Consider the following 223,087-nt stretch of genomic DNA (forward strand, 5'->3'; position numbering starts at 1 on the left):
GTTATCGGTTGCATGTCGTCTCATTTTTTTCTTTTCCCTACCTGTTGGAATATGTTTGTGAGCATAATGGTCATAAATTATGTTCAGGGTTTTCAGATTAATTTATATGTGGTTAAAACGAATGCTTCTATTTAAAAGGGGAAATATTTCTACATGTGCATATAGTTTTCCAAAAGTGTACCATTACTTGATTGTTGATAATAAAAGCCAAAAGCAAACATAGCTACAGCGCTCTTGCGTCATCTTGTTCGGGCTTTATTTGGGGGGATGTCTCAGGGTTATTTCTGACAGAGATCAGAAAAGGGGCACATCGCAGAACCTCGACTGAGTCATCAAAAGGAGATGTGCTCAGCAGCATCAATCTCCCTTACCCTAAGGAAGACCATAACTGCGGGTCCCATCATTACTGCCTAATTGTGCCCTTATTAATTATTTGCAAAGAGCTGACTGTGGGGAGGAAGATGCGTCAAATCTGACCTTTTGCCACTACCTCGGAAACAGGAGATGGTCAATATTAAGCGATATCAGTGAAAAAGAAAACAAAGTGGCACAAACCACAGGCCTGGTTTGCCAGTGGGCACAGCATCCCTCCAGCCTTTACACCCACACGTGGAAGGTCAAATCTGCTTCGCAGCTCTGCAGCTTTCTGCAAACCCTTCTGCTGCTGAATCCGGGCGCAGAGGGCAGAGAGGGCTGACCGCGGGGGCTGCGCGGCCACGGGCTCGGCTCCGACCCGGGCCAGGAGTCTGTCAGGGGCCTCACATCCAGGGCCCAGTGCTGCTTTCAGAGCCCGGCAGCGGGAGCAGCGGGACGGGGCAGAGCAGCGGGCGGCAGGACCGACGTGCCGGGGCCCCCACGTGGGGTTGCAGAGCACATCCGGCCTCGCGAGGCCAAGCCAAGCCAGCATCCCGCTCCCCTCGAACCCCCCCCGGCAAGGATGGGCCCTGTCCCCGGGAAGAGCCGGGGTCTCCACAAATTCCGGGGCCGCCTCTCGGGGCCGCCCCTGCAGTCAGACACTCTTGGGTTAGCTACAGGGGCGCCAGGGCAATGAACTCTGTGACTCTGGCACAGTCCGTGGAAAAAAGGCAAAAAAAAAAAAGAAAAAAGAAAATAGTCTGTTTGTGGGTTTGGCAGAGAAGCAAATTTGGCAAAGCCGTTGTCATATGCAATGAGCAACATCTACATGACTTGGGGGGCTGGGGAGAGCACTATTAAAAATGTGGCAAATAGGGCGATTTCACTAATAATCAGTTTTGGAATGCTGTAATAAAATATGCCTTGTATTTCATGGAGGACAAAACCCTGACTGCATTTTGTGAATATATGTTTTTTATAATGTGAGCAGATTTTGCTGTTTTACTTTTTCTTCCAAAAGTAATTTCATGATTTAAGAATATCTTTATTAAAAGTAGATGGACTGTCTCTATGAATTACTGAGCTGTAGACCATGGCTGAAGTGACCTCTGAGCTTTTCGAGAAGGTGAGACTTGTATTACCAGTAATGCAAGCAACCAACCAAAGGTAATTTAAAGATATGTCCCCTGGTCAGGCCTTGAAGTGTGAAGATGTTAATCTTTCATTTTATGGCATGTGGTTGTGATTTGAAAACATTAAGAGATGACAACACACTATTTCTTTGGGCATTTTTTTGCCAAGTTCACTATTTTGTCTGCTAAAACTTGGGCTTTATTTCTAATCTGAAGGCTTCAGTTTCCAAAAGTGAATATAGCTGTATTGTCTGCTAGGCCTTCTCTCTCTTTCACTACACTGTAAACTGATATGCATTATGACCTATTTTCTTGTAAACTAAATAGGCTGTGTTCTTTACATTTCCCAGACTCCCCAAAACTCAAACTTGTAAATTTTTCCAAAGGTTTCTCCTGTTTCTGAAGATGCCTTGCAGAAAGGATACCAGGATAGTACCAAGCACTGCTATGTCTCTCTCAATAATGGTTCACACAGAGCTAAGATCACATATCTATTTCTGATCACAATTTTCTACTCAGGCATCTAAACTTCTCATTAGTCCTTTTCGGAAACTTCTGTTTTGTCACTGACCCAAAAATCCTTTTCCAAGCCACTTTCCAAGCCATGTTCTGGTCACCCCCACAGCACAGGGAACTGTAACAGGCCTGAGGCACATGGGACACACTATTTGTAAGGACCAATGTGCCTGTGGAGACCAGTTGGAATGGTTAATTCATCAAACTTAATGATTGCTCAGTCAGGAAGAAACGTATAGTTTGAAAATCTGTGAAGTTTCCTTGCAAAGGGAGGAGATTGATAAGAAGTATTAGTTAAATAAATACCCTACAGGATTGTTGCTGATCTTTATAAGCACAGAAGCTACAGGAGGACCATAGGTACTCAGCAGAAGCCCAAGCAGGAAGATAATACTAAAAAGCTGCACACCAGTGGCACCAGTGAAGGTTGAATGGGCGAGCTGATCCGTAACACCAAAAGATGTTTTGGGGCTCATAAAGTGAGGAGCTCTGGGCAAAAGGACCTAAGAAGCCAAAAGATACTGCAGTAAAGAAATGAGTTTCTTATTTTTGTGGCTTTTAACCCCTGACATTGTTCAAATAAAGAATCACTTGTTTCATGATTCAACTCAATTTCAGTATGAACCCACACTGTGTTTTTAAGAGTTCAGAGGTAAATATTCACACAGTGTTTTTGAAGCAACTCGAATGTTTCATTGTCTGCTCTTCTAAATACCAAGACTTAGACTTCAGGTCTAATGTTGTATTTGGCGCTTGCACACACTTTCACTTCCTTCTCTCCAATACACAAACAGAAATTCCTGACTGCAGTATGAATCTCTTGGATGGATGCATGATAATACAAACTTTAATTTTGCTACTTAAGAATATAATGCTAGCATACAGGAAAAATGCAGTTGATGTGTGTCTAAATTGTTAAATCTTTATATATTTACACTTACTTAGTAGAGTTATCAAACTGTTACCAACCAGTGGGAAAAGAAGATATCATGAGAAATGCCTGTGGTCCATCAGAATATATTTTTAAATCCTCTTTTCCTCCCACCTTGTTTTGACACTGTTAAAGTGTACCTAGCAGGACCCCCCTAAATGAGCCTGACTCCAGTCAAGGCTAGCAACTTACTCCTGTGGTCTGAAGTGTGAGCTCTCTCTGAAGTCAAAATCTGGATTTTTTTTTATATGGGAAGGATCCTCACTGTACAGAGGGGGAACGGGACATGAAGCTCACTAGCAATTCTGACTAAACTACTGCCTGTCTGTAACTCTTACTGAACATTTAGCATGAATCATTAAGAGTCAAACGTTTATCTATAGATTACCCTCATCACCGGTAAAGCAGATGAGCACTGTGAAGGCTGATATGAAGGAGATGAAGCCTTCTTTTTCTGCCATCAGTCTCACTTGGTCTTTTACAAGATATCAGCCAATGACTGTTATGAAATAAACTGGTGGCTTTATCCAGGGTGGTACTAAAACATGGCTTCATCTTAGAAAAACAACTTTGTGCCTTGTACTTCATGCGAGAGTTCATCAAGTTGGCCAAGAAATTATTTGAGAGGAAAACCGTCTTGATTTGTGGGGAATTCATCCAGAAACATCTCAAGTAATTTTATCTGTGAAAATAAAGCTCATGTTTTGATATTTTAGGTTGGAAATTTCTTTTGGAGAGAGGAAGTCATCTTTTCGGTTGATTCTTGTCATGACTATCATATCAAGAGGAAATTAAAATTTTTGAAATTGAAAAGAAATATCATTTCATACTATTACGGCAGGCTAAGGTCATACTTCTTCCCATTCATTTCTGAAAGAGAGGTAGTAAGGGAATGCCAATCACATCTCCTGTTGCTTCAAAGAGTGTTTAAATTGCATATAAATTCTATTGACTGCATTAGATAAATGTTCAATGCAGTCTTGGGAAGTGCAAGTGAGAGAAACCGTGCCTTTCCAGCAATCTGAAATCTAGTGTCAGCATTAAGGCCTCTATCAGGAGGCTTAACATGTAGACATGATCTTCAGGAGCATTCACTTCAATATGGTGTCACAGAAAGATGTTTATAGAAGTAGAATCAATGTATTAATTTCCTTCAAGAGGAAAATCTCTCCAGTGAACAAAATATGTATTTTATAACTTTATGTGGTTATTTGGTTAAGGAAAAGAAGTGACTGGAGTGAGACCAACGGCTAAGAGAACTGGTTATCTGCCATGGACATAGGATTTGGGAAAGCTTGGGTTAGTCCTTTCAGAGTCATCCATGATGCAGAGTGCCCAAATGGAGCTGTGGGTACTCAATGTCTTTGAAATCAGGTCACTTCTTGAAACTTCCTAATATACTGCCTGCAGCAGACCCTGCCCAAAGATACAGCCACAAAACCCTGTGCTTTCAGGTCTGTTAATATCCATCTACACTTCGAAGAGCAAAGGGAAAAGGCTCATCCATCCCAAGTCATGCCAGGAACCAGGGCATTCATGCAGCTGTAGCATCTGTCAACACTTTCTCTATCTGCTCCCTTCCGTGATGACAAGGGAGCTGAGCCACCAACAGCCAGCTGTGGCACCCAGCAGTTAGTTACCTTCTGGTGTTTATTTCCAAACAGAGCCAGGAATAAACTTTTGTCTCCACCTCTCCCTTTTGTGGGCTACATGAACAGACTGGATAGGGCTCCTTGTTGACCTGCCTTCCTTCTGTGATGCTCTGTGCAGCTTTCCACCATGGTGGACTTGTAGGACTCTGTTTCAGAGAATCAAGAGGACAATTCAGCTTCAGTGAGTCCTTGGGTGCATTGGCTCATCTTTGTAGATAATATGGGGGACCAGGGGGAAAGATAGCAGAGCTGCTACAAGGTGGAAACTTTAATTCTCATTGAGGTTTATTATTGCTGTGTTAGCGGAGTTCAAAGCAATGTAGATACGCAAATATACATTCCTCAGGTTGCCACAAGCTGCAGGTTATTCCTATTTTTCTATTCTTTTTGCATTATGACTTACAGAGTCTGGCATCACAGTTCAAAATAATCTCAAAGCAGTGTTCAGGAGAATTCAAGAGCTCTTCGACCTGTATTGATTTCACAATATCAGACTGTTTCTAGAAACAGCTACCAACACATTCTTGCTCTATTATCTTTAAAAAGGTTACAAAAAAGGGATGAGCTCTGAAAATAAGCAGTTCAGGTGTCTTCACAGGTAATACTGCAAACAAAATTCCACCACAACTCGGATGAAACATCTGAGCAACTCCCTCTCACTTTAATTGAAAAGTTATACACTTTCTTAAAAAACTAGGTGTTTCCTAATTTTTAGCAATAAAGTCTTCTTACATCTGGAAGAAGAAGAGGCAGTTAAAACTCCATCTGCTGCTACTGCATGCACTTGTATTGCATTATGTGACAGCCTACTTTAGACCGGTGATGCTTTAAACACAGAGATTTAATTATCACTAGGACTACCTCTATGGAGATAAAAAGATAGGCAAACATGGTGGGAGCAGTTTTGTGTTGCTGCAGTAAAAGAGGATGCTCTAGATGGACATCTAAGCCCTTTACTCCCATCATATTCAATTCCCACTGGGAATGTAGCACTCCTAAAGTATTCCTGGGCTCATTCACTGCCTATCAAATCTGGTGGCATTCACAGAAAGGTGTTAAGAAGGTCCAAGGGCACTGATCATTCAAGAGAGGTAGAAAAATTATTTGTATTAATAATTTGTATTACACAGTGCTATGGTATAATATTAAGTATGAATACTAAAACACTGACAAAACTGAAGAAGTTAGATTTGACCCATTAAATCTCACCTTTCAGTGACTGCATCGCTCAACCTTTTTCCTAATGTTGGTTAAGATAAAAAAAAAAAGGTAGGATAACATATTACAGTGTGATCATTTGAGTCCCGTCTAAGCAAGATTAGAACCAGTAAAAGGAGATACTTCCAGCTGCTACATAATCAAACTGAAATGCATTGCCACAAGATTGGATTGATGTCAAGATTTTAACTGAATCCTGAAAAAATACAAGCTCTCAAGTAAGAATAACCAGCCATTACAGCTGCAGTTAATAAAATATTCTGAAAGATTCCTGACATAAACCCACCCATTTCAGGGTGTAAACCAACTTCCACTTATTGAAGATGAGATCTTTAACAAAAATTTTCCACCAACAAATTTCTTGTGTATTCTAAACACCTGCTGTTATTGAGTTCCCGAAATGGTTTTACAAACTGTAGATTACAAGTTTTAGGCTGTACATCACTCCCTATTTTAAAAATATAATAGCAAATTAAAGCATGCACTGACAGATTTCCTTCATTTACATGTCTTCATAGTCTTTTCTGTTTGGTGGTAGTACTCCCTGTTCTATTCATGGGGTCAACTTCGATCCTGGCTGACTTACATTCCACAGCTGAAGATAAATACATCTTCAAAAGTGATTAATTTTTCCTACTATTGCTGATTTCTTTCACTGATCAATACTTTCACTGGTGCATACCACTAATACATTTAAATGTCAATGTGGGAATTAACCTCAATTATTTCCTTTCAAAGACCATGACATCTTGTTGTTGTTGAGATTTTAGGGTATATACACTAACCTATGACTGTATTTGTCTTTAAATTTTCCAGAATAATCTGAATAAGACGTCTTAAGTATAAAATGCTTTTAAAGTATTTTGCTTTTAAAGATTACTTTACAACATATTTAAAAGTAATAAAAATGAAAATATTTAATCACTTAAAAATGGGCACATTCAACCCCCTGTAATTTCAAAACCCAGTTACATGTGAACTCTAAACAAAAAGGGGTCTCTCTAAACAAAGAAAAATATTAATGATACAAGAGAAGATTCAATTATATAACTGCATTGTAATTCTCTATGATATATAAAAGGCAAAATTCAGATATACTATACAATAAATTACCATTATGGCGCGACTACACTTTGGTCTAATAGAATCTCATTATTTAGAAATGGAAAAAGAAAGCCTATTAGATTATAGAGTTAATTCCCTGCCAGTGCTGAGGTCACTGCTCTTTCACGCTCAGACTTGTCTAAGTGAAACTGTTGGTACAGTTGAAGAGTCTTCTTGACCAGGCAAGAGATACAGAAAGGCAAGAGGAGCTCTGTGTTAAGCCTGGCACTCCCATAAAGGAGTGAAAATAGCTGTAATGGGTAAATCATTCTAATATATAATTTTAAAGAAGAAAAATCTGTTCAGGTCTGGGGACGAATACCTCAAAATGGCAATACATGCCAGTAATGCCAGTATATGAGAATTAAAGACCAACTGAACCAAAGTCACAATGGTGCTCTGAAATGAAAAGTAGTCTTAGCCCAGCGTGAAGAGCCTTGTGACATATCTCAACCTATGAGATTTTTCTGGACCTACAGCTTTTGAGAAGTTTCAGCCAATTAAATAAGATCTACTCAGCATGCTACTTTTAAGAATAAAACCATATATTGTGAGTCACTTAGTTTTATTTTGAAGCTGAAATGCAGTGAGAGGAGAAAAGCTCTCATAGGTATTTAGCTGGAGTGGCATGGAACAGAGATGGATATGATTGATGAATTTCCCCAAAGTCTCCAGCAAAATTATACCTATTGTGGGTAGAACAGGTGAAAGACCTCTAAAGACTCTCCTTCCTCAGTCCTCAGGTAGGGGAGAAGGTAAAGGGACGGCGTGTGTGTTCTGAGGGCTGCAATCCCACTGAAACTCTGCTGTGCTGAAACCCCTCCATAGTCCATAAGTGTGGGCTCAGAAACTTCTCTGTGTGTTTCTTTTGCATTTCTCAGAGCAGTTTAGATTCTGTGATCTCCTTTTCTTTATGATGATAAATTAGCCACAACGGATGTATTTTCTGAAGAGGAAAACAGAAGGTCAAACAGACCTTAGGTTGCTTCAGCATGGCAGTTTCAGGCAGAGAAGAACCCAGATTTCAGGTGGCAGTATCCTACTATTCAAGGGGCTGTCATGTCTCCCTGATTTTTCTGCACAAAGGGGAACGCTGACATGTGCCTTTTGAGGTGTATTGAATTTTTCTCAGTCTCAGGGACAAGGACACTACAAAGGCCATTTTTTCCCCTCATCTCCATAATAACTATTTCTTCTCTCACGGCAATCACAGTTTCCATCCACTCATAAATGGCCAGAAGGCTCTGGGGGATGTCCAACCCAGTGCCATACAGTGCCCCAACTTGCTTTTATTTGTCACTTGTTTGCTCATTCAGGTTACGAATTGTCCCCAAACTGCCACACAGTTTGGAGAGATGCAATGACAGGTCTCAAAATGCCCAGGTGTTCCCACTGATGTGGACAAACCTGCACGTCTTACAGAACCACTGCCTCATGCTTGAAGGAGCTGTAAAAGAAAAAATTACTTTTAGTGGAAGGGCTTCTCTTTGCCCATTCAGCATCACTAAACTGGGATTTTGAGTTTAGCAAACTGGGTGTTAACCACACTGCTGGGTGTTGAACAAAGACACTACAATTACTGCTTACTGTAAGTGGCAAGAGAATTAAGAAATAGGTTTTCTGTTACTATGTCAGGAGGCACAAATCACTTAATCACTTGTGCCATGGAGTTAGACAAATAATAGCTATAAAAACATAACAGATACTGCTAATCAGTGCAGCTCCATGAGGATACAGTATTTCAAAACCCATACCAATTTCCCATTCTAAGGAAATAACTTCAAAATGTTCCTTATTTGGGTGCCACAGTATATTTTTAAAATTTTTTAGAGTCCTGGGCTGGGTAGTTGACTCATCAGCATACAATTTAAACAAATGAGATGTCACTGATGGAAAACTGATGGAAAAGAGGATTTGAACAATTATACAGAACAGATAAGCCATTAGCTTCTCCCAGGATCTAACGATGAGCTCTGCAGGATCATTTGGGCTGCAGTCATAATTAAAACTGGTTCTGAGTCATTCTGTTGTGGCATACAACATTAACAAAAAGGAAACTGTTGGTGATGCAAAGAAGGACTATCATGAGACTGATGTCTGACACAGGTTAGGACTGAAATATTCTTGAAATACAAAACTATGAGAAAAAATTGGCATTTTATTACTATTTTATTTAATAAGCTACAGTTAAGAAGAATAAGCACATCTGAATAAAGACCTGAACATGCTTTTCCACCCTGTGTCACCTGTGGGAAGGCTATTATTCAATTATGCTAGATGTGTTATATTATTCCATTTATTCCATGTTTAAATCACTCAGCTATTTAAACCACACTCTTTCAGCCTTTAATTAGTTGATATACTCTATTATATCTCTGGTTTTGACCTCCTCTTGATGAAGACACTGACAGCTGTATTTTCGCATCAGTTTCTGTCCCCTTGAGAACCACAATTTTCTGACAAATGAAGTGCAAACTCCAGTCCACGTGGCCAGTTTGTTCAATCCATCTCAAAAGCTCCTTCTGAGGTAAGAAGGTCAGCCAGGTCTGGGCTGCCAAAGGGAAACCATTAAGACTGTTCACTGCCATCCTGGGCCACTTTACAATTACAAACAGTTGTTTTTAAACATTCCCATTTAGAAAGTATACAAGCAAAGGTGTTTCTAGCCGTAGGGTCATTACTGTTCAAGCAAACCCATTCATCATCCTGGAAGAAGGACAATGCCCACCTCAATATTTTCTAGAAATTACTCAGCTTCTACTGGTAGAACATTATACATACACCTAATAGAGCTGGTTCCTGGTTTTGCCCAAGTTTGTCAAAGTTTTGTTTTCAAATTTCCTATGTTCAGCCCAAAATTTCATTCCAAATGGCTTAGCAAAAACCTTTCCAATGGCCTACTTCTGTGACGCATCTTCTTCTTATACAGTACTATGTAAATACTGCTTCAGCAGCCAGAGTTAAGAAAAACATTCACTTCTATGCCATTTTTTTTCTGTTTCACAAAAACAAATATTTAACTTATCAATGGCATCTATTAACATGTAATAATCCCAATTGAGGCTAAACATATTCTGTAGTCTAGAGTACTTCTGGGGGACCTTCTGTTATCTTTGAAGGGACCAGAGAGAGCATGAGGAAGAGACAAACACTAAATGTCCAGAATTAATGGAATGGTCTCTGCTCTAAGATATACTTTTAAGAGTTAATTAATAACTTTTAAATATTTTACTGAAAACATATTATATGTTTAGTTTTATTCCATTTGAAATAATTCAACTGCTAAGCCTTTTTCAGAAAGCAGATTATTGTTGCTGCCTCACAACTCAAATCATTAACCAAAGTAATAACCTTGGCAAAAATGTCTTTTATTTCAACTCTTGAATAAGGACTTGATTCACATGTCTAATGCCCTGTGTAAGAGAATTAACAGAAACTCATCTCAATGTGGTTTCAAAAGAGGAAACTAAGCAGACAGCCTTGTTAATTTAGCATATAGACTTGGAATAAAGTACAACATCCATCATCTCTTGAAATTGAATTAAAAATTGGTCTTGTGTCCAAGGAGAAGGAGCCAATTTTCTGCTGGAAGCAGAGTCTTGGAAAATCACTAAAACCCTTAATGGTTCTTTCATTGTGGGAGCCAATATGACAGTAAAACCATTTTGGGAGTTCAAATTGACCCTCACATTAAATGCTACAACATGAGCAATCTTCAGTTTGGACCCATTGCTGTTGATTCAATATTTTTTGTCACCCTGGACACACAGGGAATTCCAGCTGTGCTTTCCCCCGTCCTTAAAATCTTCCTTATGTGCTGCTGTACGCTGTGGCAATGCTGAAGAGGTTTTTGCATGCAGAGTGAAACACTCATCCTTACCATATGTCATGTATAGTTCTTATTCTCCTACAGTAAGTTTCTATGTGTGATAAAAAGATGCTTGCAAGCACACACTGAGATTTAACATCTGGGGAAAGGGAAGCCTGAAAATACGTTAACAAGATTTTCAGCATTAAACACAATTTTGTTTCAGATTTCAGCTGTTAAACATCTTAATTTGTTTTGCTTTTTACTCTGGTAACATAAAGCTAATACACTCTGACAGCTCGTGACTCCATGCCGAGGAGGTTTCGCAAACCAATCTCTTTACTTGAAATTTGATTTACAAAGTGCCTCAGTCCTTTAGCTGTGTGGCAGCAGCCACTGTCACAACACTTGTCATGTCTTGAAGTGAGAGCACAGTCTGGGCAGTTTTTCCTTGTTTGTTTATTTTCTGCTAGTGGAGGGTTCACTGAGATGAAAGAATCCTTTTAACTATTTAATGCTCTCATCTACTAATAAACTCAGTCCAGAAAATACTGCCATGCAATGTCTGCCACACTTCAGAGGAAAGGGTGGACTTCTTTTGTTTTGAAACTCCTGGTGCAGAACACATCTATGCAGAACTGCATCGATGAAGTCTATTTTTATAACATAAATTTAATGTAGAAATACTTTGGATTCCATGTTCTCTTTCTAGTCCAACCTAGCTTTGGGCATCTTATCTCCAGCAGAGAGCTCAGGCTGCTTTCCAGATGCTTATCCAACATACAGCTACAGGTCATCACTGAGCCAGCAGGACCATCTGTTCAGCTATAGGCCAGCCCCTACCTTGCACGGGCCATCATTTTCCTGGGAAATCAGGTTTTTGACATGTGAGGTGTACATGAAGTAGCACTTCATGTCACTAATCCCTGCAGAGTAGGCAAGAAAAACAATAGATGTCTACAAGCATCTGCTCTCGAAGGCAGCCCTCTAGGCTTCTGCCTGCTCTTGGCAGGGATAGCCTGCCACATGTATGTAGCTTGTATGGATTGAGCATATCCTGACACATCAGAGCACCCAGACAGGCGTGTTATATAGTGTGAAGGTCAAAAAACTACACAATCCCAGCTATGGGGAAGAAAACTGGAATACTTTATTGAACACTTGACCGCTTTTTAAGGTTTCAGGGAGACACATGCTAATAGGTAGGAAGGGTTATGGTAATTTCAGGAATTTATGGAGGGAAGACAGCAGAGGATTACAACACAATCTGATAACATTCATTCTAGACTCTTTTCGTATGTTAAGGTAGGAGACAGCTTATCTTCAAGTTGAGCATTACCAAGCCTCCTCTGTTCTTGGTGATGGAATTTCTCTCAGCCTTGTTGACCAAGGCTTCCTGTTTAAGATTTCTAGCTCTTTTTGCTGTAAGCTGGATTTCAGATTGCTACAATATAGCACAACCACCTCCAAAGGAGAATCACCATGTGGACCATTCATTTGAGTAATTCTATAAGTAACTGAGGAAGATGATCTGGCACCAAAACTTAGTGAAAAACCTTTCCTTGTCTCTCCTCCAGCAAATACATTTTTAGACTTTCTATAAATATTTTACTAAGATAAAATGTCTGTCATTCTCCAGGCAGAAGATACATTTGCTGTGGTGGGAATAGCAGTGCAGATGTTTTCATGTCTCCTTCCCCATGAGTGAGACATGTGAAGCCAAGCTAACATCATCTAGTGAAGAAGTCCACCCTGTAGAGAGGATCAGGAAAACAAACCACACATGCCTGCCCCATTGTGGTAGGCATCACTCATGAAAAAAATCTGCTTCTCCTTTTGTTTTCCTTTCTTCCAGAAAAGGAGTACCTTTTGCCATGTTTTCCTCTCAAAAGGACATTTACCCAGAAGGATTCCGCTTGCCTCACACAGCTCCAGGTACAGGCAATGATCTGCCAATGCCAACAAGTCTGTGTGCTAAATAACAGTGGTCTGCATGGAGATGCTGAGCTGGCTTCAGCCCAGCCTACAGCTTCTGGCAGTCTGGGGGAGGCAATGCAAAGTGTGCTGCTGCTTCATGGGCGTGTTTCTAGACAGGCTGACTCCACGCTGATGGGCTTCTTGCTGTGGTGACTTTTACTACAATACTCAGATAGCCTGGTCCTTCCAAACTCCACAGTCACTATGCTGTAGTCACAGTAGCTGGCAACTGTATGCTTTTTAAACTGTTTTGTTTTGTTTTGTTTTCCCTCTGAGTTTTTAGCACATTTATTGTCAGGTTGCAGGCTAAATTAAATTCATTAGTGAAGATATTCTTTCTCTGTACAAATTAAATGGGTCTGTGAGCTATTTATCCCTTTGGACATACAGATATAATAGTATTTTTCAGTCTCTCAGTGGTGTTTTTAAATCTTATTCAACTAACAGTTACAAAGGACTTCACTGTTTTCTGGTGATAATGTTGTCTGTAAACACCAGTCATTGAGTGTGTGGGCCAGGAAGCATCACACAGACTCTAGCCTCTCTTTTCTTTTTCAGCTACTTGAAATGTCATTGAAAAACTGAAAAATCAAGTCTAGGTACCTATGCTTTCACACAAGGTCAGTGGCTCTATATGACTTGAGGCCTGTTAATGATGTCTGATTATCTGGGAGTGCGCAATCAGCTATCCTAGATAATTCAGCTGATTCCAAGTCTCTGACATGGTGTGCTCAGGTATTGTTCTCAGGTATCATTCAAAATCTAGTCCAAATTATTACATAATACTGCAATAAAAATGAAGTAATTGATATTTGTATTCAAGCTTGATCTTAGTGCTGTCAAAAGAGGTACATCTTGCCTTAAAACTGCAAAAAACCAAAAACAGTATTGTAGAATTTATTTTCTTTCCATGATGAAAAGTACTACAGCAGCCTGTGGAGAGACGTCTTCTTACATTTGCCTCACTAGCCATAAAGATTTAATAAACGATCTCAGTGCTGGCTGCACACAGGTTGGCCATACTTGGGCTGCTCCAAGCATCTTCTTGTTTACCTGTTTCTGCTGGAGCCCCTCAACCGGCAGCACTGCCCTCTTTGCACATCTTTCCAAAGCCCTCCAGGTAGCAACAGTGGTTATTTACAGCCCTTCATTCTAACTGCAAATGGACAACAAACAGCTGAGAAATGCTATATTGATCAACCGAGAAGAATTTCTAGCTAAAAAGCAAAATCCCCAGCATCTGAGGGAAAAAAACTGAAACTGTCTGTAGTAGATCCACAGCAAACAAGCAGAGAGGGCAGTGTGGCCCTGAGCTGGGCTAGGCTATACTGTGCTGGTCATGGGCGGAGCCAGCTCCAACCAAATGTGGGTCCTGGCAAGCTGGGATATGTCATGGAGGCACAGCTGGACTTGATTTGTGTGCAGAACAAGGCTGAGAAACTGCCTATGTCATAGGCTGAGAACAGGAGGGGAGAAGTGCTGCAACTCCACCATTTACTCTTTGAGAGTTTAATCCTTGTTGAAGTAATTTTTCCAACATAGGTGCACAGTTCCTGGAAGTTAGGATGCATGTTTCTTCTGCATCCAATGATTTATTAATTTTTCATTTTACCTTGCCTATAGCTGGTGGAAGCTAAAGTTTATCACTCATTGCATCAAAGTTTACCAAGTACAACCTAAGTCTTCAGCTCCTGGAGTAATAGCACGTGAGGGTTATAGTCAGCTGGAAGCCACATGCTTGAAAATCCCTGATGCAGTAAAGAGAAATGTATTTATGCTGTAGACAAATTTTAAGCATTCAAGATAGATATTGAGAAAACCGAGTACTGAGTGATAATATTTTATCATAAACTCTTTATCTGCACCTATACCTTGCTCAGTAATTTTGTCTCCTTGACATACAGTCCCATGTGAAAAAATACACCTTTAAAGTTATTGTACCACCTACACAAATTTGAACAGTATATAAAGAAATGCAATAGCTATAGATGTCACTCTACATAATCATGCAGGCTTTGTCACAGATATAAATGCAACTACACAGATGACTTGCGGCTTTTGCAAGTAAAAAGGTTTTTGCTTTCCCTTCACACCTCACCATTGAAAAGCCACCACCTGAACTCTTCACTCTGGTTTTTCCAAAGGTTTCTCAGAAGTCCATTGTCTACAAAGATGATTTAATGAGGCAAGCCTTGCAAACCCAACCACCCTCTAAGTGAAGAAACTTTTTCTAATATCAAACTTAAACCTTCCCTGACACAACTTCAGGCCATTCCCTCAGGTCCTGTCACTGGTCACCACAGAGATCAGTGACTGTCCCTCTACTTCCCCTCACAAGGGAGTTGTAGACTGCGATGAGGTCTCCCCTTGGTCTCCTCTTCTCCAGGCTGAACAGACCAAGTGACCTCAGCTGCTTCTAATACAGCTTCCTCTCAAGGCCCTCCTTTGGACACTCTCTGATAGCTTAATATATTTCTTATATTGCAGTGCCCGAAATTGCAGACAATATTGAAGGTGAGGCTGCCTCAGTGCAGAGCAGACCGTGACAATCCCCTCCCTGCCCCCTAGGATACAGTTGGCCCTCCTGGCTGCCAGGGCACTGCTGACTCATGTTCAACTTGCCATTGACGAGAACCTCCAGGTCCCTTTCTAGGGCACTGCTGACTCATGTTCAACTTGCCATTGACAAGAACCTCCAGGTCCCTTTCCAGGGCACTGCTTTCCAACATCTCATTCCCCAGTCTGTCTGTACATCCAGGGTTGACCCAATTCAGGTGCAGAATCTGGCACTTCCCCTTGTTGGACTTCCTATGGTTGGTGATAGCCCAGACCTCTGATTTGTCAAGGTCTCTCTGCAGGGCCTCCCTGCCTTCAAGGGGGTCAATAGCTCCTTCCAATTTTGTGTCATCTACAAACTTGTTTACCATCCCTTCCAGTTCTGCATCCAAGTCAGTTATGAAGATGCTGAAGAGCACAGGGCCTAAGATTGAGCCCTGTTGAACCCCACTAGTGACAGGTCACCAGTCTGATGTTACGCCATTCACTATCACCCTCTGTGCTCAACCTGTGAGCCAATTGCCCACCCACCCATGATGTGTTTATCCAGCTGTGTCCAGAACGATCCTTTGAGAGACAGTATTGAAAACTTTACTGAAATCCAAAAAGATTACATCAACTGGCTTCCCTGGATTCACTAGGTGGGTTATTTTGTCATAGAGGGAAATCAGGTTGGATCAGCAGGACCTTCCTCTCATGAAGCCGTGCAGGCTGTGACTGATGGTAAGAGAGGTTTTGTGATGTCATCAGCCAGATCTTTGAGGATTCTGGGATGAATCCCATCAGGCCCCATAGATTTGTAGGGATCCAGCTGGAGCAGCAGATCCCACATGATTCAGGACTGGCTGGCATTTGATCATTCTCACAGTCATGGTCTTCCAGCTCAGGGCACTGAGACTCTCTTGCTCCATCATCCATGTTGAAGACAGAGGCAAAGAAAGTGTCAAACACTTCTGCCTGGTCTCTGTACCTGTTTGTGAGGTGACCATCCTCGTTCTGTAATAGGATGATGATATTTCTATTCTGTCTAGAGAAGTCACCACAGCACCAAGCCTGAGAGAGTTCAAGAAGTGTTTAGATGATACTCATAGGCACATGGTGTGACTCTTGGGGATGGTCTTGTGCAGGGCCAGGAGCTGGACTTGGTCATCATTGTGGGTCTCTTCCAACTCAGTGTCTTCTGTGATTCTGTGAAATGAAAGTTCAAGCACCATCCTCTTCTGTATAAAGCACAGTGCAGTGGGGACATCAGACAGCTGTGACAATTCACTGTTTTGCATTGCTTCCAGGCAGGGACATGCCTGGCCTCATATTGCAGAACATTGTGGTAGATGGACAGCCACCACAGGCAAAAAAGTCAGCTGTCATGATTTTTGTTGAAAATTGCTTTTAGTTCAGCTTATCAAACCACATGAACTTATACTGGACAGTATCATCCAGTCAAGTGAAATATTCTTTTACATTACTCAGGAAAAGAAATTGCCTGTTTGCTAAGCACAGAAGGATACAAAAATTCCAATTAACATTTCCGAGAAATATAAGAAAACTACCAGCAAAGATTTGCAAGAAATAAAGACCTCTATTTCTCAAAAAAAGATTTGGAAAATGTGGCTGCTTTTCTACAAATTAAACAGAGCTGATTCTACAGCAAAACCTTCCCATGACTTTTCCCATTGCTATGGGCAAAAGCACATTAGTCACTATCTTTGAAAGAGATAATGGCTTTTCAACTGTTGTGTGCCCCCGTGCATCTATAACAAATGCTCTGAGGGATAACAACAGCTTCAGCAGAGGGAAAATGGAGGGGATGAGATTTGGTACTGGCTGATTGGCCTCTGCCACAACCTCTCAGCTTTGCTGCTGTCACGTGTATGCACACTCAACAAATAGGTTGCATCCCAAGAGAAGTGGTTGGAAGTGGTTTTGTGAGGCTGCAAATTAATTATAAAATTCAGATTTGGTCCATTGGAACAGACTTGTAGTTTTATCAGTTAGTGGCACTTTGCCATAAATCCCTTCTGTCCTAGTTCAGCAGGTGGGACCAGCTATCACTGTCTGGGGGTGATCAAAGCTGTGTATTCTACCCCCTCTATTCATTCCCCGAGGACAATGGATCATTAGCAGCAGCTGCCCAGGGAGTCATTATCACCTTCACACCCAGCCTGAGGGGGTGTGGCTGCTAATGGGCCATCAACAGTTCAACAATACCCCATGGCTCCCAGAGTTAATCACCCATTGTGTGAGTCCCCACCCTGAGGGTACATAAGTGGTGGGTAAGACTTCAGGAACCATTTGTTCGATCCAGAGGAGCAGCAGGACCTTGACAGGAGGAGACCACTGCTTTTGACTAGACTACAACGGCCACTCTTGACCAGACTACAGCCATCACCTGCACCAACAGATTTCTCACTTCTTTTTGCTTTGGACTTGGGGGGAACCATGCAGGTCTCAGCACAAGGGCTAACAAATGCCTTTGGGTTTGTGCCCCAGGACACAGGGTTATACTGCTGGGTTTTGTGAGTTGAAAGCAATTTCTCTTTGTGTCAGTGTATTTATGGTAATATCTTTCATTAAATTGTAATTGACTTATAATCTCTCTTGTGGTGGGTCCATTTCTCCTGCCGGTTTATCTTTAAACCAGCACACCTTCTCAGTATCATCCTACTTGTTTGAAACTAAGAACAAGACAAAAAATGCATTCAGGACTATGGGTAGCATATGTGTTAACTGGTTTCTTTAGATAGTAGAGTGCTGTTCTTTTATCTTTATGTTTTACACTCAGCCGAAGACCTGTGAATACTACGAACATGAAGACACAATATATTTCACTGCTGCCTTCACACTTAACATATCTAAAGCCTAACTGGGACATGGCTGGGTGCAGAGGGTTTGCAGGAGTCACGTATGACCTTAGTATAAGGCTTTCCTCCTCCAGGCTCTGTAAGAGGTGTCTTTCATATAAATCCACAGAACCAGAAAGGGCACCAAAAAGCATCAAATGTTTTCTAAAATCCCTTCAAAATGTCAGTTCATGAAACAGGTCAGAGAGCTCAGTTTCACTCTTGGGTTGGTGATGAGTGTTATCACCATATGTCAGTCAGGGAAAATATTACACTAAGACTTAAGTAGTAGCACGAAGTCCAACACAGAAAGCCCATGCTGCAATCTAGTCCATTTTAATACACTAGCATTAATTAATAGACCATAAAGATGCCAAATCATTCACCAGAACTAATTTTTTCCAAGAAAAGTTTGTAATTAGACTCAAACCCATTTTACCCATTTATATTTAACATCCTTTGGAAAAATATCCCCTTCGTTCTCTGTCCTAGTTGAGCAGGAGGGACCAGTTAACACTGTGTGTGTGGGGTGATCAAAGCTGTGTATTCTACCCCCTCTATTCATTCCCCAAGGACAATGGACCACTAGCAGCAGCTGCCCAGGGAGTCATTATCACCTTCACACCCAGCCTGAGGGGGTGTGGCTGCTAATGGGCCATCAACAGTTCAACAATACCCCATGGCTCAAGTTAATCACCCATTGTGTGAGTCCCTGCCCAGGGGGAGGGACTGGGTGCTCCCTGAGGGTACATAAGTGGTGAGTAAGAAGACCTTGGGGACTTCTCGTCGGATTCAGAGGAGCAGCAGGACCTTGACAGGAGGAGATCACCGCTCTTGACCAGACTACGACTGCCACTCTCAACCAGACCACAGCCCTTGCCCACACCAACAGGTTTTTCACTTCTTTTGCTCGAGACTTGGGGGAGCCACAGGGGTCTCAGCACAAGGGCAAACAAAACCCCTTGGGTTTGTGCCCCAGGACACTGGGTTATACTGCTGGGTTTTTGTGAGTTGAAAGCAATTTCCCTTTAGTGTCAGTGTATTTATTGTAATATTATTATTAAATTTTAGCTCTGACTTATAATCTCTCTCGTGGTGAGTTCACTTCCCCTGCTGGTTCGCCTTTAAACCAGCACATTCTCACATGGCAGAAAAGTGCACTTGGAGGTGGTACCTTCAATCTGAGTGGTAAGGACATATTGTTATATTGAAGATTAGTGTAACAACTCCTTGGAGTTGTGCACTTTCACAGAGTTTTATGAACCTGCCCAAAGGCACCTGAAGAGCACTTGGCCACTGAGAAGAGGGGACACCTATCACAAGTAAGGTCCCTGGGAAGTCCAGGTCCAAGTCCAGGTCCCTGGATCAGGAGTTCTGGCATTACTACAGGTAGTTTCCAGAGATGTGGATGGCATGTCACTGTTCCTGTGCTTGTCATTGGAGTGGTTTTGTCTACTGGATGTGATAGAAAAAGGGAATGTTTAAAATCGTGCTTTCTTTTTCTGTTTGAGAAATTCTGTTATTTCAAGGGAAGATTTGCAGTTCTGTTGGTTTTGGTTTAGTTTCTAGACCTGTGCAACTGGCTTCTGCATGTTTTAAACAGCAGGTTATTTGCTTAGGAAAAAAACGCATCTTTGAACTATGGTTGTGGAATTAGCTCAGAGAATTTGTGGTGTGTCACATGCAGTGAAGCAGATGGATGCTATGGATGAGTTAACACTAACTTAGAAGATTGTCTTAAACAATGGATTTTTTTTTCTAAATGGTTTAAAATCCCATATGCTTTGACTTTTAGCTAGCTCTACTAGCTATTCTTGCAGAACATGGGGTATCCCATAAGGTCTACTGAGCAGCAGCTATAGCCTTGCAGAGAGGTAAGCATCCCTCTTGCATGTTTAACTCATGCTATATTTTATAAGAACGACGAACAAGAAAACAGAGTCCCACCCCCTCTGTACTAGGTGAAGAGTCATATCCTTCCCTGTACTTCACTCTTTTTTTTGGCTCTTGCTGCTTGCAAAACTTGAGTAGCTTCCAGTTTAGTCCTTTCCCCTTATCAGGAAATTCAGATGAAATTCGATCCCTGCTGGAGGCTTTTAAAAGTATAGATGCATTCTGTTTGCCTTTACAAGAGATATATTTTACTGACATCTTTTTTCCCAGACCAGTTATAGCCATCTGCTCACTTCCAGTGTCCACAAGTCCTTCTGATTTTCACTGCAGGTGTGTCTCTGAACATGGTCATTTTGCCATCATGTTTCCAGTTACCCAACCTGGTAAGGGGGAGTAAAACAGGGTGAACCCCCACTCTGCAAAGTTTGAGTAACTACTTAACCAGCTTCCCAGTATCAGGAATGGAATCCATCTGAGACCAAATCTTTGCTAAATTGGGCAGCAAGAACTGTACCTAAAGCTAATTTTCTAAACAAAGTGGTAGCTGCCTACTTTTAACTATCCTCAAGAAGAGTTCTCTAGGTAAGGATCAATTATCACAAGACAAGCAGTAAGACAGACGATGATGGGCGAAAGGGGAGGGATGGAGGCATCACACCTGCACAGGGTGTGGATGACCACACAGCTCTCCTGGGGAGCTGGCACACATCCCTCTTTGCATAGGATATGCTCTGCTCCAATGTCTGAATCTCAGCTGTAACAGCCCACTCCTCTCCCCCCCCCTCCTACTTCTCCCATATGCCTTCAGCTTCATCCCACTGCTTGACAAGCCAGTGTCCTCTCCTGGGGCACGTCAAGGCCCTGTTAGCTCAGTGGTTTCTCTTGGGGCCCTCCTAGCAGCCTTTGCTACCTGCAGATGAAGGGGAGCAGGTGACATTAAGGTTTGTGAAATAATTTTGGCACTAGATCAGTGCCAGAGAAGTGCACTCCCCTGGTGCCTTTTTAGGTGCATAAATTACTCAACGCAGGTCAGAGCTGCTGGGTCACATTCACCAGAAAATAATATTACAAAAATCATACCATGATTTCCACCATTTTTCTTGGCTCTTAAGGGTCATAAGTAGTGTTTGTGTGCACAGCAACCTTGGTGCAGAGCTGCTGGAACAGAAATAGCTGCCTGACTGCCTCCAAATCCAGCCTCAGAGCAACCTCCAGTGGCAGCGAGCTGTTCCTGCAGACAGGGCACTAATGGCACTGCCTCTGCCACCACAGAGAATGCTGCCTGGGTCCAGAAATGGACATGCAGAAATAATGTAAGACCACTGCCATCACTATTTAGGCACCAAGATAAAAAATAATTATTTTAAAAAAATTAAATTGTCAGTACTTCCCCATGACTCATCTAATAGCCAAGATGCATATCTGGCACAAACCCAAACCCATCATCCGCTTAAGACCCAATTAAAAGGAAGAAAAAAAGACAGTTGTTAGATTAAAATTTTGTGTGAACTTTCTACTTGTGACTGGACAAGTCACACACTTGCTGACACTCAATAATTAACGACATACTTCAGCACATGCAAAACTGAGCACAAACTAAAGGGTCTTTGCTATGGAGAAATGAAATAAACTAAGCACGTATGTAGCACGACCATATATAAAATGCTTTGTTGAGAAAAAGTTTGAACCACAGCACACCAACACTGACGAAAGTTCTTTGGAGGACTTTGAGTTTGACTCACAGAAGGCTTTCTCTGGTTGTCTTTTACAGGCACATGTGCTCCTGTGTATAATGGACTACAGCTTACAGTGGCAATCCACAGCATATTTTGTCATCTCAGCAATGTCTTTTTTTATTGTCTCATCTCATATACTAAGACCTGGGGAACACAGATTGGCTCAGCCTGCTCCAACCAAGCAGAAGCCTCTACTCTGCAATTCAGATTCAAGACACATTGCATGCAATAGAATTAGTTATAAGTAAAATCAACACGACCAGAGGTAATCAACATTTTATTTATAAACATATGTTTACTATAAAAGCTGTTGCATTTTAGACAAGATTTCCTAATTTCCAGAGGCATTTTAGAATAAATAAAAGGAAAGATTAGCATAATTTTCATTCAACATTAACCCCAGCTAGGACAGCAATCCTTGTCCCTGAATGGACATGCAGAAAAGGATGGTCCCCTTCTGGTTCACCAACCTTTAGGACATTCATTGAGAAGTACAGATGTACTGCATCAATAACACTACATAGCAGGAGTAAGGAAAAAATACACCATGGAAAATGGGCTTGTAAAATACAGATGGGTTATGACACCTGTTCAGGTACTCTGAAATAGTAAGAGGCTAAATAAATTCCAAAATACCTAAAACCCATTACATACATTGTATTTGCTTATTAATAATAAATCATTTATGCAACAAATACACTTGTGTTGCTGCTCAAATGTAGTAAAGTGATATTTTTTTTGTGCTCACAGTTCCTAATGAGAAATGTGTCACATTTATGTGTTTAAACTGGAAAAAAGAGAAAAAAAGAAAACAGCCTGAAGGAATTTGCCATGTAAGATTCCAAAGGGAGTATAAAATTACACATAAGCAGTTGGCAAGTACAATTTAGAAAACCATTGAAAATTATCCCATGCTGGTGAATAGATGTTCATTAGGGGGAAAAAATTGTCATCGGAGAACACCACTTTGTTTTGCTTTACATACAATCAGCTTTGCTAAAACATGCATGCATGAAACTAATGGACACATACTGGGATCAATTTCTAAGCAGCTCCAGAGACACAGTGGCGTGTCTGCAGTGCGATGCACACCCCCACCCCACCCCTTGCCCATGCACTTTTTGCTACCACGGTTATAAGCTCTTCAGGCATTTAACCCCTACGTGAATGAGAAGCAGATCTAACCTCTGTGACAACCAACCCTTTTATACACTTGGGGATCAATTTGCACATCTAACATGGGTGAAGCAGTGGTAGTGACTCATTTCAAATGGACGCACAAGCATGCATGGTCTTGTTTAAAAATTAGGTTCAGACACAATATATTCACATATTCTTAATGCAGCACATGGAGTTACATAGATATACCAAGTCAATTATAAAATCTGTTTTTTGAATTTCCATGTTACACATTCTTTTGGGGAAAATGTTATAATAACCATGTGCAAAGAATAAGCGTCCTGGTTGTTAAAACCCTTTAACAGTAAATCATGGAGGTGGTTGATCAAAATATTGGATATCACTTTTAGTTCCAAAACATTTGTCTTTTTTTTTTCTTGCTTACAAACATTCCCCAGGTGAAGTCCAGGACTTCAGTTTGTTGGATTTATTGCATCCCTAAGTCATCACTGACTGTGTGCAATAGCTTTGCATTTTCTAAGGCACAATGTTAAGGAAGTAACATGTAACCTTCCAGTAGACAGTCACAATGTCCTCCAATGACAACATCATATGTGGGTATTCAATGACACACAGTTTTGCATGGTTATGTAACTCATAAGCAAGCAACTGTCTAGCATTTCAATAAATAATTGCTACCTAGAGAACAACTCAAAATTATTGCTTCCCTAATAACTACTTCATTTCCATCTAAGAACACATCAAGGGATAACAGATATGAACATAGATAAAAGAAATCTCTTTTCATTTAATCATGGTTTTAAGGCAGAATTAAGGAATTTTTTCCCTCCATTTTAAGATGCATAATGAACAGCTAAAATGGGATATTTCCAGTGACTGTTTATCAAAAAGTGCTAGGATATTTTACAGATGCAACATGTTCCCTAACTTTGGGTATTGTAGGTAACTGCTGAACCACTGTTTCAATGAGCTGCTGGATCACTTTAGTAAGGAGCACATGCTTAAACAAAGAGCACAAAGGAAAGCTGTCCCAAACACAGGCAAGTTAGTTTTTCTGCCTGCTGCTGCCAGCCTCCTCCCTGCCTGCATTCTACACTCGTGGCTTTTGCTGACTTTTTTTTGGGTAGTGGATGGAGGAACACAGGCTCAAGGCTGTCTAATTCTCTGCTCTGGAGAGTACCCAAACCACATGTGTTTCTCTGCATGAGAGTTCAACCAAGTGCAATACTTGTAAGTGAATATGCAGATCTCAAACCAACTTGAACCCTCGATTGGAAAGTTACATGCCAAAAAGAAAAGCTTCACTGTAGTATCAAACTCCAGTGTGGAGACTCACAACTCAGCTGGGTCTGCCCTCTTGGTCGCCTCTCCCCCCCATCACCTTTCACTGAGTTTAGTAAGAAGGTTGTTGAACTTAGTAAAAAGGGTTGTTCCTGGTCGGAATCTTCCCGTCGTTAACGGTATGCAGTCTTTAGGTTTAATGAAGAAATCTTTATTTGAGAGAATATTAAGCTATAGTCATGAACATTACTTGAGGTACACAAACAAAAAAATCCTGTCACTAAAGGTGCAATAATTTATTTGTATAACTCCTACCCTCCACTGAAGGTAATATAAACACAAAATGCTTCAGAATTACAGGACGTATTATCAAACTAGTCTCTGTATAAAAAGTTATAGCTTCAGTTATAACAGAGAAGTCGTGCTGTGATGTTTAGTTGTTTTTCAAATGCACTGATTAGATACTATCTTAAAATTGCTTCTCAGCTCAAATTGGCATATTCTATAAAGGTTCTGTAAACTTAAACTTTTAAATTCCTAGAAATATTAAAACAAAACAGCTTTATTGCATGTTTATTTTCTTATTACTTTCAAAAGGACAAGGTAACAGACTGGAAATCATAAGCATACCTGAAAGATGGGATTTTTTTTTTGTAGTACTTAAGCTTTGCCCTCCCAAACATGGTCACACATAATTTGCAAATTTCTTAAGAAAGCAAAAACCAACACATTGCATTTCAAAGGAGCAGGTGCAGCTTTTTGTGAGTTTTTAAAAACAAGATGAGAGCAATCGTGTCCATGGATTCAAGCTTTTACAAGTGATTGTCTGGAGGCAGCCGATACACAGAAGAGAGTTCCTTCTTGAAAGTTATTAGGACTGAAAGTTATGTCACAATGTAGTTGGCTGTCCAGCAGCTGGGTAAAACAAAACCAAAACAAGTAAGTTGTTGACAAATTTTAAGAAACAAATATAGACTTGTCCTCACATGATCTCTACAATTCAAAAATCTGCATATGAAATTATGTGTCATTTGTGCCCTGCTTTTCCTTCTTCCTGCAAAGTTGGGGCACTATCTACAAAGAAGGATTCAGCATAACTCCAATGGAAATATATTTTTCTTCCCATGTGATGAATACATTCTGCATGAAATTTTATTTTACTCCCAAAGTACTTGTGGGCTTATTTATTGCAGGCTCTGCAGTGGCAAAATAGTAAAGCAAATGGCTGATGAGTCATCTTCTGCTGTGCCCAGATTGTGTTACATGGTAATTCAGACCCCTGGTGTTCTTTGTCGATATAGGACATCTCATTAATTCACTTCTTGCCTTTGACACTCAAAAATCTGTAACTATTCCCCATGTTTGACACTGAATACTGAGTTTCCTTCCTTGTGGGGTTTTGTTGTACACAAACAACCTACTCATAAAACCCTATCCACGTCTGTCTGAAAAATAGAAATATTTTGGACCCTGGACCACTACATAATCTTTAATGCTTTTCACAAGTTTTTTGATGATTCATTCTGGAACAGAATCATCTATATTTTCAAATAAGGTTCTGGGCCAAAATAATTCATCACAATGCCCATAAGCATCTCAAAACAATACTGATTAATTCTGGGCTGGTCAGAGACGGTCAGTTGTGCACAGGTTTTCAGATACAGTTGCAGAGGCAAAAAAGTACAAGCTGTGCAATCAACCAACTGATTTTACATTTTTCATCAGACTTCCCAGAACTCAAAGGCAAAACACTGTCAGTGCACCAGTTCGTTCTTCATTTCAGGTGTGGAGTCCACCAAATTTTAGTTAAAAATTAGCAACTAGCCATTATTTGCAGTACTGTCAAAATCAGTCCCTTTGAATTGTCAACAAAAATCAGTGTGACTTAAATTCAACTAACTGAATTTTCAGATTCTGCATGAGGAGTGAACAAATCAGGCAGAGGCAATTTGTAGTAAAAAGGACAGACCCCTCGCCATTACTATTCTTCAGGGACTATGTATTTCCTCAAAACTCACTCTCTCTGTCACAGACCTGGTTACTATTCTGCCAGGTACATACAAATGCAAAACATTACTGCATGAAACACTCTACACAGCTCTGTAACGCATTTCCTAGCAACACTGCCATAGAAATTATGTTGGAGGGGGTGATTTCTACAGCATAAGGAGGATGACAAATAATTTATTTGAGCCTTCATCTATCCTTAAGGGACTCTAATTCTTATTTTAGCAAAAAGGACTAAGAAGAAAAGGAAATTATGACTTTTATCACCTTCCTTTCATTTTTGTGTAAAGAAGGATGTGCAAACCTGCATTTTAGGTGTCAGGATCTCATCCACATGAGGAAGGTTTACATTATCAAGCCGTAAGGGAAAAAGTTATTTCTAAATACGTCAGGTTAAATAAATAATAAAAAGTTCATAATGTTTCTAAGCAGAATTAAAAAAATCACCTAACAAATAGTTATACAATAGCACCCTCTAGCTCTGCTGATGGGGAAATATCTCTTTTCTGAAGCATCAGAGAAAAAGTACCCATTCTTCTGGGAAATATAGGGAGGTACTTTTCCTACTCCTGGATTTCTATAGCCACTGCTTTTGAGAGAGGAGAAGGGAAATAGTAAGTAAAAAGAGTTTTATACATCCACTTATCAGTTGCAACTGTAGGCAATGAATATTGAACAGGAAGACAACAATAACTCCTATTGTTTTTTCTTTCATCTTACTCCATTCCACAAAGTGGAAGCCAGCATGAGCACTGCCCATCTCATATCACTGGTGACAGAGAGGTCAAGCTGAATGTTCTAGTTATTTGGCATCAGTCACAGAAATCCAGGACTCAGAAGGACATTCAGTTGATCTGCTCAAAGGCAGAAAAATGCATCAAGTCTTTATTTGACATGCAATTGTCTGTCTCATTCTTCAAAATTTATGGCAAGCAATACTATTTAGCACACATTTGAGGATACTACCACAAGGATTCACTACCAATTACAGAATGTTCCTAATATTTTACATGACTATTTTGTCTGCAAAAGACAGGTCTGGAGATATGCAAAGTGGGAACTTCTCCAAACATAGCCCAAGGTCCTAGATTTAGTAGAATTATCTACATTGTCTCATGTAATGAGAGAGATCCAAGACTCCAGGTCATGCAATATGTGTGTATAGTGTAGGAGTTTATGCACACAAACAGCCGTTAAGTCTAATACTGCTGAGCACAGATTCTCTGGGCAAAATCTAATGAGTGTGGAAACCTTTTCTGATACAAGAAAATAATTAAAATGGCATGGGAAGGTTCCTCTTCCCATGGCAAAGCTATGCCTGCGTCTCAAAGCCAAGAGGAGACAAACCCACCAGTTAAGATCATGGCAACAGGATTTTAGAGTTCACTGTCTTTCAGACATGACTTGGTACTTACTTCTGGATCGGATATAACAATCGTTGCAGTTAAGAAGACCATTTCTAATCCTGACATCTGTCCCACTTGCTGCGTCTCCCAGCTGTCCCTTGCAAATGCCACACTGTCAGATGAAGAACAGAGAAAGTAAGAGAGACCATGCCCTAATGTCCCAACTCTTCCCAAATTTTTACTTTTGTTTCAGTAGTTCTTGGAACAGTGAGGAAATCTGCTGCTAGAATCCAGCCCCTATTCCTGGGGAACACCGCAAATCAGTGAGAGGGTTTTTTTTACAGCCAGAAGTGTTTAGGACTGGATTTCAGCAGTCTCCACTTATACAGAAATGAAATCTAGTGATTAGAAGACACATCTGATTTTAAGGTTGCATTCTGGATTCAGGCCAGTTGTGATGGATAAAGCTTAGAGAGACCAGAGGTTTAGCCTGGGTAAATGTCTAAAATCAAGAAAAGGCTTCACAGAAGCCTAGTGTTGCTTGGGCCAGAGATAATGGAAATGGACTTCCTGAGTTCTCCAGAGATACTGAAATGCTCAAAAACAGTCAAGAATTATTTCTGTTGAGAAATCTGGTGAAAGCCAGAATACATCATGCATTCCACAGTCAAAGCTTTCCAGTCATAGGTCAGATCAAAGATGGCTCTGGGACTGACCATGTGTTTGAAAGGAAAAAAGAACAACTTAAAAATATCACAGAGTAAGTAATCTCATACTTAAAAAGCAATGAGCACAACAGGGAAATTATATTATGCTTCCCCTGGTAAGTGTGGAAGCCAAGTTTACTTGCTCGATCACAGGTTTTAGTCCAGTTAACACGTCCGACCACAAAATAACATACTCGTTGCATTATTTCCACTTCTTTACAAACAAACACACCCAAACAGACCTACATAATGAACATGAAAATCCCCTGGTCCTCTCATTTTCAATTTCACATCTACAGCCCTCAATATACTCTCTACTTGCACTGTGCATGACTTGAGATTTTTCTTAATAAAGCAAGAGACATACCCTGAAGCACTGAATATGGAAATAAAGACCAAGTGTTTCAATAATCATGGCAGCTCCTTTTCCAAGAGGAAGCCCACAGGTAGAGCAAAGCTTCTTTCCGCTGACAGACCTAGGAGACAAACATGGCTTTAAGAAAACAGCAACTGATGCTAAAATGGAGCCAAATGTTTAGACACGTTTATGGAGAGGGACAGGATGGGAGGAAGGAGCATTGAGGGGTGTTTCATGTAAATACATGTTAAGCCTTCAGCCATGTTACTGAATCAGCCTGCAGGTCTGCCTTGCAGACAAGCAAGCACAGGACTGAAAATATCTCAAATTCACAGCACCTCAGACACATTTCCCTGCCAATCTGCTGTGCTAGATCAAGGGAGATGCAAGCCTCTTAACAGAGGTCTGGGTGGCACGGAACCACACCTGTGGATTTGCAGACTCATAGAATGGTTAGGGTTGGAAGGGATCTTAAAGGTCATCTAGTTCCAATCCCCCCTGCAGGGGGCAGAGAACCTTCTACTAGACCAGGTTACTCAAAGCCTCATCCAACCAGGTCTTGAACACCCCTAGTGACAGGGAGTCCACAGTTCCTCTGGGCAACCTGTTCCAGTTCCTCACCACGCTTATAGTAAAGGTTACCTAGACTTAGTCAATGCGACAGCAACCAAATCAGATGCTCTCACAAATTACTCAAGTCAGACTCTCAGCCTGGAAATTTTTCAATTTGTTTGCAAATGGACTTGCTCACTGCAAGACAGAAAACAGGGATGCTGATGCTGCTCTTCCATCCAAACAAGCTGGAGAAGCCAATAGTGGCATTGCAACTGCAGTAGCACAGACCAGGCACTGGCTAACCAGTTTCTGTCTATGCTGCTGCAGCTATGTGCCAGTTAGTACTACAACTAGCTAGAGAAAAGCTGAAATTGGATCTCCATCTGCAATGCAAAAAAATACTTCAACTCACTTCTCCAGCAGTACTGTCTCAACCTTTCTAGTAAAACTGCTGTTGGATGACAGTTGGGTGAAAGTTCAGAGTCCCACAAATAACTGCTACCCTTTTTCATAATGGTTTGAACATCAGTGCAGGTGCACACTTTTATGTGTTTCACGCTCTTCCTTTCTCACCTGCCTGTCAGCCTGCCAGAATGGATGCTTGGTCTAGTGAGATGAACCCGAGACTAAAAGGGATCCCTTGTCATTATATGTTATCCATGCTTTATTCAGCCAGGGCTGAAACCAGGAGAGAAACTTTGGGATATTTCATGAGTTTTGAAAAGACAGTGGGACAAAACTGCACACAGATAAGCAAATTTACAATCACTTGCTTTAAGGTTTTGATGCAGCAACATAATAAGCCATTGACAGGGACAGATCTGGACTGCATCACAACAAAAAACCCATTTTGGAAACAAAAAAAAAAAGAGAGAGAAAGAGAGACAGAAGCAGCAGAAGGACTATCACAATTAAAAAACTGTCCTTGCTTCCATTTAATCCCTGTCACTCCTGAGCCCACCATGTACACAGACAGCACAGACACATCACTGTCTTGGTTTGTTATCATTATTCCTTTTAGAAGATCTTTTCTGTTTTTTAATGCCCTCCTACAACCCTAAGCATTCTGTTTCTGTGTCATTCCTAATTCTGCCTTTGTTTTCACTTCTCTCTCTATTATAAGGACAAGTTAAAGTGTTGGATCAAAGAATGAAGTGGCTTGTGAATTTTTTTAAAAGCTTTTGAATTTTTTAGTGGAATAATGAATTATATCCCACCCATTGTTTTCAAAATTAAGATTTATTTCAGAAAAAGATCTTGGAAAAAGGTCTAAGATCAGAATATAGCTGCTCAATAATATGAAATAGCTATTGCAAATAGCTACCTGTTGCAAGAAATTATCTATAACCCCACCAAACCTGCAGCTGAAATAACAAAACCATATTAAATAGTTCACATAAAAAATCCCAATAGTTTCATGTCAATGAAAGTGATATCAGAAGAATGGCTCTGTTATGAAATGTGAAGAATAATGCAATATAAATAGAACAAAACTTGCTATGTTCTGTGTTGTATTACTTTATCCTATTCAATAAGCCAACTGATTATAATATACCCCAAATTATCAGTGATTCAATCAGGCTACAGTTAACATTTATTTAGAGTTGGCACAGATAACTCACTAAAAACTGCACAGATAGCTCATGCGATTTAAATCTCCAGGAGATCAGCATGAATGTAGACAAATTAAAATCAGCAAAAAAGCAAAATCAGTTCCAAGTTTGGAAATGAAAAGAACTTATTTTTAAATCAGCAAGTGTTGAAATGTAACCATGTCGAGAACATCCCTTGGTCCTAAGTATGTGACTATGCACAGCAAAGACATCCTTTGACTTAAGAGCTCTGAACTCACACTTAACTGCTTCCTTTGACTCAAGTTTATACTGTCCCTATTCAATTTCACTGACATTTCAATGATGAAGCAAGAGTCCTACAGCTGCTTTCTGAACTGTGTTATTTGAAAGCATAACAGTACTGCTGAAGCAGGCAAGAAATGTTTATCCCATGGATGCTTATGAACTGCAACATTTAGAAGAATTAATACTGCATCCACATAATAGTAATGTGATTTACACTGTGACAGTTCACCAGCAACTACAAGATGTGTTTGGTCGGCAAAATTCCTTATTGACCTTTAGTACCTGTTGGGTGACTGACTCAGAGCAGCAGGAGAGCAGGGAGATGATGGCCCAGATCTGAAGTTCTCATGATAGCCTGCCCTAAAATACAGGAGAAAAGATGCATTACTACAGCTGAAAAACAATTAAACCCAGGTTTTGTATGGAGAAACTCCAGATGGTGAATTTCAAGATTCTCAGTTTAAAGATTTTATCCAAGGAACAAAAAAAGGTATAAATTTGTCGTCCGTTGCCATTTTGATACAATGAAAAGTAGCACACAATTTTTGGTTCTGAATCTTTGTCTGCATGCTACTGCACAATCAGGTAACTCAGAAGGTGACCAGCCATGTGGAAACTTCTGCCCACCCCATCAACCCCACATAGCTCCCACCACGGTGAAGGAAATTAAGCCAAGTCACACCGCATTGTACTCTCTGTTGGCCCTTTACTGAGTATAAAGGAAGCCACCAACAGTGAAAGGTGGTTTATTTGGATAATGGTTAATTTGTATTCATTTTACCCTGCAAGAGTTTGGTGAGAAAAATTGCATGGTTTTTCTCATCAGAAATCATAGGATTGATTCAAGCTCTCATTGATTAAAACTGTTTACAGGTTAAATAGCATTTTTTAAACACACACAAGCAGCTTGTTCTGAGGAATAGGTAATCAAATCTCAATCTACATTAGTTTTGAATGCATACAAGCTTCATAGAGGTAATACATTCTGCAGAAGACTGTTCATATGCATGCTAATGAAAACAGGTAATCCTTTCTCATTACTTAGCTCTACTTTTTGTAAATATTAGGTAAGCAAATTCCTTATTTACCAAAAGAACTGGTGCTACTGTTCAGTAAGGCACAAAGCACAAGGCAAAGATGCAGAGAAGTAAAAGACCTCACCATAATTTACAAAAGAAAGTAAATACTAATCTCTCTGTATCTTCTTTTAAAATCTATAATCCTTAAAGGACTAGAAAGTAGCAATCCATATGTGTTTGGAAGCTGAAGAATGAAGCTCTTGGATACCAACTTCAAAAGCAGACTTAACCTGAGGTTCCCACCCTGATATTTAGCCACTTACTAGCTATAAATGTTTGTCTCAGGCATTTAAAACAAATTAGGCACATGAAAAGTCATGCAGATAAGAACTAAGAGAAAGAAGAGATAGGCACAGGGTGTGCTCCCTCATGAAACTAGTTACTGGGGTGCCTGTAATGAAAAACAAAGTAAATAAATGTTAGCAGTCTCGGTGGGAAAGCCAGAAATCAAAGGTGCCTTCACACTGCAGGGCTAACAAACATAACCTAAAGAATGCTGAGTAGAAATAAAAGGGAGAACAGAGCAAGCAGGACTTCTCAGTCTCTCCAATAACCTTTATGTTCTCACCTCCTGACTTCGCCTGCAGAGCTCAGCTGTTGTCCCGCAGTCTGGCCCAGGAACGGTCTCTCCCAAATGCCCTCTGAGCGATGCGGAGATTGCTTTGTCAGCAACTGCTGATTCCAGGAGATGTCTACAACAAGAGGTGGGGAAAACTGAATATTGGAGGCAAATTTTATTTTATCATTATTATTTTTATTTTATTACTTTTGTCAGTTTTTATAGACCAGAATAGCTTGTGGGCACAGCATAAAGAAGGCGAGATGTATTGTTACTTAAAACCAAGCTCTGAGAATCCACCCACAAAGTCAGAGACAGGCTCTGCTACATCAGAAGTCATTTATGGAATAACATTCCTTTGCATTACCTTCACATAGACATGACCTGCTCTGTTGCAGAATCTCAGTTTCTGAGGGGAGAAAGGGCAAGGTCAAACAGCCATCCATTAATAATACTTGGGAAAATACAGTACTGTTGTCATAATAAAGGAAGTACCAGAGAGATTGAAACTTCTGTGGTGCTGGGGAATCCAAACTCCTCAATAGCAAGAGTTAAAGGAACAGTGGTAGAGTCACTGATCTCCATAAGCCTACTGATAAACAGTGATTACCTTGTAATTTCCTTCTGTGCTTCCAATGGTTGCCCAAGGCTCAGTGACAATAACAGCCTCTCAGCAATATGCAATGATCTGTGTGAAGCCCAGGCAGTCATCCCATCTTTGAGAAACTGCACTGCCTGGACCCTTCAAGATAAATTTCATGGCTCGCAGGCTGAGGAACCTTATCCTGCTATGCACAAACCAAGATTTTATTTAGAGAATAAAAACTTTGCTGGAGCCTATGAAAGGCCTGTTACCTATTTTTGATATCAAGACAATAAAACCATGCTCCTGACTCTTTCAGGACTTAAGGAAAGAGCAAGGATGTGATGCTTTAAGAGGCAAGAAAGGAGCTGTCAGAATACTTGTAAGGGACCAAATTGTTGAAAAGGACCTAGAAAAACTCTGATTAGCAGAAGTAGTTAAAAATTGTTAAACCTGTGAAGTTCACTTAATCGCTACTGCAATTCCACAAGGATGTATTGCTGTGTAATATATTTTGCTTTCTTTCTTTGAGCAACCTTCATCAAAGCACTAAGAATAAAATAAAATTGAGACAAGGAAAGCAAACCTACTAAGTTTAATAAACTGAATTTGCATTTAGAGCAAATAATAGCACTGAAAACTTCTCTGTCCATAGATGATTCATTTTTGAGAATTGTGACTTTTTATGGTGGACTGAAAACAGAAATTTAAAACTTGATTTCAAAATCTGCATTTGCTTTCTGGTTTTAGCCCTAATTATTTACTCCCCACTGTTCACTTGTATTAAATAAGAATACTCAATTAGTGAGTTTGCCTCTTTTTTTATAGTGACTCTCTTGCCAGTAATGCTTTGGAGAAATTCCTTCACTCAAAAAGCATCAATACTACCAGGAGCTTAAAAAAATCAGTTAACTTTAAATATATCATCAGACAATTTTAATGACAAAATTGAGGCAGATGTCACTTTAGGCCTGCCTTGGAAAGGTTACATATCACATGTAGTGATTTTTACTGGACTGAAATGGACATAAAGGATCTAATTAGCTATCAAAACAAAATAAGAATTGTAAAATACACTCTCTGTATTAAGATAAATCCTGTATGTATGTAAGATTATGTAAAAGATGGAAGATAACTGTTTTTAGCTGCTACTGAGAACATGCAGGCCTATAAACAAGATTCCTACCCACTGCTGAAATGCTCATCTCTGATGAAAACAAGAAGCGTTCAAATTTCACCCCAAAAGATTTATTTTTACTAACAGAAAATAACTTTTGAGTCTGAGACACTCCAGTTTTGAAGATACATGTGTACTGTCAATTTCCAAAATTCTTTGAGTCAGATTTCTGTCAGATTCCTATATGGAAAAGAACACATGCATATGAACAGTCTTACTCTCACCCTGAGTCAATGGCAGATTCAGCCTGGCAGGTGAGCTGTGCTCCATCACTGACATTTGGTGCTCCTGTTCACTTCCTCCTTTCAAGATACCCATCTCTGGATATCCTGAGTGCACTTTATTTCCACTGTCAATAAAAATAAGTGACATTGTATAAAATAAAGCCAGGAAAGATTTCACCTAGGATATAATGCCAAAATCAGGCTTTTGAATATCAGTCTATTTTTTGCAGAAAGAGTTTTGTTAGTCATCAGCGACAAAGCAATGAGGATAACTTTCATGAATTAACAAGTTTGTCTCCAAACAGGCCAAATCCTCTTGCCTACCTCAAACCGCTGCTTAGATGTGCTGAAGACCATTTTGAATTTGTGGACAATGCCTTCTATGACAGAGAAAAAACTTTTATCCATGTTCTCTATACAGTGCTTAGCATCGTCAGATGCCTCTCCTCTTTGTGAAACCTGCTAATTAGCAGCTGGGCAAAGTCCAGGATGTTGAAAGCCACCTAGAAAGTTTTGACAGCAGTTCCAAGATGGCCAGGCAATTTCACTCGGATTATGAGTGAAAACAGCTCCTTTATTCATTATAAACTGCTCCTTTATTCATTTAAATGGCTTGTGAAACACACACAAGACACAGTGCAGTGACATACAAAGATGTCTGAGCTGTCTGAGGTCTAATCTGGTTGATGTGACAGCCTCTTGACAAAGCCACATACCAACAAGACCGGCCTTCTGATATTCACAACCAGCACTGTGGAATGCCATACATGTGTGACCCTGCAGGGTGAGGGAATATTGATCAGGATATATTGCACCAATACTGCATCAGGCCACCAGATGCTGATGCTGCAGCATCAATCCCAGGCAGATGTGACATCCCAGAATTCTACAGTACACAAAGCTCCAGAGGGCTATAAAATACTTAGGTTTGATACATACCTCCGCTTTTCTTGCCAGAGTTCATTTTCCTTGCTTTTTAGAGACGGCATACTGTCCTGCTCCCAGAGCAGCTTTTTCTGTCTTGCAACTTCTTTTTGTTTGCCTCCCTCTGGACTACTGTTTGAATCAGCTGAGTTCTAGAAGACAGAAGGAACAAGAAGTTCCCTTTGAATTTGGCATCAACACACACACGGGAAAAGTATAGATTGCTCATATATACCTTGATTTGACACATCTTATTATCAAAAAGAATATCTTACATTTATACTGTGGAACTACTTGAACCTGGTAAGGCTAACTTTGAATTTAATTACAACTTTAGCTGAAACAATCAATTAATTGGACTAAACTGAGTACAAAAATTGTTAGGGACCAACCAATTTTTGGCAGAAATCCTTGAACTACTCTGAGAGTGTAAACAGTCTCCCATTGGACTTTCAAGGACTTTGTGAGTGATCTCAGCTTGCTGTCTCTGACTAGGGCCAAAGCATTGACTTCTATGCACGGGACATCCTCAAAAGGCAACACCAGTATTGCTTCCAAAATGCCACTTGAGTGGTTCATACCTGACTGGTGGAGCTTGAATAAGCCATGAGATCCTTCACTTCCGGGTACAGGTAGTGCCCTGATTGTGGCATAAGCAACTCCATCCAGGAAGTTACTGCTACACAGCCTTGTGGAAAACGGGCCATGGCTGATGCCCTGCCATGGCGATGAGTGATAACACGGGGCAGGAAGGGGGAGACCAGAACCAAATGGTACAGTACTCCTAATCCTGAAGGTGAATGGGAAAAGGCAGATGACTGGGTGCAGCTGCCTTAGGCAGGAGCAAATAAGTCTGGGAATCCCACACTTACTTTACTGTGATCTCACCTGAGATGACCTCTCACAAATACCTCTGATCTCTGGAAAACACCTACTTAATTAGATGCTAGATGCATTGAATTACACATTCTGTGCTGCATGAATAAAAAAGAGAGTGAACATTCCTCTGTTTTGCTGCATTCTAGGAAAAATGATGGGAGAGAAAAGGAGGAAACTGGGGAGGCAGGATTCAGTCTCATCTAAGATATGCTTAAAGCACTATCTTGCACTGAAGATTTTTTATTCAGGGAAATCACTTAAGATTTTGCTGGCTTTGAGATGGTGGTTAAACGAAATAGAGGTAATTGTTTTTCCACAGCACCAGTTACAGAAGAGAAGCAGCTGCAGAGAGAAAGTATCACTCTCTGCTCTAGTTGAAAATGAGGTATAACCAGTTATAGAAGGGATCCAGGAAATACCCTTACTTTTAATGGTCCCAGACTTTCATAGCCTTTAGCAAAGGACTAAACTTTGCAATGAAGATGGCTTAGTCTTTACTGCCTTGCTACTCCATGAGAAACTCACCGCTGTCTTGTTTCCTTCAGTGGCAGAGGAAGAAGAGGAGAGGAGCTCAGCAGAATTTGAAGAAACAATGAATGGAACTACAGTATCCTCAATTATCTTGCGTTCCTAAAGAAAGAGGATCAGGAGAGAGTGAGAGTTGAAAATTCACAACATAAATTATGAGCTTATGAAGTAGAATCATAAGGTTTGTCTGTGTGCCATATTTAGACAGCTAGCTAAGGACCCGTGGTACCAAGAATAATAGTAACACCTCAATTTTTAATTTGCTTCAAGGTTTTGCACTTTCTTTCCTTTCACATTACCATCTTTGAGATGGAACCAAAATTGGAAAGATTATTCCACTTGGGATGGCCCCACTGTTTCTCATAGTATCAGTCTATTAAATTTAATATAAAAATGGAAATTTTCTTTGGTACATGAGAAATTTATTCTGAAAGTAGAAAAAGAATATCTTGTTCAGATCACAAGTATGTTCCTCAAGCATAGATGATAAAACATCAATTTGCATAATGCTCTAGACAAACTGAAAACATTAATATTTTCCAACTTCCTTCAATAATGACCCACGTACAGCAGAAGAAAACCACTATCTTATATATTGTTAATATCCTACAACTGCAAGACTTCAAGATTTGAACATCTGTGGATTTTTTATTTATTTTTTTTAAAAGGCCAGTTACAAAATACCTACACGATCAAGCCCAAGGCAGAGAACAATTTTGTCTGGAGTTCCATCAAGTCTAGGCACTAAGTATATGCCAAAGCACACAAGGCTCTGCCTCCGGAGGGAAGTCTGATTGTGCCCAGACACACCTGCACTGACTCATCCAGACTTGCACAGAAGTTAGACACCTCCAGCTGTATGGAGGTTCTGAGGATACCTGTCCAAATATTTAAATGTTTTCCCTCACCATCTATGGCAGTGTTTAAGAGATACAATCCTCCTGACAATTTAGCCTTGAGAAGTCTTTTCATTATTTAATCTAGGGATGGGATTTTTTTTATTATATAAGTGGGTGCATTTAAATTAAAAAAAAAGTCAATAAACAACCTCCATTTCTGAGACTTGTACCTCCTCATAGTATCTACGCTCCTCTTCTTCAACTTCTCTCTGGGCCTTTTCCCATTCCTCTTTAAGCTTGTCCTGTTCCTTCTGATACTTCTCCTGTACATGGAAAAAAATGCAGGTAAATTCAGAGCATTCTGTATTAAGAATAAATTCTTTATTATCTCAACTGTGAAGATGAACCTGCTAAGAATGGCTTCATCAGAAATAGGATGAAACAGTAAGATAAAAATCTGAAATATCAATGGGTATCAAAAAAAGCTTCTTTTTCCATTCTCCCCACTTGCTCCTAGCACTTATATTTAACACCTTCAAACTACAAGGAACTTTTGACACAGAAGAAGAAGTTTAATTTGTTAGAATTTTAAAAATCTTTGGTCAGAAATTAAATTTATGCTCAACAATTTCCATAAATCATTGTTTATCATACAGGATTAAGTTTCAAAAAGTTATTGCATACCCCAAAACACCAGGACTTGTATCAGACATAAAATATTCAGCAAAGTAGCATACAAACAAGCAGGTTTTGCAGATACTGGTACTAATTAAAGAGAAATGCCAATACAATTTTATGAGTGATGAATACCTATGCAAATTTAAAAGCTAAATGAATAGTGTGCAAATGTTTGAAGAGCGTAAGCTTATAATCAGCTAAGTAGCTGATTTCATTCTTGATGGAATGATTTCTTGAGAATTTTTTTCATACTGTTTTGCACAAAAAATTATCTCAAAGAGGTGTTTGAAACTGTTCGGCAGAACTGGTTTGAATATGCAGAAAATGGTGACTTCCATTTCCCTTTTTCACCAGTTTCAACTTCTGTTCAAATGAGAAACCACATCTGCCTAATCCAGAAGAGATGCATTTACTGTTGAGAGAACACCCACATATGCCAGAAAAATTATTATGAGAATTTTACAGAAGTTTAAGAGGAAACAACAATATTACCTATAAGAAAATAATCTCAAGAAAGCTGTAGAGACACACAAGTAATTCTTAGAAGATTAAAGATGTCATTTTATTATTCGGTATTTGACAGCTGTTTGCTCTTCTGTTACAGGGAACAAAGATATGATTTCTTTGGGATCAAACCTATCCACAATTTCAAAAAGCTATGCTGACTGACTGGGAAATTCAAGTTTTCAGGGCCACTGCACTTCTTCCAACTAGGACACAAACTTTTAGAGCTTACCATACCACTAGGCAAAACTAGTGGTTGTCTTGAGGATATTTCCTTCCCTCACAAAAATCCCCCAAACCCAAGTCCTTTAATATCCAAATTTAGCTTGATATTTTCCAAGAAGAACCTGTGAACAAAGCAGAAATCTACAAAAATCTATTAAGACCATCATTTTAAGGAAGAGTTGCATAGACATCAGAGTCAGCAAATTGTCAGTCTTGACAAGGAGTCTCCAAGTAATTGACTCACAGTCTATGCCCACATTTGATTTAACTCTGCACGGGAATGCAGGACTAAGTACTTTTGGTCTTTCTATGGAGTGAGGAAGGGAGACATGAGAGTGCCTAAACAACAGAGAACATCTGTGTATGCTCATTTGATCACTAATCTGCCACAGACTTCACTCAAGCATTCACAGAGGATGTGGAAAACATGACACAAATTGTCCAGCTTTTGTCCAAAGGGACAACTCAACAGCTGAACAACACAGTGGAAGACATACAGTTTCTTCCCTACCTGAAGCAAGCGTTCTTGCTCATGCTGCCACCTTTCCTGGCGCTTTCGCTCTTCTTCTGGATCCCAGGACCAAAAATTGAAACGCTTACATGAAGGAAAACCAAGCTATTAGACTGTGACACTACACTTCATAATCATTTGGATTGCAAAAAAAGTCTTGGTAAACTTCAACTGGTGTGGAAAAAAGGAAAAGATCTTAAAGAAAGCTCCAAGCAGCACTGAACAGACTCACTTGCAAGTACTCAAATTTAAAGAACATATCTATTTTGCTTCTCTATAATCTTTTGCACAACATGGAGAGCAATTTTATGTTGCAAAAAATATTCTCTCATTTTATATGTCTGCCAGCACAACAGCCTATAGCCTTGTTTTGAATTTTTATCAATAATGAAATAAAACCTCAAGCTATGCTAAAGATCCTATTACATGATATGTTTAAAATCCTTATAATCAAGCACAATTTTATACACTTGTTGTTGTGCCCCTTTCCACTTAAGAGTAGTATTTGAATCTGATAGGAAGTGGCTATGTCTGTGTCTATGTGACAAACAGAATATGAAATACTGCGTACTTCAGAGTAGCATTCGTGGTGTGTTGGGTTTTGGTTTTTGTTGAGAAATTGGGGAGTCCTTTAATTCCTATGCATTTAAAATAGAATGGATAATTTACAATTACATATTATTTCAAGATTGTGACACTTTAGTGGCTCCAGCAACTGAGTACTGTATAGCTACCATTCCCTCCAGAGAAGAGGAGAATGCATCAATTTCTGATTCTGACTATGCCTTTACTTGGATTGTGGTTTTTCTCTCACGTGTCCATGAGAAAAAAATTCTCATTCTGACTTATGGATGTTTACAAGACAGTTTGCATAAAAAATTAATTTTTGCTAAACACAAATCTCTAAAACAAATGATGCAAAACAGGTACTCACATTTGATTTGTCACCACTATCAGATTCAGCTATTAAAAAAAACAGAACAAGGAAAGATTAAATCTAACTTAGCAAAATGTGCTTAGCCTGCAATTAAATCTACATTATATCGGTATAAAAAAGCCTCATGTTAGTTTCCTATTTGCTCCCACAACCAAATGTGAGGATGAATTGCAAGCAAATAAATCAGAAAACCAGATTACACCCATCACCAACAAAACTACTTTTTATACGGGCATAGAGGAGCACAGTATTAACTAACATCAGGTTCTACTCTACCACTAGCTAATACCATCTACTTCTGGCCACAGATGTTAGCACTGTTCCAATACTGAGTATTACCTACCTTAATCTACTTTTCCCTTTATGACTCAGTGCAAGGAAGGAAAAAGTACAGCAAAACTAAAAGGATGGGACTACACTATTCAAGAGCCACAGTTACGAAGAGAACCATTGCCATTTTCTATTCAAATGTCTTTGAAAATTCAGCTGATTTTAAAAAATTAAGAAAAAGGTATTTATAGGCAAGGGATATATTTTGGGTGCCTGAAAGCAGAGCATCACAACAATGTGCAACCCAACAGCTCTTTGTCAACTGTGCAGCAGGAATAGATACTTTCTACAAGAGTGAGAGGTAGAACAAGTCCCCGTGATCATCAGTCTTCAACCCAGCCCCGAGTCTGAAGACAACTATGACTGGAGGCAGGAGGGCTGAAGTTGGTCTTTGCACTGCATTTACCTGACTGTGAGAAAAACAGTGAGCGCCGCCAGTTGTTGCGAACCCTAAGCGGAACCGCGGCCCCGCGGGGCGGCTCTGCAGGCAACGGCACAGAGACAAAACAAGAAACAGTGCGGTCAAAAACCAATGACAGACTCTCAGACCTGAGCCACCTTGGCCACAAGAGGAATTCTGACTACAGTAGATTTGGCCCATGGCAGCTAGTTTACAATGGATGTGAAGATCACATGGATTGCCCATATTTAAATGATACTTCTGCAACATGGCACCTGAACTTACATGAGAACTTCAACACACTTATGCTATTCAAGGACAGCCACCCCTTCAAGTCTTTGCATCGTGCTTGCATTCATTCCTATTGCAGATACAGGTTTCAAAGGATTTTGTTATCCTTTTAGTGCTCTGTGCTGTGAACACTAGAGTGCAGCCAAGTCTTTCAGCACCACTCAGAAAACAGGTGAGAGACCTACAATTGATGTTTCAATTGATTCATGTCTAACATAAAACAATATTGTTCTCAACATCTGTTTGGGTAGCACCTTCCCACTTACAACAAGTGAGAATTCTGTTCTTTTTGGACAATCACAGAGTGGTTTTGGCTGGACTGAACCTTAAAGATTATCTATTTTCAATTCCCCCTGCCATGGACGGGGACAACTTCCACTAGACCAGGTTGCTCAAAGCCCCATTCAACCTGGCCTAGAACACTTCCAGGGATGGGGCAGCCACAACTGGGCGACCTGTTCCAGTGCTTCACTACACTACAGAATAAGGAATTTCTTCCTAATATGTACCCTAAATTCTACTCTCCTTCACATTAAAGCCTTTGCCCCTTGTCCTGTCACTGAGTCGTCTTGTAAAAAGTCCCTCTCCAGTTTTAGCACAGTCGATCACTTTCAGTAGTTTCAACCTTGAAAACATTAGGCTAATCAATATATTACCTGTACTTAAACCAAAAACCTAAGAAGTTCTCAGGGGGAAGAATATTTTAGATGATTTTTCTGTCTTTCTTTCACAATACCTACACCTATGCATCTCTAAAATAAATATAAAATGAAACTACTACACATTAACAATCTCAAGCAAAGCTTTGTGATTAAGGTGAGGGGAAGAAAAGGTTCTGCTTCACAACAACTTATGTTGGGCAGCAGTCAAATTCAAGGATGTGGTAAGATGTGTGTATTGTTCATCTGTGAAAAGCAGCTCCACATGAGAAGCTCAGTGCAGAATTTATCTCCAGAAAATTCTATCTTGAGATAAAACCAATTGCTAAGCCACTTTCATCTGTGAGCAGCAGTGTGTAATACTAATTGGCACAATAAAGCTTCTATTACTAGGCCAGATAAATGAAAGATAGATCTTTCCCTGTCTCCCTTCACCATGTCACATTTCAGCCAGAAGTCCTTTGCATCACAGAAGCCACACTACCACTATCAGTCAATGCAACTAGAAAATAACTATTTTAGTTCCAAAACCCTCCAGGCCATTGATTAGGCACTGCTCCCTGAACACTACATGCACATATTGAGCTACTGACTGGATGAGTTCCCCAAATGCCTTTTGCTCACCTTGTAGACCAGAATTATGCAGAGTAACCTGGCTGGTTTCTGGTAGTTTCTTTAAAAATGGCAACACTACACTCCCCTTTTGTTCCATAGCGTTTGGTTTCATCACCTGTTCAGACATTTATGAGCAGAAAACAGCATTAAAAAAACAACAGGCTCAATCAAAGGTTAACTTAAACCCTTTCTACCTATCCTCTGAATCAACATTATCAAAGATGAAGCCCCTCTCTCCAGAATTACAACATGGAGTTACAGTATTGATGTCCTGTAACTAACTGGTAGCTGTTTGTTGTTGACATTCACACTGCTCTGTACACCAAAGCCAATCCTCTTAACAACATCTAACTGACCTGACAGAGGGGTGTGGTCATGGCCATTGGTTACCTCTGCTACCACCTGCATTCGTTCAACACTTCAAGAGGGTAAGCTCCATTGCCTACACCTTTTGAACACTCTGTCCTCCTAACAGGCAGTGGGACTGGCGTTTGTAGGCTAGGTTCTCATTTCTGGTCCAGACAGTTTACAGTTTTACAGGTTCAAATGCTACAAGCAGACACCATGGAGTTCCTTTTGAGACGGAACTCTCTGATGATCAGAGGATTTAGCAATATAAATCATCCTCCGGTGTGGTTCCTTGGCACATTGTTTTGAATGAACTCCTGACGTGACATTAGGTAGAGAAAAATGCCAATTTGCCCCATAAACATTTCCATGTGAGATCCTTCTTTTTTTTGTGTGTGTGTGTTTTGCTTTCTTTTCTACTCCCTCTCTTTCTTGTCCATACATACCTCTGGTGCAGGAGGGAGCTCTGCTTCCTTCTGCTGTTCCATTTCACCTTTTTTCACATCTTTGTCGCTTGAAGCAGTTTCCTCTGAAGGGACAGGACTGGGAAGAAATTCTAATCTCTTCACAACAGGGCTGGCACAAGCTGCAGTTGACTTGAATTGCTTTTGATCTGAACCTAATCCACACATATAAAAGATAATGTTGCAAGGTTAAGATAATTTTGAAATAAAATGTAGGCATATTTCTTACAATTTAATTTCTTACTGGATATACAGTGAACCCATTTACTTGATGTTTTGAAAAAATAATCTTTTTTCTTCAACACAAGCAAAATTAATCTCTCAGAGAAGACAAGGCTTTAAGAGTGAAATTCACCTGTCAAAAGGTGCTTACACTTGGGCATCATGGGACACCCTTCAGGGTCAACGAAAACAGAGAAGCAGTCTTTGGGAAAGAGTCAGGTAAACTATTTCGGACACTTCTCCTTGGCTGAGATGAGCTGTAACCAACAATGGGCCTGCTGAGCTAAGATCTCTTTACTGAAGCTGTGTGATGAATCCTATCCTAAGATGCTACACAGACAAGTAGCTATACCGCAGCAAATATGGTCTCACTGTCAGCACTGGAGGATAATTCAGCTTGCCTATTTCCACTAAATTACATCAGTTAATCATCAGACAGCAAACAAACTGTGCTAATAGGAACCTTAGACTGAAATAACATAGATGTCATTCAATTCTTAAAAAAAACTGACAAGCTGATGCTGGGTTATGGGAAAAGGGACTACAAGCACACAGATCTACAGCTGACTGTGACAGCTAAACTGCTGACAGCTGGTACCACCACTGGAAGCAGAGCAATTGTGAGCATGCCAGGCATTGCATAAGCACCCAGATATCTCTCCAACCTCCTAGAGCTGAAGCTTCACTCCAGTCCCCTGTTCAATCACAGCAGCAGAGGTAGCTTTTGAATGTACCTCTTTGACAGGCTAGGAGAGTGAGCTACAAAAGAGATGCATCCTAAGGCTTCCCTGCACACAAGCAGAAACAAGAGCTGCTCCTGCTGGCAGGCAGATGAACCCTGCGTTGGGGCGATTCCGACACCATTAGTAGCAAAGAGGCCACAGCATGGAAGTATCTGGCTTGTGCTGAACAGCAGAGGAGGCTGCTTACCCTACAAGAAGTTCACAGAGTCTGGACCACATCTATCCCTCCAAAATGGACATAATGAAACTCCCATGTTACTTTACCATTTCAATCTTTGTAATGCTATCTGTTTTCCTTGCCAGCCAATATTAAACTTTGCAGTCAATACTTAACATTTAGCATTTCTCACAGCTGTAGAGCTGGAGACAAGGTGGCTTTGTGATTTGTAGACAATACCAGCTCATCACTGGTGGCTCTTGAGAGGAGGATTTGGCTGGTTAATCCCAAGATTGCACCTTCTACATCACCTGCCAGGTGCAATTCAAGATTGTTAAACTATGTATTTTGGCATCTACTAGCCAAAATAACTAAGTAAGCTAATGAGCTCTTGTTAACAGCCCATGTACTTCTAATCTTTGCGGAATGGTACTTCATTGATGTTCAAGGGCAAAGCTCAATTCTTTAAGTCATATTTATGCTCAACAGGAGCATTATGCTTACACACCAATTACAGCCAGAGATCTCATTTAAATACATACTTGATATAGTACTTTTTACTTACCCATACTAAGCTGAACTTTAATAGACCCATTTTAAAAAATGGAAAAAAAAATTACCATGAACTTAGTATAGTAGCAGACAACAGATGAAGGGTCTAGTCTAAGACAATGTTAAAGAAACACACTTTTGAGGAAAACAGCTTAAAATTCTACCAGCAAATTCCTTTGCCCAGATTAGAAATCATGCATAAAGGCTTTAAAGCAGAAAACTAAGAGTCTGCACAATACTGTCCATTTAAAGCCCCCATGAGGACTGAAGTGCACCTTCTTACTCTTTTTCCCCATTTCTTAATGTCTTGGGGGGAAAAAAGCATTAAACAGAAGCTATTACTGACTGATGGCTTCTGCCCTTGTTGCTTTCTGGTTACAGCATGCTGTGGCACCAGCTTTTCACTTGCACAAAGAGCAGACAACTTGCACCCTGAGTATTGCACAGTCAGGTCTGTCATTTCAACCACATAATGACAGAACAGCCCAGGCTGGAAGGGGCCTTGACAGACCATCTACTTCCGCCTTTCATGGAAAGGGAACCCACAGGAGATTGTCTAGCACCCTGCCCAGCCACACCTGAAAAACATCCTGCCATGGGGACTCTACCATGTCCCTTGCGAGGCTGCTGCAGTGAATGACTGCTCTGACTGCATACAATTTCATTTTATGTTGAGATTTCCAACATCTGCAGCATTTCCTAATGAGCCCTGTTGTCACTGCAGCAGATGCTCTTATTGGACTCCCACTACAGAGTTGGCCTCGACCCCAGCCCCATAGGTGGGTAAAGGCAAGAGCAGGGGTGAGGGCAGCAGCACACCCACGTGGGGACAGGCACAGGCAGGGGTGAGGGCAGCAGCACACCCACCTGGGCAGGGGAAGGGGCAGGGGTGAGGGCAGCAGCACACCCACCTGGGGACAGGCACGTCAGGCAAGAAGGTGCTGTCCTGCTGGGGCTGAGCTCAGCCTGTGGGCTGGCAGCTCCATCCACTTCCACTGGGGAGGCCTGGAGAGAGGAAAACAGCACAGATAGAGTGAGCGCAGTGGAAATAAAAGCATGTGCTAATTCCTCAAGGTAGTGCTTGCTGCTCCTTTGTAGTGCATTCTAACCTTTTGGAGCTCAGCAGGGTGCTAGGGAGTATATTTCAGAGCAGTATGTGCCTGTCAGGTGCTGAATCACTGGGCTTTAATCTCCTTTTCAAATTGCTCACCAGCAGCCATTAATGTGGTTGGTTTGGAATAGCTCCTACAAGCTTTTAAAATTGTAGGATATCTTGGATTGTGTTAGCTGGAGATAAGCATGTATTTCGCCCCTAGTCTCCCCTTCCAGAGTAACACTAAAATGTATGCACTAGTGAATACGTAGCACATACAAGGGTTTGAAAACTGGCAAAGTAATTAAATACTTCCTCTATTTCATGGTTGTCTAAACAATCTGTTATCTGAAGGGAGCTGCTATTAAAGGTAATGAAATACTTGAAACACAACTAAGAGAGGACTGAAAAAATATGGTGAGAGCGTATCAAGCCAATAATCCAAATGTCTTTGAACAGAAAGCTTCCAGAGACAGGACAGAGCTGTTGCAGAGTTAAAACCACACTGTCAAAACAAGGGTAACACTTCAGTTGATCTATTCAGCAGCTTCCACCATCCATCCACTTTTCCAGCAGGCAAATGAAGAAAAAACTGCAGCAAAGCGATCAGCCACTTCACAGGGCTTCTAATGCTAGAAAGACCTAGAAAATGGCACATTCAACAGAGGAAAATAAAAAGCAGACTACTTTTAGAAATAAAAAGTAACATATTTCAGAAGTAGTCTATTGTAGACTCTCTTTACTGACCTCCTCCCACCACTCCATCTTAATAAAAGCTGCAAAGGAGGAAATCTGATGACATTTCCTCTTTTCTGCAGGCAGGATTCACCCTTCTACCTTCTGCACAGATCCTCTTTCCTATCCCTGCAGGCCCACATAAGCCTATGGCCCCTTATCCAAACATGCCCCATAAAAAGCAGACCTGGGCTCTCACAGCTTGGTCATAGGGAACATCTGCTGGCAAGTGCCAACAGGATGCTAACACCTATGGACACACCACAAAGCTCCAGAGAACTTTGCTGCTTGCAGAGCTCATGAATTCCTGCCTCTCCTCTTCTCTGGAGGGGACAGGGAACATGTCTGGGAAGACGCCCTGCAGGGAAATGGTGCAGACTGGTGTGGGGCCAGAGTAACCCGGTCAAGCCCAGCAGGAATCCTGCACTGCTGGGAACAACAGAAGGAGCCTGAAGCTGCCAAGTGCTGTGCTGCCACCTCTTAGCAGGACAGGCGCCATATCACAGCCATGAGTCTCCAGAAAGCACTTGCTGGCGTTGGCTGCCTGCCATCCTCATCTCTGCCCATCCCCACACTCTGCCTCAGGCAAGACACATCCTCCACCTGCCTAAATGCAGTTCTCAAACTGGATCAGGCAGAGAGTGAAACACAGTCTCAAAGAAGCTAACATGGGAAGTTTCAGCACCAGCTCTCCATCACTTTCACCTGTGAATGCATCTATACTAAGAGCAAACAAGGCACAGACTTCTCCCTTCATGTCACCCACCCTCCAAGGAGGGACAGTCACTGGAGGTGAGGCACAGGCTAAAACATTGGCCCCAGAGAAATGTTGCAAAGACTGCAAGTCTTGTGCCCCAGAGGTTTGCCTCTTGCCATCTAGCTGCTCTTTGCACTCATATAACCCATTTATCCCTCCCCTTTTTGACACTAAAAGCACCAGCAGAAAATGAATGCAATTAAACAAAATTTCTCTTTCAGTCTCAGATCTGGCTCCTGATACAACAGCACCCAGGGGAGAAGCTACTGGAAGTCCTTCCCAGCCTTGCTCAATGCAGAAACAACTACTTTTCTGCATGAGGACAGCCAAGCCAGTGGAACAGGTTGGCCAGAATAGGTCATACTCTCTCTGTCCTTGAAGGTTTTCAAGACTCAAATGATCAAGCCCTTAGCAAACTGTTCTGATCTCGTGCCTGATCCTGCTTTGAGCAGTAGACTCAGTTAGAGACTTACAAACTGAATTACTCTATGCTACTTTAAAACCTACAAAAATGGTATTGTTGAGAGCTGTTGTTGAGAGCTATTGTTGAGAGCTCAGGACTTGCCCTAAACCAGGTAGATTTCACCTGGAAAAGCAAGAGGCTCCAAACCTACTGCTCCAAACCATAAGCCCTTCCAAAGCAATGGCTGCAAATGTCAACATTATTATTATTATTATTATTATTATTATTATTATTATTATTATTATTATTATTGGTAAAACCATGGCATTCACCCTCCACTCTCAAAAAGCAACTGTCCAAATTGAAAAATTCAAATAAATAAATAAATTCAACTTTAATTTCAACCTCAGAGGCTTTAAAGCTATAAACTCTAATAACCCCAGGCCAAGACAAAAAGTGTTAGTGTTACATAAAACACAGGAAGGTCAACTGTTGATGTCAGCTGGAGCAGGGGAAGGAGCACAGCCACACTGGTGTCTCAGAGAGGTTAAAAAATGCTCAGTGAATGCTGAGATGATGTATGCTGCATGGTGCTGTCACTCAGCTATCCTGCACAAGTGCAATAACTAAATCTACTCATAACCTATATCCAGGAAGTTGAACCAGGTATAGACATAAATGTTATTTATAGAAAAAAGAAAAAGCTACTACTTGCTGCAGGAAAACTGATTTTTTCCAATGGCATGCTGCAGAAGTTCTGTTCCTGCTCACGAGACTTGACTCCTTCTCCTCCCTCTGCTGAGCAATTAAATGCTAGTGACATACAGCTAAAAATATAAAAGTGATTAGTAAGTAATTTATCAAAAAATTAAGTGAACTTCACTGGGGAACTCTCTCATTTCCACTAAATCAAATTCTATTTAAAGTACCAAGTTAATGTAATGTTATCTGCTATTTATCCCCAGATATATGATACACTTAAGAAAATTCGTGTGCTGATACAGCTGATAAAATATCTTTTCTACCAGACTATCATCCTTCATATTTCATAAATATTTTGTAATCAAATGATGATGTTATCACTGAACATGAAAAAAATAGTCATACAAGCGTTTTATTATACCTACGGGACCATATTGTGACATTGAAAAATGGAATAACCTGGTGAGTGATGTTTCTGAGGTGTTTCAGAGGAGCTCTCAGTCTTTGAGATTAAGGACTCGTGGCCCCTCAGCACCTCTCTGCTGCAGCCATATGCATTTGTGTGGACAGAGGTCTTATTCTGCAGGGCAGGAGAGCCATTCCACATGTTGGCTCTGCTGCAGGTGCCTGTGAAGGAATGTCACACAACACCTGCTTGTCCACCACCACAGGCAATGAAGCCTTCGAGGGAAGTAGGAAAAACCTTGGTGCATAGGGGCCGTGATTATCTGCCCACTGATCGAGGCTGATGTGAAGATTCTGTCCTATTAACTCCTGAAAACTGAAGAACGCTGTCTACTTGGATCAGTGTTTTTAGTACTCTGAGCATCTAGCTACCCAGGAGTTTCCTGGTAGCTTCCCCATTTACAATTTAGAAGCCTTAGTCCATAATGGAAAATTAAATATTGTGATTGCAGTTGTGGCTATAAGCACATCAGTAACAGAGGCCAAAGCAACATGTGGGTTCTGCTAAACAAAGACACAAGCACAACTGCACATGTAGTGTTACAACACACCAGTTAGGCATGAAAATAAATTAGTTCAGCTTGTCACAGGTAATATTTTTATCACATAAACAAGGATATCAGTCCAAGTATTTCTTTAATTAAGATTATACAAGCCAGCAATAGCCATATTGCCTACTGTTGTGACAGACCCATACACCCTTAGAAAACCCTAAAAATACAGTAAACTAGGAAAACCTAAAATACAGAATATCACAACTTCTACAAGAATACAAACTCCAATGAAGTTACAGTAGAACTTTATTAACCCTTATTGCAAATTAGATTGAAACATAGCTCAGTTAACACTGCTTGCACACAAAATCACGTGAAATAGTTATTGTATTTTCTATGAAAATATGACAAAACAAGCTGTTTGAAAACAGTGAGAATGCAGAGATATCAGGAAGAATCCAGTTAGAACTACAGTTTAAATTCTGTAAAATCATTCAGTACTGAAATGAGTTGTGGCATCAATAGCCACATGTAAAAATTGCCTGACACATCTTTCAAACTTCTGAGATTCAAATTCTACACATATCATTGACTTTAAAATTTTCATATGATGATTTCCTCATGAAAATTAGTGTTTTCAGTTGATGTGAGTAGTAATGGTGGCATGACTTAGGGCTGTCACAGTCAAGTTTCTTTCTTGCTGTGCCAGTACAATACTACAGTCAGAACACTGTTTCAACAGGTTAAGTCATGTGTCAGCTATATAATGCCATACTCAGGCCAGGTCAATCAGTAACTTGAAAATATTGCAAAAAATAGTATAAAGTATTCCTGACAATCATTACAGTTATTACTGCTCGACTGGGATCTAAAATAAGCTCCTGTCACTCACAGACACTGAAAAGCGTGTGGCTGGCTGGCAGACAGGAGACAGGCATGTTATATTCATAAGCAAATGCTGAGAAGAGTTCCCTTCTAGCTGCTTTGAAGCTTTGCTGCTCTCACTTCCCATCCTAAACCTTTTTTCCTTCAGGTAGTCCAGCCCTCCACACATCCTTTCATGTGTGTTTCAGGGCAAAGCTGTCAATCTGGAACAGTCATACTTACTCTACAAGTGTTTCTGGTAATGAGCCAAAGAACAAAGACTTGTCTTACTGGATATACATAAATCAGGATTTCAGCCTCGCTCTCCTGTAGCTTGGCCAACAAACCTCAACCACAAGAAAGCTTGTACTTTAATCTCAGTTCAATTGGTGGATTTTTGAAGATGAAGGAGAGTGTTACTTGGTTAGAGAAAGCAAGTTTATTTTGTGCCAAGCATGCAGTGAGTAGAAATGGACAAGTTTAAGCTAGCTAGAGAAAAATTAAAAGAAAATTATCTCCTCAGCATCATCAGCTCACTCTGATCTTTTTTAAGTTGCTGCCTACATTTATTTTTTGGTTGATCAAAGTTATAATTAGAGCTATAACAAGCCAATAATTTCTGAATGCTCATAAAAAGATTGGTTAAAATAAAGTGATGTTACTTTGTGACAAATTAAACTCCCTACACTAAAAACAAACATTTACTTTGTCAACTTCTGATTTAAAGAGCTAGATGATAGACCTTCTCAGCGTTTATGTGCACCACTGTTCTGTATAATGGAAAGTAAACACAAACTAAGTGGCTGACAGGTATGACCCTTTCTAGCCTTAAATCTTAAGCAAAATTTCACAAGCTACTTAAGTAAAGGTAAGCCTCTTGTAAAATTCCCAATACACTACCTATACTCTGTCTAATACTCTACCTATACACTACAGATACAAGTATACTTTCATGATAATATTTTCTTTACTGTCCTGCCCACTTGCTGCAATTTTTTGCATCTCATTTCATAGCAGATTTAGGCAGGATGTACATATGTTTCTCAATCAGTCTCTGATTGTCAAACATTATTTCATTCATGTATAGATGGGGTTCTTCTCTTGTCAAAAAGACAAGCAACACTGAGGTCTCTCCCATAAGAAATGATCCCTACACTTCCCTAGTTCCCCCAGAGCCTCAACACTATTAGTGTTTTAGATGATGCAACTTGACTAAACTTCAGGCCAAAAGAAGGTCAGAAAGTACTGCTGCACAGCAGACAATGCCTGAAGACAGCTAGACAGATTTAAACTAGGACTACAGAGCTTCAAAGGGAAGACTGCCAGGTGGAGAGAAGGTAAGAATTAGTCCATTTGACAAATGAACTGAAACAGTAGGGAAGCAGCTCTAAGAGAGATGCAGGAGGAGCAAGGGGCACGTAAGGAACAGGATGAGCATCAGAAGGGGAGAACATGAGGGCCAAAGAAAAGGTATATATGAAAAGTATACATGAAAAGAAATATATGTTTCACGAAACAGACTTGCAGCAGAAAACGAATGAATAAAACACAAACCTAAACCAAATCTATGAGCAACTAGAGGGGGACAACTCAAACCCCTGAACCAGCATCCCTTAACAGAGGAACTACTGCCTGTCAATCTTATGCAAAGCCTGGAAAGGGCATAGCTAACAAGAACTGTATCAATAAAGTATACAAACAAACATAGTGAAAGCAAGTTTAGAAATGGCTTTGAAAACATGTTTCCTTTGTAGAAGTTTTCTCAAGGCAAAAGAACTTCAGTAATTTCTTCCACTCCAGACAGCTCTTCTTCTTCATCTCAGCTGCTTTTCTATGCCTGTTTCTGTTGTCTTCTCCTCCTCTTCCAAAAATTCAGAAGGGTTAAGCATCAGACAAAACCTATAGCCCCATTTTCTCCTTGTGGAAGGGGATATGGTGGAGGCTTTCAGAATGCTTTATTACTTGTAAGAATGTGTAGTTCAGAAGGCCCATTGCTGGGGACAAAACTCATCCTCTTTTTCCCTTCTGGAGGGCTGACAGTGACAGATAGATGCAGCATCCTATCTAGTCAGAGGCCATATTTTATGGGAAGTGGGACAAATCCACAAGAATCTTTATCCTTCCTAATTTGGACTCCCAGCCTTCCTAGGAGGGGTTATACCTTCAGAGACGAGTTTAGTATTTCAGGCTCTGCAGATGAGGCTGACATTGTTGTGTTAGTTGTCCAAAGACCGAAGTAAAATAGGTACAGGGAGAAGGCAGAGTGAAGGGAGTCCAGTGTAGCTGCCCAATTCAAGAAGATAAGGCCCCAGACCAAACACATCCATATCAAACTGCCTATAGCAGTGCTGCTCTGTGTCCCAACATACAGAGTGAAGAAGCCAAGCATCAGTACCATATTTCATCTCTGTAATCTGGCATCTAAGCCCTTTCCATTCACAAACTAGGGCCATCCTGTATGCCCAATAGCCAAATTAGTGCCTTAGTCTGAGGCATGGAGACCTGGAAAATTAAAAAGAAGCATATGGGTAAAGAGAAGTAAACATCCAGAAGGAACAAAACCTGACATCTTATTATAGGCTGGGAAATTTCCTTCCAGTCACAGGCAGATCTCCTTTCCCTCAGCATGCTTAGTGTATTCCACTTGTTTTCCCATGGAAGATTCACCTCAAAACAGTCTGCAATCCTTGCTCTGTCCTTGACATGTTTAACACATGTACCTCTGCTTGAAGCTGAAGAGCCAGGAGTAATAATAATGACTTGCACTACTCAGTCACATTATTGATGGAATTGTGAAGCTACTGATATAAATCTATAGTTAGAGCAGAGACACTTTGTCAATAGCACCATTTGGGTGCACACTCATTCCCCCTTGAAGGCTTCCTCACTAACTGCACTCAAGCTTACAAACCAGGAGCTATTCTGAAAATGTCACGAGACACAAGGAATCTGTGGAGTCAAACTCTTGTGCCTCCTTTGCCAATATCACCATAAGGGCTAAGAACTGGAAGCAGAAATGAGACACAGGAAAATCTGTGCTCTGCTGCCCGTATCATCCTCAAAACTGTAGAAGGGGAAGGATGAGAGGACATCAAACAGATACAAGCACACTCAAGAAGTAACAGTGGCTTCTGTTGCTGAATTTCCTCATTAACTAGGCCTGGGAATCCTAAAAAAAGGAGACATTAGCACTTTTATTTGGCTATTTTTCTGATTGCCATTGTGCTTCTAATCTTCAGCAGGCTGAGGTTACTCTCTATTCTCCAAACACTCTCATTATCTGTTCTTCTGTATCAGATGCAATGCTGACGTAGCTTTTCCCTTACAGCCAGATTGTTCTGACAGGGGCAGCCCCAACTCTGCTTTCCCTGCAAATCATTTGCTTTTGACTCTCTACTAGTTCCCTTTGACAGGATCAAGTCTGTGCTCACAGCACACCTCAGTTTCCATGATTGCTGCAGGCTCCATGGTTTCGTTGTCCATTGTTAGAGACTGGCATTAAGCAAGGGAGCAAGACACTAACCCTTTCTCATGAATGAACCATCACGCCCCAGGACAGATCCCTGTCTGCTCCCTGTTATCCATCTGGCCAATGCTTGGATGAAATTTGAGATGAAAGAAAAAAATTATCATACTCCAACTCTCACTACATCTCCTATTCTCTTTGTTCTTACACAGAAAAAGATGGTGAGAATTCCCTCTCCTGTCACTTGTTTGTAACCTTTTTACATGATTTATTTGCAATCCTGTCCTTATTTCTTGTTTTGTTTTTACTACCTACTTTTATTACAGTTTTGTAGCATCTTAGATGCCTGCTGTGATGTGTTCTAGTTTTACTCCTGCCTTTTTCTCTGGGGAAGAGGGGGAGAGAAAGATGAAAAGGTAAAATTAATTTGTTTTTCTGACAAGGCAGTTAAGAAGCCTGTTCGCCCCTCTGAACATTTCAATAGCTTATCCCCTTTTCTAATATTTCTGAGAGGGGAATGAAAACCAAATGTTCAAAACTGCCAGCACATCTACATTCTCTTCTTTGAAAATTGAAAACTGAGACTAATTATATTGGTTCACACAGTCCAATTATGTTGCTTACATTAGGAGAAGCAGTGAATAAACCTGCACAATGGCTGGGACACTGAACCAATTTCTCCCTGGCCCAGCACATTTAAAGCATGTTTATCAGCTGTGTGGCATCCAGGAAAAAGAAAAAAGCAGAAATACTAGCTGCAAAAAGAACTTACCCTCTACCCACACACAAAAGAAAGAAGCTTTTAATTTACAAAGGATTTTGTGTTTTGTTGTTTTGGTTTTTTTCCTGGTCTGGGCACACCCTCTTGAAATAAGGCAAACATAAGCATTTGGGTATCATTAGTTAATGATTAAATACATCATGAGACAGAAAATTGGCAAAGAAAGTAAGGCTGGTTTGTTCGTGTTGGTCTTACTGTTGGCTCTTTGTGCACACTCTGAGTGGCAGGCCTCTGTAAACTGAGCTCAACACTTGGGGGGTCCTTCTTCAACTCTACTGGGGGCCTGTCCCCTCTGGCTACTCCGTCAAATTTCAGAGATCTGCTTGGCGAAGGAGTAAATGTTACTGTTGTACACTCTTTATCCTTTTCTTCTGTGCCGTTGACATTTTTTCCATTCATGCTGACTTTTCCATCTACCTGCAGAATACAGTTAAATAAATGTGATGAGGCAATTAACATTCAAAGGAATTTATGAACTTAGGACTTCAACATGATATTGCAGTCATTAACACAGTCTGTGTTATCAATGAAAGATGGAGCCAAGCATACATTTCATTCAATGGTCTAAAACAGAAGACCTTTTGACCCTGGGGGGGTGGAGTGATAAACAAAATACAGGCACACGGTAATAATTTTTCTGGATTTCCTGGTTTCCCACATTCCATTCTCCCAGTAACATACAGATACCCTTTGTGTGTATCACAGATCAAAGGACTTTTTTTTTTTAATCAAAGTTTTGTTACATTTTGAGAAAAATTGATGGGTTTTGCATTGACTTATGCAAGAGGCAAACAGATGCTCCAGGTCTAATTATGCTGATGAACTGCTTATGTACCCCAATGACCTCACCACAATATTAGTGGACCATGCTTTTGGAAGCACTGTCATGTGAACTTTGGAAGGGTCAGGAGCAGCAGAATTCATTCACTTGCTTCTTTATTGTTCATAACAGAGAATCAAGGAATGAACAAATACAACCGGGCATTCCACCCCCTCCATGAGGCGATAAAATTAACTGACTTTAGGTAATCACCTTAAAAAGGAAAGCACAGAAAAAGTTTAACTACATTTTTCTCAGGGTTAAGTTAGCTCCTTGGTGGCCATATATTCCCACTAAGGAATGCTTAAGCAAGGAAGAAAATACCATATATACTTTGGCTTCTTCCTCTGCAATAATACAGTTTCTTCTCAGGACTTCAGTAGTTCATAATTCCTGAACGGAGATGACACATAAAGACTTCCTTCCTTCCTTCCTTACTGAGTAAATAGCTTGGACCCTCAGGAGTGGGACTCCAACTTAGTATATCTCATCAGTACCAGAAATGTATATATGTATGGACAGACTTTGTGAATGAAGATTTGGGAAGGGCTCTCCCCACGTGGGTGTGCCCTTCCAGCCTGCACAGTGGATTTTTCAGGTGAGGCTCAGCGTGCGCAGAACTGGCCCCATCCTTTAACTCCTAAGGTACATTTGCCACAGCCGAGCGAGCTTGGACAGTGACAGGGAAGTCCTCGGGACTGTCTACAGCACCCAGTACTAACCAGGGCTGACTTTGCTGAGCATCCGAGATCTGAGGGCAAACTCCTCCTGTTGCCTTTTTGTACATGGGCATCCAGAGGTCTGTTCTCTATGAGCATGTTAACTGAGAGGCCACCTCCACATTGATGGGCATCCTCAGCTCTTCCTGATGTGCAGGGAGGTGAAGGCGGCAGCACCTTGCACAATCATTTCCACAAGCTGTTTTGCCCCTTCAGACTGTTTTTCAGATGAAAAGGTTCCCTCCCTTTCCTCACTGCCATCATTCACTTAGCACAGTACCTCTCTTAGTGTTTATTTCCAAACACAAGAGTGAGTGGACCCTGAGCCCCAAGTCTTCTGGTGGGACTATGTGTTGGATTATCTGCTAGAGAGGCAGGTTATGAAAGATCTCAGAAATAAAAAAGCCAGGAAAACACTGGCAGGATGCATAATTCATTTCCATGTCACTGTTTAGACTAAGACATTTCTCTATTTATTCTCATGAGGAAAACCAAATGATGAGGACAGACACACTGACTGCAGAGTGAAACAAAGATACTCCTTTCCTTCTGATCTGGAGGAAGTCAACACATTGTCACCAGATCCAAGAATCATCGACAAAATGGTGTTTCAAGGGAAAATAATGCTACAGCTACACGTGCTAGGAATAATTCCTACTGAGACAAATCACGTTCTTCCACATCATGTGAGCAAGTTTCAGACAGATTTTTAGTGGTGGCTGGTGGGGGGGTAGAAGCATCCATGGATTAGTTTCTCCCCACTTATGTGAACTATATATGCAATAACATGACAGTGGTATACACACTTTTCTTGGTCCTCTGTGAAAAAAAGTGTCAGGTATCAAAAAAACCCCAAAAATCCAAGATTCACTGGCATCTAAAAGGTAAACTCTAGGGGCATACCAACTGAGGTATAGGAGAAACAGGAATTACCAGTTTCACATTTCAACTAGGAAACATGGTGGGGGCAGGGTGTGGAGTGTGGTTTTCACAAGAGCTGGAGCAGACTTCAATAAATTATACATCACAATGTGTTTTTTTCACTATCTATAAAAAGCAGACTTTTTTTTTAAAGTAAACAATCTGAATATACAGGTAGCAATGCTTCTGGGACATCAGGAGGACTTCAGGGACCCTTTGATAGCGAATGCCACTATCAAAGTAACATCAATGGCAGAAACAAGGGAACCACAATTCTACAGGCTGGTACTACCCACGCTTCATGCTGCTCACAACATGGCTACCCAGTGAGACTTGGGGAAGCTTCAATTTTGGTACAGGCACTGTGAGCAGCAGATGTTTTCAAACTGGACTTATGCTGGCCTGTTCTCTCTAACACATCCCAGTTCTTTGCTTTGTCCATCATTGGTTTAGTATCTTACTTCTGTTCTCCACAACCACCCAGTCCAAAGATACACTCCTCACGTTTCATATCCTGGTTTCAGTTTAACCTCCTATCCTCTTCTCTCACAAATCTCACAGCTAGCTCCTTATTCCTAGCAGCTCTGTTTTCATCCAAGTTCTCACTTCTTTTATTCCCATATTTTGACCCAGTTCATGCAATCCAGTGCAGTCACTCCCCTTCTCTCATCATCCATCTCCACTTACTCTGCTGCCCCAGGATCAATCTGTTTCACTAAACCTGCATGGACAATCTAAATCCTCTCCTTACACCAGTGAAGCAGCTCTCCCCATTCTTATCTGGTGAGAAGCACATTTAAGACAGAGAGTATCTTTGGGAAACTGGTTCCTGACTCTGAAGGAGTAGGGAGATTTTGCACTGAATACATGCACACTTCAGTGTTCCCAAGGCTTATAATTTGGCTGAATGGGACAGACTTGTTTGGGTATGGCAAAAATCAGACTCCTGACACAAAAGTTAGTTCAGGTCTTGCTTCAGAAGTCAGGGCCTCTATACTCCCCGTCCCTTAATTTTTTTTAAAAAATCAAAAAACATGACAATGTACTTTTTTACAATCTCTGAGAAAATGCCTCATTTTTTTTATTAAAGTCTCCCTTTCCCCAACCAAATTAAGCCTGAGGGACAATGACCAGTGAAAATATTTCAGTCTGAACATGTCAAGTTTCTAAGACTGGTAATCAAGAAAAGGCCGCTGAACTGGGGAGCACAGAGCACAAAGCTGAGTTTTACAACATCAGAATGCTGCAACCATTTTCTACTTCATTGCATTAAATATATATGTGTTCAGATGATTTAATCAGGATCTCTGTCTCCTGATTGACTCTGGGGAGGGTGATGTATCCTACCTTAAAATTCTTTAAAACTTCCTGTGTGTTTTTGGGTTGTGAGTAAGGCTTGGGTGTCAGCATAGGCACAGCCTTGGAGATGCTTTTGCTGGGAGATGTGCATCCTGTTGAACCACTGGGCTCTAGTTCAGTGGTTGGAACAATGGTTGCTTCAATGGTGGCAGTGAATTTTGGAGCAGGAAGTGACTGTTGCCTTAAATATCTCAGAGGATTTGGGTCTTTCAGTGGGGAATTTGGTTCCACTGAATGGCTTCTTTCCAGAATTTTTGGCATCTGCAAACGCTCAAGAACAGCTTCACTGATAGTGAATCTCTCAATGTACTGCTGGAGGATGCTCTCAGCCTCCTCCTGTGTCTTTGCATTCTTGTATGCCTCATGAAGCTCCCGCTCTCTTCTCTCTCTGCAAGGGAGACAACACAATTAACACTGGATAGCACACCTATTTCCTCTGCTCCATCAACACCCTTCCCTCCCTCCCTCAGGCCTAGCTGCCCAAAGCTACCCATCACCGTAGCACATGGTATTCTGAGACATGCCACTAAACTTCAGTAAAACAACGTACTTTTCTTCCACAATTTCTCGGTAGGTTTTGATGCTTTTTCTGCGCTCATTCGTTCCTTCTCCAGATAATAATCTTTCCATTTTTTTTCTCTCAGCTTCTTTTTTTATCAAATCCTGGGAAGCGCTCCTTCGACGACTCTTCCACCGAGCCAGGTCCTGCGAGAGAAGGAAGGCACCTGAATGCACAGCCACAAATAGCTAAAAACTAGTCCCAGACAACAATGAACCCAATTAGCCATTTTGCAATGCTTTTCCTCGCTGTGGGCTAGCCTCCCACCACCTGTGGCAGTGATGCTTAATTTAATGAGAAAAGGAGACTATACCATAAAATGAAGATGTTGCCTGATTGATTTTTCTCCTAACAGCAGGATACAGTAAGGATTTCATAGCTTCACTAGTTTACTTTCTTCATGGCAGAAAATTTGGCCTAAAAGGACAAGTCAGGACACTCATTTTCACTTGTGCAACATTAGGGACAAAAGCCAATTCGCCAGGAACATTTAATAAAAAAATTATGTTTGCTGAAGAATTTTAATAATCAGATACACGGGAGGCAGAGTTTCATTGAAGAATGTATGTTGTTTCACCATAAGCTCCAACTGCACTGATAGTCTGCCTTGGAGAGTTGATAGTTCCATATGTTGCCCTTGCTATCAATCAATTACATGCAAGCATGGTTGACTCACGATGTTGGGATTTTTTGATAGAAAAATCCAGTGCAGCATCCAAACTTAAATTCTTCCTCATGGGCACTCTGCAGTACTTTGGACCCAGATGTAAGCAAGACAGGTTAGAGACTGAAGAGATGACAGAGCAAAAGGTCCCTGGTTTGTATTCAGCTATACAGAGATGTCCTTGTTGAAGTACCAATCTTATGCTTTTTGGAATCTGCCTGCCTGAAACTGTGCAGATCGACTGATTTCAGTTGTCTTTCCTGAAAAACTAGCCTGACACTACACTAGAGAGTCGCAGCAAATATCTGTTATGCCCCCCTATGTCTTGCATCCTGCTTCAGCTACGAATACACAGATCCTAGAGGGTGTAGGAGCAAGACCTTATTCACATTACAAGTATTACAGTAAAAAAGTCTCCTAAGCCACAGAATTTCTTTGAAGCCAACAACTAAAAGAGCAAAGTTTTACATGTAAAAAATAACTGCCTCAGAACTTCTGCAAAGAAAAATAACTTCGTAGGAAACTGTAAGGGCACATTGTCATTAACTTTACAACATCAGGAGATTAGTATACAGATTATATTTCATACACTTTAATAAATTCTGGTTTTAATAAAACCAGATATTCAGTACACATAAACAATTCACATGCTATTTCATTAATTACATGGTTTTTCTAATATTTTAATTGCATTTTGATTGGTAAACAGCAGAAGGTACTGCAAGCATAACTCATTTTATTTAAACCAGGAACAAACCTTGTCACTTTTAATTTAGCTTAAAACTGCAAATTATTGAAGTTACACTTAGGGGAATGCTCATTAAAGTATTTCTTCACATGACCTACATATATCAGTGTATAATTCCCTTCATGTAACATAGGCCTTTCATTTTCCTCAGTTACTAATTATTGTCATTGAAGTACCAAAACATTTCTTTATTCAGCTACTCCCACTACTGCCTATTGTTTGGAAATTAGTTTTTCATCAGGAAATTTCATAACATAAGTCCTCCTCTTCTTTTTGTAATTAAAGAACAGATATGTTTATCTTTTCCACTTCTGATGCTTTAGAATAACAGTATTAAAAAAAGCCATGAAACTGTTAATTGCTGGCAAATTTACAGCACAGGCACATAAAAATATCAGACCATGAAAGAGCTGTTGTCTCCATAAAGCCCTCAATGTGCCAAGGACATTCTAATAAAGGCATTTTCAGTACCTCTTCAGAACTTTTAGTTCAGTGTAGAAGGTGCTGAGGGCCTGGAATACTTAGGCCCTTTACCTCAGAGGATTTTCAATTCAACAGCAAAGCGTTCTCAAACTTCTTGAATGCCTTTGGATCCATTCTTATGTCTGCTGGGAAATTATGGCTTCCCACACACAGACACCTTTCAGCTGACATCTTTCATTGTTCTACTACAAAAAGTTACATCTTAGCTGTACATACTTTTTTTGTTAATTTTCCTTGAATTTTCTTCCCAAAAACTCTCTGATATGTTTCACAGTAGCTGCCTTATAACAGGAAAATACTGTACTTGAAGCGATGTGTTTTGTTGTGGGTTTTTTAAATTAAAAAAGGTCTGAAATTCCTCATGTAAAATTAGTCTTCAGGAGTGAACAGAATTGAAATTAAAACTCCTGATACTAATTTACCTGCATATCATGCTTATCTGTCCTTGCTAATTTGCTGCAGACAACGCCAAATGCTGAACAGCTTAAATAAATGCATCAAGGAAATAGGGTTTGAAAATGCGCCAAGCAGGGTGTAGCTAACTTGAAGAGTAATTTGTTTGCTTGGACAAGATGGAAAACATTAGCATTTTCTGTATCTATGCAAATTTATTCAAGACAAGTCCAATCTATTTATTCACTGTCCTACCTAGTCTTGTATTTTGTCACTTTAGATATTTACTAATTTGAAAATTTAGAGAAGGCAGCAGTTAGAAGTTGCTCTGCTTTCATTTTTACCTAATCAAAGTTTAATTATGGGTTTTATAAAAAAGCAAAGTACCTGGTGCACAGGCAGAGGCACCAGAAGACATTGTATTCTGTAATTTACATCAAATTATGAACTTCCATGTTTTTAGCAAAAAAGCATTGCTGGTTATTTTAAGCACTAGACAGCAACTGTAGATTTAGCAGGTTGTCCTGGTTTTGCCCAGCTAGGTGGCCTCAACACTCGCCAGCATTGCAATGTTGTATACTCACATCTTGCCACCTGGTCTCATCCTCTTTCAGCTGGTTGTGAATGTTCTGCAGTTTCTCATGTCGAGCTTTGCTGTGAGGCTGAGTCACAGCTTCTTCTTCACATCTCATGTCAAACATGCTCATACTCCTAAAACAAGAGGAAAATAACAAAAAGTGTAGTGTTAAATGCTTATATTCCTTCAGATTTTAAGAGCTCAAGCCACATGAGGGTGCTACAGCAGAATCAGACACCTGCACTGTTACAAAGCTCCCAAAAGCAGCAGTCCCCTAGAAGGACCTGTTAGCATGCCTGTGGCTCCCACACAGTACTTCAGGCAGTATGCTCCTCATCTTTCTCTTGATTTTGTTAGTTGACTGCATCTTTGTCTGTCACTAAGAAGCGTTAGTAACCTTCCACTTCCATCATTAGCTTTTATTAAAATCATTCTATCATTAAGAACATTTTACTTGAAGATGTGTGCACAGTCAATTTTCAATACCCCTCCAATTAATACCACAGACAGAAGTTTCCATTTCTATATAAAACAAGAGAGGCTTCAGAAGTGTATCAGGGGGAGCATGGCTGGCTACATGCTATTGCTACAAAATCAGAGAGAACCTGCTCAGCAAAGTACATGCAGGTCAAAGTGCATGGTACTTCCTCCTCTCCCTGCCTCAAAGAAATCCAGTGCTATCAGCACCAACTCATTAGTACAGCTAAGCTAACAAAGCAAAGCTGACATCCAGCACAAAACAGTTGCTTTCTATTTCTGTCCCTGACCTTTGGAGAATTAAAGGGAAAAAAACAGTCATGGTTTGATATTATACATCCTTTCACGTTATATAAAGATCTTTACACAAAAACAACGTGCTTACTACTCCCCCTCTACTACTTACTATTAGTAAAACATTACCTCAGTTGTGCCATTCAAAGCAAAAAAAATTAAAAAAAAGCCATGCAGTTCCACATCAAGTGATTTCACAGCAATTCTCAAATGATCATCTGTAGCTTTAGGTGAGCCAATGAGCCAACTAGCAGGAGAAGCACGCAATGAAGATAAAATTGTAGGCAACTGTGTTCGCACTTATCAAAGAGAATAGACATGGAAAGTCGTGCATATATTTACTGAGCCTACACTTGTCTTCAGGAAAGCAAAGATGAGAATGTCACTATCAAGGGAAAACTTGAAAGGTCTAGACAGTGGATGAAAAGGCCATGCACAGATCCCATCCTGTTTAGGAGGTATTTACTAAGAAAAGCACAGAAGAACCATCCTATTGCCTTTAAGCATGAACAGTGAAGTTAATGTATTACTGTGCTTCACCCTTTAAACAGAGTGCTGAGGTGTACACTAATTTGTGTTTTCCTGTGGGTAGTTTAAGGATTGCATTGTTCAGGATTCGACTGGAGCACTCCTAAATAAGAGTCTAAAGAGATGACTAGCTTTGTTGTTTTTAAAGCATATTATAAAGTAAAAATATTTAAATATCAGTCATATTTTGGAGGTGGTTGTATTTGATGAAGTAGGTTGGGAGATGCATATTTACAATAAAGTCACACATATATATTGGGTTTTTTCCAGTTTAAGAGGGTTTGAAACTCATGCTAAGAAAAGACTTTAGTGTTCAGTGTTTGCCACCTTTTGCCCACTGGGTCAAACTGGTTGTGCAGATCCTCTCTTGTACCTTTTCCTCATGTCAGAGAATTTTTCATTTACATGCAGTAGAAGAAAACATAAGACCTTAAACAGCGGCAACTGGTGCTAGTAGTGTGCATGAGAACTCACCCTCTGCCGTTTGGGATGGACAAATAATAGTATTTTCTAGCACGAGTCCCTGGATGCCCTAATGAAAGGTTAGTATATATTCCATGAATTAATTCAGGTCTCACAGGGTGGACAGAGACAGTAAAAGGATTTATGGCTATTAACAATGCAATAAAAAAGGCACTCTGGAAAAGACTTTGGCCTTGGTCAGGAGTCAAAATATACACTACAGGCCCAGATGCACTTCCTACTACAGCTGTCACCTCCTGTTGCTGGGTCTTCATTGCCATGGATAAGCAATCAGGTTGGTTCCAGTATCAACTCTGCAGCAACATGTTATTCCGCAACAACATCTTTCCAAGAGAGCAATCTGAAGAAGTCATGTCTCAAAGCACTGTGCTGTGCTCTGACCAACATGTAGTAACCATTAAGGAGAACAACCTACTTTCCTGAGTACATGGACAAGGCCAACTGAAATGTCACATCAACTTCTCTGCCTGACAAGTTCATCCTTAGAAAAGAATCAAGGAGGCCAAAACTCTGAGCTTCTGCCAAAAGACACTTTCACTATGAGTCCCACATAATTTCATCCTATTTCTTTCTAATATAAACTACAAATAGCTCCAGACCATCACCAACACCTGCATGAACAGAGTGAGATTTACTCCTTCCTTCAACCATGTGCTGGAGCAGCAGGCACACAGCATACAAGTAGACAGGGAAGATAAAACTGCACCGAATTAATGTTTTTTGCCATTAGCACAGCTCTGTCTGGAAGCAAGAGGCCGTTCTGCTGACCAGTGTACCAGACTTGCCATTCGAACAAGGATCTGCAAAAAAACACTGTGCAGACCAACAGTATACTTGGGAGAGCTAGATCTCTGGTGTGTTGGGAAGTTTGGGCTTTACTCTCACAAATTACTGCTCTTCTTGTCAGTGATATCATGCAGCAATTGCTTTTTTTTTTTTAACAGGTCTGAACAAGTCTTGGATAAAAAAAATTCTCAAGGACTTCAGTATTTAGACTACTTAACTTAAAAGTGAGAAATAAAAACCTTCCTATGCGAAAATTTGAAAATTCTTAGGTAAGGCATTTATTATGGAGTTGCATTACCATTTTAGAGTCATACTAAGACTTAAGAAACTCCAACAAAACATAAAAAGGGACAGACTGGCTAAAGAATCAGACTCTAATAAACAAATACTCAAAAATCTCAGCTCACTATAAGCCTAAATTCACACTGAACTTTCATGGTACCACCAGAATTCTCTCTCTTCAGGAGATGGCAACAGGCCTGATCAGAAGCAACACATTAAGTATTGCCTCTTCTGGACTCTGAGACAGATGAGGGCTGATGACAATAGCTCGTGTCCTCCTAACTAGCAAAGGGAACTTTGTCAGTGTAATCAAGGAGTTCCCAGTTTTGCTGCTGGAATACAGAGCATCTAGTTTAAGACTGAATTCAAGTTGCAGTTTTCAACAGAGACTTGACAAACATTTTGGAACTGTTTTAAATGTCAGTTCATGTCTTTTTTCTACTTCAGAGCCGAGTTTTATTAGATTCTTCCCAAGTACTTCATCTTCAGAGGGAAAAACACAATCTTACATTTATAAGAACTTAAAAGACAGCTTAGGAAAATAGTTGCTCTGTAAACTGTGACACATCTGGAAAGGATGACAATGAGGTTTGAACATTTATTGTTTGGCCTTTTAAAACAAAATCAGAATCAATTTGAAATAAGCAATATGTTTTATTAATTTCTGCTACTCACATATTATACCACCAATCCCACTGCAATACCTCTTGGAAGGCATCTCCACGTACCTTCTCTCATGTTTGCATTTAATACAGACATGCAAAATTAAAAAAGTCAATCATACAAGGAGGCTTTCTGAAATGGCAGGAAAGTCCCCATTGTTAAGTTTAGCATTTCTGTGTTACTCTGCTCTTTTTATCTCATCCCTTCATTTGATTGGACAGATTTCCGCTGCTTGAAAATGATCGTATTTACTCTGTGGTCAGAGACCACAGGCTTTGCTCAGCATAAAGGTATTACAAAACTTGTAAAAAATAGTCAGGTCATGATTCTAAGCTTTATCATTAGAGAAAAGGGAGGAAAATTACATAGGAGTCTCTGTATATAATAATGATAAAATCCCTACAACTCTTCATGCTGTTTCTATTTTGGGATTTAATCTGGGAGACAAAGATCATGTGCATTTCTGTGAACAGAAGAAGGATATTAAAGACATTATGGTGCTGGTTTATTTGTTTATTACTATTACTTGGGTAGTTCTCAGCCATTTCTGTGTTCTAAATGCCAGCACTTTCTAAAAAATACTAATACTTTCACAGAGCTTTCTAAATTACATTGTATACTATTCTGTACTAGAGTTTGCATGCATACATACACTATTAAAATTTTTGAGTATAATAAATGTCAGTTTTACTCCTTCTGTCAAAAGTAAAGCATCAAGGTGAAGCACCTAAAAAATGAAGTTTAGTATATTACTATATTAAACCTAACCTCTGAGGTATTCAATACAAAGTTTTTAAAAGAGAATAAAGGACCAGCTAATTAAGTATTTTTCTGGAAATTATTCTGAAGATCACAATGGATTTTATTTTGCTTTGGGATTTCTCTTTTTCTTCCCCCGCCTGGTTATACTTAATTTTTTTTCAACACCCAGATTCAACTCAACTCTCTTCACCTGTAGCTGATTAGAAGCAATGGAAATTCAGAAAAAAAACCCAAGAAAAAATAAAATTAAAAAAGAGGAAACAATACTTTAAGCAACAGCTGGACATTAGTAGTATGCTTAGTTTTTATGGGCTTTTATATGAAAATTATTTTTAACTGCAATGTAAGCCATATTGCATTCCATTTTTCAGTGCTTTCTGAAAAATTTATTTGCTGAAACACTGCAAAATAATAATGAGGCATCAACTGCATTTTAAATTAGTAGAAAGATGGGAAAGCATGCAGTGTAAGTTGTTTAAAACAGAATCTTGTGAACACAGGACAACTTACTCTGCGTCATCAGACACAGCAGTCCTGGGGCCGAATCTACAAGATCAAATATAAAATTAGACTTTGGATAAATACATTAAGTAGTAATTGCAACTGGACCTACACAATTTGTGCAACTGTCACATGTACTAGTAAATCTGAGCAAAATAGAACCATACCGTTCAGGGATTATGTATTCAGCAACCAGGACTTACCTGATCATCTGGAATACAAAATACTTAAGAACAGCACCCACCCCTCCCATAACCCATAGTAATGCCCTCCATTACAAAAATCTGCTGAAGTATACCTAAAATGTGTGTAAAAAATAGTTATTGAAAATAAGGTAAATGTTAATACATTGTCTAAGTGTCACACATGTGATAAATGGAGACCAAACATAACAGTCACATTCCAGAGCAGTGTTCAGATTCACCATTACTGAACCATGAAAGATACAGATATTACTGTCAGAAAGTGAGTCACAGGATTTCTTTTTTCTTTTTGTGACTTTGATTTTTTTCGTTTGGTTTTAGGTTTTTTGGGGTTTGTTGTTTGGGGTTTGTTTTTTTTTTTTGGTTGGTTGGTTGGTTAATTGGGATTTTTTTCCCCTCAGAGAAGGCAGGTGGAGCTGAAAAATGTTACTGGTAATACAGAAGCCAGTGTCATTCACTAAAGTGAGGGTCTTGCTTAGAGCTATGCAAACCACATATTTGTATCTGGGATTTATCATAAAAGAGTATCAAGTGCAAAAGTCAACACTACAACATTTCTAATAATGGAGAAACATCTCTCAATGAGCAGAGACCATTTTAGCCTCTCCTGTTCATAAACATTTCTTGCAATGCAACATATATACTGTAATCAAATATTCCTTTCACTTATCTTTCAATTAAACATTTGAAAAAAATTCAGAAGAAAATGCATTACACAACTAATCTATTTGTTTCTAAAGCAGGTACTACTGTCATACAGTGTTTTAGTTTGGACTGCAAACACACCAGCCAATGCACAATCTGAATTCTGAAGTGTGCACACAGGGGCATACAAGCTGTGTGATTCACACGAGAAAGCTCACGTTTGCAGATGCTCATCCTTGGATGACAGTGTTTCCATTTTGTTTTCCTCAGGAACCTCCTGAACCTTAGACATTTGACCAAGGTGGACTTCATTATGGCCATCTTCACCCACTTGGGCTGTACAAATAATCTCATCTTGTCCTGTAGGAGGGAGACTGCCTTTTTCATGCCCTTGTTGCTGTTCTTGCGGCGGTTGTATTGCAGGTTTTCCAGAGCTATTAATGTAGACTTTTGTACATTTTTCAGGCCTGAATGAGCCAAAGGCAGCAGTGCAAAGGGATGTATTAAGCAACATTTGAAAAATCACATACTAATGAAAAGTATAACTGTAAGTGAACAAAAAAAACCACCCCTACAAACCCAAAGAGCTGACAGGTGACAAGCAAAGTGAGGCAGGTGCAGAAAACGTAATTTTAACAGAGTCAAATACTTATACCTTTCCTCTAAGTCAGAAAATAAATTGTCTGGGACACCACAGAAGATTAAAGTATTAAGTCCAAATTTTAAATAAGCTATTGGATTTAATGTCTTTTCAACACCAAACCACTTTTGAATTCTATGGTAGATGAGAGGGTTTTTTTTCTCCTGGCTGAGCCATATGCTAGTTTTCCATCCACATACGTAGAGGCAGATGCATATCCTTCTCCTCATGTACTTTGAAGAGGCTGATGAGTAAGGATCTTTCTGCTCTTTCTTGCATACGGCTCAAACATCCAATGATAACGTGGTTCAAAGGCTTCAACTGCCAGCTTCCCCAAACAGCCTCACACATCTGGACAAATGTGCTTAGAAAAACACTGAGCATTACCAGAAGGGATCTTGAGATCTCTAGATTTCCTGTTTGGAAATCACTGGCACCAGTTAAGCCATAGACAAGTATCTAACCTACTACATCTAGCATCTCTATTTCTAGTTAGAAATATTTGCAATGATTACCTCATATTTAAGCAGAAACTTCTGCAAAAATAGCACAAAAGTAATTTCTATATATATCTGCTTCCACATGCTGCTAGAATTTTGCATCTGGTAGAGCTCTGCTCTGTGTTCCTATAGGGGTATACTAAAAGGGCCAGAAACTATGTACTGCCTTCTTCTGAGCAGAAAGAATTGGCACAGAACTGAGGACAAGCATGGAAGAAACTGCTGCTGGGCCACCAGCAAATCTTCCAGATCGAGAGATCAAAAAAACAGACCCATAGGGCCAGCTGCACGGGACAGAGAAAAGAACAACTTTCTTACCTTGTGGTTTTCTTCTCAAGTTCTGTAGTTGTACCCTGCTTATTCTGATGCTTTGAAAACGGCATGGGAAGGAACTGCTTAATATTGGGCCCAGGCTGTTGTAGAAAAGCTCCAGTTCTTCTGGCCAACATGTCATCTCTTTGTGGGTCTGGAAATTTCATATTGTTTTCTGTTCCATTGCTCTGAAGCTGTGGGATTTCAAGCTGTTCTTGGCTCTCTTCTCGTGTGACAGTACTGCTCAGAGAGACAAGTGACACTGTTCCTGATCATGCTCACTTGTACAGCAAGTGGCTGCTCAGGCAATGTGGGGTGCTGTTACTCAAAGTTGAGAGTGATAAACAACTAGGCAAACTAAGCATCTCTTGCTACAGCACAGGGAGTGAGAACAAGGAGAAACTATGGTGAACCCCACACTTATGTAGGTAATCTGTTAGAAGTTCGGAATTGCACAAAAATCTATGAGACAAATTAGTCACTTGGAAGCTGGCAGAAAAATCTAGACAAAGTACCACAGATCACAAAAGAAATCCCCCCAAAAGATGAAAGACTGTTTTCATGCTGAACAGCAATTAACAACTGAAGTACTTAAATATTATGAAAGAAAACAGATTGTTTTCTGTTCATAGGATACATGCCTGTAAGTAGTTCTGCATGAAACAGAACACATGCCATGATGAAGGAGCACGACACATCTTTAAAGGCCATGTGAAGAAGGGAACAACATTGCTGACTGATCCAGGCTAACACCACACACAAACCAGGCATGAAGCTCAGAGGGATCTGGTTCTGTTCTCTGACCTTTCTCCTTCCTGTGGAGTCTTCAAATCCTTCTCATGAGCTACTGCCTCCTCTTGCTGCTGCTGCAGCAGATGAGGAGCCACTGACAGGGGATGACAACATGTGGGAATGGAGGTAGTGGTACGCCTCTGAAAAGTTCCCATCCTTCTAACCAACATATCATCTCTCTCAATATCTGGTAAATGCCTGCTGCATTCTTCCTCGGTGCTTTCTTGCTGTTTGCTCAAACTGCATGGGGTGTGTTTCTCAGAGATGATGTCAGGTAATGGAATTCTCCTGCAAGAGTCATCTGTACCTGACTTGACTACCTCACTAGTCAACAGAATGAAAGAGATGAGAACAGAAAAAATACTCTCAGGTCAAATGAAAGGTAAGAAGAGGAGTCCCCCAACTCAGCTTGCAAATATTTTAATAAACACACAAAATTAACCGAATGAATAGCTTGCTAAAAGCATTCATTAAAAATTATTGCTACAGCCATAGACGAAATAATTAAAGCCTAAGAAATATAAGATCTGTTAATGTGTTAATGATCCAGAGCTGTAATTCTTCTCCAGATAAATGCCAGAAACACAGAACAGCAATACACACTCTTCCCAAAGAAAGTAAATCTGTTAGGTTTGAAAAAAGGTTTTTTTGAAGATCAGTAAGGCCAGCAAGCTGAAGGACAAATTCCTAATGTACTGAAAGCAGGCAGAATTCCAGCAACATTGCTGAAATTCAAGAAGTAGAAAAAGCATGAACAATAGCTCAGGCTCTGAGGTACCGGTGATTTCACTGCTCATCAGAAATTTTGAACAAGCGCACGGAAGACCTTTGCAAAGTGTTGTTTTGCGCAACCCTAAACATGTTAAGGTACTGTGAAGGCATCAGATGACTTCTGAACAAGGTTGTGCACATGAACAGCTCCTATGTTTGCGCTGCAGTTCACTCCCATGCAGATCAGCATCTGGCAAGAACAGGTTTCATTTCCAGCTCAGCAGCACTTCCTAAGCCACACCAAATACCTGGACTCATTCTCTGGCTCATCACTGTGTTCAGCAAACCCAGGACTGACAACAGGAGTTGAAGGAGAGCTTTCAACACCAGAGTGACTCTCCACATAGCTTTTCTTGCTTTCCTCTTCTGTTCCAGTTTTGGATGAAGATCTGCCAATAACAAGCTTGTCCCATTTCTGTTGATCAATCTCAGTTACTGGCCCAAAATGCACAAACTTCTGCTTAGGTCTACCAGCCTTTTTGTTTGCTTTGGCTTTGCGGACAGCAAAATCATCACGAGCTACTGCTTTCACTGTAGTATCAGTTGGTGACAGTGTGTTGCTGGGACATTTGAAATCTTCTTCACTGGTCATAAGGAGGAATAAAAGAATGCCCCCAACATGAGACTCTCAGAATACAGCAAATTAAATGCTTCCAAGGTTTTGAAGGGGTTTTATTTTAAAATTCAAGAACTCAGGTTCAAACAGTGGGGGCATACTGAGGCCCAAATGACAGATAAAATCCAAAGATACTGCAGACCTATGGGGGAAACTCTGGGAGCACATCCATGGAACCTCTTCCTAAGGGCGAGGAACACAGCATAGGGCCCATTTCAAACCCAGTTCTTCATTCTAACAACGCCAGAGTTCCCTTATCTGCTCACATGGAGCCAGGCCATGCACTAGATGTTACTGCATGGCACCAGAATCCACTCTGGCATGGAGGACTTACAGTGGCATAAGAGCACTAGCAATGGCAGTTCAATTATCCTACAGTAACAGGACTAAAACTTGATTTTAATAAATCACCTCAAAAGTAACAGGGAGACTACTACTAACTTTAGGATGAAAGAATGATTGAGTTTTGATTGCATTAGAGATAAAAATACATCCAGTAGCCACATTGCAAGAAGAATGCCAGAGCAGATGGCAGCCTTTAATTGGAAAATGGCATGCACCTAAACAGGAAGGCTAGGAGTTGTTGTCCTTTCCTAGTGGAGTCACACATCACCTTCCCACATTATAATCCATCTCCATAGGGAAATAGCTTAGAGTAACTGCTTTATACTGGCATCCTTTGTGGAAGGTTTGTTCACTAAAAGAGCATACACAGACCATACAGTGAGGCTCCTGAAAGCCCTGCTGCAGTGAGAAACAGTGCTAGTTGTATTTACCCAGCACTGGAGTACAATGGTATGCTGACATATCATCTCAGATCTCATAAACAGTATGCAAAGAGATGCTGATTCTAAAGTAATACCTCTGAGGTACAATGCCCCAAGTCCCTTGGTTAGCAGCACAGTGCTACTCTATTAGTGGGGCTACTTGGACCTTTGTGCTCTTCAACTTCAAGCAGTTCCAAAGCAGACTGAGTCACAAGACAACAGGGACCTTTCTGATATTGTATTTAGAGCATCCACCAGCAAAGTGACTATGGAACTATTATAGTGCTCTATAGCATCCCTGTATGGATTTTTTGATTCCTCCTGAAAACCCAACTAGGTAAGGACTGGTTGTCGCCAAGGCATTCTTCAAATTTAAAACCACAAGCACATACAGCAGATTGAGACAAACCAAACATGCTTCCCAGGGTGCCAATCCTGTTCACAAGCAGAAATCATACCTGGGCTCCCCTGACAGTTTCAATCTTTTCCAGGTCTCCAGATCTGCTTTTGTTATAGAGGCATTCATAAATATCTCATCCTGTAGCTGAGGAAGGGTGCTTTGAGATTTTAGTTTAACCAAATCATTGCTCTCAGTATCAGGCTCTTTCATCTGCTGTTCCTCCTCTGACTCAATCTTCTCATTTTGCAGAAATGGGTTCTCTTTGCTTGTCACTATTTGCCTTACTGATGTCATGTGCACCCATCTTCTTCTATTTTAATGCACATTACGGTTCAGCAAGAAAAGATATTTTGAGGGAGCAATTATAAATCAGCATCAAAAGAAAAGGTTCAGAATACAAGAAGATAAAACTGAATTTATAATATTAGTTTTACATTAATTTTATGAAGTAAATATGAAATAATTTGAAGTTTAAACCTCTCATCTATGCTACCCCAATCACACACTATTGAGACCACTTCTTTATGTGAACTTCTATTCCTAGCTCAAGCTAGAAAAATCTTTACGTTATTTTCTGCAATAAGCTTTCTCTTCAATAGTTACAAATATCTCATTTACCTATCATTCACACAGTGAATTCCAAATTTTGTTCTCAAATGTTCTATGCAATTTCTTTGATCTTAGAGTCACGTCAATAGCATTGGACTATTAAAATTTGGTTAGGTGCCCTTCAGATGCCCTGCCAAACTAGTCACTAGAAAATGCTAACATAATCAAATTACCAGCAACCAAAAGGCACATTTGACATTACTGAAAAGAGCTACTAAATATTGAGAGAACTTTTCTGAAGTATCGGTTGTTACAGTCAAGTTTCATTGTAATGTGGGTTTCATCTAGACTCACTTCTGTTTGCAAAAATAAAACAAATATTCTTGCTTCCCAAAAAAGATCTACACCTAGCAGATATTTGTGTTCAGTAGCTTCTTAAAGGTCTGTATCAGTGAACTGAAGAAAGAAGACATTTTCTAGGCTGAAACCTTGTAACCCAGGCTCATTATCCTAAACATTGCTGTGCAAGACACATTAAGACCATGTGCAACATAATCTGGTGCAGGACAGCAGGCATATATATTCCGTGGCTGAACTAAAAGACTCACATGGTCCGTGTTTTATGCAGGGTATTCAAAGGGCATGAGATGAAACAAACACATCCAAAAACATGTACTGAATGTGCTCAGAAAAAGAGCTGAGATACAAAACATATCTTCTAAGTTTATCTGCTACTACTCAGACTCTTGAGCTGTCACATGAGCTTAGATAACAAAAGTGTCCTGCCTTTATCTTATTTACACTCAAAGTCAATTTAAATTTCTAGTCCTTATACTCTAACAAAAAAATTACAGTTTGGTCCACTTCATGATAAAGCATTTGCATTTACTTTATCCTGTAAGTTTCTTTGTGGCCAAGACTGCTTTAGGCCTTCACAGAAATACTCGGTGGTGAAACTAAGCATTATAATTGAAAGAATAAGATCATAAATGCACACCTTGCATGTTCCCTTTTTTCCATCTGCAGTGGCTTTTTGACATCTTCCAGTTTACCTTTATCTTTATTTGTATAGGATCCAACTAAAAAGGAGTTAAATGGAACTGTGTGTTTGGGCTGATTCAACCTGGCTCTCCGGGTGGCAAAGTCATCCTTTTCTAAATCTGGAATTCTGCAGGTTGCTTCATCTTCTGAACCAGAATCCTTTCCTTGATAATGTGTCATGAAGGGATTGTCCTTGCGAAGGATGATGTCTGGGGTGCTTTCGTTCTCTTCACATATCAGCTTTTTACTGACACAGAGTAAAATTAAATAAAGCTCTTGATGCATAAGGGGAGGAGAGGGCAGTGCAATACTCATCTCCAGGTCAAAAACCAAGCAGAGTTAATCAAATATGCTCCAGGCTGCTGTTAGATTGGGCAAAGCCTTGCTAGAAATAAAACTTACCATATACTAGTAACAAATCCACAAGGACTTTACACACACACAAAAAAAATCAGCATGTTGGACCTTTACTTATTTTAGCTACAGCTAGAAGAACCAGTAAGAACTAGTTTTAATATACTAGATGCAGTGAATGTCATACTCTAAATGGCAGTATTAAACCTCTTGAACATTTCAAAATAAGAAAGAGATTTGATGTAAATACCTGATCCCTAGAAAACATTGCTGAGTCCTGCAAAATCAAATACTTGGTATTTTTCTTCTTAATGGCTCCATTTTAAAAAAACCCACCCAAGTAATCACTGAGGCTATCTGCCCTGGTATTCTTAACTGCTTTTCTTCTCACACACTCCCACACTTGATTCTTTTCCTAATTAACCTTCCCTTTAACCCCAGAAAAAACCCTTTATGCCAACGCTGCTATATAGCATGATAGTACCAATACACCAATGATACTGACATGCTGGAAAACATTGCCACCTGACTTCAGACATGCAACTGCTACCAATATGGCCTTGCTGTTACTAAAGATTACAACAATAAAGACCCTTGACAGCTGGTACCTATAAAGATTAAGTTTATTTTAACTTGTAATGTCAATACTTTTACACAAACTGAAAAGACAGATGGCAAGAAATAGGTAACTCATATTTAAAAATCAAATTGTATGTATTGATATTTTAGGAAGCTGGGCAGCAAGTAGTAGAAGGTTCCATGCAGTACTTCTGTAGGCATTTGCTCTTTTAGCACACCTTGCTATACAAAGCAAAAAAGAGGGGATCACAAAGGCTTAAACAGACTGGCATTAAGAAAGCAAATCTAAACAGCTCAGGGGCTTCTTTGAGTTTCTCTACTATTTTAAATATCAAGAAAGCTATAATTAGCTGTTTTAAAAAATATTTTAAACATTTTAAATTCCTGCAAGTTCACTTTATACAGGACTTATATTACATCTCCAGCTGCCCTTTCAAACTACTGCTCAACAAAGTTACTGGAGAAACTTATGGGCAAGCCATAAACTATCCCTGACAGGCCTGTCTAGCTCAAGATCAAAAAAAGCTACCTGCCTTTGCCTTGTTGTGCTGCAACACACAGGATCCCCTGTTAGTCATGGGGAGAGCACAGTCTCAAATGGCCTAAAGGCAACTTTTTCCTTAGATCTCTCTGAAGGATCAAGATTTCATTTAAGGCAACAGACAACACTGGCTGATGGCACTCCAAATGGAACTGATGGAACTGCTATCCCTCTTCCTCATGAGCATTTCTGCCCACATCACCTTAAGAAACAGCTAGTTCACCAAGTGATTATTCAGTAAAAACTGCTGGATTTTTCAGTCTCATGTTCACCAATGCTATTGAAATTTGAGAGCATCAAACAGCATTTCTGAGAGCAGTGTTTTTGGCAAAAAGAAATATTGAGTTATATATTCAAAAGTGCAACTAGGAGTTGTAATGAAAAATGTACAATTTTTATCATGTAACTAGACTTCATTAATAAGTTTCTAGGTTAAGAGTATTTTCCATTCATTTGCATTTTGTTTTTAATGGAATCAGAAATTATCTGTCACATTTTTGGGTCTCTTGAATCAGTTTGTGATGGTCTCAAAAGCGTTTTTTAAGGCCAGTTTACCATGGAGATAGGAAAGACTGTAGATTTAGCTGTAAATTGCTTTTGCACACCCTGCCTCAGCCCTTGCAGAAACAACACAGGAATCTACGCTAGTATAGCAAGTACTTCCAAAGTGTCAGACTGCAAACATTTGTGCTCCCTGGAGCAAGGTCTTATACAGGCTTGCAGATCCTAATATTGCATTTCAGAACAATGAAAGGATCTTCCATGTTTATGCTCTGTCAAGGTAAGAGTCCACAACCCATTTGCAACAAACATATCATAAACACTTGCTCACATTTCCCTCTTATGTTCTCCTCTCCATCATCTCTTAAAACACACTTAATTATCCTCTTTTTAGGGTATCTCCATGAATCTGATCCTTACCTTTCAAATCCAATAGAGTAAGAGACAGATGCAGGCAACAAGCAAGCAAGGCGGATCAAGTACCAATAAAATAACATTCAACTGACAAAATATACTCCTTTGGGAAGGAGAATGGCATGCATTTTTATAGCATGTAGTTTGATGGAGGCATTTCCTAGAACACGGTAAAGCGATGGAGATAAGTACTCAGACTCCAAGCAAAAGATACATTTGCCTACAAGTTCAAATTATTCCTGGTCAGAATTAGAAAGGTCCCCTACTGAGTTTCAGCTTTAGGAACAATTAGATGCCTTGTAGAATGCAAAAGTCACAGTGGGTGTCCTCCAGAGGTCAGTATCATGAGACGAAACAGCCTTCTCAGAGGAACTGGAAGAAAACTGACAACCTCAGGTGAAAAAAAAAGAGAGGCTGACATCACAGAAAGATGAGGGAAGAGAGGTGAAAGAAAAAAAAATCAGAATAGAGAAACAAGAGGGACTAAGAATTTCTCTGTGTCATTAGTGCATGGAAATTTGAACTTAATGCCAAGAAGAAAGTAAAAATTGAGAGGTTCAAAGAACAGGGAAGAGTAAGATGATATTAAGAAAGACAATTAAATGCTCCTCTGTATCCAGAGAGTCACTACTAAATTCTTCCCTTCTCACCCACTAGTCTTCCACTTACACAAATAATTTCCCTTACAGACCTCTGACCCCAGTGCCTTTTCTGCTGTGTCTTTCTTCAATTCCCAGAAGCAGGCTCCTACTCCACTATAGTGAAGCTTGTGTTAGAAAGCTCTGCTCTTTCACCCTTAGCTGGGATAGAAAACCATCACCTACTCCTTCTTCTAGCTGTCAAATTCCTCAAGTCCTTCCACTGAGAGCAAGGAAGAGAAAAGACTTGTTATTTCTCCTCCCATCTCCTTCAGCCCTGCCAAGACAACAGGGTGTCCAAGGAAAGAGGAGACCTGATTTCCTGCCAAAGAATCACACATTTGATGGCACATGCTTCTTTTGCAGACATCAAGCCAGTAGATCAAGGATAGGGTTGGAAAAGGGACTCTCAGTGTGGTGAGCATCCTTCAAACGCAAACGGAGCTGTTTGCTGTGCACTGCAGTGCTAAATACAAGCTATTACTACATTTTAATACATATTACTACATTACTACTATTAATTCTACAGCTTTGGTACTTAGAACAGGATTATGCTAATAGCCACTGGTTTATGCATTCCAAATCACCTAGCACACTAATTGAGACTGAAGGACTAATTTATGCCAAATAGTTCATCTTCATTAGTATCTGGCTGTGTAAAAAACAATACCCCAAAATCAAACACAAACATTGGCTCAATACTGCGTGACAACAGTGAAGCAGACCTGAGAAGAGCACATATGACAGCATATATACTGTGACTGTTTCACCTGCATGCGGCACATCTGTATGTGGCTGCAGACAAGCTTTGCTGTACCTATGAATAAACTGTACTACATATGAGCTGCATTTCTTACTATTGCATTTCAAGGCCCAGACTGCAGATCAGCATCTGCTAAACTATTCACTGTTAAGATTTCACTCCACAATCCAAAACAAAATGTTTTGGACAGAAGGACATTTGGACACTTACCCTTAAGCCAAACCATTTTGATCTTTTCTAAGTGCCTAGTCTTCTGTCAGGTTGGCTAAAACTCTGCTTTGCATGTCATCCCCATGAGTAGAAGAGATTTTTCATGAGGATCTAATATCAGATGATGGGAAGGCATGGGTTGTGAGCCGAGCTATCATTCAGCTCTCAAGTTAAAGAACAGGAACAACATCCAAAAACAAATAATACAGGTAATAAGTGAGTAACTACAGTTATTCCACACCAAAGTCAGTCAAATTATGACTCCTGAACTATGCCTTTATGCTTTAACTGGTACATACGTTAACAAGCACTGTCCGTTTATAGTTCCTGTCATTAAAAAAAAAAGTATCATTTATTAACACAGCTAAAAATATTAACCACCTAAAAAGTGTGGTTCACCGTCCCACCAGCAACAAATAACATAAATTTCTGAAACTTTTACCTAAACAAGGCATTTTTAATGTACATTTATATATATTTTTAATACATACAAGAAAGCATTGGATGGAAGTTTGTGTAGTAGCTTTCTGGGAGTCTGTTGACATTATGTTGCATGACAATACAATTTCTCAATACAAATGCAGTTAGCATCACAGAACTCTGTAATCCACAGCCACCACATCACAAGCTTTTTCAGACCAAGACTTTCACTAGCAGTTGTGAGTGCTTAGCAGATTGGTTTTTTGTTAGATGTGAAATCACAGCAGATCAAGGAAGCCCACACTTCAGTCAATCCTAAAAACGGGAAGCGTGCACAATATCCCACACTGTTGGGCTAACCTGCCATAGCGCTGGGCTGCTGACATGACCTTAATGCCAGCTTGTTCAAGTCTTCTTAACTTTCTGATCTCTTCTGCATCTTTCCCCTTGGGTGTTGATGTTTCTTTCGCACTACATGAAGGAGATTGGTCTATGGAGTTTTCTTCACTTTGACTGAAACCTAATTGATTTTTAATGGAGCTTGTCTCAGGAGTCATGGAGCCCACTTTCTCTTTTTCACACAGTCCTGATGTTTCGTTCAGTTCTTCTTCTATGGTTTCAGGGTGGGGTTTACTATCGAATTATACAAGTTAGTTTAATACAGACTGCGCCTAAAACACTTACACTTTTAAAGTACATTTTGCTGATATCAAGATGCCAAAGGATGAATTCTGATGAATAATCAGGGACGGTAATTATGCTTTTTAATTGGAATTGTTTCTTAGGTCAAAACAACTATCAGCTGATAAAACCAACAAGCAGAAACACATAGTCAGAGCTACATAAACCATACTAGTGTGTAGAATATAACATACAAATAAATTTATTTTACAAAAACACGGCAAAAATATTACCTATTTTGATTGAATACATCAAACATAACCTAAAGTATCATTTGTCAGTAAGTAAGTGTCTTGAGAACTGAAAATGATCATCCAGAACAATTTTTTCCAGCCTTGGGTTTGAGTCAATGTCCATATTAACAAACATCTTGTCAAACACAAGTTATACATTGCATTGTATGGTAAATAATGACGTAAGACATTTATTTTCTATCCATTGCTTTTCTGCTACCTTCAAAAATTGCTACAAACTATTTATCAGTACCACACCAGCAAGAGATTTATTACAGTATCATACAACTCATGAAGAGAATGAAAGTTGGGCAATGTTAAAGCATCATCACTGAGGAAGGGAGAAGCTGGACAGGCCAGTCTTACCTGAAAGGTCTGTCTCCTAGCGGTGAGGTCGCTGTGCTCCAGCTCTTTCGGTACTCTTCTCGTTCAGCTTTCTTTTTCCGAAGTGGAGCAGGTACATAGCAAGTCTGATTACTCTTGTTTGGAAGGTACTGGTTAAAAGGCACAGCTGATTTAGGTTCACCATGTGAGGTCCGCCTTGCCAACATATCATCTTTTTTCACATCTGGCATCTTTCTATGTGGCAGGTCAGTTTCCGAGTCACTTCCTCTCCCTATTGAGGAAGGAGAAAAAAATCCCCTTACTTTCACTTTCATTCAATGGTTTGATTTTTAAAAAAATTATAAATCAGAGAAGACACCACCAAAAAATTACATTTAACCACTTTTAACTGCATTTGTATTTTAAAATCAGTCATTGAATGTAGCAGCCATAGCATCTACACAGACAATAAACACTTTTTTCCATCAGTCTCTGAAAAACTCATCTTCAGCCACAGGTCACATAAAAAAACCTCAGGGTCGGATTAAGCCAGACTTGTCAATCACAGAGAACTGATACAGAAGCTTAACTGACTAAAGCCCAAGTTACTCCTACTTGTACATATGGGTATGCCTGACCTGATAGACACTCTTGAACCTACACGTACATGTGCCTAGCACAAGCAGAAGCAAAAAAGGGCTGCATGTTGTATAGCTACAGAATGGCAGCAATATGTGGGTGTTTCTACCCACACATATTAACACAGTGATTCAAACACACAAGCATCAGATTTGGTCAAGATCTGAGAATAGCATCAGCTGCTATAAACCAGAAAACTCAGATAGTTTCTCTCCAATCTCATCAATTGCCTAGACAATCAGTCTAGCACACCGCAAAGCAGACAGAGACATGTGATCCCCAAACTGAAAGCTGCAAGGAGGCTAGGTCAGTACAACAAGAATGAAAAATACTTATTGGTGAAGAAATAAGGTGAGAGAGAAAAATCGTTACAGAGAAGATGTGAGATAACAGAGCTGGGTGTCTACTTGATTTTGGTCAAATGAACAACTTCCTGATATTTACAACCCCTTTAAAACACTGACATCTAGGCAAGACTTTTCTGACTTGAAAACTAAACTCCTAAATGGCAGGACAAAACTGTGTAAAACTGCCCTCATAGCCATTTTGGAAGCCAATTCATAGACATTCACTAGATTCCCTGCACCATTAAGAGCCTTTTTAAGTAATTCTCAAAGAAGCTATGCAAATAGTTCTCCCTGAGCAGTGTAATATCCTCACAGGCCCTGATTTGAAGAGTGAAATGAGCATGTTCAGCCATTTGTTCCACCAGCAGATATATCTTCTCCCAACTTTGGAGTGCTAGATGTCTCTGTTCCTTGGCCCCTTTGCAACACTTGCATATACAATAACTGTTTCCCCTTTCTGGGGTGAGGGGAAGCCACCCAGATTGTATTTCCGTGTTAATTCAACACACTAGTAAATCACTAGCTAATTCACTGAGCTACCTAATGAACAACTGAAAACAATGAAGTCGTAAAAATCACAAGTAGCTTGTGTATAATTTGAAGTGGGGGAAAGAAAAGAGATCAAAATATGCTAGGAATGTTACTTGTAAAGAGCTTTTGCAGCAGGTTGAGTTATTAATCTTTTGCTTGGAGAGAGATGAAGAAGAGTGAAAGGGAACAGTACCAAAAGACATGACACAATGGAAATGAACTAGTTAAGACAAAAATCACAATGCACTTTTGCCATTAATCTTTTACTTGAACAATTTTCATTAAGAACTTATGATAACTAGCATATAATTGGTAATCTGAGCCTATGTCTAAACAAAAAGTAGAGATAGGATCACAGAATCATGGGTATCTGCGGACAGCTGGGGATTGAAGAGCTGTAGTATCATTACACTGAGCAGGGCACAGAGTAACTGAAAGAAAATGAAAAGATCCCTTACTGTTATTTGCTATTCTGTTTGCTTTTGACTTTGTTCTCGTGTCTATTTTTGTATCACATGAAAACCAGTCTTGAACTGGCAGACAGAAGTGCTGGAATAGATAACACAGTAGCAGAGAAATTAGAACACATTCCTCTCCCTCATTACTGATGTGCCTACCAGCATCCCCAAGCTGAGTACTTCAAAGACAAGCAGCTTCTTTAATAATTCATATTTCACTCGTGAAATTATTTGCAGCTCAGATTTGCAAAAAAAAAAAATACTGGAAGCCGAAAGTACCAAATAGAAGATCAACTCTGCTCTACATTTATAACCTTAATTTTGTTGTTCTGCATTTCCAAGTAGAAGCAGTAGCAAAAAGTTTCCACAACCAGTAACAAGCAGTTATACTCCACAGACAAGCACAGATCCTTCATACAAGGATCCATACACAACTGCGGGCCAAGCAGAGATTTTGCAACTCTAAAGGCAGGTCAGGCTGCAATTGTATTGCATTTTAAATAAACTGCTCTACTCTACCACTGGTTTTGTTTGCTTTCTACCAAGGAACAGGATCTGCATAGGACACCAGAGCAGTTCCTCAACAATGAGACTAACCACAGATGACATCTGTGAAGGTAGTATTTCTTATTGCTTCCACCTAAATTAATCATCACCTTAGGATCACTTAAATGATCTCCATTCGTTGTTTTTTTTTCTTCTAGGAGTAGAAGGAATTATAGTTTTAGTTCACTATATTATTTGGTTCATAAAGCTCCTATTTGAATGGAGAAAGAAGTAATGAAAGCAAAGCCTTTTCCTCAATCCAGCTTTGCATAAAGAATCATAGAATCATTTAGGTTGGAAAAGACCTCTGATCTTTTGATCATTGAATCCAATATAAATTATTTCTATCAAAAACTACACACAGTTGAGTGAAACACTGGCCTGTTGGGGCCACAGGAAGAGGTTCAACATAAAAGAGGTCAGCCAAGTTATACCTCACCTGCAACTGTTGGAGGAGACAGCTGTGAAATTATGTCAGCAGTAAGCAGCAGGGAAAATGGGAGACATTAGAAGGTGCTGGCTAGATAAGTCACACGTGTACACACAGCATTTGCATGCACTCTGGATATGGTTAAAACTAATTATTAAGAACAAGCTTTGTAAGCTTTCATCTTACTTTGTGTTTGTTACAGACTCAGGAATGCAACAAGACAGTATGTCTTAGCTGTGGCAAACAATCACAAAACTTTTCTAAAATCTGCTAATACAGCAAAAGTTGATAGAAAGCAGATACAGGACACATGTAACTTACTGCCTACAAGCTCCAAGCAAGTAGGGACACTGCATATCCTTTGAGCACCCAGGACAGAGCAAGATTTCCTGATTAGGACATGTGAGGTGTTCCTATTTGCCGACACACTTGTCTCATTTGAGAAGGAAGAAAAACATTTGATAATGTGGAGCCTGTGCTCCGCTCAGTGTCTGAGGGGTCATGAGGCTGTTTCAGGGAATCAGGCCCACTAGCTGGTTCTGAATGGCTAACCAGTAACAGCCCAAATACCACAGGCCATTCAGAGCAGCAGAGCAGATCTTAGCCCTGATTTCCCCACCGCTCTTTTATAATACTACTGTGATACCAGTTCTCCCTGCCAGCTTTCCAGTTCTAAGGAATTCCCCATCAACTCAGGAAATCTCTCATGTGTCCGGTTATGATTAGCACCAGTTTCTTTCACACTCCCAAAAGCAGTATGAACATCTGGTTCCTCCTTTTTTTATTAAATAAATAACATTACTAAGGAGAAGTGATTCATATGTGCAACACAGCTTCATCTGATGATGAAGTTTGACTTATTTATCTGTTCATCGGGAATGTAACTGTGCAGAGAGAGCCTCAATCATGTATCTTTTCATCCTGAACCAGAATCCTGCTCATGGCAAGTAGCCTAAGTGCATGCTCCACACCTACCCCAAGCAAATCCCTCTTCATACAGCATGCTGTCTTTACAAGCCTCTGGAAACCTCTGGGAATCAGAAAAGAAAGGCAGAAAAGCAGCACCCCTTCTGTACACCTAGAGCTGCATGTCCTCGCACGAATGTGCACAAAGATGGCCACAGCTTTGATGCTGGGAGCTATTAATTTACTCAATTTTCTAATTATCATGAAAACAAATACGAAATTTGGCAAAGTGCTGTACATCAGACTTCAAACTTTATCAAGTATCAGACATTCCCAAGATATTTCTATGTCATTTATCTGCCCAGAGTTTACTCATGTAAACATTTTATTCACTACCATATTTTCCTTGTTCCTGCAATTTTATTTCTTGCTCTAGTATAGTTTCTAAGTTAAAATGAATCTGCATAACATCCTCCTACACCGTAACCCAGAAAAACACTCCTCCCATCATAAAATTACAGTGCAATGATGTAACTCATTTTCCAACGCTACTCTATCCTGAGACAGACTTCAGGTAAATTGTTGGCAAAGTCATCTGCACCTCAGGGACCACAAATCAGCATTCACAGAGTTTTCCCACTGGCTTAGCTCAATTCAGAGGCAGCACCCAGCTTCTGAATGGGACATTTATTCCAGAAACTTTGCTTCTATGTCACAACATTATTCATGTGCCCCACTGTGACTGGTACTTACCATCACTGCTCCCTCTGAGCACTACATCTGGAGACGGTGTCTGCTGTGAGCGGGAGCCAAAGGAGTCCAGACTGTCAAAGGAATCATCTCTGCCGTGACGAGGTGGGGAGAGGGAATCACTGCGTTCCGAGTCCCAGCAGTCTATATAGCCACTGTCACGAATGCTGCGCTTTGGGCTTTCAATATCCTCCGTTTCCTACATAGAAATATCCATTACACATCAGACAGCAGAGCATCTCTCCAAATACTAAAAACCTCCTCCCCAAAAGAGGGTCTCCTTGATTTTTGACCCTTCTTCCCTTCAAAACAAAAGTGCAAGCTTGCAACAGATCCCAATTTTATGCTGATTAAGAAGAAACCACTCATTAGATTAGTACAATGAACTGAAAAAATGTTCCAATAAGCCAGTTAATAAACTGATCAAAAATGAAAGTAACCTGAAACTTGACTTGTCGTCCACAGTCCATGGCACAGGCAAAGGCACTACAATTTTAACATTGTGCCTGCATCAGGTTTAAGTCTGCTGCTTTCCTAAGGATTTCCCCCTCCCCTTGCTCATCTATTGTATCTGGCCAGGACACCAGCAGACAGCATTTGTTGTTGCTGTTCCAGTTCAGCAAAATAATAAAGCAGTGTGCCTCAGCCTCCCTCTACCTTGAAGAGAAATTCCTGTTATGAAAGAGGGATGTCTTTCTCAAGTAATCAGCAAAGAAAAATATGCAAAATGCTTTTCCCGATGCCTCAGAAGAATTCAGTTGTGCTCTTTACTCTTTGCCAGCTCCTGGCTCTGGGGGATTTGAAAGCACTTGTAGCTGACCCACATGTTCAGAGCAGGGAGAACAATGGTTGTCTTTGACAGTCCTGTGATTATAAATTCTTTCCAGTGCAAGCAGCACATACTAAAACATTGAAACTCCAGCAGAGGGAAAGGTCAATAGAAGCCATCCTCATCCTTGCATTATAACAAATCCCTTGTTTTAGAGAGTATCCTAACATTAATTACAATCATACAGACTGAGAAAAAACAAAAATAACTAAGTTTATTCAAAGATAAATCTGGTTTTTTCTACCCTGACAGTAAGTAAAGTCAGAGCTGTGGGTGCCATTATCAGACTGACATTTTGTGACCCAAAGAGGCTGGAATGTGATTTTTTTATTCCAGAAGCATTTGAATATTAATTCCTAATTAAGAAGCACCCCCTGCTTACCACTAGCTGAAGCACAGTGGCTGTGTTGAGCACAGCTCCCACTGTCCCTGACTGCTTGAGTCTACCCGTTACTAGTATCACCAATATCAATTAGGAATATCCCAGTACTCTGTGGCAGGCCACCACCACAAGAAAGTGGGTTTGCAGTAAAAATGATGGAGGGAAGAAAGCCCTATAAAAATTCACTAAAACTTCCATGATGAAAAAGAGGGAGGCTTGAAGTGAGATTGAGAGATCAGACCAAACATCGTGCAAACTTTTCAGGAAGAAGGCTTAATTAGTGCCACTCACTACTAATCTGCCAAAATACCACATTAAAGGCAGCGGCAAAGGTCGTCTAAGGCCAAGCTAAACTGTGGTAATGCCATTAAGTAACCTCATTGCAAATAGCAGTGAAAATATTTTCTAAAAACAAATCAAGTGCATCTAACAAAGTTGTAATTGAATCCTATGTATGTTCCTTCCTCAGTCCTGCTTAGTGAACTAAAATACTGATAGAAACAATAGACAACAAAAATCTGTCTCCCTGAAATCTTCATGAATTACACACATCCAAGAACAAATCTAAGAACCCCATCAAAATCCTGTTTGTGACATGATCCAAATATCTTTTTAAAAATCCAAATTCGCTAAATCTGCTCATCTCTTCATACCAATCAGCTATTTTTAATCTTTAGGTACATTTCCATTTTCCTAAATTACTGTATTTGAATGACACAGAACTGCATAGCAGCTACAGGGACTTAAATTTGGGCAAAATGCCCCAGCCTGCATTCACTATCTACCAGAGTTTGAAAACAGTCCAATTGTAAACTAATGAGTTCTGCAGACCCTACTTTCAAAGGCCTGTTGATGTTAATTTTGCATGTCGCTCACTAGGAATTAGGAATTAGGAGGCAGGCACCAGGATAGGATCCTAGACTTCTGTAAACATGTCCTTTATAGCCTTCCCCTTGGCAAAGATACTCTCCCAACACAATGCCATCACACAGATGGGTACTTGTCCTGCCTTGAACCAACATCATCTCCCAAATGCTGCTAATGGGAAAGTGGTATCTATGGGACTGATAACACCATAGCATGACACACAACAGCACATCAGCCTTTTCTTTATCTAATTAAAAACATAGTATGTCACTGAGTAGCAGTAAAAGCATGACTGCCAAATATAAGATACATTTTTCCAGGAAGCTCCACCCACTAAATATAATCAAAAAGCAACATCATTGCGAATTTCTAGTTTAAAAGAAAAATAAGTACTCAGTTAATGAAATTAAAAACAGAGTAGCATAAATAAAATTAGAAATGAATAGCTCTTTTCAGTATGAGAAGTAAAAAAAGAAGAGTCCAGATAACTTACATCAGAGCTGTCTTTTGATTTGCTTATTAAAAAAGGAGGGCAGAGAGGATTTACAACAGAAAAACTAAACCAGACTGAATTTATGGTCGATTTAGTTATTAAATTCTGTGGAAAAAATGCCAGTAGAGAATGTGATAGTGTCTTTTCATCACTCAAGCTCAGCTCTAAAGAACATCAGAGTGTTGCACAGCATGGTTAACGTTCTATTTTACAACCAAATCCTCTTCAAATGCAGTAACAGAAAAGCCCAAAACTGCCAGTGGGAAATACTGCAGGGGTACAGGAGTTGGGAGGTGATGGCAAAATAAGTCACCAATGGCTGTCATAACAGCATCACCTAAACAAGATTTTTTCGGGATGGCAAAGTGCTCTGCTTATGTATTAAAACAGTATCTAGCTTTCAGATTTTATGAGATCTCTATTATTCTCCCTGCTCCAACAAGTCAAGCCCCAGCCTCTTGCCTTTGGCCTTAATTCACCGTGCTCTGCAATGTCCAGCCAGACACTCCGTGACCATCACCTTCATGGAAAACACTGCCTTTCAGCCCTAGCCTACTTCATCCCACAAAAGGGCTCAAGATAGCACCTCCAAAATGCTCTGATGATTAGTTTCATGGCTAAATATCACCTGGAAAAGAGGAGCCTCATGGTGCAAGATTAAACATTAAAAAATGAACCATGATACCAGGCAGGACTAATGTTATAACAACCTGAACTTAGGCAATTTTTTTGTGATAGCTCCCTTGTTTGGCTTTGTTTCACCTTTCAGACTCTTTGTAGTGCAGACTGTTCCTTCCCTGCATCTTCCATTTATAAACAACTCAAATATTAACCTCATTTTTTTATTGCTTAGGCTCATTCATATCACTCACAAGTGCCAAAGTCCCAAGTCATTATCACAGGTCATTAAAATGAAGACTAAAATAAACTTCTTCAGAGAAGCAAGATGTTCCCTTTTCCTTTCCATTTTCACCTCCTTGTTCACAGGAACTGGGATCACAAACAGGAATTTTACCTATTTAACCATGAGGTTAAATATCTGATGTCTAGATTCAAGGCATGCTGGAATGCTCAACTAAAAGTCCCCAAATCACCCTACAGCAATCACAACTTTTCAACAAAGCTCAGCTTATCATAAACCACCAAATATGATTTCAGCCACAATTCAGAGCTTGGCAAAACACAGATTTATAATAACTATGCCCTTGGTGAAACATAATCTCCTCCTCCTCCCCTTCAGCTTTATTTATATACTTTGGTTTGCTGCTTTATGTTGCAACATAAAACCAAAAAAGTTGGTCATGAGACTTAATGTTTTAAAGAGGAAAAAAACTCTTGCTCTCACAAGCCTGCCACCTTACTTCTGAGTCTCGGCTCTTCTAGCTGAAACTTAGTGTCATAAATGAAAATAACTCACATCAAAACATATGGAAACTCCAGCCTCCCACTTCTCTCATATGCAGCAAACCCCATTTTATTTATGGGACTAATAACTTGAACTAAATTTCCATTCCCAAAACATAACAAAAAGATACCTTTCTCATTTGTGCCAGGAAACCTTCAAACTCCTTCAGGTTCAGGGTTGATCCACTATATGACGCGCAGCTGTTTGCTGCTTTCCCTAGCCAATAAATGGTGACTAATACCTGCAGAAGTTAATAAGAAATAATTGAAGCCATCTATACAGTAACTTAGCTAAATTTACTTCTCTTCAGCATTCCTCATTTATTCTAAACTGCAGAGTGGCACAAGATTTTGTTATAAATCAGGATTGAAAGGAAAGTGCCTGTCAAAGGTTAAACATATACATCAGGTAACTATGAAAATTTAAACAGTCCTACAAAATATGTAACTTAACACATTATCTCCCTGTTTTTTCAATAAAAATAATAAAACTGTCATGTCTGCCTGGAAAATAAACAGAAAAAATGAATCTGAGTAGAAAAACTAGACAAATATATTTGCACCTGTCTAGAATACATTTATCTGTTTGTAAATCCAGTAAGAAAAAAATCTCTAAACAGTACTAATACTAGTAGTCATTAATTAAAACCATTAAGACCAAGGGAACAAACAAAACATCTCAATGAGTGCCTGACTAAAAACATCTCATATGTGTGCCTGTCTATTTCAAGAACAGAAAAAGGAGTCCCATTTTTAATCATCCTAATGTAATTAACCAGATGATACAGGACCATTTACTTCTAGGCTTTTGCTAGCTTAAGAAAGGCTTAATAAAGAAGATTAATAAATAAGATTAATCAAAAGCCATGAGCATCTTATTGTTTCTATCAGACCACAGGGGAAAGAGTTAGCAGTTTCACTGAAGTACTGACTTGATGCCTCTCCATAACTCAAAAGTCACTTCAAAACTACTGAGTTAAAAAGTCCAAGAATTGCTCTTACAAGTGTTTATTTACCCTTTCACTCCCTTAAGTAGCAAAGAAATCTGACCTGACACCAATTGTGTTGCAAGTGTTTTAGGAAAGGAGAAATTAAGATGCTTAGGAAGGCCAAATCCAACACCTCCAAAATCACTGATGTTTACACCATGCTGAGAAAGTCCTTTTCTGCACTCACATATGCCTCCACTTAAAGTAATGTCTTTAATGGTACCTGTGCCACAGCAATTTGGACTGGAAACTGATCATCAGAGGCAAATCAGTTCAGTGTTCTGCACTGGTTAAAAATTATAAACCATCACCTCAGAATTTAGAGCTTTTTCTCATTTAATGCTCATTATTCTGGCATTTTCTGTGACATTGCAAAGTATTTAACTGCAGAACAAACAGAAAATATTTTGATGTGGAAACAATGTGCAACCAATACTAAACAACAGTTGCCATTAACTGTATCAAAAAGTTATGTAAACTGAAATATAGTATTTTATGTTTTGATGGGACAGGGCCATATAATTCATACTACATAGTGAACTAAAGAAAACTAGACTAGCAAAAATCCCAAGGGGATACTGGGAACAGACATCTCTCAGACTCTTCTTCCCTAAACCAGATACCCACATACCTTCAGTGCTTCCTCCTCACCAATATCAACTTGCTCTAGCATCCCTATTTTCATTTAAGTGTGATGCCCAAAATTATGCAGCACTATGGCTGAGGCCCTGCCAGAAAAGGATACAGTGTGTGTCACACAGATCCTCTGTTTGAAAACAACTGTGGTGCATAATGTAAAGTATGTATCATATATAAATAGAGTTTCTATTTTTCCTTGGTTTATAAATAGTATCAATAAATCAACACTATTGTGCTGAGTGAAAGGAGATGGTTTCACTAAAACTGATTTTTTTTTCTTGAAACAACCTTTATCTAAGCTGTTTTCCTTCAATCAGTACTGCTTGACAAATTTATCCAAAGAATGCTTACAGTATATGTACTCAAGTTAAATGAAAACACTTGCAAATACAGTATTTTGAGCAACCAGGAAACTGTCCAATTCATTTTGCCATTCAGTTCACTGATGAAGGATGTGGTATTTTTATTTATTTCTGCTAGCATTTAATCACTTTCTTCTTCCTTTCTTTATTTGGGGGGTGGGGCCGAAAATTGTGGATAATTTCACATTTGCAAGCAATTCCAACTGGCTGCCAGCTGAGGTTGCAGGATCATATACCTGGAAAGCATATATTGCTTAGAATCACATCATGAAGGATAGTTTTGAAATTTTACTTTCAAAACAATACATCTGTACAAAAATATTTAGCTAGACCCCAGAGGAGTGCTAAAATACCTAAGCTGAACTCTTCCCCTAAAACTTTGGGTGCTGAATGTAGAATATACTACTCTACTGATGATGGAAAAGACAGGATGAAATCATTTGGGGGAGGGGTGTTTTTTTCTGGTTTGTTTTTTTTATTATCCCCAGTCATGATTCCTGGCTTGCAAAGTTGCTAGGTAAAGATCTTGGCATATCTGTTCAATTTGTAGGGATTTGAGCCAAATACAAGATCGAATTTCTACCAGGTTACAGCTGACTAAGGACAGGCAGCTTGCAAGGCTTTAAGAGAATAACTAACTCTGAGACCAGAAAATTTTAGATATTTTCTTTTCAACTCAACCATTACGGGATCCACTAGCATTGCCATTAGTTTAAATTAAGAAGAAATTGAAGTTGCATGGAAATAGTCTTTGAGGTAACATTAATTTATTTGGAAGAAGAAGGAAACCTGATAGCAAAGACTTGCATCCAGATTTAATGATAACTTTGTTTTATTTTAAATGCTTTGCACAGGTGTACTTTTTGCCTATATATTCATGAAGTGTTGCTTCATGGGCGAGTCAGATGGTTCCCAGTAAACAGTACACTGGACAGTATAGAAATCACATTATTTATAATTTATCTAAGAAGAGGCAAATGCTTTCCATTTTATTTCTATTGTAAGGCTGCTTTGCCATAGCAGCTTTACGTACATTTCCACAGAACCCAGTGAGCTTTGTATTCAGAAGGACTTTCCACCAATACTCATCTGTACTCAGTTTTTACTAACATAATTCTTGCTCAGGCCAAATACAGGATTAACCAGACAAAAAAACAAAAAACCAAAAACCAATGAACTCCAAGTGATGTACTCACATTTTTCAGCTTCCTACTACAGTCAATGTTCCTGGTTGCACACATAAACACACATAAAAAAAAAAGAGGAAAAGAAAATCAGAAAGTAGACACAATTTCCAACATCCTGTGTGCAGCAAATCACATTTTCCCTAACAAAATCCTGCAGAATGCTTCTGCTGCCTGGAAACGCATGAAAGCTAAGAAGATGTAGATCACACATTCATTTATTCATAACATGGAAGTATTTTGTCACCATTATTTCAATCATTAAATTAGAATTCTGGAAGTACAAAAATAAAATGTGTTTATAATGGTCCCACAGTAAAGTAGAACATTGCCAAAAAATTTTACTTTAAATAGAGTTGCTGATTTCTTACAAAAAGAAGACAAAAGTTCTCAATGCTAGAACACATTCTGCAGTTATCCAACAGTCAGATTCTGCTCTGTGATAAATCATGCAATCCATACAGATTCTGGAAACGACTGAACATGCACAGGAGACATCACCAAACATTAAGCAAATATTGCAGGTGCTTCTGTGGAAACAATCATCACAAAGAACAAAGTAGATGGGTGAAGCAACAAAGATCCCATCACTTAAACCAGAACTTGCTGTGGAAAACATTTATTTTTAAATGTATACTTAAGCACTCAGACGTTGGCATCCTTCTCAATTTATTTTTTTTTCCTCCAGTGTTCATGAAAGGGTGGAATTTTTGTGTTGGAAACGACAAGACACAAAGTTTGTGCAAACATAAACAACATTTCAAAATTCATCAAAGAAAGCATTAAAAAAATGGAGGAAATTTGTATCACATTTAGGTGCAGAAAACTAAGTAAGACTACATCAGATTTAGTAAAGACTGTGTCCTAATTATTGTCTCCTTCTATAACAGTAAGACCACTTCAGCATGATAGGTTACCTTACAAAACCAAAAATACATGTACTTAAATCTGTTAGAACAACAAAAGCCTAAATAGAGGCAATGGCAAAACAAAGTATTTTTATAACATCTTTTTAAGCCAAAATTTTGTCCACCAATACCCCCCCACTAAGAAAAATAGAACAGTCTCATTTTTCTTAGCAAAACAACAGTGAAATAGAGTCTTGTTTAACAAGTCAGAAGAAATTCTTTACAGCATTAGCTCATAACTTTTATAAGCAGAATGATCAGAAACCCCCAGATCTAATGCATATCTCAATTAACATCTATATTAAAAAAATTGTTAACATTTCATTATCTTAACGTGAGATAATGTCATCCTCGTCCTTTACCACAGAACAAGTAGCATTTTCACCACATTTAAAGAATAACCCAAAAGTCTAAAAAAAGGGGGGGAAATCACCTTCATGCTTTGGGAACTAGCTAGCAGAAAACATGTCTTCAACATATTTCTCTACAACAGTCATGCATTTGGCTTGTACACCTCAACTCAGTTACTCAGTGTGAACTTGGCCAGTGCTAGGAAAACATTTGGCTCATTTCCACAGCTGCTTTCTCTGAAGAGTTGATGGAAGAAAAAAAATCCATGCCAGTGAGATGCTTCACATCTATCTAGCATCATATTCAGCAGAGGACCAGGCCAGCTCTGCAGAGTCTATGACGTCGCTTTAACTTGGTGACATGTTGGACAGCTCTTCTTTGAGCTCCATCCTAGTCCCAGCCTCTCAAACTGCCTCCATGAAGGTACTCCATCCATCTTCAAACCCAAAAGATCAAGGTTCTTAACTGAAAAACCTTTTCTCTCTTGTTTCATATGGAGATTAGGGTTTTATATGGAGATTAGGGATTGCTTTGCAGCTCTCTCCAGCCACTCATTGTAATGATTTTATAGGATGTCATGAAGAACCTAATTCATTGTACTATTAGCAGATTTACAAGAAAGACGTCACATAACCCCCTCTTCACTGTTATGTACAGGCCAGAAAACCTCATATTAGAGTCAGAAACTTGGAAGGGTGCAAAAAAAGGGAGACTACTCCTTCAAACAAGGAAAGTGGCCAATTTGATTTTCACAAGCTTTGAATTTTCCCAGACAATGTGAACACCAAGGAAACTTGCCCAGGTTCCATTGCCAGAAAAGAACTTAAAAAAAATGCTGCTGAAATTTAGTAAATTGTTTCCATATACTTTTCTAAAATGGCCATGTCTGACTGGGATTTCATTAGTGATCTTTTTGACCAAATGAAACAAGGCTATTCAATCAACTCAGCAGCATTTGCCTGTCCATAGACCAATAACTTCTTTTATAACTGTAGTATTACATATGACAGACCCAAAACTTCCAAGAAAACTTTTAAATAACACCAGTTACAAATTTCATTAATTTTATGAAACTGTGGGGTGCTCTTACTTTTGGAGGGTGGGGAACTTGTGCAATTTGTATGGTAGTAGGTGTGGGCTTTAGTGAATAAGTATCTAAGCTGTGGCATTTCTGGTCCACACAGATATCCTCAGCCAAATTACTGTTTCCCAGCCTATAGCTCTTGCAGGGAAATAAACAGACTGTGCTCATGTCTGCACCTGGTAGAGTCTGAGAGACCTACAAATGCCCTATATTGCAACATCAGAACAGTTTAATTTGAAATAACAGAGCTGCGATTTCTTTCCCCAGACTACAACAGTTCATTAGTTGGACAGACAAAAAAGAATGCCATCAATTTAGACTCAGGAAAACCCCCAAGTCCCTCAGAATCTCATTGCCTAACTAAAACAGTATTTTCGCAGAATCACAGAATATGTGCAGTTGGAAGCAACCCACATAGATTATTGAGTCCAACTCTTAGCCCAGCACAGGACCATCCTCAAGAGTCACACCATGTGCCTCAGAGCATTGTCCAAACATTGTCCTATTTTAAAAGAGCTGTGGTTCATCTCTGTGGGAAAAATAACAGCCCTTAGACAAAACCTGTTGAATGGAACAATCCTTTCTTCACAGTACTGAAGGTTTCCCAAATCTCAGCTTCCTATTTGTTTTATATAAATGACAGTTCTATAGCATTTTGCTTATCCTTAAATATTTACCATTGCATCACATGCATCTGAGGCTGTAACATGCTAATCACAATCTCCTTTTGTACTTACTTGACAGTGACTCTGTTTGATGTGTCCTGCAGATCACCAGGATCAAAAAGCTGAGATTCTTTAAGTCCCAGCTCTTTGCAGCCTCTTAAGAATAAAATGATATTATCCTGAAAAGACACAAAACAAAAAACCCCAACACTTTTAACTCTCCTTCATTGAAAAATATATCTTAACAAACCAACCCCTGCCTAACCCAGTATCTGCTCATGAACAGTCATAACATTAGCTAAATGAAGAACCAAAGACATTACTCATCACATAATTTAACAAGTCAGTATAGATTTTGAAAAACTTTTTTTTTTCTTTGTGATATTTAACTACAACACACTTGTTGACTTGCTTCTTTTCAAACTCAGATGTTGGCAATTTTTTTCAATTAAAATGCCCTGCTAATTTCCCCACCTACTGCTGTGGGCTGCCAACACCAACTCAGCATGTTATGGTGTAGAAAAGGTAGGATTTCTGAAGGGAGCAGAAGAGTAGATACAAAACAGCCCACCAATATTTAAGCAGCAGTTGGTTCAGAAAACATTTTGCATGTCAGTATGAGCAAGCCAGTTAACACAACTGGTCTCTTGCCTCTCCAACCTTAGCCAGACAGAAGCCACTGAGAAGTAGGTGGCTTCTTCTGAAATAAAACCCTTGAAGCTACACTTACATGACCACTGTCTGTTAGAAGAAACACCAATTGTGTAATACTTTTTATGAAAGACTTACATTTTTCAAAGTGTAACGATTAAAAATCAATAACTAAGAGACACTAATCACAAACTGATATAAGCATCTTTCAAACCAAATGCAAGTGACACCACATAGGTTTGCACCCAGGGGATTAAATCTGCACATCTGCACATACAGCTAATACCTGTTTTGTACTTAGACATAGGCATGTTATAGAGCCAGTGAATATTTCTGACGTGGATAAACCTTCAATGCCAGTGGAGAACAAGTTTTTAGATATTTATGTTCCTAGATCAGCAACTGTAATGGCAGATACGTAGAGAAGCAAAGACGTAGTGTACAGCTTGATACTCTTGAAGGGCTCTCATTTCAAATCTCCAACTAAAGTTGAGATCCTATCTGAAGAGTTACAGAGGAGCAGAACCACAGAGTGTGGCAGAGATCTCTGTTTTTGTAAAAACTAGGAAGCAGAGGAGTCTGGGTAGTGTTTAGCTCATACCCATCCTGTGTAACAGCAGGATTCGAGACTAGGGCTCTCCCACATCTGCTTGCAGGCCTTTGTTTGGGTGGCGGGGCCATAGCTGGGGAGAGCAGCCCTGTTTATTCTGCCGGGGGGCGGCAATGAGAATGCTAATCGCTGCGCCTCTTGGCATGCCAACACTCTTGCACACAAAGATCACCAGCCACACCACAAAAAATACAGACTTGGAAATTCAGAGGAATCCAAATCTCCCCTTCTTCCCTGGCTGAAACTTAACAGCTCTGGAGGGGAGCCAGGGGGAAAGGAACAGCAGCAGAGAGAGACCATAGCCCAGAGAGACAGCATCAGTCATGACATGAAAAGATTCTTGTAAAATTCTCCATCTGGCTTACTGTTTGCATTACAATTTTTCCAACTGCATTGTGAATAACTCTGGTGTTTAGTCTTTGATGGAGGCCAGTTCTGGTCACTTTCAAATGCTGCGTAGTTCAATGTGTAAATCTAATAAAAATGCAAAAGCGTTCAAAAAAAGTTCCAAACAATATTTAACAAAAATATACAGGACATAGAGGACACAGTAACCTAATCAGCTTAAAAAACAATCAAAGGAGGAGGAACACCAGAGATAACTAATTGCATCCATCTTTATGCCAAAAGTTCACATCCAAGTTATGATAAGTAACATCAAAAATATCAGTTATTTGGCAGCCATGTAATGTGGAAACTCAGTTCTTCTGTTGATGAACAAATGCCCACTTCTGAAAAAAACAGTGTCACCACCCTCTTTGCCTACATGCTTTTATTTTGATGGTCATCATAGGAATAAGCTTGCCAAGTGTCACTAACACCATCACCCAAACAATTCCTCAGAAACTTGGTATCTTGTATGGGCACATGTCTCTCATACTACTGCAAAACTAAACTTTTTCCAGTTTACTCTAGTACAGATGAAATTCACATTTGTTAGTTCCATTGAGACACTGCAGAAAAGCACTCATAATCCACTAAAAGGAGAAAGGAGTCTTAATGTTAAGACCCAGCTCCCAGCAAAGCTTTCTCTCTGGATTATTACACCTTGCACTGACCAGGTCCTGGCTTCTTCAATTCTCAGAAAATTTTTCTTATATCTTTTCAGATTTATTGTTCAGTATCTGTTAGCTGCAACTATGCATTTTGTCTAGTCACCTAAAGATAACACTATCTTTGTCACTGTTGAAGAAACTAAAAAAGAAAAAAAATCCCAGGTTTTCAACTAGCAACATACATAAAACATCCTTACTTTAAATAAGTGACTGAAAAGACACTTTTGACGTGCCTATCCAGTTCCTTACAACTTGGCAGAGTTAAATAGGTCGTGCAAATGGGTCACACTGCAATGGCAAGGATCACAGCGTGGCCAGCTGCCGTGCCTCAGCTAACAGGGCGGTATCTTTTACAGCAGGCTCAGAAGACACACAACCAGAATTAGGTTCCTTTGGTGGCCCCTACAAGGCACTAACACACAATTTCATCCATACATTAAATGGAGAGGACACTGTCTTTCTCTCAGCCATTGCTTGCTGCAGTTGCGATGTTGGAGTAGAAGGAGAAGGTGCAGTTGCAATGTTGGAGTAGAAGGAGTCACTTGGTCAGCACATCATTTCCTACAGCCCCAGAAGACCTGCAACTCTTATGCTGATTTCTCTTAGTTTTACTTCACAGCAATATACAACCAAAAATCTTCTAGCTTTTGTCCCTCATAAACCCAGAGAAAAGGCAAGCTTACCGGTTACAGTCTAAATTTATGTTTCTAAATTTATTTTCTCTATTTTTTAATATAGGAAATTTTTTATCCATAAATATCTATATTATAAATCTATACAGATATCTGCAGACAGTTATGCAATTTTACTTATGCTTACTTGATAAAATGAAATAAAGTCTGAATAGGCAGCCTGCAGAAGACAAACACTTCAGTGTGGTAACAGACACAGGACACAAGCACAGATAGGTTAAAACACAAGCCTTTTCTGCTTGCCTCAGCAGAGTCCTGAAAGTTCTTGTTAGATCAGCACTATAAACAATGCCATTTACTTGTTAGTATAGAGAACCAAAAATTATTAATGTAAAAGTTTTGCTATACTGAATTTCAGAAACAAAAACTTAACCAACACACAAAACTACAAACTCTCAGGCAAAGCCAGCCATGAACCAGTAAGAAGTGTCATGAACAGATAAAGGTGCAAAAAAATGGAAAAAGGAAGGGAAAAATTCTGCTCTCACAACTCCATCTCAACACTATCACCTTTTCATCCTTTCTGGTATGCAATCTGTCAAACTCACCTCTACAAAATCACTTTGCCAGAACAACCATCTGCAGGTAATGCAGAGTGAGCAGGCAGCAGAGGGGTTACACCTTCATGAAGGTGGAGGGAGGCCGGAAAAAGTAACACACTGTTCACTTGTAATCATTTTTTGTTTGTTTTTAAACTCTGTGTTATGAATAAGAAAAAATGTTTACTGCATAGTATTAAGTCATTTTCCTCATGCACAAAATGGTGCACAAAACCCTGAACTCCGTAAAAAATCCCCAGAAATTGGCAGTTGAGCAAGACAGACATCCTGGAAAGCCACTGCAAATTCACACAGTAGCACTGCCAACACACAAGACAGTTCAAGCTAGCAAGAATCAAATATTCACAGCAGGCAAATTCTCTCCATAGGATCTGCTGATCAGATGCAATGGCAAACAGCTTGAATTTGGCCCACTTCCATTCCTTTCATCTGTCACAATAGTATACAAAACATTCTCACTGTATTCACACTGCAAATCGGTCCTACAGCTTATCACTGTGGAGCCATCATTTGTCAGATGTGCTACTGCATGGCCTGGATGAGATATACAGATAAACTTGGGGAAAATAAAAGCAAGCCAAGCTCTATGTCTGCATGGAACACTGCATAAAATGCCAAATACATGCCAGTTCTGTGAGATGGAGATATTATTAGTTGTCGGTAGCACTGCTCTGTTTTGCAGGACAGCTGCAGACAAACAGGAGGCCTTTTTCATTTTTGGAATGCTGATATTTTCCCTGCTCCAGAATAAATTGGAAGATCTCTAAAAAAAATCCAAACTGCTTTTCTGAGCAATTTCCAGTACAGAATCTTAACAGCCTTTTGTTTGCTCTCAACATTTCTTCTTAAGTCCCCTATTTTTCCATTTTAAGTAAGTAATTACCGGTAGTAATTTATCTATGTGAAAGCAGTGGATCTTGCCTGATTCACAGGCTCATTGACATACTGAAATCTTCAGTTCAAGTCCACCAGGAAAAAACTTTTATGAGAAAGGCTGGAAACTTTATATATATACGTGTGTGTGTGTGTGTGTGTGTGTGTGTACACACATATACACATAATGTATATGAGTGTTACTATTTATACAATATGCTTTGCTGAATACGTTTAACTATGTATGTTTCACTATATATGTGTGTGTGTGCGGACATACGTGTGTTTTACTGTGTATACAAAATACTTTCCTATGTATATAATAAAACAACACAAAACATAGTCTTTTGCGGCAGATTCGAAATCAGTAGATTTGGAACGAACTCGATCGCAGTTAGGACACATTCACTTAGAAACTGAGGATGGTTAATCTCTAGAAGAGGAAAGCTGACAGCACACCAGAACTGAATGCAAGCCGATCCCAGAGCAGCACGGGGGTCTGGGCTGCTTAAACCCCAACAACATTTTGTCACACAACAGGCTCACCCACGAAAATTAAACGCTACTGGGGAAAAACAAACAGCGATGGACGCTAGGAGCAGGACGGGAAAGCAGGACTTACCCACCCATCAGCCGAAGCGCTGCTCGGTCCCCGGCATAACAGCGGCGGCAGCCCCGAACTCCACCCCCGCCGGCGGCGCCCCCGGCCGGGGCACAGCAGCGGAGCCACCGACCAGCCCGGGGCCGAGCGCGCCACGAAGGCACATCCAGAGAACAAACTCAGCGGTGATCAGCCTGAACCAGGAGGAGCAGCGCACACCGGGCGGGCACGGCACCGCCCGGCTCTGCGGGCAGAACCTTCCAAAACGCCGCAGGAAGAAGCTGACGAAGACTATCTGTGCCAAGAAAGCCCAGCCTTCTTCTGCTTCTTGGGTAGTTAACAAGGAAAAGATGTGCCTCCTCCAACAACAGCCCTGTCCCCTTAACAAAAAGGCAAAAGACCCCTCTAAAACTGTGGGTGGAAATGGGCCACTTGGCACCACACTGCAACTGCAGAAAACACCCCAGAAACCCCCCTAAGCGATCTTCAGGTAGTATCTAAGGCTACCTGAAGATAGAATCATAGATTTATAGAATCATCAAGGTTGGAAGAGACCTTCAAGATCATCCTGTCCAACTGTCCACCCAGCACTACCACTGTAGCCCCCAAGTCACTAAAAAACATCACACAGTGCCAGAATCAGACACCTCCTGAACATCTCCAGGGTTGGAGACTCCACCACCTCCCTGGGCAACCCATTCCAATGCCTGACCACCATACACTGAAACTTTTTTTCCTAATACCTAACCTGAATTTCCCCTGTCTCAGATTAAGGCCACTTTCTCTTGTCCCTCACTTCAGGCACGGTAAAAGAGATCAACTTCCCACCTCACTACAACCTTTTTTCAGGAAGTTGTAGAGAGCATTGAGGTCCCACCTGAGCCTCCTCTTCTCTAGACTAAACAAACCCAGCTCCCTCTGTGTTGCTCAGTACCTGTCCCTAAAGATCTTGCTGGAAGTGCCAAGGTGTTTAGATCCTGCTGCTCCCAACCAGGGCTCACTAGGTGCTGCAAGTGCCTAGAGCAAGAAGATGGAGGGAGGGCTAGAAAAAGCAAGCTGAAAATAAACGAAATGTTGAGCAAAGCAAATTGTGAGTACACTTGTCCTCAAAGAACTAAAATGCATGTTTAAAATTAAAAGCTTGCAATTCTTTGAGAAAATCAGAAGCACAGCAGCACTACTCAAGAAATTGTCTTGATATTTTCCTACATGTCCTTCACTACCAGATTATTTGCTTTTTAAGATCTCTGCCCTGTAACAAATTACAGCCACATTTATAAGCTCCTTATGCAATCCAGTGTATTAGTACCATTTATATGATGGTTAGAACTAAAATCCCCAAACAGGAATGACCATATCGTATGTAATAAGAGGCAAATGCAAGTAGCTCAAAATATAATATAGCACTGTGTGTCCTGCACAGGTACTGAAAATTTCATCCTGAGTACAGAATGGATAATGTATCTTATTTCTTCAAGTTTTCAAAAGAACTTAAAATCTCTGCAGCATAGTAGGATATAAAAGAAGAAACACTGTGAACAAGAAAGAAGACTAACAGGCAAATTAAGGAAGAAAATAATGGGAGGGGACCATATGGAAGAACATGAGCAAGAGTAGCCTTCAACTCAAGAGGCAAAAGCAAACCACGGGAGGGTGGGAGGGGTGCATACAGCATGAGCACAGGCTGACCCTATGACTTCACTAGTCAAGTAGGTCCTGATATTACTCCTTGCTACATCAGGTCATTATCCCTGAAGGCACAAAGAAAACATTTAAACAAATAGGGGCTCAGTCAACGTCGATGTCTTTCGGGGAGAAAGCAAGCGGATGATGTGAATTCCCTCAGATTTGCCAAACCCAAGATACACCCTGAGTATGATGGCTTTGTTTACAGCAATGAAGGCAGAACATAGGCAGGGGAAAAAAACCCAAAGCATTTAAAGTCTATTCCCTGTCTCTGATGCTGATGAAAACACAGCCAGATGCCAACCAGATGTCAGATTTCAGCCAGGCTTGGAGGAGTGCCTATCTGATGCCATATTCTATAATAACAGCCATGCTATGGCCAAGCAAGAAGACATTTGCTTTCCACCTCCTCTCTGCAACTCTCTCAGTGTCACTCTCTCACTGTCTTTTTAGCACCATGTGATAGTTCTTGGCTGGAGCTTGGGCCTCAGTTTTATGACTTTTTCTCTTGCCCACTTTTCACTCTTTTTTTATGAATAAGGCTCACCAAGAGCAGGGTTAAAAACAAGCTCATGTACAGTGAATTGTAGTCAAGCACTCTTAGAAGCTGCTGGGAATTTACCCTGACAGGTGGGTAAAATCCAGAGCCAGATGGGTGAAAACACAAAATCACCAACAAGTAAGGCATGGTTCCTTTTACTGTGACTCATACTGTTATTTACCATACTCTGCCTTGTTGGTTGGGCTATAAAGTGGGTCAATACAAAAAACTGTGGTAGAGTGGGCTGAGGAAAGATCTGCAAAAGAGACAAGAATTAAAGAAACATCACAACAGCAATGCTCTCAAGGGCAACCAGAGCTTGCATCTGTGTCATCTACTCCTTCTTATCCATCCTTTTGGCAGTAGTTCTGCTGTCTATCTGAAGGAGGGGAGAAAAGGTCATGAAGACAAATTTGACCTTTATTTGCACTCACATTATGAGTGCAGGAGTATGACTACTAACCTAAACACAGATTTCAAGTGTTTCAACCCTGAAACCACTGCTAGTGCCATAATACCTCCCTCAGGACATCCTCTTGGGGAAACTGGACAGTTTTCTTTCTCAGCACATCCTTGCAGCTGCTACCCCCACAAATGAGCTCTATAGCAAAATATAAAAATGCGCAAGAAATTCACAACTAAGGAGAACGTGCTGTTTTCTGATATGCATTAAGCAAAGTACACAGTCTGACTACAGATTTAGAAGATCTCAAAAGACAGCCATCCCAAACGAATTGCTTAAAAACCCCCAAAATACATAAACTTTAAATCTAGAGTTGTCAGTCATAAGAACTACTACACCAGATAATGTGAAAACAAAACCAGTCTATAAGTAACGGAGACCACCAAAGAAACTAACCTGAGTGTTACATATGGGAGAGTATGTTTTCTTCACTAGATAGAATGTTAAAGCTTATCACCCTGCACACAAATAAAAAAAAATCATAAATAAATAACAGCTGAATTACCCACTGAGCAATATACCCAAAAGGTACAGCTCTGAGGTAGTCCAAAGGAACTCTACAACTAGCTGAAGCTCCAACAGAAGTCTTTCACGTGTCACATATAACCATCAACTAAAACCAAGCACTGCTCCATAAACCTGTGCCTTTCCAGACTGCTGTCAGGGCAATTGTGTGATAAGCCATGGAAAAACATATTTTTTTAAACTACTTTTGAGTTCCAGGTGAGATAGTGTACTTTATTGGTAAAGATGATTACCTATGCAAAGCAAATCTATGAGCTAAAATTCATCCCATGTTTTCCTTAATTATATTAGCAGGTCTACTAAAAGATAATACTTTTCTTTTCATGTACCCTGCCTTCCTCTTTCTCCCTGCAGAGTCCATACTTCATGAGATCCCTTTGACCACATTTGATATCTCAGGGCACTGATACCCAACACCTGCTTTCTATATTTTGACTTGACTGTAGGGAAAATAACCTGTTTTCCAGGAAGAGCAGTGTTGACTATTCAAGGGACCCAGCTCCAGCAAACGTGCAACAAGACCTTTGGGATAGAGCTGGTCTACCAGAGAAGAAAATGAGGAAAAATTCTGTGCATCAAAAACTCTGTGCAAAATTTCTGTCCACCCAAAAAAGTGTCTGAGCGTTGTTAATTATGTGACCAGCATTGTCTGTTACAAACAAGTATAGGTATTGCACAGCATAATCAGTACATCTGCATGCACAATCAGAGGTTACTATCTGAAAAAATACTTCTCAACCTGTGATCACTACCAACTGCTTTTAGTTTTTCTCTCTCACTACATCCAAAGCAGATGGCAAGGACCAAAAAAAAAAAAACCAACAAAAAAACCCCAACCAAAAGACAAAATAAAAAGACAAAAAAAAGAGCAATAATGAGAATTACACACAATGCTTCTCTGATACACAACAACCTGATTAATTAGAGACACAAAAATCTATTGGAGTTACAGCCTCAATTCTTACCTTCCCCATGTCTTTTATCACTGTCTTTCGACTCAGGCACAGAAGCAGATTTCACCACAGTTGTATAATCCCCAACAATACAGGATTTTAATGAAAATTTAATTTCATTTGAAGTTTTGCAATATACAGCTGTATTGAACCAGCTGAGCACAAAATTTGAGCATTCACAGCCAAAGAATAGCTGGAATTTTTTGAAGTTTATTTTTGAAGTTTATTTTTGAAACTGTAAAGGTACAAAATCAATTCAGACCTAAAATTAAAATCAATTTTACATCAAACCTCTTAAGCTGAATGTATGACCACCTCCTGGCAGCCTCATAACATTACTAATTTCAGTAACTACTCACTACTAACATGACTTTACTTTTTTGCCCTGTTCTTTTACATGGTATGTTCTCTTTTTCTTGGTATATTCAGCAAAGCTATCTTCCATTTAAAGCCAAAAACTAGTAATAGTTGCCATTACTCAGACTTCTCTCAGCAAACAGCAATCCACCACAGGGGTCAGGATACTATGCAGCCTGAGCTGTTGGAGCCCCTCTGCATCCCCATGTCCAAGTACAACTGCTGTAGGTGGGCCTTGAAGGATGCAGGAAAGCTGCCTGTGGGGGCCGGGGGCCTGGCAGTAGCTTTTCAAATCCGACCAAATCTCTATTCCCCAAGGCCAACAGCAAAATAGTGAAACCGCCAAGGAGGACTCATTCCTGTTCAGTTCGTGACCTCTGCAAAAAAAGCAACAAATTCCACTTCTTCTTTCAAATTAAACAGCTACTCTTTATTGCCAAGGAATATGTTTTAACAATCTGTGGTGGTCAAGGTTTGATAAAAATCAGAAATCTTTTTGCTGCTCTTACGTGATACCTGGCATACATTTCACCCCCACTCATAGCTTTGCATTTTCATGCCAACATTACATAAAACATACTGGACTTCTTTAATGTACAGGTTGGGGGTCTCCTTGCAAATACTTCTAAAAGAAGCTATACAAGTCCAAAAAACACTGGGATATTTTAATTGGCTTTTCCTACTGAATGAAGTTCCAGTACATTCTACTTGCAAAACCTACCTTATTGTTTTTACTTCTACTAAAATATATATATATATAAATCTTTCATATTTAGATGTATAGAATGATTTTGGTGAGGAAAAGGAAGGGGAAGAAAATCAATAATTTTCAATTTTCTGCAAGTGAATTTTACAGTAAGTCAAAATATCTGTGCAAAAATATGCTAAGTAAATCAGTGTCCATTTGTATCTCTGACCATATACAATGTAACAGCTTGAATTATTAAATACCCCAGTAGTCAATCTGTTGTTTCTTTCATAGATTTGAAAACATTTGGTGTCTAGATGGCATGGCCATACGTGTCAATCATCTTGAACATGTCCACCTTTGGTGGGAGTTTTTATGTAAATGATCAAGGCAAAATGAGCTACCCAATGGTCTGGAAGTGATTTCTTTTCCAACACTTTTCAATCCTCAGTAAAGCATTTCCTAGACAGAACTCAAGAATTAGCACAGCTATTCATGAAACTGTGGTAGCTGCAAACCTAGATGTACTGTGCAGAATGGCCAACTTAAATCACTACTGTTCATTAAGCCTATAGAGGTCACATGAATATGCCTTTGAAGGGCCATTTGGAAAGCAGGATTCATGGATTACATCTGGATGCCAGAGCAATTTGCAGTTATGAAGACTAAGCTTTCAGGAGGAATAAAAAGTAGTACAATAATTACCGTATTTAAGAAGCAGAATTTCTTCAGATTAATGGACATAAAAACAGTGATTAAAACAGGAGAGAAAGAAAAGAACACATCTTTTAATACAGTGTATTTCTATTGTAAGACTTTTTCCCAGCTCTTTCACAATGCCTTGATTCTGGTTCCTCTGGACAGCAGAAGAGAGGACAGAAAAGGATCTCTCCTCCTACAGAACAGATATTCCTGTTATTTAGTTTCCTTCAACACATTCGAGGTGTACTTGAGGCATACTACTGCAACATTCTCTCTCCCCTTGGAATGCACAAAGCAACAAGGGTAGAAGGATGAAGACATGCATCACACCAGGTCTCTAGGATCAGGAACTAAGCAGTGGAGATGGCAGAAATAGCTTGTCTTGTTTGTTAGTGAAGGGAATAGAAAGGGGAAACAAATCAGCTATCACTGATAATTTATTCTTAAAACTTCAATTTATATCCTACCCTCTGTCCTTGCCAGACTTGAGATAACCCTTTGTTTATTAGAGGAAAAGAGCCAATTGTGTTTATAATTCAGCTTACCTGAGTATAACCAGTGGCTCCAGCTCAGAACAGTCACAAATAAGGCCAGCAGAGATATTCATGCACTATCAAACAACAAGCTTCCAACTCCTCACCTGCTACTTCTGAAAACTTTTACAATTTAAAGCCACATTAAAAACTTAGCTGATGGAATTTATAAAGGAAAATAGTAAATTTAAAAGAAATATGATTTTTTCCTTTCCTCAGGAAGAAGGATGGGACTCAGAGTTGATCACAGAGAGGGGTACCTAGACAGCAGAACCAGTACAGTAGAGCAAGTTTATTAGTCCAGGTTTCAAAAGCCATGAAAGCAGCTGTACTGGCTCCAGCACCAATAAGAAGCTCCCAGCAAATTAGCTGATTTAAAGTACTGCAGAGCTCCAGTCCCTAGCATGCTCATGCCTCCAAATCACTCCCAGGCACAGATTTCTGGAGAATGCAAATGTTACACATGGCTACCCAAAATCAGCTCAAGGCCAGCAGGACTTACTGGCTTTGGCAAGCACCTCTACACTGCCCTTCCTAGTGAGAGGGGAATACACATCAGCACAGTACTGCCTTGCTTGAATGCACAGACCTAGCTGATGCTCAGCACTGTGCTGAAGCCTATCAGCCCTTAAATCTGGAGACCCTACTGAGAGTTTACAAGGGGTTTACAAGGTTGGCAGATGTAGCCCTATCCAAATACAAGAACTACAGAGCTATGCAATCACCTTAGGTGGTGGAGGAACACTGCCTAAACTGCAGCACACCCACCCAGGAGGCACCAGGCCCTGGTCACACACATCTGTTCATGTACATGCCAACCATCCCAGAGATGCACAGGAGACTCACATGATCTGCATGTGACTGCAGAGAGCCTGGAGAGTCAGCTAGCACCTGAGCAGCACCCATTTGCTGGGGCTTTTTTGCTACCTGGAAATCCCCAAATGTGCTGTGCTGCACAGCTAAGCTGATCTCATGCCTTTGGGCCACATGCCTCCAAATGGGAAAGGCACTGGCGTCAAGTTGCTCTCCCACAAGAGCTGTTCTGTGGCTGTCCCGAGCCAGGGTGATAGATGCTGCTGCCAAACCCAAGCAGGCTGTTCATTGAGCTGCCCACACCCACAACACAGAGGTTATCCAGGGTTCTCCATTCTCTGGCATATCCCAAACTCCACCTTCCATTATCCTGAATAGAGTAGTTGACTGGTTTTCCTCTTATTTACTTCCCATCTGCTTCCTAACCTCAGTCTGGCATTTTTATTTCTTCAACTTGTAAAGTTATAAACTACAGGAATATTTGTACACTGCTATAAGAAGAGAATAAATTATACTGAAAGCTGTGATGAAGAGTATTAACCACAATCTTTGAAGTTCTTGGTGTATAATTTGCTTATGTAATAGTTTGTATTAACGTTTAAGTGTTGGATTTCAAATATCACTCATCAGATTTCAGCCAAACAAAACAGAATCAGCAAGGTGAACTACTCTTGGGATGATAAACTATCTGCAAGAATCTTTGATGCAAGTATGAGAACACCAAGAACTCTCAGTTCTTCAAAAAATATGTAAAAGTCTACACTTCAAGGAGTTTCAGTTCTCTAGGATCATATTTTAGAAAGTAAATTTTAGTCAGGATTGGGTGGCTCAAGAGATTGGGTAATAGTATTTAAAAAAGCAAGCGATTAATCTCTGATCAACCAGAGGGTAAGGACTAAAGAGCATTTAAGGTCTCAAGCACGGCTGGGAACTAGCCAACTTAGTCTAATACTGTGGATGCTGACTCTAGGCAGATTCTGGATTTTCTCACGCACAGTCCTCATGCTTATGAGTAGCCTCCTCTAAATTTCACTAGGAGATTCCATTGTTCTCTCCAAAATTGTGCATTACTGTCATGCCTATGAAGAGCCAATGGCAGGTTTGCTAATAACACTGTGCTGAAAAACACCTCGTTTGTCTCTATCCTTTTTTTACCGTTGTCTGTGTGTTGTTTCTTAATTACAAACTCCTGAAGGCAGAGATTTGAGATGCCAAATAGCATGTGGCATAAAAAAGATGAGGAGACTTATACCAGTAAGTTGATACTGTGCAGGGAAACGTATTTTGATCACTGCTGATTGTATCATGCAAACATCTGAGATGCTCAAAAATGGAGGTCAGGCATGTCCGAAGACACAGCTCCAAACTAATCATAATATTGGACTGAATTTTTCTTCTTGGGTTGTTTCAGACAGAATGAAAGAACAAGAAAAACAGGTGTGATGTTGCTGAAGATAAAGTATCACCCATTCTAAAATAATTCTGCTAATATACTGCTTACTCAAATTTTTGTTGGACTGCAACACTTCTCCAAGAGGATGTAATTATCTTTCTTCTTCTTTGTCTAAAATTCTATTCCACTGACATAACAGATTGTACCCAGTGACTACTCAGCAGTGTAAAAATAAAATACAGGCATGCACACTAAAGGAGCAAGATCAGTCTAGCCTGACTGCTTCTCAAAAAAACCCAACAAAAATGACCCCAGTCTCCTATGACAAACTTTATGTCATGTTTCTTTTTTACATGTCTGTCACTAAACACAGATTTTAGTTACAGATTTTATGTGTTCTTTTGGCCAACAACATTTATTTATGTACTCACTTTGCTTTGCCTCTTTATAGGCTTTCGTAAAAGCTCTGACAGAGGTCTCTGGGAACCATTCTGTTTTATTTACCAGTTTGCAACTAGTTTTGCAACTGATTGATGCAATTCCTGAATTCATTCATAACTTTTTTCTGCAATATCAGAATATACACCATTTCCAATACATAGTATTCTTTGAAAATAAACATGTTCAGCATGCCAGAACAGTGTGTCTGTGTCTGATGCATGTGGCACTCTCAGGACATTTCAAGTTATCCTTTTCATGCAGTTGCCAGTTTAAGAAGAAACTACTGCCTGACCTCTTTAGGGTGAAGCAGGAGTAACTTAATGAAGAAAAACAACTGAGAATTGTACAAAAAGGAAATTTTTTTCCTGCTTCTGTGTATGAAAAGTCAAAGTTGTATAAAGTATTTTCTAGATCACAATTTGAGAGATTTTATTAGCTAGTGCTACTGACCTGTGCAGACAGTTTTCTGGCACAATTTTCACTACTTGTTTACAGTACCACCTCAGTTATCCAGAACTTCTTGTTATCCCCATAAGGGTCAAATTCCTGACATGTATTAATTACACTGAAAATTGCCCTGGATTACTTGAAACCTCAAATAACTGAACCTATTCATTCTCTCCTTTAAAAAACAGAGGTCATACTGTATAGTGGTGCTAATACTTTGTGGCTGATCCCTCTAACTCCAGAAATTAATACATAAATGTCACACTTCTTATCTAGCAGGTCTGTCAGCTTTGGTCTGAAAATCAGGTTTGAGAGGCAGAGGACATTTACAGTGTGGTCCTACTCATTGGTGTGGGCTGCAGAACAGGAGGACATAGGAAGGACAGGAAGGTTAAAACCAAAAAAACCCCAACCAGCATTCCTGATCTATGCACTGCTGGCCAAGGAAACAGACCTGCTTCACAGTTCAGCTCTCCTTAGTTGGCAAAATGACCCTGAATCCCTTCTGTAGTCAGCCAAAGATTAGGTACTGCCTGCATGGTAAGTCTGTGTCCCCCTGACACTTCAGCTTTTACAGTTGTGGTTACTGTGCTCCACCTTCTTGTGCCCATCACTGGCAACCAGGCCTGCAGCTTCTCCCTGAAGGCACTCACCAAGCAGTTTCAGAGGAACCTCTACAACTGCATTATAATAGGGCTTGGATGCAAAGATGAGGATGCAAAGACCTACTGGCAACTCATTTATTTAGCCAACAGCAGGCATTAAGTCTAAAACCCTAATGCTGTTGCTAGGCAGGAGTGGTAAAGTTAGGATTGGTTTTGGAAAAAATAGCAAGCTTCCTTCCAACCAAACTAGAAACGGTATTCAAAGGACAACAGCAACAAGGCAGCTTTCATTAAGAGAAAGTATGGGAACTATCCAGGAACGCTTGGTAACACCCGTAGGATTTGTTGGCTCTGCAGCCAAACTACACAGCACCAACCAACCCAACAGTTATAAAAGGCAAGAAGCAAGAGCACCAGCAGCCAGTTTAAGGCTTGAAATTTGTTGCCTCACAACAGGTGCAAGGATGAGAGTCATAATCTGGCACTCAGTCCAAAGTTCCTCCCAACACATTGATACAACTTCGCAACACATTAAGTCAAATAACATCTCTAGCAGTAAAAAGAGACCAAATAATACCAACATTATGAGTAAAAACTAAAAGAAAGGGGAAGAAGGGAAAGAATCGTGCTTACCATTGGCCTTATGGGGAAACACAAGCTTGAGTCTAAATTGTGCATGAGAACTTGTACAATTCAAAGAGAAAAGCCAAGGTCACAAAGTAGCATACATAATGGACTGAAAAAAGCTGAGTACAACTCAGTACACACTTGGGTGCATGCACACATTTAGCAAGTTCAACACTCTTCCCTTACTGAAAACCCTGAAAAGAAAACTCTCTTTCACACATAACACAGTAATAAATCAGCATGCACCATTGTCCCAAAGAAAAACAGACATTTGCTGTCTAAGTAACAGTGCTTCCCACATGAAGATGAGGAGGCAGAAACAAAAAAAAAACCCAAACGTGGCAACAGTGAGGACTTTAACAGAAGGAGACCACTCCAAAGAGTTGAGGATCGCTTCCGTGTTGCAATATTAATTTTCTAGACCATTAGTTATATTGCCTGTCCATAAATGAATATGTAATTCTCCTACTAAGCTGTAGGACAGATTTCCACATGGTATCACACAGCTTTTCAGTTTCAAAAGGTTAATAGTTAATGGTTTTGGTGTCCCTCAGTCAGATAGTTCAGCCTACCCCTATATTTTCCACAAGCAGTTAACTAAGCTGTTTCCTCTGCAGCATTAATTTTAACAGGTTTACAATAGTATCGTTAGACCCCTGGACATTTTAGAGGAAGCGCTTTACAATTGTAAAGTACCACACCAAGCAGGAAGCAAGTGGCTTTAATCCAGGAGCACTGAGGAATGCAGAAGACAAGGAGAATTCAGTGGCAGATATCTCAACCTCTGTGAACTCTGGACCACAGCACCAGACTACAGAATTTTACTGGGTTCTTCAACCAAAGAAATCACTGTGCATGCATCTTTAAGGCACCAGTTTACCTTTTTGCTCGTTTGCTTTAAATCAGGGAAACAACTGCAGTGTGATCTTTGGAGCAAGACATGTACCATCATCTGCATTCAGCACGTAAGCTCCTGCTAGCGACATGCACCATCATCTGACAGAAATCCACTCAGAGTGCCCAGAAAGGTTTTCAGCATAGAAACCGTATGAACAGTTGCTAGCAGACATTAACTGCAATAGACTTCATCAAATTGATTTGCGGCCAGGGAGGGGATTAGAGGCAGCATTCTTCTTGCTACCATTTTCAGCCCCAAGGACTGGGGTGGCAACTGATTGTTGCTTGCTTGCTTTTCACAAGAGAAGGTAAAGAAGTTTGAGCTACTCTGCACTATTTTGAGGTGGCAGATCTATCGGTCTGACCACACTGCGAAAACTCTTCCTGCTTGCCTCGCAGGGACTGGTCAGATTAAGAGGTATTGGGAAGGCACTCTCTCTTTTCACACTTCCAGTGCTGCTGTTACCCGGTTATCAAAATTCTCGAGATCATATCACATGGATCTAGCTCTTCCCTGCAGCAGAGGCTACATGTCACTGAAAAAGACACTTAGGGATCAGAGACAGTATTTATAGTGCAGACCTACAGACTCCAACCTGTGAGAGGCTTTCCAGAATTAGGGTGTGAGAGTACTACTAAGTATAGTTGCAAATACAAACAACCTTTAAACCAAGGATTTAAGGTTTGAGACTTTCCCAAGTTCGTGTGTCCTTTCCTTTTGGCCAATACCTTAAGGAGCACATCCAAGTTTAAACTCTGTAGCTGCAATTTCAGAACTCTTTACACTGATCGAATGACACCTCCTTCCTCAAACTGGTGAGCCTCTTCCTTCCTTCCTGCCTGCAGTCCTGCTCATGCTGTATGAAGGGTATTTTTCAGTCAGATCAGCTGCCCACTCCAGGCTAGTAACTATTTGAGTGCTGGTGCTGTCATGGCCGAAGGTGTAGAAAAGCCAAATTTAGAGCACCTGAAAGCAACCATAGCCTTAGGTCTAGTTTTTCTTGTTAAGGACAAAGGCTGATACTTATTTAGCCTCAATGGACAAATACTCATAGCTGTGCTTATTTTATGTGCCTTGGTCTCAAAAGATGCATACACCAGCTAAGTGCTTCTTTTTATATCCTCATTGACAAATTAATCAATTTTGCAACAGAAGACATCAAAAAATTCCCACGTGCCTGGATACAACTGCAAAAGTGCCACATTCATCACAGGAGATGGGTGACACATTCGCAGACTCAGGGCATCCAACACATTCACTGAAAACTCCTGAAGATGCTCCAGAGAACATGGTATTGGCCCAGCTATTAAGAGGAGTCATAAGCTTCAACAGCAGGATTTGTTCTGAAGAGTATGAATCATTGCTCAGAACGCCTTTTGTTTCTAAGACAACAGCTCAAGGAAGGCATTGGATCCTTGACTTCATTAAGTGCAGACTTAAGATACATGGCAAATGGCATTTTGTTTGTTAAACTATCATTTTTTGATACTTACAGATGCTTAGAGATTATTCTTCAAAAGCTTGCCATTTCTGAAATACTCATTCAACCAGAGTCATTAAATCAATCTAATGTAGGTCATGGCTGAACTTGTAGAAGGACTCTTTAGCATCTGAAAGCAAATCTAACAATTAATCCAGTGGGCAACCTACATTTTTCATGGGTATAAAATGAGCTCCAGCTGACCTCCCCAACCCAAGGAAAGACTCTGTCATTTATAGTAAAGGTTAATGCCATGATAAGGGCAAGTTCACATTTCAGCTGCCTAGCATTATAGCTTCAGCAGCACCAATGTTTTTCTTTTTGCCATTTTCAAATGCTATCCCTGGAATCCTTCACTTTATTAAACTTCCTGTGTCAAAAAAAAAAAAAAAAAGAAAAAGAAAAGAAAGAAAAGAAGTAAATAATCATTACACTAAGTCTTTATTTACATCATTTCATAAATAACATCTTTGGGAAGTCACTTGACAGCCTCAAAATAGGTAGACTCTTTGTTTTTAATCAAGCACTTTTTCCTAAACCATGCTAAGGCTGGGCAAGGAAAGGGTGTCTCGGTAAAACAAACAAAATTGTTTAAAAAAGAGAGCCTCTACAGCGACCATTCTATCTTTGTCTTAATGCAGAAAAGGTTCCCCTTATTTCTCCATCTGCATATTAACATTTTAAATTATTCACTATTTATAAAGCTAATTATAAACCTTCTGATTAAATTCACGGTTGTTGGGAGAGCAGCCTAAAACCAGACTGTGAATGACACAGGAATGCCTGTGATATTTTTGTAACTGTTATTTATTATTTGTACTAACATACTGTCTAGGAGTCCTGGCTACAGAGCAGGACTCATGGGGTGAGGTGTTAGACAAAAACAGACTAGCAGATGATCCTTGCCACAAAGAGCTTACACATATTATTAGCATTTGGCCAAACCAAGTCCTGACATTCTCAGCAGGCTCAGGGCACAGCTTAAGCCGACTGAGAAACTGCTGCACCTTTGAATCCTAACCAGTCTAGTTTGGGAATGGATCTCAACAACATGGTGAAGTTTGCATATGTCCACAGCAGCTACGCGTCACAGCCATCCTTCACATGTCTCCTGCAAACCTTGACCCATTTTGGCTGATGCCATCCTCACCCAATAAGCAAACTGTTCAGGGCACTGGGAGTGCTAAATGAGAGACTTCAGCTTGTAACAAAGGACAAATTCCTGGACACTGGCAGAAAGGCCCAGTATCCTTAGCATGACATGGAGTGGTCCCAGTCAACAAATGGCTTAGTTTAGTGAGTGCACTGTTAAGCTAAGGAACCATCTAGAAGAAGGGACTTCAAGGCCAGCCGTGAGATTGGTCTTCCAAGGTCTTGGCAGAGTTCTGGCTGAGGCCAGCGGTGCAGGAAGCACACAAAAACCTGTGACGGATAAATAATGGGCAATTTGGAAGCAAACAAGGAGCCTTCACTTCAAGTTTCACCTCCAGCCATCATAAATGCAACACTTCAGCTGGTAGCTACAGACAGAAGGGACTGCTCGTGGATATCAGGGACAGCTCATGATTCATTTAGGGATGATGAACGTGAAGACAACTAGGAGCTGGCCAGACTCACTTCTCTGAGGGTGTGCATTACAGCTAAATGCAACACAGACCATCCAAAGCAAATAAATAAGGTGTTTTGTTTGTCTTTCTATAGTTCATGTCTTTTATTAATTTCCTGTTGTTTCAGTCTGTCTTACATCCATGTATCAGATTAAAGTACAAACTTGGAAGCCTTGACAACACAGGCTGAACCCAAATGCAGTAGTGGAGTATGTCTTTAGTACATCTGCTGTCAGAGAGATGATTCGTTTCCAGCATTACATGTATGAGAGCTTCAGAGCCAAACCCAAAACACTAGAGTAAGCACACCCATTTCAATCAATAAAATACTAAATGAGATGCCAGCATAGTGTTTTGCATTTGACTCACTAGTTTATCTCTAAATGGGAAGGGAGCAATGCTTTCTGGACGGCATTTTACAACTAATTGGAAGCAATAAAAACCTTTAATCTGGTTAAAAAATAAAGCTGAATTTACATGTAAAGTTTTAGTTTTTATGGGTTTGCATTTCATTTTTCCCCCCAGGGCTACTTCCTCTATGCTTCCTGCCAAATTTGAACTGATGGCTGTTTTCCTCTTCTGTGATGAATTAACTTCAGCATCACTGCAGATTGCTCCACACACTCTGTTTACAAACAGCATGGTTAAGAAACACCTGTTAGTTTACTTTTGTATTCTTCATGTAACTTAGAAATGTTTATGACTACATAACATATCGCTAAATTCATTAAAGAGAAATTTTATAATTTTTGTCAGCTCAGATGGCACCAAAACAAATAAGCAGGAAAATCTAAATGACAAATTAATTTGAAGGCAGAGTCTAGAAAGCTTGGGGAGTATAAAAGCCATATAACACAAGCATAAAAAGACATAATGATGCAAACCATTTAATTTTTTTAGGATACTATTCCTTTAGGGAAGATTCAATATATATTACAGTATGTGATGAGCCAAGGCACACAGGGCTACTCTAAACCACTGGCCAGACCCTAGATACTGATTTAGTCAAATATTCAGGTTTCAGAACTGAAGGCAGACACAGTACCATTCAGTACGGAAGATTCCCAGAGACCACGGCAGAATGGTTTGCATAGCATTTTGTTATGCTGTTGACACTTCGCTTTCTATCAACATTCACAAAAATGTTTTTGGGATGTGAGTGCCAAGAACTTATTGTTTTTAGATAGTTAGGAAATTTTGCTTACGTTTAGTTCACAAGTACCACAACTTACACAGTAAGCCTTTTTATGAATACAATTGTGCTGGGAAATGAATGCATTCAGCAGTGAGTAGTAGTATAAAACAAAGAAACAGAAATTATCATGTATTATCAATCTATATATTGCAATAGGAGCAGGCTCTTTCCAGAAAGTACTAGAATGAAAGGGAGAATGATAAATTTAAAAGAAAAACTGAGAAGATATTCTTTTAAGAAAAAAAATAGTAACAAGAAGTATGAATGGAAAGAGTGATAAAAACAATGCACATCAGTTAAAGTTCTGTGTATTTCTCTATTTTCACTAATTATTTTAACTGTGTGAAACACATGTATTTGGGTCTTGGAATTTTTCTTTTGAGGTTCATATCTGCATGAAAAAACAAGATCTCATTTGCTGAATGTAATTAGTAGCACAAACTCCTGGAAGCAAACAGAATGATGAAATTTCTTCTAGGTAACATGACACAAAAAAATTCAAACCTGTAACTTGTGCAATAGTACAGCATAAGAGCAAACTACCAACACCAGCAGGCAGGTTGCTGTTCTTAATAAGGTTAATAACAAGTTCCCAGAGAACACTTTGCCAAGAGAAACTTCCTAGGAAAATAATCAGACAAAAAAAACCCAATCTTGTTTTCAAAGGACCAAGCTTTCTTAAACAGCACGTTACAGTTCTGTTCATCTGGGTGCACTAACCATGCAATCAGGTGACTGCTATCTTTTCCAGTGCTAAATCATACAGATGTCACAAAGTTGAGGACTATACACAAACTGAAAAGTGGATTCCGCAGTAAACAGAGTTTTTTATTCAGCAGTGCTGAAATGCAAGCCAAGATCCAAGCTAAAGTTCAAGTCTCCATCTTTGTCTTTACTACTTCCTACTATTATATGTGAGAATCTTTCACACAGCCTCTGAAGTAAGTGTCTGAGCTCCTGTGGGGATTGTTCAAGGAACTGAAGTAATGCTATAAACTCCCCTAAACCCTGTCAAACAAAAGATAAGGCAGAAACCTTTTCTTTTCTCACAGAGTGACATTATTCAGGGACAGGAAGCAAAACTGGAATCTTTTTTAAGGGAAAAAAATAGTAAACATTGAGTGGTTAGCATTGTAGAGCAAAGCTTATCTACAGTGATGCTGGTAATGTTTTATTTCCATAAAAGAAATAATAAGACATAGCTGTACAAAAAACTGCAGTTAGTAGAAACCTTAAAAATTAGTTGTGTTGACAATGAACATCATATGAAATGAAAGAAACCAACAGCAATTCACTGAAAAAATTGCTGGTTTTTTAAAAACCACTTAATTATATTCATTGTAGTCTAATAATCCACCTTTGTAAGCCCTTTGCAGCTTTAGATGGTGTTTTATAATTAATAGCTCCGCCAGAATGCTTTTCCAGCCTTCTACAATTAAATACATGAAATGATGCTGTTGGAAAGCTGACAGTCTTAAAGATGCTTAGTATCAATTTCTCACAGAAGAAAATTTCTTCTGGCAAAAAGGCTTTTAGTAAAGACAGTTACTCCAACCTAGGCCTAATAAGTTTTTTGGATGTTTTGTGAATTTACTTTTTGGTGCGAGCATTAGCTTTTAGGATTAATGAATTCTGAACAGTAATGAGAAAACATTTCGCCAAATTTAATACTCTACATCTGAATACCAAACCATAGGTCCTACATTTGCTTTCATTAAAGCAATGTATCATTTGTGCTGTGATAACAGAAGCAGTCGGCACTTCTGGAGATCAAAGGAAATTACGAACAAGCCTGCCAAGCTGAACATATGTAATTCCATATGTAATGCTGCATACAATCCACATCCTGACTCAGATTAGCAACTAGACAAAGATCATCTTTGTGTATTTATATGGCCTGTGTGCTTTGTATAGTGGTGTGCAGATTCTTGAGTTCTTACTTTAACACCACAACACTATAACCAATAAATCCTACTTACATGGTGTTCTGGTATACAAGATCTGCAAATAAACTAATCACATGAGGAAGTCATGGGTGAGAATTTCAGAGTAACTTCAGATTCATCTCATTTTAAATGTCAGGAAAAGTTTGAAGAATTCAGTCTGTCAACACTACACCAATTATACATAATACTTCAGAGCAGTGTTGTGAGAAGTCACTCAAACATGAAATATAGGAAAAATTTTTACACCTGATCATAATCCCAGATGAACACCTCAGCATTCTCTGATATGGGCTTCAAGTTCACTGTTACTTTCCTTCAATAAAGGATACTTCTTAATTTTTCCTTACAATAACAAAGGAGAAAAATAGACCATCATCTGGAGAATTAAACTCAAGTAGGCATTTTCTAGAGCTACATAATATATGACTGTTTGTGTCTCTGGAGATTAAAGATGAAACAAAAGGAACTCCAAGTACTTCACAATTACTCATAAGTTTTAGCTTCAACTCTAAAAAAGAAAATATTATTGTCTCTACTAGAGAACTTATTCTATCAGCTACCAGGAAAAAATTAATTCTGTTAACAATAATTAGGTTACACTTTTTAGGCAGAAGCAGTATCTAGGAGTTCAAAAGCATGTGTCAGACACACAGACATGGTACGTGTGAGTGAACAGAAAAAGATACACCCTGTGCTCAAACATACTCCTGATGTCTGTACTTTAAAATAATACACCATAACTAAGCATAACACACTAGAACACTTGTTCATTTAAATTCACATGCAATTTTTAAAACAGCCACTTACTCACTACTCTGACTAAGAACGGCAACAAAAGTCAGCAGGTATGAAACCAGACACTTGGGAAAGATGGGGAAATTTTGATCGCTTGTTTTGTTTGGACCAATTTATCCACAGAACAGTAGATTAAAACGTTCATTAGTAATGTTCAAGAACTCAGAAGCAGTGAACTTTTATTAATAGCCTAATTATTTATTAGGAAAAATATTTAGAAAAGTAATTTCTAAAGGTAATCAGAAGACAGAAGTACAGAGATAATAAAGTCACTTTAGAACACAACAAAGATCTCCTATATCATTAATAGCATGAAACCTGCTTTTTTAAATAATGCTTTGAAGATACACATCATGCAATTTATCTCAAGGAATGAGAAAAATACACACACATAATGACTTTTTGCTTAGTCCTTCCTACTACAACCACCTTACCGTTGGGATTTTACATATGAAAAAGGAAGAAATTCAGTGTAATTCAATATCATCTTAAAACAGTCATAACAAAAATTGTGTCTTTCCTGAAAGGGAGCCAAGGAAAAGAAAACTGCACTACTGGTACTTTTTGCAGCTGTTTATATCAAATATTCCTTTCAAAGAGCACTGCAAAGGAATAAAAGTAGATGGGTTTTAGAGGCAAAAGAAAGGCACACAAGGAAACTTCAGAGAAAGGGTGGTGAAGATCAAATATTAGATCCTAAACCCAGGCAGTATTCATGCAGAAAGATGTCTGTCAATCTACAAGTTGAAGCCCTCAAATTATAGAACCAATATAAAATGAAAAGTAACATGGTCTCTAATACACTGAAACTTTTTAATGCAGTTTATATAAGGGAATGTTAACTTCAGCTATCAGTAAGTAATACGTTCTGAATCTTGCACAACTAAGTTACAATGTGAGCAGAACAGAACAGAAAGGAACCACATATATATGATTAGTCTAAATCAAGGATGGCCACCTTCCACATGTTCAAGGACCCTTTTATTCCCAGTTACAACTGAAGATAAAATCAAAACAGACATACTTCTATGTGGCTAATCCGGTTAGACCAAACACCCACTCATGCTCCCACCTTCTGCCCCAACAGCAAGCACAGGACTGTGTCATCACTTGAGGTGACCTCCTGAGCACCCTGTGCTCCTGACAGCCCATAAGCTGTCAGCACATCCTCTGTGGTCTTCTTTTCCCTTATACCAGATAATGACAAAAATTTTCTCTGATCCTAAAGTCAATATGAGACAGGTCCCTGGATAGTCCTGCAATGAATGTTATCTGCAGACTGTGGTATTCTGGGGAAATGGAAAATAAGACAATACACAAGTAGGGTTTTCTTTCTTTCCAAAAACTTTTCTTTTTGTGGTGACGGCTTCAATGCATGCATTCCAGTTTTTCTAAAGCTAGCACCACAACTGGAAGACAACATATAACCAAGAAGATTTTCTTCCTTTAAAAATACATCCTGCCTCTTGAATACAGCCCACTTCGGGGAGGGGGGGGGGGAAAGTCTGAAAAGTGACTACACAGAGCGTTTGGATTTCAGAGGGACTGTCAGAGTTTACAAGGTTAGAAGACTTCAAATTACAAAAATAATTGCTTTCTGAATCACACAGTCATAAAGTAAGGTGCAAAAAGCAGCACTGAAATATTTTCCTCCATTTGATATACTCACCAAACCTGCAATGGGGGTCGGTAGTCTATTGATCTTTTTTACCAATCCCGGCTTTATTGCATTCAGTAACCTGTTATGAGAAAGGAGTATTTATGAGTGGCAAGTCACAAAATTTCAAATTATCAAACACTTTCCCCAGCACATAAAGATTTCAGTATGGCTGGAAAGGAGGAGTCTCCCCTTTTTCCTCTCCTGAAGAGACTCATGGGCACCCAAATTCTACCACTGAAATGAAGAAAAACTAGAATAAAAAATATCCACAGCACAGTAACTCAACAGTATTTACTTTATATTCTAAATAGACCTAAATCACAGATTCTGGGTGAATTTTGTCACACCAGCCTCTCTTCATTGCCTACAGGCAGGTCATGCATGGAAGGGCCTGAGAGCAGAAACCCAGAAGGCAGGTTTCCAGGTCTGGCAGTTTCTGCTCTGCAGGGAACTCAGAAAGGATGTACACTTTACGGGTGGCCTGTCTATTTTTCTGAATCTACTTGAAATTCAATGCCATCCTTGCTTATGTTGTGTAAAATGGAGGTCCCCATAAATCACAGATGTTAGAAGACAAAGGGAGTTCAAAAAAACCCCACCTCAACATGGAAACACCATTAGGCCAGTGATACCACAGTTGAACACTGTTCAGTGTCCAAAGATTAGCAACCTCTCAAAACTGAGTTCCTCACCACCCATGAACACATATGTGCTGACATGGCTCATTGTTAGAAAATGACCAGGTCTCTAAAAGTGAAGAATTTTAATTATAAAATCCTGTTGCAACAAACACTGTGTCTTCACCACCCTTCCCCCAAGAGAAAACCCTTATGCCTTTTATCCAAAATAAAATTCAACCAGTTCTATCCACTGGAAAGAAAATCATCAGGTCAAGATACTGACTTCAAATTCAAGATTTTTGAAGAGAAACAAAAATGTCTACTTAAATTAAAAACTTTCTAAAAATGAGGATAGCCACTATAGAAGAGAAGAAGCTCACTTTGTGCTGACATGGTCTCCACTGAAGAGCAGACTCTTCTGGCAGCTTACTATGGTAGTAAAATCATTAATATTTAATATCTGAGAAATCTTGCTGAGAAGTTTATCCTAACTGAAAGAATATTCCTTTCAACTAAAAGCTGACAGTCTGTGATTGTTTCCAACTCCCTACTTCTGAGCTAGGATAACACGAGGTGTGCCACTCCTCAAAGCTCCACCAAGAACCATCTTTCCATAGTGGCATGTCATTGGCCATTTGATTCCATAGGGCTGTGGCAGTTTGCAAGCTCATGAGGGAGTTCATTCCTCCCAGGGTGGACATCTGGCTTTGAAATTATTGTTTTTCCTCATCTCTTGCTTTTTCTATCTCCCTGAAACAACATATAGGCGAGGTGTCTGCGATCACTTGGACAGAACAGGGGAGGAGAGTGGGAGGTGTTATTCTCAGTGTTCTCTATGATCATAGTTGTACATCTGTTCTAAATTGTCCTTGTGTTATTACACTCTTGACGTCTACACATCTCCAACACCATCATATATCAGGAGCGGCAACAAACCCAATGTGAATGACATTTTTGGGAGTTGGGAGTACTTTTTTTGATCTTCTTCAAGTCACAAACCCTCTAACCCAATCCCATACAAATTCCTGTACTATTCCTGCCTTCTGCTTAAGGTACAATCTAACAATGATGTCCGAAGAACAAAAAAATTAATATACTTGTATAGATAAACAACACACTTTTTTCCCCCTAAATGCAGAGAATGGCTAGAAAACAACAGCACACCTCCTATAACCAATATTTTATTTCACTGATGGAAAAAAAAATTACTTGTTTTTTCCCTAAAGACACTATGGTATTTTTTAGCCTCACACAGCAGCAATCTTATAAAACTACTATTTTCCATTTAGCTACTACACCAGCAAGCAATTCAGGAATTTTTTTTCCAGAGGACTTCTTTCCAAATACTGTACACCTCTTGTGATTTCAATCCTCAGTCTGCCTACTCTGTCCCAGGAAAAAACAATTATATTAATCTTATGTATTTCTTTATTACTCAAACACAAATACACCAGGCACCATACCCAATATTGCAGGTTCAGATCAAAAGTCACAGACAATAATAGATAATAAAATAAAGAGGTACATTCTAAATAAATCTTCAAAATGGCTTGTACAGGCTTCCCTTTGAAATACAGAAGGAGGATAAAGTGAGAGGAGGGAAAGGAGCAGGGACAACCAACATTTTAGATGAGTGTTTGGAGTCTGAAGAGGAGGGAAATGGAATGAGGCAAGATGAAAAACTCCAAGGAAGAAATTAAAAGTACTATTAGAATGTTTACCTCCTGTTGGAAACATCTGTAAAAAGTCTGGCACCAAATCCCCCAGGACTTGCTCACTGCAAAATTAGTCAAAAGTCTTACAGAGCAGACAGGACTGCTTCTCAGTTATTGCCTCATCTAGAGTAACAATTCAGATGCCAAGATCTTGAGTGGTTTAAGATTGCTCTGCTACCATGTTATGGGTTTAGCCAGATGGGCCTAAACTTAGGTTTTAAAGTTCAGCTAGGCCTAGGATTGTCAGCTGATTTGAGCTGGACTGAGCTAACTAACAGCTTACTTCTTCCAGCCAATAATATTGTATTCCATACCATACTACAACATCTCAAAGGGTGTAAAATGCAGTGTGTGGGAGTGGCTTAGTCAGTTCTGCCATGGCTGAGGTACAAGCCAGACGTGACCCAGCTTTTGTCTTGAAGCAGGCCTTGCTCTGCTCCTGCTGCCTCTGCTTGCATTTTGTTTGCATTCAGGGAAGTAGAAACGTTTTTGTTGTTACCTTTTCTGTTTCTTGCTATGTGTCTCTTAGAGTACTTACAGATCTAGTGTAATAGACTTTGCTTTGTATTAATTGGGGAGTGGGAAGTTATGCCTTGTTATATACATGTAACTTGTGTAAGTGTGTGTTATATTGTAGTATCCCCTTAATTTTCTCTTCTCTGTATAAATACATGTAGTTAGTTTCAGCATAAACCTGGTTTGAAGTGTTTTTTTCCCTCTCTCCCTCTTCTCTTTCCCTTAGCTGGTTGGGGGGAGGAGGAACCCTTTTCACTCTGTCTTGGACACTTGGCATTTTGCTAGCTCAACCCAGGACATACTAACAGGACTGAAAAGTCTTGCTGTTTATCCAGAGTGTCTCAGTGGTCACCTTTACTCACACAGTTACTGTCCACTCCTGCTTCTCAAAAAAGCCACTAACTACACCTCTTCCTCCATAGCTCTGTATACACAAACTAAATTTTCTGTACTGATCTAGACTCACATAGAGCATGCATCTTGATATGTAAAGTTTTACCAGCTCTGGTAGGTTTCTGCTGAAATGCAGGGCAAAGAAGACCTCTTAGCATTTTGCATTAAAGGACCTGGCACAAGGCCCATGGCCATGGTCCAAGGGAAAGACTCTGCAGGTGAGAAACAAAAACTAACCCACATCTTCACCTGGCAGCCCCTGACAACAGCAGTTCCACACTTTCTTGCCCTACCAGTCCTAACCAAAGGACTTGGCTTCCCTGGGCCTCCCATCCCCAGCCATGTCCTAGTTTAAAGAGTTCTCAAGAGGGAAAACCTGCAACACACATCTCCCCCTGGCAGCCCCAACTGCATCGGCAGCTTCAGCCTGTGTCCCTCTCCCAGTCCTGATCCTAATTTTTGGCTCATTCTGAGGTGAAGACACTCAGACATGATAGCAGCAACCAAGTTCAGGGAGGAAAAAACATTTGCAACCTAAGCTTTCCGCTGACTCCACAACACTGGCACCACTTCCAGCTTCACTACAGCTATAGCTGTATGCGACCAGTACATTAAACCAAACCTTGTATTTCAGTGATCGCTCAGTGGCAGGACTAGTGTCATAGGAACAATGTAAAACACATCAGCTTCTACATCAGCTAAAGCACACACACATTTTTCAGTGCCTTATTTTCACAACATTTACTTACATTGCAAAACTTAACCGTATCACTTTCACACCAAGTCACAGAGGACAGGCAATCAATGTAAGCCTTGCTACAACATACATTTTAAGGCTCTGTTGCCAGATCATGTTAGCCAAGTTACCACCCATTCTTGCAGCAGGAAGGCACCTTCCCAAAAACACATCTAACCAATAGTACAGGAAAATCCTCTGCCTCAGACATTCTGATCTGTCTGTCCAGTTCAGCAATATTGCTCAGACTAACAAAGGCACTATGGTCCCTATGGGCAGGTTCAGACAGAGGGTTGAAGCCTAAAGGTCCTGAGTTGAGGTACTTTGAAAAATGACTTGCTTCTCTGAGTACCCTCCAGCTCCTACTGACCCTGTCTGATACTAACTCTTTCTTCCAAGGAAGCAGTCCTTTTTCTTGTACAGTAAAAATCATCAGAGCTCAAGTCTATTGATCCTCACAAGGCCATCAAGGGTAGACACACTGCTCACTCCTAATCTAAATGCAATACCCCAGTCTTGCCCCAAACAACCACCAGTTGCAAGCCCAGGTTTTCTGAGGCACAAATTTAGTGCAGGTTTTTTACAGCTATGTTCTTCAAACAAAGAAAATCCTCAAGTGGATGTGCATCCTCTAAAGAACAATGCAAACCGTTTGTATTACTTTGTACCACATTCTGCTATGCCAAGGCTGGTGAGCTATTGTACGAATAGTCAGAGTGAAACTGTCACAGTTGGAATACAAGTGTTGGTATTGTTGGGGTTTTTAGTTTGTTTGGAATTTTTGTGAGGGGCTTGTTTTTGTTTTATGGTGAAGGTATTAGTACTATTTTTTATAATCCTGCATCTAGAAAAAGAGATGTCAATGGTACAACTAAGCAGTCCTAAGAGATAACAAAATAGGATGATTTTAAATATTCCATTATTTTCTCCTTTTTCCTTCCCCTTCAGTACAATACTGCTAATGTAAGGTCTGATTCCACATGGTGAGGGAATACTGGTTGAAACAAACTATAAAACAATGTCCTTCCCTACTCTTTTCAAAAGCAGAATGTAGATACATTTCTGCAAGCTTGACCTTTTTAGCAGCTGGGGTTTGAGGTGTAGTAGCTGGGGACCAGAAGATATTTTTGAGGGAGATGGCAAAACAAACTAAAATTTTTTAGAACTCTAGCTTTCGGCCAACTTGTTTATCACAGAAATCATTCTGGAGCATTAACAGCTACTTATGCAAGAAGTTAAATGGGACAGGAAGGAAAAAAAGAATAGAAAGATAAATCCTTCCATTGAGGCTTTCTGGTACCTGATATGACCAGCATTTCTCTGACCTGACCAGAGAGAAGATATGACAATGAAATCTCAAGGCACTTTTTAACAGTAAAAGGAGTAAAGACATGACAAAAAGAAGTACAGATTTAAAAACCAGGTCTTAAAAGAGTTCAAACAAAAAGATGAAGGTTAAAAAACCCCAACAATCCCACCAAACATGCAAAAGCAATAACCCGAACCAGGTAATAAAACTAAGCATCTTCAGGCTCCATCCACAAAACCTGAATCTCTACATAAACACATGACGTGTTCTTAGACTCTTCAGGCAATCTGAGGGGATTTCTGTCCACCATCCCAAGCATTTGTGTGCCCATCCTGAGTCAGAACAATCCTCTGCACTTTATGTCTCAAAGTTCTTCTGCCACTTTCAGTCCAATATAGAATCACAAAGGTTGGAAAAGACTTCAAAGACCATCACATCCAACTGTTAACCCAGCATTGCCAAGTCTACCACTAAACCCTGTCCCTAAGCACAACATCTACACATCTTTTAAATACTTCCAGGGATGGGGACTCCACCACTTCCCTGGCCAGCCTGTTTGAATGCCTGACAACCCCTGGGATGAGAATTTTTTTTTCTAATATCCAATATAAATCTCCCCTGTTGCAACCACACACCCATCCTTGCTTTCACCTGTGCCAGGTGCTGGCTTGGACTCTCCAGTAACTAGCTGTTAAATGAAGTATAGTAAGACACTGCATAGAAGCTAAAACCTTACACCTATCTTACCTTACAGAAATGGAAATGGAAAGCTCCTCTATCCTCACTCATTCAGGAGAAACTAGGTCACTTCCTTCTTCCAGTAAAAACCAGCTCTGATAGGTATGGGAAGAATCAATTGCTCTATTTGGTGCTGTCCCAAAGTTTGGCATTTCAGGAGATAAGGTACCTCCACAGCTGTACAGACAAGCTGAAATCACTACTAGACACTGTGTGATTAACTTATTAGATCTTCCTGGGGTTGTTTATTCCAAGTCAAGAATTTTAAAAAATTCTGCCAGTAAGAGAAGGCATTTCAGGCAGCAGTTGATAAAAAGATCTAGTGAAAAACACCAACAAAATGCCCATGAAATTCTTGCAAGAAAGCATCAGTCAAGAAAATATTCAGAGGATGGCTGCCAAGACCCAGCCTTCAAAAAGACCTTGTTTCTTAGAAGAAATTGAAGAGAAGCGCTTTCAGAGAAAAAACTTCAGAAACAATAAAAAGAAAGGTTGAAATAATGTGTGTTCACAGATCAATCCAGGCTGGAGGAAAAGCTATCCAACAGAGCACTTTCCTTAAGTAACAGATCATATTCATAAAAAGGAAAACTGACCAATGACCTGATCTTAAGGCAAAAGGGCATTTCATATTTGAGAGTTCAGGAAATTCTATCTACAGTAAACCTTCACCAAGACGTTTCCCTGTTCAAATCAAGTTTTACAGACTTACATTCTAAGCAGCAGCCTTTCAGCTCTTGGTAATTATTAGCCCAACAGCTACAGTATCCACATATTTTAAACTCATGAGGTAGTGGCAGCCCCAAAATGCCCCCAAACAGTCAAAAAGGAGAGAAAAATCCACTACTAAACTTAAACAAATCACATTGAAACAGTAAACTATGAAAAGTCAATATATTTGGTTGCAAAAGAAGTGGCAAAGAAGTTTTAAAATACAGACATGTTCTGGAGGTCACAAAAATGTTTTTGGGAAAACATTCTTGAGTGAATGATGCTCCTGACATCATTTATTTAGAATCAGAAAACAAGCAGAAATTACTTTGTCCTATAAAGGGCTCATAGTCCAGTCTGATGAGTACAAAGTGAATAAAGACCTATGCAAATATGTAGCATTGAGAAAACAATATGGTAAATACAGAACCACATGAACCTTGCTCTGCCAAAGACTAAAACTATGAACAAGAGAGGCCTTGCAAAACAGCTCAAGACAGGCAAAAAGGAAGATTGTGTGTAAAGAACATCACAAGATATTTATACAGAACCTACCATCACATGACCTGATTACATGAAGAGCATTCCATGCACCGACAGATTTACCATTCATGCATAGTTTTACACTGAGGAGCGATGGTCATGGATAGTTGCCCAAAGTACATGCTAACTATAATTTCTTAAACATACACTCTTGGAAAGCTGAAATCTCTCACAGGATTACCTTTTCTTGCATTTGAGCAACACTCCACTTGAATGGGTCAGTGTTCCACAATCTCCTGCCCTATCAATTACCAAGCATCACTGAAAAAACTGTAATATTTAGTCTGCTGAAATGCCATTTTTTAAAAACGTAAATAGAAAGACAGGCCATTCTGCCTGTACTCAACCATGCCCCTAAGTGGCTATTCCCCTCTTCTCGTGTACGTGGCTGAGCATTAAGGTTTACGTTATATTTAACCAGTCACCTAAACTATACAAATAAAAAGCTGTTCATTATAACACAGCAATAAAACTTAAAGATTAGGAACTCTGTATTCATATAAAACTGTTTCAAATGTCCTCACATGAACCTAAATCTTAATGCTTAATGAGCCTTGGGACCCATCTCTCAAAACTGGAGACATGCCAAATTCACAATGCTGATTAATGTTTTGGCTTTACAACATAGAGCCTCAAAACCACAGGAGAACACCAATTCCTTTTCACCTCAAGGCATGGGTCATATTCAAAACTTCAAATATGCCTATGGAACTCAAATACCTTCTAAGATTCCAGGAATAGGAAAGTGAAGCAAAATACTAATTAAGCATAAAGGCTGGGCATCCACTAACTTCTCCACCGTACACTACTCAGCCAAGTGCTGAACTGGTGCCAGGCCCATGCCACTGACAGACAAGTAGAATGACTTATCTGAAAAATCTCATGATCTACAAAGACAACTATTTGTTTTCCCCTGCCAGGTGACATAAGTGACAGTAACTTGCAGGAAGAACAACTGAAACACCATATACACAGTGAAGGCTGTTCTCCATACCTCACAGTATCACTGACTCAGAACACAAAAGGTTTATTATTCCATAGCATTACACTAGTACTGATCTGGCACATATCCAGCCCTTGCTGAAAACAGCATTCATGTCAATCCAAAGCTTGGTCAGATGCACTAGAACCATGATGCATTTCTAAAGAAACTGCTCTCTGGGGAAAAGCAGCTCATTCATCACCAGTGCCATGAAGAACAAAAATTAAGGGGATTTCTTATTTATAAAAGAAAATTATTGTCATGACAGCGTAAATGATAAATTCTATTAAGCAATTCTTGATCACAGTCACTTTCAGCTCACTCAGATTTATAGCCACACTTCACATTTTCTGTAAATACTAATAAAATAATCTATGCACATGACTAACTTCTCACCTTTTTTATTTAGAAGTAAAAACTCAAAACTTTCTTGTACTTTTTAAGAGTATATATTCTAACGTGCACAGCTGAAGAGAACTGCCTTTCCTACATACTGTTCTATATAAGAAAAAGTGTCAAACTTTTTCCTTAGTTCACTGTACATATCCAATTTTACCACGATTACTTAAGAGCAGTAAAATACCTTTGTACTTGCTCTTTCCAAAAATAACAAAAAAGTTACAGAGCCAGAGAGTCCCAGTTTGAAAGAATAAGCATAGTGTCTGCACATCTTACTAAGCAACAGAACACCATGTGCTAACATACAAAGTAAGTGACTCTAAGAAACAGGAGTTTGAGAAAGTGCTCATAAATTGGTATCCAGAGCCACATATTCAAGTGACACCCATCTTTAACCACATACAGTGAGTTCTGTTTCACTTTTTTATGTGTATGCCATTACTTCTCAAAGTATGCAGTTAAATACTTGTTAGAACTTTCATGCTTGAGAAAAATCAAATATTTATTATGCCTGCATGTACTGCTATAAATTGATTTTGATACATACATATCCCAGACATGCTGCTAAACTGTTCTACATACAGAACCCAAGATATTGCACACAATCATGATGCTGTTGGGACTCTGCTGCAAAGCCAAATAATTTCTGCCAGTATTGAAACTGGATTCAGCTTGAGTTTCTTTAAGGTCTTTTGCCCAGGATCCATACCCCAGTTGCTGTCATTATTCGTCTTTATGGTCTGGTCCTATTCCTGATATTAGAATCTCATTACCACTAATAAAAAATTCCGGGATGGCAGGACTGCTTCATTCCAGAGAAAGCTTGAGGGAAAATATGATCCAAATTGCATGTCAGAAGTTCTTACAGATATATTGGATATATCTCCCTGTTGGTTAGTAATATCAAAGGAAGTCAAACTCAGATTTTTGAAGTCACATCCCTACAGAGACCTCTCTAACTGCTGAATGCCTAATATGAAGGAAGGCATCCTGCAGTAGCAGAGCTGGACAAGGGGAGGTGGACAACAAGAAGAAAACAGACTTACAAGGATATTAGAGCAGTAACAACAATTGGGCAAGATTGCAGGAAGATATATGGATTTTTCTTTTAGTAATTTTTAAACTTAGTAATAGCAATTGTTGCATAGTTAGAAATAAAAGCAACTTCAAATTCCCTGCTTACTGTTTGAAAAACCCAACAGAACCACACAAACCAGCAGCTTAGGCAGATGCAGACAGCATATGCTTTTTCTTTTGCAATTTACCTTCATTCAGATGCCTGAATCCATAGAACAGGAACATCTAAGCATTGCAACAAGCGGATCTAATTTCTTCCTGATTAATCCTCTAGCTTCTTATGATATCTGGGTCAAACCTAAATGTTAAAACTATGTAACAAGGGAGAAAAAAAAAGAATTGAACATGTGCTGGAGTGGAAATTGCAGATTTCTAGTGATACTTCTTGCTACTGGTGTTGTATTTCTCTACCATATAGCTTTCCACCAGGACCCCAGGAGGACACATTTGCCCACTCGTGCAGAAACACAGCCAGGAAATTCCTCAATCTGTGCATTTAAGAATACAATACACAAAGCATGAACAGAGCAAAAACTGTCTCCGCCCAGCTATGATGTGCCTTGCTGAAATCACCATCTGCACTGATGTCAGACAGCTATGCTAAAAAGCCATGAACTCATTTCAGACAAACAGAAGTCATAGTTTCTGGCCTCTCAGCACAGCTGGGTGAACAATTAGAGCCAGCACTGTCTGGGCAACTGCACAAGTGGGCTTTCAAATAGCCAGAAATAAGAAAGGGCTTGTAGGTTGCTCTCATCTGTCAACTTGTTGCTTTATGGCATTCTGCATTGTTTAAATATGCTCCTCAGCTTCTCAGTTGAAGGCATCAAGCTATAAAGTGTTGTAATGAGGCCAGACTGAGATGCCAGACACAGCACAAACACTACCAGTGAGGCAGGTGCAAGGCTTGTGGTTGCCTGTGGCAAGCAGATGCGTCCAGGACTGCTCTGTTAGTCAGGATGGTGGCCCACAACCCATTCCTCCTGGCAGGCTGAGATTTTGACATTGCACAGTTGTATTGGTTTTCATTTATTAAAATATATGAATTGTTGGCAGATGTGAATGAATCATTTATGACCAGTGTAGTGATGTCTACTTGAAACTGAAGGTTGTGTAGAATGTAGAGATTGGGATCAAGTGGAGGGAGGCCTGGCATTACCGGGCATAAGGCTCCAAGAGTCCCACTACAGAGAGAGACAGAGATTCCCTCTGTGCCATTTACACATGACTAGTGTTTGGGGAATGGACTCAGGCACAGTAACTACCCCATTCGCTTCTGCAAAACACCTGCAAAGACAGAAGGTAGCTTCAGACATGTTTGGGACATTCAAGGCACACTGATTGTGTCCCCACTCCTGACACCAGTTTCCAGTCCTCTAGCTGCTGGGAAACCTCAGAACCCAAGCTCACTTTCAGTCCTCCTCACAAAATACAACAGGCAAGGAAAACCCTGAAACAGTCATGTGGAAGTTAAGCACCACCATTCCACACTCACATAGGCATCACCAATGCAAGTGTCTGGCTATGAGTTCTCAATTAATGCCACTAGCAGTGAGTAGCGTCCCGTGGATGTAACAGAGGCAAGTTTAGATTTTCCCTAAAATTTCAGTAAATCAGATAAACCTGACCAAAGGCAATGAGTTCTTCATCTGCAGAAAATAAGACAGCTATGATTTCTTTCTTGCCTTTTGAAGCCTGACAGAGACTAAGATCGGGTTTTCATCTACTTGTTGAGGTTAGCAGCAATGAAAGCACAGCAGGTTGGAAGGAAATTAAGAGAAAGCTTGTATTTGACTACATTTGGTTCACGAGGTACCCTGGTACGTTCCTGGTAAATCAGAAAACTTCAGTCTACAAGGACAATATTACCTATGGCAGCTTTACCAGCACTTCTTCACTGTGCAACAGATAAAAAAATTAACCATCAGTGCTTCACTTTCCAAAGACAATACTTTTTGAACATACTTTTTAAGAGTTCTCAGGGCTACACTCCAAATTTCTGTTGAGTTCTCTGTTTTACAGTGGACTTGCAACCAGTGAGGAGCACATGTTTATTGCTGGTGCCATAGTTTGTTCATCATCAGAAAGCCAAACTGGAAGGCCAAATTGACAGCTGTCTGGTTAACCCTCTGTAGTGTTTTACTCACTAACCCCAGCTCACCAATAAAGAGTGGGATGCAATACAAAAACCATGGTCTCTCATATTTGAGGTTGAGGAGTTAGATCCCTGCAGGCTGATTTGCACTGATCCACGGCTGGTAAATGAGGACAAGCAATTTGCCCAATATCACAGAACAATTTAGTAGTATAACCAAGCATTGTCCCTTGATCTCCTAAGAAATACGTATTTATTAGTTTCATTAGCAAACCATTAGTTAGTTATTCTTTCCATCTTAAAGACTTACACCATTTAAATCAGACTACCTCTGCTTATTTGCAGATAAGATTACAATCTAATCTTGAAATACACATCCCTTGCTTTCCATGCAACACAATTCAACCTTAACATTTAAAGAGCACTGTGAGGTGATTCAGCACACAGCACTTCCCTTCAACACAGAAAGGAAAGAGATCTTGTGCAAGAGGCAACCCTCAAATACAAAGAGGTAAACTACGTGCTCCTTCTGAGTTACACAATTTTGGATTAGCAATAACAACTACTTCCCTCCTCTCAAAGTCACTCCTCAGCAAAGACACGCAACTACAATCCAAATAGAATTTCCTTTGTATTTTTCCCCTTTAACACCTAAAGTTCAACCTGTCTGATTAATGACATCAGTGAGATATATAGCAGTATTTACACAAGTAGGTTTCAAATCTATGGAAAGCTACCTATAGTTGAGTTATAGGATATTAGCTCAACTCTACTGCTGAGAACAGTTTCCAAGTTCCAGTACCTTTCACAGTATAGAGCTTATCCAATAGCTGCAATGATCCAGCTAAACATCTCAGGAGATCTCCTTTATCAATTTTAATATGCATTCAGTTCTGCACAAGCTTCATCCTTCTGCTGTGCAAAGACAGCTTTTATCAACTTCAGCGACAACCGTGCATATCCAGGGGAAGACACTGTTCCACACAGATGATTCAGATCAGCGGATCCTCCCAAATGCCTGGCAACCTGATATTCAGAGGATCTAGAGCATTAGGCCACATTTCCAAATTACTCTTAAAAGTCATCACCTCTGGCATCTAAGTCTATAGCATGGTTTTGGAAGACTCGGCCTAAAAAATAGCTAATAAAACCACAGAGAGAAATGTGAAAACCTAACTTGTGTCTCTTGTCCAAAAACTACAAAACACATCATTCAAACACAACTTTAGGTAAAAGTTAGAGGATGCCTAACCTTTCCAGAAACTATAAAAGCAGCTGTGTATTGATGGTATTCAGATGGCTAACTCCTGACAGCATTCAGACTTGGAGTTGGTCCAAAACGCCTCATTATAGCAGAGAGGTCTACAGGCAGGTGTGGAACACCATTTGCCAACCTGTGGTTAACATCTTTTAATTAAAGGAAACCGAAAAGCAAACATATTTTTTTCTTTACAAAACTCAACAGCTAAGAAGCTATGATGGAGTCAGGGAAGCACTTTGAAAAACCTGTTTTCTTTAAGCCACATTTCAACCCTCACCATAACAACAGCTTTGGCAATGATATGATAGTGCAGTGAAACACCAGTGTGCACAATGTTAAAACTCTCAAAAAGAAACAAACAATTGGGCATAGTCAAGATTGTATTCAAGGCTCAAAACTGTAAGTGTTACTTACTCACACAGAAGAATGCCGTTTTCTAATCCGGAACGAAAATCTTTCTCACCAAAACTTCTGCCTGTCACTTGCTGCAAAAGAGTAGGGGGAAAAAAAAGTGTGACATCTATTAGAAATTGAGCCTTACAAGAACAACGCATAATACTCAGTTAAAGCATCTGACACCTAAGGAACATCTGACCTTTATAGGCCTTGTCCAAGGATTAAGTTACATCCATTTCTCCTGCCCATTCATCAAGCTTTTTATCACACAGAACGAAGTATTTGTTCTAGCCAGTACAATTGCAGATTATAACAGAACTGTTTTCCAGAAGTAAAAACCAAGAAAGACAAACCAAAAACTACAATATAATCTTCAGAATATTTTAAAGACTTTATTTTATAGCACTTTGAATTTTAAAACTGTTGTATTTAGAAAAACTGTATTTTTATTGCTTTTTTTGCACCACATTACAAATTTGGTACTGGGCTTGAACTTTAGTCCTTAATCTATCATCTTTATAGAATATGCAAATGCAATTGGAAGCCCTAGCATGAGTTATAGCCCTCCAGACACATGCCTGAATACTCCTGGTCATATTAAATGTTATTTCACATAAGCAAGTCAACTGTGAGTGTGAATACAAAGTCAGTGGAAGCTAAGGTTTAGGCACCTCCTCACAGTCCTGTCAGGAATGCTTGGACTGCATTGCAAGCACTTAAGCCAGTCTGTGCTGCTTAGGAATGCATCATCTAAGAACCTTTTAGGAATTCCAGTCTCACCTGAGGTGCTGGCTACTACAAGCATGACTGAACCCCCATTCATGACTCACTACCATCTTGACAATGGCTTGCCATTCATCCTCACATCATTCTCAACACATGACGTGTTCAGTTAAAAGTAAGGAATACTTTTTATTACCACCACAAAAGATATAAAAATAGTTGCTATGTTTAGAGAGCACTGAACAGAAACAACACAAAGCTAAAGAAGATTTTAATTGTCCTCCAGGAGGTCTTCTCTTTACCCCGCCTAAACATTTTCTGGATGCTTATAGAGTTCTCATGGCTTTCATCCAGTCTTTCAGCAAGACTCTTGCTCTGGGCATTGCTTCCACCATACAGAATAGTGAACTGAGGACACATCTGTCCTTATGTCCCTATTTTCTCCTTGCTGCTATATCCAGATATAAGGCCCTTCCCCTTCCAGTTTCCTGTCATAAAGACAGCAATTTATAAAAACTGACAAGTTTGGCACTTTCCCACGGGATTAGCGAATGCACCAGCCTCAGAAATGCTGGTTACAGCCATACAGCCTTAGATAGAGAACAATACTTTTTTTTTTTAATTGAAATGCAAATGCAAAGCCTAAAACCTAATCCTTCACTAAAATATAAATATATTGTTTTGTCCAATATGAAAGAACTTCTCTAGCAATCTGGCATGACAGTGTGCAAACTTTAAACCTCCATACTCTGAAAACTGTATCATAAGGGCATAAGTTGACAACAACAACTTATGCAAATGCATAAAGTAAAACATACCTTTGAAGAAACCACATGCAATTTGCCAGTAGCAAATGATCTCTAATCATTTAAACTATATCTAGTCATAGTAAATTATCTCTAATCTTGATCTGGTGGGGCAGAGGGATATCATGACAATAAAACCATTAGTATTTGGGATGGATGATAGGCAGAGCATATCAAAGCTGATTTTTGTTTCATCCATAGAATACAGTACAGAAAGGAGTAGGAAGAGCTACTTCATTAACAGCTGAAATAATTTTTTCATCTATGCAGAAAAAAAAAAAGAAAAATTATAGTCATCTTATTTCACTGCTCAATACCAAATGTTCCAGCTATGGAGATCAGTCTTCTTAGTCATTTGCTGAAGACCCTCATGTAGCAGGAAGCAGTACTGAAACTGTTACCACAATTCAGGTAAGAATCTAGCTGCCAAAAGCTGTCACATGAGTATGGCTGTCATTACTGATGACATAGGAAGGTTTCATACATAACTTCTGGCTGCATGAATAAAATCACGACATGCAGATGCACAGCTGGCACATGAATTCATCCAGCGCGAAGTACAACAGACATTGACAGGTGGTGAGGAAAGACAGGAAGGTCCAGGAACAGTGCATGCCTGTTGGAAAAGGAACTGGAAGTAAATGAGGCATGGAAAGGTTTATGTCTGTTCTAGATGATCCAGCTGCAGAGGAAAACCATTAATCAGCTACAAGTCTCCTGATTTAATCAATTAAAATGTAAAAACAGTTCAACAGAGAAAGGTTAGAAACTAAAAATAAGCATGAAGATAACATTATAAATGACAAAGATAAACCTGAAATGGGACTGAGAGGAGCAAGAAGCTGGATCCACCTTTTCCAGAGGAAACAAGAGCTCAGTTTCTTGGCATATGCACACACGTACACCTCCCTCTCTGCAGGGGCCACTTTGGGCCATACCCTCATGAACAGCTTCTGCAGACCCATAGGCCACCCTGGTGCACATGGTTGAGAACCTCTGCTCAGCACATGGAGAGCAAGAGAAGAGAGCATTTAAAGGGATTTCAGGAAGGACAGGCATTCTCACATTTGCAAACACAGAGTCCCACATAGAAAGGTGCACACACTGCCCAAACCCCTGTGAAAAGGAAAGCAGTGCATTAGCCATGGTACCACAAAGCTGCAGTACATGTCACACCATGTTTACGTTATTAATCTAAAGCAGTGGTCTGTTCCTAGTAGCTTATCTTCCACCTCTGGGGAAAAAGCCTCCAGTTTGCTAGATGAAACAGAAAACACTGACACAAGAACTAGAAGGTAGCATTTACAGTGCTTCTGCTGAGCTTTACTGAATAAAAGGAAATTGTCCATCTGCAAAGAGGTATAGAAAACTGGAAAGTTCTTTACTGGAAAGAGCTTTAGCCCATCAGCTTTCATATTACAGAGAACTGGTGTTCAGAACTGAACCTGTACAAAACCAATCATGAACAAATGCAAGGCTACATATCCTGGACTGCTGACCTCAGGAAAAGGAAAAAGAAAAGTAACACCAACCCCCAAGTTATTAACTGAAGGAACATTGAGACCTGGTCTTTCTTTGTAAGGCTGGGTTTCCAGACCACCACATCTTACATGCTTTGAAGACACAACTCCATCTGCTGCCTTGCCCTGCCCTCATCTCACTGGTACAGACTGCATGCACACTTACGCAGTACAGTATGAAGCAGGATACATGGAAGAGCCCCCTATTCACTTTGCAATGGCAGAACACTGTAATTCTCTGCAGTGCAGGGATACCAAAGTTAGAATTAAGTACCTTAAAGGCAAAACACAAGCTGTATCCTGCTAATGATTACTAGAAATGATTACTCCCACTTCTTTAGTAAGTTCTATAAAGCTGAGAGAAAATAATGCATTTCCATGTCATACTGTAAATTAAAAATAGAGAACAGAAGTGAAACAGTATCACTTATTATTGTGGGCTTCATTTATGTGAGGAGGAGCTGTTTTTAATCAGCATTTGGATGACGTTTTCTTCTGTAAAAAGTTGCAAGCATCACAACCAGGGCTATTATTTGAGTGCCGGATGCATTTCTCAGTTTCCCTGCCACTTAACAACAGAAAATGAACGTAAAATGAGTAATAGAAGTTTTTATGGCAACAACTGTAATACATATTTGCACACAGTAATGCTTCTTATATATGCTATTGTTGCTGATTAACTCTTTTGTTCTTTGTAGTTACGCATGCCACTAAATTTATGTCATCAAGGATGGCTGTCATCCAGCCACTAAACCAGTGCACAACTTTATTTTCACAAAGCTTCAGTTTACATTGTTTTCCTTGCATTTTATATTGGTGCTGTTGCTTCCTGAGATGGAGCTTGCAAACCTCTCTTGTCAAAACAGCTTAGGGGCTTGAAAAAGAAAAGGTGACAAATTAGCAAGCAGATGCTGGCCTCAGGTGAAATTTATCTCAGCCAACAAGATATAAGTATTTGAATAAACACTAGGTCATCAGGGACAACACAGTGAAAATAGTTAGCTTAATTTTCTGTATGCACATGTGAAAATGGCATGTTATGCAGTGAAAAGTAGAGACAGCAAAGAGAGGTCTTTGTTCCTCATTATGCATTTTGGAGAGCTTGTGAAGCACGACAGCAAAGAGAAAGATTTTCGAAAGATTTCATAGGCTGGCTATTTCTCTGTATGTGGGTACGCTGCTTTTCTGTTTTGCACAACCACTATTTACCCCTATCTAATTTTTTACTTACATGAAAAAAGCCTGCCCTGTTACTTAATTACGGAGATATAAAAGGCTTAAACTGTAATAATCACATGTATGAAAACAGAAAGCATTGGATTGTATACGCCACAAAGGCAACACAAATGACCAAAAGAAGCATGACGGATTTTAAGGCAATCAAGGTTTGCTCCTCCAGAGTAATGAATTTCTACTTCCCTGATTCCAACATATAATTTGAGCTAATAACATGAATATGCAAATCAAATTCCATTTTTGTGTAGCACAGGCAAGACACTTCTGAACTAAACAACACTGACCAGTTAAAGTCATCTTCGTATTTGCAACCCAGAATTGTACCACATTGCTATGACAGTGCAATGGGACTTGGAGACCCTTCATCAGCTCCTGGTTCACCTGCAGAAGTGGACACATCAGCTAGGCATGAGTTCTCTCTCTCTTACAGAGGGATTTAAATTGCAAAATCATAGCAATATAAGCCAGTCCTGAACAGCTTTAGTACAAATATTAGGAAACTAGTTGATTTACTATGGAGAAATTTGAAGATTGCATGAATGGAGCTTTTCAGAAGCAAGAAACACTGGTCCAGGCATACTTGTCTTCCAGGAAAGCTGAATGATGACAAGCACTACGCACAAAGCCTTTCAAGGCTTTACAGTATTGAGGTAATTTTTTATTGAAATTAATAAAAGTGCAAACAACTTAAGTATATGAAGTGTGTAATTTATTCTCAAGCTAAAAACTAGCATGAGTTCAGAATTACTAATGTGGCCATCAATTAATTACCTGAAATTCAGTGGTATGGAACTTGAAAAATTAATGTATGGGAGGTGGGGGGAGATTTCTCACTTGTGTAACAAGATTAATCTGCAAAGAAAGCATTTAACATTATTTATTTTTAGATCTTTCACTTCCTGGTCACTTGGGCTTAACTGCATTTACAAAGTTAACTACCTGTGCTGAAGTTCCTTTTGTTCTTTTCCTCTGACTATTCATCCTCATATTATTCTTTAATGAAACAGAGAGCTGACTTGCTTTTTTCACACTTCATAGAAACTCCACTTTTTCTAGAAGCTACAGAATAAAATAGGGACAGCATGCTCTCCCCCATTTTCTTTAAATCCCCTTCTGCCACACTGTCAATTGGGTTAGCTGTTGCTTTGGTGTCAACATACAGCATGGGAAAACCATACCCACTGATACAAACACACTCCCAAACCCGTTTCGTTGGGCTCAATGCTAGGTCCTCACTAGAGGAATGATTTATTTACTAATTGATGCTTTTCTTTTCCAAGAAGGGAGCAACAACTAAAACAACCACAACAGCTGGGGTTTTTTCTGATCCTTTGCATAGATTAGTGAGGACATCTGTATTTAACATGTAGACTAAAAGAACAGATTCGTTTAGTACTCTATTTAGGAACCATGACAAAAGAAATACGAAAGGAACAGTAAAACAAAGGCACCACTGGACACAAGTTTCCACCCCAGGCCTCCACCATCCCTGTTCTACTAAAAGAGAATTTACAAAGACAAAGGCAACAGAGCTGCACTTATACTCAAGAAAAACCACAGGCCAACTCTGAACTTCTGCGGAGCAACACTACTCCATTGACTCAGACCTTAAGTTTAGCAGGTCTTTGAGAACATCTCGTCAATGTTTTCATATATAGCAAGAGAGGAGATCAGCCGTGGAGCAGCTGCACTACAGTTGTGCTTGCTGAAAGACCAAGACATGATAGAAGACAACTGCAGGCAAACAAGGTTTACAGCTGCTGATAAGGCATGGGCATCACTGTGCTCCTCCTTTTCCTATTAACACCCCACCACCATCAGCAGCTATTTACAGAATCACAGAATATTCTGAGTTGGAAGGGACCCACAAGGATCAACAAGTCCAACTTGTATGTAAATGGCCCACATGGGTATCAGACCCACAACTATGCTTTAAACAACTGAGCTAATCTCAGGGTCTTACCCTACCTAAGGCTTTAAAGCTAAGTCTGGGAATGTTTTGTCCGTACTAATCCTGCCCATCACCAGAGCTTTCCACACTAAAATTCTGCATTGCTAACAGTGGTATTATACATGCAGGGTTGCCATACGTTGTTTGGATTTATGATCTTGCAGAGCCATGCACATTTCTGCCAGGACATCTGGTAGTATAATCCTGCTTGGCTGGCAAGCTGCTAAGGAGTGTTAAAAATTCATGATAGGGTAAAATCAGCCTCCTTTTTCATCTCCCTTCCCTAATGCTGTTTGTATACATTCCCAGGTGTATTGCCAGACATTGCCGCCTTCCCTTTGGGGTGGGGTGAGGCAGAAAACATTTCATTCAAGGTTGAACATTTTGTGGAGAAAGAGCAAAGAGCAGGAAGAGAACTTAAAAGAGACTTCTCTTGGCTGCAGCACAAGCCTTGAAAGCTTCACCTAGCAGAAGGTCATCTGTTACATCCAATTTGTATTTGACAGTCACTAGATTAGTACCGCATTGTTGTTTTATGGGTAACCAGGTTCCTACCTGTACTCCAAGCAGTATTATCAAAATTATGTACCAGATGATAGACATGACAGAACAACTTAGGATAACTCATTTTAATCAGTTTTTCAATTTAGGGTTCTTTTTATTGCTAAAAAAAACCCAACCACAAAACCAACTTATTTTCTATACTGTGGGATCCATCATCTCTTTCTTAGTTTTAATGGGAATTAAAGAACAGGGGGGAGTTATAGGCTTTTGCCATAGATTTATCAGTTAAGTATTCATCCTCCTTCTTGACTGGGGAGAAGGAGGATGAAGCATTATTTCAGGAAAATAAGTTGTATTTGATAGAAGTTACATCTTACCATAATGACACACTATTTTCTGTAAAAACAAGACCCCATACAGACAGTCAGAGGAGCAGAGATCAGGATTAGCATGTATGATTTGAGTCCAACAAGTACAACAGACCAGAAGACAAGAATGCACCTCCTCAGTCCAAGGCCCTCATTTAATCTAGTCCTGGCTGTCTGGAGAGTCTGGCCTCTCTACACTGTCCAGAGAAAGCTCCCTGTTCAGTTGTTCCTTTTACTACTCCATAACCTATCCCACTCCAGGGGAAACCAGTATATAATGGCAGTTCCTGCACCTTTGAAGGAAGAGAAGACGACTAGCAATTACTAGCTATTGTGAACACCCTTTCCAAAGGTGACTTTTTGTCTTAAGCAACCAGGCTAACCGCTCACTGAAAAATGAAAGTCTGATTAAAGTTACTATGAATTTTCCAACCTCTTTTTCTGTGATTCCCTGGTGTTTGCCATGGACAGACAAGCATTAGCACTGCCTTCTTTTGTGCCTCTTCAGTTACATACAGATAGAAAAGGTGTATATAGGGAAATAGTCTCAAAGGAGAAATCAGTGATTTAGCCCTTATTTTCTCCCTAACGTGATCCTTCTTGAAGATGGAATCAGTACTGATGGAAGATAACTCAAGCTCTGGATACTGAAGTCAGAGTAGCTGTCATGCCAATACATGTCTGCCTCACATTTTATCACCAAGCCAAAGATTTTTTTACCTAAGGCCAGGAGAATTTTTTTCCTTTGTCTTATGTTTATTATACTAGCAACTACCCAGCAGAAGAGGAAACTGGGTTTCTGTCCATTTCTAAAGGAGCAAAGAATTCAAACAGACTTTATCTTTTAACTCCTTTTTCTAGTTGCAGTATCCCACAATCTTGAAACACTGCTCCTCCAAAATTTATGCTATGTTGCATTATCTGTATGTTGAAACTGAAGCATCTGCTAATAAAACTGTCTATTTTGTCTCCTCCAGCTTTAGCAAGCTAAGATGATCCTGAATCAGAAGTGTTTAAAGCTCTGTCAACTAATTACAGCTGCAGAGGCAGGGCAGAACACAGTGTAGGCAGCAGACTCTTCATCTTGTCTCACGCTCAAAGCAATGAAGAGATCAACAGCTCTGTAGGAAGGAGATGATGGGATCACTGCAGTATCTAGATTTGTTAATCCCCACTTTACATGGCTACAACCTATTTTACATTAATTGCCGCATTTATATTTTACAAGACCACTGCACTACTTCTTGGACAAGCAAGATTTTGACACCAGCGTGTCGCTTTCTGGCAGGAATACACATCTTGGCAGACAACTTTAAACTGCACACATTTAAAGCTGCACAGAGACAGCAAGACAAACATACAAAGATGCTCTAAGTTAGAGATGCCCAACAGTAGAACCACTTCAGCCTGTCATTAACCTCTGTCTGAGAGACTACCAAAGCTCAGTACAATTACTGAGGTTTTGCAAAGAAAAATGTCTGCTAGGAGACGCCAGCTTCCCTTTTTGAAGAAATTAGGTGTTCACTTGAGCAAATCATTACTATGTTTAACCAGCCATTTAAAGATGACACTTAACACCTTTAGGTCTCAGCAAAGCCTCTGAAATGCCAATGATGAGCATCAGTAGGCACCAGTCTACCTTAAAGGCTTTAAATTTAATGTCATCAAGTTGTATCAAGGCAAGTCCCTATGGAAAATGTCCCATTTACAGTCTGTGCAATTTAAATATATATATATATACACACATACACACACACATATATATTAAAAAAAAAGTATAACTCAGCAAGGCATTTTAAGACCTGATTTTCCAGACAGTAAGTCTGGAAGCCCAGAGCAAGCAAAGCAGGAACTGCCTGTGGGGAATAGAGATATGTCATAGAGACACTGCTGAAAAGCATTAATTCTATGTGCTGTCAATTTAACTCTGAAAAATTTTGCTTCTTTCGAATAAAAGGGAGAGAGGTAAAACACAACACTTTTGAGAGCAATATCTGAGCTTCTTGGATATTCCTTCTGAACTCTGGGTCATCACCTGGAACATTCTTCAGCAGGAACAGAGCCATGTGCCCTGGTTTTGCAGTCACTTGCAAACAAACCACAGAATTACCAGCAGATAGTTCTAAACAGGAAAAAATCTGCATTTCAAAAATCACAGATTGAAGAAAAATGATCCACTTTCCTGTAGAAAGAACGCTAACCTTAATTCAGGCCTAAACTTTTCAGACCTTCATTTATAACACTTTGGAAGCAGATCTACTTTGTTCCTGCGTCTATATAGAGACAGTGCTAAGGAAAAGCGTTCACCCTCTGAATGCTTTTCCAGCTAAGTCAGTTTTTAAACATTTGGCCACCAAGCAACGGTGGAGCTAGACTTACAGTGCTGTCAGGGAGCAGCAAGGGCCATCTGTTCCTGAAGGGCAGGCGAGACAGGAGAGGAAAGTGGCCTCACATGAGTTGCAGCCTCACCAATGGGACACAGTCACTCAGGGCAGGAACTAACAGGTAAAGCCTGGTATTGGTAACACAGTCCATCCATGGCATCAGACCTGGCAAAGCAATGAACTCGGTAGGGTCTGATCAGGGAGTCCAGTCAGGAGCTAAATGAGACAGGGCCAGAGACAGGATAGGAAATAAGGCTACAACATGGTTCCAGAGGCCATTCAGGAGACAAGGTACCTACAGCATTATGCTGCACACCAACAGTAGTGGCTCCAGTAGCCCCAGCTCTGAAACCAGGACAAACCTGACTGATAGAAAAACTCCTTCCTTTTTCCCTCACATCTTGCAAGACAACTGGCGAACACATTCTGATGATTTTGTCTGGGGTTAATTTTCTTCACGGTAGCTGGAATGAGGCTGTGTTTTGGATTTGTGCTGAGAAGTGTTGATAATACAGGTATTTTTTAGTTACTGCTGAGCAGTTCTTGGACAGAGTCAAGGCCTCTTTTGCTTCTCACACCTCCACACCAGCACGTAGCCTGTGGGTACACTACAGTTTAGGGGGGGACACAGCCCTGACAGCTGACCCCAACTGACCTGAGAGATATCCCATAGTGTCATGCTCAGCAGTAGCAGAACCAGAGGGAAGGTCGGTGGAGGAGCTGCTGCTGCAGAACTGGCTGGGTGTCAGTCCGTTGTTGGTGGGTGAGATATTGTTTTCTATTGCAACTTGTCTTTTGGGGGTTTTATTTCTCTCTCCTTGTTATTTTCCTTTTCATTACAATGTATTACTATTTTATTTCAATTATTTAACTATTCTTATCTCAGTGCCCAAGTTTTCTCCCTTTCGCCTTTCTAATTCTCTTCCCCCCATTTTCCTGAAGAAGAGGAGTAAGGGAGCAGCTGTGTCATGCTTAGTTGCCAGCTAGTATTAAAACATGACACAGTCACAAAGACCATGCTGCCATAAGGAAAGAAACAAAATCCGAAAGTAAAAATAGGAAGGTATGGTGAAAGTGAACAACTATTTCTCTCTATATTATGATGACATTACAAGCAGACAGAAAGCCCACTGCAGTCTCTACTGAAGTAAACTGGTTTTCTGTTTTCCCTCATTCTGCTCCATGACTCCCTTGTCCCAGACCCTGAAGGATGAGCAATAGCCCTGCAGAAGGAAGTGGTGGCTGCCATTAATGCTCCAGACAAGCAAAACACTGCAGAATGTCTTAGAGCAAGGGAACATGAGATGCTGGTATATTTGACTACATATAAATAGAAAAGGAAGTACTTCTGTAAAATTTCAAAACACAGCCCACTCTTGAAAAGACACTTCCAAGAGCAATCACCAGCTTAAGCAGAACTAAGAACCTCTATTTACATCTCTCTCCTTCTCCTCCTCCTCCTCCTCCTCCCAAAAATCACAATTTTTCCCAACTCAAGAATGTTTAGACCTATCTTTCAACAGATTATTCACATCAGAGTGAGGGATCTTGCAGTGCATAGTGAGTACTAGATTGAAAGCCATTTTTCATTCATCCAGGTTAGCTGGAATAGGGCAGTCAGACACTAACCAATAAGACTTTTCTACTAAATGGAACTCATAAATCAATATGGTTGTCCCTTCCAATGATAAACATGCCACTCACAGATTCAGGGCTTCAAATCAAGACCCACTTACAAGGTTACCCCTGAGACAAAAACCATCAATGTTACACGTGGTAAGTTGTTGCTCTTTTCTCCTCTGCTGCTGCAGATACAGGGAGCCTTTGTTCGGAGGACACAGAAAGCAGAGGGAGAAAGGGAGAAGGATTGATGATGCATACAACAATAATAAACACTGCTCTTTTCTATTACTAGAACACCTGCTGCCTCCATCAGTTCAGGCTCATCCATTATGCAGCACACCAGGCTCAACAGCTCCAGAAGCACCCGCTCTGAAGACTTCACAGACCTGACCAGGGAGCAAGGCACAGAATGAACATCTCCCTTTATCAAATCAATAAGCTACGCTTGCACTCAGTCTCTGCGCTGTTTATTGCTGTTTGAAACAAATACTAGGAACAACTAGATAAAGTATCTGAAGAAGAATAAAAGAAATTTGTCTTCAACAAAATGTATCAATTTAGCCTTATAGAAAATAGCTTCCTGAAGAGACAAGAAAACCTGGCAAATTTTTTAACTACTGTTACTTTTATTTTTACTCTTAGTGGAAATCATGTAAGGTCTAAAATGGATTGAAAGGAATGTAATTATTTCTTCATAATGTTGTAAGAGTGGGAAAGGAGACTACTAAAAATATGTGTAACATTTCCAATCTAAACAATAAGAACTGCAAGTTTCAAAACACTTGCTACAGTTCTACAATTCCAAGAAATCTTTTTAGCTGGCAAACAAAAAGGGCAAACAAAACCCACAATTTATTTTTTTATCTGAATAATAGAGATATTCTGTGTATCAACCACAACACTCTTTTGAGAGGGCATTTCTCAAAATTGTATTTCTCTCCCCTTGTTTTTTAATGGGACAAGACATCTGCATGACAGCAAGTTTGTTGCTGAGTTCACATGCTCATACAGTTTTTCAGTCCTGACAGTCTGCAAGTGCACCAAAGCTGTATTAAAAGCTAAGATAAACCCTGTGATGTTTTAAGAGGGAAAGCTCAGAAAGAACCCGAAGCTTCTTCCTCTGGCTAAAATTAAAAGTGTCTCTTGCAATCAGCTGACTCTAGTAGGTATAAATTCTAAAGCTCTCAAGCTAAATATTGCCCAGCTTAGGCTGGAAGAAGCAGTCACCTATAGCAAGCTACCAGGAACAGCTGTCTGATAACAACCTGTCATCTAGAATTAAGGGAAAGTGTTTAAGACTTCACATGAGAGGGGAAAAATAAAAAGAAAAGCACAAAAAATAAACAGACACAGGTTTATTTGCTATTAAAGCGTCAGCTGACACCTCTCAGAAATTTGGACCGTTTCATCTTAACAGTCAATCCAGTTTCTGAATATTTCCTCATTTTTCACCCTATGACTAGGTGCAGGTTGCTCAGCAGAATATGAAAAGGTTTATGCAGTATTGAAGAGGTCACTGGAAACCCACTGTTATTTTCCCAACACTGATCTGCTGAGACCACCACATGATTTAGCTATGACAGTTAATCTGTCTTAAAGTTAACTTTTCTTCTGGTCCTACCATTGTGGGTTTTGTACATGATGAGAGGCATCATGTATCTGAGTAGGAGCTGGCTCATTTTAGCCAAACAGGAATATTAGCACACTCTCCAACCATCTGTTTTTACCATATACTGCAAAGTTGGCCCAATAATTTTAAGTCCATTGTTTTTGTAGTGTTTTGCATACTCTGCACTCTGATTCCACATTTTAAAAAATTGCTAGAAATTTTCTGTCAATTAGCTTGAAGTGCTACTTGTTTATACTTGTCATTCTCTACCTTTCAAAACATCTCTGATTTTTACTCCTCAGCAAAAAAGAAATATTATTATGCTTTAAAGGAGAAAGCTAATCTTCTTACTGCCTCAACACATTTTGGGTGGCAGAGGGAAGGGAGCAGAAGGAAGAGAAGGGCGAGCAGTGCTAGATGCCTTAATTGCATAGCATTGCAACCCATAAGTTTTGCGCATATGACTTTCAGATGAAGTCTGATGAATTCCTCTGCTTTCTCAAAGTTTTGAGTTGGGCAAAAATAAGAGAAGACACATGAGGATAAAAATAAAGTTGCAGACAGAAAGTACTGTATACCTTAGGAGCTACACATAAGTCCATTTGATGCAGGTTTTCTACAGCAAAGCACAGCTGCTATCTTCAAAAGTCACAAAATCCACATTTCTCCAAACTCTAGCAACAGAAGAAGAGGTCTTGAACACTTATTCTAGTGATTTCATTTTTATCTTGATGAGCTGACATCATAAAACACATTAGCACAAAATTATCAAGTTAAATAAACTATGTCTCAAGAGTTAATTGTATCTTCTTACTGTCTGTCTAAAACATCATCATATAATGGAACAAAATTGGATGTCTAATATTATGAAAAAAACCAGATTCAACATCAGGAAAAGTAACACTATTTTTGTTTGTTTCACGTCCAAACCACAAGCCAGCAAGCACTAGAATTTTCTCCAACACTAATAAAAGTTAAGTTACTTTGTGGTCTTTGGTTACTGGGTTAAAACCAGATATGCTGCTTTAAAACTTTTCTCTTTATGTAGCAGGGTTTACAATTTAAACCAGACAGCAAATGCAAATGAACATTTAGACATTTGAAACTGGGTTTTGAACACTGTTCAGCACCCCTACACCTGGGTCTGAACTGTCTCTTGAGCCACTCCACAAAAGCACATTTTCTTTCTGATTCAGTCATGCTATTTTCTCCCACCTCCTCTCCAGCTTAACTCCATCCAACAAAGACTCATTTTGACCACTTGTTAGAGCAAATGAAGCAGGATTATCTAGAGACAAGCTTCAGATTAAATGACCTTGGTATTTTCACATTTTAGTGCCATTCATTCGTGCTTAGCAAGGGAAGATAGAATGGTCCTCTCTAAAGTTAAAAAGTGGTATCAAATAGGAAAATTAAATAACAAATATAGTGTCCCTTGCTACAATCATCAATAGAAGGTGATGGCTTTTGCAGACCTTGTAAGCAGAAGCAGCCCACAGCATCTAGATTCACAAATCTGCCATCTTTGTCTTCTATAACACTTTGCAAGATAACCCTGGTGAAGCTGAGCAAAAGGACTTACTCAGATGAAATGCAAGATCTTTTTCCAGACTTGTCCAGGGCAAGTCACTGACCCACGTAATCACACAGCATCCATTACTCTTGTGATTCATTGTTGTGAAATAAACTCCATGTGGATGAGAAAAACCCCAGTAAATAGAAAGACCAGAAATCCAAGCTGATGCATTTAGATGAGCTGTCACAATACTGTGTGGAGATGAACCTAAAACTGAAAATGCAAAGCTTGTTTCAGTCTGTTCCTAATGCTAACTCATGATTCCTTTACCTTCACTGAAATTGTCATGACCCTCTTCAAACCCCTCTAGTTTGCTGTTGCCACTCATGTACCATTTTTGATTATTTAGCTTTGGTTATTATAGTCTCAGTAACATATTTCCTCTAGTTTACCCAGTTTTCGACGCTAAGAATAGAAAAGAGGTATTTTCATTCAGGAGACGGAACTAATGTCTAGTTAAATATCCCTCGAGCTTCCAGTTTGGTTTCTCCTTAATTTTGAGTTAGGCATGTGGTATTTGATCCTAAGTAGTAACAACTATCCCAGCTTCTACTAATGTTAGTGAAAACCAAGCCATTCCATTCTCAACAGGGAACTGAGTCTTAAACAGTTCAGCTATTTGGAGATCTAACCTGAGTTAGAGAAGGTGCTACTGTCTGCAACTAGTAACTCTCACACAGGGCTAGAAGGTTGAGATTTGCTGCTTGTTCCAAGTGCCCTAAAATAAACAAACCCTTTGTTCCTTCTCCTTGTAGTAATAGAAATGACCAGATGGGAAAAATCAAACAAAGGTTTTCCTGATTATATCCACTTCATTATAAACAGATGGTTTTCTGCAAGTGATTGCTAGATCTTACACAATTTCTTGATGGCCTTAAGCACAAGGTCTACCAATAATCATTTTTATATCTATCTACATAAAAGGCTTTTAAGTCTTCATACTGTTGGTTTGCATCCATTCAACAGTTAAATACAACCAACAATTTAACAGATAAGATGATCTCTCCAAGTAACATATTTTACAGGATTTATCAGTTTGCAAATTCACAGAGCAGCCTCCCAGGGACCAACACTTACATGTCTCACAATCAAAACAAACAACATCTGCAGTTCTCAAAAGATACTTAGTAAACAAAACAAGGTGTGTGCTGACTGCAACATTAGAATAAACAAATACAACTCAAATAATTTTTTCCCATACTTCAGAAGTCAGGACTGTTTCCAGACTCAGGAAGACAACACAAACTGAATCTCTGCTCAAAGTCATCTTAACGCTGGGAGATCAGCCCCTAAAAAAAGGACTCTGAACCAGTACCTTTCTGAATTAAAAAAAATAGCAATTTGACATAGTCACAGAACAAAATACTAATGAAGCTGTTTGTTATTAGCTTGAAATAAAAGAAACATCAGCAATAAACCTGCCAGCTCTCAGGCTGATTGCAACCCCAGAGAGTATTAGAGAGCTGAGAAATATTGGCAGAGCTTCCCAGCATAAAGGCTGAGGGTGTGAGAAAGGAGAGGAAGTGGAAAGCAAAAGGGCAATGGTTCCCTAGCCCCTTCCAAGACTTTCGTCTGCAGAACATTAATACACAAGAGTGAACTCATGAGGTTATGCTGCTAACAAAGTGTTTGCAGCTTGTGTCCGTGTCTGTGATGTGTGTGTGACTAAACAGGTCCCGATGCACGACAGCAGGCAGCTGACTCAGTCAGAAACTTCATTCTCATCGGTATCAGTGGCTGCCACATTCAAGCTGTGTTAAATAACAGTTAATGTTCAATTCTGGTTTTATATTCATTAAATCTTTATAAATCAAGTAGCAAATTTTAAAAGTCTGAGGAACTTAACTGGTTTTGAGCATAACTTGAAGATTTTTGAAGGAAGCTGTGAAATATAAACAAATTTAAATTTTAACAATGTGTTTGGAAACATTTCAGTTGCTTTTCTTTGTAGTATTTCAAGTGTAACTATTTGTGGTTTAGATAGCAATTTTTAATATGCATTTGATTAAATGAACAGATGCCAAAGCTTCATCTCAAAATTCTGTTTAAGAGTTTAATTTATTTTTGAAAAGAAAGTAATAGATTTTATATATCTAAGTCCTATTCAGAAAAAAGCTCAGAAACAAAACTCAGCCAAAGGCCATGCTTGTTAAACACATATATCTATGAAAATCAGATCAAAACAGTACTTCCTGCAATTAAAACATTTTCCACATTTCCCATTGGGCTCAAAATTCAATTTTTTTGTTATTGGAACAGAGGGCAAAAATGAACTCTTTTCTAAAACTGTAAGGTTAGAAACATCCAGATGTGCAACTTCTAAACTACATAGAGCCACACCAAATAGATGTATGCTTTGGAGAGGTCATTCTCCCTCCCATATCCTAGTTACTCCTATGACAAAGGCATGAGATAAAAGCAGTTATCTGATCCAAAAGTCAGGGAATGGGCAATTCCCCCTTACACTCTAAGCCCAAAACAGATGTCTGAGCCTGCATTCTTGCAGCTTCCTCAGCCACTGCTGGACTAGAACTGACCAGCACCACTGAGCCCTGCTGGAGACCTCTGGGGGCCACTGTCATGCCACCTCCCACCACCATCAGCTCCTGCTGATGCTCCCTTTCCTAATGCCACCATCAAGATGATGAAATGAACCTTGCACCACTCCCAGGCTGACTGTGAGGGTCATCAATGAATTGTAGAGAAAACTGGAACTCAGCTGAAGGCAGGGCAAACATAACTGCCAAAACAAATTCTTCTGGAGTTATGATGCCTAAGACACAGGTATCCAGGTCCACTTTGTGCCTCAACCATGAGCTGCTTGGCTTAGTCAAAAACCTCGACATATCAATCACATTATACAAACCCAGCTTCCTGGACAGGATTTTCAATCTCTCTTTGCATGCAGACATATTTTGAGGTTTTTCATTATATTTGAGGTCAGCTATTTAATCAGTATATTGTTTTACAAAGCAATACACTTCTCAGCAGCTTAAAAAATCTATTTATTTTTCTGGACCAGTCTCTCTTGTAATATAGTTACTTTGCACAAATCAGGCCACCCAATTTGCAGGTATAAGCACTTATATTTTAGAGATGGAGGCATTCCTGACAACAAAAAACCCCTCTTCAAACCTGTCAGATTAAGAAGGTCACAGAGAGAAAGGAATGTAAGAATCTTGGACTACTAGTTCTGTAAAAACAGATGATAAATCTCCTCAAATGTGCTATTCATTAAAAATAAGTAACTTCTGAAATTTGTGTATTTATTTGGAAGTTACCTAAAACTACAGAAACAAACAGAAAGCTTTCTCTATGGTTAAGAGCAAAATTTCTTTCTGTACATAGAATACAATGATCATTTTCTTGTAAGAAAATAATCTATGATTTAAAACAAACTACTCTCAGTTTCTGAGGCTCCCACTAGTTATGCAGTTAACAAACAGGCATGTAAACAGTGTGAAATACATTTCATGTACCAATTTGCATTTGCCATCTCAGGAGATGAGCTTTTCCCTACTTCTCAAATCGGGGACATCAATGACCAGCTTTATTTCTCACATTTTCATTCCTCTCCCTTCCCAGAATAATTCTCACCTTCTGCAATAGCACTTTTCAGTCCTTCACAAAGCTATACAGAATTCAATTCAGTAGATACTTAAGACCAAATCACAGCTGACCACAGCACTTTATATATCCTTGTGCGCCTGAACGCAAAGAATATTCTGGTTAACCTGTTGCTCAAAATGCAGTAAGCAAGAACCAAGAGATGTAATGGCAGTCTCCACATTACCTTTCGAAGTAAAAGGCCTCCCAAGTAGTAAGAAAGAACATAAATGTAAGTATTTCCTCCTCCACTATGATGGCAATAGTGCTTTATCTTGCATTATTCCCAGGTGGCCACTTGTTTCATTTAGAGGTTCTACTGGAAAAAATCCCTCAAGTTTGGAAAGGCCCTCAGAGGTCAAATCACCTCTGTCTCAAAGTTGAATCAAATATTTCAAATTCAAAATATTTTAAGTTTATTTAGAATCAAATTCAATAAGATTCAAATATTTTTATTTTAACCATTGCCAAGAAAGCCTCTCAACAGCAGCAGTCAGTCTTCCCTTAGTAAATCCAAAGAAAAGTACTCCAAAAATAATAATTTGAAAAATAAAGAAAGTTGTGCAACTTTTTCTGTAATTCTGTTCTAAGCTCCAGTACTCTCAGGGAACTAGCTCTGCCATATATTGATGATGCTTTGTTTCATCAACCTAAAAAAACCACACAAGCAGTTACACTCATGCAGAATGAAATCACTTTTTAGACTGTCTTTGAAGAAGATCATAGGAGGATGCATAGACAGACCACTGAAGACCTCTATTCCTGGCATTTCCAATGACAAGGAAGCCAATAAACAGCCTCTTTCTGTACCAACATTAGATAGACTGCCATGAAGGAGTCGTCATGGGAATGCTGGAGCTGTGCACCAATCCTCACTCTCCCACCAGCCCCAAGGACCTGCCTCTGCACCTGGACACTCACAGAAGATCCATCACCCCACCCCTTCTCCTCCAGCCAGCCCTGCCTCCCTGAGGACAAATGACCAGCTCGTCAGCCATTCAGAACCACATACAGGAGTGCATGGTGGTGTTTTCCTCTAAAACTCTGGGCTGGGGCCATTTAACTTTGAGACTTACCTGTTCAGGAAAGGTATCTAAAAGGGTCTCTGTGAAAGTAGATTTTAAAAACTGAGATATGTACACTTCTGCCTATCCTTTCTGCCTATCCTTTATACACCATTAGAAGCTGAATTCAGCTAATCTGTGCTTCCAGATGGAGTCATAAAGTCCTTGTGCTGCAAACTCCCATGATAAGGGAGACCTGTTCTTAAAGCCGAATATAATCTGCCAGTTTACTTGTAAAAGATATACAATAGGTAAAAAAAAAATAAATCTAAGTTGTCCTTTCTGTATGTCATGCAGTTCTTAATGCTTCCTCAATTCCTCTAATGACCAATGAACTTCACAAAAGTTCTGGTGGCTACTTTACCACTCCATTCAAGCCCACAGTTTGCAATTTACTAAAGCCACTATAATTATCTTTGGGAGACATGAAGTGTTTACCACATATATTTGAATTACGCTCTGTCCCAGGGAAAAATAGTAATATGGCAGAATTGCTCCATGTAGTACAAATGAGAATGAAAGCATATCTGTTCAACAGTAGCATGCATCAGAGATCCATGTTTTTCACATGACAACCTTGGCCAAAAGCAGTTCATTAAAAAAACCCCAGCAACGCAACAAACAAGCCTATGCACTTTTCCCTTTAATTCACCCTTCAAAAAATGTTCATCAATGCATTCTGTGTATTCCACATTAGACAAAACCCAAGTATATAAAGACAACTGTGCATCCATGACATTCGTTATTTTGTTCATCCTTAATAGGTAACTAATTTAACCACCTTAAAGGCAAAATAATTTGTATTCATTCAAGTGCCCTCAGTTCTATTCTCTATATCTTAAAATGTGCATTTTAAAAATTTTATTTAATTTTTTATTTCATTTAGTTATGACACCATAAATGATAAAGTCAAACCAGCACTTACTTCACTCACATTCACTTAATGCTAGCTCTCCCAAATTCATGAAGGTGGCTGTCTAATAAAAGACTGAGCTTCTTAACAGAGACACACCAAGCATTCAGCTGCAGACCATGGAAGCCACAGGTAATTTTCAATGCCAAGCCAAAAAGAAATATCTTTGTACCCTCTTCTAAAACTGTCACGTTAGTGGACTGCACATTTTGCAAACAATTTTATACAATTTGTAGGTCACCATCACCTTTTTGCTCTGTTACTTGAGGTGCAGTACAAGGGGTTTCTGAATTTCAAGTTGTCCTGCAGTGTCTCAGCCTGACTAGGCACACCATGGATTCTCCAAAGGGTTTTATTTAGAAGGCAATGTTGCAAAACGTACTCTGGCACCTTCAACCTATTTTTCACACTACAGAGTCATACTAAAATGATTAGAGGATTTCAGCAGGCTGCTGAGATATTTACCTAGGATTCAGCAGCAGCAGTATAAAAGGACTAAACCTATGCTGGAGGTGTCGTGTGTGTTTTCATCCTTCTAAGCCACCTTTATTAATGAAATTAATCATCCTTAATAGTAACTTGCTAGTGAATGCAAACTGCTCTTGTTAACATGGGAAATACTAGTATCTTGATCTTAAAAATCTTTGATCCTTCACACCAAGTGAATGCCCTTTTAATAATTATTAACTATTCCCTTCACCACACAGACTAGGGACTGAGGGGGCAATGCGTTGCTCCTTTCTCCTGCATTAATGCTGTTCTGCTGGAGGATTGCTAAAGAAACACCATCATTGTCATCAAGCTCTCAGTCACATCCTTCTCTCAGGTAAAGTCAATTTTCTACACCTGCGTTACTTGCAAAATAAACACTAAACATATCTCAGGTAAGGATACCTACTAAAACTTGTTTCTGTAGAATGACAGAATTGATACGAAGTCAGCTGCATTTAGTACCATATGCTTATACTACATCTCTGTTGATGCATATAAAGGACAGGGTATACTTTCTGTACAATATCCATCATTTGGCATCTAGCACCAACTGCTTTATTCAGTTTTCTCCAATTAACAGAGTTATTATCCATCCAATGAAATGAACAGGGTATGTTTAGTCTATGGACCAGTCTAGCACACCAGACAAAAGTCTTTTGTGATCAATGAGAAAATGAGATAATTCACAGAGAATGCATACAGCATAATCATTTTGCATTATGTGTGAAATTCCAGATCATTAACCCCTTAAGAAGCAAGTCTTCCACACAGCTCCCCTGGACAGAGCTTTAGACAGGATTTTCTTACCCACAGTAAGAGCAAGTTGGCTCATCACATAATGAAACAGTCAGCCTACTAGGGAAACAAAAGGGAAGAAAGTTCTTTGTTGTCAACCACACCTAGCAGCATCAGCCTCTTAAGAGACAAAAGCAGAGCTGCAACATAATAAATACTGATTTCTACAGTTTGCACTGATTATAAGTAAACATAAAAGAAAGATAACTTCACCCCTCAACAATTCAAAAGGCAGTTCATTGGCTGATGAAAAGCCTTTCTGTGTGAAGAGTCAGGAAATGAAGGGATTCTTATCTACAAGCACAATAAACTGAAAAGCAAACACCCTTGAAATATAGTTTAACAAGAAAAGAAAATTATACTCTGGATTGGAATTGAGTGTGTAATCAATTTTTTACATATACATGAACTCTTTAATAGCAGTTTATTTTCAAGTATATTTCAGAGATGGCCTATTTCTGGTTCCCCACTACAACCTCTGTTAACAATGCTCCAGTAAGCCTCGGGCCGAGACTTCGCCTCTTCCACCATGGCATACATTGCATAGTAATAACTATACGTACACTCATCAGCTCTGTTTTGTACTAATATTTAACTACCAACTCACTCAGAGAAATTGTTTCTACTCTTAACTCATTCAACTTCCTGTTCTTGAGACTGTTGAGGTACATGATTGTTAAAGAATGGGGTACGTTTGGTACCAGAAGAGTTATTTTAAGTCAAAAAACAACACTGGCACAGGAATGAGCAGTTATAGATGCAGTGATTGATATATGTTGAAAATTAATTAAGAGTGTTTCATCTTCTCTAGTCCTGCATTCTGAGGTCTCTACAAAACTATCCTACCACTGACAGAGCCAAGATTCTGGCCACATCCATATATAACTCACAACTCTGTAGGCTCCTCTCACAACTACTGTAGGCTCATGACTTTGTACAGTGCTCTACTGTGCACCTATTTCAGCTGAATTCAGGGTGGGGTTTTTTCATATCTTACTCTTCTTCCTGCTACCAATGTGTGTGCAACACACTGTTTTTTACTGGTGTTACTTGAAGGCTGAAATACACTTGTGCTGGGATTATGTTCTCTGTAAGTGCATGAAGATACACTCGTGGTAAAATTAGGTTGTGAAGCACAGTCAACTCCACTGAAGGGGAAGGTCTAATAGGTTAAACAAACTAAGAATAGGATCAATAGGACAGGCAAGTAGTCATTTTTTTCCTGTCTGAACTCACATAGTTGCTTGGGAGTACTGAAATATGACTAAAAAGGCATGGATGAAAACTCAAAACAATAAAATAACAGAGCAGTTTTCAGCACCATACTTAGATAATATGCAGTAAGCCTGGAATGAAGACACACACCAAATAAAGAAGATCAATACTGAGCAGCGGCTCTAGTTCTGTGCATCTTATACATTGAAACGAAAGAAGACTGCTGGAAAAAGAGTGTCTATGGTCATGTTGGTAAAGATCACAATTTATGCTAGGATAAGAGAGCCAGTCTAAATACTAACACGAACTTCTAAGTGCTTATCTTTAAATTTACTTTACTTTTTTACTACAGCAATGCAAGTCATGTACAAATATTGAATATGAATTTTAAAGCCTCTGATGAATGTAGTAGTATCAATGACTTCTTATTAGAATGTCCACAAGTGAATACGCTACATCTTGCTTGAACCATGGCAGAATTTGCACACAGAAATGCAAAGTATTCAATAAGCACTAACAACTGCAAGAAATTCGATAAGCCCTAAAATCTGCAAGCTAAATTAGGCAAATGATTAATTCTTTGTACTGCCTTTGACAGTAGCTCCTACATGTAAACACATAGCCTAATGAATTATTTCTGTATGAAATGGTCCTAATTCTAAGAAAAACCTTCAGAGAGAAGCACACATTTCCAAGGGTTGCTCTGAAATGCCAAGCTAACGGCCCTTGCATAGAATAGATATTTAGAAAAGTATCTATGAAATACCAAATAAATAATCAATTCTACCATTGTTTTGCTTCATGAAGGACAAAAGTGTTACTTGGAATAGGATGTGAAAACACTTTTTGTATAACAGGTGGTTCAAACAAATTATACTACAGGCAACTCTAAAAGTTGACTTTAGGCTTTAGGTAAAACGATCAGAAAGGTTAGGCACAAATAATGAACCTGAAACAGCTTTATTAGTCAGAAAAAACAAAGCTGTGCTTCAGTGGAAAGAACAGCTGAAGAAGTACATACCTTCAATGCATTTTAAGTCCCATTTTTAACGAACCAGATCAGTAGATCAGTTTTATCAAAACAGGTTACAGTAGGCACCATACTCCCTCTGATTTACGTGGTTTGGTCCTTTTTCACTGTATAGAGGAATGGAGGATCACAACTTCCAGAAAACTTCTACATTAAGATGATTTTATAAACCAAAAAGCTCCTGACCAAGCAGGCCAATGTGGCTGGACAATACAAAGTCTCTGTTACAAAGCTCCACAATCCACCTCACACAAAGGCTTTTGGTCTCATCTCACAGATGCTGAAGTTGACAGACTGAATGCCCTGCTCTGCTGTTTGAAGGCTGCTAAGAAAATCTTGCATCTTTCCCTAGTTCATGCTCATGCGCCAGTCATCATTCAACACATGCAGCAGCTGGATAAACAGAGGTTTGCACCAAACATAAAGATTTCTTTTGATTTGTAATGAAAACCATTACTGGCCATCACAACTCACCTGATATGGAACCAATAGCAGTTTTAAATGTCAGATATCAAAGGAGTCTCAGCACAGAATTCAGCCTGAGCTCTGGCATTTATGCCCCTCAAGACATACACTGAACATAGAAATACTTCTCACTTCTCCACATTTAAGACTTCTCATCCCTGTGTTGCAGACCTGACTAAAACATGTTCCAAAAATAGTATTAGCCCTAAACAGAGTGTTGGTATTCTTTTGTTTTGTTTTGTTTTTCATGAGGAAGCAATAACCCTCCTTAAAAGGAAAGCATTCTCTTCCCATTTCCTTATTCCGGGGTTCTATGAAATACCTAACTGACAATTATGGGCACTCAACATCTTCAGCCACCTCACTCTAAATTCCTCCTAAAGGCTGCTTGTGGACAGAAGCCAGAGAAACCATGTTCTGTTTTTTATGGTCTTTCTTATCATCTGCTTCTGCCTCAAAAAACAGGTGTCCCTAACAGAATCAAGATGTGTAAAGTAGCTGTGAACCTATGCAAGGCCAGCTAATTCCTAATTATAACAATACATGAAGCCAATGACCAAAGTCAGTTAGGATGTTATTCCTTTTGGCTTTCTGCATAGCATGGCACATCAATCAGATGCACTACGTACAAATACCTATGTATTAAAAAATTTTAAAAATCATACCACACAACCAAACAGAGCTCAGCAAAACACACTAGGTGCTGTCAGTGTGCGTAAGGACTAAAATGTTATGTAAAACTACTGCTAAACAAAGGGCCTGCAAGATGTATAGTGAAGAAAGCAAAATCCAAAGTACTAGCATGGCCCATGTAGAGGAATCTGGATGACTGCCAACAGCAGTAAGGGAAGAAGATCAAGCATGGGATCTCGGATGAAACAGTTTAAGTATGTGAACAGGCGGATATTAAGGTATCAGACAGAAAGTCCACAGACTTCCTGACAGAAAGCTACATAGCCACAAATTTCCTGGGCAACTGCCTACAGAAAGACACAAAGAATGGAAGGACCAGCCTTGGTCACAGTATGGACCTGCAGAAGACCAGTAGTAAATGGCCACCAACTGGACTTAACAGTTACTAATCACTGGTCTTTGTGTCCAGTCTGTTTTCCACCCATTCAGCAGACCTCACTTGATTGCTTTCCAATTTGTCTTAGAGAGCACTATGAGAGACAATATCAAAAAGCAAGGCAAAGGACATTCACTGCACTTCTCTCAGCCAATGAGCCAGTTATCTTACCACATAAAGCAAACATGTTGGTCAGCCAAAGTTTGCCCTTCAAAAATTCAAGCGGACCATTCCAAATCACCTCCTTGTTCCTAATATCACTTCAAACAGCTTTCAGGATAATCTATTTCTGTCACAATCTTCCTGTGGACTAAGGTTAGAACGACCCCCCCAGGGCTCCCATTGGCCCTTTATGAAGAGCAGTCTGACGTTCACCCAAATCCATCCATGGTGACACTCTCCCAATCACCATGACCTTTCAGTGGCAGACAGCAGCACTGCAGTGACATCAGCCACTTCTCTCAGGACCTCAGATGCACTCCATCACATTCCCTGGACTTGTGTATGTACAGTTTAACTAAACAAATCTCTCACTTCAACTTCTCCCATCATGGGTAGTATTTTATTCCTTCAAATGCTGTCATTAGGCAAAGGAAACTAAATCCAGGCCTGAAAGGAGACCTTATCTGAACAAGACATGAGCAGCTCAGTGTTATCCATGTCCTTGACCATTCCATTCAGCAGAAGGTCCACATTTTCCTTAGTCTGCCTTGGGCAAGACCATTTTGTTGCTATTTACATCCCCCATAGACCTCAACTGCAGCTGAATTTTGGCCTTCCCAGTTCACTCCCTCCATGCCCAGGAAAAGTTTCTGTATCCCTACCAGACAGACTGTTCACTTCTGTTGAGAAGATTGTCCTTGAAGAGCAGACAGTCCTTCTGGGTCCCTCTCCTTCAGATCAGTCTCTTACAGGATCACTCCTACCAGTTCCCTGAGCAAGATGAAGTCTGCTCTCCCAAAGCCCAACACAGTGGTTCCATTATTTTCTCTTCACTGACCATTTTAAATGTCACCATTTCACAGTTGCAGTTTGCCACACCCATCATCAACCCTAAATCCATTTTTCATTACTCATGATTAGCAGGTCTGAGAGAACAGCTCTGCTAGTCAGCTTGTCCAGCACCTGTGTCAAGAGACTCAGAAACAATTACCAGGGGTAAGGGATGCAGCTTCCAGGCAACAAACAGTTTCATCTTACAGAAAACCATGGGATTACATTTGTTTTGCATAAGATCTGGTGAGCTAACAGTTAAAAAGCATAAGCAAAAATCAGTGCTCTGTCTTTTCTCTGCTCTCACGATGCAGAGAAGAACCAGTTGTATGGAATGCAGAGGATCCAACACAGGGCATTTCCCTTGCAGAGCTTCAGATATGACTTCCATAAGGGTCCAATACACCTTTAGCAACCATCTGAATTCTACGGGAGGCTGAAAACCTTAATTTAAGTGCATCAGGAACATGTATCATGCATCATGATGGCAGTTAGTTTTGCAGTATTCTTAAGAAAATGGAAAAAGAAGAAATGAAAGAGGCAGTCATGGAATTTGACAACATAGTCTTTGTTTATCGTTTTGAGGATCTCAGTCTCTGGCATACATGGAATTTTTAGAAGGATTTGACTGCCACAAAGGGAAAGAGTCCAGATGTCCAGTATTCAAATAACAGAGCCAGTGTAGAGTTGCTGGTGAGACAGAGTGAAAGAAGTCTGGTATACTTTTGTTCTATTTGAGTATTAAAATACGATTGTCTGATGAGAAAGCTGAATGAATGTTTGGATTTTGATAACTGAAAGAAGGACTCGGAAAAAACGGAGACTGCTAAAAAACTGCACTATGTCTAGACTAAAGCTCAAGTCTTTGTGGGTTTTTTTAAGGTCAAGTGTAGATCAAAGAAGGATAAAATAAGAAGGTAATCTTCCATGAGAAAACCTTCATTACAAACCATTTCCTCAGGCTTTTCACATGTCAGAGTTCTTAAGTCGCTTAATAGGCCATCTCCTCTGCTTGGACAAACACTCATACTGCCTTGGGTCATGCAGTTGTGGTTCAAAGATCCTACAGAAGGCTGCAGTGTTTTAGATAGTTGGGTTTGGCCTTTGTAGACAACATGTTTCAGCTTCTTCGGCTTCTGTTCCCTGCAAAGCTATAACTGAGCTAGGAGCAGATTCTTAGAACACATGAAATTCATTTTTCAAAGTGGCTTCATGTCTGCTCTTCTGCTAGTCTATGGCACAGACCATTCAGCTAAAGAGAGAAGTTTGCCAATCTTATTTTTCAATCAATACCTTTCCCAACTAATTGCTGGCAATCCTAGACATATTTCGAGCTTACCTTCCAAGCAAGAGAGCTGTATGAGAGTCAAAGGTGAGAAATGAAACTTCATACCATCCTCAGCACACAGTACAGTATGAAAACACTGAATTCTGTAGATTGAAAAAATAGACCCAACACACACATGCACCCCTCCAAGAGGAATTCTGGAGAATGTACACATAGAAACATTCTTTAATATTTCCCAAGCTATCTTCCTGCTACTAAAAGTCACTCCAGACTTAAGCTCAAACTGGAAGCTGAAAACACACTGCACAGATAGCAGTAACAATTACTAAGAATTTCAGAAATGCATAATCTCTAGTGACACCTGGCAAAATAGTTGTTAATGCTAAACCTAGAAATCCTTGCCAAAGAGGCTTAAAAATAAATAAATAAGGAACTTTAGTCATCTGATGTGCATTTGCAAAATGGCTGTGGGAATAACATGGTTCCCCTGTTTTCTGTCCTCACAATATATACTATAGTATTTTAAGAGTTGTATCAGGTCTACAGAATCGCTCCAGTTTGGGTGCAGCTCAGAAAAAGAAGTAAAGAAAAACACTGAATGAACAGAAGAAAAGGCTAAAAAGTTCAATAATACTGCTCAATAATTCAGCTAGGTTCTAGGAGGGCACTGCAGCAACATAAATATCGAGCAGAGCTGGCAACATTTTTATACAGACACCTTACACACTCCCCAGCATGTGGCAGCAGTTCTACATGCCCTTATTCTTTGCTTTGTGAAACAAATAATACTTTCATTAAGGACAGAGTAAGTTTGCAGTTATATTCTCCTTTCTTCTTCCAATGTTGCACATTTGGGAATATTTGGTCATTAAAGTCATAGATTACAAGAGATAAAGCTTTGTACTTCTATGAAGGTCCATCTATAATCATGAGGATACAATTCTATGCAAAAAATATGTAACACTCCTAACACATTTTTCCCCAATAGCATCCCTGCATAATGAGGGAAGGAAAGACATGGGCTTACTTCTAACCAGTGATGGTTCTTCATCCCTTATCTCACACAACCACCTCTAGCATACAGTAATAGCAAACAGTTTGTGAAACTTTTCAGATCCATTTACATTAAAAATACTTATAGATTTGCAGTCATAAAACTCACTGAGAATGTGGTATGAAGGGATTGATACAAAGGCATCAAAAGGAGTTGAAAGGCTACCAAAAGGAAAAGAACTCAAGAAAATGTTTCCCTTGGTGCAAAAAACAGGAACAACTTTTGCAACAGATAATAAATAGCTGTTATTACTAATTACTGAAAGTAAAAAAAAAAAAAACATAGTTATGGTATTTCATTTTAAAAATTATGTTCTATCCAATCAACTTCATCTGCACTCCCTCTGTAGCATTAAACCACTTGTACCTCTGGGCCAAAGTAAGAGCTCACAACCCTGAAAAAGAGAACCAATTCTATTTAAGCCTCACGATATTCAAAACTCTTTCCATTATTGTGGAAAACCTACTAGGACTCAAGACTCTTAAAAAAAGAAACAACAATGTTGCAGTTTCCTTTACTAGGTGAAAGGATTGCTTCTTGCATCAGAACAGAATTTTCTGAGAGCATCTTTTCAATTTAGCTACGACTGTAACATTTTCCTGGCTTATATAGGCATTCTGGTGTCATTATATAGCCAGCTGCCTGGTTTTTTTCATTTAGTTAAAACCAACCAAAACGTCTTGAGGTCATTATATTATCAAAATGCACACATGGCAGAAGAGAAGGTTTCACGTATATGCAGTAACACTGCAAGAAAATTAGAATAATTAATAGTTAAGAAATTGATGCAATGCTATTCAGAAATGAAAAATCTAACTCAGTGTTAGAAGAAAACAAGGTTAATAATCTTCTAGTTCCTAAGCCATCAGTATAAGGAACAAAAATAAAACACCAAAGCTCAAATACAGTAAGTTACTGAATGCAGAACTTGAAAATCATAATTAAATTATGTACACTATATAGAGAAAAGGTAGTTGCAAATATTTTGATGGCTAGCTAGCAATGCAAACAACATATCAGTCTCATAGTCATAATGACTTGTATAAAATGGCAGAAACGAGCTATGCCAACATCTGCCCAACTTTAAACAACCTAAACTCAAATCAATGGAAAACCAAAATAGAACATATTAATTTGAATTGAATAGGACAAGACTAAAATACCCACTTAACAGTAAAACACTGTTCCTTTTTTTTTACCCACTGTGAAAATCTAATATGACTCCAAAAAACCCCAAAACCAAAAGTGCTGTCAATGAGGTCTTTGCTCTCATGTCCTTTCTCCTCCTGCTATGGCCAAGGCACAAATCTTTTCCAACAATGTTCATATAAGTTGATAGATCCCAGTAAAATAACCTCTTCATAAAGTTTCTTCAGGAAATGGTTTTGGCATGCTAGTGATAATTTCCTTTTCTTGACAAGCATGCCCTACCCAACAAAAACTCTTGTTTGGCCCAGAAATTCAGAGAGCACCTGCACTCAGTCTCACTTGGTCCAGCTACCCAAGCTGCACTCAGCTGAGAAAATAGCTGTTCCTTGCAGTTGTTCCACTTCATTGAGGCAAAATATGCCCAAGAATCAGCAAGTGTGCATTGCAGATTAAAGACACTCAAAAAAAGAGGTTCTAATGAACCTCCAAGATCCTTATTGCCCCAAAGATGGGATGACCTACTGAATTCAAAATGAGTATGCAGCACATGTTGACATGCTATGTCAAGCTTAAATCTTGATTTAGGATTAACATACTGTGCCTTTCAAAGAACATCTGACACAAAAACACAGGATTCCAGTGCGGACAGTGGTTTGCCACTATCACAAAAACGCTGAACAAGTTTCAGAGAAAATAGGTTTGCCTCAGTTTTGTTGTAACTTTTACAAATTTAACAGGGGCAACAAAATGAAAATGTTTCAATTCGACTAAGATTTCCTGATGCCCACATAACAGTTTCTGTTCATGCTAACTCAAAGCTCAAAGACATGAAGACATGCTATACACCGAAACATATGCAAACTGAGACTTTCATAGAGTTTTTCACTGTTTATACAGTTGGTAACCATTTACTGCTAAAAGCAATATTCAGTAAAGGGGTTTTTGTTGAGGTTTTCCTTTTTTTTTTCTTTTTTAATGACTTGATACCACATGTTTGCATAGACAAAAGAAAAAAATTCTTTAAAAGCCAAAGCAGCCAGATTCATTTTGGAAAGAAGTTTGCAAAATCCCAGTGAACCACATCTGTGGAGTAACTGCAGCAATGATATGAAGTGATTCCCACTAGTTCATAGTTCCTGTGTACTAATGTAAAAGTTTATCCCTTTGTTTTAACACGGCACTGTCTCTGAAAAAGTTTCTTCCTGCCTTGGCTACTGTCTAATTAGTTTAGACCCCACCCAATTAAAACTGGTTCAAAATTCCCACTACATCCATCAAACTAGTGTCTTCACCCCATGAGATTCTCTGTTGACTCCTCTACAAAACTAAGTAACTCAGACGTGGCTGGGGCAGCCAAATGAAGCACGAATAACCTGTAACTCTTGTAGTAAATTTCACTAGCTTGGAAAATTAAATATCTTGGACTAAAGCAGTCTCAAAATGACTTCAAGAAGTTGCACAAAATACTGACTCCATCTCCCAGCTCTGAGCTGTTAAGCTGTCTCACTTCAAAGCAATTCTGCAAGCTGGTTTTAGCTCTAAACATTCCACATTTTAAGAAGTGTTGGGTTTTTTTAACACAAGCCTGCAATAGGAAGCCACACATATTCAGAAAGTGAACTTTGAAAGTAAGTCACAGACTTGACCACAGACAACGCTGAACCAAAACATGGAAAGCACAGTCTACCCCTAAGAAAAGAAGGGCTTCAGTGTCTTACCAAAGAAATCCCTTCAGAAATCCAAGAAGCCTGTCTTGTCTCTCACTTCATCTGTTCATTGTAGTGGGGGAAAAATTCCATCTGTGCACTGAAAGTTCTCAAATCCAGCACTACAGACTGCATACTGTTAAATTAGTGCATTCATTAGTACAGTGGTTTGGAAATGTGCCTATACATTGTGTGGGGAGAAGGAAGGGTCTTTCATTTTTTTAAAAAAAAGAGAAGACAAAAATTGCCCCAAGCTGGTCTATCCTAACATCTCAGCACCACCAAAAATTATCACAGAAATTCCCCTTTTGAGCTTTTACACAAAACAGATGATCTCAAGCATCAGAGTAACTGGTAGCACAATTATAACTTGATTATCACAGAATCACAGACTATTCTGAGTTGGAAGGGACCCTCAAGGATCATGTGATATATCTCCTGAAAAAGGAGTATGTATTATATGCTTCAGCATATTGTTTATTTGTTTGCTTTCCTCGGGGATCTTTATTTAGATTGACCCATGTATGGACACCTCTCCTTGCACACATCTATGTATACATCACAAAGAGGAAAGTTAGCTAATTTTTCCCTTTTCAAAAGAAACAGAAGAAAGTCCCTTTCTGAGCAGCACTACACATACCTGATCCTAGCTGCCTTTTCCATTGCATTTCACCTTCCATCAAAAACTTCTAGTTTTTACACTTATTTGAGCATGATCATCTGGCATGTCACCCACTTTTACTCATGTTGATGGACAATTACTGGTTACTTTGTCATACAGCCATTTAAAGTAATTGCTGAATTTGGGTTTTTCCATCCTTTGGAATTGCATCCTTTTAGCATTGACTGCACTGGCTGTGTTTTGACACTTGCCAAGGAAGGTGATTCCTACCAACCAACTTTGTCATCTAACTTAAAAGGGTTTTCCACCAAGAGTTCAACTTATGGAGCCCAAGTCCTCTGAATTACAGGCTCCTAAGAAAGCCAATTACTTACTTTTCTTGATGTGCCATATAACTTGAGATATCTAATGCTACTTAGCTTTCCTTCTTCCCTCCCCAAGTTTAAGACCTGACATGTCCATTATTTCTATATGCATTAATACACTCAAGATGTAGTTTTACATTGTTTGTACTTCAGCCTCTGCCTTTGCCAGGACTTTAAAACTCCTACCTACATGTCTTCCATCTGTGGATATGAGTTTAAAATACATGAGGCTCATCAACAAACTACTACTCTAGCTTAAATCTGTAAGCACCAAAGTTCATCATCAGTTTTCCACACAGAGATAGAAGTCCTTGAGTACAGCAGAACAACTCGGGTGTGTAAAGTTACGTATGCACTAATGCACTTTGGGATCTGTCCTCAATTTTTAAAGCAAGTTTTCTGCCAAAATGGCAAGGAGTTCCACAACAATCAGCAGTTCTTGGGAGATTTCCTCTTCTTATTCTAAATCTTATAGGAACAGCTGTTCTGGAAAAAACTTGGCCATGTCTGGATGTCCAGACAGGCTCCAAAACCACAGGTGTAGGCTCCAAGCCAGGGATGCATGTGCAAGTCTTTCTGAAATTCAATGAGGTTCAAGTTTTCTCCTTTCTCTAAGTGCAAAGCCACCCACCACAGAAGGCACAAAGATCAACAATGAAGCTTCAGCAATGGACATGTATTTGCTGCTCCCATGGTGCAGCCAACACTATTAATGAGATTTAGGGTTGAGACAGTCTCACTAGACTTTTTGCACTGTTCTCACTGCTGAGTCATCCTGTTGTATTAAGCTTAGAGTGTTTTACACTGCAGGTCAATAGGGAAGTGAGAAAAACTAGACCATGCAGCGTGTGGGCAGCGTTCTTGAGGGCAGAGGGCTACCTTGCTATATGACTAGAAAGGGCATTTGTTCAAAGCATGATTACAGTATTACACATGCTGTAATCAGCAAACACTGGTTGGATCAGCCCTGAGAGTATTTCCTACTGAAGATTTTATTCTCTGTAAGCTTTACCAGTTAGCACTAGACATGAAGCAGATCAACCACTGAGAGCACTAGATGGAGTTCTTTAAATCTTTCTTAATTCCCTCACATTAATTTCACAAAAAGCATGTTAATTTGTTTATATTACCCTCCTGGTGTGTTGTGACACTTGAAACCACATATTTAGCTATTTATTTGAATCTTGTACCACAAATACTTTCTCCAGAACTCACCACAAACATCCATCAACAGTCACAATCTAGCAAGTGGGAAAGGTGAAACCACTTTAGATACTAAAGTTTACATTTTAACATTAATGGCTTTGTGGCCAAATTGTTCCTTTAACAGCTTTTTGCTCAGTCAGCATTTGCATTGGAGGGTGATCTTTATTATGTTGGGGGGGTGCCTTATTATGTTACCAAACCTCTCAACCATACACTAAACATCACCAATTTTGTTTTATTAAAGGTTAAATGGATACTCCATTTTATGTGGTATGACTCAAGTCCAATGCTAGATATCAAAAAATCTTGGTTTGAAATAACCATTAAAAATCAACTCTGAAAAATTGTTTATTCGAAACTTGGCACAGTCTATCAGATTTGAAGTACAGCAGGGAAAACCTCAAATTGATCAGAAAAATAAATTTAAAATACTCTCTAAGTCATATTCCAACAGCTCCAGATCATTTTCTCCTACATACAAACCATTTTGAACTTCCAGATAGTACCAAAATCCAGTACTGCCACAGGGCTGTCTTTACATTCCTAGAATTTAGCAGCTTGGAAGGTGTAGGTGCAGAACATAAAGTGGTCTCTAATGCCCAAACACCCACTTTAAATTCCTTGCCAGTTGTTTGTTTAGAGGACTTCAGTGAGTCTCTAAGGAAACAACTTCGATAAGGATCAACAAAAACTCAAGCAAAATGTATGACAGCTTTTCATGCTCTTAATTGTACTTTGTCTCCCTTCAGCTGCAAATTGTATTCAAGATGATTAGAAGTCAAAAGAAAACAAGTTCTAAACTCCCTAGAGCTCACGAACTAGAACAAAGGCTCAGAGTTCAAGGATTACTACAGATGTTGCAGCAATAAACTGACACCTCTACTCCTTGATGTTCCTCAGGCAACGCTGATTGGCAACGAACAGCAGCTTTGCAATACATATTGCTGGATTTGGCACACCTAATTGCAGTGCATTTCTCCTGTCATCGTGTAGGTGGGAGTTAGCAAGGGGACACTACATGGTATGACTTAATTAATTTAAAAGATGTCCAAATAGCCAAACCATTTGTCATGGACATCATTCACAACAAAGTCCCACGTCAATTTTCCATCACTATTTTCTTGGCTTGCAGTTTCCTTCCTCTGCTCCACCGAGGCACCGCTAATGGTGAAGAAGAGCGCAACCCACACAGTGTGGGAATAGCACAGATACTGTGCTACTTAAACATGGCAAGGGGCAGGGTGGAAATGCAGGGCAAAACCTACTTGCTTTCCAAAGGATAAAGGTTTGGTGTGCATTTCTAACAAAGCCTTTACTATGAAACTGGCATGGACTCCACAGCTCATGAAGAACTGCAGAAGCCTTAAAAGTAAACTAAGAAGCTTGGATTTCCTCTCCATGCTCAATAGGAGAGCATAGTTTGCTATCCCAACAGAGGCTCCAATTATTTCGTCAACAGGAAAAGCCCAAAAATAAAGGATGAATCTGATGGAAATGAATGATGCAGAAGATTATGTAATCTTTAAGCTTTACTGTTAGGGAGGCTGATTTTGTTTCCATACAGAACTCCAATCACTCCACTCTTTCAGAGCACTAATTCCAAGCATTCCTCTGCTGTAGTGTTCCACATTAAAAACAAAACAATGCCACCCACCATAACTTAGACATTGGTCTCATTCTAGACCACAATGAAATGCTACAGAAAGACAGTGCTAATGGGGAAAAAAATCAGTCAGCATATTTCATAATTTTTGAGGAAAAAAAATTAAAAATCCACAGAATTGCTCTAAACTTTTTTAAGAGTCACAACATTTTAAAAATGTTCATACCAGCATTCCCAAGTGTTATCCTGATAGGCCTTTTGTTTAAATGCAAGTAATATTGAAGGAGAAGAGATCAGAAAGAAAATCGGACATACCATACGCATTTATCTACCAGTGGCAACACTCCCAAACCTGCCATATAAATTTATTGCATCATCTGTGGCTCAGTCAAAATTCATTAGCTCCATATGAGTGTATGTGAGTATGGGAGAGTGTTCATGTGCGTATTCACACATCTGTTTTCAATCACTACACTGAGGAAATCCTACACAGTAGACACATGAAATGTCTTTACAACCTGTACCAAAGTGTGAAAGAGACAGAAAGAATGTAAGAGAGGGAGAATTTTTTTCTCCCAAAAGGAGGACTTAGCTGCAAAAATGAGTCACTACATACCAAGATTGTTTTGCATTTCTACTAAAGTGGCAATAAAATTTTGGTTTAGGGACTGAAACCAATACGTTAGGATGAAGTATACAAAAGATGGGTGGGTTTTTTCAGATGCAATTACCAGCCAGTGTCATAGCAGCTTCTTGAGAAAGGGCTCAGAGGAAGCTCAGTTCTATTAACCTAGTCTCTAGTGAAGACAAGTGTGACATGTGGCACTATGTTGCATTGCAATAAGCAAGATTTTATTTTCTAGACTCAGCTGCTGTGACTATAATAAGCAAACAGAAGGTGTAGTGAGTAGAAGCCAACTACATAGCTCCAAATGTTAAGGCCTAGAAAAAGCTCCAAAGTACTCCCTGTGTTCTCCATTCACTGAATTTCATTTCATGTGATGGGTCAGTTCAAGTTCTACCGGCAAGCATCCCAAAAACCTAACAAAGACAGTAATTCCCAGCTCCAATCCAGCTGGCAGGATGCTCTGTTCCACATGAAGCTCCACCAGAGGCACTAAGTCATTCTGATTCAAAGAACTGTTAAAAGAATAAGGCCAAAATGGTGCCTATAAATGATGTCTTTAACACTAGACTGCAAAAGAAGCAACCACTTTAAACACAAGCAATCTGCAAGTCAGAGTAAGATGCTGGAAAGCAGTGCTGTGGAAGGGACCTCGGGATCCTAGTCTGTGGTAAATTGAGTATGAGTCAGCAGTGCCCTGGCAGCCAGGAGGGACAACTGTGTCCTGGGGAGTACCAGGCGAAGCATCGCCAGCCAGTCGAGGGAGGGGATTGTCCTGCTCTGCTCCACACTGAGGCGGCCTCACTTTGAATATTGTGTGCAGTTTTGGTCACCACAATGTAACAAAGTTATTAAGCTCTTAGAGAGAGTCCAAAGGAGGGCAACAAAGATAGTGAAAGGCCTTGAGGGGAAGTCCTATTAGGAGCAGCTGAGGTCACTTGGTCTGTTCGGCCTGAAGAAGAGGAGACAGAGGGGACACCTCATTGCAGTCTAAAACTTCATTGGGAGAAGAAGAAGAGGATTAGGCACTGATTCCTTTGTGGTGACTAGTGACAGAACCTGGAGGAATGGCCTGATGTTCTCTCAGGGAAGGTTTAGGTTGAATATTACAAAAAGGTTCTTCACCCAGAGGGTGGCTGGGCACTGGAAGAGGCTCCCCAGGGAAGTGGTCACAGCACCAAGCCTGACAGAGTTCAAGAAGCATTTTGGATGATCCTCTCAGGCATATGGTGTGACTCTTGGGGATGTCCTGTGCAGGGCCAGGAGACGGACTTGATGATCCTTGTAGGTCCCTTCCAACTTGGCATATTCAGTGATTCTGTAATTTATGTGCCAATCTTCTTTGCAAGAGCATCTACAACTCTTACGAAAGAGTTTGGGTAGATAAACTGAAAGACAACATCCACTTTCATCTCTTTGCAAATCGTATGAAAAGGTGGACTTCTCCTTAGCTATCCATCTCTACACAAAGTAATTCTGTAATAATTTAAAATATTTTTTTAAATATTTTTCTTTTTTTGGAAAAAAATTAAAAGACCAATAATGAGATTCTACAAAACCAGTGGTATGTATCTATGGGTATCTCTTTGCTAGTTGTTTCTTATACTAACTGTATTTACCATAGCCTAATCTTTCTACATTTGCAGTTCTTCGTGGAAAGCTTCTTTGCCAGCTGAACCTCAAGATTAATTTAGTGAACATCATAAACTACCTGGGAGGGAATTTATAAATGAAACCAAGTAAGGAACAATAGACATTTTCAAAGCTGCTAGAATTCTACAGTGCAAAACAATCTTCATAAAAACATCCTCTCAGTCATTTACTCTTGTGAAATAGTTTTAATAATTAAAATTTTCCTGGTAGAACAACACTCCTCCTCTAGATGTTTTCATGTCTCATATAAGTCTTTCAGTAACTACAACAACTATAAATCATTAGTGTATATGAAATTCTGAGAGTCAGGTGATTATTCCAGTTATTCACCACTGTGTTTTCTTTTCTATTTTTCCAAACAATTTTCCACATCATGCAGATATATTTTCATACAGAATACTTAAAATACTGAAGGAGAAACATTTCAAAGCTACTGAAAATGGAATAATTGCTATTATCTTCTTTATACCCTGTTAGCAGTCTATCTTCACACAGAGATAACACCATCGAAGAAACGTTACCTTTTTAGTAAGACTCTGTAACTTCTTTCCATATCACAGTGTTGTGTTTGGCACAATCAAAATCATTTCTTTGCCCTTTATTGTTTGAAGTTGCTAATCAATACTACAAACAGTGAACAGGAGCACAAAAAAATCTATGCATTTGTATGTACTTACTGTACTACAGATATTTTAGAATAGTGTATATAAGAGTGATTTTATAGTAAGAAAAAAGAAGTGGGCAATTTTAACCTACCACTTGAAATGTTCTCACACAAAATACTCAAATCAACATTACAGAAAAGTCATTTTGCTTGACTACTCTAAATGGGATATTCTTGTCCAGGTCCTCTATCATAACGTCATTCAGCACACACCAAAAGCTACCTTTCCAATCCTGATGCTTGGCAACCACAATCTACACCAAAATCACATATTTATCAGCAGTGCCATTTTTCCTGTTTGGTATAATTTCCTGTCCCACCCTTAAACCTGGGAACCTTCCTGACAAAGTGTACTCTGACCTGTAGGGCTGAGCAAAACTACACCAGCATAAATCTGATGACAGCATTTCTTAGTAACCACTAATAGACAGAACATCCAAATACGTAAAGCCTCCAAATTCTGTTCCAGAGGATTTAAACCATTTTGTTACATCTAACCAGAAATGTCAGTAAGATATTGATGATATATGATTTATGGAAAGTCAAAGTTCCAACTTAAAAAATTTGTTTTAATTACATTCAGAGGCCAAACATTAATCTATTATTTATTGTTGGCTGTCCTTTCCCCAGCAGGAGACTCCACAGTGTACTGCAAGAGATCATTCATGGCAGGGCCATGAATAGCAAGTAAAGCATTACAAAAAAAAAAAAAAAGAGACATCCATAAGGATGCACAGGAATCACTTGCAGAACATCCATTCTCAAACTGTGTCTTGAAAGTGAGATGTCTCTGAAAGGGAATAGTTACTTTCCATTAAATTTCCAAGGTTTCCTTTCCCTAGAGACTACTGGCTTTGTTTCAAAATGTGGAATACGTAAAATTTTCTTGGGAAAGGATATTTTTTGATGTTTGATCTTTGTGCACTTTCAGGTCTGAGAAGGAAAGAGAAAATTCTCCCAGATGGGAGATTTAATCCTTGAAACACGTATTAACAAGCTCTATGTGATGTCCAGGTGTTAAAAAAAGAAATTACTTGCTGGTAGAATTGCCTTGTTAAGGTTTAGGGCTTGACATGCTTCAATGACCTCAGACCTAGGGGGAGGTTAGCAAAGCTTGGGAATAAGGATGAACCACTGATAGTGGACACAAAGAACACAGAATTTATGGGCCACAAGGACATTTGGCTGAACTCCAAAGATAAAGAAGAAACTAATAAAGCCAACTCAGCAATTGTGCTGAAATCAGGTCCGACTGGGTAAAAGGTAATTCCAGCAGAGGAAGATTGTGACCACCAACTCATGGACCCCTGACGACCCAAGAAACCCACGGACTCAAAGGAAGAGAAAGGCTGAGCACGTGGACTAATACGCATGAGAGTTGAGTAGTCAATGAACAGTAATTCTATTGTTTGCTAAAATGTATAAATAGTAAAAAGTTTTGATAGTTGATGTGCTTGATTTGTAAAATACCCCTGAGCACCCAGGCTTGTACAACTCTGAAATAAATAACCAGTGTGTCTCTCAATGATCGACGATCTTGAAGGTCTTTTCCATCCCAATCGATTTTATGATTCTATGATTCTATGATTCAAGTGTGTAATTATTGGCCTGTTGCATCCAATTTTTGTGGAAAACAATTTGAAAAGCCACTCAAAGCCTTACCTTGTGTTAGTACATACCTGCTTCTCAAATCAACCACCTTCTATCTGCTGCTGGCTTACTGGCCTTTGGTCACTGTGACACAGAAGTCACCACGTGAGGCAATGAGCAATGTCAGAGACTCAGCACTGCCTATGGGTGCCACGTATGAGCTGGATCCCCTACTCATCACTGCGAATATTGCAATGCTGATCTGTACACTGGAAGTTAATGCCAAGAGCAAGGTTGCCAGGTAGCATCTGTTTAATAAATACAGCCACTATCAGCCTTTAAAAAGGCAGAGCTGTCCTAAAGCTCATCCAACCTTCATTAAAAATGCAAATTCATTAACATGATTTAAAAAAATACAGTAAAATTTGGTTGCCAGGAATACCCCTTAATTGATGAGCCATGTAAAGTTGAGTGGGAAAACTGCACTTTCAAAATTAGTCTAGTGATCTCTAAATTAATCAGTGACAACTCTTGTGCGAGACAGCTGACACCTGTATATCCTACGGCTAAAAGTTAGAAGCACTCTTCCAATAAATTGCTAACACAGAACAGTCAAGAAAAGAAGAGAGTAGGGTAACCAATCACACGAAAACCAGAAAGCCCCCTTGCTAAAATTACTTCTTTGAGACAGTAAATCTGTGAACAAGAACTTTCATTTCTTGCTACTTGCTTAAGTAAACAAGAGTTAGACAGCAGAAGGATCACAGCATCAGCTACAGATGGAGAAAACTGCACAGCAATGAAAGCTTTCAACATCCCACAAGAAAGCAAGCCAGGATAATTCAGGAAGATTTAAGCACATGCAGATTGAGAGCAGTTTTTCGCATCATAGACTCAACACACATGCTCACTAAGAATGCCACTTTTCTCCAAAAGCCTGATTTACACTCAGACTTTTTAATTTTTGCAGGATTTTTTTTTATAATAAAACCTTTAGCATCACATTCTACAAGTAGAAAACTTGTTATTTCAGTCTTTCAGTACACTACATGGATTATTTCATTGTTTTTAAGAGCTGGCAGAATTTTAAACCACTAGACAGCTCCACAGGAGTGAGGGGGTTGAGAAATGGAGAAAAAGTTGGGGGATGGGGGTGGACTGTGGCATTCCGTAGATCAAATGATATCAAATATATCATTGTGCAGACATTTGTTCCCAGTTCTACTGCATGCCACAAGGTACAAGCAACATGATAGCAGTTTCTATATTTGTCCAAAAGGAAGAAGCCATTTGGACTTGTTGCAAAAGTTTAAGGATAGAGGACATCAAAAAAAAGCCCAATAGTAGACTTCAGACCTGAACTATTTTGAAGACCTCCCTGGCAAAAGATACACAATGCCCTTTATTACCAAATTAATTCCAGAACTAATTGAGACAGTTCATCCCAGCAGCTGTAAGTGATGTCACAACAGGAGTACATCACTGAACTTGGCACAAGGCAGAACTACCTCAGCTGCCCTCCCTGGGACTGCCGAGATAGTTTAGTGAACCTATATATACATATATGCCATCAAGCAACAGGCAGTCAAAAGAGAGCTGAAATACTTTTATTCTACCTATACAAATTCAAAGACAAGCAAAGCTGTTTTTTTTCTGCAGCAAGTATAGACAGACTGCTATAGGAACACTATCTTATCCCTCTTCTTTCCCATTCAGTGATGAAAATGAACCACCCACATCAACTGCAAATAAGAACATCCAGAAATGCCAAGAGTTTCATAACTGTCCCTTAAAGCGGGGGAAATGAAAGGAGAAGGGGGAAAAAACTAACAAAGACAAAGCCACATGCAAACACAACACAAAAAAGTCACACACAAATACAGCTTCCAGAAGGCGGGGAGAGGGAAGGGTGTTAAGAAAATGGGGGGGAAAATACAAAACTAAACCCAAGAATTCCAAAATGCTCTTATCCCTGCAAAGCATCTTTTGAGTCCATTAAAGGAGCTCTGCACTTCATTCCAAAATTGGATTCTCTGAACATGTATCACCTCTAAATAACTGATGTGCGTTAGTAAAGGATGGAAATACCTTTATCTTCCCTGAAAAAATATGGGTTGTTTTGTGAAGACCAAGCTGTAGTTTTGAAACTACATTTTCCTTAAAAAATATGTATATCCATCATCATCCTGTAGTTCTTCAAGTTTTGCGTTTGGTTTGCATTTTTTCCACCCAACTAATTTTTTCTCATCTTTGAACAAAACAGAAAAATCGTGAGAGCACACTCCTGACCCCAGGAGCCATGCACTGGAGCTGAGCACTGCAGCTGTGGTTTGAGGTTAACCTCAGGCACTAAGAGATCAAGGTGAAGCATCACCTGATGGCACATTTAAGAGCAGTCACTCTCCTTTTAACCAGACAGCCACCACAGCACAGCCTTCACCTCATTGCTCTGAGAACAGTAAGAACGTGCCATTTTTCTGGCTTGACTTAAATACAACAACACTTAAAAATACTAATTTATGTGCCCTTTCTTTGAGTCCACTGTCTCTGGGAAAGCTAAAGGCTTGATCAATAATCCTGCCCACCAATCCTACTTGATAGATGGTGTTATATCAGTGGTAACAATCTACCCATGTATCAGCTGCAGTGAAATCAGATACTAAATCCACATTCTGGTGTATTTTGACTTATTACATTTCCAGTTGACACTTTTTCCTTGATAAAGTCCTGCCTAATGCAGTTGCAGGACCTACTTGGCATTTGAGTGGGTGAGCTGATCTCTAGAATGGGTCTTTGCTGGGCTAAAAAGGTATTTAAGACAGCAAGCCATCTACACAGCACTGCTTCTGCTGGCAGAGTGAGGACAGTACTTTAAAACAAAGGGGGAACACTGCAAGTCTTATGGCCAGGAAGAGTGGTTGACACCAGGTTAGGAGTTTGTTTTTTTTTTGAGGTCAGCAAACCATTTGGGCGAGACAGAAGAGGAGGGAGAGAATCAGGATCTAGGGGGAGAGGGAGGAGGAGGAGGAGAGAATTCCAGGAACAGTTGGACATGACAGGGGTATTTGGTTTCAGTGCATGCTTTAGAAAAGGAATGACATGCTTAAACATGGCCACAGGAGTCATTCAAGCTGTTTTCTTGATACAGCCATCCCCTTCTCGAGTATTCCCCATTGAGTTGCATCAGTGATACGGCTGGATTAGTCCTGTCACCAAACCAACAGGCAAGGTCCTTCACTGAAGACATTCAGATGTCCCTATTTATTACAGAACATTTTCTGGGCACGAAAGCTGGCTAACAAGATTGTGTCGCACTTCAAATGTCTAAGTTCAAAATTCCTAGGCTGAGGTGGAGACAATTCTCACTTACCTGCATGGCTGCCCTACAGGCAGATTTAACTCCTGAATGCTGGAGAAGTACAGCTGTTTCCAGATATGATGCTATTAGTGCTGATTGGAGAATGTCAATTAGGTACAAGTGTTTCGTATTGATTAGCTGTTTAAATTCTGTGTATATATACCATGGGGTAACAGTTATCAGGTATTCAAATGACTCATCTACTTCACTGTGCACTAGGTCTTGTTTTTACTCTAATATGCGCTAAAATCTATGAAGGAAGAGGTAAGGAAAAGGAGGGAAAGAGGGATGATTCTCACACCAGGGACAGCTACCTTCCAGAAGAACCTGCCTAATAACACTGTTAGAGGGCACAGTCACAAGACAAAGAGACCAACAGCATGGAAGTAGCAGCAGGAGAAATATAACAGGGAAATTCTGCCACAGGGGCTCAGTGGCTTAGGTGGAAGAGCTGCCTACCACAGATGCTTAAAAACTGTGCCATGCAGCAACAGCACCTGGGGATGTTTGAAAGCCAAGTTAGGTCCAAACTGACATCAGCAGATAAACACATTCCCAGGTTCAGCAATGATGAGGAGATCTGTGCTACAGAGAGTTAAACCCTTACAATTAAAAAAAGAAAATCCACAAACAAGCTATTTTCCAGTATGCCAGCCAAGTACAACAGAAAAGGACGTTGGCTGTGCTCAGACAGCCTCACCTCATAGCAAAGTTCATCTCTGAGGTCAGCCCTCAGAGAGATGGGTGGTCTTTGGCTAGAGCTAAGGGCTAGCCTAGAGGTGGTGGTATGAGCTTCCTCCAGCTGTATGAAGCTGGTCACCATCTTCATTCCCCTAACAGTAATACCTTTACTGAATCTAAGGGGGAGAGATGAAATGGTCAGGTGTCCTGCACAGTCAACACTGTATACATAGCTAGATGGAATAAAAGCCAGCTGAAGACTGCCAATCAAAATACTAGTTCAGTCTCTGTGTGTCATCCTGCTTTGACTCATAAATGCATGTGAACAATTGTAAAAGGAACAACTTCAACTTGGAATGTCATAACATTATTATGTTGAAACTCATTTTCCCCTGAATAAAGAGCGTGATGCTTATCACACTGGCAGTCACAATAATCTCCACAGGAACTGAATTTGCAGAATAGATTTAAGCTTTGACACCATCTTTTCCAGTCAAAAATTAATATGCTAATCAAATAGTTTACATAAAGCTCAGATATTTAGTTCATGTGAGACAATAATCTACTTTTTGACAAAACCAATTAAGAAAAATTCTAGCTTTAGAATTTTCACTCACCACCTTTACTTATGTACTGGAAGAAAAAACATCAAGTTCCTTAAGAGGTGTTAGGGTGTGGCAAAATTGTGAATCAACTTTGTTTTTTCAGGTCTGTCACTAACAGCTCCTCTGCCAGTCTTTTTTTTTTTTTATGTGTTTTTTTTCTGCCTGTTTCTTTCCTACCCAATTACACCTAACCAATGAATATACAAAGTTGGAAGGGACCTACAAGGATCATCGAGTCCAACTCCTGGCTCTGCACAGAACCATCCACAAGAGTCACACACACCATATGCCTGAGAGGATCACCCAAATGCTTCTTGAACTCTTGTCAGGCTTGGCACAGTGATCACTTCCCTGGGGAGCCTCTTCCAATGGCAAGCCACCCTGTGGGCAAAGAACCTTTTTCTAATATTAAACCTATACCTCCCCTGACACATTCCCTCAGGTTCTGTCACTGGTTACCACAGAGAAGAGAGCAGTACCTGCCCCTCCTCTTGTCACAAGCAAATTGTAACTGCAATGAAGTCTCCCCTCACTCTTCTCTTCTCCAGGCTGAACAGACCAAGTGACCTCAGCTGTTCTTTATATGCCTTCTCCTCAAGGCCCTTCACCATCTTCACTGCACTCCTCTGAACAGTCTCTAAGAGCTTAATATCATTTTTACATTGCAGTGCCCAAAACTGCACACAATATTCAAGGTGAGACTGCCCCAGTGCAGAGCAGAGCAGGACAATCCCCTCCCTCGACTGGCTGGCGATGCTGTGCCTGATGCTCCCCAGGACATGGTTGGCCCTCCTGGCTGCCAGGACAGTGCTGACTCATATTCAGTTTACCATAGACTAGGACCCCCATCTCCCGTTCCAAAGCACGGCTTTCCAGCATCTCATTCCCCAGTCTGTACATACATCCAGGGTTGCCCCTTCCTAGTGCAGAATTCAGCACTTCCTCTTGTTGAACTACATAGGGCTGGTGATTGCCCACTTCTCTAATCTGTCAAGATCTCTCTGCAGGGCCTCCCTGCCTTCCAGGGAGTCAACAGCTCCTCCCAGTTTTGTATCACCTGCAAACTTGCTTAGCATCCCTTCCAGTCCTGCATCCAAATCATTTATGACCACACAGGGCCTAAGATGGAGCCCTGTGGAACCCCAGTAGTGACAAGTCTCCATTTTGATGTTACTCCATTCACTATTACCCTCTGTGCTCATCCTGTGAGCCAATTGCTCACCCACCACATAAAAAGTATATATGTATATATTTGTATTCAGAATTTGGTTTGTCAGTAACATCTAATGGGTGAACGAAGATGTTGTCCTAAAACCACATTACATCAAACCACAACAGAATTTACAAGAGTCATAACACTTTCAGGAAAATGCTGTGAGACCCTAGTCAGAGAAATCAGAGGAAAAAACCTACTAATAGGTCTACAAAAATATTCTACTGCCCGAAACAACCTACAAGTTTTAGAGTGATAAGGACTGGTAAATTGTGGCTGTCTTCTTTAGGGCTTTCTGAAAGAGCAATCAAGAAAGTACTTGGGCAGTCAACTATCTGCCTTTTTTCACACCTTGCAGAATAAAAAGCCTGATTTTCAGAGATGGTAAATTGATGGTCCTCACACATAAAGAAGGAATAGGAAAAATAAACAAGGCCCAGATATGATGACTGCACTCTTGCTAGCAGAACACAAGTACCTTCTTTACCTTATTTGGGGCTTTTTGTAGAGCCCACACAACATCATGTCTGGTTCAAATTAGTGCAACAGGCACACTTCAGCATCAAAAATCCCCTTCCAAGTTCATTCCGCTAGCTCCTCCCCTCACTTCAAGGTCAGTTACTTTTGAAAAAAGGGAGCATTTTCAGTTTTTCAGAAGCCACCTGGACCTACAGGATATAACATCAAAAGGTATTTTTCTTGGTGCCTGGTTATCAAGTGTCTGCCATGCAACTTTCCACGTTCTCTTTGCCATCAACAGAAATCTGCACAAAGCCACCTTGTGCTAAAATCTCAAGTTTCTCCTCTTTTTCCACAAGAGACACTAGCTGCAAGCATTTTCCCAGGGTTCCAGCCAAAACTTTTATTCTGCCTACCTGTGACTCCTTCTGGGAGCCTATCCTCTACTTCTACACGCTCTCATAGTGCAACTATTGTTCTGAGAGATGACTTCATGCCAACACACCAAAAGAGACTTGTATGCTGTAGACCCTGTGCTTCAAAGCCAGACAGATACAGTTTCCTTTCTGATCAACACTTATCTTGAGAAAATGGTAATAGAAGTCTTACAATGGCATCCTAAAACTTAACTTAAATATATAGGTTTCTGATTCCTTTTTGTATAAGATAAAGCAGTTCATGTTACAGTCACAGAACAAATAAGAGATACAAAGCCCAAGCTTTTATCGTAACATTTAAAGGGTCACCATGTACTCTGCAAATAGACAATATTTTTTAAAATCATAGAATCATAGAATCACAGAATCATAGAATCGATTGGGTTGGAAAAGACCTCCAAGATCATCGAGTCCAACCCTTGGTCCAACTCTAGTCCATTTACTAGATCATGGCACTCAGCGCCACGTCCCATCTGCGTTTAAAAATCTCTAGGGATGGTGAATCCACCACCTCTCTGGGCAGCCCATTCCAATGCCTGATTACTCTCTCTGGAAAGAATTTTTTTCTGATATCCAACTTAAATTTCCCCTGGCAGAGCTTAAGCCCATGCCCCCTTGTCCTATTGCTGAGTGCCTGGGAGAAGAGACCAGCCCCCACCTGGTTATAACTTCCCTTCAGGTAATTATAGACAGTGATGAGGTCACCTCTGAGCCTCCTCTTCTCTAGGCTAAACAACTCCAGCTCCCTCAGCCTCTCCCCATAGGGCTTGTGCTCCAGTCCCTTCACCAGCCTTGTTGTTCTTCTCTGGACTCGCTCCAGCACCTCAATATCCTTTCTGAACTGAGGGGCCCAGAACTGAACACAGTACTCAAGGTGTGGCCTCACCAACGCAGAGTACAGGGGAAGGATCACTGCCCTGGTCCTGCTGGCCACGCTATTTTTCATACAGGACAGGATCCCACTGGCCTTCTTGGCCACCTGGGCACACTGTTGGCTCATGTTGAGCTTCCTGTCAATTAGTACTCCAAGGTCCCTTTCTGCCTGGCTGCTCTCCAGACACTCTGTGCCCAGCCTGTAGCGCTGCAGGGGGTTGTTGTGGCCAAAGTGCAGGACCCGGCACTTGGCCTTATTGAACTTCATCCCATTGGAATCAGCCCATCTCTCAAGTCTATCCAGATCCCTCTGCAGAGCCCTCCTGCCTTCCAGCAGGTCGACACTCCCTCCCAGCTTGGTGTCATCAGCAAATTTGCTGACGATGGACTCAATCCCCTCATCTAAATCATCTATAAAGATGTTAAACAGGACTGAACCCAATACAGACCCCTGGGGAACACCACTGGTGACCGGCCGCCAGCTGGATGCAGCTCCGTTCACCAGCACTCTCTGGGCCCGACCCTCCAGCCAGCTCTTAATCCAGGAGAGGGTACACTTGTCCAGGCCATGGGCTACCAGCTTTTCCAGGAGTATGTTATGGGAGACAGTGTCAAAGGCCTTGCTGAAGTCCAGATAGACCACATCCACAGCCTTCCCCTCATCCACCAGGTGGGTCACCTGATCGTAAAAAGAGATCAGGTTGGTCAGACAGGACCTGCCCCTCCTAAACTCATGCTGGCTGGGTCTAATCCCTTGTCCACCCTGAAGGTGCTGTGTGATTGCACTCAGGATGAACTGCTCCATAACCCTGCCAGGCATGGAGGTCAGGCTGACAGGCCTGTAGTTGCCAGGGTCCTGCTTGCAGCCCTTTTTGTGGACTGGGGTGACATTGGCCAACCTCCAATCATCTGGGACCTCCCCAGAGAGCCAGGACTGTTGGAAGATGATGGAGAGCGGTTTGGCAAGCTCTTCTGCCATCTCCTTCATCACCAATGTGAAGGGTCTCCAAGGCATGAGCGATTCATCAAGATGAGCCTGAATGTTATACTATCCCTTTGCTATCCCCAGAGCATTCCAAGAAGTATCTACAGGGAAACATGACATTACTTTAAATGCATAGTTGGTGTGCCTGTGTGCACACTTAACACAAACCTTCTCTTTAGGCCTCCCAGTTTCACGACAAATCACCAACTAGCAGGATCTGAGCTTGTCAACCACTGGCCTCAAAAATACTCAGCATATTTTCCAACTGAAGGGTTGTATCTTGAGACAGGACTGTCCCTACAACTGCATTGACTATTCTGGGTTGTAACAGCACTCGTACATACCCAAAGAAGTTCCATGGGGGCAGAAAAGCAAAAAACCCAACTATACTTGTTAGGATTATTTTGCACAATATTCCTTTAAGGATTCTTCATTTTGTGAAATGCCTAGTGCCTGTGAACATTTAGCATGTTATGTTTAAAACACTGTTTTATTGTGGGTCACAGTAGACACATTTCTTGGACTCTAGGTCATCAGATCATCCTAATTCCATGACACTGATTATTGATTACCAGGCTGAAATAAAATTTATTATTGTTCTAGTCAAATTTATTATGGATCCTTGATTACAGTGCAATACCTTTTTTTACAGAGAAATTAATTAATTTCTCCTTCCACCACTATACGCAATTATGTGCATCTATTTATAAATGTACCTAACAGCCTGGGGCAGTTTTTACACCTTACAGCTTGATCAAAGAAGAAAAATGAAATTTTTAGATTTCTAAACTTTTTAAAAAATTGATCTCTACTTCAAGTCTGCCATGAGACATTTTAGGTATCATGAAGTTCCAAATGACTACTATTGTATGATAATAATGGGCACAGTGGGCATTAAATTAATAATTTTAGTTTGACTTTTCATTTTAAATACAGAAGTTAGTGAAGATATTATTAAGATAAAGCAAATTTAGAAGAGCAGAGTGATACCAAGCAGATCCACTACCAAGACAAACTTTATGACAGACAAATTTTGACCTAATAACCTTCACATGCTGAATTTCAGCCAAAAAAATCAGACAACCTGAATACCAAGGAGCAGATGATGTCCACACAGCAGGACAGATGTTATGAATTGGCCTGCCCAGCCCTCTCTCCTACTACATATTTTAAAACTCCTAATGTAGAGATTCCTACTTCATCATAACTTCTTATTCCCAAAAAGTGATCATAAGCATGAAAAATGTTATATTCCAGTCTAAATGTGTATATTAAGCCAGAAAATTTGTGCTGGATAGAGTTTTGGACTGACTTTAATGATGGAGGTGAAGATAGAAGGTCTGCAATGCTAGGCAGAAAAGTACTAGTAATTACAGCAGTTTATCATCTATTAGCAAGGGGGAAAAGTCACTAACTAGAACTGTATCGTGATAGAATAAAGCAAAAGATTTTCTAGCTAAGGGCATTTCAGCCCTGCTTCTTTCCTGTTGGAAGAATCCCAAATCTTGTAATTCAACAGCACCAGCACTTCTCTCTCATTTAGGCTGGTGCTAACTTTAAAGCAAACAGTCCAGTGAGGTATGAAAGTGAGAGAAATAAGACAGGAGAAAAGGAAACTGCCTCAGAGTGATTAAGAATAAAGACCTGGTACTAAACCAAAACAAATTCACTACATCACTCATATCACAGTAGACTGAGATTGAAAGCCTTAGAGACCAACATTTCAGGCAAGGACAATGATATTTTCTTGCCTCTATCATTTGTATGTAGACAGCAAAAGCAGGAAAGAATTACAGGAACTTGAAGAGATGATCTTATATTTCAGTCAGCTACATGCTTGATCTAAGATTTGAATACTGTCCTGGCTTGTGCCACTGTACTCGGTGGTGTAACTAGTCCAGTCACTGATAACAAGCTTTTGATAGCTGATTACTAGTCACACATTGCTCATTTGCTATGAGTGCCTGGCATCCCAGCACATGGAAGAGAGCCATCGCTGTGCCTCTATAATGCTACAGAATGCTAAGTACATGGCAAAGAATACAAGGCCTTAAGAGTCTCAAATTAGCATACAGTTTTGAATCAGTTTCTCTGTACCACAGTCCTGGGACTTCAGCGAAGCCATGAAATAAGATTCATGTTTGCAAAGAACTTTTTTGCAAAGATACTTCAGTGATGAGCACCACTCAAGTCTGAGAAAGTAATTCTGTACTTCAAATTTGGTCTGAACTACACACAAAGAACATGGCATAGGTCTGCATGTTGAACAGTAAGGAGAAAATGAAACACTGAATAGCAGTTCATTGAGAGCTGCGCTATTCATTCTGTGCACTAAAGAGATACTCAGAAGAAACACAGCAGTGACCACGTATTTAATATGCATACCCATGAAGGAAAACTGAGCTTGCAGAGACAACACTATTGTATTATTTCAGCAGGCCTGACCTTGCAAATTTCATCACGTTCTCCAAGACTGAAGTCAGAAACATATTACTCAGATAATTCTTATTTCACTTGTATTTAGCAGTCCTCTGGGAGATCAGGCTCTGAGATGCTGCGTACTGCATGAGTAAAGTAAAACCCTATATATCTTTTCCCAGGGAGAATACAGCACACTTCCTCATAATTTAACATTTTAAGTTTGCACAATTCAGTCTAACAAATGCTGCAAGTACAGGCCAGGAGAAGAAGTGCCAAAAGAGTGGACAGTCAAAGTGTATGTTCAAATGAAAAACAGTAAAAAAAAAAAAAATTACAAGTCCAATGGAAGGTTTATTGTGCTGTCCTGAAGTCGAATAGTTTGTTTGGGCTTTAGGGAAGGGTAAAACTCCAGCATTACCCCTATTTGTACAAGGAAACTATCATTTGCATTAGTATTCCCTTGTCTTCTTATAAGCTCGGCTGTGCATGAGGGCATGAAGCTGGATTTTCTGGTACTGTATACCTGAAAGCTCTATTGGTATAGAAAGTAAGGTATTCTTGGAGGAATAAACAGAGCCCTCCTCAGCTCTCTGCAATATTATATCAACTGGTATCTATGGTGCTGGAAGCCATCATAACAGATTGTTTAAAAATCATCAATTTGCTTAAAAATATGCAAATAATTTTGTTTCTCATTTGGGTTATAGAATGTGCTTCTGCTATCCCAATGCAAAGCTACAACAAAGACAGTAAACACTGACTAATGCCAAGTTACTCTTAGTATGCTAAATTTATAAGGCAAAATTACGTCTCCTGTAAAAATTTCGATATATAATCTTATGGTAACAACAACTTGCAACAACTGCCAGAAGGATTCACTTTATCTAAAGTTACAAAACTTACCCTAAAATCAGAGTGCTGAAGAACAGAACTAGTAAACATCTGGACTCAATAAGGAAATGAGACACCAACAGTGGAAATGCACAAAGTATGGTCTTTCAAGACACATACTTACAAAATCTCCTAACCAGGGACTAAATAAAGAGATCATTTTGACCTACAATCTTTACTCCAGTCTGGGCCACTTTCAAAGGCTGTCAAACTCCAAGCAGTATTAGTATTACATAGGAATCTCTACAGGCTACTTTATAAAAATGGAAATGAAAGCAAGCTGGTGGGCTTTTGGGCACCAATTCTCTTTGGGCTTTGTCAGATAGGGTTTGCAGCTTTTTTCTTCAACTGTAAAAACAACAAAGGCCCAGAAAGCCAGATTCCCCTCCCACTTCCACTTCAACCAAGCTTAGCTGGATCATTTGCTTGGTCTTCAAAGTGGCCCTAAACCTATCTTTGGGATAGTGAAGTAGAAGACAGCAGAAACAGAGGGAAAGGGATTTAAATTTTTTGGTCTCTGAGAGAAAGATGGACATAAAATTTGATTCTCTCATTTAAGAAAAAATATTTCTCAGAACTTAGCTAGTAAATCTTTCTGCTGGTGACATTTAAGTAAACAAGTCAATTTTTATAGTTGCAGTTTTAAGATGAACCTGTTGATTACAGACATGGTATCAAGGAACTTTATACTTTTTCAATAAAATTTAGTATTATTCTGTCCTTACAGAGACAGAATTCTATTGTGCCAGATCATACTCATGAACACACCTGCTTTGGCAAATATTTTCCAAATATAAATTGGAGTGGCATTTGAAATTAGTAGGGTCTTAAACCAAAGTTAGTTAAGTCTAAAAATACAACACACATCAGCTGAACAGCTGGAAATTTGTCTCCTGTTAAAAGGCTCATCAGTTCTTTTGCCCTTTTATGTAAGATTTTGTTCTTTTTAATAATGAAAACCACCTTTGTTTTTCTCCTTCCATGCCCATGGTTAGCCCACATGAGTCCTGGTCATCAGAAGCATACCAAATTCATTCAATGCACTCTGGTAGCAGAATAATTAAGATGAGGCAAGGGAAAAGGTTTTGATATGAGGAAAATTAAGGGGTTATCATGATTCTTTCTAGAACTACACCAAACATTATAAATGCAATGTGTGAGTAGGTGGCACTAGAGCTGAAATCAAATGCAGACCATGACAGACTAATACACATGCTTAACAGTCTCTTCATTATGTAAAAGATCCAAGGCCAGAGAGAAACATATTAGTAAAGAAATATATGTTCCAAGAGCACACATCCCAGGCAGAGCTCTTCCTTTTACCTGCTTAGCAGCAGTAAAACAGCCTGCATAGGGGAACAAAGCTTCTCCATCCAGCCTGGACCAGTGCCAGGATAAACTAAGCTACAGATGCAAAATAAAATTTATTTTAATTACATGAGAAATACTTAAACATTAGCTTAAAACCGGAGCTCCCAAAGCATAAGACACAAGTTACATCCAGGTGACTGCCAAGCAGCAGAGAAGTGAGAGAAGTGGCCATTCAAGCACCAAGTGTGCCCAAAACACAAAGCACTCTCCTCTGGCTACACCCAACCCAGCTGTGCTGGCAAGAGCTGCTGTTGCCACCTCCATGAGAGAGGAGGGCATCAGGTTGAAAGGACAACACCTGTACCACTGGCACTGGCAGAAGGTCATAGCACCAGTGATATCATCACCACCATTACAAGAACTCTCTTCCCAGGATCTTGTTACCCATCAGGCCAAATCTGGAAACTACAGTAATCATCTTCAGGGAGTGAACAAAGCAAACAAATGCTGAGAGTGACCTTCTTGTTGCCCATAGACTTCACTCAAGCATACACATCATATCTGTGGTACCTCAAGAAGCAAAGCTTAGCAGTCTGGTTCTTAAGGTTTTGGCTTGAAAATACTCTGGAGAAGGGGAACAGGTACAAAAATGAGGGTGTTTATAGTAAATCTTTACTCTTTGCCAACAGTGTAATTAAGCTGGAACTTCAAATATGAAGGACGTAGGGCAAATTAAAATTTTTAAGCACTGTAGAATTACTGGTTTAATGGGTCTGCCAAATGATGGCACACTCACAGTCAAGAGTTCTGGCTGCAGAAAGCTCTTAATCCCAGTGAATAACTAACTGGGAATAATGTCAGCAAAACAGCTGTCAGGATAAAATGCTGTTCAAGTTGACTAGAGGAACAACTGCCTAGAGCTGTAAAGCAGTATGTTCAGCCTAACTTCAAAGCAAAAGCAGGTGCTGACACCACAGTTTAACTAAAATCTGCCTCCACCTTCTATTGTAAAAATGGGACTTATGCAGGAGAAAAACAAAAGCAGTAAAGAAAAGAAGCAACTGTACTTTTCAGAAACACAGCAGGGTAACTCTCGAATGAATTTGAGAGTTGAGTCCAAGTGTCTTCCAAAGAGATGATCTGGTAAATTGATACCTGTCTGTACTTATGCCTCTTAACTTTCTACTGAGGTGGAAAGGAATATCAAATTCTAAAACACAACTGTTGAAGACACAGCCTCACAGAAACAATGAACCAGAGAAGCTCTATTAAGCTTTGCTTAGCAGTTTACTCTAGTCAGAATTACTATCAAGTGTTTCCACAGAAAGAGCTGCATCTTCCCTGCAACATGATCAGGCCTGAAATCCCCACTCTAACCAGGACTTCTCAGAGGAAACGGAGATTTTCACAGTGGATTAGAAATGCCTGATCTAGCTTATATTCTCTGAAGTGCCTGTTAGAGGGTGTGTTCTCTTGAAGCTCTTTATCCACACCCTGCTCCTCTTCATCTCTTCCCTTTTCTCAACTAAATTTCTTTAACTTTTTTTTCTTATGCAAGTTTAGCAAAAAAACTTTGAAGCTCTACACACCAGGATATGAAGATACAAGGAGCATGGATGATCAACTGCACAAAAATTATTCCTGTGAGCTTGCAATAATCATTATCCTACATAAAGATATTTAAACCCTTTAAGGCATATAGTATGCAGACAGCTGGCAGCATCCATGTGACAGATGCCTTGAGTGCCTTTTGCCACCCATACTGCTGTGCATTAACAGATGGATTACTGGGCAGTCATATACAGACAACAAAATCTCCCAAACTTGCCTATACAAACAGCAAGTAAAATGGTCCAAAGTCCTTCAGTCAAAAATTGTATTTGATGTCAGACACGTCATTGATAAGAAAGAAAGAGGTATTTTGCTTCATTAGCAACAACAAAGTTGTAATTCTCCCACTTGTATTAGTTCAAATATTCTGTCACTGCATCAAGAGTGAAAGAGCTACAGCTACTACACTCTAGACTAAATTTCCAAACATGCTCTTTCCCTCCAACAGCCTCATTAGACTTCTGGGAGGAAGAAATCATAGCTCTGAGGAGTAGGACAAGTGCCCAGGCCAACATATGTGGCTTTGAGATCAGTCATTTATAAGACACTTTCATGGCAACCCATAAATGAAATTGGTTGTGGAGGAATTGTCCAACAGCAGCTTTTTTTTGTCTCATGTCATTGTCCTAAGGCAATCTGCCATGGTACACCTTTTGAAAACAAAGGACACAAATGTGTACAGTCGGAATGACCTTCTCCCCTTGCCAGCAGCTTTCAACATTGTAGAACAGCCATTTTCTAACTTTCTTTTAGTTGAAGAAAAGAAAGCTTATACTCAACAGAGCACTAGCAAGAGTTTTTGACATGTGTAGGCATCTCAACTTTGTTGATGCAATCACACCTGCTTCACCACCAACCACTTACAGCTGGCATGCTGCAGTTCTAAGTCTAAAGCACTCTCCCCACCAAAAGCAAAAACAGGAGTTTATGTTTTGCTCTTTCACTTTTTTTGTGTATGAGATGCCCAGCTTTTCCCTCTCAATCCTAAAACTTCAACCTGGTTGAAGTTGCATGCACTGGAAAATGTTCACTGCACATAGCTAACACTGACAGTCCTTTCTCCAATAGCACTTTGTCCAACAGCACCTATTTCCTGAATATATAGGAGCTCATTTCAAGCCACGGGAAACAGTCACTTTGATGGTTTACATTGGAGCTCCTCATCCTGTACAAAGGCTGCCATCACTGCTACTTCTGGAAATCAGTTCCTTCCAGTCACACAGCCCTGTACCCCAAGCATAGACTGATGGGATATTCTCCTTTCCCTACACAGAGCTCTCTTGGGGATATCAAGAGACAGGAAAAAGGCAGAAAACAAAAGCTTTCAACAGTGTTCAATTGCACCACTTCCAAGAAGTCTGCTGTGGCTTTGATCTATTGATTTCAAGACCCTTAATGTGGGAAGCTGAAATGCAAGTTTTCTCCACACAAATCTAAAACTAAAAGAAAAAAAAAACCCAAACCAAAAGAAACCCCATGAAACCAACCATCCAAAACAAAAACAAAAACAAATCAAACAAAACAAAAAACCCAAACAAACAAAATATCAGATCTGCCTAGAACCAGAAAACCCACTCAAGAATCTTGGTTGAAATCCAAAAATAAAAAGTAAAGAATCAAAGCTATTTTTCAGCAATGTAACATAAGAGACACTAGTGAACTACAATAAATGGAAATTAATGGATAAAATCCCACAAGCACTGGTAGATGAGCTATTTATTATATCTACTGCAGTGTTACTTTAGAGCTACCACTGTGAATTCTCATTACGTTATCCCACAGCTACCTATAACAGCTTTGCTTACTTTCTTCCCCAAAGCTACTAACAAGAAGCAAAACAAGGGAAAAGAATGAACAAAGCATTTATTACTGAGATACATTTTAAAATAAAAATAAGAATCTTTTTCTGTTTAGGATATTTTAAGAAGGTTCTCCCATCAACTGTAGTGCATCTTTCATGTGTGAGGCTGCAATAAATCCAGTTTGTTGTTCTCTGAAGAACACCCATAGCAAAGGAACATCTACAAATCTGAGGGGACTGCTTCCCAGGAGAACATAACCATTGAAAGATAAGTGAGGGAGACGAAATTACTTTGCAGCTTCATCAGCTTTATTTTAAACGCTCTTTAAGCTCATCTTCTCACAGACATATCTCACCCTCAGCTGCGCTGTGCCAATCTAAGAGGCTCTGATATCAGCAACGGCAATGCAACAGCTGCCTATGCTGGAACCACCACACAGCAGTCACCACCTCCACTTTCAGCACTGGCCATTTGCCTGGGCCATCCCATGAGTACCGGGTAGGACTGCCCACAGCCCACATCACCAGCAGGCAGAAGTAGCTGCCCTGACAGAAGTGCTCATCAGCCCAGCACCATCAGCACAGTGGCACTGATCTGAAGGAAGGAGAAACAAGGCCCTAGCAACGTGGAAGGTTTGCATGTTCATAATTAAAATGTTTAGAGGGTACTTTTGCGTCTCTTTAGAAGAGGCAAGCTGTTTCTAATAAAGGATCATTTGAGTCACTTGAACTTTGTTGATTTATGTTTTTTCCATGTTATTTCAAGACTGAAGGCCCCCTTGTTGAAATAAAAATTGGTTTTGGGAGGGGTAGGATGTTAGGCTAAGCTTTTATATAATTTAGTTGAACTCAGGCAAGACTCACCTTTGTGACTCACTGATTATGACAACTTTTTTTCCTTGCCAGCATAATCTTTTCTGGAAAAGAGTTTATTTTCTTTGCTATCTTTAATTGATACAAACACTGGCAGAAGACAAGACATCAAACATGCATGCTCCCAAAACAGGACCTTCCTTTTTTCCAAACTACAGCTTTAAAAAAACAGCTCACTAGAAGCAGGAAAAGGACAAACAGAAAAAAAACGCCAGTTATATAGTGGTTTTCTCTTTTTTTTTCTGTTTAGATTACATAGTTACATTTATGCTTCTGGACTGAAAAAATTTCCAGAGCTGCTTTTGTTGCAACAATATATGTGAATTAGCCCACTGATGTGAATCACAATTGCATGGAAACAAAGCCAAGGGATTCAGTGATGAACACCCTGACGCACTGGGCATCCCTGCCCATGCCAGTCTGCCAGAGACAAGGCAGTCACTTCTGCCTCTTCTCATTCCTCCTTCCCTTTTCCCAAATCCAGTCAGAAAATCCTTACTGACAAACAGCAGACCTTAGCTAACACATCAGGGCTCCTTTTTAAATTGGAAAAAAAAGAAATTGGAAAAAAAAAAGAAAAATTGTCATCAAAGGCATGTAGTTAATCCAAAGAACTACAGTATTAAAAAGGAAGGAAAGATTTAAGTTTTTCCCTCAGATACTGAAGCTTCTCTTCTCTGACAGCAGATGTAAGAAAGATCTCTTATTTAAAAAATTTTCTAGATTAATAAAGCAGACATTTTGATTAGGTCTTCTCAGTATTTGTTGAAAGCAGAGTTGGAAGGGAGTGTCCAATACACCTATATCAGGTATGAAACATGCACCACTGATATTCAAGAAATGAAATCATTATGAGTTCCATAATCACCATTATATTTATAGGCAGATGAAGACTAAAGCAATAAATTTGTATTTGGGAATTGTGTTTGCTTTAAGACATAGCAAGACTTCTAAACTCCACCAGAGCCACAGTATCTGCTGAGATACGACAGCATAATATAACCCTGTGCATTTCATGGAAAACCGTGCTTCCAAAGCACCACAAAGAGATTTTTAACCTCAGGTGCTTGTCCTCTGTAGACATGCAAGCATTCTGCTCCCACTTGAAATCAGTAATACAGGCATCGGCCTCGGCTTACGCAAAAGCAAGGCAGTGTTTCTCAAATCAAAGCAACTGTTACAACTCTCTGTGCGAGTCTCTGATCTGATCCTGACTTTCTCAGTCTTCTGGTTTTGGTGAAAAGGTCATTTGGAGCTTTTCCCTGCCACTCTGGAAATGCAAAATTCAAGAACTAAAAATCCACACTCTTCTTCGTCTTCAGTTCCCAACTTCTCCTGCCAAGAGTCCCATCTCATGTAAGGGAATTGACATGATGCAGTGCTATCAGGCATTATAAATACCCTGTGTTTAAAGCCCTTGACCTGTACTTTTGCTGAACATATCAGAGCTAAAGTAAATTGAGGAACTCCTGTGTATTAATCTTTCCATAGATTTCACGGCCTCGCTGTTGGTGAGAAAAACCTCAATCACAGCAATTTATTGTCTGAGGAAGAGCAGGGAGGTAACAGTTTAGTCTTTTAAATGATACTGCAATCCAGCCAGATGATTGCCCACGACTGCAACACTGTACAGAGATCTACCAACACCTATGGGAAAGAAAACAAAAGGGAATGTATTTATAGTATGAGGATGAGAAATCCTGGGGTTTGTGCATTACAGGGAGTATGTGCTGCCACTGGCCATATAGCTTGTAGATAACCAGAGGGCTGAGATCCTTTTAAAGACCATGGAAAGGTCACGTGGAGGTAGGAAGAACTTGGATGTTGGAATGGAAAAAGGAGAAGACATTACAAGGAATATTTCAAGTTCTTCCTGAAACTCACCACGGGATCATACATCACAAAAACCCCTCTCTTATTTCCATCACAGACCAGGGATCATGAAGGAAGGAGCAATTAATGAAGAGCATTTCTCTCTTACCTTACTCATCCATCCCTTCAAAGCAGAATTGAAGAATTGCTTTCCCTGCCTCCACCACACTGCACCTTAGCCTGTTAAATGCTCTATGAATCACTGAAAATGACACCAGAGCCAAGAAGCCACAGTAGTACTATTTTTCAGAATCTGAGCTTGTCAAAGTTGATTTCAAAATCAAGTTGTCTTTGATACTAGGCATAAGACCCAGAACAGCAGAAACCAGTGAAACAGGGTTTGTCTTAAAATGGGCAAATTAAGCGGATTTTCTTCTTTAATCACCAACCAAGAATTCACAGCACTATTTTATGCAAATTTTAACATAAGATGCAAGCTCTATTCCTAACGTTATTGTTAAGCTAGACAATTTGCTAAGGTAAGGATTGCTAGCAATAATCATTATATACACATCCAATTTTAAAAAAGCCCACCAAACTAGTTAACTATAGCAAGTTATACTAGACCTGCACAGAGATACTATCAAGGTAAAGGATTCTTAGAAACAACTAATACCAGAAACAAAAAGCTTCTTAAGGACTTAGCATCTAAATTCCCAAGAATTAAGTTTGGATATTGTCTTCTCAAGATCTGAAAATGAAGGAAAATAATTTAAATTTCTTTTTGGTCAATTATAGTACAATAAATTAAATAACAGTAACTACAAAAAATCACCAAGCCAAGGAAATCAGTCATATTTGCAGTTTGCTAAAATAAAACAGATTTAGTAAATATAGTTATATTGGAAGCCAAACACATTTTACGTTGCCTTGAAAAGTTTCGACAAAGGAAACTCAGCAGCATACCCGGAAGATGCTTGCCCTAAGTGTTTTGCTTTTGTATAGAGAAGGATCTTGCTTATATAAAGAGTCTCTTCAGCACTACAATAATATAAGTAACCAATAAAGTGGCATTAAAAATAAAATTAAGTGATGTCCACTCACCCACTGTCAAGGAGTCATAGATGCACAGAATAACCAGGTTGGTAGGGGCCTCAGAAGGCCTCTTGTCCAACCTCCTGCTCCATGCAAGGGCAGCTGTTGAGTCTTACCGGACCATTCCCAGCTTTGTCCAGACAGGAATGAAACATTCCAGGGATGGTGTTCTCACAGTTTCTCTGGGTAACCTGCACCAATGTTCAGCTGGCATGTGATGAAAAACTTTTCCTTGTGCCAAGCCAGAACCTTGCCCATTTTAGTTTATGATAAGTATCTTACTCTCCTGCCATGTATGTCTGTGAAGTGCCTTGCTGTCTTCTCAAAATCTGCCCACAAGTACTGGGAGGCTGCTGCCATGTCCCCACAAATCCATTTCTCCTGAAGAAGCCCATCTCCATCACCTCCTCTCTCACAGCAAGTCCCCCAGCCCTATCCAGCCTGGGGACTCTGCTCAGTTCCCTCCAGCTTACCAATGTCCTTCCACTGCTCTGGGCCCCAAAACTGGATGCAGTATTCCAGGTGTGGCCTAGCAAGTTCCAAGCAAGAAGCAAACAAGCACTTTCATCACTACTTGCTCCAGAAAATCATGAAGGGGTAACCTCTCCCGCTGCAGAGACACCACAGGCTTGCACCCAGCCTTTTGTCCCACAGGTTCCCATGATCCTTTACAGCAGAGCTGCTGCCCCAGCAGTCACTCCCCACCCTGTCCCATGTACAGGGAACACATTTATGCTGTTTATAAAAGGCAGAGATTTCTTCATTTTAAGCTGGGGCATGTTGCTATTCCTCACATCCTGACAAGGCTGTCTTGAAGACACAGGCTGCAGACCTTTCGCCTAGGACAGCGATTAACACAGCTGGGAGAAGTTACAGCTATCAATTTTTATGTCATCTTATTAATTCCATAGTAGCTGTGATCATTGTGATCTAAGGGACTGAGTGAGGCAAGGAAAGACAGTACTTTCTTCTTTAAATGATATCTTGGAAGGAGAAGGAGAGAAAGCTTAGCTCTTCATGGTCTGCCAAAATGTTGATACCTTCCTCTGTGCAGCTGCCCTTTTAAGTGACAGTTTCACCCCTAAAAAACGCTTTTTTTCTGAGACATCATTAAAAACTGTTCTTATTGGAATTTTTGCAGAGAACCAATGCACAGAAGCGTTAATCCATGGATGAAAAGCTTCTAGGCTGGTAGATTTTCCAAACAAAAGATAATACAGTTTTTATAACCTGTCATGAAACACCATTTCCCAGATCAGCCAACACATTCTAGAAGCTAGAAAACAATTCTGCTATATCAATCAACTATTTATCCTCCATAATTGCAAAAGCTTTCATCTTCCTTTCTAGAGGACCAATGCTTGCCTTAAAAAAAATAAAAATAAATAAAAAATATAGTTAACACTAGCAGAACGAGTGCAATGAGGTTACATACCTGGACTAACTGACCTCCACCACCAATTGCACAATGGCATTCCAAACTGGTCTTAAGAGCAGTTACTTCTCCTATTCTAAAATTTACTGAAAGTAGAAATTAATTCAGTTTTAAGACAATTAAGAGCTCAGTCCTGCATTTTCTGACATTATCCCTTTATCAATAGTATTGTTGTTCTGATTATTTGCACTCCAGTGCCAAGCTCTGCTTGTTACACAGCTTAAATGGATCTCAAGGCAAGGGAACTGGGTTCATGTATACACGACAGGAGGTTGGCTGGCAGGTAATTGGGAGAGGAAAAAAAATGCTAAAAGATAGTAGTCTGACAGGGTCAGAGAGTTGGTGCAAGTTCTTTCACCCCCTTTAAATCAATTTAGTTTTCAGTCCACTGAATGACTAACTTAGCCGGAATGAAGAGCATCCCATCTGTCCTGCCTGCAGTCTCTAAGTGCGGTCCAGGACATGTAGAGATAGCAGAATTCCTCTTCAAGTTCCAGTCCCTGTGAGCACAGTAAAGTTATTTTGCATTTAAATCCATCTAGGACCAGACACCACCCACACTCCTTTTGATTATTCATGGTTGCCTTACAGACACTGCATTAGGATTCAGCTGCCCTATACTTCAACTTGTTCACCAATCAGGACTTGTCTAACCCATTTAAACAGGCTTCTTATAGTCTTAGAATACACTCACTCACTTTAAGAACTTTGTTTGTTAAGTAAAGAATATAGGTAAGACACTCTTCCAGCAGAAGAAAAATAGCAAAAAAAATAAATAAAGGCTAAATGCTGAAAAATTTGAACTGGAGACGCTCCTTGGAGATTCATTCAACAGCTTTTCTACAATATTTGGTGAATAAAACCATGCTGTCTTAGAGCTTGGTGCAACATTCTACACTTATTCAAACACACTCATAAGGCAGTCAAAACCGAATTCTCTGGAAATACTTGCTGGAGAAGATATTTGTTAGATTTCATCCATTCCTATCCAAATAACGGCAAGACTGCAGTGGCTCCCAAAGGTTCCAATCTGGCTAGAGGCACCACTGTACTAAGAACTGTGACAATGTTCAAAGGAACTAGACTCCCTATTCAATGATGTTAAAATCATCTTCACAGCAAAGGAAGAGTAGTTGTCTACACATATTTGAAAATAGAAACACTCCTGTGGGATACAGGTCATTTACATACTCAGAGAATCAATCAGACTACTCAATACTTTTCATCAAAAGAGCTTGATCACTGATGTTCCTCAAATGTCATACCACATTCTGAAGGTCATATAAACAAACCCGTGCATTACTCCAGTTCCAGGCCCCCACTGCAGATACTCCAAATAAGTCCTTCACCAAATAGGAAAGATTTTGTCAATCAACTACCTTCAGCTGTCTTTAAGTAACATTTGTGCAGTGGAAGCCTCAGCTCCCCAGCACTTTACCCACACCACAGAGACACTATAAAAACCTTGTTTCCAGACTCTTGGCACAAAACAGTCACATGACATTTATTTCCCTGAGTCAATTCCCTGGATTTATGCCCTTCATACTCTTCCATGGAGAAGGCACAGCAGAAGGGACACATCCAGAAACACTAAGGAATGCACATGGCCCCACGGCTTCCCTACAAGCAGCAGCAGTGTTACCAGCTTAGAACTGCCACCTTCAATATGGAAATCTAACACAGGTAGGTGTTTTGCTAGAAGGAAAAAAGAAGATAACCCACAAACACCCAACAAGTCCCTCTAGCTGATAAACTTCTCCTTAACAAGAGAATTCTCAAGGAGAATATATATAGGAAAAAAACAGTAGACTTACTAGAAGCTAATGGGGTTTAGCCTATTCACATCTACAGGGAACAGCAAAGTCAAATGCTGGTCATACGAGACAGAAAAACATGACCTGTTTATTATTACCATACAACTATAAAGGAAGCATTCTTACCAGCTGGCAAAGTTTCTAAGGAATATAAGTTTATGGAAAAGCCATCCCTAATTGAACCGTCTCAGCAATGAGGAGAAAGCATATTAATGAGGCAAGGTTAGAAGGTGTGATGAGGAGATAACAATACCCTCAGGAATTACACCCGTATTAAATGTGACTTTATTATTGTATTACTCTCCTATAAATCTTTACAGCAAGAATATCTCTGTTTATACAGATGTTCTTTCAACCATCAGTTATTCTAGTTTAAACACACATATGGGGAACCTTGACATTTTAAGATTACAGGCCATTAGATTAAATTAGATTTGTTATTTTTCTGTAACCCGCTAGACTTTACAAGGCTGATATATTCTTTCAGTGAAACTGAGATGCATTAATTGAAATGAGATACCACACCTTTAATAATGCAGACTGATGTAGCTGTCTCACAGCATTTTTCATTCAGTGCCTTTATTTTAATTCCTCTGTGTGCCACTAACATGTAGCATTTTATCACTAAGAGGGGATTCTTCATTTAAGGAGCACATGCCAAGCTAAACCAAAATAATAGGACTGGTTTACTGTTACATGGGGGGATGCACAGTTGATGTTTACGTAAAATTAAGCAAGTCCAGACTCTGGTTTCCTACATGAAGAAGACTCGCAATCAAAGCTGAAAGTCTACACAATTCCAAAATGCCATCTTCTGCAACACACAGATAAGACCAAATCTATCACCACTCAAAATACTTTCTTACAAAACACAGACTGTTAAAACATAAACCATCTCAGCAGTAAGACAGCTCTGGCCTTTTTTCCTCCTTAGGCACACTTCAGTGCTACTGGGTCAGAGCTCCAGGGAGAGACAAGAGGATTATCACACCCCCAAACTTCAGTACAACTTAGACTACCCTCCCTGTAGCATCCAGATTGAAGTAATGTTGTCAGAGGGAAAAGAAAGCTTCTGGCACCCAGAAGACCAGCTCTAGTGGAAGGTCACAAACCCAAGGAGTAAAGACAAAACCACTAAGACCTCTGGACCGGAAGTAGGGAAGTACCTTGATCCTTGGAGATCTAAACATTCATTACTTTGCATCTTGGCTCTTCATCTATAAAAAGAGGACAGCCTCTCTTTCCAGACCCACCAGATAGTTGCACTGCAGACCACAGGGTGGATTCCTGTCAGCTCCACACAATGGTGACAGCACTCATACAAGGATTTAAACCAGATGAGAATCCAACAAGCAAGTCACACAACTTCATTGTTAGAAACAAAAATGCTCAGCAAGCTCAGTTTTCAATCTATCCATTTCCACTTCAATTTCCTTTCATGGCATTATTTTACAGCTTAAGACAGGTTTTAAGCTGTCTCACACTGTTAACATGCTTGCTAGCTTGTCTTCTCCATACCATGGATCCACCAGCCCTGCTTGCAACCATAACAATTTATTTTAATTTGATAGAGATATAATTTTAAATGGTCAGAAGGGAGCTGGAAAACACAACATACTGGATATTTGTTAACATCTCTAAGCCAAAGAATAAATTGGTGAGAGACAAGTACAGCACCAGCTGAAGCAGATGGATCTAGTAGCCAGACACCGCATGACCTCCACACCTGCCTTTCACCAAAATCAATAAGGCTTGGCACAGAATGTTGATACCTGTATCATTCCTCAATTTTTTATTTTATTTAAGATTGATGTTGCTTTTCAATAACTTTGCATTAACACGTCAAGTTTTGGAGAGTTCACTCAGTCCAAATCATCTGTATTTAGAACAGTGAATATTGATCAGATCTTTGGAAGAGAAAATAACCCTCATGCTCCAGAGCTTAAGCCAAACCAGTATTAAAAGGAAATATGTTAGGCAAATTAAGCCCCATTTGCTTCACTAGCAGCTTCTTCCTCCTTTCTCTTAGTAGGAGTGTCAACTCTGGGCATTGTTGGAAAGGCAGATGCTTCCCTCTCACACCACAGTCATGGCAATGTTGCAGGATCCTGACACACTCCCTCAAGCAAGGGGATGGTGGCAACATTAATAGCACATTACAGCTTTGTTATTCATGTATCAAGCAGATTTAAAAAGCAAAGGAAGCACAAGAAGTTATAGACAGTTTCCTTTGTAGACATGGACCCCTCGGGGCTGCACAGAGGACACACGAAGTTAAAGAGCCCTTCTGCTCTGCTCACCAGGTCCTGGGTAGCACAAGATATAGGCGTGACATCTCCTGTCACAGTGAACTGTGGACTGAACAGCCCAAGAGAGAAATTTCTGCCCGACCCACAAGTTTTTGCTGTTATACAGGAAGATTTATAGCTCCTTAATTATTATCATGCCTGAAGTGATTAGTGAGAGCTTCATTACCTACAGAGAACTGCTTCGCCATTGAGTTATTGGCTTCATTAGCAGTCAGCAGAACTCATGGTCACAAAGTATTTTTATACCATATGTGTTATGGAATCACATGTGTCTCCGCTGGTCCGCTGTCATAGAGAAGGGTATACAGAAACTGTCGTAGTCACCTTCCCAAGACAAATGCTGTTTATGTGCACTTCACTTTTCCTCTTCCAGGCGGCATGCTCACCTTTCCTTGGCACAAAAGCCCTTCTTTTCACATTCCTTGTTGTTCCCTTGCCTCCAGTCCTACACCAGCAGATTCCTGTGTCAGGGCCAATTCCCTGAAGTCTGACACAGCATTACCTTTCTGGCAGATACTGGAGAGAACCATCACAGTCTGAAATTCACACAGATCTAGGGAATCTTAAAGTCACAATTTTAACAACAATTTGCCTAACCACTGTCAGGAAACAGAATCCACTGAGGCTTTCTAAAAACTGCAGATTAAATTCAAAGCCTGCAACTGAAGGGAGATGCTATGCTGATATCTGGGTTTATGCCACCTTCACGCGTGTTCTGTATCCATAATCAGACAGAAAGCTATTTAAAGTGTTGCTATTGTCACATGGCAAAATATTTAACTATTACATCTCACTCACCACCTGCCCGTCTTTGCGTTTTACGGCAGGATCATAAAGCAAGCACATTTATTTTTCTGCTCTGCCAGAAGAGCGAGAACAAATATCGCTCTTTTGCTCGGCTGAGGGACGGGAGCAGGGGCCGCAGGGCTATCCCCGGCCCCGCAGCGGTGTCGGCCCACCCTCCGAGCACTGCGGAGCGCCACCTGCGCGGCCGCTGCCGCCACCCGCGGCCGCGGGCGCTTCCCAGCAGGACAGGGGGTCTCGCCGCCCCCGGGAGCCCCGTGGGGGACGGGGAAGCGTCCGCTCCGCGCACCTGCCCGGCTCCTGTTTACAGCCGCCCCGCTCATCCCAACGCCGGGGGCGGGGAGGGGAAATGCGATTAACAGATTAAGTTTGGAAGAGACGGGATGGGGGTAGGGGCCCATCCACAGGCGCGCACCCTGCGCGGGGGCTGACCGGCGGCCCAGGCTGCTTTCCCCGCACCGAGGAAAGCTGGGGCGAAGGGCAGGGAGGCCGAGAAGGAGCTCGGCGTGGAATAAAATGCCTACAGTCCCCGCGACCCGGGGTGGGGGAGGGAAGGACACCGGGTCGTCCTGCAGGGTGTCCCCGTTGGGGTCAGGCGCCCGCATCCCTGCCATCCCGCGGACTTACCTCGATCCACTTCTGAGCCTCGGTGAAGGCCAGCTCAGGCTGCGGGGACTCGGGAGGAGGCTGAACCTCTCCGAGCTCCAGCCCTGGACTGGCCATCTGCAGGGCCCCGGCGCGCCGCGGCTGCGGCGGGGGAGAAGCCAGGCACCGAGCCGCCAGCTCGGGGTGAGCCGCGGCCGCAGTGGGGGGACGCCGGAGGCCGCCGCCTGCCTCTGCCTGCCTCTCCCTGCCTCGCAGCTGCCGGGGCGGGAGCCGGGGGCGGCGGCGCTCCGTAGCCCGGCTGGCTGCTGCTCGCCTGCGGTAACCTCTCTCCGCCGGTGCCCCGTCCGCCCGCCCGCCCTGCCGGCTCGGTCCTCCCTCGCCTGCCGCCCCGCCCGCCCTACCAGCAGAGCTGCGCTGCGCTGCGCTGCCCTGAGCTGCCAGCTAAAAATAAAACGCAAGGACGAAGCCGCTTTGCCTTCAGCCCATGCAAATACCCGCGCCGCCGCCTCCCCGCCACGAGCATCGCATCGCGGGCGGTGCTGCGACCGGCGGGGGCGAGTGGGCGGGGGAGTCGGGCACCCCGGGTGGGGCGCCGGGACGATGGTGGCAAGGCATACCCAGCTTGGGCAGGAGGCGGGAGGGGAGGAGCCGCTCCCCTCACCTCGCAGCTCCTGGGGCGGGGTGGACGACCCGCTGGCAAGTCCCCCACCCGCATCTCCCGAGGGACACCGAGCTACACGCGGCGAATTGCTGTTTGCGGCTACTGCCTTAGACACCACAGTAATCGATGTTGCTGCACGGAGCACCCAAGAATCTTCACTCCCCGCGGCGGAGAAGGGCGCTCCTGCTCGCCCGACTTCACCTACCTGCTCGGGGGCCGGGGGCTTCTGCTCAAGGAGTGGAGCTCGGCAGGTACCTGTCACGGCCCTGTGAACATCAACTCGGGCTTGCAAAAACGTGTGAGTCGGCACAGAGCCGAACAGCGTTAGTCTTGCTTCAAAAGCAAAGCAAGCATCAAGGTGTGCTTAAAAAAGTATACCACGGGTGCATACTCCCTATTTTTCCTTATATGAAGAGGAAGAAATCCAACTCTGTCCTGCAGAGACTTGCATGCTTAACTTACATCGTGTGCATAGTCTTAGCTCAAACAGATGCTCTTTAGCCTAAGGTTAACCATAGAAGTTTCTAAAAATGGAAGGAAATTTTTTTCACCAGGCCTTTTAAAAGTCTAATCCTAAAAATCACCACTCATAAGTGTTGGAAAGATGCGCCAAAGTTACTTGTTTATATTTATGCAAGTATAGAAAGCTACCTGTGTGCTGGAAATGCAGGTGTGCGAACATTAACTCTTACTACTAAGGTTTTTTTGAAAGCAATCATAATTGGCTGCTTTTTCAGATGTCAATACTTTTTGATGAAACAGAAACTGTAGGGTCTACTTTTCAATATGCCCTTTTATGCCTCAATTCACCTCAGTTTAATAGGTAGAATTTTGAATGTTGTTTATTGTTATAGGCAATGAAAAAAATACCAATTCTTCAAATATAAATATATCACAAAAGTGCATATATTTATTTCTTTATTTCCTAGGAATTTATATCCTAGGAATTTATTGTTCTCTACCTTTTGTTTTGGTCTTTGTTTATTATTTCAAGTTTGTTGGAGTAACAAAGGGCCTAAAAACAGGATATAAGGTTTATAGGTTTTTTCTGAGAACTGCAACTAGATAAACACTAGATGAATGGTAGTCTAGCGATAAATAATAAGTGTACTTTGAAATACTTATGTTAACACAAGCTATTTTCTGATTCTTGTAATATTAAAATAACTTTGATGTTTATCAGACAACAATTACATTTATTCTCCTGAGGCAGTGGAAGACTAACAATTTGAAATAATTATCCTTTTTTTATTACTGTGCAAAATCAAATATGATTTTGCTGTCTGAGGATGTCAACATCATCTCTCGGAGAACTAGAAGAGCTGGGTTGGTCTGGGATAAGTCTCATACCACAGAGAGCAGCTGTTCAAAACAAAGACCACCACCCCAGAACTTGTCTTAAAATGAGAGGTGGGCATTCATTTCACATTTATGCAATCATTTTTCATAGATCACTAAAGAAAATGTGCTCTTATACACACTCCTATTCACACGCTTACATTCAGGCATAGCCAACTTATTAAATTTATGAAATCCTCAAAGAGACACATGGATATAGAGCTAGCAGAGTCTTTAAAGAGCCCCATCATGTATTTAGGAGTGTAAAATACACCCTAAATGGCAGTAGGAATCTGGCCACTTCTTTCCTAATCCTAATCCTGAACCAGCTTCCCATTTGGTCAAGTATGAGGCAGCATCCCTACCTCCCTGTTCCCATGGAAACACACTTCTAGCATCGGCCCAGCTTGCTTTTTTTTTTAAAACCACCATCTGCCTGGGGAGTTGCAGGGCTTGCTCTAAGTCCCTGAATAACAGTCATAGGGTTTTTAACGGTTTTCCTTTCCCTATTACAGCCACCCTGGCAATAGGAGACAAAATTTGAAAACTAGCATGTTAAAAACTCCAGCAAGGTTTTCCCAAGATCACTCTGTTTTTTTCCTGACCAGAAACATTACTAGAAACCTAGTGATGGGATTTGTAGCAGCAAGAAAATAGGAGATTTTTTTTTCTTGTAGCTCTTTGCAAAGTTCTATTGTTTTAAAACAAATCCTTCTGTTTAGCTTCTCTGTTTTTCTTTCCATTAAAACTCAAGCTAGAGTGTCAGCAATCCTTGTCAACACACATGCATCTGTAACCTATGCAGATGCAGGTATCCGTGTCCAGATGCAGGCACCCTTCCCAAAAGACTGTGTCTATGCATAAGTAAAGTAATAATGGAAAAATGTGTAATATGGTAGTTACAGAAAAAGGCAGAAGCAGAGAAAGAGGGTCTTCTCTGGTTGTCAGGGATCTTTCTGCTGTTATACACAAAAGGAAAAATAGAGGCTTTTAGGAAGATAAAGTTTCAGGTAGAAGGAGAGTTCAGCTTGCATTAATCAGTCTGGTCTTCTACCCACTTTAGTTTTCTCTGCTGGGAAAAGGACCTCCCCTGTTCCTTGGTGTCTTCAACCTAACATCTAAAATCTTAAAGCCTCTTGAGTCGCAGGAGCAGAGGTTTAATAAGGCCTGGCAGCTGTTAGGGCAGGCCTGATCTTATCCCATGGCAGCAATGAACAGCTGGCATTGAGGAAACTGTGTCCTGCACAGCTTCTCCACTATGATCTGCCTTCTTGAATGGACAGGTTTGGTTCAAGATGAAGTTGTCAGCAAAACTGTTCCTACTTTGTGCTCTCACTACTTTTTCTGGTTGTATTAGTCTAACAATGAACCTTTTTCTTCAAAGCCAGTCTGACACAAATGCATCCTCCATTTGAAAAAAATTCCTTTTACCAAAAAGTGTGGCCAAGCCTCTGGGCTGGTTAAGAAGGGAAGTTATCCTGCTGGCACCAGAGCTTTTCTGTCTCCTTATCTCCTTCACAATCTGCCAGTTCTGGCTGCAATTCTCTGAGCAGTGCTTCTTTTTTCCCCAGACCATAATGGTCATACTTTGGGATGTTGCGCAATACTGGGCCAGATCTTGGAGAAATCTGAGCTGAGCCATAAGTGGATTGGTTTGGCTAAATATCTTCTTTGTTGTTTGCTCAAGGACTTTTATACGCTTCTTTGGTTTGCTTGTCTTTTTTGTACCTTTAACAAACTACTGAATGTCATGCAGAGAACTTGAGGCTATGTTGTATTCATCGTAAAAATTCTGCTTGGAATTCCTTCATTTTCTAAAGTATAAGCCAGGGATAGGCACATCCAGCACAGCCCTATATAACTTTCAGATTATTTCAGAGCTGCAGCATCTGAGCCGCCATGAGACTCACACTGTTGCAAAGAGCAGTGTCACTGCCTGGGGACACTGTGGGAGTTGGACAGCTCTGGCATTAAAATACCGATATTAATGCTTCTCAACAGGTAATAATCCCACTGGAGAGTATTTGGAGATTTTTTTTACTGACTACCAAGGCAGGTTGTGCACTTTCACAACTTGTCATATGTGGAAGGGTGAGCTGAGAGGCGAGCAGATGGGAAGAGCCCTTACACACCCTCTGTCAAGGCAGGGGAGGGTGGTGGAGGAGACCATTGGCATTTTCTTCTTTGATAAAACTAGACTCAAAGACAGTTCCACTCTCAGTGACACGCAGCCTATCTTGGAGAGAAGGCTGGTAAAGATATCCACTCAGAAGCAAGACATTAAAAATCCCTACTTTTGAAAAATTACTCTTCAAATAAGCTTTAGTTATTTTTAATTCTCATGAAAAATCAATGAATCTGTGATGGTGAGAGTGTGTTGATTTTTTTCAATCACTCAGACAAATGTTGTGACTTCACATTTTATTTAATTAAGGCATCTGCTGTGGTGCATTTGCAGAATTCAGCATTTGGCTGACAGCACCTGTTTGTTTATCCCAGCCATGCTGCCTTCTATCACAGTCACTTTCTCTCTGGTACCACTCATTCAGCAACATACTGTCAGGCTTGGCATTGATATTCTGTATTGGTCTGGGAATTACAGGAGTAGATGGAGCATCTGAATTTGCTCTTTCTTGGGAGGAAAGCAGCATTATCCTTCTCACCCTGTCCTGGAAGAGTGTGAAGCTCTTTTGTGAAGCAGTTTTCCTCTTTTCTGAGTTTTTGTATTGGTTTTTGAAAGCTAGTACAGCCAGTTGTCACCTGGTAGCTAAGTACCATTTGACATTTTCCTGTTTTGCTGTGTTTGCATTTAATTAAATTTTTAGATTTTAAAAGCTGTTGACAATCCGGGATTGGATATACCGCTACACAACGAGCTATGAGCATAATGAATCAGAGTGCAGGCAATTCAAAATGAGAGTTCATGTGCACAAATGCATGTAAATGTTAAATGTCATTTACAAAGCATAATTTTGGGGGGTTTCCACCATCCTCTCTGTTCTCTGCATAACAAATCCCAGATCAGTATCTCTACATTTTAAGTTCTACCGTGCCTTTAGTTGGGAGGTTTTCCTGCCAGGTCTTCCTTTCTGGCTTTGAGACTTGCTTCTGCCTCTCCTGGAGGCCTCCAGATCCCAGGCTGACAGCTCTGCTAATTGCACAAAGCCTGGCTCAGCTTCTCCTTTAATCCACAGCCACAGTCAATACTCCTACTCACCTAAACAACCATTTCCTTCCTTCTTTATATTGTTCTCATTAAGATCTGCTTTTCCTCTGGTATAGGAAATTCCTATATCCAGCCTCCTCTTTAACAAACACTTTTAATTTATTCACCAGCTTGCTTTACTTTGTCCTAGCCTGCCATAATCTTCTCTCATTCACCTCCATTCTCTCCCTCTTCAGTCTGAGGTACTTCTCACTTCCTCTTGTTCATACATAGTAAGTGGAGGAAAAACACAACACATATAAACCATGAAAGCCACTGGGAAACAAAAGCAAAAAGAAGGTCAGTGAAAGGAGAAATATCAAAAGTAAGTGATAACAAGTTACACAACATTAAAAAGACATAAATTGCATTGACTACCAAGCAGTAACATGAAAAAGAAGTGGAGGAGTGGTGAAAGGGAGGTGAAGCAACCCGAAAAAAATTAGGTACCAAGGTAAAGGAAAGAATAAATCTGAGCACAAAACCAGTGAACTTGTCAGGCCAGGGAGCATCCTTTCATTCTACGTACATAGCTACCAAGCATTGCAAGGTCCAGGTCCATATATGTTTCTTTCTAGGTCCTCCCATAAAATATATACCAGATTACAAGAGGAAAATGTCCACATGTGCAGACCAGCAACTGAAAGAGTATTCTGAACAAATGGGTGGCTCTTCCATCTTGTTCTTTGCTCCCAGAGCTGCATAGCTGCACCCTATTGACAGGTCAAGCCAGGAAAACCGTGTGGTAGAACAATGAGTCTTTCACCAGCTGTTATCAAGGATCTTTTTAGCCTATTAAAACAAAAGAGCATTGGTGGGGAGCTGATGCTCATAGGTTTGTGTACCTGCCCATATGACATCCTGTTTCTTTAATGTAAGGACAAGAAATGGCCTTTGCTTCTCTGCTAAACTGGAAGTGGAACAGAAGCTCAAAATGGTATTTCCCCTCCAATTTTCTTCTGAGTTTGACTGTTTTTCATCTACATTCCTACAATCTACCTCATTAAATACTGGAAGTGGAAATCGGGTGTTCTTTCAAACACAGTCTTGTCCAGGGCAGGACTCTCCACTTCTAGTATTTGCCATAATCTTCCAGATGATTTAGCAGCAACCTTAAATAAATTCCCTAAACTGCAAGTACCAAAGGTTGATATGTCTTGACAATATTATTTCACCACTTACACACACATACCAGCTGAAAACTCATTCACTGGAGCTGTTGATGGCAGAAAATGTAAATCTAAGTGTGACCACAGATACCAAATGCTTCTTAATAAATGTGTCTGAAGTTTATTATTAAAGAAACAAACAGTACTGTGAATATCTGTTGAACCTTCCTGAAACCTTTCAGTGCTCCTAGAGAATAACTTCCTCTGCTGTCTTCTGGACCTCTTGAGGATCAAGCTTCACTGAAATCCCCAGAAACTTTTCTGAAGACAAAGACCCTAACCTTCAAGAGTATGTATCCATCAGGGCTTTCCACACCTCTTAGTGCTGAAAGGGTTCATGTAAGCTTTCCATTCCACTCTTTTGATCCCAGATGTAAGTTCATTCGGCTCCAGCTGGTCAGATGTAAGTCAGCTCCAAAACAGTACCACCTTTACTGTATGACTGACTCTGGTGACTTAACAAACTGGGCTTATTTGCTCAAGCCCAAGTACCATGGAGGTCATTTTGGAGCAGAGTTGCCTCTCTTCCAGCCTGCTTTAGGAGTGGATGTGATGATGTAGGTCTGCCCGTTGGGCCACAGTCCATGTTGACAAACTGTCAGGGAAGAGAAGGATATTACACTTTGTTGAATCACTGTCTGAACCCCTAAATGAATTATTATATGCGGGCTGCCCACCCATATGAAAGTGGAGCTAACAAGAGGGCCAAGAAATCACTGCTACTGAGTGTACAGCCAAAAAGGTTCACGCTCACAGTCCTTAAAATAGCAAAATTGGGGGGGGGGAAATTCCTTTAAAGGTATTTTCATAACTTTATTATTACTTGTTTAATTATGTCTTTCTGACTGGTCAGCCAAAGTGTCTGGAGTTTTTCCCAGTTTAGAGCCCCAGTGCTCCTCTGTGGGCCTCCAAAAGAAGCCCAAGGGTCAAGAAAACCTCAGCTGATCACTCAAGACAACAGAAAATACTTTCTGATGATCCATGTTACTGATACCCACTGATATCTGTTAACTCTTATTCTCAGGCACTTTTTGGCTGCTGGTGGGACTGCCTTTCAACAGGAGCTCATGATCTAGACTGAGGAAAGGACAGACATAGGTTGCAGAACTCTCATACTTAGAGCTGATACAAGCCAGCATTTTGGAGTATGTCTGTTCTTGAAATACAATATTCATTGAATGTATCCTCATTGTGTTGATGAACCATGCCCAGGAAACTGGATAGGGATTTTCATAAGACTTTAAAGGAATTAGATGCTCAAATCTCATCAAAATTAATAGGGTCAAGCACCTAAGTCCCATCTATGCCTTAAAAAACTCCAGCCCTAAGACACCAGTGACACCATGTTTGCTTAGCATGCTAGTAGGTGAGGATAAGATCAAATTATGGCTGTAAGTTCAGATCAGACAGCACATGGAACACTAGAGTAATTTTTCATTTGACAAACTTCAGCATCAAGGTTTTCTAAGGGACAAGGGACCTTCAGCTAACTTTGGTCAGTGTGCAGACTGATGTTTCTCTGAAAATTAATGTTTTAATCAATTTTCAGTGCTGAAGTAGAATATGCCAAATTTGTGTCTGTGCACTACTTCCAGACTTTTCAATCAAGCTTCATTGCAAATGCTTCACTTTATAGACCTCTTTGCAACCAGTATAGCAAAGACTGTTATGTGGGAAGAGATGGTCCACCTCTGGAGCACTTTGTGAGACTGGTCAGCATCTTACATGCCTGAGTGAAACTGGGAAATCATGAGCCTAACAGGAATAAAGACTCAAACCTTGCTGACAATCAAGACCTTTGGGGTCTCCATCCCAGTGTGTAAGGGAAGCCACAGAAATGGCTCCACAGAGTAGAAGATTTTCCTTCAGTGCAGGATGACTGGGCTATCAGCTGTGAGAGTTCCTGTAACATTAAACTAACTGTGCTGTGAGGTAGCTGGTCTCCATGTAGCACTCAAGTATTCATGATCTAAACCTGGAGGAGAGAGGCACATCAGGAAGGAAAATGGAGTCTCATGTGTGGAGAGTAAGACATCTTAGAGGAATAATGGTTCTTCAAGGCATGCGGTATGACAATCTCTGGGTATGTCCCAGCATCATCAGGTGGCTACAATATTCTCTTCCACTTTCTACAGAAATTGATTTCTTCAGCTGCTGAAATGTTGTGAAAAAAAAATTGAGTATAGAGCACTGAAAGTGGCCAAAGGCATTCCCAGCATAGGAGAAGCCAGCTGGAAACCATTATGGTATGCGTAAGCACATGCTGGAGGTGCTTTGGAGAAGTATAAGAGCTGCACATACGCTCCATTAAACCTGCCACTTCTTAGGGCTCCTTTATTGCAAAGACTGTATGGCTCTTATTTTCTGAAGGCTTGAACGTGCTGAGGCCTCCAGGAGAAATGCAGGGGAAACAATATGTTTTCAAGAAACCTTGGGCAGGTGAGAAGGAGCAGGTGAGAGAGGAGAGAGTTTGCCTTTCTCTGTGTGGGATATTGTCCTTTGTTGTTTTTCTTCTAAATCTGCTGCCTCCCCCTTCTGAACTTGGCAAGAGCACACAGACTTTCTAAATACATTTGTAGTTTTCAATGCTCATAACTGTGAAACCCAAGTTGTCTTCAGAGAGGAGAGAGAGATGAGGTTTCTGCAGCCCATCCCAAAGAGGGCTGGACAGTGGGAAGTAGACATACAAACTTCCAAGGTCTACTTCTTATCTCCATCTTAAACTTCTGTCCCTCTGTGCTTGAATTGAAATTACTTATTTGGAACATTCTGCATTTAAAAGCTTGGGATAATACAAAAGCTGTCCCCTGACCGATTTCTTCTTACAGAAACAGCATGCAGAAGTACAGAGGGAGATGTTTATATCAACAGATATCCTCAGTTTATAGCATGGTGAATGATAATGAAACTTAGGGCTGACTTTCCAAACCTGTTTAAGTGATTGTGACATAGTTAACACATTCTTTACAGAAAACATGCACAAAAATAAGGAAATGAATTCTTAAACACATAATAAATCTTTTGCTTTCCACCAGATAAATACACTGTGCTTATCAGGTATAAACCATGGCCTGTTTCTTCATAAGCGTAATCATAAATCTGGCTCAGTTACTGTATACATTCTACTATCTGTGTATTTAATTTCAAAAAATACTGCTGTAAATTTCCAAAAGATAAGGGTATTAATTTCTTTTTAGATATTTAGAACTAACTAGTCTGGGTGATATTAGCAGGAGAACTGCCACAAAGGAAGGTATATAATGACAATTTATCCTAAAATGCCATATGCAACTGAAATTGCATCTAGGATTGGAAACACAATTTTATACTGCTTTTATATTTATATATATGTATATATATTGAGTTTATTGAAGAAAGAACATAAATTGGTGGAGGGGTACTATTGAAAGAGCTGTGTTATACAGAAACATGCTTTTCATTAGAGTTTGAAAAGGAATGGTGTGTTTTTATCAGTGTGGTGGATGTATAGGATCTAAGACGTGTAACTACTTGTTACTTTCCTTTTCAGCGATGCAGTCATTGGTGCTGCTGTAGGTAGCACTGTAGCTGTAAAACTTAAAAAAGCCCACTTTGCTGTAATGTGAGTTCCACACCCTGAGGAGAAGCCAGACTGTTGGGCTGTCCCTGTGGATTTTATGAAGTGTTCTGACTCTGAATCAAGATACTAGTTGATATTCCTGTAAATTGTATGAGCAGATATTTTTATGCAGGTTGTTTACATTCAAAAATATTTTTAGAAATGCTTTGTGGTTAGAGGTAATTGAACTGTTGTATTTTCCCTGGTTTTAGCAAACTGGTGTTTGCTAAACTACTGATGAGCACTAAGGATGCTGATAGTGCCATTTTTACAAAGCAATGTTGAGACTGAAGAGTCCCCATTGTGAAGAGGTTATGTGCAAAGAAAAAGATATTGGAGGAAATAATGTATGACTTGTCATGCATAAGCAGTTGTTTTTAGTTAGCTCCTGCTTCTAATGATAATCATTTGCACATTAATTGCTTCAAATGTCTTACAATGCATTTAGATTTATGTTCACTCTGGAAAAAAGTCAGAAGTTATGTTTCAACCAGAACCATCTGGTTTCCTGTGGATGTTTAAAGTTTATAGTGGTGCAAAAGCAATTGAAGAAATTCACTGAAGAAAAATGTTTCAAGGAGTATTAAATGTAAAGATAGCACATCTGCCTGCATGGCATCCCCACAACTTCCTGCGAGCTGGTACAGCGTGTAAAGGCACACTACTATAAGTTTAATCTCTTCTGACTTTCTACCCTGAGGTCCTGCTATTGGCCATTCACAGATCCTGCACAGGAATGCTTTTTGATTGTGAAATGCTATAGTATCCTTGAGAGCATGCTTTTTTGAGATGGCATAATGCTGATAGCATCAGAAAAATTATGGGCAAGGAAACAAAGCATTCGGTAAGTTGCAGTGCCATCTATAGAAGGAACACAGCACCAGCCTGCAAACAGGTTTCACTGCCTTCAAAAACCTTACTTTTTACCTTCATCAACCAGGTCACTGTTTTAACCATCAGGTGAAACTGAACGTTAAATCCAACAGGAAACTCTGAGCACTGCGCTCAAACTTTAGGCACTACTGAAATCCTCAAAAAATGTACTCAGCTTTTCCCCCTACTTCTCTCAGGCCATATTTTTCTGCCAGTGTTGTCTCAGTTTTGCATTTGTTTTTTTCAGATGGGCCTCCATCTCTTGGTAACAAGCATGGCTTGGGGTCCCAGTTAAGGGCCAGGACACTTAAACTCAGCCTTCCCTTTGCTAAGGGAGTAGACTAGTGAAGGTTCTCAGGTGAGACTTTGCACAAAACAGAATTAAGCAAAGTGGTGTAATTCTCAGTCTTTTATCACCTAGAGGGAAAGGCTCTGTCTGGGAGGTCAGGGATCTCCCTCCAGCTTCCTATTGTTTCTGCAGATAATGCCTCTGTATTTTAGGAGCTGGATATCACTAGCAGACTGGTACCTTGTAGAATTGGTTGTACAGCTCTCTGAAATACGTGATGCATAAAGAAACCGGATATACATTAACCCAAGGAGAGATGTTGAGATGTTGTCTTCATGATGAGGAGTTAGGAATTGGTGTGAAAGTGTCAGATCCAAGTCCCTATTCCAGGGACTGTGCATTGCTGATGAAGTGGAGGACCACTGCAGGAAGAAAGAGAGAAAACCATTCACCATGAAGTGCCAGATTGCTTAGTAGTTAAATTTAAATGTAGAGGGCCTCAGTGTATGTTTTGGCATCAGAGCTGGAGAAAATGCCTAACCAGGGAAGTGATGTAACCCAGGGCAGCCTGTCATGTCTCTTCTTTTTCTCTCATTCAAAAGGACACCTAACATTAGGAGAATATTCACTGTAAGAGTATTAAGCAGAGATAAACATCTCCTTCTTACCATCACATGTGTTTAACTGCTTTTGGGATAAACCTGTGCCTAGACTCAGTATTTTCCACCAGCTAGTTTAAGCAATGCCCCACTCTGTTGTTTTCCACCTCTATGCTCTCTGACCATAAGCCCCTTGTTCCTCCCATTGATTTTGTAGGAGACCATGCTGCCTAACTGAAGGTCGAGGTTTCCCTGAGTCACAAAGTATGTGTGAGTGACGCTTTGCTCTGAAGTTTGCTCAAGAAGGCTGGTGGCAGAGCAGGGCATTTAATGTAAGACTCTCGTGACCTGGTCTGACTGCTCAGCCCTCCTGGTTTTTTCTGCCAGTTGGCCACAGCACTGTGGCCTTATTGCTGAGCATCCTATTGCTTTGGACAATAATGGCTTTTGTAAGTCTGTAGATTTTGATTAGGTGAGTAAAAGAAGACCAAGGATCTAATGTGGTACCCTATAGCATCACTGGGCATTTTGCCACCAACTTCAGCTGGCTCAGGAGTCAGGTTTATTACCCTGAAGAAAACTGCGTGAACAGTTCTTAAGCTAAAAGAAAGGAATGGTTAACTCCAGTTGCTCTTATACTGTCTTCTTGCCTGAACTTGCTTCATGCAGACCCTGATTCTGGAGGACATAAGATTGGAAAAAACAGCTTCCTTGTGCAATTTAAATTCTTGTGCCTACCTAAAGCAATGTGCTTCCATTTTCAACACTGGCTAAAACCTGCTTGCAAAACCAATCTGAGGAGATGAGGACAAAAAACATAAGACATTTTTAAAAGAAACAGTTTAAAGTCTTTCCCTACTGAAAACTGCTCTTTATATTTATTTGGTATTCATAGGTTTGGGAAAAATACTTTGAATGAGGAGGGAGAGTTAAAGTTTGTCTTCCAGCAGAACTAATGTTTGTGATCTTGGTACTAGGGAGGTAAAAAAAAAAATCACTGTTACAACGAAAGTCTGACTAGCTGAGATGAGATTCCTGATCCTGCCACTCCAGGAAAAGAGACCTGTAGTTCTTTCAACACTGACACTTTCCTTTGCCTGTCATATCAGTGAATACTTCCCTTTTCCAAATGCCCACCTGGCTGTAGAAAGTAGCACAGAGTAAGATGATACTCCACGAGAATAAGGGCATGACAATGAGTCCATGAAGTCTCTTGGGCAGAAATATTTTTTGCACAATGGAGAGAAACTGTCACCCTCGAGTTACAGTGGAAATAGAGAGGATATCTTAGGACAAAGACTATTCTGGGAAAAAATCCCCTCATCACTGCATGCCAGTTAAGCTCCAGCATACCTTGTGCTGTGTGGCTGCTTCAAAAAAATGCAGACCTGGACTGCTTCTGTCCATCTGTTGTGTCTCACCCTGAACACTTCCCAGACTAGCACACTTAGAGAGGTACAAACACATCTGGGCCACAAAACATAAGTGAAACTCATTACCAATTTAAGTATGAAATCTGTATGTTAGAATACAGTACATTTCTGTATGAAAAGACCACTCCAGACCCTGACCATTTTTCAGATCAGGTACAGTTTTAAATGAACCATTAAATGAGAGGCCTGACCTTCTGTACTGTGGGCTGCAGTTTTATGTCTGAATACCATAAGCATGCACTGGCTGTATTTTGGGAAGCTTTTTCCAGTATTTCATTCCAATAATTTCTAGTGTCCTTTCCTTTTTAAACTCAGAAATATAATTCTCCCCAAGAAAAGGCACGAGTTTCAGAGCATTTTTCTACATTATGGGTAATTTGTTTATTTTCACAGCTTACAAAGTATATGCATATTAGTATTGCAGATATGTCCTCCAGCTCATTATCTTATATATGCTGGACAAAGTTTTAAGGGTACCACCGTGTACCCATTTGTGTTATGGATTTCACTATTCATGCTTTATTTGCAAATAAAATATGCAACAGCATTTATTTTGCCCCAGATAGGAATGAATATAAATAAATAAACAAAAAGATGTTGAGAGCCTTTTATAGTTCCTGCATCTGTATTTCCCTTCTGAAACTGAAGTCCTTCTGAAAGCTTCACTGAAAGCTTGCTTTAAAAATGGGTATTTTTGCAGACTGCTGCCTGAAGTACCACATTTGCTAAAGAGATGCAGTCACACGATGGTTTACTTCTCTATTGTCTAGGTCATGGGCCAGAATTCTCCTGGGTGGTAACAATTTCAGTTAAGCTGAATTTGTTGGTGCACAGTGAAGCTATTTTCCTTTTTGAAGCTGGTCCTAAATTGGAATGTTGAGTGTCATGCCTGGTTTAACTGGTTTTGGTTCCGTGTAGAGTGAGAGGCTGGCGACTGATTCTGCCATGGCCAAGCACTAACCTGGCATTGAAGTTGCCTATTTTCCACTCTCCGCTCCATATATTCACCACTGTTGATTTTATTAAATTACTTTGGCAGTGTTGTAGCATGATACCTGAAGAGGTTGCTTGCATCATTCAGGAAGAAAAGTAGTTCAACAAAATACAGTTAGGGACATTGGCCTGTTGGAGCAAGTCCAGAGGAGGGCCACCAAGTTGATCAGAGGGATGGAACACCTCACCTATAAGGAAAGGCTGAGAGAATTGGGATTGTTCAGCCTGGAGAAGAAAAGGCTTTGGGGTGACCTAATTGCAGCCTTCCAGTATCTGAAGGGAACCTACAGGAAATATGGGGCAAGACTATTTACAAGGGCATGTAGTGACGGGACAAGGGGAAATGGGTTTAAATTGAAAGAGGGTAGGTTTAGATTATATATTAGGAAAAAATTCTTTACTGTGAGGGTGCTGAGGCACTGGAACAGGTTGCGCAGAGAAGCTGTGAATGCCCCATTCCTGGAGATGTTTAAGGCCAGGCTGAATGGGGCTCTGAGCAACCTGGTCTAGTTGGAGATGTCCTTGCCCAAGCAAGAGGGTTGGAACTAGGTGATTTTCCAGGTTCCCTTCCAACCCAAACCTTTCTACAATTCTATGATGATTCTACAATATTTAAAGCCTGTCTCTTGGCACAAAGTTTAGGTACTAAGAGCCTAATTTAAATCCTAGAAATGCAAAACCTAGAATTTAAAATGTAGTGGATTTCAGAAGTCAGTGTATGATAAACTTGCCTTAAATTCAATGCAGTAATTCATTATTTTTGTTCCTAATCCTCTACATACACATGAAATTATGCTTGTGAGCAGTAGCTCTACCTGAAGCATTTTAAAGAAATGCTATGCAGGATGTATTGAGTGCATTTAAGTTCTATGATTTCTTATTTAGCCTTAATGTTTTATAAATAATTCTATATATTATAATGTTCCATGATATTATTATGATATATATTACAATGATACATGTTGGATATTGCACATTTTGCACAATGTGGATAAGGTATTAAATCTGTTATGTACATAAGAGAAAACAACAAATCCAAGTCCAGTCAGTGATTTGTTCAGGACAACACAAGAAAATCTAAAGATAAACTGTATGACCAGTTCTGGCCCTTAGTGCTGCTAGATATACCCTTTTCTCTGGAAAGAACCTTTTCTTCACCTGTTGGTCCACACTGTATGTATGAGGTTATTACATTTTATATAATCAGAAGAATACCTTAGCCTGACTGCTGAAGTACTGGAAGTACAAATATTGAGATCTTGCCATAGACATGGAGAATAATGTGGGACTGGATAAAGCATATCCAACTTGTTATTGTTTTATTTCTTGAGAAGCTTTATAGAGCTTATTTCTTAAGAAACTTTCCAGCAGCATTTTTATGGGAAAAAAACAAACCAAACCAAAATGCAACAACCCACACGCACACCCCAAACAAAACAAAACAAAACAAAACAAAAAAACCCAACCAAACAAACAAACAAAAAAAAAAAACAACAAAACCCCGGACAGAAGGAAGTTGCTTTGTTGGTGGTCATTGTTTTAGGACTGTTTGAAAAGTCCAAAAATCTTCTGTCTGAGAATGAAGGCACGGACAGCCCACACAAGTCTGTGCTCTTCTAATACACACAAACGTTATCTATTATATTGCAGTGTGCAAATATGCTAAAAATGTATACTTTATTTACACAAACTCATGTTACTGCTGTGGTAAAAAATATTTGGGAAAGAAGTTGAACTTGTGAATGCTTACACTTCAAACTGTAGCTACATAGTTGAGATTCACTTTTTCTGCCTGGTTATAATTTATAAACTTTGGATTAGTCAGGGAAAGTCTTCTTACAGCTTAACTGTAATTTCCTGTGGTAAATGGAGTCTGATGAGTGAGGATATGAAATCTTGGAAAAGTTAAATCATTCTAAGGACAGCTGTCCTACTTGATGTAGTAGAATTGGAATAATTTGGTAAGAAGGATTGGCAGTTTGCTAATTCCCTGTCCAGCTCAGAGTGAAAAATACCAAGTATGGGGCTTCCACTTAAAAGCAAATGGACTTTTGCCCCCTTAATGTGATGGGTTCAGACTCTGAGTCTAAGCAGATGTGGAAATATCATCAAGTGTCTGACTAAGGAAATCACTTCAGCCTATACCTAATTTCAACCATGTGTTCAAGCCTAACTGAAGGCTGATTTTAATTGAAATCATTGACTAATATTGAGCTGAGGTGCTCTGCAAAATCAGATTCCAAGTGGTACACGAAAAATAAAAAGAATTTCTCCTGTTCAGCCCCAGAGCTGAATTCAGCTAGCATATTTCAGCAGAGAACTTTTCCCTGCACCGCCGAATCTGATCGGTATTTCCTGACATGCATGTATCAAACGGGTCAGTAACAAAAACAATGTTGCTGTGGAGCTAAAGTTTCAATCTTTGGAGGCACGGTATTTCTCTCATTTTCATTGCACCTCACAGGGACTCAAGTGCACCTGTGGATTTTCCGTTCAAAAATGCCAGATAAATTATAAAAACCCCACTTGCATACTGTTTGAGGCTGGCAGAAGAAATACCTCAAGTTTTGAAAAACAAAGAGATTTTAAGTTAATTTCTTCCCACATTTTTTCAGTCTGTCAATGAGTGTGTGGTTCTCAGGCTGCAACACAGAAAGCATATTCCTTGAAGGAAGACAGGCAGCAGTTCCAGCTCTCCTGGGACTCTCTCTTATTACAAGCCTCAGGAGTGACAGTCCTGAGCTACACACATCCACACTGCAGCCAAGCAAATGTCACCTGACTCATGTGGATGCCTGCAGCAGCTGCAGCATACAGGCAGTAGAAATGAAGCAACTTTTGTAAAACATGTTGTACAAAATCCCCATCTGCTTAACCACCAGTTTCTCATTGCCCTGAAACACTGCACTTTCCCAAAGAGGAACAACTTCCCTAAACCCTCATAGCCTGATCCAGGGCCATAAACATGCATCAGACTGATTCAAACTAAACAGGATTTTGCCATCTTAAATGAAAGATTTGCATGATGTTTCACAGGAAAGTTTGTTGTCACTGCTGCCTGTGCCCATCATAAATGCAGCAGGGATGACTTGTTCTCAGAGTGTCATGAAAACTGAAAACTAAGTCCCAAACTGTGTATTGAGGGAAGATCATGTCCACTTCCATATACATCATTGGGCTACATCAAAAACCTCCAACAGCTGCTTTCGGAAGTAGGGAAAAATTAACCACCTAGTATCTAACCCCTTGTCTCACATTATTCAGTAAGAATTAATCCTGAGAAATATGTTATTTATTGACCTTCAGGGTCATTGTTCAGTGAAAGGAGAAAGAGTGAGTGGTAAAGTCAGAGAAAGCATCAAGCTAGACAAATAATTATTTTCTTTTCTGAGCCATCTTGTTCCTTCCTCAATACTTCTTCAAACCTTTCCATAAAACCATCAGGAACACGACCACAGCCTTGCCACCTGGCTTTTCTGTATGTCAGAAAGCCTGAATACTGCAACCACTCTTTCTTCTGTAACATGCAATTTAGATTTATGTATGATCCTCAACTTCCCAGGGCTGCTAAACATATCTGGGGGATGGGAAGGTGAAAAAGAGGGAGGAAGCAGTATTTCTTGAATGTTGATGTAATGTAAGTCTACTGGAAAAATATCTTCAGGCATCAGAAGGGGACTCTGGGGACTATATGTCAATACAGCCCCTCTTTTGCAGACAGACATGAGTTCACCTGACTGTTTTCCAAGTCAGTATTGAGTTTTAGCTAATTAGAAGCTAAGAGGGAGGACGTATTAACCCAGGCCCAAAGCCAGAGTAGAATAAATATAAAAACTCTGCCTGCAAAGAAAAAAGAAAAAAAACCCCAACTACAAAACCAACCAATCAATCAATCAAAAACCAAAACTCCACAACCCATATGTAATTATAAATTTAGTTTTAATTCCAACTCTGCCATCAGTTTCAAGTATCACCTTAGGCAAATCAGGGAATCCAGGTCTCTGTTCCTTTCTTGCAAAGTTGGGATAATAAAGCTGCATTTCTCCCACTCTCCACATGCTAAGGTAGCAGCTGTTCTGCTAAGATGTTAATATGGGTATGTATAAAGACTTGAAAATAAAACACAATTCAAACTGACTACAGCGTTCTGACTAATAATACCTCTCAGTATGGTATTGCATGTTCTTAAGCATGTCTTGGTTTCTATGGTACCCCACTTGAAACATTAAATCAACTGAAATACCTGTGCCCAGTCTTGTTCCTCCAATGTCATGCAGATCTCACTTTTTATATCTTGCTGCAGGCCTTGCAATATCATCTAACCACATCTGAAACTCATCTAAGGAAAAAGTACATAAGAAAGTTTTAAATCAGTTCTACACAGCTCATTACTTGTGCATTGAGCTTCATCTAGTGCTACATTTTTGACACACAAGTCTTTAAGGGGTTAGGAAACTTCTTATGTTTGTCATGGTACTGCTGGAAAGAAGATAATTGAAAAGCATGCATGAGTTGTCTCCTTTTGCCATTTTCCCTATCATTCACTGCTCTTTTTCCCATGAAGGTACCCATAGGGATGTTACACACATCCTGAGGGAGGACTCCACCAGTTTCTGATTCACTGACCATGGAAGAGGTCCCTGTGATCTTCCCTTGGCCTCTGGTTTCCCCAGCTCTTTGTGAAGTAACAACGCTCCCATCAGTGACAAAACCTGCTCCTCCTAGATGCATCAGCTGCTGCTTCTGCAGCCATTCTCGTCCTTCCACCCCAGCCTGGGAAGAAAAGCAGCAGTCAGCAGCATTAGCCTCCAGCCTTTCCTGCGGGGAACAACTCCCCCACACAAGGCACAGAGAGGAAACTCATGATTAGCAACATGTCGAGGAGCACAGCACTCAGTTCCCAACACTGGAGCAACACCAATTACTGCTCTCAGTTTTCATACTGTAATAGGTAACCTCAGGTAGCATATCAAAAGCTGGTTGTTAAATTCTGGTCCCTTACAAACTTCCAAGGGTGGAGATGCTCCTGTTTCTCTGATGACTTGTTCCAGTATTTCACCTTTCCTTGAAGAGGTACTCTTCTAGTTTTCAAATGTCCCGAACTGAACCTTCTAAGCTGTAATTTGCAATTACTGCTCTTCAATACACCATCTCCTACTACCAAGAAAAAATACAGCTTTGTCATCTTTACAACTGCCCTTGAAGTTGTTGCAGGCTACTATTAGATCCTGCCTTAGTCTCCTCCATGTCAGACTATAAACATCCAGCTCCACCAGCCTCTCCTTGTAGGCCACATGCTCCCTGCCTCTGTAGCCTGCTGCTGAACCCTCTCCAGATTCCTCCACATCCTTCTTGGACTGGGTGGGGAGATCCAGAACTGAACTGCTATTCCAGGTGCAGCATCACCAGTGCCAAGTAATAATGTATAATAACTTTTCTCCATCTGCTGGTCTTGCTCCTCCCTTTGAAACTCCCAACATTATATGCAATTTGCCTTATTCACAAGGAGTGCATTCAACACATGGGCTTATATTCAGTTTGACACCTGCCATAACTCCCAGGTCACAGCAGGGCTGAAACTCAGCCCATCACCACCCAGACATGGTGGCTCCAGCCAGGTGCCAAGCTCTGCACCTCGCCACATTAAACTCCATGAGGTTTCTTCTAGACACATCCTCTCATCTATTGAGGTCCCTTGGGTTCAAAGAATTTGGCATGTCCACCACTCCTTGTAACTTAATATCATCCTGTGTAAGAATTTAAAAATGACAACATGCAAATGATATTTTAATTCCTTTGGTCACAAAGGAACATAAATGCTGTTACTCTACTTCTGGCTGCATTTTTCCCAGTTCTTATTTGTTCTCACTTGGTCCACAGTCTCACTGAGTTGAAGCCTGTCATCAGCCTCTTCCTGGCTGTCAGTAGCACCAGGAGAGGGATCCCGTGACTGTGATGTTTGTTGCAGTCTCTTGTTTCATCCCAATGCCAGTACTGGCCCCTTAATGCTCCCCACTGCCTTTGCATTGGCAGAGGATAATAGTGTGTCTAGTTCCTTTTTCAGCTAACTATTTCTCCATCTTGAATATCTAGAGGTTTATAAACTGGTCTGTACATCAAAAGGAGGATGCTGTTGGAGTTAGTCCCACATTTTCTTTACTCTCCCAAAAAAGGATTCTATTTAGCATGGAAATAGTAGCGGTATATACTGGACAAAGAGATGGCGTGGTGCCATATCAGCCACAAGTAAACTGTGAAATTAAGCCAAAGGCTATTCAAATGTGTAAGAGGCTTTGGACATTATACTATGCTTAAATTTAGACCTAAAATAATGATTGGCTATTTGGCTGCCTCAGAAGTGTGTTTAGGCCTGCGAGTGGTTCCACTGAAAGCAATAGGACTACCTGTGATTTTTGAAAACTGAGATTGTCTCTGTATCTGTTCTGCCGTTGGACTTGGTGCTGAAAGTTTCCCAATGCTGCCACCTACAGAACAGATTGACTACAGCTTTCAACAGAGCAGGGAAGAAAACACAAAATTGTAAGATTGCATGAGGTCCAGCCTTGGGTACAGTTCTAAACTAGCAATGTCCAGGTCTAAACAGACAAGTCTGAACTCCTACCTTAGATTCTTAAATATTTTCAAGGATAGCTCTCTATATTAACTGTTAAAAGTATACCTCTGGAAGGCTGCACAAAAATGGCAGGAATCTGTTAATTCAAATTAAATTGCTCATATACTCCTCTGTCTGGAAGAGCAGTGGTAGCAACAGCCAGTCACAGGTTTCTTTCAGAGTGGGCATAAAACACAGAATAGGCTCCGCAAGCTCCTGCTCTTCCCAACAATTATCACAGGGAAAATTCAGGGGTAAATTCATGAAAAACACATGGGGCTTTAGCTGAGAAGTAGAGGGTCAAAAGAATTTACTTAAGAAGGATGCACAGGAAATCAAGGAAAGAAAACAGGTCCATATGGAACTACAGATTTAAGAACAAAGAGGAGAAAATAAGGAGGCAAGAAAAAAAACAAGCTGCACTTCAGATAGGATGTGACCAACATCTCCCTAATATATGAGAGCATCTTCTCATGTAAACAGTGTTTTGATGCATAGCACCCTAAAATAGCCTACAGACATTTACACTTCTTGGCTGTAAGACCCCAGGCCTCAAGCTACAAGCTCATCAAAGGGGTTTTACTTTATAAATATATAAGGCTCCAAAAATTCAAATTTATTAAAAGGGCCTTCAGTTCTTTTATACCTTGAGAGAACACAAGGGAGAAGGTGCTGCACATATTTCTCAGGAAGTACAAAACCCCACACTTTTACTGTCAAACTTTAGAAAATGAGGGAACTTGGCAGAAGTTTAAAGGGCAACATTCAACCAAAATAAAGCATTCCACAAATCATTAACTTAACACATGCTAATCCATACAACTTAGCAAAATCTAACCCATCCAGCTCAAAGTTACCCAAAATATGAAGAAATGAGATTAAGAGAAGAGAGGGGGAAAAGAGAGAGTTATAGATACAACCCTGCCTCCTGTCCAAGTCCAGTTTTCACATGTCCATATGGTGGGTGAGACCCCACGCTGCCACATGGTGCTGGTTTTATCTGCTCTGGCCTTCTGTGGCCATCTCCTCCAGGTGGGGCTCCTGGTGTGCCAGCCATTCTGGGGCTGGGGTAGGGGCTCCAGGGGGTGTGGTGTGGGGCAGTGCTCCCGCTGTCCAGTGACTGACACCTGCTACAGGACTGCCCAAGTAGGCTCCAAGGGGCTGGAATATGGAACAGGACACCACCACACCTTAGCGAAATTTGACCTGTCCTTTCCCCCTGCCACACACATCTGAGTTGGTCCAAGCCAATAATTAGTATAATAATCCAGTGTCTCATATTGGTCCAAACACTTCCAAAGTGTGAAACAATGGGCAAAAATTAAAACTCAAAACTGCCAAGTAGGTAAAATTAGCTGGAAAATATGCAAAACCCCCGTATTTATTCTGAGATTATATACAACTGATATGACTTTAAGACATCGCATTGTTTTCTGTTTATGACTTACTGAAAATAGTTTTAAATTGCCACATACACACTTCTATGCATTGTGACTTTTCTTGTGAATGCAGTAACACATTTGGAACAGTTGCACTCTTAATATTGCAAAATCTTCCATCTATTCAACTTACAGATCCTCACCTACTGTTTGAGGTCTCCTTCACCTGAAGCAACTCTATCCCAAATCCCAAGATCTTTGCCATCCCCAGTAATTCATCTTCCTCTTTTTAAAACCCAGGATGTTTTGAAGTAAAGCCCAGCTGTTTGCCAGGTCCCTGCAGGGTAAAATA

The 223,087-nt window shown here is 40.0% G+C and overlaps 1 protein-coding gene across 1 annotated transcript; it reads right to left on the reverse strand.

Annotated features, from left to right (window-relative positions):
- Window positions 1-21,989: 21,989 nt before the first annotated feature.
- On the reverse strand, window positions 21,990-200,914 carry LIMCH1 (LIM and calponin homology domains 1). Its single transcript, XM_071556571.1, has 35 exons — window positions 200,607-200,914; window positions 133,743-133,813; window positions 120,243-120,312; window positions 94,909-95,015; window positions 91,841-91,871; window positions 88,786-88,896; window positions 84,683-84,878; window positions 80,115-80,364; window positions 79,195-79,467; window positions 74,371-74,661; window positions 72,883-73,134; window positions 71,290-71,625; window positions 70,283-70,594; window positions 69,485-69,718; window positions 68,245-68,493; window positions 67,188-67,223; window positions 62,410-62,536; window positions 59,529-59,683; window positions 58,967-59,366; window positions 55,355-55,576; window positions 46,311-46,404; window positions 43,708-43,880; window positions 42,923-43,028; window positions 40,616-40,644; window positions 39,682-39,765; window positions 37,994-38,086; window positions 36,922-37,026; window positions 35,533-35,669; window positions 34,594-34,718; window positions 32,977-33,018; window positions 32,619-32,742; window positions 31,254-31,331; window positions 28,567-28,675; window positions 27,562-27,664; window positions 21,990-25,054 (listed from the first exon to the last, which is right to left on the reverse strand). Exons 1-35 carry the CDS (start codon window positions 200,700-200,702, stop codon window positions 25,029-25,031), a joined length of 5,247 nt encoding a protein of 1,748 aa, XP_071412672.1. The 5' UTR covers window positions 200,703-200,914; the 3' UTR covers window positions 21,990-25,028.
- Window positions 200,915-223,087: the final 22,173 nt, after the last annotated feature.

The sequence above is a fragment of the Pithys albifrons genome, chromosome 5, assembly GCF_047495875.1.
Source record: "Pithys albifrons albifrons isolate INPA30051 chromosome 5, PitAlb_v1, whole genome shotgun sequence".
In the NCBI taxonomy this organism is placed as follows: domain Eukaryota; kingdom Metazoa; phylum Chordata; class Aves; order Passeriformes; family Thamnophilidae; genus Pithys; species Pithys albifrons.

Coding starts and splice junctions, on each gene's coding strand:
- LIMCH1 (XM_071556571.1), bottom strand. CDS start 200,702: ATGGCCAGTCCAGGGCTGGAGCTCGGAGAGGTTCAGCCTCCTCCCGAG. Junction 62,537..67,187: donor GCTGTGTCTGATGACGCAGA/GTAAGTTGTCCT, acceptor CTCTTGTTTTAG/GAGTATGAGCATGTTTGACA. Junction 38,087..39,681: donor AGCAAGAACGCTTGCTTCAG/GTAGGGAAGAAA, acceptor TTCCATGTACAG/GAGAAGTATCAGAAGGAACA.